This window comes from Papio anubis, chromosome 2 (genome assembly GCF_008728515.1).
Source record: "Papio anubis isolate 15944 chromosome 2, Panubis1.0, whole genome shotgun sequence".
NCBI lineage: Eukaryota > Metazoa > Chordata > Mammalia > Primates > Cercopithecidae > Papio > Papio anubis.
The window spans coordinates 92,837,614-93,125,971 of NC_044977.1; the positions used below are offsets into that span (position 1 = coordinate 92,837,614).

At 44.2% G+C, this 288,358-nt stretch overlaps 2 protein-coding genes across 9 annotated transcripts in view; both read left to right on the plus strand.

The window, feature by feature from the left end:
* Positions 1-7,682: 7,682 nt before the first annotated feature.
* On the plus strand, positions 7,683-206,547 carry SMARCC1 (SWI/SNF related, matrix associated, actin dependent regulator of chromatin subfamily c member 1). Of its 5 annotated transcripts, XM_021934459.2 has the most exons (28): positions 7,683-7,991; positions 19,303-19,422; positions 50,277-50,362; positions 60,063-60,144; positions 61,684-61,776; positions 69,831-69,900; positions 75,168-75,237; positions 81,406-81,481; positions 82,910-83,035; positions 87,781-87,902; positions 92,931-93,055; positions 100,499-100,558; positions 104,391-104,428; positions 107,207-107,328; positions 108,785-108,856; positions 111,004-111,117; positions 112,512-112,665; positions 113,686-113,799; positions 118,542-118,601; positions 126,591-126,849; positions 127,536-127,697; positions 149,584-149,639; positions 152,800-152,914; positions 153,890-154,044; positions 167,174-167,308; positions 180,706-180,967; positions 201,309-201,485; positions 204,126-206,547. In XM_021934459.2, the coding sequence occupies exons 1-28, from the start codon at positions 7,797-7,799 to the stop codon at positions 204,221-204,223; spliced, it is 3,318 nt and encodes a 1,105-aa protein (XP_021790151.1). In that variant the 5' UTR covers positions 7,683-7,796; the 3' UTR covers positions 204,224-206,547. The 5 variants fall into 5 exon arrangements, with proteins under 5 accessions (XP_021790151.1, XP_031519248.1, XP_031519251.1 ...); XM_031663388.1 differs by lacking the exon at positions 50,277-50,362 and having other exon boundaries at positions 7,691-7,991; XM_031663391.1 differs by lacking the exons at positions 7,683-7,991; positions 50,277-50,362 and adding an exon at positions 8,222-8,451.
* A 71,471-nt stretch (positions 206,548-278,018) lies between these two features.
* ELP6 (elongator acetyltransferase complex subunit 6) overlaps positions 278,019-288,358 on the plus strand; it is a 17,907-nt gene continuing 7,567 nt past the window's right edge. The window contains exons 1-5 of one of the 4 annotated variants that reach the window (XM_003894502.4): positions 278,019-278,231; positions 280,535-280,613; positions 281,517-281,587; positions 286,061-286,179; positions 288,336-288,358. The exon at positions 288,336-288,358 is cut by the window's right edge and continues 179 nt beyond it. In XM_003894502.4, the coding sequence (XP_003894551.1) occupies positions 278,178-278,231; positions 280,535-280,613; positions 281,517-281,587; positions 286,061-286,179; positions 288,336-288,358 (346 nt within the window). In that variant the 5' untranslated portion in view covers positions 278,019-278,177. Of the gene's footprint in view, positions 278,232-278,275; positions 278,411-280,534; positions 280,614-281,516; positions 281,588-286,060; positions 286,180-288,335 lie in introns of those variants that run through there. The other 3 variants (XM_009200908.4, XM_009200909.3, XM_021934460.2) reach the window with 3 other exon arrangements.

A 288,358-nucleotide genomic window follows, 5' to 3' on the forward strand; every position in this document is an offset into this window, starting at 1 on the left:
GTTTGGGAGGCTGAGGTGGGTGGATCACCTGAGGTCAGGAGTTCCAGACCAGCCTGGCCTACATGGCGCAACCCCATCTCTACTAAAAACACAAAAATTAGCCAGGCGTAGGCCGAGCACGGTGGCTCATGCCTGTAATCCCAGCACTTTGGGAGGCCAAGGCGGGTGGATCACCTGAGGTCGGGAGTTCGAGACCAACCTGACCAACATGGGGAAACCCCGTTTCTACTAAAACAAAAAAAACAAAAACAAAACAAAACAAAATTAGCTGGGTGTGGTGGCACGTGCCTGTGATCCCAGCTACTGGGGAGGCTGAGGCAGGAGAATCACTTGAACCCGGGACGTGCAGGTTGCAGTGAGCTGAGATCGTGCCATTGTACTCCAGCCTGGGCAACAAGAGTGAAACTCCGTCTCAAAAAAAAAAAAAAAAGAAAAAGAAAAGAAAAATTAGCCAGGCACGGTGGCATGCGCCTGTAATCACAGCTATCCTGGACGCTAAGGCTGGAAAATCACTCGAACCCAGGAGGTCGAGGCTGCAGTGAGCCGAGATAGCAACTTTGCACTCCAGCCTGGCAACAGGTGGAGACTCCATCTCAAAAAGAAAAACAATAACAACAACGAAAAATAACAACAACAAAAATCCCAGATTATGCGAATAGATCTATAAGAAGTAAAGAGATTGAATTAATCAGCTGGGCATGGTGGTTCATGCCTGTAATCCCCAAACTTCAGAAGGCTGAGGTGGGCAGATCACCTGAGGTAGGAGTTCGAGACCAGCCTGGCCAACATGGCGAAACCCTGTCTCTTCTAAAATACAAAAATTAGCCAGGCATGGTGGTGTGTGCCTGCAGTCCTAGCTACTTGGGAGGCTGAGGCAGGAGGGCCGCTTGAATCCAGGAGGTGGAAGTTGCAATGAACCGAGATTGCACCACTGCACTCCAGCCTGGGTGACAGAGTGAGACTGTCTCAAAAAAAAAAAAAAAAGATTAAATTAATAATTAAAAACCTACCCACAAGGAAAAGCCTAGTCCAGATGGCTTTACCACTTAATTCTACCAAATGTTTGCAAAATAGCAATTATTCACAAACTCTTCAAAAACAGGAGTGAATTCATTTATGAGCCAGTATCACCCTAATACCAAAAAACAGAAAAAGAAATCCCAACAGAAACACAGGTTGGGTGCCTTGACTCAAGACTATAATCCCAGCACTTTGGGAGACTGAGGTGGGAAGATCACTTGAGCCCAGGAGTTTGAGACTAGCCTGGGCAATATAGTGACACCTTGTCTCTACAAATAATTTAAAAATTAGCCGGGCGTGGCTGGGCACCCATGGTTCACGCCTGTAATCCCAGCACTTTGGGAGGCTGAGGTGGGCGGATCACAGGGTCAGGAAATCGAGACCATCCTGGTTAACACGGTGAAACACCGTCTCTAGTAAAAACACAAAAAATTAGCCGGGCATGGTGGCGGGCGCCTGTAGTCCCAGCTACCGGGGAGGCTGAGGCAGGAGAATGGCATGAACCTAGGAGGCAGAGTTTGCAGTGAGACCGCGCCACAGCATTCCAGCCTGGGGGACAGAGCGAGACTCTATCTCAAAAAAAAAAAAAAAAAAAAAAAAAAAAATTTTGCTGGACGTGGTAGTGCACACCTCTGGTCCTAGCTACTTGGGCGGCTGAGGATTCACCCCGTCAGATTGTCTGTTTCTTCTTGAGTAACTTTTTTTTTTTGAAACAGAGTTTTGCTTTGGTTGCCCAGGTTGGATTGCAACGGTGGGATCTCGGCTCCCTGCAACCTCCGCCTCCCAGGTTCAAGTGATTCTCCCACTTCCCACTCCCAAGTAGGTAGGATTACAGGCATGTGCCATCATGCCCAGCTAATTTTGTATTTTTAGTACAGACGGGGTTTCACTATGTTAGTCAGACTGGTCTCGAACTCCTGACCTCAGTTGATGCACCCACCTTGCCTCCCAAAGTGGCATGAGCCACTGTGCCCGGCTCTTTATTTTTTTTGTGTGTGTGAGACAGAGTCTTGCTCTGTTGCCCAGGCTGGAGTGCAGTGGCACCATCTGTGCTCACTGCAACTTCCATCTCCCAGGTTCAACTGATTCTCCTTCCTCAGCCTCCTGAGTAGCTGGGATTACAGGTGCCTGCTACCACGCCCCCCGGCTAATTTTTGTATTTTTAGTAGAGATGGGGTTTCACCATGTTGGCCAGGCTGGACTCGAATTCCTGACCTCAGGAGGCTGAGACAAGTCGATCACCTGAGGTTAGGAGTTCAAGACCAGCCTGGCCAACATGGTGAAACCCCATCTCTACTAAAAATACAAAAATTAGCTGGGCATGGTGGCGGGTGCCTGTAATCTCAGCTACCCAGGAGGCTAAGGCATGAGAATCGCTTGAATCTGGGAGGCAGAGGTTGCAGTGAGCTGAGATAGCGCCACTACACTCCAACCTGGGTGACGAGAGCAAAACTCCATCTCAAAAAAAACAAAAAAACAAAAAACAAAAAAAAAAGAAAAGCTGGGCATGGTGGCTCACGCCTGTAATACTAGGACTTTGGGATGCCAAAGTGGGTGGATCACGAAGTCAGGAATTCGAGACCAGCCTGGCCAACATGGTGAAACCCTGTCTCTACTAAAAATACAAAAGTTAGCTGGGCGTAGTAGTGGGCACCTGTAGTCTAAACTACTTGGGAGGCTGAGGCAGGATAACTGCTTGAACCCGGGAGGTGAAAGCTGCAGTGAGCCGAGATCACACCATTGCACTCCAGCCTGGGCAACGTAAGGAGACTCCGTTTCAAAAAAGAAAAAGAGGCCGGGTGCCGTGGCTCACGCCTGTAATCCCAGCACTTTGGGAGGCCGAGGCGGGCGGATCACCTGAGGTCAGGAGTTCAAGACCAGCTTGGCCAACATGGTGAAACCCCATCTCCACTAAAAAATACAAAAGAAATCAGCCAGATGTGGTGGTGGGCACCTGTAATCCCAGCTACTTGGGAGGCTGAGGCAGGAGAATCACTTGAACCCGAGAGGTGGAGGTTGCAGTGAGCGGAGAACGCACCATTGCACTCCAGCTTGGGCGACAAGAGTGAAACTCCGCCTCAGGAAAGGAAAAAAAAAAAAAAAAGAAAGAAAAGAAAAGGACTATCTGCAGCTGACTGTGGCCATCATATTAGTACGTATTTAGACTTGATTAGATTTATTATTTTTTGGATAAGGTCTGCCTTTGTCACCCAAGCTGGAGTGCAGTGGCGCTATCATGGCTCACTGTAGGCTGGAGCTCCCAGGCTCAAGCAGTTCTCCCAAGTATCTGGGACCACAGGTATCTGCCACCACACCTGGCAGCTAATTTTTGTATTTTTTGTAGAGATGGGATTTCGCTATGATGCCCATGTTGGTCTGGAGCTCCTGGGCTCAAAGGATCCACCCACCTCAACCTCCATAAGTGCTGGGATTACAAACATAAGCCGCAGCGCATGCCCAAGAGTGACTTTTTTTGTTTTTTGATGCGAAGTCTTGCTCTGTCACCCAGGCTGGAATGCAATGGCACGATCTCAGCTCACTGCAGCCTCTGCCTCCCGGATTCAAGCAATTCTCCAGCCTCAGTTTCCCAAGTAGCTGGAATTACAGGTGCCCGCCACCATGCCGGCTAATTTTTGTATTTTTATTTTTTGAGACGGATTCTCACTCTGTCTTCTAGGCTGGAATCCAGTGGCATGATCTCGACTCATTGCAACCTCCGTCTCCTGGGTTCAAGTGATTCTCCTGCCTCAGCCTCCCAAGTAGCTGGGATTATAGACATGCACCACTATGCCTGGCTAATTTTTGTATTTTTAGTAGAGATGGGTTTTCACCATTTTGGCCATGCTGGTCTCAAACTCCTGACCTCGTGATCTGCCCTCAGCCTCCCAAAGTGTTGAGATTACCGGTGTAAGCCACCATGCCCAGCTAATTTTTGTATTTTTAGAGATGGGGTTTCACCATGTGGGCCAGGCTGGTCTTGAACTCCTGACCTCAAGGGAACCACCCACCTCGGCCTCCCAAAGTGCTGGAATTACAGGAGTGAGCCACTGCGCCCAGCCAAGAGTGACATTTTTATCTTTCCTAATCTTCTATCATCCCTTCTCAAATAATTCAGTCCTAAAGTCATTCGATTGGAGAGAGCAAGGCATGTCTAAGCATATTTAGGGTGTACTAGCATGGGATGTTGGGAAGGCTGGTTGGAGAGTAGCTACATAGGAGGGTAACTCAGCATGGAGACTGGGTATATCTGGAGAACTAAGAAAACAAATAAACATATTGAGAATAATGGCAGCCAAATCACTCAGTGTGAGAGAAAAATTTACAAATATGCATTTAGTCAAGTTTGGAACGGTTTGAGTTTGTGTGACAAAAATAAGTGGAAAGTTTGATGAGGAAATGAATTATTTATATACTTTTTTTTTGAGTGGGAGTTTTGCTCTGTTGCCCAGGCTGGAGTGTAGTGGCCTGATCTTGGCTCACTGCAGCCTCTGCCTCCTGAGTTCAAGTGATTCTTCGATTCTCCTGTCTCAGCCTCCCAAGTAGCTGGGATTACAGGTGCATGCCACCGTGCCCAGGTAATTTTTATACATATATTTTTTTGAGATGGAGTCTTGCTCTGTTGCCCAGGCTGGAGTGCAGTGGCACAATCTCAGCTCACTGCAACCTCCACCTCCCAGGTTCAAGCAACTCTTCCTGCCTCACCCTACCGAGTAGCTGGGATTACAGGTGCCCGTCACCATGCCTGGCTAATTTTTTTGTATTTTTTAGTAGAGATGGGGTTTCGTCACGTTGGCCAGGCTGGTCTTGAACTCCTGACCTTGGGTGATCAGCCCGCCTCGGCCTCCCAAAATGTGGGATTACAGGCGTGAGCCACTGCTCCTGGCCTAATTTTTGTATTTTTGTAGAGACAGGGTTTTACCATGTTGGTCAGGCTGGTCTCAAACTCCTGACCTCAGGTGATCAACCTGCCTCGGCCTCTCAAAGTGCTGGGATTACAGGCACGAGCCACAGTGCCTGGCCACTTCTTCTTTTTTTTTTTTAAAAAAATGTACTTTTTTTTTTTGAGATGGAGTTTTTGCTCTTTCTTGGCCAGGCTGGAGTGCAATGGTGCGATCTCACCTCACCACAACCTCCACCTTCTGGGTTCCAGCCATTCTCCTGCCTCAGCCTCCGAGTAGCTGCGATTACAGGCATGTACCACCACACCTGGCTAATTTTGTATTTTTAGTAGAGACGAGATTTCTCCATGTTGGTCAGGCTAGTCTTGAACTCCTGACCTCAATTAATCTGCCTGCCAGAGCCTCCCAAAATGCTGGGATTACAGGCATGGGCCACCACACCAGGCCTTAATATACTTTCAAAACACCTCCACAAAGGGATCAATTGAGCCTAGGAAGTGGAGGCTGCAGTGAACCATGATCACACCACTGCACTCCAGCTTGGGTGACAAAGCAAGACTTTATCTCGAAAAACCCCCCAAAAGCAAAAAAACCAAATACCTCCATAGAAAATAGTGATTAATTACAAAGGCAAAAAGAATAACTTCACAGTAGAGAAACTTCAATGATACTTTGTCATCAATGTAACAGGAGAAATGAAATTATGCATCACCTGATAGAATGCAATGCAAAGAACACAAAGAAGAAACATCAAACTCAAATTGAGGGTCCTTCTACTAAATAAATGCCTTGTAATCTTCATAGGTATCAATGTTGTTAAGGTTTAAGGACTAAGGAACTGTTCCGTATTGAAGGAAACGAAACTTTATTGAATGCAAAGTGTGATTTTGAACTGGAAACTTTTGCTATAAAGGACCTCACGGTTCAATAGGAAAAACCTGAATGAGGTCTGGGGATGGCATCAGTGTTAATTTCCCAGTATAAATGATTGTACTGTGATTATGTAAGAGAATATATAGACTATACTTGTCTGTAGAAAATACACTTTAAAATTTTTGATAGTTATGGGCATTATGTCAGCAACTTATTCTCAGATGATTCAGGAAAAGTTCTTTGTATTATATTTGCAACTTTTCTGTTAAATCTGAGAAAGTTTCAAAATAAAAACTTTTTTTTTTTGGAGATGGAGTCTCGCTCTGTCGCCCAGGCTGGAATGTAGCGGCTCAATCTCGGCTCATTGCAATCTCCACCTCCTGGGTTCAAGCGATTCTCCTGCCTCAGCCTCCCGAGTAGCTGGGATTGCAGGCATGCACCACCACGCGTGGCTAATTTTTGTAGTTTTAGTAGAGACGGGGTTTCACTATGTTGGCCAGGCTGGTCTCGAACTCCTGACCTCGTGATCAGCCCACCTTGGCCTCCCAAAGTGTTGGGATTACAGGCGTGAGCCATCTCGCCTGGCCCTCCTGATCACATTCTATTCATTTTTTTTATTTAATATATTTTACTGTCCGTGACACAGCCCTCAGGAGATCCTGAAAACGTACATACCCTCATTTTTAAAAGGTCTCAAAACCTTATCAGCAGTTAATCACTTTCTCATAAGCAATTAGTTACTTGCTTCTCTGAGATCATATAGCATTATGTTCACAACTCCATTATGGCCAGTCGTACTTTTTCAAACAGGGTTTTGCTCTGTCGCCCAGGCTGGTGTCGTGAGTGGCGCGATTATAGCTCACTGCAGCCTCCATCTCCCCAGCTCAAGCGATCCTCCCACCTCAGCCCTCCAAGGAGGCTAGGAGCACAGGCTTGCAACACAATGCCCGGCTGCTTTTTGTATTTTTTTGGAGAGACGGGGACGGGCGTGGCGGTCTAGAGCTCCTGAGGTCAGTCGATCGTTCCGCCTCAGCCTCCCAAAGTGCTCCGCGCCCGGCCAATCATACCTTGATAATTTAAAAATTTTCGGCTTTTATATGGGCCATTCATTAATTCATCAAGTATTCACTGTACATTATTCATTGTCTCAGGTGTTCAGGATACACCTGTGAACAAGTTAAGATTAGGTTCTCATGTATTTATGTGGAAGGTAAATGAGAAACTAAAAACACCGGGTCATGGTAAGCGCTACACAGAAAGTGTATGGGTGTGAACAGTTCAAGATTGTAAGATATGACAACGGCTTTCTGAAGTCCTTTGAACCAGTGAATCTGAACGCGTCTCGTAAGTGAAAATCAGAAGGGAAGACCCGCTGAGGTCTCCGAAACAGCCGATGCAAGGGCCCGTGGGGCAGGAATGAGCCGCTGTGGCTGGACCCCTGAGGGAGTGGAAGGTCTGTGAAGCCGAAAAGCCTTGGCGTGGGCGTCCCAGATGGCTGTTCCCGAATGCCGCCGGGCCGCTGGGGGTGGAGGGTCTAAGGGAAAGCCGGGCCCGGCGCACTCGATACCCTAGACAGGCTTTCCCCTCGGCACTTCTCGCACCAGACCTTTTCCCTTCAGCGGAGGCAGGCTATGACACAGAATCAAGCTGCGGTTGTTAACCGCATAACGATTCGACGTCGCTAGCGAGGGAAGAGCATGGCTCAAACACCGGCACTCACTAGGGGAGAACGGAGCCTACAGAGGCTGGCGGAAGAGGCGGCTGGACGTGCTAGTCCGAGGCGCGCCCGCACGAGTGCTGCGCATGCGTATGCGCGGGCTCGCGTCGGATACGGCGCCAGTCCCGAGAGGGGGCGGGGCCGGGCGTCCGCACCGGAAGGGGGTTGGCTGGGCGGGGCCGGGAAGCGGCAGTGGCGGCTACGCGCGCGCGGGCGCGCGCGGGAACGAACGGGAAACACCGCGAGGGCCGGGGTGGGCCAGGCTGTGGGGACGACGGGCTGCGACGATGGCCGCAGCGGCTGGCGGCGGCGGGCCTGGGGCAGCGGTAGGCGCCACGGGCTCGGGGGCCGCGGCGGTAGCCGCAGGCCTAGCCGTTTATCGGCGGAAGGATGGGGGTCCGGCCACCAAGTTTTGGGAGAGCCCGGAGACGGTGTCCCAGCTGGATTCGGTGCGGGTCTGGCTGGGCAAGCACTACAAGAAGGTGGGTTCGCGCGCCCATGGGGGCCGGGAGACCACGCGACTGGGGCTGGAGGCGGCAGCTGGCCTCGCGGGCCTCGGGCCTCCCCTCCCCCCCGCACGCCACGAGGGACAACAAAGGCAGGCGCAGGGCCCGCCACGCCCCCGCCGTCCGCTCTGGGCGCCCGCGCGCCGGTGGCCTGACGGGTCAGGCGCTTGTTCTTCTGAGCCCACGCACCCCTGGCGAAAGCCCCTGCTCAGTCTCGTGTGCCAGAGCAGGTCGAGCTCAGCCACTAGGCGAGTGTGACTCTCTCTCTTTTGTCAGCTGCCTTAGGTGTATGAACAATGATCCCTAAAGACCGAGCAAGCGTGGTAAAAGCAGCTTCAAGTTTTGTTTAGAGAGTATTCAAAGTCTAGAGGGGGTTTGCTACCTGTTGTTGATTTGCTAAACGACTGGGATGATTGTATTCGTTAATTACTAACAGGTAATATGAATTCTAGGATGGATAAGAACTATTAACGACGGTTTCTACCTCATTGTGCTTCTGGTTCTGTGTGGCGTGAGAGTTAATGTTCACTTGTACGTAAAGTGTTCTTCAGGGAGGCCCTTCCGAGAACCTAGTTTTTATTAGAGCACTTTTCTTATGTCACTTTTATTTTCTTCGTAGTGTTTACCACATTTTGAAATTATTCATTTACTTATTTATCCTACCTTTGGAATGGAAGTTCCGCCGAGTCAGTAGTTTTCAAAGTTTTGACTTAATCCCTTGTTTATAACATTTTTTTTTTTTCTCCAACTTCCCCTTTGTGTAAATATTCCGGAGAACTCCCTTAAAGGGTGTAATGAAGCAGGTAGCCAAAAAGGCTCCCCAGCCTCTGAAGTTTTCCTATCACCCTCTTTAATTCTGTACTTTCTCCTATTGAGGATCATAGCACTGAAGAAAGGGCTTTGTTCACTACAGTGTATCCGGGAACGTGGCTGATACTTAGTGCCTTACGCTTAGTAGCTGCTTAGTAAATATTTGTTGAATGAATGAAAAGATAAACTAGGAACCTCTTTATTTGGCCTCTACAGCTCAGTGAAGCCTGTCAATGTTTGGCAGTTATTAGGCATGGGCAGGGATCTTGGGTTCCTTTGGCATTACACGTGGTACATTCGGAAATGACCATTTCTGGCCGGGCGCGGTTTGGGAGGCCGAGGCGGGTGGATCACCTGAGGTGAGGAGTTCGAGACCAGCCTGACCAACATGGTGAAGCCCCGTCTTTCCAAAAAATACAAAATTAGTCGGGTGTGGCAGCACACGCCTGTAATCCCAGCTACTCGGGAGGCTGGGGCAGGAGAATAGCTTGAACCTAGGAGGCAGAGGCTGCAGTGAGCCGAGACCGCACCATTACACTCCAGCCTGGGTAATAGAGTAAGACTCTGTCTCAAAAAACAAAAACAAACAAAAAACAAAACCCAGAAATGACCATTTCTTTCTTTCTTTTTTATTTTTGAAGGTCAGCTGGGAAAAATTACATTTCTTGTCTGAAGTTTGAGGAAGTGAGAGACAGTAATATTTTTAGGTGCTTGGACCCCCCCCCCCCGAAATTACATTTAGACTCTAGATTTTTAGTAATATTGCCCTTTCTTACACAGTGATAAATTGGTTACTTTTTATTTTATTTTATTTTATTTTTGAGACAGAGTCTCGGTCTGTCGCCCAGGCTCGAGTGCAGTGGCGCGATCTCCGCTAACTGCAAGCTCCACCGCCTCCCGAGTTCACGCCATTCTCCTGCCTCAGCCTCCCTAGAAGCTGGGATTACAGGCGCCCACCACCACGCCTGGCTAATTTTTTTGTATTTTTAGTAGAGACGAAGTTTCACCGTGTTCGCCAGGATGGTCTCGATCTCCTGACCTCGTGATCCGCCCGCCTCGGCCTCCCAAAGTGCTGAGATTACAGGCGTGAGCCACCGCGCTTTTTAAACGTAGGTAATAGAGCTTCCAGAAGTGGCTAGTGGAATTGAATATGATATGAAAATATTGGTTAATTCTTTCTTATTACATTCCTTTTAGCCAATGCTTTGGGTCTTAAATTCAGTGAAGCTTTAACAAAGAAAAATAATCTAGAGACATTCCTTTGAATATCAAGGAAGAGAGTAGAAAAAGGCAAATTTCAGTAATTTCTACCTCTCCACACTGTTCAGTGTGCATCAGTTTGGGACCAACTACAAGAAGCTTTAGGCGTGGATAATCCTTCAGATATTTGTTTGGGTGGGTAGGGAAGTGGCTACAAAGCAGTTTGAAGAATTGCCCAGTAGTATTGAAACCACTAGGGTAATGTTGATTCACTATCCCTGAGACTTTATAGACAAAGTTGTCTTTGACTTCTCAGGACTTTGTAAAGCCAGAGTGTATTTCTACGGTCTACTGAGATTGAGAATCATATATGCCCTAGGCCTGACAGCCAGAATCTTTTCAGTCTCTGGGTGTTAGTGTCGAAGTGGTGAAAATATTATCAGAAGGTTCTTTGCTTCTTTTCTACACAATGCATTTCTATTTGTGTACACATTGGTTTTAACTAACTGTTTCTAGTGCATGTAATACTGCATTTTCAGAGCAGACAACAGTTTCAGTCTCAGTAAACATGATTTTGCTAGTGTCGTTTTTTATTTTTATTTTTATTTTTTATTTTTATTTTATTTATTTATTTTTTGAGATGGAGTCTCGCTGTGTTGCCCAGGCTGGAGTGCAGTGGCACGATCTGGGCTCACTGCAAGCTCTGCCTCCTGGGTTCACGCCATTTTCCTGCCTCAGCCTCCCGAGTAGCTGGGACTACAGGCGCCCGCCACCTCACCTGGCTAGTTTTTTGTATTTTTATTTTTATTTTTTTTGAGACAGAGTCTCGCTCTGCCACCCAGGCTGGAGTGCAGTGGCGCGATCTCGGCTCACTGCAAGCTCCGCCTCCCAGGTTCAGGCCATTCTCCTGCCTCAGCCTCCGAGTAGCTGGGACTACAGGCGCCCGCCACCACACCCGGCTAGTTTTTTGTATTTTTAGTAGAGACGGGGTTTCACCATGTTAGCCAGGATGGTCTCGATCTCCTGACCTCGTGATCCGCCCGCCTCGGCCTCCCAAAGTGCTGGGATTACAGGCTTGAGCCACCGCGCCCGGCCTGAGACAGGGTCTTTCTCTGTTGCCCAGGCTGCAGTACAGTGGTGTGGTCATAGCTCACTGCAACCTCAAACTCTTGGATTCAGCTCATGCGTTCAGTGAACAACTGAGCATTTACCATGTGCCAGGTACTTAAAGTATAACTCACTTAAAATCCTCACAGCAGTCCTAAATGATAGATATTATTTATCTTCTTTTTCAAATGAAAGATACCTGAGACTTCATTTAGGAACTTTTCTTTTTTTTTGAGACAGGGTCTCGCTTTGTCGCCCAGGCTAGAGTGCAATGGTGCGATCATAGCACACTGCAGCCTCAACCTCCTGGGCTTAGGTGATTTCCCACCTCAACCTCGTGAGTAGCTGGGACTGTAGGCATGAACCACCACACCTGATTAATTTTTTGTATTATCAGTAGAGGCAGGGTTTTGCAATGTTTCCAGGCTGGTCTTGAACTCCTGGGCTCTCTGCCTGCCTCAGCCTCCCAAAGTGCAGGGCTTACAGGTGTGAGCCACCACACTTGGCCCACACTGACTCTTATTTGAAATATTTTGAGACTAATATATTTTTCTTTTCTTAAATAGAATATGATAGACTTTTTTTGATCAAAAGATTAATTGGGCCAGCTGCAGTGGCTCAGGTCTGTAATCCCAGCACATGGGAATTCCAGGTGGGACGTTCATTTGAGCCCAGGAGTTGGAGACCAGCTTGGGTAACATGATGAGACACTCTCAAAAAAAAAAAAAAAAAGACAAAAAAAACCCACCAATTGTGGTGGCATGCATGTGTAGTCCCAGCTACTTGGCTGAGGAAGGGTCCTTGGAGGATCATTTGAGCCTAGGAGGTTGAGAATGCCGTGAACTGTGTTGGCGCCATTGCTCTCCAGCCTGGGCAACAGAGCAAGACCTTGTCTCAAAAAAAAAAAACAAAAAAAACTAAAAAACCCAACAGATTGTTTATGACATCAAAATTAAAATTTATTAATTAGGAGTCAGTAGGTTTTTTTTTTTTTTTTTTTTTCTTTTTTGAGATAGAGTCTCGCTCTTTTGCCCAGGCTGGAGTGCAGTGGTGCGATCTCGGCCTCCCATGTTCAAGTGATTCTCCTACCCCAGTCTCCTGAGTAGCTGGGATTACAGGCACCCACCACCACGCTCTGCTAATTTTTTTCATTTTTAGTAGAGCTGGGGTTTCACCATGGTGGTCAGGCTGGGCTTGAACTCCTGACCTCAGGTGATTTCGCCAGCCTCTGCCTCCCAAAGTACTGGGATTACAGGCGTGAGCCACTGTGCCTTGCCTACATGCATTTTCATGTTTGGTAATTCGGTGGGATGATTTGGGAAAAAAAAATCTAATCAGAATTAAATATTTTATAGTTTATTAAAAATTGGACTCAGAATGGGCACTGTGACTCAATGCCTGTAATCCCAGCACTTTGGGAGACCAAGGCTGGTGGATCACCTGAGTTCAGGAGTTCGAGACCAGCCTGGCCAACGTGGTGAAACTTCTCTACTAAAAATATAAAAATTGGCTGGGTGTGGTGGCGCACGACTGTAGTCCCAGTTACTCAGGAGACTGACGCAGGAGAATCACTCGAACCTGGGAGGCAGAGGTTATAGTGAGCTGAGATCCGGCCACTGCACTCCAGTCTAGGTGACAGACCAAGACTCTGTATCAAAAAAAATAAATACATAAATGGAGACAGGGTCTTACCGTGTTGCCCAGACTGGTCTCAAATTTCTGGACTCAAGTAGTCCTCTAACATTGGCCTGCCAAAGTGCAGGGATTACAGGCGTGAGCCACTGCAGCTGGCCTATATTCACTATAGTTATTAAAGATATAGGCCGGGCATGGTGGCTCATGCCTGTAATCCCAGCTGCCCAGGAGACTGAGGCAGGAGAATCGCTGGAACCCGGTGGGCAGAGGCTGAAGTGAGCTGAGATTATGCCACTGTACTCCAGCCTAGGTGACAGACCAAGACTCTGTCTCAAAAAAAATAAATATTTACCTGAGGCCAGGTGCGGTGGCTCACGCCTGTAATCCCAGCACTTTGGGAGATCAAGGTGGGCGGATCATCTGAGGTTGGGAGTTCGAGACCAGCCTGGCCAGCATGGAGAAACCCCATCTCTACTAAAAACACAAAAATTAGCCAGACATGTTGGCGCATGCCTGTAATCCCAGGTACTTGGGAGGCTGAGGCAGGAGAATTGCTTGAACCTGGAAGGCAGAGGTTGTGGTGAGCCGCGCCATTGCACTTCAGCCTGGGCAACAAGATCGAAACTGGGTTTCAAAAAAAATATATATATATGTATATACACACACATACACACACACACACACGTACATGTTTACATGTATGTTTACATGTATATGTATATTTACCTGAAAAGTTGATTTGGTTCCATCTGAACAGCCTTTTTCACGGACATTGTCTTTTTCAGCTATAGAGTTTGGCATTGTTAGTTATCTGAAAAATAAAGATTGTAGTTACTATTTTTGAGACAGAGTCTCACTTTGTCACCCAGGCTGGAGTACAGTGGCACACTCTTGGCTTGCTGCAACCTCTGCCTCCTGGGTTCAAGCGATTTTCCAGCCTCAGCCTACTGAGTAGCTGGAATTACAGGTGTGTGGCACTCTGCCTGGTTAGTTTTTGTATTTTTTTAAGTAGAAATGGAGTTTGGCTGTGTTGGCCAGGCTCATCTCAAACTCCTGACCTCAAGTGATCCATCCTCCTCGGCCTTCGAAAGTTCTGGGATTATGGGTGTGATCCACTGTGCACGATCAGTCATTATTTTTTTATGTTGCTTTACCTGATACAAAAAAAGTGCAGTACATTATATGACTCCTTTAGGAAACCTGTGCTTATTGAAGATTATGAAGTTATCTTGTGGATATGTACAATGTATTTTGTCAGTTTTGTAAGATATACTTGAAGCATTTTTTTTTTTCCTTTTTTGAGACGGAGTCTTGCTCTGTCACCCAGGGTTGAGTGCAGTGGCGCGCTTTCGGCTCACTGTAACCTCTGCCTCCTGAGTTCAAGCCATTCTCCTGCCTCAGCCTCCCAAGCAGCTGGGATTATAGGCATGCAGCACCATGCCCGGATAATTTTTGTATTTTTAGTAGAGACGGGGTTTCACTATGTTGTTGAGGCTGGTCTTGAATTCCTGAGCTCAAGTGATCTGTCCACCTTGGCCTCCTAAAGTGCTGGGATTATAGGCGTGAGTGACTGCATCTGGCCACAGTTTTAATTTTTAATTTTTTTGGGTACATAGCAGGTCTATCTCGAAGTTTATTCTTTTATTTATTTTTTTGAGACTGAGTCTCGCTCTGTCGCCCAGACTGGAGGGCAGTGGCGCGATCGCGATCTCAGTTCACTACAACCTCTGCCTCCTGGGTTCAAGCGATTCTCCTCCCTCAGCCTCCCAAATAGCTGGGACTACAGGTGCCCGCCACCACACCCGGCTAATTTTTTATATTTTTAGTAGAGATGGGGTTTCACTGTGTTAGCCAGGTTGGTCTCGATCTCCTGACCTCATGATCCACCCACCTCTGCCTCCCAAAGTGCTGGGATTATAGGCGTGAGCCACCGTGTCCAGCTTTGAAGTTTATTCTTTTCTTTTATTTTTTTTTTAAAGGTGGAGTCTCGCTCTGTCGCCCAGGCTGGAGTGCAGTGGCGCGATCTCTCTGCAAGCTCGGTTCACTGCAAGCTCCGCCTCCTGGGTTCACGCCATTCTCCTGCCTCAGCCTCCCGAGTAGCTGGGACTACAGGCACGTGCCACCACGCCTGGCTAGTTTTTTGTATTTTTAGTAGAGATGGAGTTTCACCATGTTAGCCAGGATGATCTCGATCTCCTGACCTTGTGATCTGCCCACCTCGGCCTCCCAAATGCTGGGATTACAAGCGTGAGCCACCGCGCCCAGCCCGAAGTTTATTCTTTTTTTTTTTTTTTTTTTTTTTTTGAGACGGAGTCTTGCTCTGTCGCCCAGGCTGGAGTGCAGTGGCGCGATCTCGGCTCACTGCAAGCTCCGCCTCCCGGGTTCCCGCCATTCTCCTGCCTCAGCCTCCCGAGTAGCTGGGACTACAGGCGCCGCCACTTCGCCCGGCTAGTTTTTTTCTATTTTTTAGTAGAGACGGTGTTTCACCGTGTTCGCCAGGATGGTCTCGATCTCCTGACCTCGTGATCCGCCCGTCTCGGCCTCCCAAAGTGCTGGGATTACAGGCTTGAGCCACCGCGCCCGGCCCTGAAGTTTATTCTTAAGTAAAAATTAGGCTGGGCGTGGTGGCTCACACCTGTAATCATAGTGAGAGGCCAGGGCTGGCAGATTGCTTGTGTCCAGGAGTTTGAGACCACCCTGGGCAACCTGGTGAAACCCTGTCACTACCAAAAAAAGCCCCCAAAATTAACCAGGCATGGTGGTGCATGTGTGTAGTCCCAGCGACCCGGGAGGCTAAGGTGAGAGGATCCCCTGAGCCCTAGGAGGTTAAGGTTGCAGCGAGCCATGATCATGCCACTGCATGCCATCCTGGGTGACTAGGAGTGAGACTCTTAAAAAAAAAGATACAATTGAGTACATATGGACACAAAGAAGGAAACAAAAGACACCAAGACACCAGGGCTGGCTTTAGAGAGAGGGTAGCAGGAGAGAGAGGATCAAAAAACTACCTATTGATTACTGTGCCTATTACCTGGGTGACAAAATAACTTTAACACCAAATCCCCAAAACATGCAATTACCTACATAACCTGCACATGTATCCTTGAACCTCAAATAACAGGTAAAAAAAATACTGTGTTGAGTATCACTAATTATTTAGCAAATTGAATCTTATTATCGTTTTTTTTTTGAGACGAGTCTTGCTTTGTTGCCCAGGCTGGAGTGCAGTGGCGTGATCTCAGCTCACTGCAACCTCTGTCTCCTGGGTTCAAGTGATTCTCCTGCCTCAGCTTCCTTAACAGCTGGGATTACAGGTGTGTGCCACTACACTCGGCTGTTTTTTTTTTTTTTTTTTATTTGAGACGGAGTCTGGCTCTGTTGCCCAGGCTGGAGTGCAGTGGCCGGATCTCAGCTCACTGCAAGCCCTGCCTCCCGGGTTCACGCCATTCTCCTGCCTCAGCCTCCCGAGTAGCTGGGAGTACAGGCGCCCGCCACCTCGCCCGGCTAATTTTTTTTGTATTTTAGTAGAGACGGGGTTTCACCGTGTTAGCCAGGATGGTCTCGATCTCCTGAACTCGTGATCCGCCCGTCTCGGCCTCCCAAAGTGCTGGGATTACAGGCTTGAGCCACCGCGCCCGGCCACTCGGCTGTTTTTTGTATTTTTAGTAGAGATGGGGTTTCACCATGTTGGCCAGTCTGGTCTCAAACTCCTGACCTCAGGTGATCCTCCTGCCTCAACCTCCCAAAGTGTCGGGATTACAGGTGTGAGCCACCATGCCCGGCCCAAATGGAATATTATTTATGTATTTTTTTGAGTTGGAATCTCACTCTGCCACCCAGGCTGGAGTGCAGCGGCGTGATCTTGGCTCACTGCAACCTCTGCCTCCCAGGTTCAAGTGATTCTCCTGCCTCAACCTCCCGAGTAGCTGGGATTACAGGTGCCCGCCATCACACCCGACTAATTTTTTGTATTTTTAGTAGAGATGGAGTTTCACTGCATTAGCCAGGATGGTGTCGACCTCCTGACCTTGTGATCCGCCCGCCTTGTTCTCACAAAGTGCTGGGATTACAGGCGTGAGCCACCATGCCCGGCCCTTGAATGTTATCTATTAAAATTTTACTATGTTGAGTAAATTGGAGAAAAAGTGATTGGAAATTTTCACTTGAAAGTATATGGGCCAGGTGCAGTACTTTATGTCTCTAGCGTTTGGCCTCCCAGTGCTTTTTGAGAGGCCAAAGTGAGAGAATCACTTGAACCCAGGAGTTCTAGACTAGCCCGGAGAAGTTGGTGAAAACTGTTCTCTACAGAAAATTAAAAAATTAGCCAGATGTGTTGGCACGCCTCTGTAGTCCTAGTTCTCTGGGAGGTCGAGGAGGAGGATCATTTGAGCCCAGGAGATAGAGGCTGCAGTGGCTATCATCACACCACTATGGTCCATCCTAGGAGACAGCAAGAAACCACTGTCTTCAAAAAAAAAAAAGTATATGGTTCTTCAAAAACCAGGCTTGCCAGTTTTTGTTGCAAATTATCAATATAGTATAAGGAAAGGGAAAGTATTATATAGTTTTTAAAGTTTTTAAAATTGGCCGGATATGGTGGCTCACACCTGTAATCCCAGCGCTTTGGGAGGCTGAGGCGGGTGGATCACGAGGTCAGGAGATTGAGAACATCCTAGATAACACGGTGAAACCCCATCTCTACGGAAATACTGAAAATACAAAAAATTAGCCAGGCGTGGTGGTGAGCGCCTGTAGTCCCAGCTACTTGGGACTACACTACCCATCTCCACTAAAAAAAAAAAAAAAATACAAAAATCAGCTGGGTGTGGTGACACACACCTGTCCCCAGCTACTCAGGAGGCTGAGGAAGGAGAATGGCGTGAACCCAGAAGGCGGAGCTTGCACTGAGTGGAGATCGCACCACTGCACTCCAGCCTGGGCGACAGAGTGAGACTCCATCTCAAAAAAAAAAAAAAGAAAAAAAGTTTTTAAAATTAATTATTTGAGACGGAGTCTCACTCTGTCATCCAGGCTGGAGTGCAGTGATGTGATCTCGATTCACTGCACCCTCCACCTCCCAGGTTCAAGCGATTCTCCTGCCTCAGCCTCCCAAGTAGCTGGGGACAGGTGTGTTGTCACCACACCCAGCTAATTTTTGTATTTTTTTTTTTTTTAGTGGAGCTGGGGTTTCGTCATTTCAGGCTGAGTGATAGAAGACGACCCCATCTCAGAAAAATAAATAAATAAATAAATGATTGCCCTTTTAGATGCTGTAAGTTTCAATGGTAGCAGAAATTGTGTGCCCTTTGTCCTATGCATAGTAATTGTAGACTTTGCAGCTGATATAATTTTGACCATACACCACTCATCTAAAAAATATTTATTGTAATGGAGACATACCACATTAACCTTGAAATGTCAGGTGGTAGTTTGAAAGTTTGCTCCAGCAAAAAAAAAAAAAAAAAGAAATTCTCTTGTCCAACTGAAAGGCGAGTGTAGATGTTTTTCTTGCTCGGAATTGGAGATTTAAAAATACTTTTTGAGGCCAGGCGTGGTGGCTCATACCTGTAATCCTAGCGCTTTGGGTGGCCAAGGCGGGCGGATCATGAGGTCAGAAGTTGAAGACCAGCCTGGCTATCATAGTGAAACCCCGTGTCTACTAAAAATACAAAAAAAAAATCAGCCGGACATGGTGGTGTGCCCTTGTAGTCCTAGCTGCTAGGGAGGCTGAGGTAGGAGAATTGCTTGAACCCTGGAAGCGGAGGTTGCAGTGAGCTGAGATGGTGCCGCTGCACTCCAGCCTGGGTGAAAGAGCAAGACTATCTCAATAAAAAAGAAAAAAAAATTTTTTTTGAGTGTATTGGCTACTCAGTGATATTGAACATTTAATTGCCAAATAAAACTTTTACATTTAACTTACTAATTTATGCTTTTCTTGTTGTGTTACCCATTGTTTTTCCTTGCTGTGAAGCTTCCTAGCTGATGTGTCTACTACTGGTTTGGGCTTTTGACATTCTTTACATTAATATGGATAACATTTTACTTTCATTCTTTTGGTAAAAAACACAGGAGATTTACCTTCGTGAGGTCGAGGCGGGCAGGTCACCTGAGGTCAGGAGTTCGAGGCTAGCCTGTCCAACGTGGTGAAACCCTGTCTCTACTAAAAATACGAAAGTAGCTATGTATAGTGGCTCATGTCTGTAATCCCAGCTACTTGGGAGACTGAGGCAGGAGAATCGATTGAACCTGAGGGCAGAGGTTGCAGTGAGCCGAGATCGCACTGCTGCACTCCAGCCTGGGTGACAAGAAAGAAACTCTGTCTCAAAGAAAAGAAAAAAAAAGAAAATTAACCATCTTAACCATTTTTAAATGCACACACGTATTTGTTTTTGTAAGCTCCTTTATAGCACAGAGCGTGTCTCAGACATCTATAAATTTCCCATAACATAAGTACTTAGTAGGTACTAGGAAGTAAGCCAACATTTTCTTCTGCAAAAATTGTACTTGTTTTTGAATGCCTGTCTTTATCTTGCAGTATGTTCATGCGGATGCTCCTACCAATAAAACACTGGCTGGGCTGGTGGTGCAGCTTCTTCAGTTCCAGGAAGATGCCTTTGGGAAGCATGTCACCAACCCGGCCTTCACCAAACTCCCTGTAAGTACATCAACTTATTATTATTTGGGCATCCTCAGTTGCTGTACTTTTAGGTATAGCATCTGGCTTTTTTCCTTTGCTGCTGCTAGCGTGTAGAATTAAAAAAACCAAAAAAAAAAAAAAAAAAACAAAACCCCAAGAGAACAATTTTAGTTATAGAATATTACTACTTTTTAACTGTAGGAAGCTGCTTTTTGAAGAGGCACTTGACATTTGCATTAAATATTGGAGCAGTCATTGTGAAGACCTAAAAATATTTTACTATGTTGCAGTTCCCTATCCTCTCGCTGTGAGAGTCTTCTCCATGCTTTCTCCTGATGCAGGTTTTGTGCCTAGAATACTGTTTTGTGGAATTTTTTACATTTTGTAGGTGAGATACCTTCTGAACTTGTGTGAGAATATAATTTTGGTGTCCTTGCAATTGTGTGTTTTATTTTTGTTTTTACAGACAGGGTCTTGTTCTATTGCCCAGGCTGGTTTGATCACAGCGTACTGCAGCCTTGATCTCTGGGCTCTAACCATCTTCCCACCTCAGCTTCCCAAGAGGCTGGGACTACTAGCACGTGCTAGCATGCACGTATGGGTGACTTTTAAATTTCTGTGGGGATGAGATCTTGCTGTGTTGCCCAGGCTGGTCTCAAAATTTTGGCCAGAAGGCGATCCTTCTGCATTGACCTCCAAAAGCACTTTGATTACTGACGCGAGCCACCATGCCAGCCCTTATCTGCTATCTTTATTTTATTTTATTTTTGAGACAAAGTCTCGCTCTGTTGCTCAGGCTGGAGTGCAGTGGTGCCATTTCGGCTCACTGCAACCTCTGCATCCTGGGTTTAAGCAATTCTTGTGCCTCAGACTCCTGAGTAGCTAGGATTACAGGTGCGTGCCACCACACCCAGCTAATTTTTTAATTTTTAGTAGAGACAGGGTTTCACCATGTTGGCCAGGCTGGTCTTGAACTCCCAACCTCAAGTGATCCACCCACCTTGTCCTCCCAAAGTACTGGGAGTACAGGTGTAAACCACCACATCTGGCCTTTATTTTTATTTTTATTTTATGTTATGTTATTTTATGTTATTTTTTGAGATGGAGTCTTGTTCTGTCACCCAGGCTGGAGTGCAGTGGAGTGATCTCGGCTCACTGCAACCTCTGCCTCCCGCGTTCAAGTGATTTTCCTGCCTCAACCTCCTGAGTACGTGGGACTACAGGCATGCACCACCCACCACACCTGGCTAATTTTTGTATTTTTAGTAGAGATGAGGTTTCACTATGTTGGCCCAGCTGGTCTTGAACTCAAGTGATTTGCCTACCTCGGCTTTCCGAAGCACTGGGATTACAGGTGTGAGCCACTGTGCCCAGCCTCTGCTATCTTATACTCCTTCATTTATATTTTTGAACTCTGATTGTACAAATACTAGATTTTTAGGAATTGTCATATCTTTTCTCATAATTTTTGTCTCTGAATTCATTTCGGGTTTTGTTTCTAGCGTGGTGTTAGCTGCCTGTATGAATCTATGATCAGTAGACCTTTTTTATGGGGACTGTTCTTGATCACTAAATCATTTAACAACTTACTGATCTTTCAAATATAATTGAGAATAAGAAATAGTAGTCTGGGCACGGTGGCTTATGCCTGTAATCCCAGCACTTTGGGAGGCCGAGGTGGGCGGATCACGAGGTCAGGAGATCGAGGCCATCCTGTCTAACATGGTGAAACCCTGTCTCTACTAAAAGTACAAAAATTAGCTGGGCATGGTGGCAGGTGCTTGTAGTCCCAGCTACTTGGGGGAGGCTGAGGCAGGAGAATGACGTGAACCCGGGAGGCGGAGCTTGCAGTGAGCCGAGATTGTGTCACGTACCCAGCCCAAAGTATAGAGCCAGACTCCATCTCAAAAAATAAAAAAAATAAAATAGGTGCTGGTCACGCCATATTAGCATGGGAGTCGAGGTATGGCGGATCATTTGAAGTTCAGGAGATCATATTTACATCGACGGGTGAAACCCCGTTTGTATTAAAAATATGTGGAGGCTAAGAAGGCTGTAGTGTAACCCCAGTGAGCTGGGAGGACCGGGCCACTGCACTCCAGCCTGGGTGAGAGAGCGCAGGTCTGGCCCCTCAAAAAAAAAAAAAGCAGGCTCAGTGATCTTAACAAGTAAATGCTTCTGCCTTATGATGTTTTATGATCCAAAAAAGTTAAAGAAATTTAGTTAAATAGATTGATGGTTACTTTTCTCATTTTGGACTATAATTGTAAAGCTTTTTTGAGACGGAGTCTCGCTCTGTCAGCCCAGGCTGGAGTGCAGTGGCCGGATCTCTTCCACTGCAAGCTCCCACCCCGGGTTCACGCCATTCTCCTGCCCACTTCCCCGGTAGCTGGGACTACAGGCGCCCGCCACCTCAGCCCGGGCTAGTTTTTTGTATTTCACAGAGACGGGTTTCACCGTTAGCCAGAGGTCTCACTCCTGACCTCATGATCCGCCTCTCTCTGCCCGCCTCCCAAAGTGCTGGGACAGGCTTGAGCCACTACTCGCCAATTGGGAAGCTGTGGCCTGCCTTGGTTATGCAAAGGAATTCAGCTGTGTTCTTGGTAATGTGTGGTTTCATTTTTCACTTTTTTTTTTTAAATTTATAAAGATAGAGACAGGGTCTTTCTGTGTTCCCTAGGCTGGTCTTTTTTTGGAGACAAAGTCTTGCTCTGTCTCCCAGGCTGGAGTGCATGGCACTATTTCAGCTCACCACAACGTCTGTCTCCCAAGTTCAAGCAATTCTTGTGCCTCAGCCTCCCAAGTAGCTGGGAATTCAGGCACCTGCCACTACGCCTGGCTAATTTTTTTGTGTTTTTAGTAGAGACGAGGTTTCACCATGTAGACCAGGCTGGTGTTGAACTCCTGATCTCAGGTGATCCACACGCCTCAGCCTCCCAAAGTGGTGGGATTATAGGTGTGAGCTACTGCGCCCGGCCCCAGGCTGGTCTTGAACTCTTGGGCTCAGGTGATCTTCCCGCCTTGGCTTTGCAAAGTCCTGGGATTACAGGTATGAATCACCACGCCCAGCCTTATTATTTATTTATTTATTTATTTTTGAGACAGAGTCTCGCTCTGTCGCCCAGGCTGGAGTGCAGTGGCATGATCTCAGCTCACTGCAAGCTCCACCTACCGGGTTCATGCCATTCTCCTGCCTCAGCCTCCCGAGTAGCTGGGACTACAGGTGCCCGCCACCACGCCCGGCTAATTTTTTTTTTTTTAATTTGTAGTAGAGACAGGGTTTCACCATGTTAGCTAGGATGGCCTCAATCTCCTGACCTTGTGATCTGCCCACCTCAGCCTCCCCAAGTGCTGGGATTACAGGCGTGAGCCACCGTGCCAGTCCCCAGCCTTATTTTTACATTTAGCTCTCTGATCCATTTAGGATTTGCCCTGGTTAGTTGGTGTGGGAAATGGCAGATCCATTTTTATGTTTTTCGTTATGGTTATCTGGTTATTCCAGAAAAGTTCATTTAAAAGGGCTCCTTTTCTCCACTGATTGGAGCTCAGCAAATGCTAAGAATTTGATTAGGTGCAGGGTCCTAAGAATACAAACAAATACTGTATATTATTTGTCCTCAGGGGACTCACAGTCTAATGAGCTGTGTGAGTGGAGACTTTGACTTACTTGGTGATGTCAGGAAATGTTTCTGTGGAAAAGGACATTTGAATAGTGTCTTGAAAGTTGAGTGTGAGTTCTTCAGCTAAGTGGGGGAGGATGGGATTTTCAGGCAGTGGTAGCAACACATAAAAGCATTACGGTCTGAGAGAATGTGATACTTAAAGGTAGTTGCACATAGTTCAGCACATTTAGACCTAAGGGTAGGTAGAGGGCAGTCAGCAGAGAGATGGGCCAGAGTCAGTCATAAAAGGACTGGTTTACTGTGCTAGAAGTGTGCATTTTATCTTGAAGGTGATGGAAAACCACATCATAGGGGAAAGTAGAAGGTGGCTTAGTCAATTTTGGTATTTATGTATGTATGTGTGTGTGTGTGTATGTATGTATGTATTTATGACGGAGTCTTGCTGTGTTGCCCAGGCTGGAGTGCAGTGGCATGATATCGACTCACTGCAACCTCTGCCTCCTGGGTTCAAGCAATTCTCCTGCCTCAGCCTCCGGAGTAGCTGGGATTACAGGTGCCACCACCATGCCTGGCTAATTTTTGTATTTTTTAGTAGACACAGAGTTTCACCATCTTGGCCAGGCTGGTCTCGAACTCCTCACCTCGTGATCCGACCGTTTCTGCCTCCCAAAGTGCTGGGATTACAGGCGTGAGCCACTGTGCCTGGCCTATTTTTTTTTTTTTTTTTTTTTTGAGATGGAGTCTCACTCTGTCATCCAGGCTGGAGTACAGCGGTGCAATCTTGGCTCGCTGCAACCTCCACCTCCTAGGTTCAAGCAATTCTCCTGCCTCAGTCTCCCCAGTAGCTGGGACTACAGGAGCCCGCCACCACGCCTGGCTCATTTTTGTATTTTTAGTAGAGACAAGGTTTCACCAGGTTGGCCAGGCTGGTCTTGAACACCTGACCTCAGGTGATCTGCCTGCCTCGGCCTCCCAAAGTGCTGGATTACAGGTGTGATCCACCGTGCCCAGCTAGCTGCCTGATGTTTTTTGTAACAAAAGTTTAAAGATACTTAAAAGTAAAAACTTGGAAGATTAGTATGAAGAACTTTTCTTTTCCCTTCACTCAGAATCTACAGTTGTTAACATTTTACCCATTTGCTTTATCATTATCATTTTCTGTGGGATGTGTGTTACGTATTTTATGTGTGAAAAATTTGAAAGTTCCATGTTCCTTTACAGCTAAAGTATTCATTTCCTGTTCTCTTGCATTGTGAACTGGGCTAGAATTATCAAATTAGCTATTGATTGAGGTTTTCGATAGCTTAATTCACTGTAATATAGTACATATTGATTGCACTTTATTAATTGTAACATGTAATTTAGAGTAAAATTACAGATTATATTATATAAAGTATTTTACATAATATGATTGAAATTATATTGGGATTCCTAATTAGGAAAATATGCATGTTTTCAAAAATGGTGTTTTCAGAGAGCGTTATGTGTGGGCTCTTTGACTCCTGGGAACTAAACCATTATTTAGTTCCAGATTTTAAAGTATTAGGGAGGAATGTTTTTAGGCATAAGCCGTAATTAAAAACAATTCCTGGTTTAGTGCCACTGGGACCAGATGTACTTGCCTTCCTCTCAAAATGGTGTTCAGCGTTTTCCCAGATGAAAGGAATTGATACAATCCATAATGGTATAAAACAAAATTCGTTGAGATAGATAATTAACAAAGCAAAGAATGTTTCAGTGAGACATATAAGTTATATACTTTAAAAAGTTTTTTCCCTGAGTAATCAGTATGGTATAAGAGTTCATGCTGGGCATAGTGGACACCTGTAATCTCAGCACTTTGGGAGGCTGAGGTGGTCAAAACTCTTGACCCCAGGAGTTTGAAACTAGCCTGGGCAATATAGGCCCCATCTCTACAAAGAAATACAAGAAAAATTATCTGGGTGTGGTGATGTATGCACGCTTGTAGCCCCAGCTACTTGGGAGGCTGAGGTGGGAGGATCACTTGAGCCTGGGAGACAGAGGTTGCAGTGAGCTGAGACTCTGTTTTAAAAAAAAGAGTTCACTATTTTGTTGTTGTTGTTGTCGTTGTCCAGGCTGGAGTGCAATGGTGCAATCTCGGTCACTGCAACCTCTGCCTCCTGGGTTCAGACTATTCTCCTGCCTCAGCCTCCCGAGGAGCTGAAATTACAGGCGCCCGCCACCATGCCCAGCTAATTTTTGTATTTTTAGTATAGACGGGTTTTCTCCATGTTGGCCAGGCTGGTCTTGAACTCCTTTTTTTTTTTTTTTTTTGAGATGGAGTCTCGCTCTGTCGCCCAGGCTGGAGTGCAGTGGCCGGATCTCAGCTTACTGCACGCTCTGCCTCCCGGGTTTACGCCATTCTCCTGCCTCAGCCTCCCGAGTAGCTGGGACTACAGCAGGCGCCCGCCACCTCGCCCGGCTAGTTTTTTATATTTTTTTAGTAGAGACGGGGTTTCACCGGGTTAGCCAGGATGGTCTCGATCTCCTAACCTCGTGATCCACCCATCTCAGCCTCCCAAAGTGCTGGGACAGGCCAGCCAACGCTACCGCCTTGGTCTCTGAACCTGACCTCGCAGATCCACTCACTGTCTCCCAAAGTGCTGGGATTACAGGCGTGAGCCACCATGCCCAACCGAATGCTTATTTGACTAACTACTTTAAAAATCAGAGTAGAGGCTGGGTGCGTGGCTCAGCCTGTATTCCCAGCACCCTTGGGAGGCTGGGAAGAGCAGGTCACTCTGAGGTTGGGAGTTCCAGGACCAAGCCTGACCAACAGGGAGAAACCCTGTGTCTACTAAAAAATACAAAAATTAAGCCGGATGTGGTGGTAATTGTAACTTCAGCTACTCAGGAGGCCAAGGCAGGAGAATCATTGAACCTGGGAGGCAGACGCGGGTGAGTTGATTAAGCGCCATAGTATTTCAGTCAGCAACAAGAGCTTAAATCCCATTTCCAAAAAAAAAGAAAAAAAATCAGAGTGGAACTTTTTTTTTTTTTTGAGACGGAGTCTCGCTCTGTTGCCCAGGCTGGAGTGCAGTGGCACGATCTCTGATCACTGCAACCCTGCCTCCCGGGTTCACGCCATTCTGCTGCCTCAGCCTCCCAAGTAGCTGGGACTACAGGCGCCTGGCACCACGCCCGGCTAATTTGTTTTTGTATTTTAGTAGAGACAGGGTGTCACTGTGTTAGCCAGGATGGTCTCGAACTCCTGACCTCATGATCCGCCCACCTTGGCCTCCTGAAGTGTTGGGATTACAGGAGTGAGCCACCATGCCCGGCTAGAGTGGAACTTTCTATAGTAACTTCCCAAATCATGCTGGATGTCAGACAACTGGCTCTTGTTCTATCAAATGCTGAGAGATTTAGAAAGAAAGAACCAAACACTTCATAAGGCTAAGGCTAAAGGTGTGTTGCATTAGCAAACACATGAATTGAAACAAAAAAAAATTGCTAAGATGTGGGTATAAAACAAAAAAGAAAAATATATTTTACCTTCACTACAAGTAAAGTTTCTAATTTTTCTACAAGCCCTCCAAGGCTTTAGTCTACATAATATAAACGTAATCGTAATAATAGAACTATTTTTCTCTTTTTGATACAGGGTCTCTCTCACCCTGTCACTCAGGCTGGAGTGCAGTGGTATGATCTCAACTCACTGCATCTTCGACCCGACTTTCCAGGCTCAGGTAGATCCTCCCACCTCACCCTCCTGAGTAGTTGGGACAATAGGCTTGCACCACTACACCCTGCCAATTGTTGTGGTTTTTTTTGTAGAGACAGGGTTTTGCCCTGTTGCCCAGACTGTTCTCGAACTTCTGGGCTCAGGCTGTCTTCCCGCCTTGGCCCCCCAAAGTCCTGGGTTTACAGACATGAGCCACAGTGCCCGACCTAGAGCTATTTTTTTTAATTCTGCATTTTAAAATAGATTATAAGCATCTGTGTTTAAAAAAACAAGAAAGCTACTCGGGAGGCTGAGGCAGGAGAATGGCGTAAAACCCGGGAGGCGGAGCTTGCAGTGAGCTGAGATCCGGCCACTGCACTCCAGCCTGGGTGACAGAGCGAGACTCCGTCTCAAAAAAAAAAAAAAAAAACAAGAAAGCTCTGAGAGTAAGAAATGTAGAAGGTTAAGTGAGAGTCTCAAGTAACTGGATTTTAGTTGTGTTTGGGAGATGTCCAAGATTTTGTTTTCTTTTTTACGTGACACAGCCCCAGGAGATCCTGAGCATGTGTACCTTATTCCCAAAATTGTAAACCTGTCATTGCACTTAAAAAATTAATCATTGACCCAGCGAGGTGGCTCACCATGCCTGTAATCCCAGCACTTTGGGAGGCCAAGGCGGGCAGATCACGAGGTCAAGAGATTGAGACCATCCAGGCTAACACGGTGAAACCCCATCTGTACTAAAAATGCAAAAAAATTAGCCAGGTGTGGTGGCGGGCGCCTGTAGTCCCAGCTACTCGGGAGGCTGAGGCAGGAGAATGGCGTGAACCCGGGAGGCGGAGCTTGCAGTGAGCCGAGATCGCATCACTGTGCTCCAGCCTGGGCAACAGAGCGAGACTCCGTGTCAAAAAAAAAAAAAAATTATTTAGACTGGGGGGAGTGGCTCACGGCTGTAATCCCAGCACTTTGGGAGGCTGAGGTAGGTGGATCACCTGAGGTCAGGAGTTAGAGACAAGCCTGGTTAACGTGGTGAAACCCTGTCTCTACTAAAAATACGAAAATTACCCGGGCGTGGTGGTAGGCGCCTGTAATCCCAGCTACTCGGAAGGCTGAGACAGGAGAATTGCTTGACCCCAGGAGGCGAAGGTTGCAGCGAGCCAAGATCACGCCGCTGTACTCCAGCCTGGACGACAGCAAGATTCCATCTCACAAAGAAAAAAAAAAATTTAATTTGCAACTGGAGGAAAAATGTAGAGTATTATATTCCTGAACTGATTTCACTCTGCCATTGTATGAATTTCAGAATGGAGAGACTATCTTTGGGAACATGGGACTAGGAAGGAGACCATAAGTGTTGTATGTATATTTGAAGTGAGCATTTGAGTTTGTAGCTTAGAATTCTGTCTGATGAAAGTAGAATATAAGCACCTGTTTAAGCAAAATAGTATGGGAAATGTACTTGTGGAATAATGGTTTCGTTTTTTTTTTTTTTTTTTAACAACTTCCTATTGCAAAATATATGGAAAGTAAAATACATTTTGACTTAAATAATTATAAAGAGAGCCGGCCGGGCGCGGTGGCTCAAGCCTGTAATCCCAGCACTTTGGGAGGCCGAGGCGGGCGGATCACGAGGTCAGGAGATCGAGACCATCCTGGCTAACATGGTGAAACCCCGTCTCTACTAAAAATACAAAAAACTAGCCGGGCGTGGTGGCGGGCGCCTGTAGTCCCAGCTACTCGGAGGCTGAGGCAGGAGAATGGCCTGAACCTGGGAGGCGGAGCTTGCAGTGAGCCGAGATTGCGCCACTGCACTCCAGCCTGGGTGACACAGCGCGAGACTCCGTCTCAAAAAAAAAAAAAAAAAAAAAAAAAAAAATAATAATAATAATAATTATAAAGAGAACATCCATTTAACCACAGTCCAGGTCAGAAATTGCTAACATTGCTAACAACCCTAATAAGCGTATGTATTCCTTCCCTAACCTTAAACTCCCCTTTTTCCCCACAGATAATCTTTTCCTTGCTTCTTTTTTTTTTCCTGAGATGGCATTTCACTCTTGTTGCTCAGGTTGGAGTGCAATGGTGCGATCTTGGCTCACTGCAACCTCTGCCTCCTGGGTTCAAGTGATTGTCCTGCCTCAGCCTCCCGACTAGCTGGGATTACAGGCATACGCCACCACGCCCAGCTAATTTTGCATTTTTAGTAGAGAAGGAGTTTCTCCGTGTTTTTCCGACTGGTCTTGAACTCCCGACCTCAGGTGATCCACCTGTCTCAGCCTCCCAAAGTGCTGGGATTACAGGCGTGAGCCACCGTATCCGGCCTCCTTGCTTTTCTTTATGGGTATCACTGTGTTAGCATGCATCCCTGAATAATATAGTATAGTTTTGCTTGTTTTTGAATTTTGTACTAATGAACTCATAGATATTCTTGTAACTTGGGGGCCATGTAGGAAATAATTTGCAAACATGGAGAAAACAATAGTCTAACTGAACTGCTCAGCCATATACGTGTGGATAAAACAAATTGCTGTAGAAGAGTTAAGTCTCTGAAAAATCTAGTTAGCTAGCTTCTGGCCTTCATAATTCATGTGCAAGGGCAGTGAGCCTACATGATCTAGCATGACCAGTTAGATAGAGCTCAGTAGGCTGCAAAATATGGGCTGCTATGTTGGAGACATGGACTAGTATTCCAGGCAGAGGGCATGCTGGACCAGGTGGTGGGCAAGGCTCTGGAGAGCTGTATGATCAACTTCAATGCAGGCTTGTACTCCGTATCATATGGATTCACAGGTAGATACCTGAGTTCACTGGCATTGTACTTATTTATTTGATTGATGTTTCATTTATTTATTTTTTCCCGTATTTTTACTTTTTTTCATCTTTCTCTCTCTCCCTATAATGTGTCCTCCAGCTTTGCTGAAGTATGGCTAATGTACAGTAAACAGTATATATTTAGCTGGGCACACTGGCTCATGTCTGTAATCCGGTGTACTTGGGAGACTGAAGCAGGAGGGTCACATGAGGCAAGGAGTTTGAGACCAGCTTGAGCAACATAGTGAGACCCTATTTATCAGAAAAACTAAAAATTAGTCGTGCATGGTGCTGTGTGCCTGTAGTCCCAAGTACTTGGGAGCTGACCCAGGACGATCACTTGATCCCAGGAGTTAGAGGCTGCCATGAGTTATAGTAGTACTGCTGCACTCTAGCCTGAGTGACAGAGCCAAATCCCATCAGTTTCTCTTTCTCTCTCTCTTTTTTTTTTTCTAAAGAAAAAAGCTGGGTGCAGTGGTTCATGCTTATAATCTTAGCATTTTGGGTGGCTGAGGCTAGAGGAGTCCTTGAGCCCGGGAGTTTGAGACCAGCCTGGACAACATGGTGAGACACCCTGCCTACAAAAAATTTAAAAAAATTAGCTTGGTGTGGTGGTGCATGCCTGTCATTGCAGCTGCTTGGGAGGCTGAGGTGGGAGAATCCCTTCAGCCCAGGATGTTAAGGCTGCGGTGAACTATAATCATGCCATTGCACTCCAGCCTAGGCGACAGTGAGACCCTGTTTCAGAAGAAAAACCTAACTGAAGTGTTTTGTGTTGTGAAAACATAGTGTAAACATAAAACAGAATACTGTATACATATATATTTATTTTCTTAAAAATCTCAGCTGGGCACTGTGGTTCATGCCTATCTGTAATCCCAACACTTTGGGAGGCCTAGGTGAGTGGGTCCTCTGAGCTCAAGAGTTTGAGACTAGCCTGAGCAACAATCTTGTGAAATTGAGCTTTTCTTAATATAGCTACAAAAATGGTGAAGTATAATACTGACTTATTTTAAAGCAGTTGTCAGAACTTACTGAAAAAATTATTTTGTTTTTATAATTTTTTTTTTTTTAAGAGCTGGAGTCTTGCTCTGTTGCCCAGGCTGGTCCCAAACTCCTGGGCTCAAGTGATCCTCTCGCCTTCTCCTCTGAAAGTGTTGACCCAGAAGGGCCGGGCTCATTCCTGTAATCCTAACGGTTTGGGAGGCTGAGGCAGGAGGATCGCTTGAGCCCAGGAACTTGAGACTAGCCTGGGCAACAAAGTGAGACCCTGTCTCCAAAAAAGATTAAAAAATAAAAAAAAGGAAAAGAAAGGATTATTACTTTTGAAGAAGGAGATGCATTGAGGGGACGGATACACCCATTTTAAGGGGACTATCGTTGAACATTTTCTCTTTTTTTTTTTGAGATGGAGTCTTGCCCTGTCGCCCAGGCTAAAGTGTAGTGGCGTGATCTTGGCTCACTGCAACCTCCGCCTCCTGGGTTCAAGGAATTCTCCTGCCTCAGCCTCCCGAGTAGCTGGGACTACCTGGCTAATTTTTTGTATTTTTAGTAGAGATGGAGTTTCACTGTGTTAGCCAGGATGGTCTCGATCTCCTGACCCTGTGATCTGCCCGCCTTGGCCCCCCAAAGTGCTGGAATTACAGGCATGAGCCACTGCACCCGGCCACCCCTGGCTAATTTTTATATTTTTAGTAGCGACAGGATTTCACCATGTTGGCCAGGCTGATACCAAACTCCTGACCGCAGGTGATCCGCCCGTCTCAGCCTCCCAAAGTGCTGGGAGCCACTGTGCCTAGCCTCATTCAACGTTTTCTAAATTTGTTTTCAATTGTTATGTGATTTGGTGGAATACCTGTAAATACACTGAGCAAAAAATGTTGTCATAGCCAAATGTGGTGGTGTGACTGAACTGGGTAATATATTTTGGGGTGTTTTAGATGAGTCACAGTTCATAAGCTATCTCTTTCTGACACCTTGGAATTTCTCCCCAGTATGACTGACCTCATGGCAGGAATTCTCACAAACTGGATCAGTCTGGTGTAATGGAAAGGGTGGGAGTTGGAGGACTGTCTCTTTAACAGTCTGTTTTCATTTGATTGAATAAATCATTTGGAACATGAAGTTAATAAGAAGGGGCTTACAGTTGGAGTTGGACTTTATCACTGGTTTTATAATTATTTCCTGGGGAGTACCTGTAGCATCTGAGAAGAGGGAAGTGAGGAGTAAATGCAGAGGGCTAAGAAGAATCTGTTGTCTTCAAGTTTCACTTTGAACAATTTTCCCTAATAGACCTCTTTGAGTTTCTAAAATGTTCTGTGGCAAAGAAACAAGAGAAAACAAGCTGAGCGCGGTAGCTCACGCCTGTAATCCCAGCACTTTGGGAGGCTGGGGCTGGTGGATCACCTGAAGTCAGGAGTTCTAGACCAGGCTGGCCAACCTTGTGAGATCCTGTCTCTACTAAAAATACAAAAAAATCCCAGCTGCTCAGGATGCTGAAGCGGGAGAATCGCTTGAACCCTGGAGGCAGAGGTTGCAGTGAGCCAGGATTGTGCTGCATTCCAGCCTGAGCAGCAGAGTGAGACTCTGTCTCGAGAAAAAAAAAAAAAAGAAATAGGAGAAAACTATCGAATTTGGCAAATGTTGTGATCTCTCTTACTGAACATTTTATGATCTGTATGTGAGAATGGTATTGTTTTGCCAAAATCATGCTGATTCTAGGACTTTGTGGAATGGATGAAGGAGAATGCAGAGATTAGCATATAGGTCTTGGAAGGAAGAATAAAAGGATGGATTTACGTGAAAGAAATCACCAGTCATAGTCACTTGAGTTGTCATCATCCATCAAGTCCAATCTAGCAGGGAGGGAATAGCTTGAGAGACTTGAGACTGAGGCACAGATCTCTATAGAACATGGGCTTTATCCTGGCAAATATAGTGATCAAATTTAGGAGAGTGGCTTTGATATAATACTGTTATTTACCATATAATCTATCTACACATTTCGCCAGTTATCTCAAAGATGTCCTTTATAAGATCCACACCAACACCACATATTTTATTTAGGTATGTATTTTTAGTCTTATTTAATTTGAGATTATTCAGCCTGTTTTTTTCTTTTCCTTTTTTTTTCTGAGATACTGCCTCACTCTGTCACCCAGGCTGAAGTACAGTGGTGTGGTCATAGCTCACTGCAGCCCTTACCTCCAGGGCTCAACTGATCCACCTGCCTCAGCCTCCTGAGTGGCTGGGACCACAGACACATTCCACCATGCCTGGCTTGGCTTTTCTATTCTTTTCTTTTCTAAGACAGAGTCTTGCTCTGTCACCCAGTCTGGAGTGCAGTAACACAATTTCAGCTCACTGCAGCCTCCCCTTCCCAGGTTCTTCTGTCTTAGCCTCCTGAGTAGCTGGGATTACAGGCGTGCACCACTACACCCAGCTAATTTTTGTATTTTTAGTAGAGATGGGGCTTTACCATGTTGGCTAGGCTGGTCTCGAGCTACTGACCTCAAGTGATCTGCCTGCTTTGGCCTCCCAAAGTGCTGCGATTACAGGTGTGAGCCACAACGCCTGGCCAAATTTTTTAATTTTTAATTTGATAGAGACAGGGTCTCACTGGGTTACCCAGGCTGGTTTTGAACTCTTGAACTGAAGAAGTCCTTCTGCCTTGGCCTTCCAAAGTACTGGGATTGCTGCTTTGAGCCACCATGCCCAGCTGACTGACATTTGTTTGTCATGACTTACATTTTTTTGGTGGTTGTTTTTTGAGACAGAGTATTGCTCTGTTACTCAGGCTGGAGTGCAGTAGCACGATCTTGGCTCACTGCAATCTCCACTTCCTGGGTTCAAATGATTCTCCTGCCTCAGCCTCCCCAGTAGCTGGGATTACAGGCATGTGCCACGACGCCCAGCTAATGTTTGTATTTTTAGTAGAAACTGGATTTCACCATGTTGGCCAGGCTGGTCTCCAACTCCTGACCTCAGGTAACTGCCAGCCTTGGCCTCTCAAAGTGCTGAGATTACAGGTGTGAACCACTCTCTCTGGCCCATGACTTAACATTTTTGAAGCATGCAGACAAATATTACATTTAAAAAAAAGTTTGTTTTTTTTTTTTTCTTTTGAGACAGTCTGTGTCACCCAGGCTGGAGTGCAGTGGTAGGATCTTGGCTCACTGCAATCTCTGCCTTCCGAGGTCATGTGATTCTCATGCCTCAGCCTCTAAAGTAGCTGATTAACAGGTATGCACCACCATGTCTAGCTGATACTTTGTGCTTTTGGTAGAGATGGGGTTTCACCATGTTAGCTATGCTGGTCTCGAACTCCTGGCCTCAAGTGATCCGCCCATCTTGGCCTCCCAAAGTGCTGGGATTTCAGGCATGAGCCACTATGCCCAGCCTCAAATTTTTGTGTGCTATTGCTTATAGTCGTAATTTGTTTATTCTCATTGTTGTGTACGGGCTGATAAATTTTTTCTTTTTTCTTTCTTTTTTTTTTTTTTGAGACGGAGTCTCGCTTTTGTTGCCCAGGCTGGAGTGCAATGGTGTGATCTTAGCTCACTGCAACCTCCACCTTCCGAGTTCAGGCGATTCTCCCGCGTCAGCCTCCCAAGTAGCTGGGATTACAAGCACCCGCCAGCACACCCGGCTGATTTTTTTGTATTTTTAGTAGAGAGGAGGTTTCACCATGTTGGCCAGACTGGTCTTGAACTCCTGATCTTAGGTGGTCCGCCTGTCATGGCCTCCCAAAGTTCTGGGATTACAGGCGTGAGCCACCACGCCCAGCTAAATTTTTTCTTAAAGGGACAGAGTGTGCCGCATGCTGTGGCTCACTCCCATAATCCCAGCATTTTGGGAGGCCGAGGTGGGTGGATCACTTGAGTCCAGGAGTTCAAGACCAGCCTGGATAACGTGGCAAAAGCTGGTCTCTACAAAAAATACCAAAATTAGCTGGTCATTTGGGAGGGCCCTCCCTGTAGTCCCAGCTATCTGGGAGGCTGAGGTGGGAGGATTGCTTGAGCTAGGTGGCGAAGGTTGTAGTGAGCTGAGATTGCACCACTGCACTCCAGCCTGTGCGACAGAGTGGCACCCTATTTCTCCTTTTTTTTTTTTGAGTCAGAGTTTCGCTCTTGTTGCCCAGGCTGGAGTGTAATGGTGCGATCTTGGCTCACTGCAACCTCCACCTCCTGGGTTCAAGCGATTCTCCTGCCTCAGCCTCCTGAGTAGCTGGGATTACAGGCATGCGCTACCACACCTGGCTAATTTTGTATTTATAGTAGAGAAGGGGTTTCACCATGTCAGCCAGGCTGGTCTCAAACTCCTGACCTCGAGTGATCCATCCGCCTCGGCCTTGCAAAGTGTAGGATTACAGGCGTGAGCCACCGTGCCCAGCCAACACCCTGTTTCTAAATAAATAAATGAATTAATTTAAAAAAGGGACAGATAGTAAATATTTTAGATAGTAAATGTTTTAGGCCTATAGGCTGTGTGGACTCTGTCACAGCTGCTCAATGTAGTATGAAAGCAGCTATATACAATACATACATGAGTATATATACATAATGAGTATGGGTGTGTACTGGTAAAACTTTAATTTTTATTTTTTGAGATGGTACCGTGTTGTGTTACCTGGTTGGAGTGGTGTCCCAAATGAACACAGCTCACTGCAACCTCGACCTCTAGGGCTTAAGCAATCTTCTTGTCTTAACCTAGGCATATACTACCACGTGTGGCCATTTTATTTTGGAAGGCTGAAGTGGGAAGATTGCTTGAGCCCAGGAGTTCAAGACCAGCCTGGGTTAGATAGTGAGACCACATCTCTACAGAATATTAAAATATTAGTGTTAGCATGGTGGCAAACTCCTGTGGTTGGAGCTACTTAGGAGTCTGAGGTGGGAGGATCACTTGAGCCCAGGAGTTGGAGGCTGCAGTGAGTAGTGATCATTCCATTGCAGTCCAGCCTGGGTGACACAGTGAGACCCTTGTTATTTTTCGATAGCTGTTTCATGATTTGCTAACAGTTGCTGTATAGTATTCTGTTGTGGGAATATACCACAATTTTTTTAATTCATTCTGTCATTGATAGGCTTTTGGGGTAATTTGCAGCTTAGAGCTATTATAAATAGTGCTGCTGTGAATATTTTTCTATATTTCTTTTGCTCAACATAGATGTTTCTTTTGGTTATGTTCTTGAGAGTTTACTTGCTATGTTATAGGTTGGTCAGCTTTTTTTTTTTTTTTTTTTTTTTTTTTGAGATGGAGTCTCGCTCTGTCGCCCGGGCTGGAGTGCAGTGGCCGGATCTCAGCTCACTGCAAGCTCCGCCTCCCGGGTTCACGCCATTCTCCTGCCTCAGCCTCCCGAGTAGCTGGGACTACAGGCGCCCGCCACCTCGCCCGGCTAGTTTTTTGTATTTTTTAGTAGAGATGGGGTTTCACGGTGTTCGCCAGGATGGTCTCGATCTCCTGACCTCGTGATCCGCCCATCTCGGCCTCCCAAAGTGCTGGGATTACAGGCTTGAGCCACCGCGCCCGGCCAGGTTGGTCAGCTTTAGCAGATGTTGCTAAACAGTTTTCCACAGCGGTTCTACTGATTTATATTCCCACAAACAGTGTATGAGCATTCTGATTTTCTTTTCTTTTTTTTTTTTTTTGAGATGGAGTCTCGCTGTGTCGCCCAGAGTGGAGTGCAGTGGTAGGATCTCGGCTTACTGCAAACTCCGCCTCCAGGGTTCATGCCATTCTCCTGCCTTAGCCTCCCGAGTAGCTGGGACTATAGGTACATGGTGCCACGCCCGGCTAAGTTTTTGTATTTTTAGTAGAGATGGGGGTTCACCAGTTTCATGTGTTAGCCAGGATGGTCTTGATCTCCTGACCTTGTGATCCGCCTGCCTCGGCCTCCCACAGTGCAGAGATTACAGGCATGAGCCACCACGCCCAGCTGAGCATTCTAATTTTCTACTTTCTCACCAACCCTTGGAATCTTTTTGTTTTGTTTTTTTTTGTTTTTTGTTTTTTGTTTTTTTTGTTTTTGAGACGGAGTCTCGCTCTGTCGCCCAGGCTGGAGTGCAGTGGCCGGATCTCAGCTCACTGCAAGCTCCGCCTCCCGGGTTTACACCATTCTCCTGTCTCAGCCTCCCGAGTAGCGCTGGGACTGCAGGCGCCTGCCACCTCACCCGGCTAGTTTTTTGTATTTTTCAGTAGAGACAGGGTTTCACTGTGTTAGCCAGGATGGTCTCGATCTCCTGACCTCGTGATCTGCCCGCCTCGGCCTCCCAAATGTGGTTATAATGCATTATTTTCTAGTTGCTAATAATTAATGTGAGCAACTTTGATTTATTGACCACTTGTCTATCCTTTCTTGAGAAGTACCTGTTTGCCTGTTTAAAAATTTGCACATTGGTCTTTCTCTCTTTTTCTTTTTTTCTTTTTTGAAACGGGGTCTGGCCTAATGACCCAGGCTGGAGTACATTGGCTTGATCATAGCTAACTGCGGCCTCAGACTCCTGGGCTCAGAGGATCTTCCCACCTTAGCCTCTCGAGTAGCTGGGACTACCAGTGTGCACCACCACACCTGGATAATTTTTTCTGTTTTTTTGTGGAGACAGTCTCACCTTGTTTCCTAGGCTGATCTCAAACTCCTGGGCTCAAGCGATTCTCCCAGTTCAGTGTTCCAAAGTGCTGGGATTACAGGCGTGAGCCACCATACCTGGCTGAATTTTTCTTAGGTATTCTGGATATGGTTCATTGGTCAGAAATATTTATTACAGGTCTCTTCTCCCGCTTAATAGTTTACGTTTTTACTCTCATAATGATGTCCTTTGATGACCAGAGGTTTGTAATTGTAATATACAGCAGGAAACGGTAAACTTTTTCTGTAAAATGCCGGATATTTTGGGCTTTTTGGGTCATGTGGTTTGTGATGCAAGTACTCACTTTTGCTGCTATTGTGTGAAAGTAGCCACAAAAAAATAGATGAATGAGTGTGAATTTGCTTTCGTTAAACTTTATCTGCGAAAACAAGAGTGGACTGCATTTGATCAGTGGACCATCATTTTCCGTTTCCTGGTACAGAACAATTTAGGAAAATTTTTCTGTATTGTTAATACTTTTTGTGTTCTTATAGAAATCTTTGCTTTTTTTTTTGAGACGGAGTTTCGCTCTTGTTGCCCAGGCTGGAGTGCAATGGCACGATCTCAGCTCGTTGCAACCTTCGCCTCCCGGATTCAAGCGATTCTCCTGCCTCAGCCTATTGTAGCTGGAATTACAGGCATGCACCACCACGCCTGGCTGATTTTGTATTTTTAATAGAGACGGGGTTTCTCCATGTTGGTCAGGCTGATCTCGAACTCCTGACCTCAAGTGATCTGCCTGCCTTGGCCTCTCAAAGTGGTAGGATTACAGGCATGAGCCACCGCGCCCGGCCAGAAATCTTTGCCTTTTGTAAAGTCATGTATATATTCTATTGTATTTTCTTCCAGAAGCTTTATTTTTTATTTATTTATTATAATTTGTCTTATCTTTTTTTTTTTTTTTTTGAGACGGAGTCTCACTGTGTCTCCCAGGCTGGAGTGCAGTGGCGTGATCTTGGCTCACTGCAAGCTCCGCCTGCTGGGTTCACACCATTCTCCCGCCTCAGCCTCCCAAGTAGCTGGGACTACAGGTGCCCGCCACCTCGCCCGGCTAGTTTTTTGTATTTTTAGTAGAGACGGGGTTTCACCATGTTAGCCAGGATAGTCTCGATCTCCTGACCTCGTGATCCACCCGCCTCGGCCTCCCAAAGTGCTGGGATTACAGGCTTGAGCCACCGCGCCCGGCTATAATTTTTTTGAGATGGAGTCTTGCCCAGTCGCCCAGGCTGGAAAATGGCGCGATCTCAGCTCACTGCAACCTATGCCTCCTGGGTTCAAATGATTCTGCTGCCTCAGCCTCCCGAGTCACTGGGTTTTCAGACGCCTGCCACCACGCCCAGCTTTTTTTTTTTTTTTTTTTTTTTAAGATGGATTCTGGCTCTGTCACCCAGGCTGGAGTGCAGTGGCACCATCTCGGCTCATCGCAACCTCTGCCTCCTGGGTTCAAGCGAGTCCCTTGCCTCAGCCTTCAGAGTAGCTGGGATTACAGGTGCCTGCCACCACGCCTGGCTAATTTCTGTATTTTTAGTAGAGACAGAGTTCACCATGTTGGTCAGGCTGGTCTCAAACTCCTGACCTTGCGATCCACTTGCCTCAGCCTCCCAGAGTGCTGGGATTACAGGCATGAGCCACTGCTCCTGGCCTATTTTTTTTTTTTGAGACAGAGTCTCGCTCTGTTGCCCAGGCTGGAGTGCAGTGGTGCGATCTCAGCTCACTGGAAGCTCCACCTCCCGGGTTCACGCCATTCTCCTGCCTCAGCCTCCTGAGTAGCTAGGACTATAGGCGCCTGCCACCACGCCCGGCTAAGTTTTTGTATTTTTAGTAGAGATGGGGTTTCACCGTGTTAGCCAGGATGGTCTTGATCTCCTGACCTCATGATCCACCCGCCTTGGCCTCCCGAAGTGCTGGGATTACAGGTGTGAGCCACCGCACCCCACTGATTTTTTGTATTTTTAGTAGAGACGGAGTTTAACCACATTGGCTAGGGTGGTCTGAAACTCCTGATCCCGTCATCTGCCCGCATTGACCTCCCAAAGTGCTGGGATTGCAGGCATGAGGCACCGCGCCTGGCCTATCTTACATTTTAATGTAATTAAAATTTACATGATAATTTTTTTTAAAAAGTGCAATTTTTTAAAAAAAAATTGCACTTTTTATTTAATTAATTTAGTTTTTGAGGCAGACTCTCACTCAGACTGGAGTGCAGTGGTGCGATCTTGGCTGACTGCAACCTCCACCATCTGGGTTCAACGAGTTCTCCTGCCTCAGCCTCCGGAGTAGCTGGGATTACAGACATGTATAACCGTGCCCAGCTAATTTGTATTTATTTATTTATTTATTTTTGAGACAGAGTCTTGCTCCGTCATCCAGGCTGGAGTGCAGTGGCACAGTCTCGGCTCACTACAGCCTCTGCCTCCTGGGTTCAAGCTATTCTCCTGTCTCAGCTTACCATATAAGTGCCTGCCACCGTGCCTGGCTAATTTTTCTATTTTTCTATTTTTCTATTTTTATTTTTATTTTTATTTTTTGAGACGGAGTCTCGCTCTGCCGCCCAGGCTGGAGTGCAGTGGCCGGATCTCAGCTCACTGCAAGCTCCGCCTCCCGGGTTCACGCCATTCTCCTGCCTCAGCCTCCCGAGTAGCTGGGACTACAGGCGCCCGCCACCTCGCCCGGCTAGTTTTTTTTTTTGTATTTTTTAGTAGAGACAGGGTTTCACCGTGTTAGCCAGGATGGTCTCAATCTCCTGACCTCGTGATCCGCCCGTCTCGGCCTCCCAAAGTGCTGGGATTACAGGCTTGAGCCACCGCGCCCGGCCATTTTTCTATTTTTAATAGAGATGGGGTTTCACCATGTTGGCTAGGCTAGGCTGATCTTCAACTCTTGACCTACAGTGGTCTGCTTGTCTTGGCCTCCCAAAGTTCTGGCATTATAGGCATGGGGCACTGTGCCTAGCCTAGGGTTGTATTTTTTACCTTGCGTGATTGCCACTTTGACGTTTAGTTGTTTCTTTTTTTTCCTCCCTTTGAGATGCTTTCTTTCTAGGAATTCAGCTGCTCATTTAAAATAATGTCTGTTACATTTACCCAATATTTCTACATGTTAGTGGTAGTGTGTAATAGTTGTTTAGTCTACAATATTGCTGGAACCAGCAACACTTTTTTCACTTGTAAAATGGGTGTAAAAGAGCAAAGTTCAGGCCAGGGGCCATGGCTCATGCCTGTAATCTTAACACTTCGGGAGGCCGAGGCGGGTGAATCACGACGTCAAGAGATCGAGACCATCCTGACCAACATGGTGAAACCCCGTCTCTGCTAAAAATACAAAAATTAGCTGGGTGTGGTGGCGTGCGCCTGCAGTCCCAGCTGCTCAGGAGGCTGAGGCAGGAGAATTGCTTGAACCTGGGAGGCGGAGGTTGCAGCGAGCTGAGATTGCACCAGTGCACTCCAGTCTGGCGACAGAGCAAGACTCCGTGTCATAAAAAAAAAGGTAAAGTTCGTGTGATTGTTGTGACAAGTAAATGAGGAAATAAGTCAAAAGTGCTTCATGGTAAATTCTCAGTGATTGGTATCAGTGCTAGTACTTTTTGTTGTCTCCAAGACTGTTACAGTAGCAATGACCTATCATTAGAGGTGCTGATAATAATACAATTTCCAAATAAGTTTAATAGATAAGTAAATGTATGGAATTTTTGATGTATGTCATTTTACTTTGTGAGGTATAAGAATTCTGGAATTTAAATGATGTGTTTTTTTTTCTCTCGACCGTTTTCAAGGTGTGAGGATGACTTTGTGATTTCCTGTGAACCCTCTTGGTTTTTTGGACACATTCTCTGCTTATTTACTACTTCACATCCCTTTTCTGGCACATTTATTGACTGGTAGACCTAAACGTAGTGTTATAAATGTGTACACTCCTTTCATAGAAACACACGTTTCTTTTTACCAGTTGTTAGCACTACTTTGTCTTTTTTTTTTTTTAAATTTTTTTTTTGAGATGGAGTTTTGCTCTTGTTGCCCAGACTGGAGTGCAGTGGTGCAATCTTGGCTCACTGCAACCTCCACCTCCCGGGTTCAAGCGATTGTCCTGCCTCAGCCTCCCGAGTAGCTGGGATTACAGGCGCGCATCACCATGCCTGGTTGGTTAATTTTTTGTATTTTTATAAGAGATGGGGTTTCACTATGGCCAGGCTGGTCTTGAACTCCTGACCTCAGGTGGTCTGCCCCCCCCCGCCGCCCCCCCGGCCTCCCAGAGTGCTCAGTTTACAGGTGTGAGCCATCGCACCCAGCCTACTTTGTCTTTTATGAATAAATAAAGAAATAAGGGTTAATAGCACAAATTATTGTAGTAGATTTATCTTTTCTTTTTATTTTTTATTTTGGAGATGGAGTCTTGCTCTATTGCCCAGGCTGGAGTGCAGTGGCGTGTTCTTGGCTCACTGCAACCTCCACCTCCTGGGTTCAAGTGATTCTCTCGCCTCAGCCTCCCGAGTACCTGGGACTACAGGTGTGTGCCACCACGTCCAACTAATTTTTGTATTTTTAGTAGAGATGGGGTTTTACCGTGTTGGCCAGGATGGTCTCAAACTCACCTCATGACCCGCCCGCCTCGGACTCCCAAAGTGTTGGGATTACAGGCGTGAGCCACCGTGCCTGGCCTAGATTTATCTTTTCTAAGTTTCTTTTTTTTTTTTTTTTTTTGAGACGGAGTCTTGCTTTGTTGCCCAGGTTGGAGTGCAGTGGCCGGATCTCAGCTCACTGCAAGCTCCGCCTCCCGGGTTTACGCCATTCTCCTGCCTCAGCCTCCCGAGTAGCTGGGACTACAGGCGCCCGCCACCTCACCCGGCTAGTTTTTTGTATTTTTTAGTAGAGAGGGGGTTTCACCGTGTTAGCCAGGATGGTCTCGATCTCCTGACCTCGTGATCCGCCCGTCTCGGCCTCCCAAAGTGCTGGGATTACACGCGTGAGCCACCGCGCTTGGCCTATCTTTTCTAGGTTTCATTAAGCTCAGCAAGATGTTAGGTGGGCTACGAATAAGTAGGATGAGACCACTTACATATATCCAGAATAAGATCAGATTAAATTTCCAATAGAGTCAGCCAGGGATAGAATTGTTTATTAAAAGCAATTGGGTCACACAGTTGAGAGTAGAGGCAGCCTGTTAGAGATGACTTTGACCCCCAGAGTCTCTAATTAGAGTGTTCAGCTGTTGAGATACTCATGTAAGGCATCATTTTGCTAGCTCTGGAAATTTCAGTTTTTGCTACTTTTTTTATGTTTGTTTTTTTCAGACAGGACTATGATCATGGTTTGCTGCAGCTAGCCCTAGGCTCAGCTAGCCCTTCTGACTCAGCCTATTGGGTAGCTGGGAGGTGCATCCTACCATGCCCGGCTAAGTTTATTTTAATTATTTTCTAGAGACAGGGTTTTGCTCTGTTATGTTGCTCAGGCTGTTCTTGTACTCCTGGCCTCAGGTGATCCTCCTGTCTTGGCCTCTCAACATGTTAGAATTACAGGTGTGAGTCACTGCATCCGGCTACCTTTTTATTCTTTAGATTTTCCGATACGAATTAACAAGTATTTACTCTAACATCCTGTGCTTTTCATTTAGGAAATGTTTAAGAACCATACTCACTATGAATTACGGCAGGGCCTCTTCAGCATTGGGGTTTATAGGATGGTGCTGGAATGGGAGATACAGTCAAGGTGCAGTGAATGTCTCTAAGAAGTTTCTTGTCCCCATCTTCAACTTTCCATTACCTGACTTTGGTTTCTCATGTTTTCATTTGGGTGATTGTGCTACTGAGCTTTTATGAGCCAATCCCAAGTCCATTTCTATCCCAAATCCATTTGTGTGCAAGCCGTAAGAATCCTTGATATATGGATAGACCTTGCCCCGCCAGTATCATTTTATTCTGCCTGTAGAGGTTTTTTTTTTTGTTGTTGTTGTTGTTGTTGTTTTTGAGATGGAATCTTGCTCTGTCACCCAGGCTGGAGTACAGAGGTACAATCTTGGTTCACTGCAACCTCTGCCTCCCGGGTTCACAAGTGATTCTCCTGCCTCAGCCTCCTGAGTAGCTGGGATTACAGGTGTGTGCCACCACGTCCTGCGAATTTGTGTTTTTAGTAGTAATGGAGTTTCACCATGTTGGTTAGGCTTGTCTTGAACTCCTGACCTCGTGATCTGCCCTCCTCGGCCTCCCAAAGTGCTGGGATTCTAGGTGTAGCTACTGCGCCCGACTGAGGTTTTTATCTTGTTGAACTTCGTTGTTGGAACTAATACCTTTGATAGGTTCGTGAGTTCTGTCTATTCCTTTTTATTTTTATTTTTAAATAATATAGACAAGGTCTCCCTATGTTACCCAGGTGGGTCTTGAACTCCTGGGCTCAAGAAATCTTCCTACTGTGGCCTCCCAAAGTGCTGGAATTACACTGCTTTTATGTATATTTTACCATTGGAAAATTGAATGTCAGTTTTCTTTTTTTTTTTTTTTTTGAGACGGAGTCTTGTTCTGTTGCCCAAGCTGGAGTGCAATGGTGTGATCTCAGCTCACTGCAACCTCCGTCTCCTGGGTTCAAGCGATTCTTCTGTCTCAGCCTCCAAAGTAGCTGGGATTACAGGCGTCTGCCGCCACACCCAGCTAATTTGTGTATTTTTAGTAAAGATGGAGTTTCACCATATTGGCCAGGCTGGTCTTGAACTCCTGACCTCATGATCAGCCTGCCTTGGCCTCCCAAAGTGTTGGGATTATAGGCATGAACCACCATGCCTGGCCATCTGTTTTCTACTTCATTCTCAGCATCTGCCCCTGTAGTGGTTGAATAAAAGTTACTTTGTTAGCCTGGCACGGTGGCTCACGCTGTTAATCCCAGCACTTTGGGAGGCTGAGGTGGGTGGATCACCTAAGGTCAGGAATTCAAGACCAGCGTGGCCAACCTGGTGAAACCCTATCTCTACTAAAAATACAAAAATAAGCCTGGTGTGGTGGCATGTGTCTGTAATCCCAGCTGCTCAGGAGACTGAGGCAGGACAATCACTTGAACCTGGGAGGCGGAGGTTGTAATGAGCCCAGATTGCGCCACTGCACTCCAGCCTGGTGACAAGAGCGAGACTCAGTCTCAAAAAAAAAGTTTGTCTTAAGTGTATATTTGGTAATGATTTCATTTTTCAAATTTAATATCTGTTGAGAAATTGACCTTAAATTATTTATACAGGTGTTTTATTGTTATGGCCTGCTCAGTATATATTTCTGAGTAGCATGGATCTCTAATTTTAAGTGGTGTCAATATAGTTGAACTATTGAGAAAATTCAGATTACCTATGTTATCAGGTGACACATTGCTGAATGTCGGTGATAGATTTGAATAAGCACTGTTCCTGTCCACAAGGAGTTCATATCCCACATAAAATATGTAAATCAGTCATGTCAGTATTATGCTGAGGTGCAATAGTGATTACAGGCATGGTTTGAGGAGAACATTTTAGATCAATCTGAGGATTAAGGGAAGGCTTTCTGTAGGAGAAGTAAGTCTCATTCTACTGTAGTAGATACCCACCTATTACATTAGTCTATTTATTTATTTATTTATTTATTTTTTGAGATGGAGTCTTGTTCTGTCGCTAGGCTGGAGTGCCCTGGCGCGATCTTGGCTCACTTCATCCTCTGGCTTTCGGGTTCAGGCGATTCTTCTGCCTCAGCCTCCCAAGGAGCTGGGACTACAGGCGTGTGCCACCATGCCCAGCTAATTTTTGTATTTTTAGTAGAGATGTGGTTTCACCATGTTGGCCAGGATGGTCTTGATCTCTTGACCTCGTGATCCGCCTGCCTAGGCCTCCCAAAGTGTTAGGATTATTCACGTGAGCCACCATGCCCAGCCTACATTAGTCTATTTTGAGATGTCAGCACTACAGGATTTTCAAAGATAAAATGTTACCAGTGGATAAGAATTGCACCCAAATGTACTTTTTTTTTTTTTTTTTGAGATGAAGTCTTGCTCTGTTGCCTAGACTGGAGTGCAGTGGCATGATCTTGGCTCACTGCAACCTCCACCTCCTTCCGCCATTCTCCTGCCTCAGCCTCCCGAGTAGCTGGGACTACAGGCACCCTCCACCACACCTGGCTAATTTTTTATATTTTTAGTAGAGACGGGCTTTCACCATGCTAGACAGAATGGTCTCGATCTCCTGACCTTGTGATCCGCCCGCCTCGGCCTCCCAGAGTGCTGGGATTACAGGTGTGAGCCACTGCGCCTGGCCTTTTTTTTTTTTTTTTTTTTTTTAAGGACATTATAATGTAGCATTTGGGATGTATTGGGTATAGAGTTGGCCAAAATAGTAGGAGATCAGAAAAGCTGCATATTTAAAAAGCACAGAATAACCAGATTGACTTGGAGAGTGTATCAGCTTAATTTGGAAAAACTCTAAGGGATCTTAATGATTCTTCTTAATTTTTTTTTTTTTTTTTTTTTTTTTTTTAGGCTGGTTTGTTTTTTTTTTTTTTTTGGTGTTGTGGTTGGCATTCGGCTCACCGCAACCTCTGCCTCCCGGGTTCAATCACTTCTTCTGCCTCAGCCTCCCTGGTAGCTGGGATTACAGGCGCCACCATGCCTGGCCAATGTTTTGTGTTTTTATTAGAGATGGGGTTTCTCCCTGTTTGTCAGGCTGGTCTCGAACTCTCAACCTTAGGTGATCCGCCCGCCTCAGCCTCCCAAAGTGCTCGGATTACAGGTGTGAGCCACAGCGCCTGGCCTTAATTTTTGTGTTTTTAGTAGAGACTGGGTTTCACCATGTTGGCCAGGCTGGTCTTAAACTCTTGACCTCAAGTGATCCACCTGCCTCATCCTCCCAAAGTGCTGGGATTATAGGCTTGAGCCACTGTGCCCAGCTGATTGTTAATTTTATTTGCCTGCCCCTCCCTCTGTCCCTCTCCCCGCCACCTCTCTGTCTCTCTGTCGCGTTCTCTCTCTCTCTCTCTCTCTCTCCCTGTGTGTGTATGTGTGTAATTATTTGGTTAAAGGGTCTCACTTTGTCATCCAGGCTGAAGTGCAGTGGTGTGGTCACAGCTCACTGTAACCTCGACTTCCCAGGCTCAAGCAACCCATTTACCTCAGCCTCCTGAGTTGCTGGGGCCACAGGCATGTGCCGTCACACATGGTTCATTTTTGTTTTATAATTTATTTTATTTTATAGATGAGGTTTCGCTATGTTGCACAGGATGGTCTTGAACTACTGGTCTCGTGATCCTGCCTCGTTGGCCTCCCAAAGTGCGGGTTTTATAGGCCTGAGCCACTGTACCTGGCCTATTTATTTTTTAAAATTTTATTTATATTTAATTATGTTCTAATATCTATGACAAAATATGCCATTTTAATGATTTTCATTTGTTTTTTGAGATAGGGTCTCACTCTATTACAGTGGTGTGACGTCAGCTCACTTCAACCTCCGCCTCCCAGGTTCAAGTGATTTTCTCACATCAGCCTTCCAAGTAGCTGGGACTACAGGCGCGTGCCACCTCGCCCTGCTAATTTTTGTATTTTTTGGTAGAGATGGGATTTCACCATGTTGGCCACTCTTGTCCCGAACTTCTGACATCAAGTGATCGATCTAAGGGATCTTAATGATTCTTCTTAATTTTTTTTGAGACGGAGTTTTGCTCTTGTTGCCCAGGCTGGAGTGCAATGGCATGATCTCAGCTCACTGCAACCTCTGCCTCCCTTGCTTAAGTGATTCTCCCACCTCAGCCTCCCAACTCGACCTCCCAAAGTGCTGGGATTACAGGATACTTTTTATTTTTTATTTATTACTTTTTTTTTTTTTAACAGAGATGGGGTCTCACTATGTTGTCCAGGTTGGTCTTCTACTCTTGGGCTCAAGTGATCCTCCTGCCTCAGCCTCCCAAAGGTTTGGGATTATGGGATGGAGAAACTATGCTCACTTCTGTATGTATTAAACAATGACTTCCATTCCTTGTCCCTCTTTCCTTGGCAACCACCATTCTGCTTTTTGTCTCTTTTTTAAATGTTTGATACCATGTGGTTCTTTGTAGTATATTATTTTGTAGTAATAGTTTTTAAAGAAAAAAATGCATGGGTGTTTCTAATAACACTTCATCCTATTTCGCCTATCTGATGCTCAGTTTATATTGCTTATACCTTCATAATGTGGAAATTATTCACCATTTCATTTAATTTGAGGTATATTTTTAATCCATAAAGCACAGATCTCTTGAATTGTGGCATAGATTTTAGCTATTAGTTAAATATAGTTTTATATAGTTACACCACATTTTTATGGTCATTAAAATATCATAATAGGCTAGGTGTGGTGGCTTATGCCGGTAATCCCAGCACTTTGGGAGGCCAAGGTGGGCGGATCACTTGAGGTCAAGAGTTTGAGATCAGCTTGGCCAATATGACAAAACTTTGTCTTTTAAATATGCAAAAACCAAAAAAAATTAGCTGGGCGTATTGGCACTCGCTTGTAATCCCAACTACGTGGGAGGCTGAGATATGAGAATTCCTTGAACCCGGGAGGCAGAGGCTGCAGTGAGCCATGATCACATCGCTGTACTCCAGCCTGAGCGACACAGTTGAGAACCTGTCTCAGAAAAAAAAATAAGTATAATAAAAGTGTTCACTTACAATTTTTGTATAATTTATGTTTTTATTTTTATTTTTTTGTTGAGACAGTCTCACTATGTCGCCCAGGCTGGAGTGCAGTGGTGTGCTCTTGGCAACCTCTGCCTCCCGGGTTCAAGTGATTCTCCTGCCTCAGCCTCCCGAGTAGCTGGTATTACAGGCGCCCGCCACCACGCCTAGGTAGTTTTTGTATTTTTAGTAGAGATGGGGCTTCACCGTGTTGGCCATGCTGGTGGAAAACTCCTCACCTCACATGATCCACCCGCTTTGGCTTTCCAAAGTGCTGGGATTACAGGCGTGAACCACCACGCCTGGCCTAATTTTTGTATAATTTATAGTCAAGAATCTATAAGGTGAAAAACTCTACTATCTCTATATTTATTTTTTTGTTTCCTTTTTTTTTTCTTGTGGCAAAGTTTCACTTCCTTGCCCAGGCTGGCCTCAGAACTCCTGTCTTCAAGCACTCCTCCCTTCCTCCCTGCCTTCTTTCTCAGCCAGAGTACTGGGGTTATAGGTGTTTTCTTTTGGAACATTTTGATTTACGTTTTTTATTAAAAAAATTTTTTTTGAGATAAGGTCACACTCTGTCACTCAGCCTGGATTTGTCACCATCACAGTTCCCTGTAGCTCAACTTCCCATGCTCATGCAATCCTCCCACCTCAGCCTCCTGCGTAGGTGGGACACTACAGGCATGTGCCACCATGCCCAGCTAATTTTTATATTTATATTTATATTTGTATTTGTATTTTTTTGAGACAAGTTCTGGCTTTGTTGCCCAGGCTGGAGTATAGTGGTGTGGTCTCAGGTCACTCCAACCTTTGCCTCCCAGGTTCAAGCCATCCTCCTACCTCAGCCTCCCAGTAGCTGGGACTACAGGCACACTCCCCTCATGCCTGGGTAATTTCTTTTGCATTTTTTGTTGAGACAGGGTTTCACCATGTTGCCCAGGCTGGTCTTGAACTCCTGTGCTAAAGCCATCTGCCCGCCTCGGCCTGCCAAATGCTGGGATTAAACTTTTTGTAGAGGTGGGATCTCACTGTGTTGCCCAAGCTGGTCTCAGATTCCTGCGCTCAAGTGATTCTTTCACCTTGGTGTCTCAAAATGTTAGAATTACTGGTGTGTAGCTAGGCGCGATGGCTCACGCCTGTAATCACAGCACTTTGGGAGGCTGAGGCGGGCAGATCACTTGAGGTCAGGAGTTCGAGACCAGCCTGGCCAACATAGAGAAACCCTGTCTCTACTAAAAATACAAAATTAGCCGAGCGTGGTCACGCATGCCTGTGATCCCAGCTATTTAGGAGGCTGAGGCAAGAGAATCACTTGAACCTGGGAGGCAGAGGTTGCAGTGAGCCGAGATAGCACCATTGCACTCCAGCCTGGGCAACAAAAGCGAAACCCCGTCTCAGAAAAAAAAACAAAAACAACAACAACAACAACAAACTGCTCCTGGCCTAAATTTAGCTTTTTAAAATCTTTCTTTTGACAGACTATTTACTCAAATTATAGTATGTTTATGGAATTTAAAAGGAATTCTTTTGGGAGGGATATGAGGTCTTGCTATACTGTCTAGGCTGGTTTTGAATTCCTGTGCTCAAGTGATTCTTTCATCTCAGCCTCCCAAGTAGCTGTGACTATAGGTGTGAGCCACTGTACTTGCTACCAGAAAGTAGTTTGAATTCAGTTTATTTTATTTCATTCCGTTTTTCTTGAGACAGCATCTCACTCTGTCGTCCAGGCTGGAGTGCAGTAGGGCGATCAGGGCTCACTGCAGGCTCAACCTCTCAGACTCAAGTGATCCTCCCACCTCAGCCTCCTGGATAGGATTACAGGCATGTGCCACAATGCACAGCTAATTTTTTTTTTTTTTTTTTTTTTTTTTTTTTTTTTTTGAGACGGAGTCTCGCTCTGTAGCCCAGGCTGGAGTGCAGTGGCCGGATCTCAGCTCACTGCAAGCTCCGCCTCCCGGGTTTACGCCATTCTCCTGCCTCAGCCTTCCCGAGTAGCTGGGACTACAAGCGCCCGCCACCGCGCCCGGCTAGTTTTTTGTATTTTTTAGTAGAGACGGGGTTTCACCATGTTAGCCAGGATGGTCTCGATCTCCTGACCTCGTGATCCGCCCGTCTCGGCCTCCCAAAGTGCTGGGATTACAGGCTTGAGCCACCGCGCCCGGCCTGCACAGCTAATTTTTAAAATTTTTTTCTAGAGACTGAATCTCCCTATGTTGCCAGACTGGTCTTGAACTCCTGGGCTCAAGTGATCCTCCTGCCTTATGCTCCCAGAGTGTTGGGATTACAGGCATGAGCCTCCATGCCCAGCCTAATCGACTTTTAGAAAAACTTATTGATTCCTCAGTTTATTCAAGAAGATATTTAAGGAGGTTGTTTAATTAATATGTGTTTATATCTTTGAATTTATAAAACTTAGGATTCAGACATGAGTAATTTTGTCAGAAGCTTTATTTTTCTCATGTGTAATTTGTATCATTTTTAGGCAAAGTGTTTCATGGATTTCAAAGCTGGAGGCACCTTATGTCACATTCTTGGGTCTGCTTACAAGTATAAAAATGAACAGGGATGGTAAGTTTTTGTATTTGTTTGCATGTTTTGATCTTAAGTTATTTACTTTTAAGTCCTATTTCCTTGTGTTAGAAAATTCTGTAAGCACATTATGATTAAGGTGTTTTACCAAGAGCCCTAATTTACCTTGTTTCTACATCCAAGAAAAATGTCAGCCAACCACGTATGTATTTACTTACTTATTTTTGAGACAGGGTCTTAAAAATAGGACCAAGGCTGTCAGCAAGGCTAGAAGTGCAGTGGTGCAATCTCAGGTCACTGCATCCTCCGCCTCTCAGATTTCGACCAATTCTCATGCCCCAGCCTCCTGAGTAGCTGGGACTACAGGCATGCACCACCATGCCTGGCTAATTTTTCTATTTTTAGTGGAAACAGGGTTTTGCCATGTTGTTCAGGCTGGTCTCGAACTCCTGGCCTCAAGCAATCCACCCACCTCTGCCTCCCAAAGTGCTGGGATTACAGGGATGAGCCACTGCACCTGGCCACAACCATGTATTTATTAGGCAAGTGATTTCTTTTTTTTTTTTTTTTTTTTTTTTGAGACAGAGTCTCGCTCTGTTGCCCAGGCTGGAGTGCAGTGTCGTGATCTCAGCTCACTGCAAGCTCCACCTCCCGGGTTCACGCCATTCTACTGCCTCAGCCTCCCGAGTACGTGGGACTACAGGCACCCACCACCACGCCTGGCTGATGTTTTAGTATTTTTTGTATTTTTTCATTTTTAGCTAACATGGGGTTTCACCGTGTTAGCCAGGGTGGTCTCGATCTCCTGACCTCATGATCTGCCCGTCTCGGCCTCCCAAAGTGCTGGGATTACAGGCGTGAGCCACTGCGCCCAGTGTGATTTCTTATATTTGATTTTTATAATAACAGGTATACATTATTAGCAAATTAGAAGGTAGGCTTGCCAGGAAATGTGTAAATGTGTATAATGAACTCATACATTATGTTTGAAGTGGATAGATAGTATTTTTGTTTGTTTTGTTTTTTTGAGACTTAGTTGCGCTCTTTCGCCCAGGCTGGAGTGAAGTGGTGTGATCTTGGCTCACTGCAACCTTTGCCTCCAGGTTCGAGTGATTCTCCTGCCTCAGCCTCTTGAGTGACTGGGATTACAGGCACCTGCCACCATGCACCCAGCTAATTTTTGCATTTTTAGTAGAGATGGAGTTTCACCATGTTGGCCAGGCTGGTCTCAAACTCCTGACCTCAGGTGATCCACCTTCCTTGGCCTCCCAAGGTTCTAGGATTACAGGTATGAGCCACCGTGCCTGGCCAGATAGCAGTTTTAAGAGATCAAGTTAGCTAGGCCTTCAAGAGTGTTCCATTTTGCTATCCTCAGGACAGTGATAAAAGGAGAAATACATATCTCTGCCTAGATCAGTGTTGGAGATAGATTGAGAATCCCTGCAGGTGTTCCTGCCATTTTGCTCCCTTCAGTCTTTTCCCCTTTTCTAGCTGTCTCTCTTGGTACTATTTCTTTTTTTTCCCCTTGAACTCTGGGGTTTCCATCAGTTGCTGGGACTAGTGATGTTTGACGATGATGGTCCTGAGCTGTAGGGTTGTCAGGGACATACTTCACAGGGTAGGATTGGGGGAGTGGAGTATATTGTCTTGAAATTGTTTGGTATTTTCAGTTGAGTTAGCTGTGCACAGTTTATAAGCTTAGCATCTTTCCAGGAGAATACACATGTAATTTATATATTTTACTTTCAAAGTTAAGCTAACCCCATACTTTATGGCTGGGAAGTGCAAATAAATATTTAGATCAACAATAAGGACAAGTGTGCAATTAAACTATTTATATAGTAAATAGGACATATAAACTAACGTGTATTTACTGAAACTTTTTATATATGGATGGTGTTGAATAGATGTTGATTTGGATCACTTGAGGTCAGGAGTTCGGGTCCAGACTGGCCATCATGGCGAAACCCCGTCTCTACTAAAAATACAAAATAAATTAGCCAGACTTGGTGGCGGGCACTTGTAATCCCAGGTACTCAGGTGGCTGAGACAGGAGAATCACTCGAACCCGGGAGACGGAGGTTGCAGTGAGCTGAGATTGCGCCACTGCACTCCTGCCTGGGCAACAGAGCAAGACTCTGTCTCAAAAAAAAAAAAGATATTGACTAAAAGCATGAGTCTTTTTTGTTTTTGTTTTCAGAGGTAGCTCTCTGTTTTCCAGTTCTGTGTCTAGCTCTGATGTTGAACCTCTCACGAGGGTATTCCCTGATCTAGGACCAACGGCATGTTTCAGTACTCGTAGAGATGGTTTGTTCTCTACTCTTGACTCTGGGTTCCCGGTTGGAACTCTTTCTGTCCCTAGTTCTTGTTCAGCTTCTATCACAAGTCCTGACCTGGACACTTAAGGACAGAATTCCAAAGTGATTTGATTTTTCATAGGTCACGTATTGTGGAACTTGCTTTGTGTCTATAGTTTCTGCACAATGAAAAAAAAATTTTTTTTTGAGACAGAATCTCGCTCTGTCACCCAGACTGGAGTACAGTGGTGTAATCTCGGCTCACTGCAACCTCTACCTCCCAGGTTCAAGCGAATCTCCTGCCTCACCCTCCTGAGTAGCTGAGATTACAGGTGCCTGCCACCACACATGCCTGGCTAATTTTTGTATTTTTAGTAGAGACTAGGTTTCTCCATGTTGGCCAGGCTGGTCTTGAACTCCTGACCTCAGGTGATCTGCCTGCCTTGGCCTCCCAAAGTGCTAGGATTACAGGCTTGAGTCACCGTGCCCGGCCACAGTGAAATATTTTTATCTGAAATCACTTGCAGTAGTTTAGAAAGATATGTATAATACAGGTCGGGCGCAGTGGCTTGCGCCTGTAATCCTAGCACTTTGGGAGGCCAGGGTGGTCTGATCACGAGATCAGGAGTCAGAGATCATCCTGGCCAACATAGTGAAACCTCGTCTCTACTAAAAATGCAAAAATTATCTGGGCATGGTGGCATGCGCCTGTAGTCCCAGCTACTTGGGAGGCTGAGGCAGGAGAATTGCTTGAACCTGGGAGGTGGAGGTTGCAGTGAGCCGGGATCGCGCCACTGCATTCCAGCCTGTCAACAGAGCGAGACTCCGTCTCAAGAAAAAAAAGAGAGAGATACATATGTAATAACGATTTCCTTAAAATTAAAAGTGGGGCTAAAAAAGACGTAAAGGATAGGGTTAGCATTGTCAGGAATAAGAATTTTTCCGAGTCTCTTATGCAGATTGTGCCACAATAATTTCCTTTCAGGTATAGTTATGTATCCAGTTTCAGTGTGTACCTTCTCTCATCTCTTGTGCCTCACACTTGAAGTGAGTGCATATGTTAGTAACTTCCCCACTCTGTTTGGATATCTGAATGCTGACCTGTCATTCTGACCATGCCCTGACTTGCCCCATGCCTAACATGCCTCTCAGAACCTTGTGTGTGTTCTTTAATTGAACCTCACAGTCTAGGTTGCATTTCTGGCTTTAGGTCCAAAGTTTGCTGGTTTCGTTATTATGGCAAGCACTATTTTCTTCTTATTTCATTGTGGTTCTGCTTTCTTACTGACTTCTCAGTAGTCTTTGTTTTAGTCGCTAATGGCATGAAGCTCTAATGTCATGCATATGAGGTTGAATGGGAATACCTGGTAATTACTAGCATATTTGTGAAGAGACTGTACATATTAATATTACAGAATTGGCCAGCTGTTGTGGCTCATGCCTGTAATCCCAGCACTTTGGGAGGCTGAGGTGGGCGGATTGCTTGAGCCCAGGAGTTTGAACCCAGCCCAGGCAACATGGGAAAACTCAGCCTCTACAAAAAGTAGAAAAATTAGCTGGGTATGGTGGCACATGCCTGTAGTCCCAGCTGCTTGGGAGGCTGAGGTGGGAGGATCACTTGAGCCCAGGATGTAGAGGCTGCAGTGAACCAAGATTGCACCACTGCACTCCAGCCTGGGTGACAGAGACCCCGTGTCAAAAAAAAAAAAAAAAAAGAAATTACAGAATTGAAATGTTAAGTTTGATCTTTCTGGATGTTTCTAAATAGGCAAAATCAATGAGTGTCTTATTAATGGTTTTTCTCCTGAAGGATAAAACTTTGTATAGATTTGAAGTGTAGTTATATGTAACTGAAGGATAACAAGTTTGACCTATTCATGGAAATCCAAACAGATCTCCCAAAGGAGAGATTAAATACCAAGTTCAATTAAGTAATAGAGAATTGACTTTAGTGCCCACGTGCCCAGAGATTAGGATGTTGTTTATTTTTCCCTACAGTTCTAAAGAGATTGTTACTTTTTTTTTTTTGAGATGGAGTCTTGCTTTGTCACCCAGTGAGCTGGAACACTATCTTGAATTTACCAAGAATGTTTAAATTAAGTTTTGCTTTCTAATAATGCAGAAAGGTGTTCAAGCTTCAACCCGAAAGAGGAATGCAAATTAGAACTATAATCATTAGGCCGGCGTGGTGGCTCACGCCTGTAATCCCAGCACTTTGGGAACCCAAGGCGGGTGGATCACCTGAGGTCAGGAGTTGGAGACCGACCAGGCTGGCCAAAATGGTGAAACCTCGTCTCTACTAAAAATACAAAAAATTAGCCGGGTATCGTGACGGGTGCCTGTAATCCCAGCTACTCGGGAGCCTGAGGCAGGAGAATCGCTTGAACCTGGGAGGTGGAGCTTGCAATGAGCTGAGATCTCACTGTTGCACTCCATCCTAGGCAACAAGCGTGAAACTCCCTGTCAATTAAAAAAAAAAACACAAAAACTATAATCATTAAATATTTTAAAATCTATCGCAGATTGACAAAGATTAAAAGGTGAGGTAATGTAAAATAAAAATAAGTACATAGTTGGCTACTGAGAGGAAGAAAGCATAATACATTCTTAGTGGAACTATAAATGAGTACCATTTTATTGGAAGATGATTTTGCCAGTTGTGTTACGTTTGTATTATGTTTCTTACTATTTCAACTTGAGTATCTCTAATTCCTTACAAATCCATCTGACTAGTACTAGGTTCTAGAAGAATCCCATAGGAGGGCTCTAGAAAAAAAAAAAAAAAATCAACTGGAAAGAGATATTCTTGCCCTATGTTATCACAGTCCTATAGAGAAAAGCAAATAAATACATTTTCCTTTTCTGACTTTTTTTTTTTTTTTTTTGAGACAAGGTCTCGCTGTGTCGCCCAGGCTGGAGTGCAGTGGCATGATCTCGGCTTACTGCAAGCTCCGCCTCCCGGGTTCACGCCATTCTTCTACCTCAGCCTCCCGAGTAGCTGGGACTACAGGTGCCCACCACCACGCCCGGCTAATTTTTTTGTATTTTCAGTAGAGACAGGGGTTTCACTGTGTTAGCCAGGATGGTCTTGATCTCCTGACCTTATGATCTGCCCGTCTCGGCCTCCCAAAGTGCTGGGATTACAAGCGTGAGCCACCGTGCCTGGCTTTTTTTTTTTTTTTTTTTTTTTGAGACGGAGTCTTGCTCTGTCGCCAGTTCAGAGTGCATAGGCACCATCTAAGCTCACTGCAACCTCCATCTCCCAGGTTCAAGCTATTCCCTTGCCTTAGCCTCCCAAATAGCTGGGACTGTAGGTACATGCCACCATGCCTGGCTAATTATGTTTTAGTAGAGACAGGGTTTCACCATGTTGACCAGGATAGTCTCTATTTCTCGCCCCCATGATCCGCCCGCATAGGCCTCCCAAAGTGCTGAGATTACAGGAGTGAGCCACTGCGTCCCGCCTTTCTGACTTTTTAAATCTTTGGCCATTTAAACTGTAAATGCAAGCTCTCAGTTGAGGGTTTACTAATTAATATAAAAGTCTTCTGCATTGTTTCCTTTTGTCAATCTACTGGGCAATATCTTGCTGTAGCCTTTCAATCTAAGGCAATAAATATGCATTGTGTGTCAAAAGGAATTACAGGCTGGTGGGAAGCCAAGGTGAAAGGTTCGCTTGGGCCCAGGAGTTGGCGACCAGCCTGGGCAACATAGAGAAGCCCTGTCTCTTGAAGAAATTTTAAAATACTACCCCAGAAAGGTAGCATGTACCTGTAGTTCAAGCTCCTCGGTAGGCTGAGCCGAGAGGACTGCTTGACCCCAGGAATGCAAGGCTACCTACAGTGAGCTGTGACTGAACTGCTGCAGTCCAGCCTGGATGACAGAGCAAGAGTCTATTAAAATATATATATTAAATAAAAATAGAAAATTTTTAAAAAGTTCCTCTACTAACTGTATTCCTCCAGTTTTATTGCCTCTCGTGAGTATATTTAGGGCTACCTCTAGAAAATGGTCCGAATAGGGCTGGGCACGGTGGCTCACACCTGTAATCCCAGCACTTTGGGAGGCCAAGGTGGGTGGATCACGAGGTCAGAAGATCAAGACCATCCTGGCTAACATGGTGAAACCCCGTCTCTACTAAAATACAAAAAATTAGCTGGGCATGGTGGTACATGCCTGTAGTCCCAGCTACTTGGGAGGCTGGGGCAGGGGAATCACTTGAACCTGGGAGGCGGAGGTTGCAGTGAGCCAAGATCGCGCCACTGCACTCCAGCCTAGCAACAGAGCAAGACTAGCAAGACTCTGTCTTTAAAAAAGAAAGAAAGAAAGAAAGAAAATGGTCCGAATAAAAATAGTCTGTTTTTTTTTTGAGACCGAGTGTCACTCTGTTGCTCAGGCTGGAGTGCAGTGTCGCAGTCTGGCTCACTGCAAGCTCTGCCTCCTGGGTTCACGCCATTCTCCTACTTCAGCCTCCTGAGTAGCTGGGCCTACAGTTGCTTGCCACCACGCCCAGCTAATTTTTTTTTGTATTTTTAGTAGAGACAGTGTTTCACTGTTAGCCAGGATAGTCTTGATCTCCTGACCTTGTGATCCACCCACCTCGGCCTCCCAAAGTGCTGGAATTACAGGCGTGAGCCACTGTGCCCAGCCTAATCAGACTCTTTACCACTGGATGGATCCCAAGTGAAGAGTTTATTCCATAGAAGTTGTGTAAAAGGGCGTCAGAAGGAAACTTCTAAAGGGAAAAACAAAAATGCACTGAGCCAAGTGCAAGACAACAATAGAGCCAAACAGTTTTGTGGGGAAGTTACTAAAGCCAGTCTCAAATAAGGAGCTTTGTACGATGACAGCAAGCTAGACTACCCTGGAGACCATCCCCACAGGATGGTCTAGTATGCTGTACCCCAAAAGGGTGGCAAACATCCTAGTAGGATCAGGTGTGGTAGCTCACACCTATAATCCGAGCACTTTGGGAGGCTGAGGCAGAAGAATCACTTAAGGCCAGGAGTTCAAGACTAACCTAGCCAACATAGCAAGACCCCATCTCTATTAAAGAAAGAAGAAAAGAAAAAAACATGAAAGATGGCCAGGTGTGGTGGCTCACATCTGTAATTCCAGCACTTTGGGAGACCGAAGCATGTGATCACCTGAGGTCAGGAGTTCGAGTTCAGCCTGGCTGACATGGTGAAACCCTGTCTCTACTAAAAATACAAAATAACTGGGTGTCATGGAGCACGCCTGTAATCCCAGCTACTCGGGAGGCTGAGGCAGGAGAATCGCTGGAATCCAGGAAGCAGAGGTTGTGGTAAATCGAGATCACACCACTGCATTCCAGCCTGGGCAACAGAGTGGGACTCCATTTAAAACAACAACAACATAGAAGATAGGCTTAGCTTCATAGAGCAAGTGACTTGGGGACAGATTCTGGAAGTGATAGTGTCAGGCCCATTGAGTGGGTAGTAACATCCTGGAAAGGCTATAGAGTTTAAAAAGAAAGATTGGAAGTGTGGGGAACATCTCCAGGATAAAATAGCATGACATGTGAGTTAAGCGTATGAGCTCTGGACTCAGACTGCCTAATGCTAGGTAGTATCTGGTAATGATTAAGAAAATTATAGGCCGGGCGCGGTGGCTCAAGCCTGTAATCCCAGCACTTTGGGAGGCCGAGACGGGCGGATCACAAGGTCAGGAGATCGAGACCATCCTGGCTAACCCGGTGAAACCCCGTCTCTACTAAAAAATACAAAAAACTAGCCGGGCGAGGTGGCGGGCGCCTGTAGTCCCAGCTACTCTGGAGGCTGAGGCAGGAGAATGGCGTGAACCCGGGAGGCAGAGCTTGCAGTGAGCTGAGATCCGGCCACTGCACTTCAGCCTGGGGGACAGAGCGAGACTCCGTCTCAAAAAAAAAAAAAAAAAAAGAAAATTATAACTGGGCCAGGCGTGTTGGTTCACCTCTGAGTGAACCAACTGAGGCAGGAGGATTGCTTGAGCTCAGGAATTTGAGACCAGTTTGGACCAACATAGTGAGACCTTTGGCTTTACAAAAATAAAAATAAAAAACAATTACCTGGGTATGATGGCTGGTGCCTGTGGACCCAGCTACTCAAGGCTGAGGTTGAGGTGGGAGTGTCCCCTGAGCCCAGGAGTTCAACGTTACAGGGAGCTCTTACTGCACCAGACCTTTCCAGCCTAGATGACACAGTGAGACTTTGCCTCCAAAAACAAAAATTATAACTATAGCTAACATTTATTGATCAGTTACTTTATATTAAATTTAAGCACTGTTGTAGTATATACCTCATTTAACCTTCACAAAAACCCACAGTAGGCTATTACATTTATGAAGCAGTCAATCCTTGGGTTAACAAATTGCTCAAGACTAATGTAGTTTTCCACAATCCTTACTTTCAGTCACTAAGCTCTACTCCTCTCCTGGATGTTAGTGTTAAAAGAACTAAAACAGAGCAAAAACAAAGTAGGTATTGAATAAAAAGTAAGGAGAAACAGGCGTTAGACTTTGTAAAGATTTAACCACATGGAGGTGACATGCTTGGGAACTTAATGTAAAGAGACATTGGAGAAGAGTTTCAAGTAAAGGTAAATACATCAGTTTTACCACATTTAGGAAGACAGTGCTTGTTATTCATACTTGCGGGTTTGGTATACCCCCAGCAATCAAGTGATTTCAGATTAAGGGATAGTCTCTGCTCTTGACTGTTACTGCGGCCAGTTAAAAATTTTATTTGGAGAAACCTTGTCTGTTTAAATCACGTCTTACAGCTGTATCAGAATTAAATACCCAAGATGCTTTCCTTTATCTAAGAGAACACAGATACTGCTGAATTTGAACAAATGATTTTTTTTTTTTTTTTTGAGACGGAGTCTTGCTCTGTCACCAGGCTAGAGTTCAGTGGCATGATCCTGGCTTACTGCAACCTCTGCCTCTCGGGTTCAAGCGATTCTCCTGCCTCAGCCTGCAGAGTAGCTGGGATTACAGGCGTGCTCCACCATGCCCAGCTAATTTTTGTATTTTTAGTAGAGATGGGATTTCACCATGTTGGCCAGGCTGGTCTTGAACTCCTGACCTTGTGATCCGCCCGCCTCACCTCCCAAAGTGCTGGGATTGCAGGCATCAGCCACTGTACCCAGCATGGATCTGTGAACTACTTTTCTGTAAGATGTAAGGTGTCTTAGATTTAAGGAAAATTAGATATGTCATGGAATTGATACTTCATTTTTACTGAGGTGGGTCTTAATATCTCTTTTATAAGGGTGTTGATACTGTGTATTCTTATATTACTGAGAGAATATCTCACACGTTTTGTAGAGTGTTATTTTAATTTCCAAATCTTTCTAACTCATTTGCATCGAATTCTAAAACCAAGTATTCATTTGTGTTTAAGGTGGGAGACAAATTAACTAGGGTTTTTCCTTTTTTTTAGGCGGAGGTTTGACCTACAGAACCCATCCCGAATGGATCGTAATGTGGAAATGTTTATGAACATTGAAAAAACATTGGTGCAGGTAACTTGGAAACTTAGGTTATTTAAAAAGTTTGCCTTTAATGTATTTTCAGTTTTAAGATTGGCGGGCTGGGCGCAGTGGCTCACGCCTGTAATCCCAGCACTTTGGGAGGCTGAGGCAGGCCTCCCAAATCACGAGGTCAGGAGATCGAGACCATCCTGGCTAACATGGTGAAACCTCGTCTCTACTAAAAAAAAAAAAAAAAAAATACAAAAATTTAGCTGTGTGTGGTGGCGAGTACCTGTAGTCCCAGCTACTTAGGAAGTTGAGGCAGGAGAATGACGTGAACCCAGGAGGTGGAGCTTGCAGTGAACCAAGATTGCGCCACTGCACTCCAGCCTAGGCAGCAGAGCGAGACTACGTCTCAAAAACAAAACAAAACAAAAACAGATTGGCTTTATTGGATTGCCAAAAGAACAAAGGAAGAAAATGTTCTGAAAGGTATTGTTTTATTATTTTTATGGGTGTTTGGGGATTAGAGCTATGATTAATCTTGTCTTTAAGACTATTAAAATTTATGGTGAAATAATTTATAATTTTCTTCATTAATTTTACCTAATGTATTGTTTGACTTGCCTTTATTTTATTTTTATTTTTTTTGAGACAGGATCTCACTCTGTCACCCAGGCTGGAGTGCAGTGGTACGGTCATAGCTAGGCTCACTGCAGCTTTGAACTGTCGGGCTCAAGTGATCCTCCCACCTCAGCCTCCCCTGTAGCTGGGACTACAAGCACACGCTATCACACCTGGCTAATTTTTTGTATATTTTGTAGAGGTGGAGTTTTGCCGTGTTGACCAGGCTGGTTTCGAATTCATGAATTCAAGTGATTTGCCTGCTTGGCCTTCCAAAGTTTTGGGATTACAGGCATGAACCACTGAGTCCGGCCTGCCTTCATTTTATTTGGTTTAAGCACTCTTCCATCCTGCTGTTCACTTGACTGAATATTTTCTTTGGGTTTGTTCCATGGTTGTACCATAAATACACATATTATTTCTCTAACTGTATTATAACCTGGAAAAAAGAATGCTTAATGTCCTTATTTGTGTTTCCTAATATGTTCATTGTTTAATAATTTATGGTGATCACTAAATTAACCTTCCTGGGGAGAGGTAGCTGGCAAAAATTCAGTTAGATGTTACTGTTAACTTAATATGTGAAAGTTGTTTGTCTCACAGATTCTTAGCTAGGGAAACAATTGGATATGTTTTGTTTGTTGGGTGAGAGTTTTTTTCATGATTTGGGGAGTCAACATACATGTTTTGTCATTGCTATTTTTAAGATTAACTGTAATCCCCTTCCATAGCTAAAAACACTACATTAGACCATTAAAGTAAATTTGGGTAAAATTGGGGAGGAGGATTAATCTGGCAATCTGGTGTGGTATCTTAATGAAAAAGCTGCTGAATTTCTTTAGGTCATGCTTCTCAATATTTTTTGTGGCAGAAAAGGTTATCTGGGGATGGTTTGTGTATTACATAAATAATGTGATATTATTTCAAAACCAAGAGAATTTGAAAGTCTGTTCTTTTCATCCTCAGAACAATTGTTTGACCAGACCCAACATCTACCTCATTCCAGACATTGATCTGAAGTTGGCTAACAAATTGAAAGATATCATCAAACGACATCAGGTAATAGACACAATCACTTTAGATAATAATAGACACGATCACTTCATTTTGTAATTGTAAGCCTCTAATAAATGTCAACCATAGTAATGCTTTGGATTTCTTGATATATTTACATCAAAATAAATTTTTTTCTTGAGTTTTTATTTCTCTTTTTAGAGGTGAGGTGTCACTGTGTTGCCCAGGCTGGAGTGCAGTGGCACTATCCTAGCATCCTTGCTCACTGTAGCTTTAGACTCCCGGGCTCAAGAGATCTTCCAGTTTTTGTGTGTGTGTGTGGTTTTTTGTTGTTGTTGTTGAGAGAGTCTTGTGTTGTCGCCCAGGCTGGAGTACAGTGATGCGATCCCGGTTCATTGCATCCTCTGCCTCTGAGGTTCAAGCGATTCTTGTGCCTCAGTCTCCAGAATTGCTGGGACTACAGCTGTGTGCCACCATGCCTGGCTAATTTTTGTATTTTTCGTAGAGATGGGATTTTGCCATGTTGGTGAGCCTGGTCTCGAACTCCTTACCTCAAGTGATCTGCCCACCTCAGCCTCCCAAAGAGCTGGGATTACAGGCATGAGCCACCGTGCCTGGCCACGATGGTTTCTCACTATGTTCCCAGGCTGGTCTTGAATTCCTGGCCTCAAGTCATCCTCTAGCCTCGCCCTCCCAAAGTATTAGGATTGATTATAGGTGTGAGCCACCATACCTGGCCTCTTTTTGAGTTCTTAAAGTAGCAGTGTTTTTTTTCTCTCCACTCATCTTTAGCTTTTAGCCTAGAGTAGCATTTAATAAAGTCATTGGTATGGAGTCTTTAGTCTTATTGTGAAGTGTGCTTACGTAGACCTAAGGAAACCAATGTATTCTATATCACAGAGCTCTATCTACATCACAGAGATTATAAAGTCAAATAGAGTTGGTAACATAATTGGTAGGAAGAAATGACATATTACTTTCAAGTAATCGTGTCTCCCTTAACCCCGCATTTTATGTATTCTGTTACATACATGATTTAAAAAAAAGCAATTGATGGCCAGGCGTGGTGGCTCATGCCTGTAATCCCAGTACTTTGAGAGGCCAAGGCGGGTGGATCACAAGGTCAAGAGATCGAGACCATCCTGGTCAACATGGTGAAACTCGTCTCTACTAAAAATTAGCTGGGCATGGTGATGCGCCTCTGTAGTCCCAGCTACTGGGGAGGCTGAGTCAGGAGAATTGCTTGAACCCAGAAAGTGGAGGTTGCAGTGAGCTGAGATGGCGCCACAGTACTCCAGCCTGGTGACAGAGCGAGACTGTGTCTCGGAAAAATTCTGCCCCCTCAAGCTTACTTTGTCTTGATACAAATGTACTAGTACTGTCTTCTGACATCTTAGCCTTCTTCTTCTGACTTCCTTTTAGGCTGAGACTTTGGTTATTTACTACATGTAAGTTTACGATTACACGTGACTAAACTGTAATTAAGCCCATCACATAGTAATCTAGCTGAGGAGACTTATGTAGAAGATAATTTTCTGAAACATTCCTTGTGTGACAGAGTTTTATGTATCCTTAGAATTGGTTGAGAAGCCTCATGAAATGTCTTTTTTTCCTGCTGCAAAAGAGATTACCAATTGAATTATGTTTTAGCATTTAGTAAAATATCTTGCATGTTCTGAAAGTTAATGTTTCTAGTACTGCATACAATTAAAGATTGAGTATATTCATTCTTTTATATATGATATCTCAAAGTGTAAGGTAATATAATTATTTTATCACATTGAGCAATCTGAAGTCCAGTTCCTCTTTTTACTAGTATTATGGCTTTGAACAGATCCCTTAAACCTCTCTCTTTTGGAGTATCTTTTTATTGGATTGACTGTCAAATGCAGTTTATATGTGGAATGTTACCAGGACAGGAGTGGAACAAATTGATTGCTGTTTCTTGCCTTGAACCTGAAATTACCTACTCTTTTTGCTACCAGGTTGTACTGGAAACATTTTATGTATTGTCCTACAATTTATGCTGAATATTTAGCTGTTTTTTATATATGTATATATATATATATTTTTTTTTTTTTTTGAGGTGGAGTCTCGCTCTGTCACCCAGGCTGGAGTGCAGTGGTGCAATCTTGGCTCACTGCAAGCTCTGCCTCCCGGCTTCAAGCCATTCTCCTGCCTCAGCCTCCCGAGTAACTGGGACTACAGATGCATGCCACCTTGCCTGGCTAATTTTTTTTTTTTTTTGTATTTTTAGTAGAGACAGGGTTTCACTGTATTAGTCTCGGTCTCCTGACCTTGTGATCCGCCTGCCTCGGCCTCCCAAAGAGCTGGGATTACAGGCGTGAGCCACTGTGCCCGGCCTTAGCTGTTATATTTTTGATGAAACCTGCCTTAGTGATTGTTTTCTAGGCATACCCTCCAGAGGGATGCAGAGGTCTAACTGGCTTCTTAGAATCTTAGGAAAGAGACCTTAATAGGTCATAATAATAGTACCTTCATTGATTTGATGATCAGGCCTTTATGTGTAAGCATTTTAAATGAATTAACAGGCTGGGCACCGTGGCTCACGCCTGTGGTCCCAGCACTTTGAGAGGCCAAGGCAGCCAGATTGCTTAAGCCCAGGAGTTCAAAACCAGCCTGGGTAACAAGGCAAAACCTCTACAAGATGATAAGTAAATGAACCAACAGCTCACATTGATTGAGTACCTTCAGTGTTCCCAATGCCTTAATTCATTGTATTTGTTAATTCAGTTGTAAAGAATTCTAATGATATAGGTGTTATTGTTATTACTTTGTTTCTTTTTTGTTGTTGTTCTTTTTTGTTTCTTTGTTTGAGACAGAGTCTCACTCTGTCTCCCAGGCTGGAGTGCAGTGGCGTGATCTCAGCTCACTGCAAACTCCAATCCCCGGGTTCAAGCGATTCTCCTACCTTAGCCTCCCAGGTAGCTGGGACTACAGGCATGTCCCACTACGCCCTGCTAATTTTTGTATTCTTTTTTTTTTTTTTTTGAGACGGAGTCTTGCTCTGCTGCCCAGGCTGGAGTACAGTGGCCGGATCTCAGCTCACTGCAGGCTCCGCCTCCCGGGTTCACGCCATTCTCCTGCCTCAGCCTCCCGAGTAGCTGGGACTACAGGCGCCTGCCACCTCGCCCGGCTAGTTTTTTGTATTTTTAGTAGAGACGGGGTTTCACCGTGTTAGCTAGGATGGTCTCGATCTCCTGACCTCGTGATCCACCCATCTCGGCCTCCCAAAGTGCTGGGATTACAGGCTTGAGCCACCGTGCCCGGCCCAATTTTTGTATTCTTTAGTAGAGACAGGGTTTCACCATATTGGACGGGCTGGTCTCGAACTCCTGACTTTGTGATCTGGTCAAAGTGCTGAGATTACAGTCATGAGCCACCTTGCCCGGCCTTCTTGTTGTTCTTTTTTTAACAACAGGCGTGCTCCACTGCACCTGGCTAGTTTAGTTTTATTTTTGAAGAGACATGGTCTTGCCTAGGCTGATCTCAAGCTCCTGGCCTCAAGAGATTCTCCCTGCCGCCTCGGTCTCCCAAAATGCTGGGATTATAGGCATGAGCCATGGAACCCACCCTGCAGCACACACTCCCCCCCACTCCTTTTTTTAAATGGAAGGTTTGTGGAAACTGTGTCAAGCGAGTCTGTTGGTGCCATTTTCCCAATAGCATGTGCTCACATTGTGTCTGTGTATCACATTTTGGTAATTCTCACAATAGTTCAAATTTTTTTAGTTGTTTGTTTGTTTGTTTTGTCACCCAGGCTGGAGTGCAGTGGTGCGATCTCAGCTCACTACATCCTCCACCTCCTGGGTTCAAGCAGTTCTCTGCTTCAGCGTCCCGAGTAGCTGGTATTACAGGCACCCGCCACCACGTCCAGCTAATTTTTGTATTTTTAGTAGATACGGAGTTTCACCATGTTGGCCAGGCTGGTCTTGAACTCCTGACCTTGTGATCCTCCCCGACTCGGCGTCCCAAAGTCCTGGGATTACAGGTGCGAGCCACCACTCCTGGCTTTTTTAGTATTATTGTATATGTTATGGTGATCTGTGATAGATGCTATTTGATATTATTTTAATTGCTTTGGTTTAGCACAACACCCATAGAAGATGGTGAAGTTAATTGATAAATGTATGTGTTCTGACTTCTCCACTGACTGGCTACTCCTCTCTCTACCTCGTCCCTGAGACCCACAAGTATTAAAATTAGGCCAATTAATAACCCTACAATGACCTCTAGCTGGTCAAGTCAAAGGAAGAATTGCTTATCTGTCACTTTAAATCAAAAGCTAGTCGTGATTTAGTTTAGTGAGGAAGGCATGACAAAAGCCAAGATAAGGTGAGAACTTGGCTTCTTAAGCCAAACAACCAAGTTTTTAATGCAAAGGAAAAGTTTTTGAAGGAAATTAAAAGTGGAACTCTAGTGAACATGCAGATGATACGGTGCAAAACATGCTTATTGCTGATACTGAGAAAGCTTCAGTGGTCTGAATAGGAGATCAAAGCAGCCCAACATTTCCTTAAGCTAAATTCTAATCCAGAACAAAGGCCTAACTCTCTTCAATTCTGTGAAGGCTGAGAGAGGTGAGGAAGCTGCAGAAGGAACGTTTGAAGGTAGCAGAGGTTGCTTAATGAGGTTTAAGGAAAGAAGCCGTTTTCAGAACATAAAAATACAAGGTGAAGCAACAAGTGCTAATGTAGAATCTGCAGCAAGTTATCCAGAAGATTGAGCAAAGATAATTGGTGAAGCTGGCTACACCAAACAACATATATTCAGTGTAAATGATAGTCTTCTATTAAAATAAGATGCTATTTAGCGTCTTATTTTTAAGATGCTATGCATCATATTTATAAGATGTCATAGTTAGAGAAGTCAATGCCTGGCTTTAAAGCTTCAGCCAGGCTGTTTTGGGGCTTAATGCAGTTGGTGACTGTAAGTTAAAGCCAATGGTCATTTGCAGTTCTTACAATCCAAAGGCCGTATAGATAATGCTACATCTTCTTTGCCTGTGCTCCATAACAAAACTGCAAAGCCTAGATGACAGCACATCTATTTACAGTATGGTTTACTGAATACTTTAAGCCCACTGTAGAGACCTACTGCTCAGGAAAAACAATTTCTTTTGAAATACCACTGCTCATTGACAGTCACCTAGTCACCAAAGCCTCTGTTGGAGATGTACAAGGAAATTAATGTTATTTCCATGCATAGTAACACAACTTCCATTCTGCAGCCATGTTTTAAGGAGAAATTCAACTTTCAAGTCTTGTTACTTAAGGAATACATTTTGTAAAGATATAGCTGCTATAGTTAATGGTTCGTATGATGGATCTGGGCAAAGTAAATTGAAAATCTTCTGGAACAGATTCATCATTCTAGATGCCACTAAGAACACATGTGATTCATCAGAGGTCACAATATCAACAGTAACAGAAGTTTGGAAGAGGTGGATTCTGACCCTCATGATTGACTTTGAGGGGTTAAAGACTTTAGCTACAGACGTGGTTCAAATAAGAGAACTGGAATTTGAATTGAAGCCGGAACATGTGACTGAATTGCCGTGATCTCATGACCAAACTTGAACATATGGAAGAGTTGTTCCTTATGGATGAACAAAGTGCTTTCTTGACATGGAATCTACTCCTGGCATAATTGCTGTTAACATTGTTGAAATGAGAACAAAGGATTTTAAATATTACATAAATTTACTTGATAAAGCAAACAGCAGGGTTTTGAAAGAAATTCTACTGTGTGTAAAATGCTGTCAGCATCACATGCTACAGAGAAATCGTTTGTGAAAGTAGTCAACTAATGTGACAAACTTTACTGTTGACTTATCTTAAGAAATTGCCACAGCCACCTTAACCCTCAGCAACCACCACCCTGATCAGTCAGCTGCCAGCATCATTGAGGCAGTATCCTCTATCAGCAAAAAGACTGATTTGCTTAAGTCTCAGATGATTGTTAGCATTTATTTTTTTTTCTTTGAGGTGGCATTTTGCTCTTGTTGTCCAGGCTGGAGTGCAATGGCGTGATCTCGGCTCGCTGCAACCTCTGCCTCCGGGGTTCAAGGGATTCTCCTGCCTCAGTCTCCTGAGTAGCTGGGATTATAGGCACCTGCCACCACACCCAGCTCATTTTTTGTATTTTTAGTAGACACAGTTTTCACCATGTTGGCCAGGCTGGTCTTGAACTTCTGACCTCAGGCGATCCACCCGCCTCGACCTCCCAAAGTGCTGGGATTACAGGCGTGAGCCACTGGGTCCGGCTGTGATTGTTAGCATTTTTTAGCAATAAAATATTTTTAAATTAAGGTATGTACGTTGTTTTCTAAAACCGTGTAAACATAACTTTTGATTTTTGTTTTGAGAGACAGGGTCTCTCTCACTCTCTTGCCCAAGCTAACGTACAGTGGCATAATCATAGTTCACTGCAACCTTGAACTCCTGGGCTCAAGTGATCCTCCCACTTCACCTCCTGAGTAGCTGGGATTACAGGCATTTTTGCCTGGCTATTTTTTTTTTTTTTTTTTGAGACGGCGTCTCGCTCTGTCACCCAGGCTGGGGTGCAGTGGCTGGATCGCAGCTCACTGCAAGCTCCGCCTCCCGGGTTTACGCCATTCTCCTGCCTCAGCCTCCCAAGTAGCTGGGACTACAGGCGCCTGCCACCTCGCCCAGCTAGTTTTTTTTTTTTTTTTGTATTTTTTAGTAGAGACGGGATTTCACCGTGTTAGCCAGGATGGTCTCAATCTCCTGACCTCGTGATCCGCCCATCTCGGCCTCCCAAAGTGCTGGGATTACAGGCTTGAGCCACCGCGCCCAGCCTGCCTGGCTAATTTTTAAATTTGAGACAAGGTCTCACCATGTTGCCCAGACTAGTCTTGAACTCCTAGGCTCAAGTGATCCTTTCACCTCAGCCTTCCAAAGTGCTGGGATTACAGGTGTGAGCAGCTGCGCCTGGCCTAAATGTAACTTATTTTTTATTTTTTTGAGACGGAGTCTCACTTTGTCCCCCAAACTAGTGGTGCCATCTTGGCTCACTGCAAGCTCTGCCTCCTGGGCTCAAGTGATTCTTCTGCCTCAGCCTCCAAAATAGCTGGGATTACAGGCATGTGCCACTACACCAGCTAATTTTTGTATTTTTAGTAGAGACATGGTTTTACCGTGTTGGCCACTCTGGTCTCGAACTCCTGACCTCAAGTGATCCACCGGCTCAGTCTCCCACAGTGCCAGGATTACAGACATGAGCCAGCACACCTGGCCATAAATGTAACTTTTATATACGTCAGGAAACTAAATTTGTGCAACTAATTTTGTAATACTTTATCACAGTGATCTGAAACTGAACTTGACAATATTTCTGTGTTATGCTTGCACATAGTCCTAGCTTATGGCTCAAGGCCAGAAACGGCATTGATTCACTTTAAATAATGATAATTTGTGATGACCTTGGAAGTAATTTTAAGAAGTAGTAGTACCTGGCTAGACACAGTGGCTCACACCTGTAATCCCAGAACTTTGGAAGGCCAAGGCAGGCGGCTCACCTAAGGTCAGGAGTTCAAGACCAGCCTGACCAACATGGTGAAACCCCCTCTCTACTAAAAGTAGAAAAAGTAGCCAGGTGTGGTGGCAGGTGCCTGTAATTCCAGCTACTCAGGAGGCTGAGGCAGGAGAATTGTTTGAACCCAGGAGATAGAGAAGGTTGCAGTGAGCCAAGATCGTGCTGCCACACATTCCAGCCTAGGTGACAGAGCAAGACTCCATTTCAGGAAAAAAAAAAAAGAATTAGTAGTACCCATATTACTGATATGGGTACCCAGAGAGAGAGAGATCTGTAGAGAACTAGCTAATGGATGCTCGAATTACTTTTTCTATACAGCAGTCTAAACTGTGTAGACAATTTCTTGGTTTATTGTTGTTAATCACTATTTTTTTTATTTGACTAAAAATAAGCAATACTTTTTAAATAAAGTCTATAAGTAAAACCATGCTTTTAGAATTTGTATGGAATTTGTATCTGGGATCCCATAGTTCATTTACCATGTGCTTTATTTTTGTGGTTTTTGTTCATTTGCTTTCCAGGGAACATTTACGGATGAGAAGTCAAAAGCTTCCCACCACATTTACCCATATTCTTCCTCACAAGATGATGGTAAGTTGGTTTTGCGTTGTGAACGGATAAGCTCATACATCATACCATATGGATTTTATGTCATATCCTCAAAGTCTTAAACAGAATAACCAGCTGTTTATTTGTTTTTGTTTTGTTTTGTTTTTAAGATGGAGTCTCTGTTGCCCAGGCTGGAGTGTAGTGGCGTGATCTCAGCTCACTGCCACTTCCACCTCCCGGGTTCAAGAGATCCTCCTGCTTCAGCCTCCTGAGTAGCTGGGAATACAGGCGCCCGCCACCATGCCCAACTAATATTTGTATTTTTATTAGAGATGGGGTTTCACCGTGTTGGTCAGGATGGTTTTGATCTCTTGACCTTGTGATCCGCCCACCTTGGCCTCCCAAAGTGCTGGGTGTACAGGTGTGAGCCACTGCACCCGGCCAACATTAACTTTTAAAAGATGTAGTAGAAGCTGTGCCTAGAGGAACATTTATTTCTTTATATTAGGAAAAGAGAAAGGTTAGAAATCAGTGGTCCAAACATCTTTCTCAAGAAGTTAGAAAAACACCACCAAATTAAACCTAACGAAAAAAGGAAATAATAAAAGAGCAAAAATCAATGATGTAGAAAATACACATTAGTGAGATATTCAGCAATGTCAGTGGTTCTTATGAAAGACTAATAAGGCCTGGACGTGGTGTCTCATACCTGTAATTCTAGCACTTCTGGAGGCCAAGGCAGGTGGATCACTTGAGGTCAGGAGTTTGAGATCGGCCTGACCAAAATGGTGAAACCCCATCTCTACTAAAAATACCAAAAATTAGCCGGGTGTGCTCGCACCTGTCTGTAACCCCAGCTACTTGGGAGGCTGAGGCAGGAGAATCACTTGAACCTGGGATGCGGAGGTTGCAATGAACCAAGATCTCGCCACTGCACTCCAGCCTGGGCGACAGAAGGAGACTCCATCTCAAAAAAAAAAAAACGGACTAATAAGGTGGTTAAATCCAGGTGTGGTTGTATGTGCCTGTGTTCAGCTCCTCTGGAGGCTGAGGTGGGAGGATCACTTGAGGTCAGGAGTTTGAGGCTGTGGTGTGTGATAATTGTGCCTGTGTATAGCCATTGCACTCCAACCTGGGCAACATAGTGAAATCTTATGTCTTAAAAAACAAGGCCTGGTGCTGTGGCTCAGGCCTGTAATCCCAGCATTCTGGGAGGCTGAGGCAGGTGGATCACCTGAGGTCAGGAGTGCAAGACCAGCCTGACCAACATGGTGAAACCTGGTCTCTACTAAAACGACAAAAATTTAACCGGGAATGGTGGCAGGTATCTGTAATCCTGGCTACTCGGGAGGCTGAGGCAGGAGAATCGCTTGAACCTGGGAGGCGGAGGTTGCAGTGAGTTGAGATTGCGCCATTGCACGCCAGCCTGGGTAATAAGAGTGAAACTCTCTCTTACAAAAAAAAAAAAAAAAAAGAAGATTCCTATTGGTAAAAGAGGAAAATATCTAAAACCTAAGTTAAAATAATTAGATGAGTGGATAAACAAAATGTGGCATATACATACAGTGGAATTTTTTTTTTTTTTTTTTTTTTTTTTGAGACGGAGTCTTGCTCAGTTGCCCAGGCTGGAGTGCAGTGGCTGGATCTCGGCTCACTGCAAGCTCCGCCTCCCGGGTTTATGCCATTCTCCTGCCTCAGCCTCTCGAGTAGCTGGGACTACAGGCGCCCGCCACCACGCCCGGCTAGTTTTTTGTATTTTTTAGTAGAGACGGGGTTTCACAGTGTTAGCCAGGATGGTCTCGATCTCGTGACCTCGTGATCCGCCCGTCTCGGCCTCCCAAAGTGCTGGGATTACAGGCTTGAGCCACCGCGCCCGGCCAGGAATTTTTTTTTTTAATTTTTTTTGAGACAGAGTCTTTGCTCTGTCACCCAGGCTAGAGTGCAGTGGTGCGATCTCAGCTCACTGCAACCTCCGCCTCCCGGGTTCAAGTGATTCTCCTGCCTCAGCCTCCTGAGTGAGACTCCGTCTCAAAAAAAAAAAAAAAAAAAAAAACCCAACAAAAAAACCCAATTCTGTTCTTCTAGCTAAGCTAATTTCAATTAATTATTATATTAACTGTATGATATGCTAATTAACTGTATTTTATATTATACTAATTATTATATTAACTGTATATTTTTATTTTCTGTATTTGTGTTGCTCTGGCATTTGATGCCCTGGGGAGAGATTGCCCTTTTGAGGGCTAGCTAATTTCTAAAGATAATAACTTCTCTAGGAGCACATCTTTCATATGTAAACCAACCAATCTGAGTATGTAGCTGTAACCATCTTCTTATCTAACTCACACACCAAACCAATATTTCCCCTTTTCTAAATCATTCCAGGGCGAGGTACTAGGCAATTAGAGACAATCTCTGTGCCCCAGTGTTTCTTGGAATTATTCAGCCATCCCCACCCTAAACTGTTTACTCTGCCCCGTGTTACCTTTTCTATGGAAACCCCAATACAGGCTTTGGCTTAGGCTTCCCCTTGTTCCTGTCTTCTACCTCTTGACTATTGTGATGCCTCTGCAGTGGCTCTGCATGGTATGTTCTTTCCCTTCTTTTGGGATATGTAAGTAATTCATTTTTCAATGGCATTGGCCTTACTCTTGTCATTCAGCCATACTTCTATAAATTAATTCCTGGGTATAAATTTATAATACCTGGGAAGAGAGTGAGTTTACATCTCACACCTCTTGTTGTTTCTGCTATTAGGAAATTTTTCAAAGACAATTAAAAAAATTGTCTTGGCCGGGCGCGGTGGCTCACGCTTGTAATCCCAGCACTTTGGGATGCCGAGGCGGGCAGATCACGAGGTCAGGAGATCGAGACTACAGTGAAACCCCGTCTCTACTAAAAATAAAAAAAATTAGCTGGGCACGGTGGCGGGCGCCTGTAGTCCCAGCTACTCAGGAGGCTGAGGCAGGAGAATGGTGTGAACCCAGGAGGCAGAGCTTGCAGTGAGCCGAGGTCGAGATCGCGCCACTGCATTCCAGCCTGGGCTATAGAGCGAGACTCTGTCTCAAAACAAAACAAAAAAAACCAAAAAAAATTATCTTGATAAAAATCAAAAATTTTTTTGGCCGGGCACAGTGGCTCACGCCTGTAATCCCAGCACTTTGGGAGGCCAAGGTGATAGTTTACCTGAGATCAGGAGTTTGAGACCAGCCTGACCAACATGGAGAAACCCTGTCTCTACTAAAAATAAAAAAACTTAGTCAGGCGTGGTGGCGCGTGCCTGTAATCCCAGCTACTTGGGAGGCTGAGGCGGGAGAATCGCTTGAACCTGGGAGGCAGAGTTTGCGGTGAGCCGAGATCACACCATTGCACTCCAGCCTGGGCAACAAGAGTGAAACTCCATCTCAAAAAAGAAAAAAAAGTCAAAATTTGTATCAAAGTCAGCTGTGGTTAGGAAAGATATGTTTTCTTGTTTTTCTTATTAAAGTACATAGTCTTTGACAAGATAATCAGTATTCTGAAAGTCAGCTTTTACTAGTCAGAATACCACCAAGACACTCTTAACAGAACGGGACAGGTAGTTTAGGTAGTGGGGATTTAGAAAGATCCTCTGGCCCCTTCTTTTCTTTTTTCCTCTGCCATGTTGAGTTACCAGGTTAGGGAACAGGACCTGATTCTGTCATTTTCACCTTTTGTTTTGAGGTGGGGACTCACTCTTGCCCAGCCTGAAGAGCAAGAGTGCACTTATTAATAGCTCACTGCAGCGTCAAACTATAATGCTCAAGTGATCTTCCTGCCTCAGCCTCCTGAGTAGCTGGAAGTATAGATGCACACCACCATGCCTAGCTATTTTTTTTTTTTTTTTTTTGAGACGGAGTCTCGCTCTGTCGCCCAGGCTGGAGTGCTGTGGCCGGGTCTCAGCTCACTGCAAGCTCCGCCTCCCGGGTTCACGCCATTCTCCTGCCTCAGCCTCCCGAGTAGCTGGGACTACAGGCGCCCGCCACCTCGCCCGGCTAGTTTTTTGTATTTTTTTAGTAGAGACGGGGTTTCACCGTGTTAGCCAGGATGGTCTCGATCTCCTGACCTCGTGATCCGCCCGTCTCAGCCTCCCAAAGTGCTGGGATTACAGGCTTGAGCCACCGCGCCCGGCCGCCTAGCTATTTTTATTTTTAAATTTTTTAAGTGACCGAATCTTACTTTGTTGCCCAGGCTGGTCTTGAACTCCTGGGCTCAAGTGATCTTCCTGCCCCTGCCTCCAGAAGTGTTGGGATTACAGGCTTGAACCACCACACCTGGCCCCCTTTCACTTTCTTTTGAGATGGTTAGGTGAGTCATTGTATACTTTAAAAACAGCACAGGTGTAGGGGCTTCATGGCTTTATTCAGTGAAAACAAGGCTATATCTTGTTAAAAGCAGCACTGGAAAGTAATTTTTACTTGGCTAATTTACTAAGGTCTGGTTTTTTTTTTTCTTTTTTTTTTCTTTTTTTTTTCTCTTTCTTGGGCTTTAAGGGGGCTTGTTCAGAACTTCTCTCTTGCTATTAGGCATACATTTTCTAAGCTAAATTCAGACTACCAAAGAAGCACATGATAACCATTGTTGAAATGTGGAGGTAATTTAACTATGATTAGAATGAAAATCACTTTATTGTGTAATTTGCACTTATCTTTGGAAAGGAAACTTGAAAAAAAAGTCTACAATATGTAATCACATTGCTTACACTCTTGTTGGGAGGGCTAAATTAATAGGTATGAGGCAGTTAAAGAATAGTAAAAATAGTATTTTTGATAAAAACTTTGATGTAGCACTGTATAACTTACAGAACATCAGAAAAAGGGAATCTAGAGGAAGCAGAGTAGTTAGTAAAACTTTCATCAATGAGATGAAGTACAGTTTACATCTGGAAAGATGTGTAATAATTGCTAAGCCTCACAGAAAGAGGGATGAGAGGTTCACCATGGGAAGTGAAGCATTAAATAATATGATGATTATTACTTGGGTAGAAGAGAGAGGGGAGGCTGGCAGGAGAATGGGATGGGAGTATTTTACCACAGTGGATAATTGGTTTTGTCAAGAGTGATGGATAGTAGACCTACAGTTTGGTAAGTCTGAAAGACTGAGAAATTTCCCTTTAATCTGGTAGATAGTACTCAATTTGAAAACTTTTTCTTTCTAAACCAGCAATGGCATGTTGGAAAAATGTTGTTCATTAGCAAACTAAAACATCTTAGTAAAAATTAAGGCTAAAAATAATAGTTTCTTCATTATTTTGTCAGTTTGAGTAAAATTTTTTTCTTTTTCTCTTTCAGAAGAATGGTTGAGACCGGTGATGAGAAAAGACAAGCAAGTGTTAGTGCATTGGGGCTTTTACCCAGACAGGTAATGTTCATTTGCTGTGAGACCTGGTATAAAGATTTCTGTGAAAGGAAGGCACATCTATTTATAGTTTTATTTTCTGAATAGTGACAATTTGTTGATTTGTGTGTAGTCTTTCAGACTCTTCCAGAGTCTTTCATTGACTATTTTCTTAAGGTACAGAATTTAATGAGATCACCATTAAATCATGAATGAATAAGCCATAAATGGCTTTATTTATCTTTGAAAAAAAATCGATATCAGCGCTGGGCGTGATGACTCACGTCTGTAATCACAGCACTTTGGGAGGCTAAGGCAGGTGGATCATGAGGTCAGCAGCTCGAGACCAGCCTGGCCAACATAGTGAAACCCCATCTCTACTAAAAATAAAAAAAATTAGCCAGGCGTGGTGGCGGGCGTAATCCCAGCTACTCGGGAGGCTGAGACAGGAGAATTGCTTGAACCCGGGAGGCAGATGTTGCAGTGAGTTGAGATTGCGCCATTGCACTCCAGCCTGGGCGACGGAGTAAGACTCCGTCTCAAAAAAAAAACCCAAAAAACCTGGTGTCTTTTATGTATTTGCCGAGAAAGTCTGTGTGGTATTAGGTTGCTAATTTATATTTGTTTCTTTTAAGAAATGAATTTTACCGGGCACGGTGGCTCATGCCTGTAATCGCAGCCCTTGGAGAGGCCACGGTGGGTGGATCATGTGAGGTCAGGAGTTCAAGACCAGCCTGGCCAACATGGTGAACCTCCATCTCTACTAAAACTATAGAAAGTTAACCAGACATGGTGGCACACGCCTGTAATCCCAACTACTCAGGTGTCTGAGGCCTGAGAATCACTTGAACCTGGGAAACGGAGGTTGCACTGAGCCGAGATCATGCCACTGCACTCCATCCTTGGTGACAGAGTCTCACTCTGTCTTCAAAAAATAAAGAATTTTTTCTAGTGTTTATTACTGATTAAATTTTTTTGAGACAGAATCCCATTCTGTTACCCAGGCTGGAGTGCAATGGCACAGTCTTGGCTCACTGCAACCTTCACCTCCCAGGTTCAAGTGATTCTCCTGCCTCCATCCTTCCTAGTAGCGGGGATTACAGGTGTGCCTCACCATGCCTGGCTAATTTTTGTATTTTTAGTAGAGACCGGGTTTCACCATGCTGATCAGACTAGTCTTGAACTCCTGACCTCAGGTGATCCACCTGCGTTGGCTTCCCAAAGTGCTGGGTTTACAGGTGTGAGCCACCACATCCAGTCTGATCAGTTTGCTTTTTTCAAAAACTACTCATGCCAAACCATTAAGGATGAAATTAATTTATGTCGAAAATTGAGTTTTTCTTCTCATCAGAAATGTATTTGCCTAGTACTGTTGTGGCTTTACATGTTATAACCCATACTGGTTTCAGTATCTATAGTGTGTATAACGATTATTATAAACAAGAGCTAGATATTAGTGAAAATAGTGGGGCCAGGCGTGATGGCTCATGCCTGTAATCCCAGCACTTTGGGAGGCTGAGGCAAGGCGGATCATGAGGTCGGGAGATCGAGACCATACTGGCTAACATGGTGAAACCCTGTCTCTACTAAAAATACAAAAAAATTAGCCGGGCGTGGTGGCGGGTGCCTGTAGTCCCAGCTACTCGGGAGGCTTAGGCATGAGAATGGCGTGAACCCGGGAAGCGGAGCTTGCCGTGAGCCGAGATCACGCCACTGCAGTCCAGCCTGGGAGACAGAGCGAGACTCTTGTCTCAAAAAAAAAATTTTTTTTATTTATTAAATAAAAACTATTTAATATTAATGCCTGCATAGTGTACATGGAAATAGGGATAACATTCCTTGTACTTTATTTTTCTAAACCTGTAGTAGAGCAGCTTTAGTATTCACTTCATTCTTGTCAAGTAAAGTGGAGATTTTCGTTGTGGTTTCTACAGGTCTAGTCAGTCTTCTTTCACCTGCTTAATTTTTATGTTTTTATTTTATTTTCTCATAAGTTATTGGGGTACAGGTGATATCTGGTTACGTGAGTAAATTCTTTAATGGTGATTTGGTGCACCCATCACCCAAGCAGTATACACTGCACCTTATTTGTAGTCTTTTATCCCTCGCCACCACCCCCACTTTTTTTTTAACCTCTACTTCTATCTACTTCTCGTCTTCTCATGTTATTTATAGCAAATCCCAAACACCATTTGAATCATAAGTATTTTATTATGTGTTTCAAAAGAAATACATTCTCTCTTTTTAAAAATTTTTTTGAGATGGAGTCTTACTCTGTCTCCCAGGCTGGAGTGCAGTGGCACAATCTCAGCTCCGCCTCCCTGGTTCTAGCGATTCTCATGCCTCAGCCTCCTGCGTAGCTGGGATTATAGACGCAAGCCACCACACCTGGCTAATTTTTGTATTTTTAGTAGAGATGAGGTTTTGCCACGTTGGCTAGGCTGGTCTTGAAAACTCCTGACCTCAGGTGATCCACCCACCTTGGCCTCCCAAAGTGCTGGGATTATAGATGTGAGCCACCATGCCTGGACTTTTTTTTTTTTTTTGGAGACAAGGTCATGCTCTGTTACCCAGGCTGCAGTGCGGTGGCATGAAGACAACTCAAGTGATCCTCCCACCTCAGCCTCCCTAGAGGCTGGCACTACAGGCATGTGCCACCCATAGGTGCCTTGTTTTTTAATTTTTGGTTGGGGGGTGGTCTCTGTGTGTTGTTTAGGCTGGTCTCAACCTCCTGGCCTCAAACAGTTCAAAGTAATAATACCATTGTCATCTTAACCCCAAACAGTTCCTTAATATAAAATATCATGACTGGGCACGATGGCTCATGCCTGTAATCCTAGCACTTTGGGAGTCTGAGGTGGGAGGATCACTTGAGGCCAGGAGTTCTAGACCAACTTGGACAACGTGGTGAAACCTTGTCTCTACAAAAAATACAAAAATTAGCCAGTCGTGGTGATATGTGCCTGTAGTCCCAGATACTTGGGACGGGGCTGAGGTGGGAGGATTACTTGAGCCCCAGAGGTTGAGGCTGCAGTGAGCTGAGTTCATGCCACTGCACTCTAGCCTGGGCAACAGAGCGAGACCCTGTCTCAAATAAAAATAAAAATCCAGTCAATGTTGTCAATTAAATGACACATTTGATTGATTGATAGTTGTTTGAATTAGAATTTAGGTAAAATCTACCTGTTGGGATTAGTTGGTGTACTTAAGTACTTTTCTAATTTATAGTTGTATAGGTTTTTCTTCTGTCTTCATGACCTCCCCTTTCTTAAAACCTTACTGGTTTTAGAAACCAGTTGGTTTGTCATGTTTTGTTTACCACAGTATGGAGTTTTTCAGTGGCAGCACTGTGGTTTATTTGAATGGATTACTCTGTTCTCTGTATTTCCCTTAAATTGGTAGCCGGATCTAGAGGTTAATCAGATTCCATTTTAATTAGGGAGGAACAAGACTGTTGCATATATGTGTGTTCTTTATCAGGAAACATAACGTCAGGTTTTGCATTGTTTCTGTTAGTCTATTTAAGTTTATTTTACTTGTAATTATATTTTTAAAAGAAGGAAGTTTGTCTTTAGATTCATTCAACATTTTAAGAGTATATGCCGTCTTTTTATGTAGTTCGAGTTAATTACAACTAAATCAAGTCACCTTTGTAATCAGTCTCGTGTGAACCATAATTGACAAATTTAAGTGAATAACTTCCCGTCCTCTAAGGATTAGTTTTTACTTTTAAAAAATATGTTGCCCAGACTGGCCTCAAATTCCTGGGCTCAAGGGATTCTTCTGCCTGCTTACTAGCTGGGACTAAAGTACATGTCACTAGGCCCAGCTTATTTTTAAAACATCATTTGAATAAGTGCTTTCTGTAAAGCACTTCTAGTCTAAAGGCTTCAAGTCAGTAGTCCTTGCATCCAAAAACACCTTTTAATATTTCAGCAACTATGATAGGAAAGCAGTTTGCCCTTTGAAACCCTTCAGTGGAAACTTAAATTTATGATGACAAGCTACATAAGTATAGAGTTGGTATAAATTCCAAAATAACACATTTGTAACACATTTTAAGACAGTAGCCTGTTTGCTCACCTTTTATCTATCAAATTAAGATGTGGCAGCTGGCTCAGGTCTTGTCTTCTCAAGGGGTCTTGTTAATTCACCTTTTAAAAATTAACTATGGCCTGTGCCCTCACTTCTGCCCACATTTGGATTTCTAATCAAGACTGGAAGAGTATAAGATTGAGGTTTTTTTTTTTGAGACAGAGTCTCACTCTCACCCAGGCTGGAGTGCAGTCGTGTGTGTGATCTAAGCTCACTGCAACCTCCGCCTCCCAGGTTCATGCTATTCTCCTGAATCAGCCTCCCATGTAGTGGAGATTATAGGCGCCCACCACAACGCCCTGCTAATTTTTGTATTTTTTAGTAGAAACGAGATTTCACCATGTTGGCCAGGCTGATCTTGAACTCCTGACCTCAGGTGATCCACCCCCTCGGCCTCTCAAAGTGCGGAATTACAGGCGTGAGCCACTGCACCTGGCCAGGTTCTATATGCTTTTGAACTGACTTCTGAATGGTGACTAAAAGGAAGCTGATATTTGTCATCATACTAGATGTCATTTGGTTTCATAGTTTACTGGTCAGTATAGTGATATTCACAGTGTTTTATTTTGGTGAAAAATGTTATGCTTATTTTATGATTTTGTTGGAGTAGGTGGCCTGATTTATGTCATTAACTTAGAGCTTGTTGATAAAGAGGCTCCTTGAGCAAAGAGATGTGAAGAAATGAGAGACTAAGCTATATGGATATCTCAGCAGTGAGGGACCAGTCTGTGTAGAGTGTATGCAGGCTTAGTAGGGCATGTTGGAATAATGTTACCAAAGCCTGTGTGACTCAAATATAACATGAGTAAGGAGAGAAGAGCAGGAGATGGGGTCAGTGTCTCCATCGGATAATCAGATCTTGAAGCCATGGCAAGCCATCATTAGGTTTTTTTCTTTCACTCTCATTGGGTGAGAGCTGTTGGAAGGGTTGGATCAGTGGAGTGATGTGGACTGACTTAGTTTTCAAAAAGATCACTATGGTTGCTATGTGAAAAATTAACTCTTGAGAGACCAAGAGACCAATGGCAGAAGCCGGAAAACCAGTGAGCAGAGTGGAGGGGTAAGAATTAGATGGATTCTAGACATACTTTTGAAGTTAGAGCTGGTCACATTTGCAGTTGGTTTGATTACAGGATGTGCTTGAGAATGGAATCAAGGCTGTTTCCAATGATTTTGGCCTGAACAGCAGGAAAGATAAAGTTGCCATTACTGAAGTGGAAATGATTGGCTAGAGTACATTGCTGGGGCCAGGGTAGCATTGCAAGTTGAGCTTTGAATGTTAGGTTTGGAATGCTTGTTAGACGTTCTACACAAGGAGATGTGGAACTGGCTGTTGGATTTATGAGTTCAGAATACATGGGAGAGTGCTGACATAAAATTTGAAGTCATCAGTGTGTATTTAAAGTTATAGGAATGAATGAAATTAGCAGGGGAGAAGGATTTTTGCAAAAACTGAACCTCGGAACTTTTGAAGGTTGAAGACGTTTGGGACTAAGACCAGAAACTGGCATGGAAACTTGAAGAGAGGCTGGTGAATATAAGGACTATTAGGTGATATAGTACTTTCTTGGTGGCCAAGTGAGGGAAATGCTTTGAGGAAAGAGCAAGCAGCTGTTTAAAATTTTTTGGTCTCAGTCTTCAACTTCGGATTTAGCAATATATACGTTATTTACTGGTGACCTCTACAGAGGAGCTTTCTTGGCAGAATAGTAAGGAGAAAAGTGTCTAATAAGTTGCTATTAATAGATTTTAGTAGTATTTCTTTTAGTTTTTTGTTTTGTTTTGTTTTGTTTCGAGATAGGGTCTCACTCTGTTGTCCAGACTGAAGTGCAGTGGCATGATCTTGGCTCACTGCAACCTCTGCCTCCTGGGTTCAAGCGATTCTTCCACCTCAGCTTCCTGGGTGGTGGGGACTGCAGGCACGTCCTACCATGCCCAGCTAATTTTTGTATTTTTTGGTAGAGACGCAGTTTCACCATATTGACCAGGCTGGGATTTTAGTAGTATTTCTAAAATATGTTCTTATTATTTGTAAAAGTCTTTCTAGTAAATTACCTTTGACTCTAATTTGTTTTTCTCTTTTCTGTTCCTTTATAGCTATGATACTTGGGTCCATAGTAATGATGTTGATGCTGAAATTGAAGATCCACCAATTCCAGAAAAGCCATGGAAGGTAAATGATTTAAAAAAAAAAAATCTTATAATAATCTCTTTTTTTGTTGTTTTTTTGAGATGGCGTCTCACTCTGTCGCCCAGGCTAGAGTGAAGTGGTGTGATCTTGGCTTACTGCAACCTCTGCCTCCCGGGTTCGAGTGATTCTCATGCGTCAGCCTCCCAAGTAGCTGGGACTACAGGCACACGCTACTATGTTTGGTTAATTTTTGTATTTTTAGTAGAGACGGAGTTTTACCAGGTTGGTCAGACTGGCCTGAAACTCCTGACCTCAGGTGATCTGCCTGCCTCGGTCTCCTGGAGTGCTGGGATTATAGGTGTAAGCCATCGTGCCCGGCCAAAAAAAATTATTATAATAATCTAATAGCTTTTCTCAGCTGTTTTCTAAGCAGTCTCTCTAAGGAGATACAGAATGTTGGTTTCCCTTTCCTGTCATCCATTTACAAGATATGCATGGCTATGAAGACTTTATTATCTAGGTCTTAGATGAGATGTCTGCAGTGCTTGATGTTTGAGGAGAATCCAAAGGCAGGTCAGATTGTGGTTTGTGAGAGAGGAGTGTGAGGAGTAGAGTTGAACATCACTGATGATGTCATTTGGAAAGCTTGGAAGCAGTGCCTCTGTGACTTTTAGAAGGATGTAGACTTACTTTATTAATCATTTCTACCATAATGTAGTAAGAGTCCATACACTGACTTGTTAGTCAACTTTTGAAGTGGAAATAATTTAAACTTTGTGGGGCATGGTGACTCATACCTGTAATAACAGCACTTTGGGAGGCTAAGGCAGGAGGATTGCTTGACCAGCCTGAGCTACCAAAAAAAAAATTATCTGAGCATAATGTCAAGTGCCCTATAGTCCTAGCTACATACTTGGAAGGCTGAGGCAGGAGGATTGCTTGAGCTGAGGAGGTTGAGGCTGCAGTGAGCCATGATTGCACCACTTCACTCCAGCCTTTGTAACAAGACCCCATCTCAAAACAAAAAAATTAATTGTACAGGTTGCAAGAGTAGTCCAAAACAAAAGCACTACTTTGTACTCTTCTTCCAGATTTTTCTATTTTTAACTATTTTTGGAAATTAAATGTTGAAATTATACTATCATCTAATAGTAAAGGAGTAAGCCATATGACTCATGAACCATGTAATGTTGTGAAGTACTACTGAAGGATTTTTAGACATTTATTGCCCTGTAGATTATAGTATCAGAAGTTTAAGACTGGGAATGATTACTTACTATGGTATCACATTGTTAGGAAGGAAACTAGGCTCCGGAGTATACCTCATATATCATTAGTAGTATTACATTATTAATGTGTTTTATGCATTTGAGGCTTTGAAAATAAATCAGCGTGTTTCCTTTTCAATACTTTAAAACCTTGAGTGATTTTGTTATTTATGTAGATATTCATGATTTGATATGGTTTTAGGTTCATGTGAAATGGATTTTGGACACTGATATTTTCAATGAATGGATGAATGAGGAGGATTATGAGGTGGATGAAAATAGGAAGCCTGTGAGTTTTCGTCAGCGGATTTCAACCAAGAATGAAGAGGTATTTTCTTTGGCATGATTTCTCACCGTTAAGTCTGTCTTCTTGGCCTAAATGTTACTAAATCTTCATCAATAAATTGTCATATACAAACCACTTAGGAACTTTCACATCTACCTGATGGCTGATGTGCCATCAGGTGAAAATTCCTAAGTGGCTGTAACAGCCATCTCAGAAGCTAATAACCTCCCAAAAAGGGGTATGAAAATCTTAAAAGGTTATTAAGATTTAAAGTGGCCCATGCAGAAGGATAGTGGTATAGCTGATTTTGCCCACTAGATCTGAAGTGTAATATCATCACAGCAGAATTTAATGTAGCCGTTGGTTTTCCTATGGAAAACTCATTTTGTTTAATATGTGTATATATTTTTTGAGACAAAGTCTTGCTCTGTTGGCCAGGCTAGAGTGCAGTGGCACAATCTCGGCTCACTGCAACCTCTGCCTCCTGGGTTGAAGCGATTCTCCTGCCTCAAGCCTCCCAAGTAGCTGGGATTATAGGCGCTTGCCACCACATCTGGCTAAGTTTTGCATTTTTAGTAGAGACAGGGTTTCTCCATGTTGGCTAGGCTGGTCTCGAACTCCTGACCTCAGGTGACATGCCTTGGCCTCTCAAAGTGCTGGGATTACAGGCATGAGCCACCACACCTGACCTGTTTAATATTCTTAAATAACTGTTAATCCACAGATGGTAGGTAGTGTAAAGTACAGGCCTTAAGCATCTTAACAGTTATAGTTCAGTCCGCTTTTCTGAGGGTGGATGATTTGACATTTTATATCATTTAATCCTTTGAGAAGTTCAGTCGCTTAGATATTTACCCGTGATTCCTTGTAAGGCACAACTTGTGGAAGGCACAACTCGTGCAGTAGGTGTCACTAGAAGACAATTTGACACTGAGAAGAAGGGGTGTTAGTATTGGATTTGTGGTAGCTTTAGAGACTTCTGGTTCCTTTTCCTGGGGTATTGTTTGACTTTATTTATTTGTTTGTTTGTTTGTTTGAGACAGATTCTCACTCTGTTGCCCAGGCTGGAGTGCAGTGGTGCAATCTTGGCTCTCTGCAACCTCCACCTCCTGGGTTCAAGCGATCCTCCTGCCTCAGCCTCCCAAGTAACTGGGACTACAGGCACGCGCCACCACACCTGCCTAATTTTTGTATTTTTAGTAGAAATGGGGTTTCACCATGTTGGCCAGGCTGGTCTTGAACTCTTAATCTCAGGTGATCCGCCCGCCTTGGCCTCCCAAAGTGCTGGGATTACAGGCCTGAGCCACCGCGCCTGGCCTGTTTTACTTTGTTGAAACATCTTAGAGATGGATATTCTTTGAACCACTGATATGCAGAGTACAGTTCTTTCATACCTATTTCAGTGCTGTGACTTTACTATGAAAACCTTACTGTTTTTCACATTAATTTTTTTTTTTTCCTTGACACGGGGTCTCATTCTGTTGCCCAGGCTGGAGTGCAGTGGAACGATCTTGGCTGAATGCAGTCTCTGCCTCCTGGGTTCAAGTGATTCTCCTGCCTCAGCTTCCCAAGTACCTGGGATTACAGGCACGTGCCACCACACCTGGCTAATTTTTGTATTTTCAGTAGAGATGGGGTTTCACTATCTTGGCCAGGCTGATCTTGAACTTCTGACCTCAGTTGATCCACCAGCCTTGGCCTCCCAAAGTGCTGGGATTACAGGTATGAGCCACCATGCCTTGCCAATTTTTAGGAAAACTATTAGGAAACAAAAATGTTAAATGGCTGGGCCCAGCGACTCACACCTGTAATCCCAGCAGTTACGGAGGCCGAGGTGGGAGGATTGTTTGAGCCCAGAAGTTTGAGACCAGTCTGGGCAATGTAGCAAGACCTCGTCTTTTCAAATGATAAAAAAAATTAGAGAAAAAGAGAAAAATGTTTTACAGTTGAGTCTTTGTCATACCTTTTTACTTGCAGTTGGTTCTTGTTTGTTTTGGAATTGGACTTGTCAAATTTTTTTTTTTCCACCAGTCTTATGGTGCTGATGACTCTTCCATATTCTCTTATTTTAACCATTCCAGAAGATACACTTACATATTTGCTTTCCCTTAATATATTTAATTGAAGACTTTTTTGTCATTAGGAATATTCCAGTTTCTACATTACATTCTTTAACCGACCAGTTCATACCCATTTCTGTTCTGATTTAGTTTGTTTATTCATTTATTTTTAGGAGGTTATATAAAAATGGATATTTGGGCCGGGCGCGGTGGCTCAAGCCTGTAATCCCAGCACTTTGGGAGGCCGAGACGGGTGGATCACGAGGTCAGGAGATCGAGACCATCCTGGCGAACACGGTGAAACCCCGTCTCTACTAAAAAATACAAAAAACTAGCCGGGCGAGGTGGCGGGCGCCTGTAGTCCCAGCTACTCCGGAGGCTGAGTCAGGAGAATGGCGTGAACCCGGGAGGCGGAGCTTGCAGTGAACTGAGATCCGGCCACTGCACTCCAGCCTGGGCGACAGAGCGAGACTCCATCTCAAAAAAAAAAAAAAAAAAAAAAGGATATTTGTTTAAAAATTTAGGGTTGGGCATGGTGGCTCACGCCTGTAATTCCAGTACTTTGGGAGGCCAGGGTAGGTGGAGTGCTTGAGCGCAGGAGTCTGAGACTAGCCTGGGCAACATGGCAAGACCCTGTCTCTGCAAAAAATACAAAAATTAGCTGGGCTTGATGGTGCGCAACTGAAGTCCCAGCCACTTGAGAGACTGAGGTGAGGGGGATCAATTGAGCCCAGGAAGTTAAGGCTGCAGTGATCCATAGTCGCTTGAACTTGGGTGGTGAAGGTTGCAGTGAGCTGAGATCATGCCACTGTACTCCAACCTGGGTGTCAAGAGTGAGACCCTGTCTCAGAAAAAAAAAGAAAAAAATTCAACTTCAGATTTATTGTATCATTCAAAGGTGTATATCCTTTAGATTTTTTTCAAACTGCTATTACATACTCATAAGGTGTTCAAGGTTCTCAGTTTGATGCCATGGAGCTTCTCAATGGAAATGCAGTTGAAAGGAATAGGATGGCAACAGAGAAAATTAACATTTAATTCATGGATTTTTTTCATTTTGGCGTGAGACAGAATCTCATTCTGTCACCTACGCTGAAGTGTGGTGGCGCGATTGTAGCACACTGTGACCTTGACCTCCTGAGCATAAGCTATCCTCCCGGCTCAGTATTCTGAGTAATTCGGGTGACAGACGCACACCCCTAAACCCAGCTAACTTTTTTTTTGTTTGTTTTTGTAGAGACAAGGTCTTACTATGTTTCCCAGGCTGGTCTTGAACTCCTGGGCTCAAGCATTCCCCCCGCCTCGGCCTCCTGAAGTGCTGGGATTACAGGTGTGAGCCACCATGACCAGCCTAATTGATGTTTTAATTTTAGGTTATTTACTTATGCCTCTCATGCTTTTACCTAATCTAGTACTGGTCATTTAGGTGTTTTTTTCTTTATGATAGTCTGTTTTATTAAATTGGTAGTTACTGTCTACAGGCTTGCTTTTGTATGTTGATCTTATGTCTTGCAACTTTCCTGAACTTGTTCATTAGGTCTGGTAGCTTTTTTTATGTATAAAATTGTATCATCTGCAAACCGGGATAGTTTTTACTTATAAAGGTTGACTTTTTTTTTCCTTCTTTGAGACAGAGTCTTGCTCTGTCACCCAGACTGGAGTACAGTGACATGATCACGACTCAGTGCAACCTTCGCCTACTGGGTTCAAGCAGTTCTCATATCTCAGCCTCCTGAGTAGCAGGGAGTACAGGCATGCTTCACCATACCCCGCTAATTTTTTGTATTTTTAGTAGAGATGGGGTTTCCCTGTGTTGGACAGGTTGGTCTTGAACTCCTTGCCTCTTGCCTCTTGCCTCAAGTGATCTTCCCACCTCGGCTTCCCAAAGTGCTGGGATTACAGGCATGAGCCATGGCACCCGGCCCTAGACCTTGACTTCTTTTTTTTTTTTTTTGAGTCTGAGTCTCACTCTGTCACCCAGGCTGGAGTGCAGTGGCCGGATCTCAGCTCACTGCAAGCTCCGCCTCCTGGGTTTACGCCATTCTCCTGCCCCAGCCTCCCAAGTAGCTGGGACTGCAGGGCCACCAAGTTTTTTTTTTGGTATTTTTTAGTAGAGACGGGGTTTCACCATATTAGCCAGGATGGTCTCAATTTCCTGACCTCGTGATCCGCCCATCTCGGCCTCCCAGAGTGCTGGGGTTACAGGCTTGAGCCACCGTGCCCGGCCAGACGTTGACTTCTAAATTATGTTGCCATCTTGCTTAACATTTCTTATAACATAAAGTTATCTTCTATTTATTTTAGAGATTAAGAATAATTCCTGTAATGCTACATTTTCACAGGATCATTTGGCCTGTCTTTGTATTTTGTCAGTTTAATAGAGTGTATTTCATATTTTTCCAGTAGTTATTGAAATACATTTCCCACCTCAAAACATAGAATGTGAACAGTACCAGTTTTTAGTTGTGCAGGGTTTCAGCATGTCTATTATAGCATAGTTTGAATAACTGATAGCTGATACTTCCATTGATGATATATATCACCTGAAAGATCAGGGAAAGTTTCTTGATTACTGGTGTTCCTGGATGATTAATGATATTCTTTTCATTTGCTCTGAACTAAGGATATGCTCTTGTCTTTGTATGTGGAGACTCACCTTTTGCCAAGGATTTGTAGAAACTGAGGAGCAAAGATAGCTGATATTTATTTCCATTTACTTCTTCCTAGCCAGTCAGAAGTCCAGAAAGAAGAGATAGAAAAGCATCAGCTAATGCTCGAAAGAGGAAACATTCGCCTTCGCCTCCGCCTCCGACACCAACAGAATCACGGAAGAAAAGTGGCAAGAAAGGGTAAGAACAATTATATGATTCAAAGGGCATTAAAACAGGCCGGGTGTAGTGACTTACACCTATAATCCCAGCACTTTGGGAGGCCAAGGCAGGCAGATCAACTGAGGTCAGGAGTTCAAAACCAGCCTGGCCAACATGGTGAAATCCCATCTCTACTAAAAATATAAAAATTAACTGGGCGTGGTGGTGCACGCCTGTTTGAATGTTAGGTTTGGAATGCTTGTTAGACGTTCTACACAAGGAGATGTGGAACTGGCTGTTGGATTTATGAGGCTTGAGAGGCTGAGCCTGGAAAATCACTTGGATTTTTTTTTTTTTGTATCTAAGTATGTATTGAGAAGCATGGCTGGTAAGGAGTTTAAGACATTATATTCACCAAGTTTAGTGTCTCCTTTTCTGATTTTACCATTTGTCCCATTTGTGACAAAATGTACTCATAGAAGAGGTGAATACGTGGCTGCTTGATGTTCAGCAAAGCATGGCAGTACAACTTTTGTACTTAGTGAGCTTTGGTTGAATGAGGATTATGATTTCTACTGAATAGATTGTTTTGAGGGTTAAATGAGACTTTAAAGCCTTTGCACATTGCCTGGCCTTAAATACACACTTAATAAATGGTATATGGTAGTTAGTAATTGGTATATATTAAGATACATAATTTCTGGTTTGCGTAGCTTAAAATATTTTCATTATAATTTTTATAGTTTAGACTTAGCAAGATAACTATGGTCTGTAAATTGATTATTTTCATGTGATAGTCAACTTTTTGGATGTTGATTGAAGTGTAAAGGTACAATTGACATCATCTCTCCTGCAGTTTCCTTATATAGACTTTCCTCCCTACCCTAGTTAGCATTTCTGTTCCCAGAAGATTCCTTGAATCATATTACTTCCTGAAGGGTAGTTATGACAACACTCTTACTAATAGAAGTCTTTAGGTGCATTTAAAAACCTCTTAGTTTCATATATTATTAAGCAAGTTACAGTCATCAAAAAACCTTTAAAAACTTAGTTTTTGAGCCCATATGTATTATGACATGAAAATTGAAATTATAAAAATAGATTTTTCATTAGCTGTTTATGGGGTAACTTTATTTTTTACAGGTTTTTTTTTTGTTTTTTTTGGAGATGGAGTCTCACTCTGTTGCCAGACTGAAGTGCAGTGGCGCAATCTCAGCTCACTGCAACCTCCGCCTTCCAAATTCAAGCGATTCTCCTGCCTCAACTTCCCAAGTAGCTGGGAGTACAGGCTCGTGCCACCACGCTCAGCTAATTTTTTTGTATTTTTAGTAGAGACAGAGTTTCACCATGTTGGTCAGGATGGTCTCAATCTCCTGACCTCGTGATCCACCCGCCTCAGCCTCCCAAAGTGCTGGGATTACAGGCATGAGCCACCGTGCCTGGCATACATTCCTTTTATATATATTTAACATTTCATCTTTTTTTTGAGACAGGGTTGTGAACCACCATGCCTGGCCTACATTCCTTTTATATATATTTACATTTCATCTTTTTTTTGAGACAGTGTCTTGCTCTGTTGCCCAGACTGGAGCACAGTGGTGTGATCTCAGCCCATTGCAACCTCTATCCCCTGGGCTCAGGCAATTCTCCTACTTCAGCCTCTTGAGTAGCTGAGACTACAGGTGTGCAGTACCACACTCAGCTAATTTTTGTATTTTTTGTAGAGATGTTTTCTCTCCTTGTTACCCAGACTGGTCTCAAACTCCTGGTCTCAAGCAGTCCTTCCACCACGGCCTCCCAAAGTGTTGGGATTATTTGCATGAGCCACCACACCTAGCCTGTTTCTTACATTTCTAGTCTGAATGTTGCTGTTGCTGTTCAGAGATTTTGGAGCTACCTGAGATCTTTGCAGGGAGAGCACTGTCAACTATGATGAGATAAAATGGGGTGCCGGGACACCAGTGGTTATTGAACCGAGATGTGATCCCTAGGAGGCTTGAGGCTCACAGTGGTGACATGTACCCTCTACTTTGAATATAACGCATACCAGATTGAGTTCTCTAAAATATATGTATGCATGTACTTTAATGGAATACATTTGCCTTGTAATGACCACACCTTTTCTCATTTTACGTTTCTCCTTAGAATTATGTTGAAAATATAATTAGAAAATATTTTGAAATCTGTTTTCCCAACTTTTGTTTCATTCATCTGCATTGTATGTTTTCTTCCCCTTTAAGTATTTTATCTCTCTGCTGCCTTTAGGTTTATAGGCTTTTAAAAAATCATCATGTAGCACTTGTCTTTCAAGTTGCCTGCTTAGCCCTCTTCCAAGTGTACTTTCCTTCCTTTTGTTTAAAAAAAAAATAAAGGCTGAGTACGGTGGCTCATGCTTGTAATCCCAGCATTTTGGGAGGCCGAGATGGGTGAATCACGAGGTCAGAAGATGGAAACCATCCTAGCTAACACAGTGAAACCCAGTCTCTACTAAAAATACAAAAAAAAATTAGCCGGGCATAGTCCCAGCTGCTCGGGGGAGGCTGAGGCAGGAGAATGGCGTGAACCTGGGAGGCGGAGCTTGCAGTGAGCTGAGATCATGCCACTGTACTCCAGCCTGGGTGACAGAGCAAGACTCCGTCTCAAAGAAAAAAAAAGAAAAAAAAACAAGAACAAAAACAAACAAACAAAAAAACTCATGTGATTTTTATTTGGAAAACAGTTTTACTTTATGTATCCTATTCTAACCTAAGCCAATATGTCATCCCTCAAAGGGAACTTTGAGCATTCTTTCTGCACTGTAGAACTCAGGCTGGCCCAGCATGCTGTTTCAGTCAGCTTTTTCTCCATTTCCACTCTCACTTCACAGTGCACTTTAGATTGCTATGCAGTACTTCCCAAAGCAAGTGTGTTTTTCTTTTCTTATACCTTTTGGCCATTATTCTGCATCCTGAAGCATTGTCTTTTTTTAAAAATATTTCATTTATTTATTTTTGCCAGACAAGATCTTGCTCTTTGGCAGAAAAAAATAAAAAACAATAACAAATAAATTAGGGGCTTAAATTAGTATAATAACATCTGCTGAAGAATAAATAAATAATCATTAAAAAAAGACAATGCAGAATATTCAGGGTGCAGAATAAAGGCTGGAGTGCAGTGGTGCAATCATGTAACCTTAAAATCCTGAGTTCAAGCAATCCTCCTCAGTGGCTAGGACTACAGGTGCATGCCACCATGCCTGGCTTAGCATTAAAAACTTTTTGGAGGCTGGGTGCAATAGTCCATGCCTGTCATCCTAGCACTTCGGGAGACTGAGGTGGACAGATTGCCTGAGCTCAGGAGTTAGAGACCAGCCTGAGCAACATAGTGAAACCCCATCTTTACTAAAAATACAAAAAAAATTAGCCGGGCGTGGTTGTGCACCCTTGTAATCCAAGCTACTGGGGAGGCTGAGGCATGAGAATTGTTTGAACCTGAGAAGGCAAAGGTTGCAGTGAGCTGAGATTCGTGCCACTTCTCTCCAGCCTGGGCAACAGAGCAAGACTGTCTCCTTCCTCCGCCCCCACCAAAACAAAAGAAAAGAAAACAAAACTTTTTGGGCCAGGAGCCATGGTTCATGCCTGTAATCCCAGAACTTTGGGAGGCCAAGGTAGGAGGATCGCTTAAGTTTGACATCACCTGAGGCAACATAGTGAAACCCTGTATCTAGAATAAATTAAAGGAAGAAAAATAGTCTGGGCATGATGGTGTGCACTTATAGCCTCAGCTACTCAGGAGCCTGAGGAAGGAGGATTACTTGAGCCTCGGAGTTCAAGGATGCAGTGACCTGTGATTGCACCATTGCATTCCAGCCTGGACAACAAAGTGAGACCCTGTCTCAAAATTTAAATTTTTTGTTTTTTGGTAGAGATGGGGTCTCGCTCTGTTTCCAAGGGCTAGTCTCGAACTCCTGGCCTTCCCTTGCTCTTGGATTACAGGCATGAGCCACCACACCCAGCCCTTACCTCTTAGTGAATTGTTAAACAATTCTCAAGGTTCAACTTAACTCTAACCTTCAGTCCTTACAACCTCTCTATGATGTATTTTCTTGGTATTTTTATTCATTTCTCTGCACTGAAATATAATACTTCTATTGTATTTCTCTGTGTTTCTGTGAATCCTGTTATGTGAGGTAAGGATTTCTGTTGTATATCCCTTGTAATCCCTAAAGGTAAAGAATCATTACTGGGTTTATTTTTTTGAGCCCCCTGGCATTTATTAGTTTTAAAAATTAATAATGATTTGATTGAATTTTTGGTGCAAGAACAGTGGATGATTTTATATGGTAGATTTAGTACTATGTTTAGGGATTCTACTTGCCATTCCTGATATTTGGATGATAAAATGGCCATTAAAACACAATGGTACATATCTTTGATCACATATGTGATTGCTTATAAATCTTAGAATATATCATATTTCCTTAGCAGTTCTTATTTTATTACACTAATTTAAGTCCCTTTTGTGATAGTGCCAGCAATTGTCTAGTAGGATTTTTTGCCCATTTTTTATGCCTGTTAACTTTTATTTTTGTTTTATTGGCTGGTTAGATGTAATTTGGGGGAAGTTATCTAATTTTTTTTTTTAATGTTTGCCTTTTTTATTTTTAAAAATTCTTTTAGATGGAGTCTCCCTCTGTCACCCAGGTGGGAGTGCACTGGCGACATCTCAGCTCACTCCAACCTCCACCTTCTGGGTTCAAGCAATTCTCCTGCCTCAGCCTGCTGAGCAGGTGGGATTACAGGCGCCTGCCACCATGCCTGGCTTATTTTTGTATTTTTAGTAGAGACAGAGGTTCGCCATGTTGGCGAGGCTGGTCTCAAACTCCTGGCCTCTGTGATCCACCTGCCTCAGCCTCCCAAAATGCTGGGATTACAGGCATGAGCCACTGCGACCGACCTACTGTTTGTCTTTTAAAGTGATCTTGAGCATATATTCTACAAATAATGAAGGTGTGCAGCCTCAGAAACTGTTTGCTATAAGTAGCAATAATCAATCTTGTTTATATTTCATATACCTTGTATGTTTTAGCCAAGCTAGCCTTTATGGGAAGCGCAGAAGTCAGAAAGAGGAAGACGAGCAAGAAGATCTAACCAAGGATATGGAAGACCCAACACCTGTACCCAATATAGAAGAAGTAGTACTTCCCAAAAATGGTTTGTATTATTCTGCATGAGAGTGTTAGATGTAATTTAGTCATTCTCAGCAATACCATGGGATGAGTCATTGCTTGCTGTGGGTCCACAGTTCTCGACTTTCAAGTATGAATAGATTATCCCTTTTATGGATATCATTTTTGAATGTTCTGTAATCATTTGAGTAGTTTCACTCTTTTTTTTTCTTTTTCTTTTTTTTTTTTGAGACGGAGTCTCTCTTGGTCGCCCAGGCTGGAGTGCAGTGGCGCGATCTCAGCTCACTGCAAGCTCCGCCTCCCGGGTTCACGCCATTCTCCTGCCTCAGCCTCCCGAGTAGCTGGGACTACAGGCGCCCACCACCGCACCCGGCTGATTTTTTGAAGTTTTTAGTAGAGACTGGGGTTCACCATGTTAGCCAGGATGGTCTCGATCTCCTGACCTTGTGATCCGCCCGCCTCAGCCTTCCATAGTGCTGGGATTACAGGCGTGAGCCACTGTGCCCGGCCCTACTCTTTGTTTATTGAGAAAACTTACAGCGACCAAAAACAACTTTAAATTTAGGAATGTTTTAAAATTAATGGTTTTTAAATTGCAACAGAATCATATTCATATGAAAAAGTGGAGTATGTACTTATATACAGTTTAACTTATTGAAATCTCTAGGGAATGCTTTATGTGAATGCAAATTTGAAGATCTCCAGTAATGAATTTCTTCTAAGTGTGATGAACCTTAGTTACCAGTTATGTAAATTCTGACCTGACTTCTATTCAATGTAATTAAATTCAGAGTGGGCTGGGCATGGTAGCTTATACCTGTAACCTCAGTACTTGGGGAGACCAAAGCAGGGGGATCACTTGAGGTCAAGAGTTCAAGACCAGCCTGGCCATCGTGGTGAAACCCCATCTGTACTAAAAATACAGAAATTAGCCAGGCACAGTGGTGCACGCCTGTATTTCCAGCTACTCTGGAGGCTGAGGTAGAAGAATCATTTGAACCCAGGAGGCGGAGGTTGCAATGAGCTGAGATCATACCACTGCACTCCAGCCTAGGCGACAGAGTGAGACTCAGTCTCAAAAACAAAAACAACAAACATAAAAAAGCCAAAATGTTCTTTAAATATTGATAAGGTATTTTTTATTGATCATTAAATGTTTGTGTCCTCAGTGAGCCAGTGATTAGATTTAAAAAAAATAAGCTCTAGCATACTTTAAAAAGTAAAGACCTATGATTGGCGTTTTATGATTTATTAGCCTTCTCCACCCATCTTTGTGGGTACAGCTTGTAAATAAGAGACTATATATATGACTATATATATCAGTTGGTGAATTATAACTCTCATACTAATCATCTGAGTTTATAGAATTTCACTGGAATCTAGAAAGTGGAGATTTAAAATTTGGGAACTAGAAACTAAGTCATTAAAGTTATTAGTGTTTTTTTTTAAAATATACTTTATCGAAATAACAGGAGGAATTAGAACTTTTTCTGGTTATTAGAAGCTGAATTACAATTTCTTCAAAACAGCCTAAGATGAAGGATTGTAGTAAATTATAAGGTATCTCTTTTTTATTTTACTATTCTGTGAGCATGAAAAATAATGAAAAAGTAGGAAAAAAATCTAGGATTTAGATTAAGATGTATATGAAGCATATAACTATCTCTCCTGTGCTAAACTTATGCAGTGACAGGAAAGAGTATTATAAAAAGCCTAGGAAAAACCAGAACATTATTTGTACATTTGTACATTGTTGAGAAATTTGTAAAATATAGGAAGCCATCTGGATCTAAAAGTAAGATGAGTTACTAAAACTCAGAAAGTATACGGTTAAAAATAGGAGATTATATGGTTTATATGGCACTAAACAGAGCAATTGATAAAGAAGACTATATGGTTTATATGGCACTAAAGACAGAGCAGTTGATAAATAATTAAGATGGGCACTGGGTATATATGTATATATACATAGGTATATACATGTAGGGCAATATGCATATGTATGTATATACCTATATATACACACACATATAGGAAATATACATATGTATAGACATATAGGACAATATACATATGTATAAGATGGGCACTGGGTGTATATATGTATATACATATGTATATACATACAGGACAGTTAAGAATACCAGGAGAAGCTAGGCTCATCAGCATTGGTCTGTCTGTATTTTGCACTCAGCTGATGGTGTGTTGTCCGGTCGAAGGCTAAAGCACTATGGCTAAAGGTGACAAAGATGGCAAGGAAAGTGTCCCAAGCAGTTCTTGACATCCAGATGGAGGGATTAAAGGATAAAAAAAAATAAGCAGGAGAATTGGTAGTTGTCCTTTTTATTGGTTTTCTGTTCTCTAGTGAATTTATAAATTACACCATTCAAGCATTTGATTTTTCTGAATTTAAGTATAACCAGTTCAAGTCCCTATTCACAGTTGCTTGGATTTTCATTTTCTTAACACTTTTTTTTTTTTGAGGACAGGTGCTCTTAACTTCTTGTGTCCTAAGAAATTTTTTGCCTACGTTAGTGTTGTAAATGTGTTTTTCTGTGTGTTCTTGCAGAAGGCTTCTGCTTTTATAGTTTGGTCTGTGACCCAATTTAAAGTTGATTTTGAGGGTGTTATGAATTACGGGTCGAAGTTTATTTTATTCCCCACATAGGTATTTAGTTGTTTGTATACCATTTGCTGAAAAGACACTACTTCTCACATTGAACTATTTTGATGCCTTTGTTGAAAATCATCACACATGTCTACATTTAGATTCAGTATTCTTTTCTAACCATCTCATTGTACTTAATACCACAGGGCCTGAGTTATTATAGTTTTTTTAGTAAGTATTGAAATTGAGTAAACTTCAACTTTTGTTCACATTTTTCAATATTGTTTTTGCTATTATAGCTTTAGCTTTTCCATGTAAGTCTTAGCACCAGCGTTTAATGTAATTTTTCCTCTTCTGTGTTTTGTATGTTTTATTATGAGGTCTTTCACATTTTGTTAAATTTATATCTCAATTTTTTTTGTTACTGAAAGTTTAAAATTTTCCACTTATGTTTTGCTAGTATGTAGAAAGAGAATTAATATTCCTTAATTTTTGACCGTGTATTCTGTTGCTTTTTAAAAAATCATGTATTCTGGCACTTTTTTGTAGATTTCTTAGGATTTTCTGTTACACAAACCTCCAATTACGTTATACCTCCACTATAATTTTAATAGCGGTTTAGAAAGCAGACATTTTGCTTTTTTCTCTGTCTTCGAAAGAACACATTTATATTTTACCATGACGTGTGATATCACACAATAGATGTTTCATCAATTTCAAGAAGCTTTCTTCCTGGATTTTTGTGAGTTTTTATGAATGAATGCCAAATTTTGATACCATTCTTCAATATCCACTGATGTAATGATATTTCTCCTTTTAATCAGTTAATATTATTTAATTACATTGTATGATTTTTGTAGTGGTTGAATCAACTTTGCATTCCTAAAATTAAAAAAAAAAAAGTCAGGGGGTCTTGCTCTGTCGCCCAGGCTGGAGTGCATTGGCACAGTCATGACTCACTGCTCACTCAAGTGATCCTCCCACCTCAGCCTCTCGTTTTAGCTGGGATACAGGTGCTCACCACCACGTTTGCCTAATTTGTATTCATTGTAGAGACACGGTCTTGCCATATTGCCCAAACTGGTCTCAAACTCCTGAGCTCAAGCAATCTGCCTGCCTTAGCCTCCCAAAGTGCAAGCTACCATGTCTGGCTTATTTTATAGTTAATTCCTAATTAAAATCTATGGCAGAGCTGGACATGGTGGTCTTTCCCCGTAGTCCTAGCTGTTCAGTGAGAGGATTGCTGGAAACCAAGGACATTGAGGCTTCAGTGAGCCATGATCGCACCAGTGTACTACAGTCTGGGCTAAGGAGTGAGACCCTGATTCAAAAAAACCCAAAATCATTCACTGAAAATCTAGTCTTTTGAAATTTATTCACACTTGGCCGGGCACGGCCTGTAATCCCATGCCTGTAATCCCAGCACTTCGGAAGGTCGAGGCGGATGGATCACCTGAGGTCAGGAGTTCAAGACCAGCCTGGACAACATGGTGAAACCCCATCTCTACTAAAAACACACACAAAAAATTAGCCGGGTGTGGTGGCGGGCGCCTGTAGTCCCAGCTACTCAGGAGGCTGAGGCGGGAGAATCACTTGAACCCGGGAGGTGGAGGTTGCATTGAGCCGAGATTGCGCCATTGCACTCCAGCCTGGGCAACAAGAGCGAAGCTCTGTCTCAAAAATAAAAAAAATTATTCATACTTGTTTTATTACACAGCATATAGTTTATTTTGGTGAACGTTTGCTTGTACTACTTGAAAAGGACATGTGTTGTACAGTTTTTGAGTCTAGTGTTGTATAAATTTGTTTGTTTTGTTTCTGAGACAGAGTCTGGGCTCTGTTGCCCAGGTTGGAGTGCAGTGGTGTGATCTCAGCTCACTGTAACCTCAGCCCCCAGGATTCTAGTGATTGTCCTGCCTCAACCTCCTGAGTAGCTGAGATTACAGGTGCCCGCCACCACGCTTGGCCAGTGTTTTTGTATTTTTAGTAGAGACGGGGTTTTGCCATGTTGGCCAGGCTGGTCTCGAACTTCTGATCTCAGGTGATCCACCCGCCTTGGCCTCCCAAAGTGCTGATTATAGGCATGAGCCGCCTCGCCTGGCCCTTTTTTTTTTTTTTTTTTTGAGACGGCATCTTGCCCAGTCACCCAGTCTAGAGTGCAGTGGCATGATCTCGGCTCACTGCAACCTCCGCCTCTTGAGTTCAAGTGATTCTCCTGCCTCAGCTTCCCAAGTAGCTGGAATTACAGAAGTGCACCACTATGTCTGGCTAATTTTTGTATTTTTATTAGAGATAGAGTTTCAGTGTGTTGCCCAGGCTGGTCTTCTAACTCCTGACCTCAAGTGATCTGCACACCTCAGCCTCCTAAAGTGCTGGGATTATAGTTTTATAGGTGTGAGGCACTGCGCCTGACCTTTTTTTTTTTGAGACAGTCTTGCTCTGTTGCCCAGGCTGGAGTGCGTTGGCACAATCTCTGCTCACTGCAACCTCTGCCAGGTTCATGTGATTCTCCTGCTTCAGCCTCCCTAGTAGCTGGGATTACAGGTGCCTTCCACCGTGCCCAGCTAAGTTTTGTATTTTTAGTAGAGACAGGGTTTCACCTTGTTGGCCAGGCTGGTCGGAACTCCTGACCTTTGGTGATCCGCCTGCCTTGTCCTTCCAAAGTTCTGGGATTGCAAGCATTAGCCACTGCGCCTGGATGACAAAGTAACTTTTATTCAACCACTATAGGGACAGATGCTGAGGGTGAAGTAGAAAAGAGGCATTCAATTTTCCAGTGTATGATTTTATGCATAATATAGCATTGTTTTAATTGAGATATACTTCACATAACATAAAATTAATTATTTAAAAGTGCATACTTGCATTGACACCCAGACTGGAATACAGCTGTGCAATCATAACTCATGCAGCCTTTACCTCCTAGGCTTAAGCGTTTCTCCTGCCTCAGCCTCCCTAGTAGCTAGGACTTACAAGCATGAGCCACTACACCCAGTTATAAGGGCATTAATCCCATTCTTGAGGGGCCTATCCTCCTGACTTAATTATTTTCCAAAGGCCTCACTTCTAAATGCCAGGACACTACAGTCGGGTTTCAACATAAGAATTTTATGGGCACACATTTTTTTCTGTTACTATGTGTTTAGCTCATCAAATATATTTAGAATCACTGTTAACTAGTTGAGGTTAAAATACAAGAAATTTAGCACTTTAAACAGGTTTTTTTTTTTTTTTTGGGAGAAAGTATTTACCCATATAACAAAGGACTAGAATACTAAAAATGTATAAAGAGTCTGAACCCCTTAGACTTAAGTATTTACTGTTGATTATGTCAGATTGGTAACTTGTTAGAAATACATGGCCAAGAAGTGTGTGAACAGATGGTCACTTAAAGATAGGCAAGTTCTTCAGATCACTGTTTTCATCAATAAGATTTTGAAAACCTAAAAGGTAGATGGAAAAGTGTGAAAGTTTTGAGGAATGAGTACTATCAAATGCTGTTGATGGAAAGTGTAAATTAATGAAGACGTTTAACGCAATTTGGCTGTATTTTTTTGTTGTTGTTTTTTGTTCTTTTTGAATCTGAGTCTCGCTGTATTGTCCAGGCTGGAATGCAGTGGCGCAGTCTCACTCATTGCAACCTCCACCTCCCAGGTCAAGTGATTGTCTTGCCTCAGCATCCTGAGTAGCTGGGATTACAGATGCACACCACCATGTCAAGCTAGTTTTTGCATTTTAGTATAGACGGAATTTCACCATGTTGGCCAGGCTGGTCTCAGACTCCTGACCTCAAATGATACACCTGCCTCAACCTCCCAAAGTGCTGGGAATACAGGCATGAGCCATTTCACCCGGTCTTGACTGTGTTTTTAAAATTTTAAAATGTGTACCTTTAGTTGCAGTGTTTTATTTTTAGAATTTATCTTAAATAATTACATGTGCCCACAATGATAATTACAAAAGAATGTTTTTGAACAGTGAAATATTCAAAATAAACATGGTTTCCACAAATGTAGGGCCAGTTAACTTACATCCACCCATGGACACAGTGGACTTGTAAAAATGAAAGAAATGTAATGTAACTCAAAGTTCTTACGTGGAAAGGTCAGTGCTAAGAACTAAGCACAGTATTGATAACATTTACGTAGAGTTAAAAAACCCTCAGGATATATTTTGACGTCCATATGGATGTATAAAAGATTCGTTTGGCCAGACGCAGTGGCTCATGTCTGTGATCCTGGCATTTTGGGAGGCTGATGTGAGTGGATTGCATGAGCTCAGGAGTTCGAGACTAGCCTAGGCAACGTGGTGAAACCATGTTTCTATAAAAAATAAAAAAATTATCTAGGTATGGTGGCATGTGCCCATAGTCTAATTCCTTGGGAGCCTGAGATCAAAGGATTGCTTGAGCCTGGGAGGTCAAGGCTGCGGTGAGCCATGATCGCACCACTGCACTCAAGCCTGGGCGACAGACTGTGTCCCTGTCTCAAAACAAACTGAAAAGGTATTAGTTCTTCCTTAATTTTTTTTAAAATGAATGAATGGAATATAAGTGAGAATCAAAACAAATGCATCATAAACTTCAATAAAAAAACTTTGTGGAAGCGATTGAAAGATTATTTTCATGTTTTGTTGAGTATTTTGTATTGTTTACTTTTATGATGAAAATACATAGTGCTTGGGTAATTAGAATATAGTCTACTAAATATTTCATATCTGGACTTATGATTTTTACCTGAAAATATTGAATTGTGTCGCAGTTGTAGTGAGATGCATGTCATTTAATCATGTCCTATTCTGTTTTCTTTCTAAAAAGAAGTACAACTTTCCTACATAAACATAACTCTTTTGTTTTTCTAGTGAACCTAAAGAAAGATAGTGAAAATACACCTGTTAAAGGAGGAACTGTAGCAGATCTAGGTAAGCACCTCCCCCCAAAAATATACAATGGTCTGTGCTTTCTCTCTTGAATATGTCATCTCCTTTGATAGTCTATTCTTTCTTTATTTTTATCTGTTTTTTAGAGACAAGGTCTTGTTCTGTTGGTAAGCCTGGAGTGCAGTGGCGTAATGTAGACAACCACAGCTTTAAACGTCTGGGCTCCAGCGATTTTCCCACCTTAGTCTTCCAAGTAGTTTGGATTGTAGGCACATACCACCATGCCCAGCTTGATGCACTCCTTTTCTTTTTTTTTTTCTTGAGACAGAATCTCGCTCTGTTGCCCAGGGTAGAGTGCAGTGGTACGACCTCGGCTCACTGCGAACTCTGCCTCCTGGGTTTAAGCAATTCTGCTTCAGCCTCCTAAGTAGCTGGGATTACAGGCACGCGCCACCACGCCCAGCTAATTTTTGTATTTTTAGTAGAGACGGGGTTTCACCATGTTGATCAGGCCTGTCTCGAACTCCTGACCTCATGATCTGCCTGTCTCGGCCTCCCAAAGTGCTGGGATTACAGGCGTGAGCCGCTGTGACTGGCCGATACTCCTTTCTTAAGTGACACTTGTGCTTAACCACTGCAGGATATTAGCTGTGGCTTACTCTTAGTGCCATTATGATTTGGGTAGCTACTGTTGTAGGAAAGTTAATTTCCTGTGATCCATTGTTGCCATTCTTAGTGATCTCCCCCTGTTGGAGCATATTTTTCTACAAACTAGCAAAGGTGGTAATATTATAATTGAATATGAATATGAGTTTTAATGAAATAGTTCTAATTAAAGTGCTTTTTCAAATGTCGCTGAAAGAATTGTTTTTGTAACATAGTATGCAAATTGATATTGTATTGTTAGAACAAAAATCTGTGGAGTGTTAATACTTTGTAAGCCAAATTAAAGTTTCTAAGCAGTATAAAATGAGAATGACATCATCTTTTCCTAGTATTTCCAAGTCTTAGAGTACATTTTTCACAAGTAAGGTGTAATTCTTGAGTGATTTTGCAGGAAAATAGAGAAAAGTATAATCACTTGTTCTCTTTAAAAATTAAATAGGGGTAGTTTTAAACATCTTTGTTCTGGAGAGTTGTGGATGAGACAATAGCCTTGATTTCTTTTATTCACTTGTAAAGGAGAACCTAATGTTTTCAGTATATACTAAATGTTTGACTTTATGGAATTTTAAACGTGAAAGGGATTTTCAAGATCTCCTTTTTTAGAAAATGAGACGTCAGTTCTATCTTCTAATTAAGGAATTCTGTATTTGAATAAATTGCAGTCATTATTATTTTCTGAGATGGAGTCTCGGTCTGTTACCAAGGCTGGAGTGCAGTGGCACGATCTTGGCTCACTGCAACCTCCTCCTCCCGTGTTCAAGTGATTCTCCTGCCTCAGCCCCCTGAGTAGCTGGGACTACAGGCACGTGCCACCGTGCCCAGCTAATTTTTGTATTATTAGTAGAGATGGGGTTTCACCAGGTTGGCCAGACTGATCTCGAACTCCTGACCTCAGGTGATCACCCACCTCAGTCTCCCAAAGTGCTGGGATTACAGGCGTGAGCTTTCGCGCTTGGCAATTACAATTATTATTGATGGCAGATATGAGTGGGTATTTTGGATAGTGATCCATCAACTGTAAATTTTTGTTCTCAGAGCTGTTGTATTTTGTTTTTTGTTTTGAGACGAAGTCTCGCTCTTGTCACCCAGGCTGGAGTGCAGTAGTGTGATCTCGGCTCATTGCAACCTCCACTTCCCAGGTTCAGGTGATTCTCCTACCTCAGCCTCCCAGCTAGCTGGGATTACAGGCACCTGCCACCATGCCCGGCTAATTTTTGTATTTTTAGTAGAGACAAGGTTTCACCATGTTGGCCAAGCTGATCTTGAAATTCTGACCTCAGGCGACCCACCCACCTCAGCCTCCCAAAGTGCTGGGATTACAGACGTGAGCCACCGTGCCTGACCAGAGCTGTTGTTTTAACTGCTCTGTGTTCTGCCTTATATGCTACCTTGTCAAATATAGGTCTTTCATTCTTCAGGTCTCTGAAGGATTCAGTTTGGTGTGGAGCATATTTTCTCACATCTGAAAGAAGGAAGAGAACATTTATTGAATATTACCATTTAGGGATCAGCTAATTTAGTATTATCAGACGTATCTTTCCATTGAGTACCAAGACTACCTTGGGGAATGAAATTTGTCAGACTAAAAATGTGTAATTTGAGTAATGGGAGAGATTATTAAGTCAAACTAATAGTTTCTAGTAAGAGGTTGGTTATCCTATGGTTTACCATTGTCCAATGGACCAAGTGTTTGTTTTTGGCAGCCTTACCTAGATTTCTTTCTGTTAGTTACTTCCTAGATAAAAATAGTCACTATGCAGAGCTGCAGAACTCCTACTGGTAATTAATACCGTATTTTTTTCACATCCAGAATCGCCTATTCCTTGTTAGCAAGTATTTGTGACTAACTCACACATTAAGCCACCATGTCCATCTCTGGGTGGCATGAGTAGTTGTCAGATCTTGTTCTACATGTGTTTGCACTTCACTATTAAACTGTTTTGTTTTATTGGTGAGGAAATGGAGATTTAAAGAGGTTCAGTAACCTCTTTCCAAATATTTTGCAGAACCCCGATTTCGGTCCTGGTCTGTCTTACGTTTCCTGCCAGTGCTTTGTATCACTGCACTTGCTGTTGTGGTTTGTCTATTTTGCTCAGCCTTTATGTGTTTTCTTAGTGGCTTTCTGTTTTGTGAAGTCACCAAACCAATCCAACTGGAGGCCCTTTGATTTGGTTCTTTCCTTTTTGTGGAATAATTACCTTGTCTTTCTCATCTCTTAACATTTCAACTTAAAGGCCAACTTTTCAGAGATCCCTCTTTACTTGCTCTGAAGTATCCGCCTACCCACTTCCTCTCTAATATATTTATGTTTATTCTTTGTATAGCATTTTTAAAAATCTGATAAATTTCTGTTTATTTTTGCTATATCCCATACCAGCCACCAAAAGTGTTGGTATTATAGCTGTGAGCGACCACACCCTACCCCCTTTTTTTTTTTTTTTTTAAATAAGAGATAAGATCTTGCTCTGTTGCCCAGGCTAGACTTGGACTCCTGGCCTTGAGTGATTCTCCCACTTCAGTCTCCAGAGTAGCTGGGACTGTAGATGTGCACTGCTGCACCCAGCATCCCGTGTTCTTTTTGAACTTCATCATGCCTTACCTAGTGCCAACTGTCACAGTAGTCATAAAAAGCTTAAATATTACAGGCATATAATAATGTAATTTGTTGTTCTTTAATACTACCTCTTTCCTATTCTGTACTGGCAGTTTTGCTTTTCACTGTGGAAATCAACTGTCTAGTTTATAAATTTTACCTGGGCTTTCTCTCATGCTGAGCCCTGTATCCTCAGAAGGCATTGTCTTACTAAGATTAGTAAGGGATTGGTTATCACTTGTTTTTTTATTCATCATTCTTTACTCAATTCTTTTGGAACCCAAAATGTTGTTATTTTAGCAAAACCCAGGAGACAAGAATCATAATCAAGTCCTGTATCTGTTATTAAGATCATGACTATGATACTAGCTCAAGTAGTAATTAAATTCCCTACTGTTTGAAATTTTTAATGATCTTTGCTTTGAATTTCTAATTACATCTGTGATTCTGTGTAAAATTCTAATTTAGTGAATTATTCAGAGTGATTTTGCTTTTATAATGCTCTATTTCATTCCTTTTCTTTGTCCAGTATCAGTTCTTAGACCATTAATTTTCCAAATAACCCAAAGAACATTTACCTGTTTTGAAAATGAATTGTGTGTTTTGGTTTTGCAGATGAGCAGGATGAAGAAACAGTCACAGCAGGAGGAAAGGTAACATTCAGTTAAGCCTGTTGTGAGAGAGCTTCTCTAAGGGTCCTGTGTACCGAACAGTAGAAGCACTGAATTGTACGTAGCCCAATTTTTGGACTATGAGGCCCTTCTGGTTTTTGAATTTTTCTTTTTTTTTTCTTTTTTCTTTTTTTTTTTTTTTTAGTTTTCCCCCCAAGGAAAACAAATACAGCATAAGAACCATTTCTGGAAGGTGTTTTTGTTAGTTTTTTGTTTTGAGACAGGCTGTCAGCTCACCGTAACCTTGACCTCCTGGGCTCAGGTGATCCCTCTCCCACCTCAGCCTCCCGAGTAGCTGAGACTACTTGTGTGCACCACTACACCCAACTAATTTTTTTATTTTTTGTAGAGATGGAGTTTTTCTATGTTGCCCAGGCTGGTTGCGAACAGCTGGGCTCAAGCAGTCTGCCTGCCTCAGCCTCCCAAAGTGATGGGATTTCAGGTGACAACCACTGCACTTGGCAAAATACTTGACTTTCTTGGACCCCAAGATTTTACTTAGAGGAAATTTTCATCCTCCCTGCTAGTGTCCCTGATGTGCTATGATTTGAAAAAACAAAAATAAAAGTTACTTAGTCAAAGAGCCACTTATTAATGAACGTTACCTGTGCAAAAAGATATTATTTAAAGTAAATAGTGACTGGCACCTATAACCTCAGCATTTTGGAAAGCTGAGATGGGAGGATTTCTTGAGGTTAGGAATTCTATGCTGGCGTGAGCCAAAATTCTGCCACTGTGCTCTAGCCTGGGCGACAGTGCAAGACACTCTGTCTTTTTTTAATGTAAAGTGTTGAGTGCAGTGGCTATGTCTGTAATCCTAGTTCTTTGAGAGGCCAGGTGGGAGAATCACTTTTAGCCCAGGAGTTGAAAACCAGCCAGCACAACACGGGGATACCCTGTGTCTCCAAAAACTTAAAAAATTAGCTTGGTGTGGTGACATCTGCCTGTGGTCCCAGCTAAAAAGGGAAGTCAAATTTCTTCATTTTAATGCCAAAGATAAGAGGATTTGAAGCCATGTACCAGTCGTTTATATAGCTTAAAAGGATTAAAGGTATTGTCTCTAAAGCAGTCTCCCAGAATGTCATCCTCCTTATTGTTTTCTGATTGAGGTCATTACATCTTATACTGTTGTCCTTCATTAATTGCAATGCCAGCCTCTTCCTGTTTTTTCTGAGTAAGGAAAATATTTTGTGTCCTAAATGATTTGTAAAGTCTATACCACAAAAATGTATTAACTAAAGCCATAATAAAAAGAGGTCAGCCTTGAGAATATTTTTTGCTAGCTTCTGTGATTTGGGAAATAAAATTTGTTACCCTTGTCATCGTTATTATCACGTTTGTATTCGATATCATTTAAGTCATAACTAGAGTCCTTGGTGTTTTCAGCTTTAAATTTATTCCTTTTTACTATTCTTATAGAAACTGTTAAGTTTATAGGTAGTACACTAGATCGTCATTTCAGATACTGAACAGGAAATTTAGGTTGAATTAAGTTAAAGGTAGAAATTAAATTTTGGAACCATTGTAAAAGAAAACTGATTTAAAATTTGGGTTTTTGCTTATTTTATTTTTTTGAGACAGGGTCTTGCCTAGGCTGGAGTGCTGTGCAGTGGTGGAAACACAGCTCACTGCAGCCTTGACCTCCTATGCTCAAGCAGTCCTCCTGACTTCAGTCTCTCAAGTAGCTGGGACTGCAGGCATGCACCACTATGTCCAGCTAATTTCTAAATTTTTAGTAGAGACAAAGTCTGACTGTGTTTCCCAGGCTGGTCCTGATCTTTTGGTCTCAAGTGATCCTCCTGCCTCAGTCTCCCAAGTGTTGGAATTACAGGCGTGAGACACCTTGCCCAGCCCATAATTTTTTTTTTTTTTTTTTTTTTTTGAGACGGAGTCTCGCTCTGCCGCCCAGGCTGGAGTGCAATGGCCGGATCTCAGCTCATTGCAAGCTCCGCCTCCCGGGTTCACGCCATTCTCCTGCCTCAGCCTCCCAAGTAGCTGGGACTACAGGCACCCGCCACCACACCCGGCTAGTTTTTTGTATTTTTTAGTAGAGACGGGGTTTCACCGTGTTCGCCAGGATGGTCTCGATCTCCTGACCTCGTGATCCGCCCGTCTCGGCCTCCCAAAGTGCTGGGATTACAGGCTTGAGCCACCGCGCCCGGCCATAATTTGTTTTTTTAATAGAAAACAATTTCATAAGGTTACAAATAATAAAATCACCACAGAGAGAAAATTGGAGAACATTTCAATATCAAAAAACGTATTTAAAATACGTTTAAATGTATGCGATAAAAATGTATATCAAGTAAACATTTACTTTAAGTAAAACTGGGCAAGGAAGAAGCAAGCTGTTATGGAATGAGATCTAGGTTATGAGTTATTTATTTAGTCTGAAGTCCTGTGCATTGAAACAGACTTTCTTCAATCAACTTGTTAATCTTATTATGAGAGACCTACCTTCTCTGCATTGATTCCCTCATTATCATAAATGAGCAACAAAACCTTATCTGTCAGCTGGCTACCTTGTACCTTAAACCTTAAATACTGTGAAAGGTTGTTTTTACTTGAAATTTGTTTTTCGGATATCTGATTGAATCAGGGAGCTTCATTTTATTTAACCTAACAACTAAAGTGTGAGAGATGTTATATATAGATACATATATATCAGATAGATAGATAGATAGACAGACAGACAGACAGACAGACAGACAGACAATCTGTAGTTCTTTCTTTCTTTCCACTTTGTCTTCTTTTCTGTAGGAAGATGAAGATCCTGCCAAAGGTGATCAGAGTCGATCAGTTGACCCTGGGGAAGATAATGTGACAGAGCAGACTAATCACATTATTATTCCTAGTTATGCATCATGGTTTGATTATAACTGGTGAGTGACCACTTCATCTGTGAGCATGGTACTGAGCAGTACAAGAACTTTCCTTCAAATCAGATTGTGCCTTTCTGCCCATGTTCCTCGTCAGAAATTACTGTCACCTTTGACGAAGGGAGATGGAAAGTGATTTTTATCTTTGGAATGTGTTTATGTTTTTTTGTTTGTTTGTTTTTTTGTTGAGACAGAGTCTTGCTCTGTCGCCCTGGCTGGAGTGCAGTGGTGTGATCTCAGCTCACTGCAGCCTCCCCCTCCCGGGTTCACGGATGTCTTTAGATCACATCACTGCACTCTAGCCAGGGTGATAGAGCAAGACTCTGTCTCAACAACAACAAAACAAACAAAAAAACACAAACACATTCCAAAGATAAACAGAATTTTTTTTAAAGTGGGCTCTTCCTAACCTGTAACAATGAAAACATTGGGAGTTATATTAGAATTATGTAATTAGTTCCTTACGGTTATTCTTTTAGAAGTCATTATATATATTTATATAGCATTAATTCATCTTAGAAATTGTCTTTCTAGAAGTTTGCAGGTAATTGATTGTATTTATAGTATTTTACCGTACAAATCCAATTTAATTTAAATGTTACCAGATACTCAAAGAGTGAATAATTTGAGTTGTATTCCCAGACCATTGATTTGCTCTTTGCCATGCAACCAATACTTACATGTTGCATATCTGGAAAGCCACTGAGAAACTTAAAATGTCATCAGGAAGATGACACTTGTATTAGCAGCAGAAACTTTGTGCTAGATATACAGTTGGTTCATTTTTATACCGTTAGGCCTGATCATTTTACCTGATCTTTGCTTATGACCTGTAACATTTCATAAAATTATTAGCATTTGTATATATTGTTAAAATGTACTTCTATGATATTATTAAAAGCAATTGATACTGAAAATTTTTAAAAATTAATTTATCTCCCCAGCACCTCCACCAAAACTAAAAACTAAAAAGTAATTTATCACAGTGTTTCTGAGGGCTGGACAAAGGCTCATTTATGTTAACAGCCTGAGAAGCTGAGACTTGCAAATTTATTGTCTCTACTCTGGTCATTTGTTTCATCAGTTTGTTGCCATGCCATGCCAGCTACTTTGTTATTGTCAACATTTTTCAAAGAATTCTTCGTATCTTGTGGCTTCTTATCTAGTTATGATGTATTATGTCAAAAAATAATAAAATGTATAGTTTTCAGTGTGTCGATAGTAGTTTTTTAGTTTGGTTATAGGAATAGAAAAACTACAGTAAGTATTGGGAGTAAGAAAGAGAAGGCTTTCCTTAACTTTCTTGTTTGCTGTTAATACATAGAAACTAGTGTAAGCCAATTAATTTTGGCAAGCAGTACTGAGGTTTTGGATTCATCACTTTTACTTAGAATATTTAATGATTTTATTCTTTTAAAAAGAAGACTCCTAAACCTTTTCTTTTTCTTCTTCTTTTCAGTATTCATGTGATTGAACGGCGTGCTCTTCCTGAGTTCTTCAATGGAAAAAACAAATCCAAGACTCCAGAAATGTGAGGCCAGTGTTTTAGAAAACTTGTTTATTTGCCTGTGTGTGGTAGGGCCTCTTCAAGCATCCACCTGAGTTTCTTATTGCTGATTCTTGGAAGTTTGCAAATACTCCTTTCAGAACAGTGTTCATATCTCATTTGTATAGCATTCCATGGTACAAAGGAAATTGTATCTAGTTTTGTTTTTTGTTTTTTGGGGGTTTTTCTTTCGTGTTTTTTTGAGACAGGGTCTCACTCTGTTGCCCAGGCTGGTGTGTGGTGTCATGATCTTGGCTCACAGCAATCTCTGCCTTCTGGACTGAAAGGATCCTCCCACCTCAGCCTCTTCAGTAGCTGGGAGAACAGGCACATGTCACCACACCTGGCTGATATCTATCTATCTGTCTGTCTGTCTTTCTGTCTGTCTGTCTATCTATCTATTTTTTGGTGGAGATGGGGGTTTCACCATGTTGCCTAGGGTATTCTTTTATTTCTAAACCTTGAACTGTATGGACATCAGCTCTTGGAGTTTAAGTTTGGATTTTAAACCAATTTTTACTATAATGAATTCAGACTTATCCTCACAACTTACCTTTTTTTTTTTTTTTTTTTTTTAATTGAGATGGAGTCTCACTCTGTCGCTCAGACTTGGGGTACAGTGTTGCAATCTTGGCCTGCTTCAGCCACCACCTCCTGGTTTCAAGCTATTCTCCTGCCTCAGCCTCCCAAGTAGCTGGGACTACAGGCATGCACCACCACACCTGGCTAATTTTTGTATTTTTAGTAGACATGGGGTTTCACCATGTTGGCCAGGCTGGTCTCGAACTCCTGACCTCAAGTGATCCACTTGCCTCGGCCTCTCAAAGTGCTAGGATTATAGGCGTGAGCCACCATGCCCGGTCTGTCCTAACAACTTTCAGCTTGTGTGTGCATGTATGTTATGGATTGTTTCTATTCATCCAGGAGAAAATGAATCTTTATCTTCCTGATGCATGAGTGCTAATTAAAAGAGAGACATGATGATATAGCTACATGTGAATTAAGCTTAATTACATAAAGGATTTTTGTGCTTTTGCATTGGAAATAGGGAAACTCTTATTGGAAGGAAGAAGTTTGGCAGGAAGTACTTTTTGTCTTTCCCTGATGATTCATCAGTATATACTTCTGGAACACTTGTCCCTATATATAAGTACACACCTTTCAGTACTGTAGATACGCTCCCATGTATTAATCAGGGTATAATCTGTTGATTTTTTTTTTTTTTTTTTTGTGGCGGGAGGACAAAGTCATTCCGTCACACGGGCTGGAGTGCAGTGGCGTGATCTTGGCTGCCTGAGTTTTGTTTTCCTTATGTGCCAAGAACTGTTGCTAGGTCTCAAAGTCCTTAACACTCTTGTTATTAAGTACTGTATTTTGTGACAGAAGTCATTGGAATCTGCTGTAACAGAATCTCAGTTTCTCTCTCCATTTTTGTATGTTCTTTTCTGGATTTGGTCTCATGGATTCTACTTATTGCCCAGCCATGATCTCCCTTAAAGAACTGCCACGAGAAGTTACATAGCTATTTTCAGAGCCAAATCCACGTGCCACATTTGAAATACAGAAGTGATAGGCAACAGAGGTTGAGAGCATAGATTGAAGAGCCACCACACTGGGTGCAATGAATTCTGGCTCCATCAATTACCAACCCTGTGGCTAGGACAAATTCTCTAACAACTCAGTGTTTGTTTCCTCACCCATAGATGGGATGATAGCAGACCCTACCTGCAATATGGAGCGATTATGAGGATTCAGTTGTCAGACATATATTGCTTGTAACAGTGCCCTGCATACAGTAAAGTATAGATATGTGGTAGTGAGGCAGATAGCCTATGTAACCATGTGTTAGTTTCAAATTCTTCAGTTAACTACCACCACGACCAAGTTTGAATTTGTTACTTCACATGAATGTTGTTACATTACTTGTTATTATACATTAATAAACAGTTGTTTTGCATATTTGTGGTTCTAAATTCACTCATAACTTAATATGCAATATAATATCACTGTTTTTTATGCTCTTGTCTTAATTTATTGTATTTCTAAGGAATCTGAAGATTTTTGAGTTTCTGAGTAACATTGTTTCTGAAAGGATACGTGTCCACCTTATGAATTTTGCCATTGCTTTTTAGATACTTGGCATATCGAAATTTTATGATTGACACGTATCGCCTAAACCCCCAAGAGTATTTAACTAGCACTGCTTGTCGGAGGAACTTGACTGGAGATGTGTGTGCTGTGATGAGGTAAAATGTTTGACTTTTTCTGAGACATTTAACTGTAGGAATTTACTTATGCTTTGCTGTCATATTAAACTGGTTGTTTCAACTGGGTAAAACACCTAATTTTAGTTGTGTCATTTAGGGGTGGATTATATTTTGTTTCCTTTCATTTCATTCAATTTATTTTATTTTTATTTTATTTTATTAATTTAATTTTATTGTCGAGATGGGATTTCATAATGTTGCCAAGGCTGGTCTCAATCTCCTGGCCTCAAGCAATTCTCCTGCCTCGGTCTCCTGAAGTATTGTGATTGCAGGCGTGAGCACTGTGTTCAGCATTAGAGGTTGAAAATTTAAAATATTTAATTTAGGCTGGGTGCAGTGGCTTACGCCTATATTCCCAGCACTTGGAGAAGCCAAGGCGGGCGGATCACCTGAGGTCAGGAGTTCGAGCCTGGCCGACATGGCGAAACCCCTTCTCTACTAAAAATATAAAAATTAGCCGAGCGTGGTGGCACATGACTGTAATCTTAGCTATTGGGGAGGCTGAGGCAGGAGAATTCAGGAGGCAGAGATTGCAGTGAGCTGAGATTGTCCCACTGCATTCCAGCCTGGGCGACAGAGCGAGATTGTGTCTCAAAAAAATAAAATAAGTAAGATAAATATTTAATTTAGTTTTCTAGATTTTACAGTTCACATTTTAATTTTTTTAGTCAAATCATAAAATAACCAGGGAAGGAGTAGATTCAGGTTGGGAGTGGATAATCTCTGTGCCCTAGCTCTGCCAAAAAAAAACCGCCAGGTACAGTGGCTCACACCTGTAATCCCAGCACTTTGGGAGGCCGAGGTGGGTGGATCACCTGAGGTCAGGAGTTCGAGACCAGCCTGGCCAACATGGCGAAACCCTGTTTCTACTAAAAATACCAAACATTAGCTGGGCATGGTGACGGGCACCTGTACTCTCAGCTACTTGGGAGGCTGAGGCAGGAGAATCGCTTGAACCGAGGAGGCGGAGTAGGTTGCAGTGAGCTGAGATCGCACCATTGCACTCCAGCCTGAGAGACAGAGCGAGACTCTGTCAAGAAAAATGTGGATTTTTTCTATGTGTGTATTTGGTCTGTGTGTGGGTTCTTTTATTACCATGGACCTAAATGCGTATTTGTGCTCTCATTTCTGTGGTTTAAATGATTAAACTTTGTAATAGGTTTGGGGGGTGCTGTGTTATCAACATTATTTGTGGCTTGTAGAAATTGTTCCCTACATAACAAACAAAATCTGTCAAGTAATTTGTGGTGTTTGATAGCCTGCTGAGCACATTTACTTGTTTTATTGTTTCTGTTTTTTAATGGTGTAATGATGATAATAAAGCACATGAAATTGATTCTTTAGATTTTAACTTTCCAAGCTTTATTCTTTAGGGTCCATGCCTTTTTAGAGCAGTGGGGACTCGTTAATTACCAAGTTGACCCGGAAAGTAGACCCATGGCAATGGGACCTCCTCCTACTCCTCATTTTAATGTATTAGCTGATACTCCCTCTGGGCTTGTGCCTCTGCATCTTCGATCACCTCAGGTAAATTAATGTTGACTTTTCATCAGACCTGAATAGTAACAAATGTCTGTTTATAGCATATCTATTTAGGAATGCTGTTGTTAGTGCTGTTTCTTTGATGCTTGTTTGTATGTGTGTTTTGGTGTACTGTAAATATTACAGTCCAAAAGAATATATAGTGTTTAAGTTAATGCTGTCCCACCAATCCCAAAACCCAATGCCTTAGTCTATCAAATTATTAATTTACTTTTATATGCATAACTCCCTTTATCCTTCTGTCATCAAAAAGACACACATAAGTAAGCAGATGATGCAAAATCTTCTTTCCCTTCCTTCAGTCTGTGTTCTAGAAACGTGAAGCAAAGAAATCTTTATAACTTGTCCTAAGATTTGTAAAGTGGACATCCATATATACATTATCAAACAGATTATGTCAGACAAATTCTGTATAGCATTAAGTTGGATTCACAGGAACCTAAGGTATAAATTTTGTTCCATTGTGAAATAGAATATAGTAATGAAAATTTGTTATCCTTTCTGGACTTAAAGGGACACCAAAATGTAACTTGTATGTTGAATTTTTGTTAGAAGTATAGTGTAGAAGTGTGGGTATTTATTGTTTTTCGTAGGAAATCCACCAAGAGTGGCTTAAGTTCCAATATTAACCTTTTTTTTTTTTTTTTTGAGACAGAGTCTTGCTCTGCTCCCCAGGCTGGAGTGTAGTGGCATGATCTTGGCTCACTGCAATTTCCGCCTCCGGGTTATAAGCAATTCTACTGCCTCAGTCTCCTGAGTAGCTGGGATTATAGGCACGTGCCACAACGCCCAGCTAATTTTTGTATTTTTAGTAGAGACGGGGTTTCACCATTTTGGTCAGGTTGGTCTTGAGCTCCTGACCTTGTGATCCGCCCGCCTCGGCCTCCCGAAGTGCTGGGATTACAGGCATGAGCCACCGCGCCCGACCTAAACAAATTTTAAAAAACGTTTACCCTCTTGACTTTAAAGAGGCTAACTCAGCCGTTTATCATTTATTTGACTCAGGTTCCTGCTGCTCAACAGATGCTAAATTTTCCTGAGAAAAACAAGGAAAAACCAATTGATTTGCAGAACTTTGGTCTACGTACTGACATTTACTCCAAGAAAACATTAGCAAAGGTAAGGACTTTTTTTCTAATCACATGTAGGCTACAATCCAGCACATCTTAGTCCTTCTAAGATACATCTGATGAGCTTTCTACTCAAATCTGATGGTATTTTTAAAAACAATTATGATTTATCTTACCTTTTATATTCCCATATGACTTAGTAGATAGGTATTTTAAAAATAACACTATTAGAGAAATTCGAGGGGAAAATGGAGAATTTGAAGAGAGAATTGGAATCTGTAAAAAGAATCATGAATATTTTAGAACTGAAAAGTATACTTGAAATTATTTGATAGGTTTAACAACAGACTGCATACAGCAGAAGACGGGTTAGTGAACTCAGAGACAAATTAGTAGATATATTGAAACTGAAGTACCAAGAGAAAAAGAAATTGGATTGAGGTAGGGAGGGGCCAGGACAGAGAGGAGAGTGGAAAAGATACGTGAGATACAGTTCAGGCTGGACATGGTGGCTCACACCTGTAATTTCAGCACTTTGGGAGGCCAAGGCAGGAGGATCCCTTGAGCCCTGGAGTTTGAGACCAGCCTGGACAATATAGCAAGACTGTGTGTCTCTATTATTAGAAGAAGAAAAAGAAAAAAGAATGATAGAGTCCAAAGAATTAATGTTTGTCATTAGAGACCCATAAGGGAACGAATGAAGGAGAAGTGATACTTGAATATATAATGGCCAAAAAGACGTTGGAACAAATTAAAAGATACCAACTCACAAAACAAGAAAGACCGAGCCAGGCCGGGCTCAACACTTTGGGAGACCAGGGCAGTAGGGTTGCCTGAGGCCAGGAGTTCAAGAGAAGCCTTGCCTCTACTGAAAAACACACACAAAAAGAACAGATCCAGATTTATATAGAGAGAAAACCACACTCGGGTACTTTATGCTTAATCTCTTAAAAACTAACATCTTAAAAGCAGACATGGAGGGTGGGGGTAAGGGTAGAGAAGAACATACTAAATTCAAAAGAATAATAATAAAACCGATAGCTGACTTTTCAACAAAAATGATTAAAGCCAAAGGACAAATACAATAACATTTTTAAATTGTAAAAGAAAAAATATCTCTCTGGAATTCTGTATCCAGTAGATACTACTTTCAAAATTGAACGTGAAATAAAGACGTTTGTAGGCATTCATAATGTAGAAAAGTTATCACTAGCACACAGTCTAAGAAAAGTAAAGGAATGTCTTCAGCATAAAGGATAATGATCCCAGATGAAAGCACATGACTCCATGAAGGAATAAGGAGCAGAGAAAAGGGTAATCTATGTGGTTAAATATAAAGTAATACAGATTGTTTAAACAATAATATTTGGGATTTATAATGGTAGAAATTATAAGAATGGCAGAAAGGCAGAAGGAGATTAAATTGAATAAATTGTTACAAAGTTTACATTATTTGGAAACATGACAAAAGTCCTGATTTGGGGTAAACTATAATTTGACACAACATTTTGGGACCTGACTGGATCTAATGGAAGAATAAAGAGTGCTAGAAAAAAGGTCAACATGTGAGTCAGTATAAAAGACATCTTCTGGCCACGCACGGTGGCTCACGCCTGTTTTTGTTAATATAAAATTCAGATCCAAGAAAAACCTATGGTTACAGAAAGTATATACTAGTCTATACTTACTTCTGTAAGTATATACTTTTGTGAGTGTATATACTTCTGTAAGACTAGTATATACTTTTGTGAGTGTATACTTCTGTAAGTATAGACTAGTATATACTTTTGTGTAAAAGACTAGTATATACTTTTGTGAGTGGCTATCAATTTGAGGTTTAAAGGAGGGAGCCTTTTGGGTTTTGATTTGAGTATTATTACATTGTCATATAAGTTAAATTGTATCAAGTTTTATACTAATTTGTGTATTTTATTGTATATGTATCATACCTTCAGAAATACAAAAGAATTTTTTTTTTTTTTTTGAGACTGAGTTTGCCCTTTTCTCCCAGGCTGGAATGAAGTGGGGCGATCTTGGCTTACTGCAACCTCCACCTCTGTGGGTCAAGTGATTTTCCTGCCTCAGCCTCCCAAATAGCTGGGATTACAGGTGTGTGCCACCACACCTGGCTAATTTTTATATTTTTAGTAGAGACAGGGTGTCTCCATGTTGACTAGGCTGGTCTTGAACTCCTGACCTCAGGTTATCCACCCACCTTGGCCTCCCAATGTGCTCACATTACAGGTGTGAGCCTCTGGGCCTGGGCTTTTTTTTTTTTTTTTTTTTTTGGAGACAGAGTCTTGCTCTGTTGCGCAAGCTGGAGTGCAGTGGTGCAGTCTCAACTCCCTGCAACCTGTGCCTCCCGGGTTCAACCGTTTCTCCTGCCTCGGTCTCACAAGTAGCTGGGACTACAGGCACGTGCCACCACGCCCAGCTAATTTTTGTATTTTTAGTGGAGATGGGGTTTCACCATGTTGGTCAGGCTAGTCTCAAACTCCTGACCTCAGGTGATCCTCCTGCTTCAGCCTCCCAAAGTCCTAGGATTACAGGCATGAGCCACCACACCCAGCTTTTTTGTATTTGTATTTTTATTTTTTTAAAGAGAGGACATCTCACTGTGTTGTCCTGGTTGGTCTTGAACTCCTGAGCTCCAGTGATCCACCTTTTTTGACCTTCCAGAGTGCTAGGAATACAAACATGAGCCACCAGGCCCAGCCTAATAAAAAAAAATTTTTTTTTTAAATCATATGGAAGCTTCAGCAATCATTTTGTGGGCTCTGATGAGGCTTATGTTGTAGAGCCAGTTGTTATCAAGAGAGGAAACAGGCTGGGCATGGTGAAACCCTGTCTCTACTAAAAAAAAAAAAAATACAAAAACTAGCCAGACATGGTGGCGGCCGCCTGTAATTCCAGCTACTCAGGAGGCTGAAGCTCAAGAGTCGCTTGAACCCAGGAGGAAGAGGTTGCAGTGAGCTGAGATCACGCTACTGCACCACAGCCTGGGTGACAGAGCAAGATTCCATCTTAAAAAAAAAAAAAAAGAAGAGGAAGAAACATTGACTTAAGTCTGTGGGGCAGAAAAAATTCTTTCTACACTTTGTGGCTGAGAAGTGGAGAGATGGTTGTTGAGGACCTTCCCTATAAATAAATGTCTGGGTCTAGGTTGTAGAGATCTTCCTTATGTTTGCTCAGGTTTTGTTTCTCCAGAATTTAGATTAGATGTTAATGAATTTTGTTCTTCTTGGGGCTCCAAATCTGATTGGTGATTACCTCTGATTTTGGTTTTTTAAAAGAACCTTTGGTTATCTTAAAGTAATCCTTGGGGATCTCAGCTGTATATTCTGTGTTATAGATACAGGCATCTTTTCTTCCTCACAAAGCCATACTGTAGGAGTTTAATTATTAATTCTGCAATGCTTAGGTCAACTTTTTATTCTTTATTAAAAGACTACTTATTTTTGATGCATTATTTGTTTTTTCTTTTTGCAAGTGAACAGGGTGTGTCAGAATGCTATGAATTGAATGCCCCAGAGATGTAGCAAATCAGGGTTTAATTTTGTTGTTGTTGTTTTATTTTTGTTTTTTCTTTCTTCCTTCATACAGAATTTAATTTTTTCATGCACTGTGTAGCACTATTGCACTAAGAGATTTAATTATCTAAACTGAGAAACTATTGACATATACAGGAAAATCACAGATTGTAGAAATGTTTATTTATTAAATGGTAATCTCTCAAAATAGAGTTTTGAGAGAGGGAAATATGTTAGAATGTATATTTTGAATTAGTAATGTTTATAGCTGCATGATAATATCAGCTATACTACAAATCAAGTCTCCTGAAGATGAGTGAATGCAGCAGGGTATGCAGATCAAGAAATATAAATTAATCGATTAAATTGTAGTTTTTACACAAGCCAGTCTCACTTTTCTTATACTCACATTGTCACATGAATCATAAACTATAAGGGACTCACATGGAAAAGGTGATTTTGAGTTTACGGACTCACTTGGAGGTTCTTTTATATTTGAGAGATGTTTTAAAATGAGATAGTATGGACTTACTGCAGTTGGAATCAAGAACCTGTCAGTGTTTTATGTCTGTAGTACATCTGATCCTTGAATCCTGGAAGAAGTACTGTCTTTAAGTTATTACCAAGATGTGTGTTATGTTTGTGTATTACAGCTCATTTATGGTATGCAGTAAATTAATATGCCTTTTTAGCTTGCTAAAGATACTGGTAAGTATCAAAATAATAGAAATAACATATCCAAATAGTTATGGGTCCTTGTTTGACAGCAGGAAGTCTTTTTTGGTTTTTGTTTTTGTGTTTTTTTGAGATGGAGTCTCGCTCTGTTGCCAAGGCTGGAGTGCAGTGGCGCGACCTTGGCTCACTGCAACCTCTGCCCCCTGGGTTCTCCTGCCTCAGTCACCGGAGCAGCTGGGACTATAGGCAAGAGCCACCACACCCGACTAGTTTTTGTATTTTTAGTAGAGATGGGGTTTCATGGTATTGGCCTGGCTGGTCTAGAACTCTGACCTCAAGTGATCCACCCACCTTGCCCTCCCAAATGCTGGGATTACAGGCGTGAGCCACCGTGCCCAGCCAGTCTTTGAAATAAGCCAGCATTTCTTTTAGAAGTTTAGGCTCCTTAAAGTGTTTTATTCCTGTTAGTCAAAGACTTATGTTGATAGTTTGTATAACACAATCACCTGAGCTTGGAAAGTAATTCTACTGAGCTCCATATTCAACTTTAAAAATGAGCAAAAAATTTCTGATTTTGTTTCCTTAGAGTAAAGGTGCTAGTGCTGGAAGAGAATGGACTGAACAGGAGACCCTTCTACTCCTGGAGGTAAGCAGATTAATGCATATGGGATGTGTGCTAAGATTCTATGACTAGCATTTTATTTTGTTTTGTTTTATTTGGAGGCAGGGTCTTGCTCTGTCACCCAGGCTGGAGTGCAGTGGCCTGATCATGGCTCAGTGCAGCCTCTACCTCCCAGGCTCAGGCGATCCTCTTACCTTTAGTCCTGAATAGCTGGGACTACAGGCATGTGCCACCATGCCTGGCTAATTTTTGTATTTTTTGTAGCAATGGGCTTTCACCATGTTGTCCAGGCTGGTCTCAAACTCCTGGACTCAAATAATCCTTCCACCTTGGCCTCCCAAAGTTCTGGAACTAAGGCATGAACCACTGTGCCTGGCCTGTGACTAGCATTTTAAATTCACCTTTAGTATTCTGTTTTAAAAAGTGTCCACTGGAGCTCAAAACTAAATCACACATGTGTTTTCCTTTAGAACAGCCATCATGCTTTGATAGTTGATACTTAAATCCTTTTCTGTATCTCCCATTGATAGTACAGAATTTTAAAACTGTGGAGTTAGATATTTAGACAATTAAATTGATAATTTTTATAGATTCATCGAGGATGTTTAAGTGAAGCTAATTCCTAATTGTCACACACTCACAACAAAATAAGTTGTGAGTGTGTGACAATTAGGAATAAAGTGACTACTAAGACAATTGGTGTCATTGCCTGGATTTATACTAAGATGTCGCCGCTCCTTTTGCACCATGAATGCAGATGTCGACATAATGAAAAAGACAGTAGTGCCTTAGTATTATCAAGGAAATTGTTTGACATCACAGTCCTAAAAGAGCCTGGTGCCCTCTGGGTTCCCAGACCACGTAGAGTGGACTTGGTGACATTTTGGTTGCTGTACTGCTTTGATTTGGTTTTTCAGGTTGTTCCAATTGTTGTAATTACTGTAGAAGTATCCTTGGTGCATCAAACTATTTTCATTTCTTTTTTGCATTCCTCTTTTACTTTTTCTTGCTGTTTTCTCCTTCTCCCCCAAACCTTGTCTTTCTCTGTTGTGATCAAAATCAAAACGATCCCGCCGGGCGCGGTGGCTCAAGCCTGTAATCCCAGCACTTTGGGAGGCCAAGACGGGCGGATCACAAGGTCAGGAGATCGAGACCATCCTGGCTAACACGGTGAAACCCCGTCTCTACTAAAAAATACAAAAAAAACTAGCCGGGCGAGGTGGCGGGCGCCTGTAGTCCCAGCTACTCCGGAGGCTGAGGCAGGAGAATGGCATAAACCTGGGAGGCGGAGCTTGCAGTGAGCTGAGATCCGGCCACTGCACTCCAGCCTGGGCGACAGAGCGAGACTCCGTCTCAAAAAAAAAAACAAACAAAAAAAAACAATCCCTAGTTGTGTGTTCTTTTGCCTCTACTTTAATATGTTCTCATATGCCCATTCAGTATCAGTGATATGCAGAGAGCTTTGCTGACTCACTGTTTTCTTATTTATTTAACTATCTTTCCTATGGTACTGACTGACTCACTTTTAATTTCAGGACTATTTTGTATAGCCATATCTACTAGATTTTAATATTAATTAAAATGAATCGTGTTTTCAGTACTTGTGGGTGACTGTAAACACACTTTTGTATTGCTGTTTTGGAATCTTTGGGCTCTGGAGAGAAAGTAAGTTATATAACAATGACTGGGACAACAATTGTTCTTGTTCTTGCTGCACTTTGACGCTGAAACTTTTCTCCTTTTTCACATTTAAGATTAGTAGGTAGTAAAAGTGAGGTAAGAATAACTGAACTACTGTTTAAAGACGTCCGGTGGGGTGGCTCACGCCTGTAATCCCAGCACTTTGGGAGGTCAAGGCGGGTGGATCACGAGGTCAGGAGATCGAGACCATCCTGGGTAACACGGTGAAACTCCGTCTCTACTAAAAATACAAAAAATTAGCCAGGCGTGGTGGCAGGCGCCTGTAGTCTCAGCTACTTGGGAGGCTGAGGCAGGAGAATGGCGTGAACCCGGGAGGCGGAGCTTGCAGTGAGCAGAGATCACGCCACTGCACTCCAGCCTGGGCAACGGAGCGAGACTCCGTCCCCCAAAAAAAACGAAAAACAAAACATCCAAGAAAACCACAGTATTCTTACACAATAGTGCATTTTCTCTCTTGCAGGTGGAATCTGTGCAGTGTTTGATTTTTCTTTTAAACTTGCAATTCAGTCAACAGTAATTGTGATTACACAAAGAGAAATAAAAGACTTCTCCACATCAGTTTTTACCTCTAACATCTTCCATTTATATAGTTTATTTAGAGATACTCAATAGCTTAAGAATATGAAGTCACATGAGTATTTTTAAATGGATTTATAATCAAATATCGTCTCTTTCTAATACATTGATAAATCTGGTAGACTCATTGGGGTTTGCTGTTTTCAAAATAGCTTCGTACTTTTTTTTTTTTTTTTTTCCCCAGACAGGGTTTTACTCCCTTCCCCCATGCTAGTGTGCAGTAGCACAATCTCAGTCCACTGCAGCCTCAATTTGCCGAGCTCAGGCGATCCTCCCAGCTCAGCCTCTCGAGTAGCTGGGACTACAGGTGTGCACCACCATGCCTGGCTAGTTTTTTTGTATTTTTAATAGAGATGGGGTTTCAGCATGTTGCTCAGGCTGGCATACTATTTTATTAAACAAATATACCACACAGGAAGCATTCCAAATATTTTTTGTATTCTTGAGCCCACCGCTTTGATTTTTAAAAGACCTTGTTTCATAAAGTCTTTTATCAAAGCACAGTTTTTGAGTAAATGCTAAAGGTTAATATCTGGTCATGTTCATTTCTTTGTTATCTTATTGTAAATATTGGAGGCAACATTTCAATTTTGGAAATAGTCAAAGTGGAATGTATACAATAGATGAAGGAATGCAGTTTGAAAAAGAAAGATCTTTAATTGGTAGAAATGAAGGATAATGTAAGATTTTATATTAACTTTTTAAAAAGAAATTACTGTGTAAGATCAAGATGATGACGGCTTGTTTGAATAAGACTTCAGTTGTAAAAAGGTATGGGGAATTTCTACTTGAAAATGTGTCATTAGAATGAGTAGGCATATAAAGTCTGAAGTTTGAGGTGAAAAAGCAAAATAGCACAACAACAAAAAGAAGCTACAAAAGACCACCACAGTCTTTATGGAAGTTTGAAATTCTGTTGTTAGAATCAGGGCATCAGAAGGAAAGAGAGATAATGGAGCCACTCTATTCCACAGTGATTAAGGTGATTAAGGCGATCAGAAATTTTTTTTCAAATTAATATATATGTACATACATATCTATATATTTTTGCACATACTTATTTAATATAGAGGCAGGGTTTTGCTATGCTGACCAAGCTGGTCTTGAACTCCAGGTCTCTAGTGATCCTCCTGCCTCAGCCTCCCAGAGTGCTTGGATTACAGATGTAAGCCACTGTGCTGGGTACACAGTTTCTTTTTTCTTTGAGACGGAGTCTCACTCTGTCTTCCAGGCTGAAGTGCAGTGGTATGATCTCGGCTCACTGCAGCCTCTGCCTCCTGGGATCATGCGATTCTCCTGCCTCAGCCTCCCCAGTAGCTGGGACTACAGACGCGTACCACCACACCCAGCTAATTTTTGTTATTTTCACAAGACACAGGGTTTCACCATGTTGGCCAGGATCGTCTCGATCTCTTGACTTCGTGATCTGCCCGCCTCAGACTCCCAAAGTGCTGGGATTACAGGCACAAGCCACCGCGCCTGGCCTTCACAGTTTCTTTAAAGTTCACAACTAATTGCCCTATTCTTCCTGTTCGTTTGTAATTATTCCTGGGCTTTAAAGTGACAAGACTTGAATTTGTAAGCTCACTGATTCTCCCTTGATAACTCTAGTGTTTGTCATGTATGCTTTGCTTTCTCATGGTATTTATTTTCCCTTAGATAATTAATAGACATAAAGGCTATACCTGGAAATAAAACTTATAATTTATTAACATTTATGTATCACTATAAGAGTTTCTCTCTTTTTTCTTTTTTGAAACGGAGTCTCACTCTGTCACCCAGGCTGGAGTGCAGTGGCATGATCTTGGCTCACTGCAAGCTCTGCCTCCCGAGTTCACCCTATTCTCCTGTCTCAGCCTCCCAAGTAGCTGGGACTACAGGCGCCCGCCACCAAGCCCGGCTACTTTTTTTGTAGTTTTAGTAGAGACAGGGTTTCACCATGTTAGCCAGGATGGTCTTGATCTCCTGACCTTGTTATCATCCCGCCTCGGCCTCCCAGAGTGCTGGGATTACAGGCGTGAGCCACCGCACCCAGCCTTCTCTCATTTTTTTATGCCAGCTAAATTACAGGAAACATAGCATTAGAAGATATTCAGTAACCAACATGCAAGATTTCCTCACAGTGTGCATGCACTTTACATACTTTTTCTTGATACGCAACCCAGGAAATATTTCATTCTATGTACTTTTGAACTACACTAAGAGGAATAGTAAATCTTCTATTAAAAAACTTTTCTTAAGGACAGAGATGTTCAATCTTTTGGCTTCCCTGGGCCACATTGGAAGAACTGTCTTGGACCACACATAAAATACACTAACACTAACAATAGCTGATGAGCTTAAAAGAAAAAAATCCCCCAGAAAATCTCATAGTGTTTTAAGAAAGTTTATGAATTTGTATGGGTCACATGCAGCGCCATCCTGGGCCACATGCGGGCTTGGATAAGCTTGGTTTAGGAGAAGCCTTTTTTTTTTTTTTTAATTAAAAAATAGTCAGCCTTTTTACATTTGAGAGCCTTGGCAAAGTCAGATTTCTTTTTTGGTTTAGTTCAGTTTCCTGTGGTTTGAGTTCAGTAAACTTTATTAGGTATTGTGTGTCGGACACTATGACAGACACTGCATGTTGAGATCTATAGGACATAGTCTGTACCTTTAAGGAATTCATAGTCTACTAGGTGACAGAGAAAGATAAAACATAAAGCTTGAATGCAGAATTCCCAACTTTATGATTAGAGGTATGTCCAGAGCACAAGAGCTGTACAGAGGAGTTGCTTTGCAAACAGACCAGGTAGATAAGACAATGAACAGCCTTCTGGGAATGGTATAGCTGTGTTGGTCCTAAAACATGATGTTTCCAGTGCAGAACAAATGGTTCATAGGCACAATACCTAGTAGGAATATATCAGTGGGACCTGTGTATTCTTGAAACAAAAAGAGTAGGGAATAGGGTGGGAGAAGTAGGCAGTGTCCTGATCATGTTTGGCTTAGTTTCATAAGATAATGACACATAATGAAATAGTTTTAGGCAGGAGAGAAAGAGTGTTTTACGTAAAACATATTTCACTCTAGCAGCTTGGAGAAGGATGAAATTAAGTATAAAAAGGTAATTATAAGAATCAATTTATGAGGCCGAGATGGAAGGATCACTTGAGGCCAGAAGTTGGACAGCAGCCTGGGCAATATAGCAAGACCGTGTCTCTAAAAAAAAAAAAAGAGAGAGAGAGAGAGAGAGAGAACGTATCCAGGTTGAGTGATGATGAAGACCTGAACCTGGGTTATGGCAGGATGAATAAAGCTGTTTTGTAGTATTATAAGATACTTACTAAAAACCTTTAATTGAACCTTTAATTGAATCATTCTCCTTCCTGGCCAGTGTATTCTCTTTTGAAAACATCTCTTTATTTGCCTCTCTTATTAACATTACTCTCAGTTCCCAGGCTCAGACATTTACTGATTCTCAACTCTGTGCTCTTCTGGATGCTGATTCTTGCTTGGATTTTGTATCTCAGAAGGTTCCCCAACTCCACCTTTATTCTGGAAAAAAAACTTGGTGAACTTTCTTATTGTTCCCTGGCGAAAGGAACATGAAAAAATATTTTTAAAATAAAAACTTCATTGGAAAAGGGCTTGATAGAGCATGCCTAGAAAATCCCTATTTATAATTAGAAACATAATACAGCCCCAGTAGATATATTTCTACTTCCATGGACCTGCGTGAGATAGATTTATTTTTCTTTTTTCTTACAATCTGGGTCTTTCAAAAAGTAATTCCTTCTCAAACTACCTGAGGTTACTGAATATCCAGAGGTCACTGAATATCAAGAGGAAACCTAGAATTAGCCTAGTGTTTCAAGGGATTTAATGACTCAGACCGTTTGCTCTCTTGGGTTTTGAGAAGTCCTATACCATTCCAGCAGAAATGAAAGCCTGAGCAGCAGTTGGAACCCAGAGTTAAGAATTAATTGATGGCCAGGCACAGTATTTCACACCTGTAATCTCAGCACTTTGGGAGGCTGAGGTGGGAAGATTGTTTGAATTCAGAAGTCCGTGACCATCCTGGGCAATATAGTGAGAACTCATCTCTAAAAATTAAAAAAAAACAAACAAACTTTGAAGTAAAATAATTAACTGAAAAAGTAAAACATGGAGACAACTATTGTTATAGAAAGCTCAATCTCACAGTGTAGATCAGCAAATTAGGCTCTAATGCAAGGTTTTTCAGTTGGAGCATTCAATATTGACATTTGGGCTAGTTTTGTTGTTGTTGGAGTGGAGGGTTCATATATGTTTTACAGCATATATGGCCCCTCCTTGTTCTTAGATACCAGCAGCACTTCCCCAGTTGGGTCCACCAAAATGTTTGCAGACATTGCCAATGTCCTCAAGGGGGCAAAAATTACTCTTCATTGAGAACCTTGGTCCTGGAGAGAATGGTGTTAGAGTAGCAACTTCAGTATGCCACTAAATAAATTCTTGTTATCCAATTAATTCCTCAACTTTCTTAACACCACATAGTTGTGGTTTTCTTTCTACTGTTCTATCCATTTTTCCCTCGGAGACCCCTTTTAAACTTTTTGTTGGTTTCTTTCAGGATTTTCTCTGAAAAAATAATAAATTATACAAGTAGAAATGTATGTAGTTTATAAATTTTAGAATCAGTTTTATCAATTTCTACTAAAAAGAAGCCTACTTGGAGTTTGACTGGAATTGTATTGAATCTAAAGTTCAACTTGGAAATAATTGGCATCTTAATACTGAGACTTCTGGTGAATGAACACAATATATCTCTTCGTTATTTTATTTGGGTCTTTTAGTTCTCTCATGTTTTACTCATTCCAGTCTGTTACTCTTATACATTCTTTATTATGTTTATTCCTCCTCCTAAGTATTTAATTATGCTATTTAAGACAGGGTCTTGCTGTGTTTATCAGGCTGGCCTTGAACTCCTGGGCTGAAGAGATCCTCTCGCCTGAGCCCCCTGAGTAGCTGGGACTACAGATGTGTGCCCCCACACCCAGTTTTTATGTTACTTTAAATACTTTTTTTCTTCCTGTTTAAAATTGTTCATTGCTATTATATATGGATATATAGTTGAGTTTATTGCCCTTCTATCCTTTGACTTTGCTCAGCTGTTTAGTTTTAGTACTTTTTTTTATAGCTTCCTTGGAATTTTCTATATAAACAGTCATGTCTGTCTGTATTAGTAAAAATATCAGCCCTCCCTCCCTCCCTCCCTTCCTTCCTTCCCTATTTTCTTTCTTTCTATCACTCTTGCCGCCCAGGCTGGAGTGCAGTGATGCAATCTCGGCTCACTGCAACCTCTGCCTCCTGGGTTCAAGCGATTCTTGTACCTCAGCCTCCTGAGTAGCTGGGAGTACAGGCACACACCACCATGCCCGGCTAATTTTTGTATTTTTAGTAGAGATGGAGTTTCACCATGTCATTGGCCAGGCTGATCTCGAACTCTTGACCTCAGGTGATCTGCCTCCCAAAGTGCTGGGATTACAGGCGTGAGCCACCATGCTTGGAATACTTCTTTCTTTATAGTATGCATGTCTTTTATTTATTTTTCTTGCCTGATTGAAAATAATATAAGGAAAGCCATCAAATCTTTCTATTTATGCTTAACTATTTGCATTAATTTTTTTTTTTTAAAAAGCTATATAAAGAACTTCTAATATTACACATTACTTTCTTGTTACTGGACATGAAAGCATCTGTTTTTTTCTGTTTTAGGCCCTGGAGATGTATAAGGATGATTGGAACAAAGTGTCGGAACATGTTGGAAGTCGTACTCAGGATGAATGCATCCTCCACTTTTTGAGACTTCCCATTGAGGACCCATACCTTGAGAATTCAGATGCTTCCCTTGGGCCTTTGGCCTACCAGCCTGTCCCCTTTAGTCAGTCAGGAAATCCAGTCATGAGTACTGTTGCTTTTTTGGCATCTGTGGTGGACCCTCGCGTGGCATCTGCTGCAGCAAAAGCGGCTTTGGGTATGGACTTCCCTAAACCATCTCCTCAACAGAAAAACTCAGTTTATCTCAATTTGAATATTACCAGCCATTACATTCATTTCTTTTAACGTAAATAACAAAAATCAGATATTACCTGTGAAAAATACCATATTCTTTATGAAAGTATTACAAAATTTTTAAGTAATGCGTCTTAAAATTAAGAGCTTTAGGAATTGGAGGGACAGAGGTTTTTTATTGTATATTTTGTGATTAATTTATAATTTGGTATAACTAGCAAAGGAAGTCATTTGATATGCATGGGTTACACATTAATTATAACTAGAACTTCGTCACATCATAGAACTCTTTCTTGGTTTTATGGGTGTTTAATCCTTGCTGTTTTTGTTTTTTTGATTTATTAATCTAGTAAGCAAAGTTAAAATATGGACAGCAGTTTTGATTATTGCTGGTATGAGTTGAAAGATCTCTTATATCAAGGCTCTGTGATGTGTAGGATAAAATGTAGAGCCATAGAATTTCATTATTATTATTTTTTTAAATCTCATTTAGTCCTCTCATTTTGCTGGTGTAGAGGGACTGAGAGCCTGAAGAGGTTGCTACACCTAAGACAATAATATTGTGTTGGGTTTCCCGATGGTGGTTTTACACTGAAGCAAATTTTTGTGCAAAGTTAGATTGCTGTTCCATTTTTATTCTTGAACCAGAGGAGTTTTCTCGGGTCCGGGAGGAGGTACCGCTGGAATTGGTTGAAGCTCATGTCAAGAAAGTACAAGAAGCAGCACGAGCCTCTGGGAAAGTGGATCCCACCTACGGCCTGGAGAGCAGCTGCATTGCGGGCACAGGGCCCGATGAGCCAGAGAAACTTGGTGAGTCACTGCTGCTTTCAAGGGACAGGGTTAATATATGTTTGTATTCCTGTCAGCTTACTTAAGTAATTGGGTTTGCCTGCACTAAAAAGTAAGTACAATGATCAGTATAAACTTGTCTTTTAAGATTAGTACATGATTTGTTTTCTCTTGTCTGTTTCTTTTGGTAGCTAGAACTAAAAAAATTGTCTTGTAATTGTTAATGGTATTACAGTTGTGAATTATCTGGTTGCTGTTTGTAGATCCAGGTTTTGAATAGACAGATAGAAGAATACTGAAAGATGGATGGAACTGTAGGTGAAAAAAAAGAAATGACTTATGATTATGTTAATTTATATGTTGCTGAATGGGTTTCAGTTCATTGTTTTGTGGGTTTTCTTAGCTGAGGAGAAAATCCTGTAATATAAAATTCCTCATTTTAACTGCTTAAAAGTATAATAGCTTCTGCTCTATTTACAATGCTGTGTGTCTGTCACCACTGTCTAATTCCAGAACATTTTCCTCATCCCAACAGGAAATCACATACTTATTAAGCGGTCACTCCCCAGTCCTTTTGCTCTTCAGCTGTGGTACCCACTAACAATCTGCTTTCTGTCTCTATGGGTTTGCCTATTCTGGACATTTAATATAAACAGAATCATGTAATATGTGGCCTTTTGTGTCTGCTTCTTTGACTTAGCATGTTTTCAAGGTTCATCCATGTTGTAGCATCCATCAGTACCTCATTCTTGTCAGTGCTGACTATTTCTTTGGGTGGATATAACCAATTATATTTATCTGTCATATACCCAATTATATTTATCTGTCAATTCATGGACATTTTGTTTCCACTTTTACACTACTATGAAAAATGCTGCTATGAACACTTATATACAAGCTTTTTTGTGAACAGAGGGTTTTCACTTCTTTTGATTGGGTATATACCTAGGGGTAGAATTGCTGAGTTACATGGTAATTTTGTTTACCTTTTTGAGAAACTGCCAGCCTGTTTTTCATAGTGGCTATACCATTTTATGTTCCTACCCATAATGTATGACATTTCTAAGTTCTTCACATCCTTGTCAATACTTATTTTTCTATTTTTACCTTTAATAGCCAGTCTAGTGGTTTGATGTTGGGGTTTGTATTTGCATTGATGATTAATGATCTTGAATATCATGTGTTTATTGGCCATTTTTATGTCTTCCTTGGAAAATACCTACTCAGATTCATGCCCCACCCCCCCGTTGTTTTTTTTTTTTTTAGTAGACTTTATGTTTTAGAGCAGTTTTAGGTACATAGCAAAATTTGGTAGACATTACGGAGTTCCTGCATACCACCTGACTACCCCCCACATACACAGTTTCCCCCACGATCAATATCCCATACCAGAGTGGTACATTTGTTGATAAACCTACTTTAACACATCATCATCAACTGCAGTCCAAAATTTTAGTTTATTCTGTAATTGATTCTCACATGTTGAACCACCCTCCCTTTTTGTTGTTGTTGTTTTTTGGTTTTTATTTTGATAAATCCAACTTGGCCTTTGTAAATAATCCATTTAACATGCTATCAGATTCAGTTTGCTAGTGTTTTGTTGAAGATTTTTGCATCTGTATTCACGGATTGTTTGTAGTTTTTTTTCCTGTGATATCTTTGTCTAGTTTTGGTATTAAGATAATACCAGCCTCAAAGAATAAGTTAGGAATTGTTCTTTTTTTTTTTTTTTTTAAGAAAAGTTTGAGGAGCTTTGGAGTTAATTCTTCTTTAAGCATTTGGTAATATTTACTGGTAAAGCCATCACGTCCTGGGCTTTTCTTACTTTCTTGATTACCGATTCTGTCTCTCTTTTTCTTTTTTTTTTTTTTTTTTTTTTTTGAGACGGTGTCTCACTCTGTCACCCAGATTGGAGTGCAATGGTGTGGTCTTGGCTCAGTGCAACCTCTGCCTCCTGGGTTCAAGCAATTCTTCCGCCTCAGCCCCTGGAGTAGCTGGGACTACAGGTGCGTGCCACCACACCTGGCTAATTTTTATATTTTAGTAGAGACAGGGTTTCACTGTGTTGGCCAGTCTGGTCTTGATCTCCTGATCTTGTGAACCACCCGCCTCGGCCTCCCAAAGTGTTGGGATTACCGGTGTGAGCCACCGCACCCAGCCCTGATTCTGTCTCTTAACTCGTTATAATTCTACTGAGATTTAAACATTTCTTAATGAGTCAGTTTTGGTAGTTTGTGTCTTATAGGAATTTATTCGTTTCATGTAGACTATCTAATTTGTTGGCAAAAAATTTATAACAACAAAAAGGGGAAACAACTGGAATGTCCATCATCTGATGTGTGATAAGCAAAATGTAGTATATCCATACAATGGAATATTACTTGGCTATAAAAAGGAATGAAGTATTGACATATGCCACATCATGGATGAATTTGGAAACATTTGGTAAGTGAAAAGCCAGTGAAAATAGCCAATATACTATATGATTGCATTTATAAGAAAAGTCCTGAAGAGGGAAATCTATAAAAACAAAGTAGATTAATGGTTGCTCTGCATAGGTGGAATGGAGGATTTGGGGTTGATTGCAAAAGGATACCTCTTTGAAGTAATGAAAATGTTTTAAATTTTACCATAGGGATGGTTGCACGTATCTGTTGATATGCTAAATTTCATTGAATTGTACTCCTTCAATGGGTGAATTTTATATTATGTGAATTACATCTCAATAAATTGGTGAATTCTATATTATGTGAATTATATCTCAAAGCTATCTTTTTAAGTTCACAGTGTTCTCTCATAACTGTCAATAGTAATGTCCTCATTTTCATTACTGATTATAGTAATTTCATCCACTTGCTTTTCTTGTTTTAAAGTCAGTCCAGGTAAAGGCTTGTCAATTTTGTCTCTTCAAAGAACCAGCTTTTTTGTTTCATTGATTCTTTGTTTTTCTGTTCTATAATTTCTCTCCACTCTAATCTTCATTTTTTCCTTCTGCTTGCTTTGGGTTAAATTTGCTTTTTTTTCCTAGTTGTTTTAAGATAGTGTATGTTATTTGAGATCTTATTTAGTAATGTAGGTGTTTACAGCTCTATGAATTTCCCTCAGTACTGTTTTTGTGACATTCCGTAAGTTTTGATATATTTATTTATGTTTCTGTTCTTCTCAAAGTACTTTGTAATTTTTTCTTTTCTTTTCTTTTCTTTGTTTCTTTTTTTTTTTTGAGATGGAGTTTCACACTTGTTGCCCAGGCTGAAGTCCAGTGGTGCGAGCTTGGCTCACTGCAACCTCTGCCTCCTGGGTTCAAGCCATTCTCTTGCCTCAGCCTCCTGTAATCCCAAGTACCTGGGATTACAGACACCCACCACCACTCCTGGCTTATTTTTTTTGTTGTATGTGTGGTTTGTTTTGTTTTGTTTTGTTTTGTGTTTTTAAGTAGAGATGGGATTTCACTATGTTTGGCCAGGCTCATCTCGAACTCCTGACCTCAGGTGATCCACCCGCCTTGGCCTCCCAAAGTGCTGGGATTACAGGCATGAGCCATTGAGCCCAGCCCCTGTACTTTGTAATTTCTGTTGTGATTTCTTCTTTGACTCATTGGCTATTTAAGAGGATGTTATTGTGAATTTTCATAAATATGTAAACTTTAAAGATTTTCTTCTTTTACTGATTTTTAGTTACATTTCATTGTAATCAGAGAAGGTAATTTGTGTGATTTCCGCATTTTTAAATTAAGACTTGTTTTGTTGCCTAACGTGTGGTCTATTCCAGACAACGTTCTTTGTGCATTTGAGAAAAATATGTTTTCTGCTCTTATTGGATAGGGTCGTTCAAGTTGTCTACTTCCTTGTTTATCTTTTGCATAGTTCTCTCCTTTATTGAAAGTGGGGTATTGAAATCTCCAACTATTATTGTTGAATTATTCCTTCAGTTCTGTTTTTGCTTTATATATTTAGAGACTCTGTTGTTGCTTATATGTTTATAATTGTTACATCTTTTTGATGTATTGAACCTTTTATCTTTATAAAATGTCCTTTTTGTCTTATATAACATTTTGTGTCTTAAAGTCTATCTTATCTGATATTAGTATACTATTTCAGATGCTGTTAGGTTTCTGCTTACTTTTTTTGTTGTTGTTGTTGAGATGGAGTCTGCCTCTGTTGCCCAGGCTAGAGTTTAGTGGCATGATCTTGGCTTACTGCAACCTCAGCCTCCAACTCCTGAACTCATGTGATCCTCCTGCCTTAGCCTCTCGGGTAGCTGGGACTACAGGCACATACTGCTGTGCCCTGCTAATTTTTGTATTTTTAGTAGAGACGGGGTTTCACCATATTTCCCAGGCTGGTCTCGAACTCCTTGGCTCAAGTGATCCACCCACGTCTGCCTCCTAAAGTGCTGGGATTACAGGTGTGAGCCACGGGGCAGGGCCTGGTTTCTGTTTACACTGAATCACTTTTCTGTCTTGTTACTTTCAGTCTCTTTGTTTCTTGGTATCAAAAGTGATTCTTACAGACTGCATTGTCATCATTGTATTTGAGAAGTTGAAACTTAGATTCTACCTTTGTTTCTACCCTTCATAGCTATAGGACTTTCAAAAGCAGTTTACCTTTGCTAGTTAGCTCTAAATTGTCTCATCTGTAGAAGAAAAGGTATTATTAGATACTTTCTGTAATGTATTGTTTACTAGTGCTGTTTTATGATGTCAGAAAGGAGACATTTTTGCTATTAAGGACTTAATTACCTGTTTCTCTTTAATCAGTCTTAAAGAGAAGTGCAATTAATAAAGCAGCTTTATATGTAGTACCAGCTTCTCAAATGGAAGTGCCCTTATATGAAAGGCTTTTTTTTTTTTTTTTTGAAATGGGGTCTTTCTCTGTCACCCAGGCTGGAGTGCAGTGGCGTGATCTCGGCTCACTGCAACCTCCGCCTCCCGGGTTCAAGCAATTCTCCTGCCTTCCAGTATATTCCCAGCATGTTTTACGTTGTTCATTAATATTTTTCTTTTCTTTCATTGTGAAACTGTGTATGTCTGCTGATTAAAGAATTATAGGTGTCATTCTGCCTAATTATTTCCATCTTTATCTCACCTGTATGAAATTTATATACACTGTGCTTTAGATACAATGATTTTCATTTGTCTGTTTGTTTGTTTATTTGTTTATTTTTGGAGATGGAGTCTCGCTCTGTCACCCAGGCTGGAGTATGGTGGTGTGATCTCAACTCACTCCAACCTCCACCTCCCAGATTCAAGCGATTCTCCTGTCTCAGCCTCCTGAGTAGCTGGAATTACATGTGTGTGTCACAACACCTGGCTGATTTTTGTATTTTGGGTGGAGACGGGGTTGCACCATGTTGGCCAGGTTGGTCTCCAACTCCTGACCTCAAGTGATCTGCTTGCCTCAGCCTCCCAAAGGTCTGGGATTATAGGCATGGGCCACTGTGCCTGGCGTATTATTATTATTTTTTAAGACAGTGTCTTGCTTTGTCACTCAGGCTGGAGTACGGTGGCATGATCATAGCTCATTGCAATCTGTACCTCCCAGGCTCAAGTGATTCTCCCACCTCAGCCTCACAAGTAGTTGGAACTACAGGCACATGACACCATTCCTGGCTATTCTTTTTCATTTATTATTAAAATAAAGATAATAGGAAGTAAAAATTAAAATTGCTAGCTATTGCTCTCCAGAACATACCATCTGAACACCTAGTGCTCCATTCTTGGCAGTTGAAGTGGATATCAGTGAGGTCCTTTCAAGTCTCAAATCTTACCATTTTTTATGAGTTTGCATAGGGCCTACCCCTGTTGTTCTTTCTACTTTGTTTGAATTAAGTGCCAGTCTAGCCATCTCATTTTGCTTATACAGAAACATTTTTTCAGATTAATGAAGCCTCTCATCCCTGCTGCTGGGGTTTGGATATGGTTTGTTTGTCCTCGCCAAAACTTGTGTTGAACTTTGATCCCTAATGTGATGGTGTTGGGAGGTGTTTGGGTTGTGGAGGCAGATCCTTCATAAACGGCTTGGTACTATTTTTGTAGTAGTGAATGAGTTTCCATTCTCACTCTTGGGGAATTGGATTAGTTCTCCTAGTAATGGATTCATTCCCCTCAGAGTGGGTTGTTATAATTTCAGGACCCTCCTCAGGTTTCTCTTCTTTACACCTGTCTGCTTCTCCTTTGACCTCCTCTGCCCTGTTGGGACACAGAATAAAATCCTTTGCTAGGAATCGGGGCCATGCCCTTGAATTTCTAAGTCTGTGGAACTGTGAGCTAAATAAACCCTTTTTCTTTGTAAGTTACCTAGTTTCAGATATGCTTTTATAGCACCACAAAATGGACTAAGATACCAGCCCTCTGCGCAAATTATTGTTTTAATTCTTCTTAACATTGTTACACCTAGAGTACCAGCTCTTTGATTTAAAAGCAATTTGAGAGTATCTATAATTCTTAGTTTGAAATTAACTTATTTTCTTTTTTTATATGAAGACTGAATTTAGCAGGCCAAGTCACTTCTCTGTTCTTCTTTGCTGATTCTGCACCATCAGACAGTACCCAGCATAGGCTGGAAAAACCTGGGACTAATGAAGCCTGGGTCTTAATTTCCTAAATGTTTTGAGTCAGTGAGATTTGTGTACTTTGCCAAATGAGGGATGTATTTTTACATGTATGTTTTGAAAACATATTTTGGTAGATGATACCATAGAGCATTAGTGGCTATGAAATAGACTGCAAATTTAGCCATTTCTAGTTTACTGAGATTTGAAACAAGACTAAAGTACCTAGCAACCTTGGTTTCTTTGGGGCTGGATTCTCCTGATTCCTGATTCATTCGTGAATTTATGGTTTGTGGAGCATGCAGAGCTTAGACTGCTACAGGAGGCACATGAGACTACAAGGGCTGACTTTTGAGTGGCATTAACAGTAAAATTCGTTCACGGTATCTGGAAGTAGCCTCCCAGTTAACCTCTTTCAAGTGTGTTCCATACTCACTAATTGCAGCAATGGAATTTGGGGCCTCTTATAATAAGGGTAAGGAATACAGACCATAATATGAATATTTCAAGTGAGTTGAGAATAGGTTTCTGTAACTTATGCTGGACTATTATAGATAATATGATTTATATTGGATTCCGACAAATGGAATAAATTGAGAAACAGCAAATGTTTCTCCCTTCAGGATTGGCTCAACAGAATTGTAGGAAGTCAACAGTGTATCTCGTACGTTTCACGTCACAAATACTGCCTTATTGTGTAGCACACTGGTTTGAAACCAAGTGATAAAGGATTTTACTTAGCAAGATAATAGTGTACTTGGGTGGTGAGTTCATGGTACTATTTATTGTGATAATTTACTGTGTTACAAATATGTACACATAAGTATTATCTATGATAAAATCATACTATAGGGAGAATAAGCTTCCTTAAGAAATATAGTACTTGTTTTGGGTTCCTGTCATTAACCTATCTAACATTTCATTGTGAATTTGGATTAGAGAAGAAATATACGATGTATATGGTGAAATGAAAGTAAAGCTGGATGAACACTCAAACACCTCTTACATTCATATTTTAAGTGATTTCCCATAGGAATTATTTAGGAAATGAGTGTTTGCTTATGAGAAGGGTCTTCTTCAGTCCATCTTTTTAACTATGGTCATTCACCAAGAACTATTAATTTCTGTGCATTTATATATTTTTTGTTTTTCATTGACTAGACCATTCTGGGCACACAAAAAATACTTCTGAGTACCCATATTTAGTCCACGTTGTATAGAGATTTTTGATTGGCCATTTGAGTTTCTTTTTAGGAGACTCCTTTGGAGGAAGTAACTTTTTTTTTTTTTGGCAAAAGCAAGTAAACTGAGGCATGGAGAGGTTACATAGGTGTGTATCTGAACCAGAAATTTAACCTAAATCTCTCTAATCCCAAAGCTCTGCTTCTCTTCACTGTAGCAGGCTGCCAGAAGTAAAATATGTAGGTTTGTCTGTGTGGTTTTCATTCATTGAACAAGCACCTTTAAAGGCCTAATAGCTCCAAATTACTGTTCTGTCTTAGATACTATGGGAAATATAATACTAAAGAGCCCAAGCCCTCTTGAGAACTTAACACCTGTCTCCTGAAATAGGCAAATGCATCAGTCAGAGCAGCTGTGGTTGACTTCCTCTCTATGCCACTGAATACCAGCAAAACCCACAGAAGTCTGGGTGCTACGGCTCATGCTTGTAATCCCAACACTTTGGCAGGCAGGAGGATTGCTTTAGGCCAGGATATAGAGACCAGCCTGGTCAACATAGCAAGACCCCATCTGTACAAAAAAATAGAAATAAAAAAATTAGCTGAGCATGGTGGTGCAAACCTTTAGTCCTAGCTACTCAGGAACACAAGGTGAGAGGATCATTTGAGCCCAAGCTACAGTGAGCTGTGATCCACACCACTGCATTCCAGCCTACGTGACTAAGCGAGACCCTGTCTCAAATAAAAACCAAAAACCTTACACCAAAATTCAGTCAGTGTCATTCAGTGCATGAGCCTGTGCCAGAGAAGCTTTCTTGGACATAATCACAAAAAATCAAACTCAGTGTATCATATTGTCACATCATTTCTTTGTGTTCTAGATGCTAGGATACTGGTAAAGTAAACCAAAATTTCTCCCCTTTATGTTTTATATTTATCGAGTGTAAGATTGACAGCAGTCTAATCAAATAAGTAAAACTTAGCGTGTATAGATGTAATTATTTATGAAGAGTATGTTGGCTGATGTGCTATTGTGAAAAGCAAAGCAGGGTTGCAAGAATATGAGTAAAGTGTGGGAATTACAATTTTAAATGATCAGGGACAGTCTCATTGAGAAAGTGACTTTTGAGCGAAGATGTAAATAAGGTGAGCAAGAGTGCTATGTAGACATGCAGTGTAAGAGTGTTCCCAGTATTGGGAGAAGCCAGTGTAAAGCCCTCTGGGTAGGAGGTACCTGGCATACTTGAAGAACAGCAAGGAGGCTCATGTGAAGTCATAATAGCTCGATTGGTGGGGGAGGGAAGGATATGAGATGTTAAGGTAATTTGTGGGTTATTGTGATGTTTACTTTATGCAAAGTGGAGGAAGTGGAGCAGTTTGACCAAAAGAATGTCAGAGTCTGACATATGTATTTGAGACAGGGTTTCACTCTGTTGCCTAGACTGGAGTGCAGTGGCACAATCTTGGCTCACTGCAACCTCTGCATCCTGGGCTCAGGTGATTCTCCCAGCTCAGCCTCCCAAATAGCTGGGACCATAGGGGTGCATCACCACACCTTGATTTTTTTGTTTTTTTATAGAGGCAGGGTTTTGCCATGTTGCCTAGGCCGGTCTCAAACTCCTGGACTCCAACAGTCTGCCTGCCTCAGCCTCCCAAAGTGCTGGGATTACAAGTGTGAGCCACCACGCCTGGCCTGAGTCTGACCTATATTTTTTCAAGTCTTACTCTAACTGTTCAATTGAGAATATACTCCCATGTGGAAGTCATTAAATTGATTTATTATTCAGATAACATATATTTGATTTTCAAAGAAAATTTTCTTCACTACATAACTAAGGCTTTTATTAGAAAGCTCTATTAAAGATTTTATTAAATTTTTCTTTATGTTTTTATTTTTATTTTTTAAAGAGACAGGGTCTTGCTATGTCTCCCAGGCTGGATACAGGGACATGATCATGACTCGCTATAGCCTTGACCTCCCAGGCTCAAGTAATCTCCTAGTTCTGCCTCCAAGTAGCTGGGACTACAGGCGTGCACCACCATCCTGGGCTACTTATTTTAGTTATTGTAGAGACAGGGTCTCACTATGTTGCTTAGACTAGTCTCAAACTCTTGAGCTCAAGCCATCATCCCTCCTTGGCCTCTCAAAGTGCTGGGATTACAGGCATGAGCCACTGCGCTCAACCCAAGGCCACATTTTATGCTTGTGTTTTGCTAGGATTACAGGTAGATATTCTTTTACATGACTTGGAAACTAAACAAAATTGCCTATCTTATAATTTGTTTACTTAGAGCAAACATACTGATATGTTGATAGGATAGCACAGTGAAATCTTGTATACCTACTAGTTAGGTTCAACTTTTTGATATTTATTTAGCCTTCTAAATAAATGTTCTTTTTCTTGAATTATTATTATTATTATTATTATTTGAAACGGAGTCTCGCTCTGTCACCCAGGCTAGAGTGCAGTGGCACGATCTCTGCTCACTGCAAGCTCTGCCTCCTGGGTTATCACCATTCTCCTGCCTCATCCTCCCAGTAGCTGGGACTACAGGTGCCCGCCACTACTCCCGGCTAATTTTTTGTATTTTTAGTAGAGATGGGGTTTTACCATGTTAGCCAGGATGATCTCCATCTCCTGACCTCAAGATCTGCCTGCCTTGGCCTCCCAAAGTGCTGGGATTACAGGCGTGAGCCACCGCGCCCAGCCTGAATTACTTCAAAGTAATATGAAGACATGACGATTCTTTGTAGCCTAAATAGTCCACCATATATTTCCTAAGGATAAGGACACTTTCCTAAATCAGTTATTTAACACAATGATTTTTAGTCCCTTTTTAGGACACCAGCGCTTTCCCTCAAGAGAGTTGGAATGTACTTGTACATTCAAGGGCTAGTCAAGGGTTTGTCAAAAACCTTTTGTTGTTACCGTCATTTATATTTCCTGATCTCAAGTATTAATTTCATTTCTTTTGCTACTGAGTGGATTTACTGTCTGCATCTCAATTCTGGTTTGGACAGATTTTGAGGGATTAGGTTAATTGAAGTGTTTTCCTTGCAAGTTGATGACTTTTGGTGAAATTTAATCACAAATAGAATAATCAGAGTTTTTAAAAATATGTCAATGAGTAGATTGTCTACTGAGCTCCTTAATAACCTATGGAATACAGGTTTCCAATGAGTACATCTTGAGCCAGTTGTCACAGCTCTGTGTTAACCCAACTAATCATTCCTAGTTTTTAAGAAGGTTAAGGACTAGTCTAGACATTATGAGATTAAGATAATCCTGACAATAAATAATACTGAAGAAGTAACTTTCTAAGAACATATAGCCCAGAAATGACTGTTAGAATTCTCGCCTCAGATACTATTCATAGCTTATAAGTAGCCTCACTCTTCTCACCATGAGGATTTCCATAACATTATTTTTAAAGTCAGGCACTTCTAAAACACCATGTGTGAAAATACCCTAGGCCAATGCATGTAAGAAAAATGTGGAACCATATTTGATCATCAGACTTACATCATGTGGAATGGGCTGCTTTCTCTTTGTTATATTTAAAAGGCTCTTTCAAGTATTGTAAAAACATATTGAAATATATACTCAAACTTCTGAATAGCTCATAATTGAACATTTAATTTCTAAGGACTGACTAGGATTTACGTGACTTTCCTCATATTTATTAGGTAGTAGGATGTATATTTTCAGGAAGAAATTGACTTTTGTTACAAAATATAACTGTCTGCCTTTGGGGGATTGTTTCATCAAATCACGCATTTTGGATATTTGATATATGCCTCTTGCTGTGGGCAAGTCATGTCATGCGACATACAGTCAATATCCTCTACCAATTGAAGCTATTTTTTTGTGCTACACATACATGAAAAAAATAATTTCAGCATTTGGGGCGTTGGCGATAAAATGAAGTATAGTATTATTTGTTCATGGAAAACTCTACATAGGAAGGGCTGTAAGAATTATTACGCAGGAGCCAGGTGTGGTGGCTCATGACTGTAATCCCACCACTTTGGGAAGCTGAGGTGGGAGAATCATTTGGGCTAAGGAGTTTGAGACTAGTCTGGGCAACATATTATAGTGAGACCTCGTCTCTACAAAAAAGAAAAAAACCTAGCCAGATATGGTGATGCACACTTGTTGTCCCAGCTACTTGGGAGGCAGAGATGGAAGGATTGCTTAAGCCCGGAAGTTTGAGGTTGCAGTGAGGTCTGCTTCTGCCACCATACTCCAGCCTGGGTGACCAAACAAGACTCTATCTCTTAAAAAATAAAAAAAGAATTCTTAAAAGGCATCGTGTAATTTTTGATGGAGGAATGCTTCACAAAGAAAGTAGTATTTGAGCTGAACGTAGAAAAAGAGGTTTAGAAGGCTGGGCGCGGTGGCTCATGACTGTAATCCCAGCACTTTGGGAGGCTGAGTTACACAGATCACCTCAGGTCAGGGGTTGGAGACCAGCCTGCGCAACACGGTGAAACTCTATCTCGACTAAAAATACAAAAGTTAGCCGGGTGTGGTGGCGCAACGCTATAATCTCAGCAGCCTGGGAGGCTGAGGCATAAGAATCACTTGAACCCAGGAGGCAAAGGCTGCAGTGAGCTAAGGTCGTGCCACTGCACTCCAGCCTGGGCAAACAGAATGAGACTCTGTCTCAAAAAAAAGTAAAAGAGGTTTAGAATGTCACTGAGCAGATTCGAGAAAGTATTTGATTCTGTAAAACAATGTGATTGAAGTCACAGAAACAGAAATGGGAAGTTATTTAGAGAATGGGAAATAAACTAGATTGGCCACAATACAAAGTTCAAATAAGGACATAGAAAGAATAGGCTACAAAGGTAGGTTGTAGCTAGGTTATAGAGATTGTGATGCCAAAGGTTGTGAGCTTGGGCTGTATATTGCTGGCTTTATGAAATCCTTGCAGTTAAATATAGGGAGTGACGTGATCAGTCTCACAGAAGTATTGACTGGCTTCTTGCCATGTGCTTCATTCTGCTTTTGACAAGACAGAAATCTATGAGACTGTAAGTTCTCCAAGTTTTTGGTCTCAGGACTCCTTTATACTCTTAAAAAATATCTAGGAGAACCCCAGATGCTTCAGTTTATATGGATTATGTTTGTTGATGTTTGCTATACAGATGGTTCTTGGCTTTCAATGGGATTATGTTCTGATAAACCCATTATAAGTTGAAAATATGTCGAAAATGCATTTAATACACCTAACCTACCAAACGTAACTTAGCCTAGCCTACCTTCAGCATGCTCAGAACATCTACATTAGCCTACAGTTGGTCAAAATCATGTAACACAAAGCCTACTAACGTATTGAATGTCTCGTGTAATTTACTGAGTATTACATCAAAAATGAAAAGCAGAATGATCATATGGGTATTCAGATTATGGTTTCAACCGAATGCGTATCGCTTTTGCACCATTGTAAAGTTGAAATGCCACAAGTCAAACCATTATAAGTCAGGTACCATCTGTAATATAAATCAAGACTGAGGAACTTTTGAAAGAATTCACGAGTGCATTGTTTTCGCTATCTGACTGATCATTTCATTGTGCATCATGCAGCCTCTAAAGTGTCAGACTCTAAATCTGTGTGAGAATGAGAATGCAAAGGCAAATAACATCTTAATGTTACTATGAAAATAGTTCTGACTTTAAGTAGAGACTCATGCAGAAGAAACACTTATTAGTTTTGCTTGGGTCCTTTAGGGAAGTCTTCACAAAGGATGTGACCTTTTATACAGGAACAAGTAAGGGGAAAAAAAATGAATGTAGGTTTCATATTCTGGAATGATTGCCAAGAGGTCTGTGGGGAGCAGGTACTCTGGTCAAGTGCATGCAGCTCTGGAGATGGCTATGGGACTGATTTTGAAGGGTTGTTACCTTGCAGATATTAGGAAGTCATCAGAAAATAGAAGTAGCATGATTCAGTCTGTTTTTGAAAATAACTGCTGGCAGTTTACAAATGAAGTGCAGAAAATGGAGGGTGGTTCCTGCCAAATAGTCATAGTGCATGATTATTACATGCTTACATTAAAGGCAGCTATGTGGCAAACATTTAAATCTCTTCTCCAGTATGCCTCTCCCAGTTCTTTCAACCTGTTAGGAAATAGTTATTAGACCTTTTTTCATACTGTTTTTCCTAGCCATGTTATTACTAGAATGTCTTTGGCACATGACCCACTAGTTTAAGTTATATGCCTTCTTGTTTAAGTCGTTTAATCCTCTTTAACGCTGCAGATATGGGTCAGGTTACATGTTTTTGGGGAAGGATTTTTAACCTGTTGGTTTATCAACCACAACAAAATGACATGAGATTCATGGAGAGGCTGCAGCCTCCTAAGGGTTTATGATTCAGACCAGAATTTAGACCAAAGAGAGACTTTTTCTTTTTTCAAGAAGACATAGCAGATTTAAACAAATATTTTGTGGAATAGAAATTGCTTTACATGCTGTTCCACATAGCATCTTGAGAGATGGACAACACACCATTAAATTCTTTATTTTATTTTTTTAGAGACAGGGTCTTGCTCTGTTGCCCAGGCTATTCTTGACCTCCTCAAGAATCCCCACACCTCGGCCTCCCAAAGTGCTGGGGTTACAGGTGTGAGCCACCACACCTGGCCCTACCATTAAATGCTTAACAGACATCACCTTAAAAGTCCGAGTCAGGTGGACCTGAGCAACACAGCGAGACCCCATCTTAAAAACCAAAACAAAGACCTGAGCATTGTCTCTGGATTTTTCCACTTATAGAGAGTCTGTCTCTAACTGTGCTATTACCATGTAAATAGCTATTAATATTATGTAACTTTATCTTGGAATCATAGCTAATTAAAGAATTGATTTCAAATTTGGCTTGCCTTACCAATACAGAAAGTGGGTGTGTCATCCTTTTGGAATGTGGACCTACAGATGGTGGGTAGTCATTTCAAAAGCAGATATCTTTGTGAGAAAAAAATCATATTGCATTTCTCCCACATTATACTTATTCAGTCTCTAAGCTAACTCAGTCAAGGTGACCTAATGCGTATTTATTTACAAGTAATTTGTACTTAATCTGTCACGGGATTAGAAAGAAATTTTAAAAGTAACGTGAAGTTTGGGGGTTTTGTTTGTTTTTAATAAACAAGTTCTTACTCTGTCACCCGGTGTGGAGGGCAGTGGCACAATGATACCCTGCTGTACCCTCAAACTCTTAGGCCCAAGCCATCCTCCTGCCTTCTCAGCCTCCCAGGTAGCCTAAGGCTACTGTCATTTTTATTTCAGTTTTATTTAACTTCAGTTTTACTCATTTTAAGAAGGTTGAACCTTTATCTTCATCTAATGTCTGCTCATATTCACTGTATGGCTGCATATTTGAGGGTTGTTTTTTGTCTTGTTTTGTTTTGTTTTGTTTTGGAGACAGGGTCTCACTCTGTCACCCAGGCTAAAGTGCAGGGGCATGAACACAGCTCAGTGCAGGCTTGACCTAGGATCAAGAGACCTTCTGGGTTCAAGCAACCTTCTTTCACAGCCTCCTTTGTAGATGGGACCCTAGGCATGCAGCACTACGTCTAGCTAATTTTTTGTAGAGACAGAGTCTCACTTTGTTACACAGACTGTTCTCAAATTCCTAGTGAACCACCACGCCCAGCCTGAGATATTTTCACTGATAGAGTTGATAGAAATTATTGACTAATTGCTACTGGAAGGTGAGAGAGCGAAGAAAGTCAAGATTGGGTTGACTCCCCTATCTTGCCATTTCATGGAATACCAAGAGGATGATACAGTTAATAAAGATATTGAGAAATACAGAAATTAATCTCATCCTTGTTTCCTATTTGTATAAAACCAACCTTTTAAAATTTTTAGTTTTTAAAAAAGTTATTATTGGCCGGGCACCGTGGCCTCTTGCCAATAATCCCAGCACTTTTGGAGGCCGAGGCGGGTGGATCACTTGAGGTCAGGAGTTCGAGACTAGCCTGGCCAACATGGTGAAACTCTGTCTCTGCTAAAAGTACAAAAATTAACCAGGCCTGGTGGTGACACCTGTAATCTCAGCTAGTCAGGAGGCTGAGGCATGAGAATTGCTTGAACCTGAAAGACAGAGGTTTCAGTAAGCTGAGAGCATGTTACTGCACTCCCACCTGGGTGATAGAGCGAGACTCCATTTCAAAAAAAAGTTTTTCTTTTGAGACAGTGTCTTGTTCTGTCACCTAGGCGGAAGTACAGAGGTACAGTCATAGCTTATTGCAGCCTCAAACACCTAGGCCCAAGTGATCCTCCTGCTTCAGCCTCCCAGGTACCTGGGACTACAGGTATATGCTGCTGTGCTCAGCTAATTTTGTTTTTTTTTTTAATTTTTTTTCTGTGTGGAGATGGGCTTTTACTATATTGACCAGGCTGGTCTCAAACTCTTGACCTCAAGCTGTCTTACCCCTGCCTCTGAAAGTACTGGGCTTTACAGGCATGAACCACTGCGCCCAGCCTTTTTTTTTTTTTTTTTTTTTTTTTTTTGAGACGGAGTCTCACTCTGTTGCCCAGGCTGGAGTGCAGTGGCCAGATCTCAGCTCACTGCAAGTTCCGCCTCCCAGGTTTACACCATTCTCCTGCCTCAGCCTCCCAAGTAGCTGGGACTACAGGCATCTGCCACCTCGCCTGGCTAGTTTTTTTTTTTGTTTGTTTTTTTGTTTTTTTTTGTATTTTTTAGTAGAGACGGGGTTTCACCATGTTAGCCAGGATGGTCTCGATCTCCTGACCTCGTGATCCGCCCGTCTCGACCTCCCAAAGTGCTGGGATTACAGGCTTGAGCCATCGTGCCCGGCCCTTAATTTTTATTTGTTTAGAGACAAGGTCTCCCTGTGTCACCCAGGCTGGAGTGCAGTGGCAATCATTGCTCACTGTAGCCTTGCACTTCTGGGCTCAAGCAGTCCTTTCTCCTCGGCCTCCCAAGTAACCAGGACCACAGGTATGTATCACGATGCCCAGCTAATTTTTAATTTTTTTGTAGAGATGGAGTCTCGCTTTGTTGCTTAGGCTGGTCTTGAATTGCTGGCCGCAATCCTCCCACATCAGCCTTCCAAAGTGCTGGGATTATAGGCATGAGCCACCCATGCCTTGCATTTTGTGGTTTTTTATAATCCCATCTGCATTTAGTTGTTTAGTTTTTTGTTCATCTCTCTTCATTATTATATTATAATGTGTCTTAATGCAGGTTATATATTTCATTTGAACTAAGTATTAGAACATTACCAGTAATTTGAATCAGTCTGTTCCTCCCATATCTTCTCTCACTTTCCCTTTCCCAGCACTAAGCGTCTTGAATTTTGAGTTATTCTAAGTACTGTGAAAATAACTTTTATCACAAACATAAATGTACTTCAGCACTATGTGACATGTAATTTTTTTTTAAAGTTTATAAAACATGATATATTCAGACTTTATTTTTTTCTTGGACCTCTAAGTGACCGTGTCAGACTTCTGAAACTTGATTTTTTGTTGTTGTTCACTCCATATTATGTTTTTAAGATTTATTCATGTGGTTACATTATGCATGTAGCTGTTTGTTTTCACTGCTGTAAAATCCTCTTGTGTGATTCTAATCCAGTTTAATTATCCATTCTGTTACTGAATGAGCAGTTTGGGTTGTATCCAGTGGTTTCTATGTTACACATGCATGTACTGTCTTGTATATGCCTCACAGTGCACATGCACAGGATGTCTCTTAGATGCAGTGCTACTCAAAGTGTGGTTGATCGACCAGCCGACACGCCAAGATAAGGAGCTTGCATCACTAAGCTTGCTGTCTATGTCATTTGTCACTTTTTCATCAGATGAATTTGTCAGTGAAGGAAGAGTAGTGAACGTTCTTGAATATTGAACTTTGAACACTTCTTGCTCAAATCGTTATTTTGTTGTGGACTGGTTCTATGAGTAACAACATTTTAGGAAATTCCAGTTTTTTTGTTTGTTTGCTTACTTTCAGACAGGGTCTCGCTCTGCCACCCAAACTGAAGTACAGTGGGGTGATCATAGCTCTTTGCAGCCTCAACTTCCCAGGCTCAGCAGTCCTCCTGAGTAGCTGGGACTACAGGCATGCACCATCATGCGTGGCTAATTGCTTTTTGTCTGTTTGTTTGCTTTTTTGATAGAGACGGTCTGACTACATTGCCTAGAGTGGTCTCAAACTCCTGGACTCAGGTGATCCTCCTGCCTCTGCCTCCCAAATTGCTGGGATTATAGGCATGAGCCACCATACGTGGGCTGGAAATTTCAGTTTTTTTTCCAAAGTGTATGTGCTGTTACATATTTCAGGCAGCAACACTTGATCCAGTCCTTTCTGGTGTTAGACTCTGCTGATCTAGCAGGTGTAAAATGACATTTCATCGTGGTCTTCTATTAGATATCTCTCTTTTTTTTTGAGACAAAGTCTCGCCCTGTTGCCCAGGCTGGAGTGCAGTGGCGCGATGTTGGTTCGCTGCAGCCTCTACCTCCTGGGTTCAAGCCATTCTCCTGCCTCAGCCTCCTGAGTAGCTGGTATTACCAGCATGCGCCACCACACCCAGTAATTTTTGTACTTTTGTACTTTTTGTACTTTTAGTAATTTTTGTACATTTCCCCATGTTGGCCAGGCTGGTCTCGAACTCCTGACCTCAAGTGATCCACCTGCCTTGGCCTCCCAAAGTGCTGGGATTACAGGTCTGAGCCACTGCACTGGGCAAAACCTAATATCTTTTCTTATATTTGTTGGTCACATGTACTCCTGTAAAGCAACTCTTCCTGACTTCCTTACTTTTGTAGAGTATTTGTCTTTTTCTGTATAGATCTTATGTACTAATCTTTTGCAAGTTACTACACTACATGCTACTTCTTTCTTGTTTCTTTTGGAGTCTTTTAATGAAGAGAAGTCCTTGATTTTAATAGTTATATGTTTCAGGGATGGATGCGATAGCTCACATCTGTGATCCCAGCACTCTGAGAGGCAGAAGTGGTTGGATTGCTTAGGGCTATGAGTTAAGACTAGCCTGTGCATTATAGTGAAACCACCATCTCTATCAAAAAATAAACAAAATTAGCCAGACACAGTGGTGCACGCCTGTAATCCCAGCTACTGAAGAGGCTGAGGTGGGTGGATCAGTTGAGCCCAGGAGTTTGAGGCTGCAGTGAGCTGTGATCTCACCACTGCACTTCAACCTGCATTACAGAGGGAGACCGTTTCTCTTAAAAATATACATGAGTAATTTTTTAAAAGTGTTGTTTGTCATTTTTATCCTAAGTGCTTTTTGTGTCTTGTTTAAGATAACATTCAAGTTTTATTTTTTCATGTGTCTTTATCTAGATTTTTTTTTGTTAACATATCAAAATGTAGCAGTTGGTTTTATATGGTAATTTTATAACTCACTCCCTTCCAAAACCCTATCATTATTTCTAATAAGTTTTCTGCAGATTTTTGTATGTAGACAGTTTTACTCTCTGCATATCTTTTCAGCTTTCCTTTTTTCTTTCTTTTTTCCTTTGAAACAGGGTATTACTCTGTCGTCCAGGCTGGAGTGCAGTGGCAAGGTCTCAGCTCACTTCAGTCTTGACCTCCTAGGCTCAGGCGATCCTCCTCCCTCAACTTCCTGAGTAGTTGAGATCAGGTGCTCATCACCATGCCTGGCTAGTTTTTGTAGATTTTGTAGACACGGGGTTTCACAGTGTTGCCCAGGCTGGTCTCAAACTGCTTGACTCAAGTGATTCACCCACCTTGGCCTCCCAAAGTGCTGGAATTAGAGGCATGAGCCACTATGGCCAGCCTAAGATTTTTTCTTAATTAACTGTGTTGGCTTTGGCCTGTATGACAATATTGAAGGGAAATAGTAATATTTGTATTCTTATCTTGCTCTTAATTTTATATAGAGAATACTGTTGGCATCTTTCAGTGAATAATGTTATTTGTTGTAGGATTTTTGAGAACAGCCTTTTGGAGATCAGGAACCTTCCTTGTAGCCTTAATTTTCCAGGAGCTTATAATGGACAATACTGAGTTTTGTCAGATACTGTACATGCATTTAATTAAATAGGTTTGTAGAGTACTAATATTAAGTCATCCTTCATATTACTCTGTCTAGTATAGGTTTTCTTTTTTAACACATTGCTCTATTCTGTTTTCATATAATTTGCTTAGTTTTTCATTTGTGATTACAAATGAGATTTAGCCTAGTGTCCTCTAATATTTCTTACCCGTTATCCCTATTTGATTTGTGAATCAAAGTTATACTGGTATCATAGACTGAGGTAGGGGAATTCCCTCTTTTTCTATACTCTAGGAAAGATTATGTAAGATTGTCATCATCTTTTCCCTAAGAGTTTGGTAGAATTTCCCAGTATAAAACATCTGGACTAGTGTATTTTTAAGTTTTATAGTTATTTCAGTTTTTCTAACTAATATAAAGACAATTCAGGACTTCTTTGTCTTCTGGAATCAGTTTGATAAAAATAAATTTTTAGTAATTTTCCCATTTGATCTAAGTTTTAAATTTTACTTGGAATAAAGTTATTCAGAATATATTATCACTTCCTTTTTGACCCTGTTCTGTCGTGATCTTTCTTCCATTCCTCATATAGTTTGTTTATGCCATCTCTCTCTTTTCTTGATCAGTTACATTTATCATTTTTATTAATCATTTCAAAGAACCAACATTTGGGAATATTAATTCTCGTATATTTTTCTAAATCTCTAGTGTATTTTTTTTCTGTTTTTTTTTTTTTCTCCCTATCTTCTATATTGTTTTCTTTTTCTGCTATATCATAAAGGACATAGAGCTCATATACTTTGAGCCTTTATTTCTTTTCTGATTTAAACCTAAGACTTTACATTCTCTGTAATTACTACTTTTACTTCCCACAATTGAGTTTCCATGCATAGAGAAGTTTATTTTTATATTTTAAGTATCTGATTTCTTTGCATTGTGGTTGGATAAATTGATCTGTATGATAGTGGTTATTTGAAATTTGTGAGGACTCAAAACTTTGTGACCTAATTGGTAATCACTATGTTTAAAATGTTGTGTGAGCTTGAAATTAATGTGTATTATTGCCTAATTGGTGGATGTAGAATTCAGCATATGTACATTTGTACCGTTTTTCTGTGTTCATATCTGCTCTATATCTTATTGAGAGGTATGTTCAAATCCTTTATGATGATGTTTGTCTTTGTTTCTTCCCTGCCATTCTCAGTTTTTGCTTATACAGTTAGTTGGTCTGTTTGTTTGTTTGTTTGTTAGTCTCGCTCTGTCTCCCAGGCTGGAGTGCAGTGTTGCAATCTCGGCTCACCGCAACCTCCGCCTCCTTGGTTCAAACAATTCTCCTGCCTCAGACTTCCGAGTAGCTAGGGCTATAGGTGCATACCACCGCACCTGGCTAATTTTTTTGTATTTTTAGTAGAGACAGGGTTTCATCAAGTTGGCCAGGCTGGTCTCGAACTCCTGACCTCGTGATCCAGTCGCCTCAGCCTCCCAAAGTGCTGGGATTACAGGCATGAGTGACCATGCCTGGCTGCTTATATAGTTTGACATTAGTTTATTAGGTTCCTAAAATTATAGAAAATTAATAATTTTCTCATGAGAAATAATTTTCTCTTGTAATTTGTTGATACGTGCCTCTGTCATACTGTGCTGGACTTGTTGGTTTGTGTCCTGTCTAGCCAAAATGTTATCCTCTTGAGATTTCAGTGAATATCTGGGTCAGCAGTGTTTCCCCCAGTACCTGAGTCAAAATATATACTTGTCAAGCATCTGTTAAATAATAATGAATTATTTTTATTTTGCCTTTATATTTTAATACATACAGAAAATTGAAAATCATAAGCAGACAGCCTAGTTCATTTCTACAAATTCCAGACCTAGAAACAGAGAAGTACCAGCACCCTAGGACCTCCCATTTCCCCACTGAACCTGCTTTCTATATAACTCACCTCTTCTCCCTGTTAGCCACTGTTCTGAGTTCTGACACCATAGATTACTTTTTACCTGTTTTTGAACTTTATCATATAGTGTGTTTTGTGTCTGACTGTATGGCTATATTTGTATGTATTACTGTGTATATTTGTATTTCAGACACGCTTACAGTTATATAATAGTTTTACCTTTTTCCACATTGGAGTACTTGTTTTTATTCTTTTACTTGTAGAAGGAGCTGAAGAAGAAAAAATGGAAGCCGACCCTGATGGTCAGCAGCCTGAAAAGGTAAAGTCTCACAGCAGTAAAACCACAGATAGCATGCCTTTTTGGAGCATAATGGTTTGTTTTTTTGGTGTTTTTGAGTCCCACTTAGGGAACTGTAAGTAATTTTGTCTGCTACTTGGACTTTGCTGGTTTAAGGTATAGTTCTCACAAGATATAATATGGGACTTTTTTCATTTATTCACTGGGGAGAAGGTATATTCACTCCCTATCCTCTTCTTTTATATTTTAAACATCTAATTTCATTGTATTAGAAGAAGAAGGAATACAAATTTCCCACAAAAGAAGAGGGACTATGAATACACAAGTTGGGAATATGAATACAAAAGTTGTGGTTCTTGGCCAGGCGCAGTGGCTCACGCCTGTAATCCCAGCACTTTGGGAGGCTGAGGTGGGCGGATCACAAGGCCAAGAGATCGAGACCATCCTGGCTAACATGGTGAGACCCCATCTTTACTAAAAATACAAAAAAATTAGCCGGGCGTGGTGGTAGGCGCCTGTAGTCCCAGCTACTCAGGAGGCTGAGGCAGGAGAATGGTGTGAACCCGGGAGGTGGAGCTTGCAGTGAGCCGAGATCGTGCCACTGCACTCCAGCCCGGGCAACAGAGTGAGACTCCGTCTCAGCAACAACAAAAAAAAAGTTGTGGTTCTTGTGAATATCAAATTGTAAGGTTTGAGTCCTATACTTGTGCCAGAAGAGAATGACAGAATAATAAGTGATTTCCTATGAGGGCTAACTGCCTGCGGAAGAATCTTTAGAAAATAATTAATGAGAAGATGACATTTGAGGTAGGTTTTAAAGAGTAGGTAGAAATATAAAGATTGAGGCCGGGCGCGGTGGCTCAAGCCTGTAATCCCAGCACTTTGGGAGGCCGAGACGGGCGGATCACGAGGTCAGGAGATCGAGACCATCCTGGCTAACACTGTGAAACCCCGTCTCTGCTAAAAAAAATACGAAAAAACTAGCCGGGCGAGGTGGCGGGCGTCTGTAGTCCCAGCTACTCGGGAGGCTGAGGCAGGAGAATGGCATGAACCCAGGAGGCGGAGCTTGCAGTGAGCTGAGATCCGGCCACTGCACTCCAGCTTGGGCGACAGAGCGAGACTCTGTCTCAAAAAAAAAAAAAAAAGAAAAAAAGAAATATAAAGATTGAAATAGAGGTTAGAAAATCAAAGATTCACACTAGTTGGGGAGGAGAGACACTAAAGCCAGTGTGTTAGTGGCTCAATCTCTCTTCTGTAGGAGACTGTAAATGCATCATGGGTGTGACAGAACAGGAGGTTACAAAAGTCAGGATGTAGGCCTTTGTATTCCCTTTTTTTTTTTGGAGACAGAGTCTCACTCTGTCACCGAGGCTGGAATGCCGTGGCGCGACCTTGGCTCACTGCAACCTCCGTTTTCTGAGTTCAAGTGATTCTCCTGCCTCAGCCTCCCAAGTAGCTAGAATTACAGCCACGCACCACCACATCCAGCTAATTTTTGTATTTTTAGTAGAGACGTGGTTTCACTACGTTGGCCAGGCTGGTCTCAAACTCCTGACCTCAGGTGATCCACCTCCTTTTCTTCCCAAAGTGTTGGGATTATAGGTATGAGCCACCACACCCAGCCTCTGGGCCTTTGTATTCCTAATGCTTTTACTGCACATAGTGAGCAGTCAGTCACTATTTGAGTGAATATATATAAGCCAGGATTGAAGGTCTTGATTACATGTGGTATTCTAAAATTGTATATAGTCAAGGGGAGGGTGAGGGTAATAATGAAATTGATTATAGTTCCTGCAGTATTCTAAAGATGATATTTGTACTTCACATTGTTTATTTCATTTAATTCCTATAACAGTCTCAGCTGGGTGTGGTGGCTCATACTTGTAGTCCCAGCTACTTGGAAGGTTGGAGGATCACTTAACACTAGGACTTGAAACCACCCTAGGCACTGTATGGGGACCCTGCCTCTAAGCAAACAATATAGCCTCATGAAGTCAATGATAGTCAGTTGCAGTTTTTTCAGTTTCTAAAGCATGATCACTGATGTTCTCTCATAGTTCTTCCTGAAACTGTTAGCAGATGGCTGTATTAAAAGACTTTGTCAACTTTTCCAACAGTATTTCAACTTCTTTGTTGATGGTGTGAAATTTAAAAGCTCTTAATTCTTTAAATCAGTAATTATTAAGTACACACACACACACACACACACGTGTGTGTGGTGGTGGTGGGGTTTTTTTTCTTTTTCTTTTTCCTTTTTTTTCTTTTTGAAACGGAGTCTTGCTCAGTCCCTCAGGCTGGAGTGCGGTGGCGTGATCTCAGCTCACTGCAAGCTGCCCCTCCCAGGTTCACACCATTCTCCTGCCTCAGCCTCCCAAGTAGCTGGGACTACAGGTGCCCACCACTACGCCCGGCTAATTTTTTTGTTTTTTGAATACGATGAGGTTTCACCGTGTTAGCCAGGATGGTTTCGATTTCCTGACCTCGTGATCCGCCCGTCTCAGCCTCCCAAAGTGCTGGGATTACAGGCATGAGCCACCGCGCCCGGCCGGTGGTGGTTGTTTTTGAGATGGAGTCTCACTCTTGCTGCCTAGGCTGGAGTGCAATGGCGTGATCTTGGGTCACTGCTACCTCTGCCTCCCGGGCATTCAAGGGATTCTCCTGCCTCAGTCTCCTGAGTACCTGGGATGACAGGTTCCCATCACCATGCTTGGCTAATTTCTTTTTTGTGTTTTTAGTAGAGACAGGGTTTCACCATGTTGGCCAGCTGATCTCAAACTACTGACCTCAGGTGATCCGCCTGCCTCAGCCTCCCAAAGTGCTGGAATTATAGGTGTGAGCCACTGCACCCGGCCTGGCCTGTTTTTAGTCAACAAATAATATCAGTTCATTCCCTTCACTTTCCTTTGGGCATTGTAAACCTTGCTTTACAGCAGAGTATGCAGAGAGGGCAGTGACTCTGCTTCGGAGGAATATCTTGTGAGCACTCAAGTGTTGAAGTGGTAGAAAGTATTGCTCAGAATTTATTAGTTTTTTTCCAGCTGTTCTCTACAAGTCACTTTTGAATCTAGTCTACTTCTTGCCAAAAATATTGGAACCTTTTGCTAGTCTAAGATAATTACTCATAAAAAGGTCTGGGGTTTTTTTGCTCACTGCCTGTCCTCTTGCTTTGTATCCCTTTCAGGCAGAAAACAAAGTGGAAAATGAAACAGATGAAGGTGATAAAGCACGAGATGGAGAAAATGAAAAAAATAGTGAAAAGGAACAGGATAGTGAAGTGAGTGAGGATACCAAATCAGGTAATTTGAGGAAACTCCTTAGATATTCTTATGTGAAACTGTAAAAGGCACTGGAGAAATGAAGGTGGTTTATATAGAAATATTTCCCCTTTATTTTGGGTTTGTTTCTTAATGTAACAGTAAGTATGTAATTGAGTTTCATTTATCACATAGGTACTAATACTAATGCTGGTGGCTACACTTTTTCTCTGTGCTTTTAATATGTAGAACAACAAGTTATTCAGCAGTATTGAAGTCACCTCACAGACTTGCCATTTTATTTTCTGTGTCAGTTGCTGATACACCCCATCATGCCTGTCAGGCTTACAGAAGTAGTCTGTTGTCAGCTTCTGATTTCCTACAGACCCTAGAGTTCCTAGGGCATTTCATTGACTGATGGGCAAGTATGTTGGTTTTAGACTTAGTTCCCCTGAATTTTCCTTTATATGTATATCCAAGGGACCTCCACATAGAACTTAGCAAAATGATAGGAAAACAAGTGTACTGTTTAGAAAACATGTCCCCCAATAGAGGCAAACCTAAATGCATGGAATGGCTCAACAGAACTCTTAAAAAGAAAAAAGCATTGGCTGGGTGCGGTGGCTCACGCCTGTAATCCCAGCACTTTGGGAGGCCGAGGCGGGTATTGAGGATATTGAGAGCATCCTGGCTAACACGGTGAAACCCCATCTATACTAAAAATGCAAAAAATTAGCTGGGCGTGACGGCGGGCACCTGTAGTCCCAGCTACTTGGGAGGCTGAGGCAGGAGAATGGCGTGAACCCGGGAGGCGGAGCTTGCAGTGAGCCGAGATCGCACCACTGCACTCCAGCCTGGGCAACTGAGCGAGACTCCGTCTGAAAAAAAAAAGAAATGAAAAAAGCATTGACATCTCTTTGTCACATCAGTCCTAGTTTGTTACGGTGGTGAAGGTGAGGAGAAAGATGGATTTTCGAGACTGGGCACACTAGTAATAAAGCTTTCTGATATTTTCAGAAGAAAAGGAGACTGAAGAGAACAAAGAACTCACTGATACGTGTAAAGAAAGAGAAAGCGATACTGGGAAGAAGAAAGTAGAACATGAAATTTCCGAAGGAAATGTTGCCACAGCCGCAGCAGCTGCTCTTGCCTCAGCGGCTACCAAAGCCAAGGTTTGCCCCTGACAGCCCTTTTCCAGTGCTCTCTTAAGGCATGAATGGTCGTATTGTTTTTAGTTAATTGGGAACATTTAGTATAAAGAGCTTTGCTCCCAATAGAAGATGACTATTTGCTTGAATGGCATTTCTAGGTTAAGAAATCCACAGGAAGGAGGAGGGCGATAGAAATAGTAGATCCAGTCTAAAGGGTGACTTTCATTCCATTCATTGTATCATTTAGCCTTGTAAAGACTACAGAGAATGAAGGCAAATTTTGAAGTCTCTTTAAGGAACTGATTATCATTTTGTTTTTAATTTGCCTGCAGAACTTATCTTGGACTATTGTTCCAATAATTTCTATCAGATTGAAATATTTATGATTTTCAAGACAAAAACCCGTTTCCTTGCCTAAATACTTCACCCTGATCTTACAGACTGAAAGGAGAGAGAGACCCTAAAATAGCTCTTTTTCTTCTTGAATTTGCCAGCTTTTCTGGGGGTGGTTTTTTCTATTTATAGTATTAGCTGCAGAGCATATTTAAGAAGACATGAGAATGTTATTTTCCTCTCTGTGTTAATTTAACATTTTAAGTAATTCTAAACATGAATATGTAAAGTTTTGAAAAATCTTTTCCCCTATTCTTCATTCTACTTCAGAAGTAGTTTCCTTCCATTATAGGATACCACATTTCAAGAAACAGTGATTACTAGAACATTGCTAATCATTTTATTTTGAACTGTTTTTGATCTCTTAATAAAGATGCTTTTTCATAGTCTTTAATTCCCTGGATCATTCAGCTACTGTGAACTACTTCTGTAAGTGTTTAATCTGATGTGATGAACCAATTCAAACTACAAGATTACTGTTTTGAATGACCACCCATCTAACATAGAGACAATGGAGGTTAGGGAGGTGTTTACAGGCCGCAGCAAATGCTCAGTCAACCCAGACAGTTACCTGGCTGATCATCGTTATTATACTAACTTGAAGTCCTACAAATTCATACTACCTGCCTTTTTCCTAATAACTAAAACTAGCTAATACTTCCTAATAACTAAAATTAGCTCAAGAATCAGTAAGATATCTCCTGATCTTTCTGATTCTTGAGCTAATTTTAGTTGTTCTATCTCCCCTACATCCACCTCACCTCTGGGTAGGTACATGCTTGCTTAAGTGATGGCTAATATAACTTGACTCTTTTTCACCATTTGTCTGGTTTTGCTTTTTCATTGCAAACATCTTTTTTAGTCTGTCTTCTGCTACCCTGGAGTGTTTGGGCATCTCTTTGTCTCTGAGCTGTTTAAGTTCTTACTGTAATACTGTCATTAGGTGTTTCAGAGACCTTAAGGATTATTATTATTATTATTATTTTTTTTGGAGCTAGAGTCTCACTCTACCCCCCAGGCTGGAGTGCAGTGGTGTGATCTTGGCTCACTGCAACCTCCACCTCCTAGGTTCAAGCGATTCTCCTGTCTCAGCCTCCCAAGTAGCTGGGATTACAGGCGCCTACCACTATACCCGGCTAACTTTTGTATTTTTAGTAGAGACAGGGTTTTACCACGTTGGTCAGGCTGGTCTTGAACTCCTGACCTCAGGTGATTCATCTGCCTCAGCCTCCCAAAGTACTGATATTACAAGTGTGAGACACCGTGCCCAGACTCTCACCTTATAAATGAGGAGCTAGAGGTGGAGAGGGCTTTCTCCTTTGTGCCCTTCCTCAGTCTTCAAACCTGCAACCTCAGCTCATTTTTTATTCTTGGTTCCTTCATTTTCCATAGCTATTCAGCCAGCAAATCCTTCATGGTGCTTTAGATCACTGGCTAATGTTCAACTGCCCACTCAGGTCAGCATCTCTTAATCTTTTGCCTGTCTTCTCAGTCCCATTCTCTAACCTGCAGCCAGTGTAATCTTTTTACTTTTTAACTTGTTCTTAAGTATAACTCACATTCAAGTAAATGGACATACTTAAGCCTACACCTTTGTGAATTTTTGACAAACTGAGCCCACCCATGTCACAAGCATCCATTTTAATAAACAACATACCAACCCCTCCAGAAGCTTCCTCTTATTCCAGTTACTTTGCGTTCCCTGGAGAGTAATCACTAGTCTGTCTCATTACACTGTAGATTAGTTTATCCTTTTTTTTTTTCCACTTCATATAAATGGAATCCTACATTATTCACAGAAATCTTTAAAAATGCAAATAGGAGCATGTTGCTTTCTTCAGTAACCTCCCTATCTCTCTCAGGTTACAATTTCAAACTCTTTAGTAGAGAACTTAGGATTTTTCTATAATCAGGACCCTACTTAATTCTCAACTCTCATTTCTTACCTGTCCTTCTTGAACTGTTTCTTGTAGCTCTGCCAAACAGAATTTATTCTTTTATCTCTATCTACGCTTTTTCGGACATTCTTTTCTTACAGAGCATGGTTTTTTCTTTCTATTATTTCTTCTCTTTTTAAAACTTTTTTTTGTAGAGACTGGGTTTTGCCATGTTACCCAGGCTGGTCTGGAGCTCTTGGGCTCAAGAGATTTGCCCACCTCGACCTCTCAATGTGTCAAGATTATAGGTGTGAGCCACCTCACCTGGCCAATGTCTCCTCTTGTTATCACTCTGCTGTGCTTCAGTATATGTTGCCATAGGAAGAACTGAAATGGTAGATTACCTTTTAAAAGTTTCACGAGGCTGGGTGCAGTGGCTCACACATGTAATTGCAGCACTTTAGGAGGCCAAGGCAGGAGGATCACTTTTGCTCAGGAGTTCAGAACTAGCCTGTGCAGCATAGTGAGACTCTATCTCTACAAAAAAGAATTTTTTTTAAAGTTTCACAAATGCTTCATGATGTTTTCCTCTGGCCTCATAGCTGTTAATATGAGCAACTTTGGGCACAAAAGATTTGCCTGGTATGCACTACTGATTATCTTACAATGGCCTGACTCCTTCACTGCAGAGAAACTACTTTTATGGATCATTTGGCCTGCCTCTTCACTATTCCATACAAAATTTAAAAGGTGTCCAAAGAAGAATTTCTCTCCAGGTCACTGAATTTTCACTCCCTCGTCATCACTCACTCTTCCTTCTATTTACTAGGAGCTCGTATCTTCATACTCAAAACACCTAGGTTTCCCTCTGAGTTACGAAAGTGTACAAATGCTCATGCTGCACGACTTGGCACGTGTGAACCTTTCAGTGCCACTTACAGCTGGATCTGATAAATTTGATAGCACACATAATCATTTTCATACTACATGGTAATCAGGGGGGTAAGGATTCCACTGAAATTACTATAATTAATATTAACTTATATAGCCAATCCAAGTTTTTCTTATTCTCATTTTCTTCTTCTGTGTCTGTAACCAGCTTTGTTATTAAAAGTTTTCCGTAAGAATCTTTTGTCATACAGACGTGGAGTGATAATTAGAGATTCTAGATCTATCTCCTAAATAGATGAGGTGGCATGCTTTATGGCTTCTATTATTGCCCCCTGAAAGGTTCCTCAAGAGCATGTCCATTTTTTCACTGCACCTGCTGACAGGCTGTGAATTGTCTCAACTAAAGGAGTGGTGTGTGGGTGTAAGCAGAAGTACCATTGTTTGGATGCTTTGGATCCTTACCATCTGTGTCTTTAGGCTTAGAGGAGAAGGAAGGCCCCAGAACTATTGCCAGAATAAACTGTAAATCCACCATATTAGAGCATGTTCTCTTTTTGTCAGCAATAGTAGGTTCAGTTCTTCCAAGAAAGCAGAGATCACATTTTCTTAAAACCACAGATACTTCCTTTGGATTTATTCTACAAACCACCCCATGTCCACGTTTTCCAAAATGGCGTAAGTAGGTTTGTATTCGTGGCAACATGGTAATTGGATATTAGCTCTGGGACAACGGGAAGACTCTTTCTTACCCCTCAGAAACGTCTCATAACTTGATGCATTGTTTCTGCAATTTCTCATTCTTTTCGTTCTCTCTCTCCTCTCTTTCTCTCTTTCATTCATTCTTGCTTTCTTTTTTCTTTCTCTCTCCCTCTCTCTCTTTTTCTTTCTCTCACTCACTTGCTTGCTTGCTTTGTCAGGGTCTTGCTCTGTCGCTCATGCTAGAATGTGGTGATGTGATCACGGCTCGCTGTAGCCTTCATGTCCTGGGCTCAAATGAGATCCTTTCACCTCAGCCTCTCGAGTAGCTGGTTCCACAGACATGTGCCACTACACTCAGCTAATTTTAAAATTTTTTGTAGAGGCAGGGTCTCCCTATGTTGCCCAGGCTGGTCTCAAACTCCTGGTGCCAAGCAATCCTCCCACCTCAGCCTCCCAATGTGCTGGGATTACCAGTGTCAGCCACTGCTTCCAGCATGAAATTCTTTCTGGAGGTGTGAAAATTGTCATTATATATTTTAGTCACAAGGCTTTAACAGACAAGGGTTGATTGAAATTGATTTACACTAAGCATGTTGATCGTTGTTACCATACCTTAATAATCCTATTGAGAGGAGACAGAAGGAAAAAATAGCCCATTTGATCATTTTGCCTACAGTTAGTCCTGTTCAGTTTCATTTTTGTATGACTACATAGAAAGTAATTTCTGTTCTACTTGTTGGAATTCATGCTTTGTAATGCAAAATTTGCCTCAACCTTATTCTAGCTGGATTATTACTTCTCATTAATCACTTATCTCAGGTTGTTTCTTCTATGTTCCATGTATTAGGGATCCCCAACCCCAGTGGCCTGTTAGGAACTAGGCCACACAGTGGGAGGTGAGTGTCAGAGCGAGTGATAGCAAGCATTACTGCCTGAGTTTTGCCTCCTGTCAGATCAGTGGTGGCATTAGATTCTCATAGGAGTGCAAACCCTTTTGTGAACTGTGCATGTGAGGTTGTGTGCATGTGAGGTTGTGTGCTTCATGTGAGAATCTAATGCCTGATGATCTGAAGTGTAAAAGTTTCGTCCTGAAACCACCCGCCACCCCTACCCTGCCCCGTAGAAAAATTGTCTTTCACCCTTTTCCATGAAACCTGTCCCTGCTGCCAAAAAGGTTGGGGACTGCTGCCGTATATCTTCTGTGGCACCATCCCAGACCTCATCATTCTTCTCAGGTTCTGTAAAGCCAATATGTGAAGGGTTGGGCCTCTCCCTGTAGCTTCTCCCTGAAACACCCTGGTCATCACTGTTGCCAGACCTTTCAAGAATCCATGATCTGAGCATCCGCTATATTCCTGTTTCAGTTATTTATTGCTATGTAAACTATGTAACTACCCTTGAAGTTAGTCGTTTAAAACCTCAGTCATTTTATTATCTGTCATGATGCTGCAGTGAGGAACTTGGGCAGGCTTAGCTGGCAAAATGTGCTCCATGTCGCATTGACCAGAGTCACTCAGTACTACCTCATGGCTGGGCTATTATAGAGGGCCAGAGACAACTTCATTTATATGCCTATGCCTAGGCTGAGATGGCTACCATCACTCTCTGTACATCCTTTCTAAGAAGCAGGTGTAAGGTAGTCTCCAGGAGTAGTTGGACTTTTTACAAAGCTTAGAACTTTGAGAGAAGAATGTCACAAGCAGCAAGGAGGAGGATCTGCCAGTGGCTTATGACTTGGAGCCCCAAACTGACACAGCATAATTTCTGCCCTACTCTACTGGTGAAATGTTCTGTCCAAATTCAAGGTAAGGGGACACAGAGCACAGCTCAAGGTAGAAGATGTGCCACCTTAACCCACCACAGTCTGCTCTCTTATCATAAATTGTATACCTTTCCCCCACTGAAAAATAGATCTCTCATGACTTTATCTCATTATCATATCAAGCTGAGGTTGGAAGTCTTATGTAAATCAGGTCCACGTACAGATGAGGCTCTTTAGGAGTGATTCCTATTTACCTATTTACAGCTTCTTGAATGCTGATACTGTAATTTGAAGATTTTCTGGACTAGTATAACAGGAGTGAGACACATCAAGGTTAACTGTACTCCGTTCAAGGAGGGTTTGAATTGAAGACATAAAACAGTCATACTTCATGGTAAATTTGAAATCTAGCCAGGCACACATTTCCAGTTCCTTCATCAGGGCCCAGTCCTACTCGCAGAATTGTTCTCCACACAGTTTGACTCGGCCCTCTGGGCTTTCAGGTTTTTCTTCTGAGTCTTTTTCCTTTTCCATTAAAAAATTAGCAGAGTTTTGCTTCTTGGCCTGCATTCTACTTTTAGGCCCAGTTTATATTCTTTCTACTTCAGTTCAAGGTATTATACCTTTTTAAGAACTTTGTGGGAATTCTGTGTTTAAAATGTAATCCCCACTTTGGAAGGCTGAGGTGGGCAGATCATTTGAGGGATGTCAGGAGTTCAAGACCAGCCTGGCCAGCCTGGCCAACATGGTGAAACCCCATGTCTACTAAAAATACAAAAATTAAGCCAGTCGTAGTGACAAGTGCCTGTAGTCCCAGCTACTTGGGAGGCTGAGGCATGAGAATCACTTGAACCTGGGAGGCGGAGGTTTCAATGATCTGAGATCACGCCACTGCATTCCAGCCTGGGGACAGAGTGAGACTCTGTCTCAAAAAAAAAAAAAAAGTAATTCCCGTTAGACAAAAGCCACACCTATATTTTCTTGCCTACATAGTTCCCTTTTTGCCCTAGTCTTAGTTAAGATGTTATGAGAACAAAGCCCTCAATTTTTGCCTAGTCTTAGTTAAGATGTTATGAGAACAAAGCCCTTAATTTTTGGATCCCTTTTTGTCTAGTTGGAGGGATCTTAGATTTGTAACTTCAGTAATGATGATACAAAGAAATTGAGAGGTGAACTCGTAGAGGTGACACAGAAAACTAGTTTAAAACTAGGGACAGTGGTTAAAAACAAATATTTCAGCACAGTGATATGAACTAGGCAGAAAACAAAAGCAGAGGCAGTTATTCCTGAAAGATCATAAAGAGCTTGGTTAGGAAATTGTGGGAAAAGTCAAGTGTCCAAACATGGGAGTTCAGAAAGAAAGGAAAGAGTGATGTAGGCAGAATAAAAATAAATATTGGCTGTGTGAAAACTTTCCAAATTTGATGAAAACTTTAACTTCCAGACCTAAGAAGCTCAATAAAAGAATATATATATATAGGAGACATGCTGTAAAGATGTTTAGACCCAACACAGTGGCTCACACCATAAGCCCAGCACTTTGGGAAGCTGAGGCAGGAGGATTGCTTGAGGCCAGGAGTTAGAGACCAACCTGGGCAACAGAGAGAGACCCTGTCTCTACAAATAAAGTTTTTAAAAGTTGGCCATGCATGGTCGTGTAATGCCTATAATCCTACCTACTCGGGAGGCTGAGGCAGGAGGATCTCTTGAGCCGAGGAGTTTGAGGTTACTGCAAGCTGTGATTTCACCAGTGCACTTTATCCTGGGCGACAGTGAGACCCTGTCTCAAAAAAACATCTAAAAGATGCTTAGAGGCCCTCATGTCTAGTAGAAAGGTCTAAGGCATATACTCAAGACTCTTAGAAGTCCTACTATAAATACCATTCAAAAAGCTTTATAGCTGCACCTTGAGCTATTTACCTTCAGGTCATCCTTTGCTGGTAGTGCTCTGGATTGGATCTTTCTCCCAAAGCCATTTCTTAGCTTCAGACTCTGCTGGAAGGAACCAGACATGAGAAATAATATTTTATTCAAACCCTGCTTTTTCATATTTCCTCTAAATTCTGCCTGAAAACCTAATAGTTTTTCTTTACTTCCATGTTCTTCTACCTGCTTACAATAAAATAGAAAAAGAATTTTTCCATTCCGCCTGGAAATGCCCCAACCATATCCTCAAGTGTATTAATTACCCTTTCTATTTCCATATGACTAGAGATGATGGTGTTTCCAAAAGTTGTGCTACTAGATAATAAAGATCTACTTCTTCAACCTTCAATACTGTTTTCCTCTCTTTACATACCTACTGTAATGGTTTTCTTAAAGCCCTTTCAGCTTACACCCACTATGTGGTCCCAGAGCCAAAGAGGAGCATTTTAGGTTTCTGTTACAAAAGCTCCCCATTTCCAGATAACCAAATTATTTTACAATAGCAAAATTGAGTAGTTTAAAACATAACAATTTTATTAAATCTCATAATTTTGTTAAATTTTAACACCGAACAGCTGGGCAGTTCTGCTTCATGTATCAGTTGAGTCATTTAGCAGTATTAACTTCATAGGTAGGTTTATGTAGGTCTGAGACGGCTTCATTAGAATCCTAGTCCTTGGCAGGGGTAACAGGTTTTTTTCCGCTCCATGTAGTCTCAGAATTTCTCTTTGTGGTGTTTCCAGCAGGGTGATCATACTTTGTACATGGCAACTTGAGACTCCCAGAGAGAACATTCCAAGAACAGGACATGAAAGTTTCCAGGATTGTAAGGCCTGGGCTTAGAAAAGGCTACCACTAATTTTTATTGGGCAAGGCAGAGAGCCTGTCTTGATCTGCCTCTTAATGAAATAAAGGCCAGTGAACTTGTGGCTATCTTTAATCTACCACAAGTCCCTTCTAAGAATTACCCAGGAAAGTATCCACTGAAGTATCAGTTATTCCAAAGATGCACTGGAAAATAATTCATGGGCCTTTGGGTTTGGAATTTAAATTTTTGGTTCCAGCTCTGCCATTTACTAGTCTCTTTTTTCTTTTTCTTTCTTTCTTTTTTTTCTTTTTTTTTTAAAGACAGGGTTTCGCCAGGCACAGTGGCTCACGCCTGTAATCCCATCCCTTTGGGAGCATTACTTTGGGAGGCTGAGGCAGGCAGATCATGTCTCTACTAAAAATACAAAAATTAGCCGGGCTTGGTGGTGGGCGCCTGTAATCCCAGCTATTCGGGAGACTGCGGCAGGAGTGTCACTGGAACCTGGAAGGTGGAGGTTACAGTGAGTCGAGATTACGCTACTGCACTCCAGCCTGGGCGACAAAGCTAGACTCTGTCTGAAAAAAAAAAAAAAAAAAAAAAGACGGGGCTCGCTGTGTCACTTAGGCTGGAAATGCTGTGGCAAGATCACAGCTCACTGCAGCCTCAAACTCGCAGACTCACATGATCCTTCCTCCTCAGCCTCCTGAGTAGCTGGGACTATAGGAATGTGCCACCATTCCTGGCTAATTTTTTTTATTTTTTTGTAGAACGGGGTCTCATGTTGCCCTGGTCTCAAACTCCTGGTCTCAAGCGATTCTCCTGCCTCAGCCTTCCAAAACACTGGAATTACAGATGTGGGCAACTGCAACTGGCGTGTTTTCAGTGAACTTCTTGGTGATACAAATGTTTTTAATTTGATGAGGTCCAACCTAATTTTCTCTTTTATTGTTTGTGCTCTTTACATGTCTCGAAATCTTTGGCTTAACCTAAGATCATTTAGATATACTTTGTTTTTTCTTCTAAGAATTTTTTATTGTATACTTTTATATTTAGATCTGTGATCCACTAAGTCAATTTTTGTGGGTGATGTGAGATAGGAGTCTAAATTCATTCTTTTGTATTTGAATATTCAGTTTTCCCAGCTCCATTTGTTGACCTACCCCAACCCACCTTTAAACTTTTATTATGAAAGTATTGTGGCCGGGCGCGGTGGCTCAAGCCTGTAATCCCAGCACTTTGGGAGGCCGAGACGGGCGGATCACGAGGTCAGAAGATCGAGACCATCCTGGCTAACACGGTGAAACCCCGTCTCTACTAAAAAAAATACAAAAAACTAGCCGGGCGAGGTGGCAGGCGCCTGTAGTCCCAGCTACTCGGGAGGCTGAGGCCGGAGAATGGCGTGAACCCGGGAGGCGGAGCTTGCAGTGAGCTGAGATCCGGCCACTGCACTCCAGGCCTGGGTGACAGAGCGAGACTCCGTCTCAAAAAAAAAAAAAAGAAAGTATTAAAATATATAGAGAAGCAGACTGGGCACGGTGGTTCATGCCAGTAATCCCAGCACTTGGGGAGGCCGAGACAGGCAGATCATTTGAGCTCAGGAGTTTGAGACTAGCCTGGGCAACCTGGCAAAACCCTGTTTCTACCAAAAATACAAGTTAGCTGGGTGTGGTGGTGTGCGCCTGTAGTCCCAACTACTTGGGAGGCTGGTCTTTTTTCCTTTCTTTTTTTAAATTGTAAAAATAAAATAAAAATAAAGAAGGGATTTTGCCATGTTGGCCAAGTTGGTATCAAACTCCTAGCCTCGAGTGATCCACCCACCTCGGCTTCCTGAAGTGCTGGGATTAGAGGCATGAGCCATAGCACCTGCCCAGATTCTGTCTTTAAAAAAAAGAAAGAAAGAAAAAGAAATTTAAAAAAAAGAATATATACAGAAGTAGACAAAGTAGTAAAATGAGTCTCTGTGTACACATTATCTAGCTTTGGTTATCAAGTTCTTACCAGTCTTGTTTCATTTGTCTCATTTTATTTTCTGAGAAAGTGTCTTGCTCTGTCGCCTAGGCTGGAGTGCTGTGGCGCGGTCTTGGCTCACCACAGCCTGCGCCTCCTGTGATTACAAGTGTGTGCCACTACATCCAGCTAATGTTTTGTTTTGCTTTGTTTTGTTTTGTATTTTTAGTACAGGCAGGGTTTTACTATGTTGGCCAGGCTGGTTTTGAACTCCTGGCCTTCTGTGATCCACCCACCTTCTCAAAGTGCTTGGATTATAGGCATAGGCATGAGCTTCTGTGCCCAGCCTCAGTTTATTTTTGAATCATTGCTTGCCCTATAAACTCAGAGTTTCTTTCTTAGGTTGAGTCTGTGACTTTTGAATCTAAGGTCTTTTTACCTTTTTCTGATACTACATTACTTGAGCTAGAACACATACCTCAGTAGCATGTGTAGGAAGTGAACTTTTTAGTCCTTGATTTCAGGAATGTCTGTTCTATATTCACACTGTTACAGGTTGCTGTACAGGAAATTCTAGTTTGAAATTCATTAGCTCTGAGTTGAAAGGCATTTTACCATTATTTTCAACATCTGATATTACTCTTAAGAAGTCTGATACAGTCCAATTTTTGGGGTAACCTGTTTTTTTGGGACGGTGCCTTTCCAAAAGCTTGTAGGATTGTCTATGTCTTGTGTTCTTAAAACTTCAGTAATGTTTCTTGCTATGGATCTTTTTAATTTTTTTGATACTTGCTGCCCACCCGCTTTTTTTTTTTTTGAGATGGAGTCTTGCTCTGCCACCAGGCTGGAGTGCAGTGGAGGGATCTCAGCTCACTGCAACCTCTGCCTCCTGGCTTTAAGCGATTCTTATGCCTCAGCCTCCCAAGTAACTGGGATTACAGATGTGCACCACCACGCCCAGCTAATTTTTTTATTTTTAGTAGAGACAGGGTTTTTGCTCTGTTGGCCAGGCTGGTCTCCAACTCCTGATCTCATGTGATCTGCCCACCTAGGCTGCCCAAAGTGCTGATGTTGCAGGCGTGAGCCACCACGGCTGACCAGTGACCTGCAGTTTTAAAAGGAAATCTTTTCGTATTATTTTATTGAATAATACTTGAAGACCCTATTTTCATATTATTTTATGAATAACACTTGAGGACCCCCTTTCCACCTACCACCCTCCCCCCCAGTTCCTGCATAAATCTCAAAAAAAAAAAAAAAAAAAAAAAAAAAAAACAGAAACATTTTCTTTCAAACCAGCTGAGTTCTAGGAGTCACATTCTCATAAAAATAGACCACAAATTGATAACATTATTATCTTCAAAGGAAGAGTTATTGATGTATAGCTGACAGAAGTAAGAAGGAGACCTACTTTTTATTTTATACCTGTTTGTAACTTTTCAGTTTATATCATGTGCATAAATTTTTTTGTTCAAAAATATAAATTGTATAACATTGTACAGTGATAATGGCTTGAGTTACATAATTGTTTAAAGTTTTGGTGTCATTGATGTAGCTCATTGTAGTTTAGGGTGGCACACATGATCATTAATAGCTGTAAAACCTCATTGTCACCTCTTGTCTACATTTCTGAATCTTTCTGCAAATGGGTCTCCATATCTGTAAAACTACAGTTTTTATTTTCAACTGTAGATGAACAAAAAACTAGGCTTTCGTCTAAGTGTTAGGTCTCAGCATAGTTCCCAAAAGCCTATATTAAGTTCCTCTTGCATGGTTGCTCCTAGGTTCTATAGGAAACCTAAGATCATTAAGAGATCAGTAAAGTAGCCACTCCATGCTGTTTCTTAAGACCTTGGGAAGATGCGTACTGTGACATGCACAGCTGTGGCATGTCACAGCTACTCAGGAGGCTTAGGCAGAAGGATCACTTCAGCCCAGGAGTTGGAGGCCAGCCTGAGCAACATAGGTTTGTTTTTTTTTTTTTTTAATGACCCTGCTGCTGCTGCTGCTTTTTTTTTTTTTTTAAAGCCTTGTGCAGAAGCAAGATAAACACATAAATTCAGCAGGCATAATAAAAGTGAATGAAAAGTGGTGCTGGGAGTTTGTTGGGGAAGTTCTTGGAAGTCTGTAGAGGGTGGGATTGATTACTGGCTAGTAGTTAGGGTCTTAAGCAGATACAAGTAATGTGGCATCTTCCTCTTTGTGCTGTTGAGTTGGCAAGAAGCATGAGTGGGAGTCACCATCGGTCTTGCGGAAAGGAGTGGTAGTCTTCCAGAGTACCTTTCTGTTTAGTACTGTATTTATTTTTCCAGCTATGGATCTGGACCTGGAATTACAGGTGAAATATTGTTTTCCCTTTTGTTTCCACACGTGAGGTCTGCTCACCAAAGAGAAGGGAGAGGCTTTTGTAAGAGTGTCAGGTGCTGAGGAGATCACTGCCTGCCTGCCTGCCTGCCCACCCGTGGAAAAGTCTTAGGGAGGAAAGGATAGTGAGGGGACAGACCGAGTGCCAGGATGGGATGGTAGGTGGCAAAGTACCTCCTGTCCTCATCTTTGGCCCATCAGGGTCCTAGTTTGCCCTCTCCTTCTTGATAGGCCTTTTGAAGGTAGTAGTTTACCACATGAGGCATTTCCTTTAATCTTTTAAGGGTTGGTTTATCTGTATAAGGACCAGAAATTCAGAGACGTTATTTTAGATTGAAATAAATGTTTAGTAGAAACGTACAAAGGAGACATATAGGGTACCATTGTAAATTATATAATCTCCACTTTGCATATTGTCAGCATTTTCTTAATGTTCTTTAAGCAAAGGTTTACCTAAATAGCTTGAATGATCTTTACCCTTAGCACCTGGCTGCAGTGGAAGAAAGAAAGATCAAGTCCCTGGTAGCTCTGTTGGTTGAGACACAAATGAAGAAACTAGAGATCAAACTTCGACATTTTGAAGAGCTGGAAACTATCATGGACAGAGAGAAAGAAGCTGTAAGTATTTGGAATTTTATAGTGGCTTTTTCATGATTAAACCTTGGTCACTTTTCACAAAACACAAGTTAGGTAAAATAAATGGTAGCCTGTTCTCTTGGTCTCCATGGCTAACTTCTGTCCTTTTTCCTATGTTTGATTTGCCATTTCAAAAGGATTATTAGCCAGTGATGTTAAGTAGAAGGTACTCTGTTAACTTTCTAAAGCTAATTCTCTAAATCTCAGCTTCTTGTACATGTTGGCTGTGAAGATACATGATGATATTAAATTCTTCCTTCTACAAAACTTAGAGTTTTATTTCATTACCTATTTGTTACCAATAAAGTAGAAACTGTATAATTCCATTTTCTGATTCAGGGATTTTTTCTTTTTTTCTTTTTTCTTTTTAAGTTTTAATTTTTATTTCAGATTCAGAGGTACTTGTGTGGGTTTGTTACATGGCTATATTGTATGATGCTTAGGTTTAGGCTTCTATTGAAGCTGTCACCCAAATAGTTAACATAGTACCCAATATGTAGCTTTTCAGTCTTTCACCCTTTTCTCCTCTTCCCCTTTTGGAGTCACCATTGTCTATTGTTTCCATCTTTATGTCTGTATATACCCAGTGTTTAGCACCTACTTAAAACTGAGAATATGGCCGGGCGCAGTGGCTCAAGCCTGTAATCCCAGCACTTTGGGAGGCCGAGACGGGCGGATCACGAGGTCAGGAGATCGAGACCATCCTGGCTAACACGGTGAAACCCCGTCTATACTGAAAAATACAAAAAACTAGCCAGGCGAGGTGGCGGGTGCCTGTAGTCCCAGCTACTCGGGAGACTGAGGCAGGAGAATGGCATAAACCCAGGAGGCGGAGCTTGCAGTGAGCTGAGATCCGGCCACTGCACTCCAGCCCGGGCCACAGAGTGAGACTCTGTCTCAAAAAATTAAAAAAAAAAAAACAAAACTGAGAATATGTGTCATTTTTTGTTTCTGGGTTAATTCACTTAGAATAATGGCCTCCAGCTGAATCTATGGTGGTGCAAGGGACATAATTTCATTCTTTTTTTTTAATGGCTGTGTAGTATTTCATAATATATATGTACCACATTTTCTTTGTCCAATCCACTGTTGATGGGCACCTAGTTTGATTTCACATCTTTGCTATTGCGAATGGAGCTGCAGTAAGCATGCACATGCAGGTGCATTTTTGGTAAATTGATGTATTTTCCTTTTTTCTTTCTGAGACAGAGTCTCACCCTGTTACCAGGCTGGAGTGCAGTGGCACAATCTCAGCTCACTGCAGTCTCTGCCTCCCAGGTTCAAGCAATTCCCCTGTCTCAGCCTCCATAGTAGCTGGGACTACAGGCACGTGCCACCATGCCCAGCTAATTTTTGCATTTTTAGTAGAGATGGAGTTTCACATGTTGGCCAGGATGGTCTCTATCTCTTGACCCCATGATCTGCCCACCTCAGCCTCCCAAAGGGCTGGGATTACAGGCATGAGCCACCATGCCCGGCCGAACAATTTATTTTCTTTTGGGTATATACCCAGTAATGGGATTACTGGATTAAATAGTAGTATAGTTGAATAATATTTTTATTTCTTTGAGAAACCTCCAAACTGCTTTCCACACTGAACTAATGTACGGTCTCATCAGCAGTATGTAAGTGTTCAGAGATTTTCTTGATTCCCTGACTTCTTCAAAATAAATACTAGAAAGTAGAACTTAATCTCATCTTGAGTTAGGAACCATATTTTCTCTTATCTTCCCTCAGATCCATCCTTGGGCTTTCTCACACTTCTCTTCCCTCTCCTGTACTGAATGGTAACTGAAATTAGGCCCATCTGGAGTCTTGTACCTAGCATTCCCTGGAACAGAAATTTTTGACATAAGGTCATGGCCCAAACAGGGCCAAGAGAATTATGAAAAGGGCCAAAAGTCAGAGTGGAAGTCATAGAAAGTAAGAAATTTAGAAGCAGAGAAGCATTTGGTTATCTTGGGAGAAGTTCTAGAGAAAAAGAGATTAAGTAAGCTCTTTGTGGGAAAAAAAACAATTTTTTTTTTGAAACGGAATCTTACTGTGTCACTCAGGCTGGAGTGCAGTGGCATGATCTCAGCTCACCACAACCTCCACCTTCCAGGTTCAAGTGATTCTCCTGCCTTAGTCTCCCGAGTAGCTGGGATTATAGCCATGCACCACCACGCCCAGCTAATTTTTTGTTTTTTTAGTAGAGACAGGGTTTCACTGTGTTGCCCAGGCTGGTCTCGAACTCCTGAGCTCAGGCAATCTGCGTGCCTCAGCCACCCAAAGTGCTAGGATTACAGGCGTGAGCCACTGCACCTGGCCAAAAATACATTTTTTTGAGTTGACTGGAGAAAGAATTAGTGACTCCCTAAGCATGGGCTAAATTTGAGCATTTAGTTAGGGCTTTTTCCCTCTGACTATTTTGACTTTTTTATCTACATATGAGATTCTGACTCCAAATGGTAGAACTTTGAAAAGAAATTATTCCAGAATACTGATCATTTTAGGATCACTGTTTACATTTGCCTAAGTATCTTCTTGCATTATTTAAAGTGTTTCTTAGTGGCCAATCTAAGCAAGTCCTCTGTTGAACTCCTCATGATGAGTAGCCCAGTACCTGTCACCATAGCCCTATCCATTTTGTCCTAAGACCATCTGGCCCCATGAGTAGGAAGAAGCTGCTTCAGTAGCTCTCCTACCCCAGCTCTATACCACCCCACCCTCAGTTCCCTGATTAGGAAGGAGCCTAATCAGAGACTTACTGTGCCTCTCACTCCATGCTCTACATCTGTCATTGAGCTTTTGTGTATGTAAGCATCTCTCACACCATTGACCCTCTCCTGCCCTGGGAGCTCATGAGACCTCTGTTTCATCTCTGTCACCCTCTGTGTATGCTGGACCAAATGTAGGCTTCCTTCACAGCCTTACTCTCCTTGCCACCTGTTTGCTTTCTGCTTCTCTGGCCAAGAAGGCCCTTTGCCCCACTTTTTGCCTACCTCCTGCATTCCTCAGCTATGGGTGGCATGGCCTTCACATTTACTGCTATGGCAGTCTCAGAAAGCACTTAATTGTACTGTAATCACCAGTTCATGTGTTCGCATTTCTGTACCAGAGTGTATACTTTTTGAGGGTAGGGACTTAATCAGATGTCTTTTTTAACACAGAAGTAGCACATCAGAGGCCCTTACTTAAATGAGTGTGTGCCAGCATTGTTGGCATAGTTGGGAAAGTGGAAAGGGTAATCCACCCTTAAAGACTTAGTTTAATGGGAGAAACAGTCAACAAATAATGACAATACAGTATGCTTGTATAGTACAGCAGTTGTACAGATGGTGCTATGGGAACAGAAAGGAGGCATCCCCAGGAGATGGGGAGAGGGAGAAGTTATCAGAGAAAATGTCCTACAGGTGGAGCTTTGGGGGATGAGTCTTTGTGTTTATCTTTCTCTTATAAGCTTCCCTTTTGACATTTTACGGATTTTCTTAGAGGACCTGGAGTAATAGGGGGGCTGTAATATAGTGGAGTGGATTATTGGTATATGCAGAATTCAAATGATGGTTGGGTAGATCCCACTGGCAACAAGACGTCTTGCTGTCATTTGCAAAGTGTAAGTGATCCATTAATCTTGAATATTGAGGCGACCCTGAGCACTTAAATAATATATCTAGTTTGGCAGGGAGCTCTTTCCTCAGCACTAAGTTGCTTTGTCTTCAAAGAATGAACCTGCTGGTCCCCCAGTTTTTTAAACCTTCTGATGCACCCGTTGTCTGTCCCCTAAGAATAGCAGAGTTCGTATCCCCTTTCCACTTCTGTCCACTGGCCCCCAGACACCAAGGGGCAATGTGTAACTGCTCCACTTCTCTCAGGCCTGCAGAAGTTTCCTTGTGTGGTGTATATTTTTTAAATAACTGCTTAAATTATGTAACTTCACTATTTTTTCTCTTTTGACTTTTTTTGGGGGGGACAGGGCTCACTCTGTTGCCCAGGCTGGAGTATAGTGGTGCAGTCATAGCTCACTGCAGCCACAAACTCCTGGGACTCAAGTGATCCTCCCTCCTCAGTCTCCCAAGCAACTGGGATTACAGGCATGAGACACTGTGACCAGCTAATTTTTTTTTTTTTTTTTTTAATAGAGACAGGATCTTGCCATGTTGCCCAGGCTGGTCTCAAACTCCTGGCCTCAAGCAATCCTCCTGCCTCCTCCTCCCAAGGGGTTTGAGTTACAGACATGAGCTGCTGTGTCCAGCTTTTTGACTTTTAACAAATGTTGCTTTCTAATCAGATCACACACAATATTTCATAAATATTTTCTGAATAAAACAACACAGCTGAAAATGTTGCAAAAATACTCTCCAGACTCCATCCCAATACACAAGGCTGCTATGCTTGAATTCTTTCATGGTCGACCATTATTTTGTTTTTTGTTTTTTGTTTTTTTGAGATGGAGTCTCGCTCTGTCGCCCAGGCTGGAGTGCAGTGGCCGGATCTCAGCTCACTGCAAGCTCCGCCTCCTGGGTTTACAGCATTCTCCTGCCTCAGCCTCCCAAGTAGCTGGGACTACAGGCGCCCGCCACCTCGCCTGGCTAGTTTTTTGTATTTTTCAGTAGAGACAGGGTTTCACCGTGTTAGCCAGGATGGTCTCGATCTCCTGACCTCATGATCCGCCCATCTTGACCTCCCAAAGTGCTGCGATTACAGGCTTGAGCCACCGCACCCGGCCAACCATTATTTTCTTAATCAGCATTTAATGTCAGCTGTTTGTGGCAGGAAAATTCTTTGAGACAGTCCTTACCCCTACTGAATGAATGTCAGTAATCCAACTGTATTAGTTATAAATTGCTATGGTTTCTAAGCGATTCAAAAAAGTTAAGAGTATGAAAAATCACCCAAAATGGGAGCTGTAATGTTCTTTATAATGTAAACATGCAAGTCACATCCGTTCTGCCACATCCTGTCGGTTGCACAGACCAGCTCTGGATCTGGGGTAGGTGAAAGTTTTCAGTGGAGACGGTGTAAATATTAGAAAGCAGGATCGTTGGCAACCAGCTTAGAGACTCGTTCTCAGACCAACAAAAATGGGTCATTTGAACTTCAAAATGCCACCCGTTCATTTTGTGTATAATTAAGACATAACCTCTTTCTCACCCTAGCACTAACATCCTATCCTTCCCTGTGGGAAGCAAAGCTATGAATGTTTTTCTACTGATGATTTCCACACAGAATTCTTTTGAAAATTGAGAGAAGTATGACATATGCCTTGGCACAGTGTCTAGCACATGCATAGTGTTTGGTAAATATACGCCTCCCATTATGCAAACCAGTAATCAACAAATATATAGAAAATTCTTAAGATTCATAAGCCGGCCGGGCACAGTGGCTCATGCCTGTAATCCCAGCACTTTGGGACGCCGAGGCGGGTGGATCACAGGGTCAGGAGATCGAGACCATCCTGGCTAACACGGTGAAACCCCATCTGTACTAAACATATAAAAAAAATTAGCCGGGCGTGGTGGCAGGCACCTGTAGTCCCAGCTACTCGGGAGGCTGAGGCAGGAGAATGGTGTGAACCTGGGAGGCGGAGGTTGCAGTGAGCCGAGATCACGCCACTGCACTCCAGCCTGGGTAAGAGAGCGAGACTCCATCTAAAAAAAAAAAAAGATTCATAAGCTATTGTTGGCCTTGTGAGCATTTATTGGGTCAGTTACTATGCCAAAGCACTTTAAATGGATTTACTCAGTTTATTTCCCGGCAAACTATGTGAGGAAGCCACAAGCAAGAAAATAATGTTTGCTTTGAATCCCCTTATTCAAGAATCCAGCAGTGATGTTGGATGACAACATAAGCCACTTCTTTGTTAGCCCTTCTTACATTCCAGACTGGAGCTTAAACCTGGTAGGTTGTGTACCTCAGATTACATGAGTCAGAAATGACAGAGCCAGATATCAAACCTGTTTGTTCTGCTCTCTGTATTTATCTAGTACTTCATAATTTATAAAGAAATGAGCTTTTGCTATTTCATTTTAACCTAGGGACTCTGAGATATATATGCAGCTTCTGTCGTCCTTCTATTATGAATCAATAAAGTTGATACTCCAGACAGTGAATAGATCAGCTAGGAGTAGAGACACCTAACTCTCCACCTCCCACACTGCCTCAGTTCATTTTAGAGTGCACTCTTGCTCATCTTAACTCAGTAAGCAGTAGCTTTAGGATAACGTTTTCTTAAATGGAACGTTTGGTTTTGTTTAAATAGCAATGGGTTTCAGAAATTAAGACTCACAGTCAAATATAAAGCTTTTTTTTTTGTCTGATGACTTAAAGCCAGATGTTCTTTTTAGTCTTAAGTAATTGTAATTAGATGTAATCATATAAAAATTTCAGGGCCAGGCATGGTGGCTCATGCCTGTAATCCCAGCACTTCAGGAGACCAAGGCGGGAGGATCACCTGAGGTCAGGGGTTCGAGACCAGCCTAGTCAACATGGTGAAACCCCGTCTCTATTAAAAATGCAAAAATTAGCTGGGCGTGATGGCGGGCACCTATAATCCCAGCTACTTGGGAGGCTGAGGCAGGAGAATCACTTGAACCCGGGAGGCAGAGGTTGCAGCGTGCAGAGAGCAGAGATCATGCCATTGTACTCCAGCCTGGGTGATAATAGCAAAATTCTGTCTCAAAAAAAAAAAAAATTCCCAATTTGTTATAGGTATCATGAACTCAGCTATAATTAGTAGCTATTCCAGCTTCCTCATATTTTAAAGTGTTAATATTAAAGGAAAGGCAGTTATGGAAGTTATAGAGTCTGTCAGGGAATTGGCATGAGAAAAGCACTCCAGTTCAGGGGAAGGTGTTGAGCTGCCAGTGAGTCTACCGCTTACTGTGTCTGTAGACTGAGCAGCAGTCAACAGAGCAGGTTTCAGACATGGGTTGTGTTGTAGACTAGAACTACCTGGAGAGAATTGAAGAGCCTGGGCCCCACATAAGCCGTTTACATTTAAATGTTTTCTTTTAAAAGACACTCTCAGGCCATTGAGAATGGATCTATGAGCTGATTCCATTTATACCTTTTGGACTAAATGTTGTCTGTCTCTCTGAAGTTCATTTGGCTAGCTATAGAAATTTTATACCTTCAGAGGCTGGGTGCAGTGGTTCACGCCTGTAATCCCAGCACTTTGGGAGGATGAGGCGGGTGGATCACGTGATATCAGGAGCTCGAGACCATCCTGGCCAATATGGTGAAATCCCATCTCTACTAAAAATACAAAAATTAGGCAGGCGTGGTGGTGGGCGCCTGTAATTCCAGCTGTTAGGGAAGCTGAAGCAAGAGAATCCCTTGAACCCAGGAGGCAGAGGTTGCAGTGAGCTATGATCGCTCCATTGCACTCCAGGCTGGTCAATAAGAGCAAAACTCTGTCTTAAAAAAAAAAAAAGAAACTGTCTACCTTCAGAAAAGAGGGACTGTTAGGGAACTCAAAGCTGTGAGAAACCCAGACTCTGTACTTAAGGAAGTTAAAGGATGGATGAGACATTGACACGAAACCAAATACAATGAGACGATGGGGCTATGAAAATTCAGAGAAAGGGGAGGTCTCATGGTCAGCTCAGATTATCAAGGTAAGGTTCCTGGAAGAGGAGGACTGATAATGATTTATAAGAAAGGTCCAGCTCTTGAAATATGAAAAGAATGATTGCTTAGGAGACTGGAGAATCAGCCTGCCTTGATAGTTTTTGTGGTGGATAAAATGATTTATTTGTTCATTTGCCAAATACTCACTGAGCATCTGCTGTCATCCAGGCATGTAGCTAGTGAGGATACAGTGGTAAATAAAACCCAGCAAAGATCTCTGCCTTGGTGGATCTCAAATATTTTGAAATCAGGAGTGAATTAAGGAAGTTATATAAGTAATAAGGTATATGCAGCATATATATAGGTATACATACAAACTTTGTGTGTATGTTATGGGCTGAGTCGGGGGAGATTAGGAGTGGCAGGGAAGGGATTTCTGTTTTGAGTGGTGTCATCAGATTAGGCCTTATTGAGAAACTGACAGTTGATGGGCAAGCACTTCCAGGTGCTGGAAACAGTGCAGAGGCCCTGAGGCAGGAGTATGACTGACATGTTCCAAAACAAGGGAGTAGGTGGGTGGGCTGGAGCATAAATGAGTCAAGGGAGTTAGGAGGATAAAGTCAAAGAGATCATGGTGACCAAGTCACAGAAATTCTTGAAAGCCGTCCAGAGGCCTTTTGCTTTACTCTAAAATGTGGAATAATTGAGGGACCTTGAGTTGAGGACTGAAGTGATCTTCCTTACAGTTTATCAGGAATCACTCTGTCTACTATGTAGAGAGAATAAATTATAAGGCAGCAAGGTCAGAATCAGGGAGACTGGGTGTGGAGGCTGTTAGGTTAATGCGTGTGAGATACGGTGGCTCGGACCAGGGTGTCAGCCATGAAAGTTAAGAGAAATGGTGAAGTTCTGGATGGATTTTGAAGATAGAGATAATGGGCTATCGGAAAAGTTTGCTATATTTTATGACAAACTAAGGAAGAAAGAACAGCAAAAAAGAATTTCATACTGTCCCAGGGTAATTATATTTAACTTTGTTTTCTGTGTATTTGTAGTAATTCATCTCTGTGCTGCTTGTCATACAATTGAATCTATTGTTCAACATTTGCTATTACATTAAAGGTAGTTTTATTTGAGATTAGAAAGCTGTACCCAGTAGCAGGTTCAGTTCTGAAGCAGAAAGACATGTGGCCTCATGAAGCAAGCACACTGCAACAAAGATAAAATGACCAGCCCACAATAATGATGCAGGCTCCCTTTTTTGATTTCTGCTTCCAGAAGTACACATGAAAGCAGCAAAACGCAGTTACATTGTTTTCTTTTACCTCAGGTATAAAAAGGGATGGATATATCTGTTTTGGATTTGGGTTTTCTTCAGTGAATTTCTCATCACTGATACAAAGCATTGAAAGGGAAGGTGTGATTATTTACTTTAGCTCTGAGGCTTCAAGTCTCAGCTGGTATTTCAGTCCTTGGCATTATAGATAAATTTTTGTGACCCTCACTGTCTTTTACTCTTTCCCACCCCCCTCCCTGCTTTATGCAAATAGAAGGGAGAAGAGCTTTGTGTGAACTTCAGCTGCACTTGCAGCTGTGTCTGTGTTTGGTGTCTTGGTGTTGAAAAGTGCTCTGTTGTGTTAGATTTTGCTCGGATACGGCTGCTTTATGCATATACAGTGAAGAAGGAGAGGAAGGCAGGGTTTTTGAAAGCAGGGGAAGTGGGGACTCAGGATGTGTCTTCAGAGCAGGGCCATAGGCTGCCTTGTATGAAAAACTGGGTTTGCTGGAGCCTATTTTTTTGTTATTAAAAAATATTTATGTGTGTACTTTAAATTTTCAAATCATAAATAAAAAGTTCTGGCCAGGTGCGGTGGCTCATGCCTGTGCACTTTAGGAGACCAATGCGGGTGGATCGCCTGAGGTCACGAGTTAAAGACCAGTCTGGCCAACATGGTGAAACCCCATGTTTACTAAAAATACAAAAATTAGCTGGTTGTGGTGGTGGGCCCCTGTAATCCCAGCTACTTGGGAGGCTGAGGGAGGAGAATCGCTTGAACCTGGAAGGCGGCCACTGTACTCTAGCCTGGGCAACAGAGCGAGACTCCGTCTAAAAAAAAAAAAAAAAAAAAAAGAGAAAAGTTCTCCTACTCCCAGTTTCATTTCTATGGATGATCACTGTTAATAGTTTGTATCTTTCAGAACATTTTAAATGTGTTTATACATGATCACAAAGTCATTTTTATATACTTGGATTATCTTATAAATATTTTTATTGTAACTTGTTTTTTTCCCCATTCAGGTTATCTTATGTAACTAAACATCAAAAAGAATGCCTTGATGACCATCCTTACACGTGCATACATACGGTATTTTAGGACAGTATTTCCAGATGCCTAATCACTGGTTCATTGGTTAAGTGCATTTAAAATATGACCAGTACTGGCAATTTTCCCTCAAAAATTCCTAGTTAACATTCTTTCTGATTGTCACAAAAGTGAATGCAGTCTTCAACTTGATTTAATAAAAATAAGATGTCTAGAACAAGAAAAGTTATTTTATTTGCATAATGAGGCCAGTACATGGTGGCAAGCTCTGCTGCATCTGCCCCAGAGCAGACATGGCCCTTGTGGAGCCAACTGGTAGCCTGTTATTTGGGCATTGCTCTCAATTCATAGGATCTGTTTAGCCCCACATTGGAACTTTTGGTTTAAACTGGGTTCTCTTTCAGGTTTATGTATGTGTTTAATCGCTTATCCTTACTAATTCTTCTAATTACTTTTTTTAAATTACCTTCTAAGTTTTAAAATGACAGATGAAACTCAGAAAATAAAGAGGATAATACAGGCTAGCTCATGTTGTAGGCAAGGAAAATTGGCCAATTTTTTCTTCCCAGCTTGGCCCTCTCATCTTATTAGTAGATTCTTTTTTTGTTTCCAAAGATAATACCTTGATATTAAGGTAAGCCCCCAAAGAAAGACTAGTTTGGTTAAAAACAGAACCCAAAATTCAGCTAGAGAATGCAGAGACCAAAATTTCTTTTTAGAGTCACTGCTCCCTCCAGTAGCAGTTCAGCTTCCTTATAAAGCATATCTTGACCTAAATTCCGTAGTTCTTACATAACGGTAGGACTACAGCCAAGCTGTTCAGACCAGTAGTCACTCGACAAAAACATAGATAAGAGGATGTTTTCTGGCTACCTCTTAAGCAAATTCAAGTCCTAAATTCCTAGAAAGAATGATAAGAAGAAAGCAAAACCAAGGATCTGTAGCCAGAATATTTAGATTTCCCACCCCACCTTTTACAATCATTTTGCCTCTTACTTACTAATCTGTTTAGTCTTCCTGCAGAACTGGACTTCCAGAAGATTCTCTTGCTGTTTACATCTTACAGCTCCCTTCTCATCATGCACACAGGAAACTGAACCAGGCCAGGCTTTACCCTCCTCAGATCACCTTTCCCAGAAAATGAAGAGCCCACACTAGACTATTAGGACCAGTAGAACCCTGTCTTGCTTGTTCCTGGTAACCGTCAACCTCTCTCAAAATGTTTTGTTTCAGAAGATCTCCCTCTCCCTAAGGAAAGTCTACAAGCCAGTTACCAAAATCCAGGACATAAGCTATACCATTTACTCTTTTTATTTGTTCTCCTCTTCACCTGCTCGTGCGTCTTTTCTTCATACTGTGTTCATGGCCTGTCTTCCCACACCCCATCTGTCCATGGAAATACCCTAGTTGCTACTCCTATAACCAGTGATGCTTCTCACTCAATTTCACAGGGATTTTCCCCAGTTGGCCCTCTGCCAAAGGCCCAGATTCTTAGGCTAATTCTCATGCTTATTCCATCTAGTTTTTGCAAATAATAGTGTGTAGTGTTTATCCACAGAACTGGCTGCCCCCAAAAGCAAAAATGTTCTACATCCCTAACCTATTAAATGCATCAGAATAGTGCTATCTGACAGAAATATGTGAGCCATATATATAACTGAAATTTTCTAGTAACCAAATTAAAAACAGGTGAAATGATGTTCTACATAATTCAGTATATGTAAAACCTACATATATACATTGTTTCTATATGTAATCTATATGAACAATTTTTCTTTTTTTTTTCTTCTTTTTTCTTTCTTTTTCTTTTCGAGACGGAGTCTCGCTCTGTCGCCCAGGCTGGAGTGCAGTGGCCGGATCTCAGCTCACTGCAAGCTCCGCCTCCCGGGTTTACGCCATTCTCCTGCCTCGGCCTCCCGAGTAGCTGGGACTACAGGTGCCCGCCACCTTGCCCGGCTAGTTTTTTGTATTTTTTAGTAGAGACGGGGTTTCACCGTGTTAGCCAGGATGGTGTCGATCTGCTGACCTCGTGATCCGCCCGTCTCGGCCTCCCAAAGGGCTGGGATTACAGGCTTGAGCCACTGCGCCCGGCCTATATGAACAATTTTTCATATTAAGTCTTCACATTTTACTGTGCATCACTGGCAGCACATCTCATTTCGTGTTAGCCACACTTCAGGTGCTCAGTAGCTGTGTGTAGCTTGTAACTGCTGTATTGGACAACACCGCACAAGAAAATGATTCCCAATGACTCAGATTTTTCTATGAAAATGATGGGATGGAGACATTATTGAAAAGAAGTGGGTTTATTAACCCTCCTAATGCTTATGATTTTTATACTACTTTCAGAGATCTGGATTTTCATTTTCCTGCATGTTCAGGTTTCCTGCATGATTCTGAATTAATTTAGGATAGGCTTCATTCTCTGAACTAAACATATAATATTGTATTTCTCTTTATTCTCATTTGGGTGCCAGAAAGATTATCTTGAATATTGAAATGCTTGTAGTCGTTAAACTAAGATTCATGCTGATTTTTTTTTTTTTTTTTTTTTTTTTTTTTTTTTTGAGACGGAGTCTCGCTGTGCTCCCAGGCTGGAGTGCAGTGGCCTGATCTCGGCTCACTGCAAGCTCCGCCTCCCGGGTTCACGCCATTCTCCCGCCTCAGCCTCCCAAGTAGCTGAGACTACAGGCGCCCGCCACCACGCCCGGCTAGTTTTTTGTATTTTTAGTAGAGACGGGGTTTCACCATGTTAGCCAGGATAGTCTCGATCTCCTGACCTCGTGATCCACCCGCCTCGGCCTCCCAAAGTGCTGGGATTACAGGCTTGAGCCACCGCGCCCGGCCATGCTGATTTTTTTATAGGCAACTAAAATATTCCGTGAATGTGTCACCAAGTATAATTTTGGGTACTTGAAAGCTAAGATTTGCAGTGGCACTGCCAAAGTTCCACATAGAGAAATGCATATCTTTGCAGCTAAGGCCACATCAACTCATGCAGAGTAATTTAACTCTGGTGTTATGTTCTAAAATAGATGATAACCAAAAGAGTATCACATCCAAAAGAGAGCACATAGGAAGTTGGGGGAACTTGAAATGTTAACATCTGAGGAACTATTACAAGGACAACAGAGGCTCATTTTACCTGGGGAAGACTCAGACAGCCATAGGAAGTATTTTTAGTTATCTAAAGGCCTGCCAAAAACATAGAGAGGATTACATGTGTCCAAGTGAGCCCAAAGAGCAGTAGCCCTACTGCAGGAAGATTACAAGGAAAGACTTAGACTCAACATGGAGAAGACGTTGCATGGTAACAGATGTCCAAATGGAAATATGCTACTCAAATAACGCCTTTGTTCTCACTGTAGAAGGTGCAGGAAGTGAGGTGGTGATGTCAGTGTGATGGGATAGAGGGAATTCAGGCATTATGTAGTTGTTCTTTGTGTTATCCAATCCTGAAAGCCTCTTCTGGTGTCTTTTCCCTTCCACTTCCTTTGCTTACAGCTAGAACAACAGAGGCAGCAGTTGCTTACCGAACGCCAAAACTTCCACATGGAACAGCTCAAGTATGCTGAATTACGAGCACGACAGCAAATGGAACAGCAGCAGCATGGCCAGAACCCTCAACAGGCCCACCAGCACTCAGGAGGACCTGGCCTGGCCCCACTTGGAGCAGCAGGGCACCCTGGCATGATGCCTCATCAACAGCCCCCTCCTTACCCTCTGATGCACCACCAGATGCCACCACCTCATCCACCCCAGCCAGGTAAGAGGAAGGCCCTGCTCTTGGAAAAAGCTTTTGGTCACTACAGAGGCACAGAGCATCACTGGGGCCAACCACACAGTTGGTGTTTTCTCATGAAGACTGTTCAAAATTTTCATTGTCATCTAGAAAATTGTAGGCATGTGAGATTTAGGGTTATCGCCATATAAGGCCTTCCGTGTTCTTTTTCTCTTGGTATGATGCTTTTTTGTTGAGTAGGTCGGTCTCTGAATGGACAGTAATATCTCAGAGTTCATTCAGAATTTATCTTTGGATTATTGATACTTTAAAAAATTTGTAGATATTTTCAAAGATAAACACACGTAACACAGCAAACTCCCATGACCTGGTTTCAACAACCATCATCTTTCTGCCACTTTTACTTTTTGTTACAGAAATCTGCAACCATAGATAAAGTAGAGAGAATAGTATGATAATCCCCCATGTACCTATTGGACAGCTTCAAAATTATCAACATTTTCGAGTCTGTTTTTGTCTTTTCCTCCTCACTTTGGGAAATGAGATAGACTTCAAATATATCTCTAACCAGTGGGAGTCTTATTCTTTTTTTTTTTTTTTTTTGAGACGGAGTCTCGCTCTGTCGCCCAGGCTGGAGTGCAGTGGCCGGATCTCAGCTCACTGCAAGCTCCGCCTCCCGGGTTCAGGCCATTCTCCTGACTCAGCCTCCCGAGTAGCTGGGACTACAGGCGCCCGCCGCCTCGCCCGGCTAGTTTTTTTTGTATTTTTTAGTAGAGACGGGGTTTCACCATTTTAGCCAGGATGGTCTCGATCTCCTGTCCTCATGATCCACCTGTCTCGGCCTCCCAAAGTGCCGGGATTACAGGCTTGAGCCACCGCGCCCGGCCAAAGGAGTCTTATTCTTTAACATAACTATCATCACCATCAAACAAAAGTAACCATAATTCCTAATATCTTTCGTTAAATATCTTTGAGTGCTTAGTTTGTTTGAATCAGTATTCAATTAAGATTCACACATTTGTTGACATGTCTCTTAAAAATCTATGTAATAATTCACCTTCCCTTTTTTGTGCCATTTATGTGTTGAAGAAACCAGGGTTTTTCCGCAACGTGTCTATGCCTAATTATACACCAAAGATGCATAGTGTCATTTCATATGTCCTAACCCCCACCCCACCTACACACAAACACACATTTCCTATAAACCAGAGGATTGCTCTGGATATTTTATCAGATTCAAATTCACCTTTTTTTTTTTTTTTTGGAGACACTGTCTTGCTCTGTTGCCTAGGCTGGAGTGCAGTGACATCAGTGACATGATCATGGCTCACTGCAGCCTCAACCCCCCAGGCTCAGTCAATCCTCCCATCTCAACCTCCTGAGTAGCTGTGACTACAGGCGCACACCACTACACCTGGCTAATTTTTGGTTATGTTTTTATAAAGATAGGGTTTCGCCTTGTAGCCCAGGGTGATCTTGAACTCCTGGGCTCAAGCAATCCTCCCACTTCGGACTTCCAAAGTCCAGGGATTACAGGCATGAGCTCTACCACACCCAGCCAAGATTAATTTATGAGGTCAGGCATTCTTGTAATGTCAGTTTTTCTTTTTGTGATGCTAAGATTGATCAGTAGTTCTGGTGTTATCAGTTGGATTCATCCATTATAAAAATCCCCATTCAACTTAATTGTTTTAGAATTTAGCATTCAGAATTGCTTCCTGAATTAGTTGTTTTAGTCTGGGCATGATGGTTCATGCCTGTAATTCCAGCACTTTGGGAGGTCGAGGTGGGCAGATCACCTGAGGTCAGGAGTTCGAGACCAGCTTGGCCAAAATGGTGAACCCCCATGTCTACTGAATATACAAAAATTAGCCAGGCATAGTGGTGCACATCTGCAGTCCCAGCTACTCAGGAGGCTGAGGCATGAGAATTGCTTGAACCTAGGAGGTGGAGGTTGCAGTGAACCAAGATTGCGCCATTGCACTCCAGCCTGGGTGACAGAGTGAGACTGTGTCTCAATTAGTTACCCTGAAAATCAGTTCTCATAGGAAAACCTGGATAAATACATCATATTTTCCCTCTATTGGTTGTCTGTATAATGAGTTGCTGCCCCCCAGTCACCAAAGGTGACCAGTGAAGGTTTTTTTGTGTATATTTTTAATATTGTAAAATTACAAGTTTTTAAATATTTTGTGTGTTTCAGTCTATCATAGATACTATTTGTGTTTCTTGTTGCTTCTTAAAAGACGTTGGGTCTCACTGAGTTGCCCAGACTAGACCCAAATTCCTGGGCTCAAGCAATCCCCCTGCCTCAGCTTTTGAAGTAGCTGGATTTTAGGCATGTTCCACTGTGCTTGGCATTTTCTTATGCTTAAATTGTCCCATTTGTAGCTTGTGAGAGCTGTTTCAAGTTGGCTATTATTTACTAAATTTTAACCATTTTGGAAGTTGAACTCATAGTTCCTTCAAGCTTAACTGCCAGCATCATTAAAACCTAAGATGTACTTTTAATTCCAGTTCACCCTCCAACCCCACATTCCTTCTCTTCTTAGAGGGCAATATGTGTGAGTGTGTGCTGTGTATTGTTAGTCTAGTGAAAGTCATCTTGTAAGATTTTTATAGTTTGTTTATCAACAGTAATATACTAAGTGCTTAGCCAGAGCCAAAGTTTGTGCTTCTGGGGTTGGGATGCAAATTCTCTGGCCAAGTCATGGTATTATCAACACACTTATTCACAACCCAAAATATATTTTAGGCCTTAGTTTTAGTAGTTTTTGTTGGCTTTACTGAAAAACAGGGCTAAGTTTACTTTGGGAAGCTTTTGTTTAGACACATTCAGAGGATTAATGTGCAATCATGAGATTTACTACCATCACCAGACTTGCCACTCTAAATGACATTTGCGGAGAAAGCCTTAGAAGTTTGCCCTGCTCACAACCAGATGCTTTCTTTCTCAGTCTTCTTCTCTGTCTACTTGAGTGGATCTTAAATTCTCTGTATAGAATCTGATTTTCTCCAGGGTTAAGCTTTCAAAAGATACAAATGCTTAACAGAGTGCAGATCTCAAAGTAATTTTTCAAAAACAGTAGTTATTCAAAAATTAAATTCCTAGGTCAGGCTTGGTGGCTCACACCATTAATTCCAGCACTTTGGGAGACCAAGGTTTGAGGATTGCTTGAACCCAGGAATTTGAGACCAGCATGGGCAATATAGAGAGAAGCTGTCTCTACCAAAAAAAAGCCAGGTGTGGTGGCACTACATACCTGTAGTCCTAGCTACTCAGGAGGCTGAGGTTGGTGGATCACATGAACCCAGGAGTTTGAGGTTGCAAGTGAGCTGTGATTATGACACTGCACCATTGTACTCCAACCTGGGCAACAGAGTGAGACCCTGTCTCTAAAAAATAAATAAATAAATAAAAATTTAGTTTCTAAAATACTGGGATAAACTTTTAAGAGGAAGTTTACTGTAGCTACATGGTATTTGGCTTTTAATGGTGCTAAAGCATCATATTCACATTAAATCTCACAGAACATCTAAGGAGCACTAGCATCTGCATTTAGTTTGTAAAAGATGAGCAGAGAGGTGCATCTGCTTTCTTCCCTAAATGAGATTTTGGTGATAATAGGTATTTGTGTGCCATGCCCCTTACCCACATTGTTTCACTTACTTTTCATTTACTTTTCACTTACTTTTCATTCTCACCTTACAAAGCATGGCAAGGCCGCAGAACTTTGCTGCATGGTGGAGCCAGGATTCACACTGAGCTCCATCTAATTGCAAAGTGAGGCCAGTGCCACAGTGCTGCCTCCCGTGACAGAAGACTAAGGGGATTTACAGCAGATTCAGATACAGCTATTCTAGTGAAGCAGTGCCAGCAAACTAGAGTTCATAAAAATAGTCTTTGGAAGAGAAATAGGTCATTTTAATCTTTTTACTTTCTCACAAAAATAGACTTTTCTAAAGTGAATTTGTAAAGGAAAGAATTATTGAGTGCAGTGCATGATGAGAGGTTTTTTTTATTTTTAGTCTATGACAAGATAGTCTTATGATTTTTTTATTGAAATGTACATTTTGGATAATGCACAATCATAAATATTCAGCTGAGGTTTTTTTTTTTTATTTTTTTACTTCCTTTATACTTACAGAATTGATGAGTTTTAACAGAGAATATTCATGTGTAACAAACACACAGAGGCCCTCATCATACTCAGTCACCTTCTAGCACCTGACTTCTAGCACCGTAGACTAGTTGGGCTGGTTGAATGTTATCTAAATGTAACCACAATGGTATTTATTATATCTGGCTGCTTTCCTTGTTTTGTTTTGTTTTATTTTGTTTTGTTTTGTTTTGTCAGGACCATACTCTGTCACCCAGGCTAGAATGCAGCGACACCATCAGGGCTCACTGCAGCCTCAACCTCCCACCTCCGCCTCTTGAGTAGTTGGGACCACAGGTGCACACCACCACGCCCCACTGCTTTTTAAATTTTTTTGTAGAGGCATGGGCTCACTATATTTCCCAGGCTGGTCTTGAACTCCTGGGCTCAAGCAGTCCTCTCACCTCTGCCTCCCAAAGTGTTGGGACTACAAGCTTGAGCCACCATGCCCGGCCACGTCTGGCTTCTTTCACTCAACACTGTGTATCTGGGATGCATCCACATTGTTGTTAGTGATCGTACATTTGTTCCTTCTGTATGCTATACAGTGTTCTGTGGCTGTATTATTTACTAGTCTGTTTTCCTGTTGGACATTTGACTGATTTCTGGATTTTAGTTATTACGAATAGTTTGTGCTGTTGTGAAATACATGAGCACATGTCTTTTGATAAGATATATATGTACATTTCTGTTGTATATATCCCTGAGGTATAGAATTGAGTATTTATGAACCTAAGAGTGGATCATAGGATATGCATATGTTCAGATTAATAGATGCTGCCAAACTTTTTGCACAGTGGTGGTGCCTGTTTACACTCTAGCAGTATGTGAGAGTTCCAGCAATTCAAGATAATAATTTTCCCAAATTATCCCTTTGTTGCGTTGCTTTGGAGTTTGAATGTAAAATTAAGTCTGTTAAAGAGTAAAATTAAGAGCAACAGCAAATTAGGCTGGGCGCAGTGGCTCATGCCTGTAATCCCAACACTTTGGGAAGCCAAGGCAGGTGGATCACTTGAGGCCAGGAGTTCGAGACCAGCGCCTGGCCAACATGGCAAAACCCCATCTCTACTAAAAACAGAAAAATTAGCCGGGTATGGTGGCACACGCTTGTGATTCCAGCTACTCAGGAGGCCAAGGCATGGACCCAATTGCTTGGACCCGGGAGGCAGAGGTTGCAGTGAGCTGAGATCATGCCACTGCACTCCAGTCTGGGCAACAGAGTGAGAGACTCTATCTCAAAAAAAAAAAAAAGTAAATTAAATACGCTGTTTTAAAGTTATCGGTTCAGAAAAAGCTGGTTCTAACAGGTAGGTCTGATAGACCATATTCTAAAGGTCAGCTACAGAGTACTTTCAAACCAGGACAAGTAAGATTGTCCGTAGCGTTCTGGGGCCAGAATGGCTTTAGTCTCTGAGTTGCCACAGGGTAAGAACTATGAGCAGGTCCTTCCAACTTATGATTCCTAAGTTCCAGAAAAGTTAACAGGCCACAACTTACATTGGGAGCTGAAGACTGTCTGGGTCAGTTGGCTGTCTTTGGTATTTGGCTAGACTTTATGATACATGATGGGAATAATCAGCCTCTGAATGCCAGTAAGGTTGAGGAAATGCTGAGAGCAGGGACTAGGCAGATTTATTACCAAGTGGTTAATTTTTCATCTCTCTGGCTTCTGTATAAGTATGCAGATAAGTTACATGTAATTTTTCTCTACACAACTCTCCATCAGTTAGTGGTGGAGCCTGTTAAAGTAGCAGCTTGGTATTATGAATCTGCTAGGCTCTCAAACACTTACGGACTTCTAGGTTTCAGTGTAACTGGTGTAAGCTGGTACCTGTACATATGCCATTTAATTCGTACCTGTACCCCTCTGTAAGTCCTTCAGCCCCTCTGCCCCATCCCCTACCTTTGATTCATCAAATGCTTGTAATTTTTGTTTAGAGACGACTGTGTGCATGCCTCTATTGCTCTTCCTTGGCTCTTATTATTTTGTTCCTATCTCTTATAGTGTCCTAACTTGGTTTCTTCCTACCAAACAAAAAGACAAGGGAAGTATCTGTAGTAGAGTGTTTCTGGTATCCAGTTGGCAAATGGAAACTGAAGGTTGGCCCCACCTGTTCTGTTTGTTTAGGTTTTGTTGATCTTAATGAAATACACAGCACTGCATTTCATTCCTTTTCATTTAAACTATAAAATTGTATCAAATGATGCCTACATTAAGATTCTCCCTATAAGGCTGCCATTCCAGATGGCAAAAGGTGAATAGTCATAATAGAAACCAATTCTTAAGCACATGTGTGTTATTCCCTTGACCATACCCTGGCCCATGGTATCTGTTAATATGAAAGCACATGGGGAACCATAGAGGAGAATGGCCCAGGTGATGGCTGCTGTTTGCTGAGGTGTGCTGCTTACTCGAGCAGGAGGGCACCTCTGACTTCCTGGGATCTCCGGTTTTTTGTTTTGTTTTGTTTTTTGTTTTTTGTTTTTTTTGAGACAGAGTTTTGCTGTTGTCACCCAGGCTGGAGTGCAATTTTGTAGTCTTGGCTCACCACAACCTCTGCCTCCCGGGTTAAAGCAATTCTCCTGCCTCAGCCTTCCGAGTAGCTGGGATTACAGGCACCTGCAACCATGCCCAGCTAATTTTTTTATTTTTGGTAGAGACAGGGTTTCACCATGTTGGTCAGGCTGGTCTTCAGCTCCTGACCTCAGGTGATCCACCCGCCTCGGCCTCCCAAAATGCTGGGATTACAAGTGTGAGCCACTGCACCCGGCGGGATCTCCTTTTTTTTTTTTTTGAGACGGAGTCTCGCTCTGTCGCCCAGGCTGGATTGCAGTGGCCCGATCTCGGCTCACTGCAAGCTCCGCCTCCCGGGTTCACGCCATTCTCCTGCCTCAGCCTCCGGAGTAGCTGGGACTACAGGCGCCCGCCACCACGCCCGGCTAGTTTTTTGTATCTTTTAGTAGAGACGGGGTTTCATCGTGTTAGCCAGGATGGTCTCGATCGCCTGACCTCGTGATCCACCCGCCTCGGCCTCCCAAAATGCTGGGATTACAAGTGTGAGCCACTGCACCCGGCGGGATCTCCTTTAAGTTGAGATGGTCAGGACTGTAGGAACTTTAGCACATGTTTAAAGGAAGATTACCTATCATTAAGTTAGAAGGAAATGACAGAAATCTAGTATATAATTATAGTGGTAATCTCTGCTCTCCATAGGCAGGGATGTATTTTAGTAGAGGCAAGGTCTCACTATGTTGCCCAGGTTGGTCTCAAACTCTTGAGCTCAAGTGTCCCTCTCGCCTTGGCCTCCCAAAGTGCTGGGACTACAGGCATGAGCCACTAGGCCCAGCCCATCCTAGGCATTTGTAATAAATGAGACACTCTTGAATATTCTTGCCTCATGGATCTTAAGTCAGCTGCCTGCATTGGGGAAGCCTTTGTGTGTGCTCGATGTGTGTAAGCAGAGGGAAAGAACATGTTTGATTTAAATATTTTCATTGTTTCATCATTATTAATAGTGTAAGAATTTTTGAAAGTGCCTAGAAAATCAGAATAGAATTGGTCTGATTTGATGAGAACTCAGACATAATACAGTGATATTCTAATGATAAAACTAGAATGGGCTGGAAATGATGGCTCACGCCCATCATTTCCTAGCACTTGGGAGGCCAAGGCAGGCAGATTGCTTGAGCTCAGGAGTTCGAGACCAACCTAGGCAACATGATGAAACCCTGTCTCTACGAAAATAAAAAAATTTGCCGGGTGTGGTGGCATGCGCCTGTGGTTCCAGCTACTTGGGAGGCTGAGGCAGAAGGATCACTTGAGCCCAGGAGGTCGAGGCTGCGTTGAGCCAAGATCGCGCCACTGCACTCCAGCCTGGGCGATAGAGCAAGACCCTGTCTTTAAAAAAAAAACAAACTTTTTTTTGAGACAGGGTTTTGCTGTGTCGCCCAGCCTGGAGTACAGTTGTGCAGTCATGGCCCACTGCAGCCTCGAATTCCTGGGCTCAAGCAATACTCTCACTTCAGCCACCTGAGTAGCCGGGACTACAGGCATGTGCCACCACACCCAGCTACACTTGGCTTTTTAAGCCCCTCAGACCTACTTACCAACCGTACCTCATGAGAAATAAAGCTCAGGAAAGGATTACAACCAGTTATCACTTTCTAACCCACCCCTGGACTCAACCCCACACTGAAAAAGAAAAGCAATAGCCTGGCCGAGCGTGGTGGCTCACATCTGTAATCCTAGCACTTTGGGAGGCCAAGGTAGGCAGATCACCCGAGGTCAGGAGTTTGGGACCAGCCTGGGCAACATGGCGAAACCCCATCTCTACTAAAAGTACAAAACTTAGTCGGCCATGGTGGCAGGCACCTGTAATCCCAGCTACGCCGGAGGCTGAGGCAGAAGAATCACTTGAACCCAGGAGGCAGAGGTTGCAGTGAGCCGAGATCACACCACTGCACCACTCCAGCCTGGGCGACAAGAGTGAGACTCCGTCTCAAAAAAAAAAGAAAAAAGCAATAGCCCGTCACATCAGCCAAGATTTTATTATCTGCGGTGCCTTTGGTCCTACTTGCATCATGTGATAACAAGGCTGCCATGCTACTTTCCGGAGTAGCAGGTTACCCTCACAAAGAGAACAGTGAGGGCCCAGTCTTCAACAAAGAGAGTCTGTCACAGGCACCCCCAGGAAGCTGCTGTGGGGAAGGCACAGTCTCTGAGGAGCCTGGGCTTCCCCTCACTTGGCCCTGATTTTGTTATTTCCGTTCTCCAGGGGACTCAGCCAGAGAGGATGTGGCTTATATAGACAGTTAGAAATGGATTGATGAAATGTGCTCAAGACTGGAAATTCACAGGTTCCCTTTCCTAGATTAACTTTCTTTTCCTACCCTCCTTTCCCAACCCAAAGTATAGAATTAAGATACTTTACTAATATTCCATTAAGTGTCATGAGTGTAATGCTTTAGTAAAAGATATAATAAACCTGAAAGAGAATGAGGGATTTTTCTACTAGTTAAACTTAATTTTAGCAAACCTTTTAATTTTTCAGGCTTCAGATGCCTGCTGTTTAAAAAAAAAAAAAAAAAAGAAAAGAAAAAAAGCTTGTATGTAGGTCAGACTGCCACCATTCTAAGCTTTGATACTGCTGTTTTGATGCGCACGCTCTCTCTCTCTCTCATTTTCTTCCTCTCCCTGTCTGTTGGGAAAAAAATACCTGATTTTTTTTTTTTTTTTAATGGAAAAGACATACACCCTTTACTTCGTTTGCCAAGGCCTGTTCCTATGCATTTCAGATTTGTGTGGGCCAGATCTCTTTTTTTTTTGAGACGGAGTCTTGCTCTGTCTCCCAGGCTGGGGTGCAGTGGCCGGATCTCAGCTCACTGCAAGCTCCGCCTCCCGGGTTTACACCATTCTCCTGCCTCAGCCTCCGGAGTAGCTGGGACTACAGGCGCCCACCACCTCGCCCGGCTAGTTTTTTGTATTTTTTAGTAGAGACGGGGTTTCACCGTGTTAGCCAGGATGGTCTCGATCTCCTGACCTCGTGATCCGCCTGTGTCGGCCTACCAAAGTGCTGGGATTACAGGCTTGAGCCACCGCGCCCGGCCCAGATCTCTTAATGTTAGTAAGAATTAATGGAAATGCCTTCGGACACTGTTGTTCATTTAAAAGTGGTGAGACTTGTATTAAGACACCACAAAAACCATAAGGATGTTTAGGTTTCGTAAGGACAAGGGTTGCTTTACGAGAAATTGATTTTGTCTTTTCCTGAGTCTTCTTAAATTCTACCCATTTCAGATTTCATCCTTGGAAGTTACCTTTTCTAAGGGGAAAGTTACTCCTTCGAAAGGAAGGTGGGGTAAAGGAAAAGAGAATGGACTTCAGGATCAGAATGACCTGGATTTGAATCTCAGCTCAGTCTCTTGTTCATTGTGACTTTGGGCCAAATTACATAGCTTCTCTGAGGCTTAGTTTCCTTATCTCAAAACTGGGCCCTTACTATCATCTTCCTAACAACCTGGAGGCTTCAAAGAGATAACTGTCACATCACCTGGCATGGTCGACCCTTACTCAGCCTTATTCTTACCTCCTTTCCTGTCTTTTCTCTAAACCCACTGCCCCAGGTACACCAGTGCTGAGTTGCATAGCATCTGACAGAAGGAACCTCTGGACAGCAAAGGGACATCATTCACTCTTAGAGTACCCTTTGCTTTCCTGCGAGATGTTTGTCTTTGCAAGGTGCCATAAGCAGAAGTAAATTGCTTTTCCTCTATACCTTCATTTTTGCTGCTGAGAAGCTGTTGTCCTCTCCTACTCAGAACACCTGTATCCTAGTGGCTTTATGACCTTGTTTGTGACAATAGGATAAAGAATCTTTTCCACAAGGCTTTAGAATTTATAATAAATGAAAAGAAAGAAAGGTTTTTTATCTGTTGGTCTAACAGCCTTGGAAAACCCTAAAGCTGCCCTATCCCAGCTTGTATTCATAAAGATGTAGGGAAATAGGTAAATGGGCCACTGCCACTGAGAAGATAGCTTTGGAAATAGTACTACTGGACTTAAGAGCAAGAGCCTGCAGGCATTTCCCAGTGCATGATAGGTAGACATCACTTCATGGGCGTTTGTCAGTCAGCCAGTGATGCTCCTCTTTGCCAGATTGTTTCTTGAATAGTTGATTTCTCTGCTGGAACATACACTCTGAATTGCTGGTTCAGAAAGTAATTTCTGTCTGGAGCTGAGCATGGGGCAAATAACAGGTCAATCAGTTTGGTGACACCAGGGTTTGCATCACATTGTCTCTGAGCACCTGTTAGACCCCTCTCCCCCAGACCTTGATTGTCAGAGGTGCACACTGGCTGCAAGCACCATTTCTAGAATCAGAGTACCTACATCAGATCTGAGCTCCCTCATTTACAGCTTTATGACATTGGGCAGGCTACTTAATCTTTGTGTCCTCCCCTTTCTTTCACAGGGATAATAGTGCCTGGTTTATAGTGTTGTATAGGGATTGAATGAGTTAACATTTATAAAACTCTTAAGTACAGTGCCTAAGGCATACCACATGTTTCCTACATAGTTTCCTGAGGCAGCTATAATTTTTTTGAGACAAGAGTTTTGCTCTTGTCATTCAGGCTGGAGTTCAGTGGTGTGATCTCTGCTAACTCTAACCTCCGCCTCCTGGGTTCAAGTGATTCTCCTGCCTCAGCTTCCCAAGTAGCTGGGATTACAGGCATATGCACTCCTGGCTAATTGTTGTATTATTAGTAGAGACGGGGTTTCACCATGTTGGCCAGGTGGTGTCAAACTTCTGACCTCAGGTGATCCACCCTCCTTGGCCTCCCAAAGTGCTGGTATTACAGGCATGAGCTACTGCACCCAGCCTGTCATAATAACTTAATACAAGAGAAATTTATTCTTACTCTCTGGGAAATCAGGTCCAATATCCAGCAAAGCCATGCTCCTTCCAGGGTGTATAGGGAAGAATCCTGTTCCTTGTCTCTTCCAACTTCTGGTGGCTTGCAGCATTCCTTGTCTTATGGCCACGTCTTTCTTTGCTCCATCTTTACATCACCTTCTCCTCTCTATGTCTCTGTCTCTGTGTGTCTCTCTTTATTTATTTATTTATTTTTTTTTGAGACAGAGTCTCTCTGTCGCCCAGGCTGGAGTGTGCAGTGGCGCGATCTTAGCTCACTGCATTCTCCACCTCCCAGGTTCAAACGATCTTCTCCTCAGCCTTCCGAGTAGCTGTGACCACAGGCATGTACCACCACACACAGCTGATTTTTGCTTTTTTTTGAGATCCGGTTTTTGAGACGGAGTCTGGCTCTGTTGCCCAGGCTGGAGTGCAGTGGCCGGATCTCAGCTCACTGCAAGCTCCGCCTCCCAGGTTCACGCCATTCTCCTGCCTCAGCCTCCCGAGTAGCTGGGAGTACAGGCGCCCGCCACCTCGCCCGGCTAATTTTTTTTGTATTTTAGTAGAGACGGGGTTTCACCGTGTTAGCCAGGATGGCCTCGATCTCCTGAACTCGTGATCCGCCCGTCTCGGCCTCCCAAAGTGCTGGGATTACAGGCTTGAGCCACCGCGCCCGGCCGATTTTTGCATTTTTAGTAGCGACAAGGTTTCACTATGTTGGCCAGGCTGGTCTTGAACTCCTGACCTCAGCCTCCCAAAGTACTGGGATTACAGGCGTGAGCCACTGTGCCGGGCCACATACATAGCTTTATTCAATAAAGTCTCAGGAAACCAAAGCTCAGGGATTCAGAGAGAGAGGAGGAGACCTGTGAAGGGTGACAATATGTTCTTCCTAACTTGTTTAAGGCCTCTGTCCAGGTCGGACTTGGTGGAAGGAGGCAACCTGTACCTGTTGATAAACACGGGTGGCATTATTTCTCCTAGTATATGGCTTCCCTTTGTCACAACAAGTCCATTAGGAGTGTTCTTTCGTCTGCAGGCTAGAGTGTTGTACTTTTTAGCTTAAAAGTAGGCCTCCTGTTTCCAGCAGCAACGAAGTCATCTCCTGTCACCCTTCACACCACCTAGAATACCATTAGAGAATCATCAGTAGTGATTTAGAGTGTGGAAAACAAAGCATTGCTTTTATTAATGGCCTAGCAGGTGATGTGGGGTAGGAAGAGAGCAAAAAATGGGCCTCCAAAAGGGAGCTGGGACAGTACCACCTTAAAAACAAAGGTACCACCTTAAAAACAAAGCTGGGACAGTACTACCTTAAAAACTGCCCCTTTGACAGTTTGTGGAGAATCTTAGAATAGTAAGTCTCTGTGTTTGCCACTGCTCTATTTGAAACTCTGGGAGTTCTATACCTTCTTCCCTTTACACATACCTCTGTATTTCATTGTGTGGCTGCCCAGCCTCTATCTCCTGTTCCCAAAGCAAAAGTTCTGTGTCCTCTTCACATCATCCCATCTTCACACTCCCAGCAGTCAGATACCAAACCCAAATTCATTCTCCATCTCAGTTCCATGCTCACCCTTCCTCCTTGCTCTGTCACCAATCCCCAGGATGCCTGTTTTTAAGGAACCTGCGGCTGGGCACAGTAGCTCACACTCATAGTCTCAGCAACTCAGGAGACTGAGGTAGGAGGATCATTGAGCCTAGGAGTTTGAAACCAGCCTGGGCAACATAGCAAGGCCCCATCTGTATAAAAAATTAGCTGGTATGGGCCGACCGCGGTAGCTCAAACGCCTGTAATCCCAGCACTTTGGGAGGCTGAGGCAGGTGGATCACGAGGTCAGGAGATCAAGACCATCCTGGCTAACACGGTGAAAACCCATCTCTACTAAAAATACAAAAAATTAGCCAGGCGTGGTGGCGAGCGCCTGTAGTCCCAGCTACTCAGGAGGCTGAGGTGGGAGAATGGCGTGAACCCACGAGGCGGAGCTTGCAGTGAGTGGAGACTGCGCCACTGCACTCCAGCCTGGGCAACAGAGTGAGACTCCGTCTCAAAAAATAAAAAATTAAATAAATAAACTAGCTGACGTGGTGGTGCACACCTGTAATCCTAGCTACTCAGGAAGTTGAGGTGGGGGCATCACTTGAACCCAGGAGTTCACTGCTTTAGTGAGCTATGATCATACCACTGTACTCCAGCCTGGGTGACAGAGCAAGACCTCATCTCTTTTTTTTTTTTTTTTTTTTTTTTTGAGACTGAGTCTTGCTCTGTCGTCCAGGCTTGAGTGCAGTGGCGCAATCTCAGCTCAGCTCACTGCAACTCCTGCCTCAGCCTCCTGAGTAGCTGGGATTACAGGTGTGCGCCAGCATGCCCAGCTAATTTTTGTATTTTTAGTAGAGATGGGGTTTCATCGCGTTGGTCAGGCTAGTCTCAAACACCTGACCTCATGATCCACCCGCCTTAGCCTCCTAAAGTGCCGGGATTACAGGCATGAGCCACCGCCCCCAACCAAGACCTCATCTCTTTTATTAAAAAAAAAAAAGAAGAAGGAACTTGCAGAGTGCCATCTCCTATTCTTGTCTATCTCATCAACCTGACATTCAGCCCATACTTCTCTGCAAAAGCGCTTTTTCTCTGCTCTAGGCACTAACTCCTCTGCATCCCTTCTTAAAGCTTTCTATCCTAGCTGGGCATGGTGGCATGCACCTGTAACCCTAGCTACAGAGGAGGCTGAGGGAGGAGAATCACGTGAGCCCAGGAGGTCTAGTTCAGCCTGGGCAACATAGCAAGACCCCATCTTTTTTTCTTCTTCTTCTTCTTTTTTTTGAGACGGAGTCTGACTCTGTCACCCAGGCTGGAGTGCAATGGCATGATCTCAGCTCACTGCAACCTCCGCCTCCCAGGTCCAAGCAGTTCCCTGCCTCAGCCTCCCGAGTAGCTGAGATTACAGGCGCCTGCCACCATGCCTGTAACCACCATGGGGTTTCACCATCTTGACCAGACTGGTCTTGAACTCCTGACCCCTTGATCCACCCGCCTTGGCCTCCCAAAGTGCTGGAATTAGAGGCATGAGCCACCGCACATGGCCAAGACCCCATCTCTTAAACATTTTCTAAAAAATTGCTTTCCATCCCACAGAAAATTAGGTTCAATCTTCTCTTCTCTTCACAACTTTTCACTAAGTCTTCTGTAGCCTTACTATTGAAGTTCTCACCCCTTGTTCTACATGCATGACTCTTTTTTGAATTAATGTAGCCCTTTTTCCTTTGAATCATGACAGACCCAGCAGTTTTGTTTTATTTTTGTTTTGGGGGGAAAAAAAAAAAAAAAACCTGGCCGGTCTTGGTAGCTCACACCTGTAATCCCAGCACTTTGGGAGGCCAAGGCAGACAGATCACAAGGTCAAGAGATTGAGACCTTCCTGACCAACATGGTGAAACTCGGTCTCTACTAAAAATACAAAAATTAACTGGGCGTGGTGGCGTGAGCCTATAGTTTCAGCTCTTCAGGAGACTGAGGCAGGAGACTTACTTGAACTGGGGAGGCAGAGGTTGCAGTGAGTCGAGATCGCCCCACTGTACTCCAGCCTGGGCAACAGAGCAAGACTCTTGTCTCAAAAAACAACAAAACAAAAAAACCTTTATAAGCCTCAGTGTAATACAGATGAAAGATAGTAAGGTACCACAGAAGGGTATGGTATTTATGTAGATGCTACATATAAATGGTACCTCTCAGTTATAATGGGAGTGATATTCACATTATTTTCTGATTGTTTAACTTAGGCTTGGCTGTGTGTTTATTTTATATTTATTTATTTATTTATTTATTTATTTTGAGACGAAATTTCACTCTTGTTGCCCAGGCTGGAGTGCAATGGCTCGTTCTCGGCTCACTGCAACCTCCGCCTCTCCAGTTCAAGCGATTCTCCTGCCTCAGCCTTCAGAGTAGCTGGGATTACAGGTGCCCGCCACCACATCTGGCTAATTTTTGTGTATTTTTATTAGAGACAGAGTTTCAACATGTTGGCCAGGCTGATCTTGAACTCCTGACCTCAGGTGATTTGCTCGCCTCGGCCTCCCAAAGTACTGGGATTACAGGTGGTGAGCCACCGCGCCCACTTGGCCATGTGTTGTTGTTGTTTTTTTTTTATCTTAACCCATACACAAACTTTTCTAGCAGCTTTATTCATAGTAGCCAAAAAGTGAGAAGCACTGGATGTCCTCTTTAAGGTGTGTGGTCCTTCCACAGCAGGGAGCACCACCCAGCACTGAGAGGAACAGCCTGTGACTGCATACACAACTGGTGACTCTCCAGGAAATTACCTGGAGTGAAAAAAGAAGCCAATTCCAAAACATTGCAAACAGTGCTTCCACTTATGTAGTAACATTCCTGCAACAACAGGTCAGAGATGGAGAATAGAGGAGCGGCTGCAGGAGTCAGGATGGGTTGTAGGGATGTAGGTATGCAGATCTTATCAAGGGTACCTGCTGTCCTGCAGCATATTCCCTGGGGGTGGGCCATGGCACCCAGGATCTCTGTTATTTCTTACTGGTTTGTGGATCTACAAGCATGTGGCTTCACAGTCCCATCACAAGGATGCCTGAGTCCTTGGGTCCCTGCTGTCCCAGGTGTTTTTAGGATTAGTCCTATCCCTAATCCCTTTCCTTCACTTTACTTACATCTCATCCACAATTCCAAGTTACTCACAAATTTTTATTGATCAGCTGGAAAGTCTTCATTATTTTTGGCTTGCTCCTTCCATGGTTTTTCCTTGATTTGCCTTTCACTCCTTTATGTGCACTCATCGTTCATATGCCTTGTAGTATTCTTGCCATTTGTCCCTTTTATCTCTGAGTCAATCCCTAGATTGGCAGACTCTCCAACACTGCCTATTTCTGTCCTAGCTACACGGCACAAGTACAAAAAGACAAAAATTAATGATGGTCAGTTGGTCCTAGTGGCAGTGTCCACGTAGGAGTAGATTCAGCAGCTGCTCTTGGTTTTGCCAAAGTGATTTGACCAAGTTATTTTCCAGCAAGCGGATCTCTGAGACTCCTCTGCCGGGCTTTGCATTACATTATAGAGTGCAGAAAGATGGGCCAGAGGGCCCAAAACTCACTATTCTGTATATTCTGGGACATAATGTTGATGTATTTTGCTTTAAAAAGTAGTCCCTGGAAGACTGGACTACCTTAATTCCTAATTCTTTTTTTTTTTTTTTTTTTTTTTGACAGAGTTTCACTCTTGTTACCCAGGCTGGGGTGCAGTGGTGCAATCATGGCTCACTGCAACCTCCGCCTTCTGGGTTCAAGCAGTTCTCCTGCCTCAGCCTCCCAAGTAGCTGAGATTACAGGAGCATGCCACTATGCCCGGCTAATTTTAGTATTTTTAGTAGAGATGGGGTTTCACCATGTTGGTCAGGCTAGTCATGAACTCCTGACCTCAGGCGTGAACCACCGTGCCCAGCCCCTTATTCCTAATTCTCATACTTCATTGTAGTTCTCTTTGTTGACACCCCTGAAGTAAGGGGCTCCTCTCTCAGGTTCTTGGGTCAAGGAACAGCCACTGGAGATAGGCAGGGTGTGGTTTGAAGCTTTGTATGTCTTTGTTTAGATAGACCTCTTTCTGTAGTGACAGAGAGTCTTTATTTGAATTATCTTCAATACTGCTTTGTGTATTTTAATTTGGTCCAATCTCCAAATTTTTCAAGATTAAGCATTCTTATTTCTAGCTGTCTCAGTACTGTCTTCTAACCTATATTCAGTTTCATACAGTTGTCCTTACATAGATAGTAAAGTCCCTAGATTTAAAGAAAAACTACATTGATTCTCTTTTCTTATTCTGTAGAGAATATAATTTGTCCTACATAAAAAAATTTCAGGCCAGGCACGGTGGCTCACGCCTGTAATCCCAACACTTCAGGAGGCTGAGGCAGGCAGATCACTTGAGGTCAGGAGTTCGATACCAGCCTGGGCAACATGGTGAAACCCTGTCTCTACAGAAAATGCAAAAGTTATCCAGGTATGGTGGTGCACACCTGTAATCCCAGCTACTCGGGAGGCTGAGACAGGAGAATTGCTTGAACCTGGGAGGCGGAGGTTGCAGTGAGCCAAGATGGCGACAGAGCAAGATTCTGTCTAAAAAAAAAAAATAAGCCTTGATTGTGCCCATTAAACTATTCTTCTTGATTTATTCCTCTTTAAAACCAAGACTACGGCCGGGTGCGGTGGCTCATACCTACAAACCCAGCACTTTGGGAGCCTGAGGTGGGTGGATCACTTGAGGTCAGGAGTTCGAGATCAGCCTGGCCAACATAGTGAAACCCTGTCTCTACTGAAAATACCAAAGGAAAAAAAAAAAGCCAGGCATGGTGGTGCACACCTGTAGTCCCAACTATGTAGGAGGCTGAGGCAGGAGAATCCTTTGAACCCAGGAAGCAGAGGTTCCAGTGAGCTGAAATCGTGTCACTGCACTCTAGCCTGGGTGACAGAGAGAGACCCTGTCTCAAAAAAAAAAAAAAAAAAAAAAACCCGAGACTACCAGCCTGGGAAACATGGTGAGACCCCATCTCTATAAAAAATTTAAAAACTAGCCAGGCATGGTGATGCTCACCTGTAGTTCCAGCTACTTGAGAGACTGAGGCAGGAGGATCACTTGAGTTTGAGTTGTTGAGGCTGCAGTTAGCTGACCTGTGATTGCACCACTGCACTCCAACCTCAGTAGAGAATGAGACCCTGTCTCAACAAAAGAAAACAAGCCCAGCAGCCAAATCCCTTGGTTTAAGAACTAGTAAATATTTACTGTCATATCCAAAGCAGGAATCGCCTACAGCCTAGGTCAAAATCTGCCTCATCAATTGTTTTTCATACAGTTTGTAAGCTAAGAGTGGTTTTTATAGTTTAAATGGTTGGAGGGGGATATCAAAAGAAGAATAATGTGTCATGTCACATGAAAAATTTGTGAAATTAACCTTTTAGAGTTCATAAAGATGTATTTATTAGAACACAGTCTATTTGTTGTGTATCATCTGTGACTGCCTTCATGCTTACATTGCAGAGTTGAATAGTTGTGACAGAGACCATATGGCTGGCAAAGACTGAAATATTTACTATCTGGCTCTTTACAGAAAAAGTTGGCTAAACATTCTAAAGGGTCAGAAAGCTCAGTGTGAAACCGAATACAGGAGGTATTTTAGTGTTCTTGTCCTTCAGCGTTCAGTTGCCAGTTAGTTATCAAATGGTCCCATCTCCACATTTTTCAAGATCAAGCATTCTTATTTCTAGCTGTCTTGGTACTGTCTTCTAACCTATATTCAGTTGCATACAGTTGTCCTTACATAGATAGTAAAGCCCCTGGATTTAAAGAAAAAAAACTATATTGATTCTCATATGATTTTCATCTCTCAAATGATTCCTTTAGTGTTCATGTCCCTCAGTATTGAATAACAGTATTGAATACTGTAGGGTCTTCTGTCATTAATTAGAAAACAACAGGAAGAGTGGCTCACGCCTGTAATCCCAGCGCTTTGGGAGGCTGAGGCAGTCATACTGCCTGAGCTCAGGAGTTCAAGACCAGCCTGGGCAACATGGCAAAACCCTGTCTCGGCCGGGCGCAGTGGCTCACGCCTGTAATCCCAGCACTTTGGGAGGCCGAGGCAGGCGGATCACAAGGTCAGGAGATCGAGACCATCCTGGCTAACTCGGTGAAACCCCATCTCTATTAAAAATACAAAAAATTAGCCGAGCGTGGTGGCGAGCGCCTGTAGTCCCAGCTACTCGGGAGGCTGAGGCAGGAGAATGGCGGGAACCCGGGAGGCAGAGCTTGCAGTGAGCGGAGATGGCGCCACTTGCACTCCAGCCTGGGTGACAGAGCGAGACTCTGTCTCAAAAAAAAAAAAAAAAAAAAACTAATACCGTCTCTACTAAAAATACAAAAAAATTAGCTGGGCCTGGTGGGGCACCTGTAATCCCAACTACTTGGGAGGCTGAGGCACAAAAATTGCTTGAACCCAGGAGGCAGAGGTTGCAATGAGCTGAGGTCATGCCACTGCACTCCAGCCTGGGCAACAGAGTGAGACTGTCAAAAAAAAAAGAAATGAAATGAAAGGAAGGGAAGGGAAAGGGAGAAAACGGTAGGAAGAGATGGAGCTGTCTGTGTTTTCCCATGAGTCTATCAGGCGAGTGCTTCATAGTAACCTCTATAAGGAATGATTTTTTTTTTTTTAATCATACATGAGGCTTTTAATGGGAGAAATAGTTGTGGACAGGAATTGGGGATTCAAATAAGAATCCCCTTTTAATGGTGATTTCGCAGTACTAATACCCTTTCAGACAAACCTTCCCTGTAAGCCATGGAGCACAATCTGGACTGAGTTGTGGTCCTTTTACTGACTTTTACTTACTGACTTCCTTTTAAAGTCCTCTCCATTCCCTGTGGTCTGTGCTTGGCATTGTATATCCTCAGGAAGACATTTGACAATCTACTGCTCACCCAAACTAACCAGAGTGAGTGCTTTATTTTAGGGAACCTTTGCCATTTCTTTTTACAGCCACCTTCTTGCCAGTGTTTAGAATAATCAGTCATTCCACAGATCTACCCCCATTAACACCCTCCCTCCAAAAAACTCAGAATACAAAAAGCTAGACGTAGAGATTATTACAGATTATTGCTCTGTTGGTATTTCAGATCCTCTGGAAGGTTGGATATTTATCTGTATTTAGGAGTTGGATTTAAGTTGATCCCTTTCTTATACCCCTTTCTAGTATACTTATAGTACTTTAAATCTCCCTCCACAGGTCAGATACCAGGCCCAGGTTCCATGATGCCCGGGCAGCACATGCCAGGCCGCATGATTCCCACTGTTGCAGCCAACATCCACCCCTCTGGGAGTGGCCCTACCCCTCCTGGCATGCCTCCAATGCCAGGAAACATCTTAGGACCCCGGGTATCCCTGACAGCACCTAACGGCATGTGTAAGTAACACGGTAGGGGGATGCATTATCCCAGGGTCTGTTCTGGAGGGCTGTAGATAAGGGAAGGAGGCTTTGTTCTCTCCCCGAGATTTGGCAGGTCCATGGATGATGCAGTCTGTGACAGTGGCTTCTAGAAGACCAGTTTTCAGTCTTTGTTCTTAGGCACCCCTGATGGACAGGTGCACAGATGACAAAATGCTTCTAATCAGGGTTGTGCCTTTATGGCATGCACTGTTGGCATTGGGGCCAAAAAGATATTCCTCTGTTTAAGCCTGTCTCGTTATGACTCTCAACAGACATGTAGAGCTACTGGTGGTGGTTTTCCCTACAGCAGCCTTTTGTGGATACAGGGTTCAAAAGTGATGTGTGTAAAGAAAAGAAGTGAGTTTAGAGCTGGAATAACATATGTTTCTTGTAGCCATTCTTGATGTATTAGTAGTGGCTGTGTAGGCTAAGAAAGTAGTATTCGGGGTCTGTGTTGAGAGGAAATACGAAGTCCCAGCAAGCTCAATGAAGAAAGCACTGGTGCTGCTAAGTGATAGTTGTCTGAGGCTGTGTTTAGAGGCCAGGTCATTTCTCCCATAGGCTCTTGCTCGGCTTCAGCCTTGGCCTGAGGGTTGTTTCAGAGACCCTGGCCTGCCTTTTACTCCAGAAGGTCTTCCCAGTGAGGATGATGCTGAAATGCAACCAATAGTGGGTCGGGTACCCCAGCCACATCTGTAATCTTAGGTTCATGTAGAAGTTCACGTGTGGCCAAAAGTTTAGCTACTATTTATAGTTCAGAGAGATAGGAAGCATAAGAATTCTTGCTCTGTAGGAGCTTTAGTTGGGAAAACAAGAAATGAAAACTTGGATAGAACTTAGCAAATGTTACATGAAGGCATATAGAACTTACCATAGGTTACATGAGACTACAATGTGCCTTAAGTACACTGTTATACTCTGGGAGGTTTCACGGACTGAGATGTGCCTTACTCTTCTCTGGCCCCCAGAGTCTGGGACAAAGTAGATACACAAAAGAAAGACACTAATTTATCTAGGTATATAAGATCACAACATGGCCGGGCACGGTGGCTCAAGCCTGTAATCCCAGCACTTTGGGAGGCCGAGACGGGCGGATCACGAGGTCAGGAGATCGAGACCATCCTGGCTAACACAGTGAAACCCCGTCTCTACTAAAAATACAAGAAAATTAGCCGGGCGAGGTGGCGGGCGCCTGTAGTCCCCGCTACTCTGGAGGCTGAGGCAGGAGAATGGCGTGAACCCACGGGGGCGGAGCTTGCAGTGAGCCGAGATCGCGCTACTGCACTCCAGCCTGGGGCACAGAGCAAGACTCCGTCTCAAAAAAAAAAAAAAAAAAAAAGATCACAACAATTTTTTTTTTAATTACCTCCCTTAAGCTAGTGGTCAGAGGTTGTATAGTACAGTTGGTACCTCTTTTTCTTGGCAAGAAAATGTTTGCCAAGCCACCCTGCAAACCGTACATAAATGAACCCGCCTGTCAGGAGAGTTGACCAGTTTTCCATCCCTATTGCAGAGGTAGTGTCACTGGTCTTTACCAATTTACCACTGTCATGCCCTGCTGGTCACGCATGTTTTGCACTTCAGGATTCCTTCCCAAAGGAACCTCAGTAGAGCTCCTTGAGAATGTGGAGGGTTTCAGGTGGAACCTTCCCACCTGCTGCCTGGTTCCTACCATAAGTCAGTGCTCTAGGAATTCTGAGCCATGTGAATTGGTTCTAGGATACTAGGTAGGCCACACTGGATGAGTTGCTTCTCCACTTCAGCCCTTCATTTCCTCCACTGAAAGATGACACAAGGGATTAGATCAGTGAGTTTCAAAATGCTTTGAAGAGTCTTAAGGGTTTGGTAGAAACCTCTTGGGCATACAGTTGGGTGAATTGATTGGTGAGCAAGGCTGCACTTTGTTTCATATGTTTTCAATTTTGGCAAGATCTAGGGGTTTTTAAAACCCAGATTAAATGATCTCTAGGGTTCCTTTGTACACTAAAGCAGCTAAAGTTGACATAGGAAAGAGTCCCAGACACTCATACTAATTGTTCCCTTCAGGACATGACCTAGTTTGGGCCAAAAATCGAAGGACTGCAGTTCAGGAGCTGTGGAGGCCTCCCTGGACTATCCAGTTTGTCAGCAACTGCCTCAAGTGAAGCTCTCTGGCCCTGGTGGAGACATTTAAATAGCAAGAATTTATTGATAATCTCTTGTGTGCCCAGCTAGGCTAGGGACTATGGGAGAAAAAAAAATAAGACATAGAACTGTCCCAGGAAGGAGCTTGTTATTTAACTGAAGAAATAAAATTAGAACCATTGAAATACAATGAAATCAAAATTAACTTCTGAACAATTCGTGGAAGGAGTTGGCCTGGAAGGAGGGTGGGGGAAATTCAGACACCTCCCACTCCCCAGCCACTAGGGTTAGGCTAAGCAACACGAGCAGCGCCCTGGAGATTCAGAAGGAATTGACCTGCATAGACCACAGTGGAATCAATGCCTCAGAGGGTGCATTGGTTGCCTGCCACTAAGAAAATGACTTCTGTGTCTTTTTTTCATTGAGTAGGCTCTTTCCTCTAAGTCCCTTGTATTTCCAGCAATAACGAGTTACTCTTGGATATGTTTGCAGATCCCCCTCCACCACAGCAGCAGCCGCCGCCACCACCACCTGCAGATGGGGTCCCTCCGCCTCCTGCTCCTGGCCCACCAGCCTCAGCTGCTCCTTAGCCTGGAAGATGCAGAGAACATCCACGCCGACCACCATGAGCTGGAGTGGGGATGACAAGACTTGTGTTCCTCAAACTTTCTTTGGTTTCTTTCAGGGTTTTTCTTCTCACAGCTCCAAGCACGTGTCCAGTGCCTCCCCACTCCTCTTACCACCCCTCCTTCTGACACTTTTTGTGTTGGGTCCTCAGCCAACACTCAAGGGGAAACCTGTGGTGACAGTGTGCCCTGGTCATCCTTAAAATAACCTGCATCTCCCCTGTCCTGGTGTGGGAGTAAGCTGACAGTTTCTCTGCAGGTCCTGTCAACTTTAGCATGCTATGTCTTTATCATTTTTGCTCTCTTGCAGTTTTTTGCTTTGTCTTATGCTTCTATGGATAATGCTATATAATCATTATCTTTTTATCTTTCTGTTATTGTTTTAAAGGAGAGCACCCTAAGTTAATAGGAACCAAAAAATAGTGATGGGCAGAAGGGGGATAGCCACAGGGGACAAACCTTAAGGCATTATAAGTGACCTTATTTCTGCTTTTCTGAGCTAAGAATGGTGCTGATGGTAAAGTTTGAGACTTTTGCCACACACAAATGTGTGAAAATTAAAAGAGATGTGGAAGGAGAACCTCAGTGATTTTATTCCCTAGTGAGGCCTCTGAGGGCCTCCACACTGCCTGGCAGAACATACCACTGAACTAGTATGTGCTAGAGGACAGCACAAACATCCGCTCCTTCCCTAGGCCCGCTGGCTCTGGTTTTCTATGCAGATGATTCATTGGATTGGGGGTGAGTGTTTTGTTTTTCTGGGGGCAATTTGACCTTTGAGGGTTGTAATATTGGGAAGCATTCCTTAGTTTCCTCAACTAGCCTTGAAAGTTAGGAGTCTTGGGTAATGACCCCTGCAATGAGTCTAGCCTACTATTCACTGCTTTGTGTGCATTTTTTTTCTCCCTCTTTAAAAAACCCTTTACAAGAAAAAAAAAAAAAAAAAAAGTAGATAGTGCTGAATATTTTAGCTCGTGAAACTTGGTTAGGATGGCTGGGGGTACAAGTCCCCAAACTACCTCTTGTTACAGTAGCCAGGGAGTAGAATTTCATGAACCGGTACTTTTAAGGTTAGGATGGGATGGGAAAAGTGAAGCAGGATATTAGCTCCTTGTACCTTCTCCCTTCCATTTCTGAGAATCTCACATTCCATCTATCACAGGGCTTTCAAAGAGATGCTGAGGGTAACAAGGAACTCACTTGGCAGTTAGAGCATCATGCTTTGCGGTTTGGGGTGCTCAGGCTGGGAGGGTAGAATGCCATTCCAGAGGACAAGCCACAAAAATGCCTTAATTTGAGCTCGTATTTACCCCTGCTGATAAGTGACTTGAAAGTTCCCGGTTTTCTCGTCCTTCCCTCCCTCCTGTCCTTCCATGTGTGGGGAAAGGGTGTTATTGGTAGAGCTTGGTTTCCAAAGCGCCTGGCTTTCTTACTTCACATTCTCAAGTGGCAGTTTCATTATTTAGAATGCAAGGTGGACATCTTTTGGATATCTTTTTCTATATATTTTCTAAAGCTTTACATATGAGAGGGTATAGGGAGGTGTTTATAAAACACTTTAGAACTTTTTTCCTTAATATCAGAAAGCAAAAAAAAAATAAAACCACAATTGAGATTTGCCTTTCAAACCCTCAGGTTTGCCTCTAACCAGGTGTCCCTGGTCACCATCAGAGTACTGGAATACTGGAACCGAGGAGACCTTGGTCCTTTTGTTTTTGTTCTGGACTCTTGGGAGTGGAAATGGGAATGAGTTTATTCCTACTGGAGTTTAGTTCCAATGCATTTGGCTCCAGAAAGACCCCAGTGCCTTTTGACAATGGCCAGGGTTTTCCCTACTTCCTGCCAGTCTTTCCCAAAGGAAACTCATTCCAAATACTTACCTGTTCCCCTGGAGTCCTAGAAGGAAAATGGAATTCTGGTTCATACTGTGGTCCCTTGTAACCTCAGGTCTTTAATGTGATCACTTTCAAATTTAAAAGATCCAGGTGGAAATATTTTTACTATAATAATAATTCTACAAAATACCTGAATTCTTAACACTGTTATATTTCAGTATAAGTGGTGGCTTTTTCTTTTCATGTCTTTGATCTGGTTTTATTCCTGTAATTCACAGCCACCTGATTTTGTGAAGGGGGGGAATAATACGTGGTTTTTGTACAAACATGTTTCTCAGTGTGTTGTTATTTTGGAGAAAATGAGGGGAGGGAGTTTGGCGAGATTGGAGAAAATGAATGAAGAAGGCCTAATCTCCCTCTTTTTCAGTGAATAAATGGAACACCATTTCTGGATTCTAGTCCCATTCTCTGCATTCATATACCAGTTTCTTCATATATCCTATGAAGAACCTAAACATTTGGCCCCGCCTTGTCTTGGTTTGGTCGGCAGTTAAAATTCTGTGACTCGGGCTTCCTTTCTGACTGCCCACCTGCGTGATGTGTAAGGAACATACATTTTGAGCATACCTCACCCAGTGTTCATTTGCATGGTCAAAGTGAAAATGAGTGGAAGTTCTCCAAAAATGATGGCCAACATCCTGGCACCTCCTGGTGTGAGAAATAGCTTTCCTTAGTGAATGGGATAATGTTTGTCAGGATGCAGTTTAGACAGTCCCAAGTTGGAGGCAGGCCTTGAGGGCAGAAGGTTCTGTGAACCTTGACATACTCTAAGGACAATAAACCCTGTGCAGAAAAAAGAAGTGATTGTTTTCAGGATGCTCATAAATCCAGTGAAGCAAAAGAAGAGGATTCTGTGTCTGCCATGAGATGAATGCCCTGCTCTTCACAAAAGTGTGCCTCTAATAAAGAGAGCCAAAGCCAGCTGGGTCTCACCAGATTCCTGTACTTTCTCAAGGGTGATGGGGAAGGTTAATCCTTTATTCAAACTAAAGACTGGTTTATAAACTTGAGTGTGAATTATTTTTAGGATATTGGAGGACATGCATGATCAACTAGTCTTACATAGGTTCCCTGGGTCCTTACCATGGAGTAATTCTCCCACATTCAATTAAGAATAGTTTAGGCTGAGTGCAGTGGCTCACGCCTGTAATCCCAGCACTTGCATTTTGGGAGGCCAAGGTGGGCCGATCACCTGAGGTCAGGAGTTTAAGACCAGCCTGGCCAACATGGTGAAACCCTGTCTCTAGTAAAAACAAAAAATTAACCAGGCATGGTGGCGTGCACCTGTAATCCCAGCTACTCGGGAGGCGGAAGTTGCAGTGATCTGAGATCGCACCACTGCACTCCAGCCTGGGTGACAGTGAGACTCCATCTCAAAAAAATTTTTTTTTAGAGATGGGGTTTTGCTCTGTCACCCAGGCTAGAGTACAGTGGCATGATCATAGCTCATTGCAGCCTTAACCTCCTGGACTCAAGTGATCCTCCCGCCTTAACCTCCCAAAGTGCTGGGATCACAGGCGAGAGCCACCACGCCCAACCAAATTTTGCTTGTTTTTGTTTTTGTTTTTTTGAGACACAGTCTCACTCTGTTGCCCAGGCTGGAGCGCAGTGGCGCCATCTCGGCTCACTGCTGCAAGCTTCACCTCCTAGGTTCCCACCATTCTCCTTTCTCAGCCTCCCAAGTAGCTGGGACTATAGGCACCTGCCACCACGCCCGGCTAATTTGTTGTTGTTGTTTACTATTAGTAGAGACGGGGTTTTGCTGTGTTGGCCAGGATGGTCTTGATCTCCTGACCTCGTGATCTGCCCATCTCGGCCTCCCAAAGTGCTGGGATTACAGGCGTGAGCCACCGCGCAGCCCAATTTCGCATTTTTAACAAGTTCCCAGGAGATGCTGATGAAGCTGGTCAAAGAACCAACCTTGGAGAGCTAGTGGTTAAGAAGGTCGTATGATAGAGCAAGATCCCTACAGTTCCTTACAGTTTATTGTATGAGATGTTTCATACAGTAAACATCTGAGGAGCCACTATTTGCCAGACATTGGTCTATTAATACAGTGAAATTGCAGTTGTGAATACAGTATGCAGGGCCTATGCCATCCAGGCCATTTATTCTAATGGGGTGGGGTACAAGACCATAAATGGTTAATAAAAAATGTTTTGTATTCTTCCAAGTGTTCATAAAGAAAATAAATGCAATCAAGAGTTTCCTGGAGGTCGGGCGTGGTGGCTCATGCCTGTAATCCCAGCACTTTGGGAGGCCGAGGCGGGTGGATCACCCAAGGTTGGGAGTTCAAGACCACCCTGACCAACATGGAGAAACCCCGTCTCTACTAAAAATACAAAAAAATTAGCCGGGTGTGGTGGCACATGCCTGTAATCCCAGCTTCTCGGGAGGCTGAGGCAGGAGAATTGCTTGAACCCAGGAGGTGGAGGTTGCGGTGAGCTGGAGATCGCGCCACTGTACTCCAGCCTGGGCAACAGGAGCAAAACTCTCAAAAAATTTCCTGGGGACAACTTCCAGGTGGACAATGTGGATAGTCTGTGAATTGCGTGGTCTCCCATGATTTCTGTCCTGCTGGATATGGTAGCCTGAGGGGTTGACCTTCATTCTGGAAAAATATCCATCTGAATACCCAGAGCACCCTTTTGTCTATATAATGCCAGTTTGTGAGAGTACTCTGCAAACCGCTCTGCCTGTAACTGTTTATTACAAAACCCCTGCTTTCTACAGTTCCAGGAGCATAGTTCTTTTGCTCCCATTAAAGGGGGGTGTCTTCCTGGAAACAATGTGAAAGTACCCTCAATTCCCTGTTGATGGATTATCTCTATTTAAGGAGGTCGTTTCAGAATGGGATGGCAAAGGTATATCCCTGAAGGAAGCGCTACCTGCCTTCAGACCCAAACCTCCTTTGTTGGATCTCCTTGTGAGCAGCTTCTCCCCCCAGCTTCATTTCCCTGTGGCTTGTTTTTAGGCATGCCAGCACTCTGGCCATTAGGATACACCTGTGATCCTGAAGTCCTTGGGACAAAGTTGAGGCAACACTGTCATACACAAAGGGTGACTAAAGGGATAGAGAAGGTGCTATGAATCAAACTACACAGGTTCCAAAACCAACTGTAGCTAGCTCTAGCCCTGTTCCAATTCTTATGGAACCCCTGCTCTTAGCCTGCCATGCAGAATTGTAGTCATCTTTACTACCACTGCCCCCAAAGACCTTTCCATGCCCTTTTAACCTATAGAGGGCAGCCAGTTGACTAATTCTGACAGCAACTTTACCCTTCAGGGGAGATACTCCCACCTCCCCTTAGGATACAGCTTTTGCAGGCCTCTGGAAAATAGCCATGCCTTAATACAGTGTGACAACCACCTTCAGACAAGTGACAAGGAAAATGCCTCCTGCTCTGGTTCTGTGGCAATCTACCATCTAAGGTGCTCTCTCAGGGCAGTTGGTCCAGAAGAATGTAAGGAAGTGGGAACAGTCTTGGATGGTAATAGCTACACAGTTTCATTCTGATCCTCCCTAGCAGATTTCTGTAGCAGTTTCAGAACTGAGCAGGTGATAGACGGTGGATCCAACCAAATCGGCACAGGCCGATTGATGTGTCTGGTTTGGTCCAGACATGGATGGGTTTCCTGTGGCATCCCTGTTTGCAGTCAGCTTATTCCACAGTAGCTACAGGATGCCCGAGAAGTGTGTAGGTCACCTGCTGAGGCAGCAGGTCTCTTCTGCAAACAGTTGCTTGGCCGGGCACAGTGGCTCACACCTGTAATCCCAGTACTTTGGGAGGCCCAGCCAGGCAGATCACCTGAGGTCAGGAGTTCGAGACCAGCCCGGTCAACATGGCAAAACCCCATCTCCACTAAAAATATAAAATTACCCAGTGTGGTGGTGCATGCCTGTAATCCCAGCTACTCGGGAGTCTGAAGCAGGAAAATTGCTTGAACCCCGGAGGTGGAGGTTGCAGTGAACCAAGATCATGCCATTATACTCCAGCCTGGGCAACAAGAGCAAAACTCTAAAAAAAAAAAGTTTCTCCACATGGTGAGGCCCTGTGTTTGCTTGTGCTATGTGGCTTTTTCCCAGCTGGTTTGGCTTTGGGGTAATGAAATTCAAGAGGCCTTTCCCATCTGGTTGCAGACCCATTGCCTGAACAAGATTACCACCTTCTTCAGGTTGTGATGTCCTTAGATGACAGCACTTGCTCAACTGAGAATCCAGAGTTTTCTGCAGTGCGGAGGTGGTGGTCAGCACAAAGAACTCAGACCCCTACCTCTTAGCCCTTCCCTTTCTGGGGATGGTGTAAAGAGGCACATCACATAAAATGGTCACAGAGCAGACTGCCATGCAGCCTAGAACCAGGAGTCTGGTCTTGTTGCTGTGTTCCCTGGTAAGAGATCATGGCATTATTTCTTAAATGGCTAAGTGAAGGTAGGAGAGTTGGGGAGGGGAGGAGGCAGGTCCTCTGTTCTGCCAATTGATAGTCTACCTCTGTGTCCTGATTTCTCAAGCAAGAATGAAAACCTCCATATTGAAACGAAAGGGTTTGGAATCAGGGTCTTTGTTCAAATCCTGTCCTTACCACTTCATTAGCGTACTCTTGGACAAAATTGCTAATTCTCTCCATTTGCAGATGTGTAAAATAGGACTGACAAGATATTTGTATTGTGATTGTGAAGAATTAAGCACATTAGCACAAGGAAAACTAAAAACTCATTAATATGTTTGTGTTAGCCTGTTTGTGTTGCTATAAAAGAATACCTGAGATTGGGTAATTCATAAGGAAGAGTGTGTTTGGCTAACGGTTCTGCAGGCTGTACACAACATAGAGCCAGCATCTGCTTCCAGTCAGGGCCACAGGAAGCTTACAATCTTGACTGAAGACAAAGGGGAGCCAGCATCACATGGTGAGAGCAGGAGTGAGAAGAGAGGAGGTACTAGGTTCATGTAAACAACCAGATCTCACATGAACCCATGAAGCAAGAACTCATTACCTCGAACACCAAGCCATTCATGAGGAATCCACCCCCATGGCCCAAACACCTCCCACTAGGCCCACCTCCAACACTGCATGTCACATTTCAGCATGAGATTTGGAGGGAATAAAACATCCAAACCATATCAATGTTAATGGTTAATACTGCGGACTTAAAGCCGGGAACTTCCAGTCCACGCAGCTATGCCCCCAACCATGGCAATTGTAGCACTCCTGCTCTGGACTGCAGCCCCCTGGTCAAACCAGGGGCTTTTCATGCAGATGGAGGCTGGCTGCTTTCATGGCAATGGACCTTGAGCCTACCTGAGCCCTGGAGGCAGGCTGCCAACCCAGTAAGAACCTCAGAGGCATGAAGAAACTTGCCACATAAAACATCCCTGATGCCCAGAGGCAAGAGACATAAATATGGGGACATGGGTATAAGGACGTCAGTTTCCCTTTTTTTCACTCTGTGGTTCCTACATCTTCTGTCTCTTTTCTACCCTACCACAGTCCTGTGCTCAGAATAAATATTCATTTGACACTGGTTACCAAGCACTTTCACATATGAGAGACAAGTTGCTAACTCAAAGTCACACTGATGCTGAATCCTGCCCTTCCCATCACATTCCACTGACTTGAGTTTTCCCATTCATCTTGTGGAGGTGTTACCCAACCAAGTGTGCTATGCTCACTTCTCAAACTGCTATTGAGATCCACTAGGGAAGATCAGAACGAAACTGAGTAGCAACAATTGATTTAAAATCCCAAATTGGGCAGGGCATGGTGGCTCATGCCTGCAATCCCAGCACTTTGGGACGCCAAGGCGGGCGGATCACCTGAGGCCTGGAGTTCGAAACCAGTCTGAGCCAACATGGAGAAATCCCGTGTCTACAAAAAATACAAAATTAGCCGGGCGTGGCATGCCTGTAATCCCAGCTACTCAGGAGGCTGAGGCAGGAGAATCACTTGAACCCGGGAGGCAGAGGTTGCAGTGAGTGAGTCAATATCACACCATTGCACTCCAGCCTGGGCGACAGAGCAAGACTCCGTCGCAAAAAAAAAAAAAAAAAAAATCCACATTGAAGTAAGTGTTAGCAGACTTCATCTCCAGGAAAGGGAAGATACTTAAATAGTTAACACAATATATTTAAAATGAGTGGGAGAACTTCCTCCATCAAACGCTGTTGAAAACGTGTGAGTGGTTGTCATGCCCCAGACATCAAGGAACCCATCCATGAGGCCTTCCCACACAGACCGACCTCAGGAAGGGAAGGAGGAGGTAGGCCATTCTGACAGCCACAACCCGAGTTGAGGAAACAAGCAGAGGAACACAGATAGTCTACATACAGTAAAAGGTGACAGGAGGTAAGCTGCACAATAAGGGAAGCTGAAGGAAGTTTGGAGGCACTATGTTACGCCCTGTAGCTCAAGAGGTGAGTGCAAAGCCCTACATGGTGCCCTGTTTAGAGAAGGCTATTGTTTCAAACATATTTTACTTGAACTCCTCTGGAGGCAATTTTGAAACCGGTGAAAGAGCAGCCTTACCCCTTTTTTCAAGGAGCTCCAGACCACAGTTACGAAGCCAGTGTAAGCCATTCGCTCATTTATGCCTGTTCGATGACGGGGTTCTCTGTTGCTCAGCCCTGTGCACTCAAGTGCCTTGCAGTCCAGTGAGGATTAACTGTAGGTAAGATGAGATGATGCAGGCGGTAACTGCCTGAGGATTTAGTAGGAAAAGGTGATAAGAAACTGAGCTTTTCTAAAGTACAGAGTGAGTTTTACCAGGCAGGAGAAGTAGAGACGTTAGGCTAGGCAAATAGGATGCAGCCATAATTTCTGTGAGAACTGAGGGTGTTGAACCTAAGGCACAAACTCCATCTGAGCATGGCAAGAGCGATTTCTTTAGGAGATGGAATCTCCATCTTGGTCACTTACTTGGTCCTTTAAGACAGAAATGGGACCGAGAGTCTCTTAAACACTGGAGTTGTCCTGTCTCCTTGGGCTGATACCCTGAACTGCTTTCCAGCTTATCGAAGCAATATCAAGGGTAGACGGTCAGTTTGGGGGAATAAACTAAGTGACTAGGTTGCGGTTCCTCCTCCCGACCAAGGACTCCTGGTGGAGTGGTCTCAATGCCCCAGCAGCCCTAAGCGTCCCTGTGACACCAGCCTAGGCCCATGCCCCTGAGATTCAGGCCTCGGTCTACCTAGAATTCCAGCCCGGCGCGGTCTGGCGGCCACCTGGGGACGCACGGGACCCCGAGAAGGGACCAGGATTAAAGGCCACTCCCCAGGCTGCCCGGAGGAGGCTAGAAGGAAGGCGAGGTAGCCGCAGTCCCAGGGAGGGTCTCACCCCTTGCTCCAGGATGCCCCAAGGGCCTACAGCAGATCTCGGCTAGTGGCTTTTGGCTGCAACGATTAGGCCCTGATCTGATAGGAGTCAGCTGCCGGCTTCCCCGCCTCTGCCAGGCGCATATTCACAACGCCCTCCCTGGTGGAGACCAAGACCCTCCCTGTAGCCTCCCGCCCGGAACACGGGATTGGTACAGAAATTCGAGAGGCTCCATGCGCCCCGGGCCTGGCTTGTTTCCACAGTGGGGGCTCTTGCTTCCGCCCCCTGCGTGAAGCCTCTGAGCCCCCTGCCCCTGACCGGCGTGGAGCCATGGCCCGCCAGTCCCCTCGCTCACGCCGCCATCGTGCGGCGGGTGGTCTCCTCCGGTCGGGCCCCGCGCGCCGCCTGTTCACCTGGGGCAGGACCGTGGCCCCATCCCACAGGTCTCCCGCCCGTGCACCTGTCGCCTAACGCCGCTTCGCTCGCGCCGCGCAGTACGCTTCGCCCCGCCTCCAGTCCGGCGTGGTCTCCCTTAGTCCTGTTGAGGGTCGCGTCTGTTCTGGCAGGCGGACGGTCTATGCGCTCAGCCGAAGTGCCATGCGGCGGGCTTCGGCGCGGCGCGGTGAGGCGGCGCCGAGCGCAGCGGCGGCAGCGGCGGCGCGAGGTGGGGAAGCGGCGCCGCCGGGGATGCCAGCGGCGGATTGCGGCGGCAGCGTCTGCGCCCACTGGTGAGGCAACCAGCAGATCAAAGGGGAGGCGGCGGCGTGGCGGTTGGCAGCCGAGAAGCAGCCAGCTGGCGGACCTTGAGGAAGAGTGGTTGCAGCGCCAGGTTATTGCAGGCCACGCCTGCCACCGCTGGTGCCTGGGGTGCGCTGTCCCATTTCCTCAGTCGCCGGTAGAGTGATCAATGGTGCCCGGACCCCGGCCCCGCGCCCACCCCGAGGCGAGGGTCCCGCTGGCCAGCGGACAGGAGCTCGCGGAGCTGTGGGTGGTGGAAGGTAGCACCTGCCGGCCACGGCTGCAAGCGGTATGTCCAGATGGTGGTAGTCCTGGTGAAGGCCGACCTGGAAGCGAAAATGACCCTGGGTGAAAGTAGTCGTGAATCCAGAGGCACGCCGGCGGGCGGGTTGTGGCAGCCTCGGGGAGGCCAGGCACCCTGAGGTGGAGACTCAGGGCGGGAACCCCGGAGCTGAAGGCCTCCCGGTGGATGCGGCTCAGGTGGGTTCCTAGGGTGCAGGACTCCTGGTGGGCCGAGCCTGGGTCGCCCCTCGTGGCCCGGCTCTCTGGGGATTAAGTGGGGGCAGGTCCGGCGTGGGACCCCACTGGAGCCAAGTGAGCCGCTGGGCGGGGCCGTGATCCCAGCTTTGGGGCACACTCCCCGGTTTGGGGCTTATGTGCCCAGTGGCTGGGGTCACACTACAAGCGGTGGCCCGCGGTGACGGGGTCTGCTTCACCTGGGTTCCATGCACTCCAGGCAAGCGGACCTGGCTTGGCTCGGCCTGGGCTCCAGGGCTCCCCAGCGCGCCGCCCTGACGCCCCACCCCTCGCTCCTCCCAGCCCGCGCGGAGTGCAGCGCGGTCGAGGCCGAAGAGCTGGTGAAGGGCAGGCCGGCGTGGGAGCCGCGTGCCAACGACACGCGGGAAGTAGCCGGCCCACCAGCGGCTGGGGAAGATGAGAGGCGTCGGGGACCGATGCCCGGCGCGAGCTGGCTGCGCCGAGGAGGTGTTTACAGGCGACCGGCACCCTAGCTGGGAGGCTTGACCAACCCAGCTCTGGGAGGAGTGACCGCAGAGGCAGTACATTCTCAGGCCCTTCCAGCTACTGCCCAGGCTCCCTTAATGGTCCCCGCAGTCACCATGCCCCTGCCAGTCCTGAGGCTACAGAAGCTCAGCACACCCGCCTCTCACCCCTTGGGATGCATAACCTGGGCCTTAGCTTCTGAACTCCCCAAGGAGAGCCCCTTTGGAGGCTTGAACCTTGTGGGCACACCGACCCTCAAGGGCCAGGAGAGCCGACTCTATTCTCAGTGGCACCCTGAGCCCCAAACCCATCAGATATCATTGATTAGTCTAATTTACTCAAGGATTGGATGGTGAGGTCAGGCCAGACTCCTGGGAGCTCCCAGGTCACCAGGAAACCCCTGCAGAACCACCCTGGATACTGGGAGGGGAGAGACCCCTTCCTGGAGCCCAAGCTTGACGAGCACGACATGTGATTTAAAACCCTCTATTTAGAATCTTGATTTCTACCCCACCACATCCTTTTACGATGACTTGGATGAAGAGGAGTGGCGAGTATGGAGTGACACTAAAGATGGCAGAGGTGGAGATTCCAGACAGCACTGAGCTTCGAAAGTGCCCACTGGAAGCTCCTCGGCCCGGCCCGGGACAGCTGGGTAGCCCAACAGCCCAGGCATGCTGTCCCTCCACAGCACACCTCCCTGGGGTCGGGTCCCTCGGCAGCAGCACGCCCAGGAGTAGCCTGGTGGCAGCAGGACCTGGCCTCCAGTGAAAATGGCACTGAGTGCCGCAGTGGCTTTGTGCGACAGACGGCTCCTCGCCGGGCCAGTGACCCTCTTCCCAAGTTACTGTCACAATGGCGGCCAGTGCTACCTATATAATATGTACCTCTGCAGGCATGGCAGGCAGGTGGCTAGGGTTTACCTGCAGGGTGAGGTCAATTTCACTGAGGGCAGCACAGGCAATAGCCAAAAGAGGAGGCCGCAGTGCCTGTGGTGGATTTCCAGGTGGAGAAATGTTCACTCAGGCTTCTACAGAATTACTTCGTAAAATACACTTCCTGTGACCTTATCACTAGGAGAGGTTCCTCAGAAATAAGATTCTGTCTTTCCTCAAGCAGGTTCCTACCCAAACCCCAAGTATAAGGGCAAATGAGGCCACTTGCCACGCCTCTGCAGTCCCAGCACTTTTGGGATGCCAAGTGGCAGATCACTCTTGAGGTCAGGAGGATCGGGAGACCATCCTGGCTTTTTGCTAAATGGGAAACCCTACTAAAATGCACCAGTCAAGTGGCTAGGCACAGAACTGTTTTACCAGGAGGCTGAGGGGAGGAGAATGTGAGTGAAACCCGGGAGGTTGAGCCTTTGCAGTGAGCTGGATTGTGCCACCTGCACTCCAGCCTGGGCGACAGAGTTTCAGACTCCTGCATCACAAAACATAAAAATTGTTTGATGTAGTGTGTGTCCTCAAACCCCAGCCACTGGGAGGTTGCAGGAGAATTGCTTGAACCCAGAGGGAGGCCAGGTGAGCCAGATCACACCATTGTACCCCAGCCTGCAAGTAACAGGAGCGAAACTCTGTCTCAAAAAAAAAAAAAAAAGAGCAGCAAGCAAAACATAGACTTTTAAAGACTTTTTAGTAGGTCAGCTGGAGGAGGTTGCTTGAGAGAGTTCTGGCTGTAGCTTCAGGAGGAGGGGTAGGCCCATAAACCTGGGTTCTGTGGGTTAAAGATGCAGCTGAACACTCCCTCACCTGTGCCTGTAGCACAGAGGGAGGCGGGCCAGTTCCCTAGAAGGATGCAGGCATGCCAAAGGGACCTTCTGGGGTGCTTCAGACCTGCACGCCACCTGACCATGAAAGAAATCAAGCTGAGGGTCTTCGTATTGCAGATGGAGGGGTGTTTCTTGACTTTGGGAGGTGGCTTTTTTCTCTCTACTTTGATGTTTGTCTACCTTGGGATATCATATCCATAATTCTTAAGTTCAGCTTAGTTTTCTCAAGTGGGCATTGCCTGTAGCTCACTGGGTAATTGTCTTGTCACCTCATACTGGGAACTGCCCTCACAGTGAGGTATTTAACTTGCTGCAGAGCTTGCAGCTCTCTGATTCCCAGCAACTGCTCAGACCATGTGGCTCAGCTCGCCCATCTCAGCTGGCAGTGAGCGAGTCCCCAGGACTCCTTTGAGGGTTGTCTCCATTAGTCCTAAGTGGAGCACTTCTGTCATCTGACTGTCTCTTTTTTATTTTAGTACATGCTTCTTCCATGGCTGGCCAGGTTGGTCTCACTTCTCTGGTCTCAAGATCCTTCCACCTCAACTTCTCAAAGTGCTAGGGATGGTGCATTGAGCCACTCATGCCCAGCCAGGTGACTTTTTCATGTCATTCTCCATCCTTCTTGTTCTTGTTCGTTCTGCAGGTATATGAAGAATTCAAGTTCCTTAAGTCCTGATGTAGTGATCAGAGAATAAAATGTATAGTTTTTACGAGTATTTTGTCCTACATTGTAACTGAGTTCCAGTTTCTTTCTATGTCTTTTTGTCGATTTGAGATGAAGTCTGCTCACCAGGCTGAGTGGCACGGCCCCCACTCACTGTAATCTCCTCCGGCCCCAGGTTCACACCATTCTCCTGCCTCAGCCTGGAGTGCTGGGACTACAGGTGCCCGCCACCACACCCTGCGCTAATTTTTTTATATTTTAGAAACGGATTACCTGTAAGTAGTCAGGATGGTTTCTAACTCCTGACTCCTAGTGGGATCGCCCGCCTCAGCCTCCCAAAGTGCTGGGATTTGCAATGAGCCACCGCGCCTGCCTGGAAGTTTCCTTATAAATGTCATGACTTAGGGCCTCCAGGGATCGCGGACCACAGTTCTTGGAGTTGTCCAGCCACTGCCAAAAGGAGGTACCTCAGTGATTATACCATGCAGGAAGTTTTATTTTAAAAAGAAAACAGGCAATTAAAACTATCCTTGCCCATTGATTAAGCAGTTACTATGGAAATAAGGAGAGGAGCATCTCTGTGATTTTGCTCCCCTGCAACCCCAGTTTGTGACCATGATGAAATGTAGGCTTGTGTAACCCTCTCTTTGCAAAATCATCATCTTTCATCCTATTGGAGGCCTGGAATTTTCACCTTCAAAGTGAACTCCTCATATATAGAGTACCACAAGTCAGAGAGCTGCAAAATTCTAGAATCTCCTGAACTCTTGCCCAGGCGACACAGACACTTAGTGCCATGGTTCTGCCATGGTCTACCAGCCTCTCACTGCCTCACAAGGGCTTCTCCACGTGTCCACTCCAGTTCCCCTTGCTTAGCTTCCATCCCAGGATCACATGCCTCGGGCCTTCCTACCAGATTCCTCCCTGGCTAAAATAACCCAGGCCTCAGCTATGGCTTGAAACTATTTTGTGGCCCTACCGCATAGAGACTGCTGAGCCAAGCTTAGGTTGCAGACTGCAGTGTGCCTTTGTCTCTGTCACCCTGACCCACTGCAGGGAAACAGCATTGGCGCGGAACTTCTAGAACACTGGAGCAGGCCCCACAGGGGTCTGCATTCCTGGCAACCTCAAATGAGAGCCCATGACGCAGAGACTAGGCTAAACAAAGAATTTCTTGCTAGCCATGTCTCCCCACCCTATTCTGACATGGAGTAGCTTCTGGGTTCTTCTGCATAATTTCCCATTTCTGACCCTTTCTTTGTCTGTCATTCAATTCCTGAGGTCTATGTCCTCCTTTGCCCTCGCCTCTGTATCCTTCCACATCTTTCCTCTTTGAAGCAGCCTCGTTCCCATGGAAACAGCAATGTCATTGGAAGAGTTGGAGCCTGGGAATGTCCCCAAGGGCAGGAGAAAGTCACTCAACAAAAAGACTAAAACCCACCCAGAGGGTTGATTCCTGTGCTTGTGCTGATGCCCCTAGTGTCAAACAGGGAGCTTTAGGGGCAGAACTTGGGGGGCTGCAGAGATAGAAGGATCTACATCCATCTTTCTGCTTGTCCTTGTCTGTCACTTCCTTATTTTTTGGTGTCTTCTTATTACATGAACTAGTATGCACTACGGGCAGCTGCAAGATAGGTTTTGCACGGTGGTATGTCCCGGACTTTTAGAAGTTGTAGCTCTTATTCCTCTTGTTTTTCATCTTTCTTTCACCCACAGTGTGCAGGGAGAGGCCTGAGTGAGGATCCCAACAGGTTCTATTTGAGGTTTTACAGCAGAAGACCAGGATTCCCTCCCTCCCCAGGCCACTGGGAAACAGAGAACTGACCAGTTCTGCCTGGTTTCTCTAATTCTTTGGTTTACCCCATGATCACAGGCCCCTGTGAGCCCCTTCGGGTCCACCTCCTATAGGTACTTGTTGTTGTATGGGGCCATCACCACCCAGCTCTGGAGGCCCCAGCAGATCTCGGAGGCTTACAGCTGCTCTAGTTGGCCCTTTGTGAACACAAGGAGATAGGTTAAGTGAGGCCCGGCCTTGTTGTGTAGCCTGGCTGCCTCTGCTCCATCAAGTAATGGCTTCGAATGCCCGCTTGCAACAGCTGCTGTGATCACAGGTCTGGCACACAAGGGATGCTGCGTCCACTATCACCGGACTTCCAGGTGATGTGCGGGTCAGGCTCAGCTGCCCCTCGTCCTGTTCTGCCTTCATGGATATTTGTGTTCTTTCGCCACAGCTCTACCTTCTCTCAAGACGGACAGCAGACCAAGCAGGAGTCTGTGTCACTCACCCGTCCACCCAGGTCAGGGTGTGGGAGGCCCCCGACCCTGCTATACCCCTCCAACTGATCCCAGTGGATCTCTTGTCCTGAGGGTTTCTGCACTCTGTGTTCCGGCCCTAGCTTGTTTTGTTTAAAGCAAAGATCACCCAGGCTCATTCTGTTTCACACAAAATGTGCTGGAGCTGCAGCAGAGGTGAAGTCCCTGTGGCACACTGCCGCTGTCCAGCAGCTTTCCCAAACCCCTGCCCTAGGCATCTGAGAGCCTGCTTTAAAAAGGCAACCAGCATGTAGCTACTCCTCCTCTAGCCCCCAAGTAAGTTACTCAGTCTGTCCACCCTCCTGATAGCCCCTTCTTCCCTGGACTGTGACAGCCAGCAGCCAGTGCGAGATGTCATTCACAATTCTGTGTGGAGGAACTCCATCTCTTTCACATCTGTTTATCTGTCCATCTCCCTCCTCGTGAATGCTGAGAAGAGTGCTGCCTTTGTTTGAGTACCCACTGTTTGGTTTCTGCTGTGTCAAGCCCAGGTCTGACCTGGAAGTGTAAGGAAACCTGAAGGAAATCCTTCTTACCTCTCCCAGGCAATGAGGTGTAGAGAACTAGGTTTAATCCCTCTCACTGTGATTTCCAAGCGGCCATATATAATCTTATTTCAGCTCTTCCCTTAGCAAAGCAGTGACTATTGTGTGCATGAGAATCACAAGGCTGCCTTTCTTAAGCCTGCCTGAAATTAATTAGGATGTGACCTTATACGCTATGAGAGAATTACTCCTATCACTAAGCAAAGTTAGAAAACCTTTTGGAAGTGTCACAGGAGTCACAAAAGGGAGATTGGAGTTCAGCTTCCTTGGGACCCCAAAAACAATTTATGCAGAACTGCTCCCACTTCCCTTTCAACCTGTTGCCCCATTAATCCCCCTCCCCTTGACCTGGGAGACTTCAGAGGAGTCATGGATCAAATATTTTCCCGGTCCTGGGAAAAGGACAAAACACCATCTGTTGCTCCTTTGCTGGGCAGGATCTACACACGTACAGATGCTAAGCGTGCTCTCGAAGTTTTCAGCTAACCGCCAAGGGCTGGTAGGGCCTCTCCATTGTGCCTGTGCACTGAGGCGGGCTGCATCTACGCACGTGATCACTCCAGAAAGACACAGTCCTGGACCCCTGGCTCCTCACGCCTACACCAAGGGGTGCGGGTGAGAGCAGTCCGCAACGCGCGACCGCCCCTACTTCATTAATCTTTGGCTTACGGGCTGCCTGGAACCAAACGCCGCCAAACAAATGCCATCCCACCCGCCATCAACCAACCCCGGCAGGCAAAGGGCAGCAGGGCACCGTTCCCGCCCTCCCGGGTTGCCCGGTTACTGCTTTGATGGTGTGACATGCACCTGGTGCACTGCAGATACTGCCATAATTTATTTATTCTAAAATATACCTTTTTTCCCCCACATATTAATGGCATTCTGAAATTGGATGCCCGCACCATCTTTTTTTTTAATTGAGACAGGGTCTCACTATGCTTACTTCCAGGTGGTCTCGAACCTGGGCTCGCGGATCCTTCCAATTCCCAGCCTCCCAGCCAGCTGTGACTACAGGCATGCACCACCTGCCCAGCCACTGCACCCGGCGATCACTGCCACACAGTAGTTATGGAGGAGGACCCCCCGCATGCACAAATGGGTTCCTAGCTGTTCATATTGTTGTCAGTCCCTTATCTAAAGTCTAAATGAACTACTCAAGTACAGGCAAAAAGTCTAGTTAGTATGGTGGCTTTGGGCCTTATAATCCTCCAGCCAGAGGCCATAGAGTGGATCACTATCGTGGGATCTCAAGGTCAGGTGTTCAAGACCAGCCTGGCTGGGAAGATGCAGGAACCCCGCTTCTACCATAGGTCAATGCAACACTAGCTGGGTGTGGCGGATGGGCTGGCAGTCCCAGGCCTGGGAGGCTGAGCCAGATAATGCTTGAACCCAGGAGGTGGAGGCTACAGTGAGCCTGAGACGGTAGCCACTTCACTCCCAGCCCAAAGGAAAAGACTCTGTCTCAAAAAACAAAAACATAAACATAAAAAACCTCTAAGGTGTAAGAAAGTATTGGATGATGGTTTAAGTGGTGCTTTTGCCAATATTCTTTTTCTTTAATGGTACATCAAAGAATGATGCACCTTACGCTGTCCATATTTTAATCTTCATTGCCTGTAATCCCAAGACTTTGAGCCAAAGTTTGCGGAGTACCGACCGAACCCAGTGATTTGAGTCCAGCCTCTGAGCAACATAGCAAGACCTCACCTCTTTACAAAAAAATTTATTTTAAGATAATCCTGCGAGAGGTGGTATATACTAGGACAAAAACAGCCAATGCACGCGGGGCTTAAAACCTCAGATGATGGGCTGATGGTACAGCCAGTCCACGCGACACACACGTATACCTATATAAATAAACCGACATGTTCTGCAATCTCTATATCCTGAAACTTCAAAGCAAAATCAAAAAGATAACCGCGTGGTATCGTGATAAACGCCACGGAAATAAAATACACCCAGAATTCCAGACTGAGAAGGCTGGGAGGCAGGCAGATAGTTTTGAGCTCAGGAGTTCAAGATCAGTTCGGCAACATGGTAAACCTTCTGGCCAGGGCTCATCGGTGGCATGCACCCGTAGTCCCAGCACTGGGAGGCTGGAGGTGGGAGGATCACTTGGAACCTGAGGAGGTTTAAGGCACAAAGTGAGCCAGTGATTGCGCCACCGCACCTCGCCCGGGCAACAGAGCGAGACTGTTCAAAAAGAAAGTGAAGTGAAAAGCCTCTTTAAAAACCCAGAATCCAGTACTAGGTACAGTTCCTGCACTTACTCAATAAAATTTAAAAATACTTTTTAATAAAGAAAGAAATACAGTATTTGGTTTTTTGTTTGTTTGTTCTTTGAGATGGAGTCTCTGCTTGGCCTGGCTGGGAGTGCAGCGTGCACGATCTCGCTCACTGGCGACCTCTGCCTCCAGTCTGCTCGATTCTGGTGCTTCACTCCCAGGTAGCTGGGATGGCAGGTGCATGCCACTCACACCTCCAGCTAATTTTGTATTTTGTGATGGGGTTTCACCATGTTCAATTGCTAATTCTGACCCTGACTCTCAAGCTCCCAACATAGCCTGGGGGTGGCCAGGATGTGAGCGCCAGCCACCACGCCCGGCCGAAATACAGTATTTGATCCAGAAGTTGAGATGTTCTTTTGTCGCGGATTATTTCACTTACATTTTTCCTTCACTCTTCTCTCTTAATCAGCAAATTCCGGACCCCAGCTGAACTCCACAATGATAACTTCTCCTCTCCAGTTCATTATTGAGGCTCTCACCAAATGTAAGGAAACTGCAACACTCCTCTGCATTCTCCTCCTCTGCATACCGCGTCTTGCCTGCCTATGATAACGCGACGGTCAGGTAACTTGTTTTCTTCACATCTCTCCTCTTATGCATGCTTTGGCCCCTAGCCCATGTCTGGTGTCTATTTCAAAGTATGAAATCCCCAGAGAGCTCTGGAGGTCAGCCTAGGGCAACTGGGTTGGGCAGCAAAGGTGGGAATAAGCACTTGATGATGTATCACTTATTTGACAAGCAGAACTTTAAATAGAAAAGGTCTTTTTCTTTTTAAAATTTTTATAGAGATACGAGTTCACCGGTTGCCCAGGCTGGTCTTTTCGGAACTCTGGCCTCGCGGTCTCGTAAGTCCAGCTCCAAAGTGCCCCTCGATTTGTAGGCGTGGCTTCACCCGCCTGGCTGAGAAGATCTTTTTCTAGGATTACTCATGACTTTTTGCTTCTAATTATGTCTTTTTTGTAGCCCTGATTGTTGTTCCTATTTCATCGTCGAGGTGCGCCCTGGCTTACTGCTGAGGAATTTCATGATGCATATCAGCAGCGAAATGATGGTTGCCTTGGGATGCGGGAAAGAGTTCTGTGGTCTCGTTAAGTTATTTGGAAGACCAAGAACTGCGGTTATACATTGAAGCCATGAGCCAAGGCCTGAAAACCAAACACTGGCAGAGCCTTAAGTCTAGGAATAACCTGGTCGGATGATGGGTTTGCCATCATCAGTTGAAATCCAATAAAGATCCCACGTACCTATTTTCTAAAGATTGTGTCAGCGCCGCCCTGATTAGGACCAGTAAACAATTAGAGAAGAATTGAAACAGTAGTGTCCATCCAAATCCTAAACCGCCACAATTCAAACCCTAGAATTCTCTATATAATGCAGGTTCCATACTTCAAGATAAATGCATTTTTACACAGATTATTACACAGATGTCGCTAAACTTGAGACTGCAGGACTTGAAGCAATGGAGTTTCTAAGAAACGAAACATCGCCTTGTGAAATCATGGACCCTAGAGTGTCAGACCTCACAGGGGCCTCAGCAATCTATTCAACACGTCCAGTGGAATCCGGAAATAGAAGTGTTCTATATCTGCTCTGTCTACTAAATGAGCCACTCAGCTGCCTCTGGCGGGCTGCAAGAGCCTTTTTAAAAGGTAAAGTTAATGCTACTAAGTACGAACGAAGTAATACCCTGAACTCCTGGGCTCAAGTGATACCCCTGCCTCAGCCTCTGAGTGGCCAGCTAGGACTGAGCATGGCTACCCTGCCTGGCTCATTATTTAACTTTGTAAAAGACAGGGGTTTGCCATGTTGCCCAGGCTGGTCTCAAACTCCTGGGCTCAAGTGATCCTTCTGCCGCAGCCTCCCAAAGTGTTAGGATTACAGTTGTGAGCTACCATGACTGTCCTTTTTCCTTTTATAGATGGGGAAATTGCAGCCCCAGAAGGAGGAAGAGAGAATAAGAGTAAATGTGTGGCCTCATTCACAAAACCCCAGAATAGGAAATCTTGGCCTGGTACAGGAGAAGTAAATGGGTGAATTTAAATATGAAGTAAAAGAGGTAAACTTAGGATAATTTTTTAAAGACTTTGATGTAAAGGGTAGAAAAAGAACAGATTATTTCACTTGGTATGTACCAAGATACAACAAGTAAAGTCAAGATGAACATTATAACCAAGGAAACACTAACAATGCTTATAAACTTGTGGATTGATTCTCCTGTTCCATCAACCAGAATGTAGGCACCCCACAGGGGCATACCGGTGAGCACATTACCCCGCCCTCTTCATTAACCTGCAGTCCTTTTACTGAAAGTGGTAGTGATGGCCTGCACTGAGGGGGCTACCTAGGTTCCACTGGCCAATCCCAACATCCTGATGTGGTCTCTTTCCATGGTGGGAATTTGCTGAATCCAACATGTTCACTGTCACTTGAATTTGGACAAGAGTCCCTCCCCTCCGGCTTGATGAGTGCAAGCATTTTACAGGAAAGTTTCTGACCCTTGTGTTTCTGGTACCATAGCTTCAGACACCTTTCCTCTTCCCAGAGGGGGAAAAGAAAAGCCTCTTGGGGAGGCAGCTACACAGCCAGTGCAAAGGTTTCTTGTTCTTGGCTGATCCAGCTTTGTGGAAAGTGAGGTTTTTGTACCTGAACACTGCCACTGACCCTTAGTTCAGAAGATGGCAAGCCTCGAAAACAGCAGAGCAGGGGGTGGTCAGCCACAGAAGGGTGGTGGTTGGCCACAGTGGGTGGTTGGCCACAGGCAGTGGTGATCTAGCATGAGGCTTGGGGGTCAGCTCTGAGAGTAGTGAGAATTAATGCAACCATGGTGGGGCTATGCCTGCACCAGGCAGGGGTGATGGGGAGGGGTGGCCAAGGCAGCACTCAAGCCATGGGTAGAAACAGCAAGATCCTGGCTCTGGTTTTCTCTGGCTTTCCCTGCTTAGATCTTGGGGGCACAGTGCCTTCTTTTTGAGATGGAGTACCAGCTCTGTCGCCCAGGCTGCAGGTGTGGCCACGATCTTGGCTCACTGGGATCCGTCTCCGGTTTGCCATTCTCCTGCCTCCAGCCTCTAAGTAGTAGCTGGGACTACGGAAGCCCGGCACCTCGACCAATAGATTTTTATTTTAGTAAGGCAGGGTTTCTGGTGTTATTAGGGTCGTCCCGTCTCTAACCTCATGCAAATCCATGCCGTCTGGCCTCCCAAAGTACTGGGATTACAGGCAGGCCACGGCAGCCCGGCCCCCTTTTTAACAATGCAGACTCCAAAGAATTGGGCTGAACGTGCTTTCTAAATCAGCTTGTGCCCAAGGGGACATCATCCTCTCCTCTCTGAAAGCAGAGAGGTGACTCTCCTATCAGCAGGAAATGTACTGGTGGATTTTCTACCGTCATCTCTAATTCTCTCCACCTCACCCAAAGGTCAAACTTAGTCATATTCAAGATCTTGTGGGCATTGCTGATGAACACTGTTGCCACTTGTTTATGAAGTGAAGCCCTGCTCACTGCTACAGCCGCCACACTGACTGCCTCCAAGGGGTGCCAGCAGCCAGGAGAGTGAGAAATCCTCCAGATGAGCCAGGAGGAGAGACGAGGGGGCACTTGAGTCCAGCCTGCCTTGCTGGCCTCATCACCTCTCTCTCCCACTTTGAACTCCTTGCTGTGTGGTGTTCTCTACCTACAAAGGGAAATTTTGGAGAGACATTTATTTCATGGAGGTGTTATTTTTCTTTTTATATCTCAGCAAAAATAGGTTAGACAGGTCAATTTCTCACTTCAATCACCTCTGCCATGCACTCTGAAAAGGTGCAAACGAGAATGGGGCTTTGGGCCTGTGACATGGAAGGGTCAGTGGCTGGTATCTGTACCAGTGGCACCTCCTCCCTCCTCCACTCCTCTCTGGCCTCAGGCTGATGGCGGCTCTGTAGCTGGCCAGCCTTAGGCTGAGTCTGTGTAAGTGTCTTGTGTAGCTGAACAACCAGCCTTGAAGGGTATGTCAGGGAGGAGAACCCCATGAGGAGAGTGTAAGTGCCCTTAGCGCTCCAGGCACTCGTGAATGACCACCAGGAAACTCCAGGGCATGCCCCAACCTTGCTGGAGCTGCCCTGGTGGTCCCCATAACGGTGCTGTGGAGACCATGGGGAGTAACCCAGGTTGTGCCAGATTTGACAGGCCAGATTTCAGTTTATTACTAGGGTTTCTCCATTGATGCCCCTGTGCTTTTGTTTGTTTGTTTGTTTTCTTCTTTCTCACTTTAGACTCCTCCTCATGTATTTGTTAAAGCACTGACTGCCCACCCTCTTCCAATAGACGTTTGCCTCTGACCAGTGGGGTCAGACCTGAACCCACATGACCCCTGGGTTGAAGGATGTCCATATTGCTGGGGTTGAAGGCTGGGAGCAGTGAGTCCACAGTGGTTCCTAGAAACTTATGCCAGATATTGATCCAGCTCCCTTGTGATGAGGTACTTCTGTTAAGTCAAAGGCAGTTGGACCTGCTGTGGAATTCAGCTACCCTGAAAGCAGCAAGGGTCCAGATTCTCCAGGGCAACTACCAGGTTATTTAGGGAGGCCTATAAGGTGCTTCCAGAACATTCCTTTGCTATTTGGCTTTTGTTGGAGGGATTCAAAAGCTTGTCCCAACTTCCTGGCTTCTGTGCATATCTCTTCTTTTGGATAGCAACTCTTCCCTCCACTTGTCCCAGAAGGCAGTTTTTCAATCTGGACCTCCTTGGAGCCCTCAGGGGAGACTCAGGGTTTAATCTGGGAGCCCACCTTCATGGCATCAGAGCTCTGAGACCTGGGTCTGTGAGGAGTCCCTTAGTCTACTTTTCTTCACATTATGAGAATGTTTCATGCCCTGTAGCCCCAAAGGGTATGTACAGTGGAAGGTTGGTGAGGGTATCTTGAAAGACATAAAAAGCAGAAGTTGTATCATGTAGGGAGAGGTGAGTATAGGTCCTCTTGTCCTGCTGGTTTGGTGTGGGATGAAAGTCTGCCTCATAGCGATGAGTATTGTCAGCTCTCGAACTCATGCTAGTTTCCCCAAACAGTACATGGAATAAAAAAGTGCAGCTCTACGTCACCCCCACTTCCCTCTCCATAAAGTACACACGTGTGTGTATATATATACACACAAACACACACCTATATCATGTTTTTGGAAACAGGAATTTTACTTTATACATATGTTCTACCCCTTACTTTTTCTGTCCAATTGTATCTGGCAGAATCTTTGCTTTCTCAGCAGATGGACATTTTATGTAAGCTGCACAGTAATTTCAGGGTCTGAAAAACCCGGTGATTGACGTTCAACTTCCATTACTTTATTGCCTTTGCCTTTTGCCTCAATGTATGCCTCAGTACTCTGTGAAGTTCAGTGTCTTGTTCTTGTCTCATTGGGACAAGAAACATGTGTTCCCCTGTCTACAAATCATGTGTGAAGTATTTGAAACTCTACTAAATTGTCCTCCTTAATATTGGCCTCTGGAGAAGCACTGAGTGAGGCTGTGGCCATTGGGCGAAAGCTGGCATTGTTCCATGCATACAAAATTAAGTGGGCCTTCCCCGGTGTCCGTATTGTACACAAACACCATGGAAAGCCTGGGGTCTCTCCCTACTTTCTTTCCAACTCATCACTCCCATAACCTAGTGCTGTTATGGGTCAAACTCAGTAGCAGGCAGCACAGATGAGGACTCACCAGACTTCTGTGGAGAACACCCTGGTCCTTAAGCATGATGGTAGTCTTGAATTTTGGTAGTGGTTGAAGCAAGAATGGCCTTAGCTAGCTGGTCAGATTAGGACACTGTCTCACACACATTTCTCTTCCATCAAGGCAGAGTTCCAAGCGCCCCACAGCTTACAGCTGCTTTGGGGCACCAGAGAAAACTGACACAGATAATTTTAAAATTCCCCTTGAGTCCTAAAGGCTAAGAGTAAACAGAGTTGCAGAAGTTCTCTGAATGTGCAGAATGCAGACCTGGAGGACTTTGCAGTGAGCTTCAAAGGCTAAAGGCAAATTCAGGCCCTGGTGTGGTGGCTCACACTGCTGTCATCCCAGCAGCCGGGAGGGCCCGGGGTGGGTGGATCACCCAGACAGGAGTTTGAGACCAGCCTGGCCATGAGTAAGAACCCCATCTCTACTAAAAATACAAGTTAGCCAGGCATGGTTGCGAGCGCCTATAATCCCAGGTTCTGGGGAGACTGAGGCACGAGAATCCCTTGAACCCAAGAGGTTCAAGATTGCAGTCAGCCAAGATCACACTACTGTATTCTGGCCTGGGTGACATAGCGAGACTCCATCTCAAAAATAAATAAATACACACATACATATATACATAAAATGCAAATTCATCTCATGTTAGGGATTTATCAGAGAGCTTGTCACAGAAGTGCCATGACAATATGCATAGTTATACAATAGAATCAGCAGTGCAAATATCATGTGATGCAGAGTGTGGCAAGCCATTGAGGCAGCCAGGTTCATTCGGGCTTGGATTGAGGACATCCTTTTGGCAGGTTCACTTGTGACAATGAGAGACTGACACATCTTTGACCTCTACTCAGAGGACATGCTCTTACTGTGGGGAGAAGGCCCTAGCATGGCAGAACGGTCTGCACTTTACCAGTCTCATGCATACCCCACTGTATACACTGATGAGACATGTTCCCTGACCAAGACATCTTTGTGAAAGCAAAACTCAACAGGATGGAAGGCCAGAGGAAGGCCGGGCTCAGCAGGCCACGCAGAGCTCATCAACACATGAGGCTATAGAGGCACCTGGGCCAAGGGACTCTTTCTTCCCGATCTCTGTTCAAGAGAAAACCTTGGACATGGCCCAAATTAAAGGTATTTGTAAGCTGATTACTGTCAAGTTTTCCTCTCTGCCTGGCCATTGCTTTTAAGGATGACTTTCCTAAAAAGTTGCTGCTAATGAGTTACTTTGGTTCCTTGTAGTTAATTCAAGTCTTGGAGCTTTTTCCTTGTTTCAGTGATGCTTCCTTCCAACCAGATAAACACAATATTATTATTTGATTACTTTCTTAACCATTGTCTCCCCACTAACTTTCCCTCTTCCAGGATGATTCTAATTGCTCTACAAATCAGGAGGCTCTCAAATCCTGCCTGAAAGAGGAGGAGTCATTTAACATCCAGAACTCCATGTATATTGAAACTTGAGGGTGGCAAAGTGTCAAACTAACAGATCTCATTATCTCCTCGTCTCCGGCTCAAACAAATACAGGCAAATAAAAACAAAGAAAAATAGAGAGCTAAAGATAAGTCAGAAGATAAAGAAAAACAATATCTCCTCTTCGAAGTCAGTATGCCTGTCAGTAAATATCTCTTCAATCTCCTCATAGCATACTAATCTCTTCTTCTAGAGCTCCGCATCCTCATCAAAAACAAATCATCCTATGATGTCAGTTGTTTGTCTGTGCTGTCTGTACATTGCTTCTGCTGCTGTGATTTCTAAACCTGTGCTGTTATTCCCATTTTTGTGCTGACCACCTTTTTGAAATACCAGTAAAAACACAAAGTTCTTGAAATAAAACTTTTTAAAAAGTTATTCATTTTCTTAGTCATTGTGTCCACTCCTTTAAGTTTGAGTTGAGTTACCTCCACTGAAGATGTTTGTTTGTCTATTTATTTATTTTGAGGTGGAATCTTGCTCTGTCGCCCAGGCTGGAGTGCAAGGCTCATGGCGGCTTTACCTCCCCAGCTCAAGTGATCCTCCCACCTCAGCCTTCGGAGTAGCTGGGACTACAGGTGCATGCCAACACACCCCAGCTAATTTGCCTTATCATTTTTGGAAGGCAGAGGGTCTCATATATGTTGCCAGGCTGGTCTCAAACTCCTAGGCTCAAGTAATCTTTAACTCAGCCTCTAAGTACTGGAATTACAGATGTCAACCACCCTTTACCTAGCCAAGGATGTATTTGGCTATATTTATTATTTGTTTGTTTATTTTTGAGGTCAAGTCTCACTCTATTGCACCCAAGCTGGAGTGCAGTGGCGTGATCACCGACTCAATGCAGCCTCCACCTCCTGGAGTTCAAAGTGATTCTCATGCCTCAGCCTCCCAAGTAGCTGGGACTACAGGTGTGTGCCACCAGGCCTGGCTAATTTTTGTATTTTTAGAAGAGAGGTTTCACCATGTTGGCCAGGCTGGCAAAGATGTATATTTAAACATGTTTGAAATATCAGAAATGTGCTGTGTGTTTGTCTGCTTAGGCTATCATGACAAAATACCACAGACTGGGTGGCTTAAACAGCACAAATTTATTTTCTCATGGTTCTGGAGGCTGGAAGTTCAAGATCAACCCAAGAGGGTTGGTTTCTGATGAAGCCTCTCTTCCTGGCTTGCAAATAGCTGCCTTCTCATTGCATCCTCATACGGCTTTTTCTCTGTATGCATGTGGAAAGAGAAAGATCTTTGATGTCAGTTCCTGTTCTTACAATGACACCAATCCTATTGGATTAGGGCCCCTCCTTTATCAGCTTTTTAATCTTAGCCCATTAAAAGCCCTGTCTCCAAATATAGTCACAGTGGAAACTGGGGGCTTCAACATATTGATTTTGGGGGAACACAGTTCAGCCTGTAACAGTCTGTATCACTGTGTATGCAAGTCTCACAATGGCTGAAGCGCCAGTAGCCTCACTGCACGTAATCCTGGTGGCAGCACTTTGGGAGGCCGAAAGGTGGATCACAAGGTCAAGAGAGATCAAGATGACCCCGCCAGCAGGAAACCCCGGGCTCTCTACTAAAATACAAAAATTAGCTGGGCGTGGGTGGCTAGCGCCTGTAGTCCCAGCCACTCGGGTATTGAGGCAGGAGAATCACTTGAACCTGGGATGCGAGGCTGCAGTGATGTGGGCATCTGCTACCCACTCCAGGCCTGTAAGTGAGCAGAGTGAGGTCCTGGTCTCTCTGCCCTTCTACAATGTTTAGTAAGCTGGGCAGCATAGCACACACATATAGTCCCAGCTACTCAGGAGCCTGAGACAGGAGGATCGGGACTGAGTCCAGGGGAATTTGGGCCAGAGTAACTACATGATGATCAAGTGTCCACACTAAGTTTATAATACATGGTGTCCCCTGGGAGCATGGGACCACCAGGTTGCCTAAGGAGGGCAAAACTGTTCCTAGACTGTAGCTACAGAAAAAGGTCAAACTCTCATGGTACTCCTTCATTAATGGATTACCTGTGAATAGCCATTAAAATTCTGAACCTGGGCAAATACAGCTGACCTAAAATTAAAAATGTTTATTAAGCACTATCTGGAGCCAGCACTCATGCTTAGATGAATACTAAATGAATAAAATAGATCCAAACCTCAACAAGTTAATAGTCGGCTTGAGAAACAGACATAAACAAACAATTATAATAGTGTGTCAGTATTATAACAGTGTGTCAGTACAAATAATTAGAATACTGTGTCAGTGTGTAAAAAGCTATGAGTTGGAGTTGGCATCAGAAAGGGCCGGGCTGTGGGCTCAAGCGCCTGTAATCCCAGGACTTTGGGAGGCCAAGGTGGAGGATCACCTGAGGGTTTGGCGCCTGAGCCCAGCCTGGCTGGGCACACATGATGAAAAAAAAAAACCCCCTTGGCCCCTGCTCACAGGCAAAGACGAGGCTGAGCAACCCTGTCCTGCCCCAGGCCACAGAGTGCAGTGCAGAATCAGAGGACAAAGTTTGAAGGCGGAATCGAGATGGCCACTGCACTCAGTCTGGGGATAGAGCAAGACCGCATTCCAAAGGCTGGGCGAGTGCCTGCCTGTAATCTCAGCACTTTGGAGGCCACGTGATCAGGAGGCGAGAGATCTGGAGACTATCCCTGGCTACCACGTGAAACCCTGTCTCTAATAAAAATACATGTGAAAAACTAGGCTACGGTGACAGGCTACTCTGCAGTCCCAGCTACCGGAGGCTGAGGCAGTGAGGAATGGTGATAAACTCAGGAGGCGTACTTTGCAGGAGCTGAGATCCGCCACTGCACTCCAGCCTGGGCATACAGAGCCAGATCTGGGCTTAAAAAAAAATATATATATATATATATACACAGCACACATATATATATTTCTCAGAAAAGGCTTCAAAGACAGGAGGTTTAAATTGACTCTGGAAGGATAAGGGAGGCATTTTCAGGATACAGGACACAGACACAGCCAGCTGTGTGAGCCACTCAGGAGCAGTAGTCTTGCTGAAGAGATTGTGCCATGGCTTTTGAAAAGGGCAATTTAGGACAGATTACAAACAGCCCTGAATGCCATTTAAGCACAGAGCTGAGGGATAGTCAATGTTTTGCTTGTTGACAACTCCTGGAGACAGGAAGTGGATTGAGGGATGGGATTGTAGTTTGGGATGGATTAGAGAGGATTCTCAAATGAGCCAGCATCTCCTACCAGCCACTGAGCCTTCTTGAACATTTTGCCTGTGTTCACTCCAGATCATCCCAATAACTGGAACTTTGTGCACTCCTGTCACCTAATTCCCTGGCCCCCATGTGTATGTTCACGTGTGCCTCATTTTTTACTTTGTGCTGGACATTGTATTTGAAAACCTGTTCATTAAAATATTTTGAAGCCTAGGACAATTTCTGCCTCTAGAGGAATCTATTTGGTTTGCCTGGCACCTGGTGGGAGCACTAGAATCTAGGGGGTCATAATCCATAGATTCAAGGCTGGAGATTTCTGCTTACTGAAACAGCTTTCACAGACTCCGCCACTATGCAAGGGCCAGTTTGGTTTCCATTTTATCCCAACTTAGGTAGAATCCTCTCTTGTAATAGCACCTCAAAACAGGCAGTGGTTTACCAGTATTCCACCTTTGGTATGCCCCGTACTCCAGCCCCTGCCCAGCCCTACAAAACTTTCAGAAACACAACCCATTCTCTCCATTGCCTCTGCTAAATGGGCAGTTGCCTCCAGGCCCAAGTGGCCCAAATGCTGGGCTCACCTGTCTGGTCTGTCCTCTCTGGATAAGCAGCCTGTAATCTTTAGCATTCGTTAGCTCTTTGATGCTTTTCAAATGTTTTGGCCTTAGTGCAGAGCTTAAAGCAATTCTCATCACTCTATAGTCTCCCATTTGCACAATGAAGTCCTCTGTTTTCATCTTGGGTCCCTTGCCCAGATGGTGTTTAGCTGGCGCCATGAGCTCAGTCTGCTCTTTTGTTGCAGCATAGGGTTGTATATTAATTTGTGTCAGGGTTCCTAAACTACATCTCTGACTCCACTTTCAGCCTGGTTCTTGCTTGGCCTTTCTGGACTCTTAAGAACTAGGTTCCTGGCCTTTCTGATGGATAGGTACCTCCTGGATCCTCTGGGCAATTAGGGCCCAACCGGAGGGACTGATGTAAAAGTACTTGTAATGGGCGAGTGGCTCAAGCACTGTAACCCACTTTGGGAGGCCGGTGGCAGATCACCTGGAGGTCAGGCCTCCCAAAGTGCTGGGATTACAGGCTTGAGCCACCGCGCCCGGCCATGCTGATTTTTTTATAGGCAACTAAAATATTCCGTGAATGTGTCACCAAGTATAATTTTGGGTACTTGAAAGCTAAGATTTGCAGTGGCACTGCCAAAGTTCCACATAGAGAAATGCATATCTTTGCAGCTAAGGCCACATCAACTCATGCAGAGTAATTTAACTCTGGTGTTATGTTCTAAAATAGATGATAACCAAAAGAGTATCACATCCAAAAGAGAGCACATAGGAAGTTGGGGGAACTTGAAATGTTAACATCTGAGGAACTATTACAAGGACAACAGAGGCTCATTTTACCTGGGGAAGACTCAGACAGCCATAGGAAGTATTTTTAGTTATCTAAAGGCCTGCCAAAAACATAGAGAGGATTACATGTGTCCAAGTGAGCCCAAAGAGCAGTAGCCCTACTGCAGGAAGATTACAAGGAAAGACTTAGACTCAACATGGAGAAGACGTTGCATGGTAACAGATGTCCAAATGGAAATATGCTACTCAAATAACGCCTTTGTTCTCACTGTAGAAGGTGCAGGAAGTGAGGTGGTGATGTCAGTGTGATGGGATAGAGGGAATTCAGGCATTATGTAGTTGTTCTTTGTGTTATCCAATCCTGAAAGCCTCTTCTGGTGTCTTTTCCCTTCCACTTCCTTTGCTTACAGCTAGAACAACAGAGGCAGCAGTTGCTTACCGAACGCCAAAACTTCCACATGGAACAGCTCAAGTATGCTGAATTACGAGCACGACAGCAAATGGAACAGCAGCAGCATGGCCAGAACCCTCAACAGGCCCACCAGCACTCAGGAGGACCTGGCCTGGCCCCACTTGGAGCAGCAGGGCACCCTGGCATGATGCCTCATCAACAGCCCCCTCCTTACCCTCTGATGCACCACCAGATGCCACCACCTCATCCACCCCAGCCAGGTAAGAGGAAGGCCCTGCTCTTGGAAAAAGCTTTTGGTCACTACAGAGGCACAGAGCATCACTGGGGCCAACCACACAGTTGGTGTTTTCTCATGAAGACTGTTCAAAATTTTCATTGTCATCTAGAAAATTGTAGGCATGTGAGATTTAGGGTTATCGCCATATAAGGCCTTCCGTGTTCTTTTTCTCTTGGTATGATGCTTTTTTGTTGAGTAGGTCGGTCTCTGAATGGACAGTAATATCTCAGAGTTCATTCAGAATTTATCTTTGGATTATTGATACTTTAAAAAATTTGTAGATATTTTCAAAGATAAACACACGTAACACAGCAAACTCCCATGACCTGGTTTCAACAACCATCATCTTTCTGCCACTTTTACTTTTTGTTACAGAAATCTGCAACCATAGATAAAGTAGAGAGAATAGTATGATAATCCCCCATGTACCTATTGGACAGCTTCAAAATTATCAACATTTTCGAGTCTGTTTTTGTCTTTTCCTCCTCACTTTGGGAAATGAGATAGACTTCAAATATATCTCTAACCAGTGGGAGTCTTATTCTTTTTTTTTTTTTTTTTTACCCCGGGGTTGAGCTTGCAGTGAGCCGAGAGATTCAAGGCCACTGCACTCCAGCCTGGGAGACACAGTGAGACCTGTCTCAAAAAGAGTTCTGGGGACCTTGTCCTTTCTCAGATAATTTATCCTGATGAAAAGGCTCATCTGTGCTCCAGAAAGCAGCACTAAACACTGAACTCGGAGCTAGAAGTTCTCTCTGTTCAGGAGCCATGTGCTTTCTGAACCAAGGCTCTTCATCTATAGAATCTTTGCCTTTTCCTAGGACTAGCTAGGCATCAGGGATATAGCAATGAATAAAACGGACCAAAAACTTTGCCTTGTGAAGCGTATTTCTCAGTGTCATGAAATTCATTCAGGGTTCTCCAGGCCCAAGGGAAAGGGCGGGTACCAGCAGGGGAACAGAGGCAGCTTCACTGGTCCAGGAGCAGGGAGCATGCGAATACCACCCTTGCTGGGTGCTACAGCAGAGCCGCTTTCCTCAGCCCAACAGCTCATTGCAGGCATACAAGCAGCTTTGGGGAAAGAGTGAGGAACTCCTCTAAAGCAAGCTTGGAAATAATACTGTCTCCTGAGTGTATAACCGTAATATGACACAAAGTACATAGGAACAAGATTGCAGAGTTACCCTAAGGACTCAGATGGCCAGCCAGACTAAGTAACACTCTGGCCAATGGTTTATCAAAACCAGAAGAAGAATGTGGCGATCAGAAGGATTCACCTCCAGGTACCCATGTGCACGCAATTCTGGAGCACATACCTAGAAGCAGAATTGCTAGGATGGAATTTAACTTACCTTGACTTTACAAGATCATAGTTAAAAGTGGTTGTATCAGGCCGGGCGCGGTGGTTCATGACTGTAATCCCAACACTTTGGGAGACCAAGCCAGGAGGATCATTTGAGGTCAGGAGTTCAAAACCACCCTGGCCAACATGGTAAAACCCTTGTCTCTACTAAAAATAGAAAAATTAACTGGGCATGGTGGCACACACCTATAATCCCAGCTACTTGGGAGGTTGAGGCAGAAGAATCTCTTGAACCCAGGAGACGGAGGTTGCAGTGAGCTGAGATCATGCCACTGCACTCCAGCCTGTGTGACTCTGTCTCAAAAAAAAAAGTGGTTGTATACTCCCACCAACACTGGATTGCCTTTGCTCCACATCCACAGCAGTGCTTGATAGTTTTATACTTGTCAATTTTAGCGATTCTTATTGGCTAAAATGTAGTGGCAAGTAATAGTGATTTTAATTCGCATTCTCTAATTATTAATGACATTGCACAGCTTTTTTTTTCGATACAGGGTGTTGCTCTGTTGCACAGGCTGGAGTGCAGTGGTGCAATCATGGCTTACTGCGACCTCAACCTCCTGAGGTCAGGCTTTTCCCACCTTAGCCTCTCAAGTAGCTGGGACTACAGGTATGTGCCACCACACCTGGCTAATTTTCTAATTTTTCATAGAGATGGGGGTCTCCCTATGTTGCTCAAGTTGGTCTCAAACTCTTGGGCTCAAGCAATCCTTCCGCGTCAGCCTCCCAGTGTGCTGGGATTACAGGTGTGAGCTACTGCACCCAGGCTGCACAGCTTTTAACATGTTTATTAGCAATCTGGATTTCTGCTTTTGTGAAGCACCTGCTTAACTCTTTTTTTTTTTTTCTTTTTTTTTGAGACGGAGTCTCGCTCTGTCGCCCAGGCTGGAGTGCAGTGGCCGGATCTCAGCTCACTGCAAGCTCCTCCTCCCGGGTTTACGCCATTCTCCTGCCTCAGCCTCCCCAGTAGCTGGGACTACAGGCGCCCGCCACCTCGCCCGGCTAGTTTTTTGTATTTTTTAGTAGAGACGGGGTTTCACCGTGTTAGCCAGGATAGTTTCGATCTCCTGACCTCGTGATCCGCCCGTCTTGGCCTCCCAAAGTGCTGGGATTACAGGCCTGAGCCACCCTGCCCGGCAGCACCTGCTTAACTCTTGAGTCCATCTTTCTTTTAGGTTATCTTTTTCTTAATCTGTAAATTTCAATTTCTCTCAACATGTAAAAACATGCTTAAAAAATTAAAACATTTGTCTTGAGTCCCAAAGTTAGGACAAGTTATTCTAGCCTCCCTTTGTAGCCCCAGTTTGTAGAAAACAGGGTTGAAAAGCAGCATTAGTGGGACCAATAGTGATGGAAATGATCTTTCTTTGGGATCCGTGGAATTTGTTTTCTCACTCTTGAAGTTATCTATTCTATAGAAAAATGACCATAGCAACACAAGCTATAAATTTGGGAAGAAAAATTTATGTTCTTAAATTCACATAGTGGTTTCGATTTGTGTAAGAAATTGATAAGGTATATTATATAGTTAAGCAACAATGAATGATGAAGATTCCACTCATCAGAGAGAGTGTGTGTGTGTGTGTGTGTGTGTATACACATACAATGTATCTAGATTACAGTAAGTCAGGGATAAAGTCTACAGTAGAAACTATTCTGTATGTGTGTGTATATATATATATATATATATATATATTTTTTTTTTTTTTTTCTGAGACGGAGTCTCACTCTGTCGCCCAGGCTGGAGTGCAGTGGCTTGATCTCGACTCACTGCAACCTCTGCCTCACGGGTTCAGGTGATCCTCTTCCCTAGCCTGCCAAGTAGCTGGGATTACAGGTACCCACGACCATGTCCAGCTAATTTTTGTATTTTTAGTAGAGATGAGGTTTCACCATGTGGGCCAGGCTGCTCTCGAACTCCTGACCTCAGGTGATCCGCCCACCTCGGCCTCCCAAAGTGCTGGGATTACAGGCATGAGCCACTGAGCCTGGCTGATTTGTTTTTTTTTTTTTTTAATTTAATTATTATTTTTTTACAGATAGGATCTCACTCTGTCAACCAGGGTGGACTACAGTGACGCACAAATAACACTGTAAGATGGAACTCCTGGTCTTAAGCCATCCTCCTGCCTCAACCTCCCAAAGTGGTGAGATTACAGGTGTGAGCCACTGCTGCCAGCCAACTTTTTAGTTTTTAATTTTTTGGTTATATATTGCCTCTTGTGTTGAAACATACATACTGCTTTTTGTAAAGAAGCTCAATTATTTTTTAGTATTGATTTGGTATTCAGCAACCTTGCTAAATACCCTTATAATAATTGATCCATACATCCTTTTGGATTTTCTTTTCTTCTTCTCCTTTTTTTTGAGACAGGGTCTTGCTCTTTTGCTCAGGCTGGAGTGCAGTGGTGCAATCACAGCTCACTACAGCCTTGATCTCCTGAGGTCAAGTGATTCCCTCACCTTAGCCTCCTGAGTAGGTGGAACTACAGGTGCCCGCCACCATGCCCAGCTACATTTTTTGGTTTTTAGTAGAGACGAGATCTTGCTATGTTATCAGGCTGGTCTCGAACTGCTTAGTTCAAGCAATCCTCCCGCTTCTGCCTCCCACAGTGCATTGGGATTTTCTATGTATAAAATCATGTAATCTACATATAATAATAGCTTTGTTTCTTCCTTTACAATCCTTACACATTTTAATTCTGTTTCTTGGATATCACACTAGACAGGACCTTTCAGTACCGTAAGAATACATATGGTGAGAGCAGACATCCTCATATCATTGCTAGTCTCAAAGGGAAAAAAAGCCTTCAATATTTCATCAAGACTGCCTGCTGTAAGCTTTTTTGCAGCTACCCTTTATCACATTAAAGTTCTCTTCTATTCATAGTCTTGAAGAGTTTTAATTTTAATGGATGTTAAATTTTATCAAAAGCTTTTCCACGTCTATTAGGATAATCATGTAATTTTCCTAACTTATTTGCTTAATACAGAAAATTACATCGATTTTTCAAATGTTAAACCAATCTTGTAATTTTGGAATAAACGTAACTTGGTCAGATGCATTAACCTTTCAAATTATTATTAGACCAAATTTGCCAATGTGTATTTTTAGTATTTGCACATATGTTAATAAGTTAGATTGGCCTATAACCTGCCTATCTTTGTTGGATGTTTGGTATCAACATTATGTCAGCCTTCTAAAATATATTGAGTAGCTGAGTGCGGAGGCCCAGGCAGGCAGATCACCTGAGGTCAGGAGTTCAAAGCCAGCCTGGCCAAGATGGCAAAACCCAGTCTCTACTAAAAATACAAACATTAGCTGGGCATGGTCAGGGGCATCTGTAATCCCAGTTACTCAGGAGGGTGAGGCATGATAATTGCTTGAACCCAGGAGGTGGAGGTTGCAGTGAGCCAAGATCGCACCACTGCACTCCAGCCTGGGTGACAGAGCGAGACTCCATCTCAAAAAAAAAAAAAAAAAAAAAGTGTTGGCACAATCTTGGCTCACTGCAGGCTTGACCTCCCAGGCTCAAGTGATCCTCCCGCCTCAGCCTCCTGAGAAGCCGGGACCTCAGATGCGTGCCACCATGCCCAGCTAGTTTTTGTAATTTTTTTTCGCAGAGACAGGGTTTAACCAGTTGCTCAGGCTGGTCTCCAACTCCTGACCTCAAACGATCTGCCTGCCTTGCCCTCCCACAGTGCTGGGTTTACAGGTGTAAGCCACCATGCCTGACCTGCACTACCTAATAAAACATTTTTTTTTTTTTTTTTTTGAGACTGAGTCTGGCTCTGTCGCCCAGGCTGGAGTGCGGTGGCCGGATCTCAGCTCACTGCAAGCTCCGCCTCCCGGGTTCACGCCATTCTCCTGCCTCAGCCTCCCGAGTAGCTGGGACCACAGGCGCCCGCCACTTCGCCCGGCTAGTTTTTTGTATTTTTTAGTAGAGACGGGGTTTCACCGTGTTAGCCAGGATGGTCTCGATCTCCTGACCTCGTGATCCGCCCGTCTCGGCCTCCCAAAGTGCTGGGATTACAGGCTTGAGCCACCGCGCCCGGCCAAAACATTTTTAAAAAAATATCTCGGCTGGGCGCAATGGCTCACGCCTGTAATCCCAACGCTTTGGGAGGCTGAGGTGGGCAGATCACCTGAGATCAGGAGTTCGAGGCCAACCTGGCCAACATGGCGAAAGCCCGTCTCTGCTAAAAATACAAATACCAAAATTAGCAGGGCGTGAGACTGGCACTGTGGCTACTCGGGAGGCTGAGGTGGGAGGATCACTTGAGATCAGGAGGCAGAGGCTGCAGTAAGCCAAACTTATGCCACTGCACTCCAGCCTGGGCAACAGAGCAAGACTCAGTCTCAAAAAAAAAAACTCATTTGAAAATCCATGAGTAAAATTAAAATTTCAAATTTTATTCATTACCATTGCCCAGTTTGCAAAATAAGAAATGATTATTTTTATCATTTCATGCTTTGCCACTGTCAGTTTGAAAGTTACTAGCTTTTTTCAAGGCTGGGTGCGGTGGCTCACGCCTGTAGTCCCAGCACTTTGGGAGGCGGAGGCAGGCAGATCACTTGAGGCCAGGAGTTTGAGACCAGCCAAGGCAATATGGCGAAACTCTGTCTCTACTAAAAATACAAAAATTTTCCAGGCGTGGTGGCACACACCTGTAATCCCAGCTACTCGGGAGGTTGAGGGAGGAGAATCACTTGAACCTGGGAGGTGGAGGTTACAGTGAGCTGAGATCATGCCACTGCCCTCCAGCTAGGTGATAGAGCAGAAGAAGAAAAAAAGAAGAGAAATGAAAGTTATTTGCTTTTTCCATATTCATTTAGTAATTTCTCTAGAATAGTTTTGACCAATTTTTCATTCTGTACTGAATGAAAATACTGTGTGTGGCTGCTGTTCAGTGTAGTAACCACATGTGTTATTGAGCATTTGAAGTGTGGCTAATACAACGAAGAAACTGAATTTTTAATTTTGTTTAATTTTACTTCATTTAAATGTAAATTGATCCTCATGTGACAGCTCTCCTGGCCCCTCAATGTCACATGGCTGGTGGCTACCATATTAGATAGCATAGTTGTAGAAATTATAACTTGCATCCCTTTCTTGTCAATGTCTGGTTTTAACATTATTGTTATCTTCTTCCCAGGCAATTAAAGAACCTTAGAACACTAACTCATTTGTTTCTCTCCTCATATATACGCTACAGTTAATATTTTTAAATTCTCCCTATATATTTAAAATTCCAAAAGCTATTATTGTCTTGTTTCCCTCTTGTTCAATCCATCCTATGATCACTCTGGTTTTCCTTATGTTCCTTGAATAACAAGACTCACTTCAGAGCCTTTGCACGTGCTCCTCGGTCTGCTGAGAACATCTTTCCTTCACATCTCTGTACAGATGGCTCCTTCCCGTCATTCAGATGCCCGCTCAGATCAACATCCTCAACAAGGCCTCCCCTGACCCTCTGTTGCAGCATTTGGTGGTTGCCTACCCAACAACAATGTGGTGATCCTTCCTGAGGACCTTCTCTTTGTTTCGTTACCAGGCCTCCTCTAAGGCCCCTGCGTTTAGAAGCGAGTCCTAATTGGTAAGCCAATCCAGGTGATTTCTGTCACCTTGCCAGTGATTGTTTTTATTTTTAAATTTTTATTTATTTATTTATTTATTTATTTATTTGAGACAGAGTTTTGCTCTTGTTCCCCAGGCTGGAGTGCAATGGCGCTATCTCAGCTCACTGCAACTTCCTGAGTTCCAGCAGTTCTCCTGCCTCAGCCTTTGGAGTAGCTGGGATTACAGGTGCCCGCCACCACACTAATTTTTTGTATTTTTAGTAAAGACAGGGTTTCGCCATGTTGGCCAGGGTGGTCTCCATCTCTGTACCTCAGGTGATCCACCCACCTCGGTCTCCCAAAGTGCTGGGATTACAAGCGTGAGCCACCATGCCCAGCCCCTAATTATTATTATTTTTTTAATTTTGTAGAGACAGGGTCTTGCCATGGTTCCCAGGCTGGTCTCAAACCCGTGGGCTCAAGCAATTTGCCCCCCTTGGCCTCCCAAAGTGCTGCGACTACAGTTGTGAGCCACTGTGCCTGGCCTTGGTGATCAGTTTTAAGCGTGAACACGTGACGCTGCTCTGGTAAATGAGTTGTGAAGTGAAGCTTACTGGGGTGAATTCTGGGAAAGTTTTTCTATCACCAGGAATAGATGATCTCTTCTCCAGTGACCTCTGTCATGCATTACATCCTTAGATGTAATGCTTGGCACAGTGGCAGCCATCTTGTGGCTACAAGAGGCGCCAGCCTGAGGCCAAGGCTGAAGGTAACAGAACAGAGAGCAGCAAAGTGCCTGGTTCTTCAAAGATGTCCGTGAGTCCCTGAAATGGCCAGTTCTGGAGCTGCCCAGTTTCCACGTTTTTTATCACTTGAAGCCAAAAGCAGTCTAATTTTTACCTTCCCTGATGTGGCTCTCCTCACCCCACACCTCCCCCGACATTCCCTCCCACTCAGGTTCTTCAGAGTATGTGTCTCTACTGGAAACTACTTTATTTTTCATTTAACAAATACTTGGCCAGGCGTGGTGGCTCACGCCTGTAATCCCAGCACTTCGGGAGGCCGAGGCGGGCAGATCACCTGAGGTCAGGAGTTCGAGACCAGCCTGGCCAATATGATGAAACCCTATCTCTACTGAAAATATAAAAAATTAACTGGGCGTGATGGCACACACCTGTAATCCCAGCTACTTGGGAGGCTGAGGCAGGAGAATCACTTGAACCTAGGAGGTGGAGGTTGCAGTGAGCCGAGATCGCGCCACTGCGCTCCAGCCTGGGCGATAGAGCGAGACTCCATCTCAAAAAAAAAAAAAAAAAATTTCTGTGGTGTTTACTATGTGCTAGGTAGTGCTTGAAGTGTTTTACATATATTAACTCCTTTAATTCTTAGAGCTATCCTGTGTGATAGATGCTTTTATTATCCCACCTTACAGAGGAGGAGGCCCAGGCACAGAGGTTAAATAGCTTTCTCGTGATCAGATGGTGCAGCCAGGGCTGGGCTTTGAACCCAGAGCTTTCAGCCTGTGGAGTCAGTGCCCATAACCACTCTTTGCCTCTGTGTAGTTTTTCCGCATTGGTTTACTTGCTTTCTGCCTGAGGAGTCAGAATAGAGATTTCTGAGAGCAGGGATCCTGATTGTCTTGTTCCCTACATGGTCCCAGGGCACTCAGTAGTTGGTAGTCTTTGTTGAATGAATGGAGGGATGGATGAATGAATGCATGAATGAATGAATGAATGGTAGACTCTGTTTCCTTGAGGATGGAGCAGTTTCTTGTTTGCATCATGGCCCTGGGCTTGGAAGAGGGCTGAGCCTTCCTCAGGATGTATTGATGGAGCCTGTGGAGTGAGCTGAACTCTGGACCCCTGATGCCACCCCCACTCTGAGGCCCTCAGGGAGGCCTGTGCTGAGGTCTCAGGAGCCCTCAAAAGCGTGGCCCTTTGTTTGGGTTTGCCCTCTGGTTGCCGGGTGCTCCCTTGGCCGGCTCCCTCATCCCTTCGCTGCAGAAGAAAGGGAACTGGTCCTCTTCCCCCTTGGCACTATGTGTGCTCATTGGAAGTTCCCAAGGCCAGGCCCAGTGGGCGGCCCGAGCTGCCATCGTTAATCACACAGCCTGCTGCTGCCTGCCCACGCGGCTAGCTTTGAGGGCCGGCCAGAGCCTCTGGTGGGAACTGCTCGCTGCTCTAATTGGGCCTCTCCTGGGAGGCGGCAGGCCCTGATTCCCACTTGTCTTTACTCTGGCGACTGCTTGGCCCTCTCGAGGAGGACAGCATGCTTCCTGGTCTGGCCAGCTCTATGGACAGCCAGGGCAGAAGTTCACCCTTGTTCTACAGATGGAGGAACAGAAACCCTGGGGCAGACCGGGTCCATGTCCAAGGCCACGACAAGGTTGCCAGGAGTAACCACCAGAAAGCCAAGTGACATGGCTTTGCTCCTCACTCTGCTGGCAGCTGGAATGAGTTCCCACAGGAAAAAGGACCTCCCTTTGGCTCCCCTGGCTTCCCAGGCCCTGCCAAATGCCAGACACCAGACTCTAACTTCTGGCATTCATGGAGAACTGTCCATGTGAGAACTGTCACCCAACCTGAAAAAGGTGGAGGAGAGCATGACCAGCAGGAGCACACTGCAGGCGCCTCTGACACGGAGCGGGACAAGCTGGTGACCACATACCACTGTGACTTCCCTGTTCTGTGCCTCGATTTACCCTTCCTGGAAAATGGAAAGAGTTTCAGATACATGATGTCAGGGACCAGGGGAGGCTTGTCTGTGAGGGACTTGCAACGTGCTTTCCCCAGGCAGACTCAGAGAGACTCTCCGGGCAGGACGAGTGTGATCATAGGCTGGCCCCGGACCTCCATTTGCGGCTGAAATCACCTCTGCAAAATTCCAAAGATCACGTGCCTCGCACAGGTGGACTTCCTCCAGCAGGAAGGCCCTCACGACTTCCCACTGTGCTCCACTCCCTGTTTTGTTCTTCTACCCCTTCCCCGCCTTCCCCACCTTTTGTCAGATGGGTCATTTTTTCACTGAGCCCTCCTGCCTCCCTGAGTCACACTGTGGACCTAGTCTACTCTCTCAGCACTTGGAATAAACGAGTAAGTCCTCCTTTTTCTTTCATCATCTTTCCAAAAACAAAATACAACCAGAGTGCCGCTCCTGAACCTTCTCTCCTCCTGGCTGAATGTCTTTAGTCCCCTCAGCTGACCCTCACATGACAGCTCTCCTGGCCCCTCAATGTCACAGGTGCTTTTCTTAGGACATTTGTGGGGGTTCGGAAGGGGTTGCACTTCTCTAGGTGCTGCCTGAACTCAGAGGAGCACACACGCCTCCTCGCCCAGGCACACACGAACATTTGCAGGACAGTACTGGGGGATGCACAGAGGCCCATGTCTGAAAGTTTACAAGCAATCGTACAAGCAAACCATTCAATAAGCAAATCTCCACTCTGACCTTCATGATGACTTGGAAGGCCAAGTTTGAATTTAGATTTCTTGGACTCTTCAGAGTTCTGTTTGAGAATGTGCTGGGGCCAGGAGAGGAGCCCTGCTGACCCCAACCTGGTCCCTCTCCTTGTATCCCCAGGCTGTACTTGTAATGCAGGGGATTTCAGGGATCCATGTGTGGCCCCCTGAGACCACACGTTCTGGTTCTGTTCACAATCCCTTAGCCTCCTCTCAGACCCCATCGCTTGTGGAGCAAGGGTTTGGGGCCTTTTGGGCAAGAGATTCTGGGGTCCCCGGTGCCAAGCGTGGTGTGAGTGTGGCTTCTGAGTGGGCATGTCCCTTGGCCCTGAGGAACATTACCCCATAGGGAAGATCACAGCCCTTCTTGCCCGGGTCTGAGGACCTCAGTGACTTGCTAACATCATGCCTCTCTCAATTTAGTCACCCTGAGCTGGTCCCCAGTGTCATTTTTCTGATAGAAGTACTACTCCAGGCTGGGCGCGGTGGCTAATGCCTGTAATCCCAGCACTTTGGGAGGCCAAGGCGGGCGGATCACAAGGTCAGGAGATCAAGACCATCCTGGCTAACACAGTGAAACCCCATCTCTGGCCGGGTGCGGTGGCTCATGCCTGTAATCCCGCACTTTGGGAGGCTGAGGCGGGTGGATCACCCGAGGTCGGGAGTTCAAGACCAGCCTGACCAAAATGGAGAAACCCGTCTCTACTAAAAACATACAATTAGCCAGGCATGGTGGCGCATGCCTGCAATCCCAGCTACTCGGGAGGCTGAGGCAGGAGAATCGTTTGAACCCGGGAGGTGGAGGTTGCAGTGAGCCGAGATCACGCCATTGCACTAAAGCTGGGAAAAAAAGAGCAAAACTCCGTCAAAAAAAAAAAAAAAAAAAAAAAGAAACCCCATCTCTACTAAAAATACACAAAATTAGCCGGGCGAGATCCAGTAGTCCCAGCTACTTGGGAGACTGAGGCAGGAGAATGGTGTGAACCCGGGCAGCAGAGGTTGCAGTGAGCCAAGATTGCACCACTGCACTCCAGCCTGGGCGACAGAGCGAGACTCCGTCTCAAAAAAAAAAAAAAGTACTACTCCATTTGCTCAGATGGGTTTGGGGGCACAAGGACAGACTTGGCCTTTGTAAAAACTGAGTATCATATTTCTAACCTGTTGAAATTCCTTTGAGCTCCAATTCTGTCCTCCAGAATTCTGAGCTAACTACAAGTGCCACCTGCCATGTGCACCTTTGTTGGATGTGTCATTTGTACCCCCAACCAAGACCTTCACCAGTCTCAACCCCAGAGCTTGGCTGCTTCACTTGGCATCACACTCCTCTCTGCCTTTGGTGGCTGGTCCCAGGGTGCAGTGTTAGTGGCACTAAAAGCAAGCTGATGAGGGGTGCGGTGGTGGGGAGTGTGAACAATGCTTTGGAAACTGTGACGCTCCTGTTCTTGTTTCCTGAGTCGCTAGTTGACTGTTTCCCAGCCTGTTGGCTTAGCTGACTTAACCTGCAGGCGGCAGGTCACTCTGCACAGCACTGCACACAGGACTGCTGAGGACAGTGGGCTTGATGAGGAAACTTAGGAGATTTCTGCTCAACCCTTGGATGGCCAAGAAATTCCTTCCAGAGTAACCCTCAAATCCTCAGGCTTTATTAAGCCATGATTCATAAGCTTAGTAATAACTGTCACACAGCCAGATACTATGCACAGTTCTCAACAGCATTATTTCATTTAATTCTCATGACAACCCTCAGATGTATGTAGGCATTACCTTTACTGTTTTTCTTTCTTTTTCTTTTCTTTCCTTTCTTTTTTTTTTTTTTTTTTTTTTTTTTTTTTGAGATGGAGTTTCACTCTCGTTACCTAGGCTAGAGTGCAGTGGCGCGATCTCGGCTCACTGTAACCTTTGCCTCCTAGGTTCAAGCGATTCTCCTGCCTCAGCCTCTCAAGTAGCTGGGATTACAGGCTGCCACCACACCCAACTAATTTTGTATTTTTAGTAGAGATGGGGTTTCACCATGTTGGCCAGGCTGGTCTCGAACTCCTGACTGCAGGTGATCCACCAGCCTCAGCCTCCCAAAGTGCTGGGATTACAGGCGTGAGCCACCGCGCCTGGCCTAACCTTTTGAAAAAATCAACCAGGCGCAGTGGCTCATACCTGTAATCCCAGCACTTTGGGAGGCTGAGGTGGGCAGAACACTTGAGGCCAGGAGTTCAAGACCGGCCTGGCCAACATGATGAAACCCCGCCTCTACTAAAAACACAAAAAATAGCAGGGAGTGTGGTGGTGTGCACCTGTAATTCCAGCTAGTTGGGAGGCTGAAGCAGGAGAATCATTTGAACACAGGAGGTGGAGGTTGCAGTGAGCCAAGATCACGCCACTGCACTCCAGCCTGGGTGACAGAACAAGACTCCATTTCAAAAAAAAAAAAAAGAAAAAAGATTACGCCTGTAATCCCAGCACTTTGGGAGGCCAAGGCAGGAGGAGGCAAAGAGGTCAAGGCTACAGGAAGCTATGGTCACACCACTGCACTCCAGACTGGGCAACAGAGGAGACCTTGTCTCAAAAACAGGAGGAACCTGAAGTTCAGTGAATTTCATCGAGGTTGCAGTGTGGGGAAGTCACTCATTCAAGATGTCCTACTTCAACCCAGTATTTCTTTTTTTTTTTTTTTTTTTTTGAGACGGAGTCTTGCTGTCGTCCAGGCTGGAGTGCAAGAGGCATGATCTTGGCTCACCACAAGCTCCGCCTCCCAGGTTCATGCCATTCTCCCGCCTCAGCCTCCCAAGTAGCTGGGACTACAGGCACCTGCCACCATGACTGGCTAATTTTTTGTATTTTTTTAAATAGAGATGGGGTTTCACTGTGTTAGCCAGGATAGTCTCAATCTCCTGACTTGTGATCCGCCCACCTCAGCCTCCCAAAGTGCTGGGATTACAGCGTGAGCCACTGCGCCAGGCCTCAGCCCAGTATTTCTTATCTCTCACCCTTATCTATTCACTCAAATAGCTTCACCCAGGCTGCATCTTCATGCTTTTATTAATCCTTTAGGGAAAAAATATTTTGAAGTTTATTTATTTCTGTTGTTGTTGTTATTTCTGTTGTTGTTGTTGTTGTTGAGATAGGGTCTTGCTCTGTCACTCAAGCTGGAGTGCAGTGGTGCAGTCACAGATCACTGCAGCCTCGACCTCCTGGGCTAAATTGATCCACCCACCTCAGTTTCCTGAGTAGCTGGGACTACAGGTGCATGCCACCATGCCCGGCTAATTTTTGTATTTTGTATGTATGTATGCGTAGAGATGGGGTCTCCTCATGTTGCCCAGGCTGGTCTTGAACTTCTGGGCTCAAGCAGAATAGGAGTTCATCAGGGTAGGGTTCCCAGCAGTGGATCCAGGTGGGAGGTGTAGGTGGAGGAAGGAGGGAACTGTCCTTTTGCTAATACCAAGTGGACAGCCCTCCACACTAGCAGTAATTATTTACTTTTTCTTTTTCTTTTTCTTTTTTTTTTTTTTTTGAGATAAGGTCTTACTCTGTCACCCCAGCTGCAGTGCAGTGGCACAATCACAACTCACTGCAGCCTCAACCTCCCGGGCTCAAGTGATCCTCTCACCTCAGCCTCCCGAGTAGCCGGGACTACATGTATGCACCACCACACCTGGTTAATTTTTTTTTTTTTTTTTTTTTGAGACGGAGTCTCGCTCTGTCACCCCGGATGGAGTGCAGTGGTGCCATCTCGGCTCACTGCAAGCTCCGCCTCCCAGGTTCATGCCATTCTCCTGCCTCAGCCTCCCGAGTAGCTGGGACTACAGGCACCCACTGCCACGCCTGGCTAATTATTTTTTATTTTTTATTTTTTATTTTTTTTGAGACGGAGTCTTACTCTGTTGCCCAGACTGGAGTGCAGTGGCGCACTCGCTGCAAGCTCCACCTCCCGGGTTTGCGCCATTCTCCTGCCTCAGCCTCCCGAGTAGTTGGGACTATAGGCGCTTGCCACTACACCCGGCTAATTTTTTGTATTTTTAGTAGAGATGGGGTTTCACCGTGTTAACCAGGATGGTCTGGATCTCCTGACCTCATGATCCGCCCGCCTCAGCCTCCCAAAGTGCAGAGATTACAGGCGTGAGCCACCGCGCCTGGCCAATTTTTTATTTTTTGTAGAGATAGAGTCTCACTATGTTGCCCAAGCTGGTCTTGAACTCCTGGGCTCCCTCTTCAGCCCTGCAAAATGCCGGGATTGCAGGTGTGAGTCTCCAGGCCAGCTGCAGTAATTACTTTAAAAGCAGAAATGTGAGGCCCTGTGGGCTGCAGGCTTGAGCCCTGGGGACTACCATGGTGAGGAGGTTGGATCACCTGAGGTCTGGAGTTCAAGACCAGCCATGGCCAACATGGCAAAACCGTGTCTCTACTAAAGATACAAAAATGAGCTGGGTGTGGTGGCAGGTACCTGTAGTTCCAGCTACTCAGGAAGCTGGGGCTGGAGAATGGCTTGAACCTGGGAGGTGGAGGCTGCAGTGAGCCAGGATTGCACCACTGCATTCTACTCTAGGTGACAGAGCGAGACCTTGTCTCAAACAACAACAACAACAACAACAACAAAAAAAAACCAAAACCACGCTTGTCCGTGGATGGATCTACCTTCTCCCTGGCTCCACACTGTGCTCTTTGGTGGGTGGGACACTTGTCTGATTGACTGGGTGGTCTATCTGCATGTAGTCATGTAGTCCCAATTACATAGCCACCCTACTCAAACATATGGCTAAGGAGCGAGACAGGGCCCAGGATCTGCCTGCAGAGTCTGAAGTGTCTCCATGGATACACACTTCTTTGTTTCGTCTTAAAAATTCAGGTAAATTTTGCATTTCACTTCACAACTGTTTGTTTTCTTTTTAAAGCACTGATTTTATAGTGCTTATATGGTACGTTTTTAACTTCTCCCCACTAAATATTCAGGTAAAACTGGTGACCAGTTGTCCTCTGTCTTCTTGAAGTCCTCTCTCTGTGGGGTACCTGTGTCCCTATTTTGCATGCCCAGGCCTCTGGGACAGGGATCATGTTTTGCAGTCCTTGTGTAGCTGCTGCCAGCTGCTCGCTCCATCCTCAGAATGCTGTCCTCGGCTGCACCGCTGTCCTCCTGGCAGGCCCCACCTCCTTCCTTTTCTCCCAACCCCACCTCAGTCATCTGCCCTGCTCCTACCCACTCTTCTAAGTCCAGCAGAGCCTTGTCCAGCTTCCCCAGGGGTCAGGTGGGTTGCTGTATCCTCTGAGAGGCCACACTGGAACAGGGACACTTCTTGCCTTGTATGGAGGAGTCTGTCCCTCCACTATTCAGACAGGGAGGTTCTGTGTGGGAGGCCACTGCACCCACCTCTTTCAGGCCCCGCCAGTCTCAGCAGAGAGCTGTGAGTCTGTCCACGCTTCCTAAAGGGAGGAGGGAGCCAAGACAGGTCCCATGACTACCTAATCCAGGGCCCCCTTATGGCTAGAACAACAATCTGGGATCCCAAGGGAGGGAGGCAGAACCCTGGGCCCAGCCACACTGGGCAAAGCTGGGGCTCTCACTTGGCCAGTGGCTCTCAGGACAGGGTGGATGCTCAGCCTTTCCAGAACCATCCAAGCCCCATCCAGAGCTCTCAGTCTGAGCACTCCATCGCCAGGGCCCGAGTGGTGATTACATTCAGTGGTGCTGTTGCTTGGCCGAGGCAGTAGCCCTTTGTGATGAGACTGGGTTGGCACCAGAGTGTGGGATGAGGGGCGGGCTGGCAGGGAATCAGAGCAGCCCTTCTGCCACCGGCTCTGGCTTTCCGCTGGTGACACATAAGAGGATTAGGGCTCAGAACTCTGGACAAGGGCCTTTTATTCTCAGGGCTGCGTTTCCATTGGCCTGCAAAGCCCCAGAGACAGGAACAAAAGGTGACGAGGGACCGCCAATCCCATGCCCTCCAAGCCTGGTGCTTTGGGGGAGCACAGGGAGCCCCAGCCCCACTTCTGGTGGGTGGCTGGCATCCAGCCCCATCCAGATCTGCTTGAGGCCAGAGCTCCAGGACCCGGGGGCCACCCTCACCCTGCCATAAAGGCCTGAGCTACCCACAGGCTGGCACGAGGGATTTCCTGAGGACACAGTGGCTTAGAAGGGAATCACAGAATCCTGGACAGTCAGGATGGAAGGAAACATTTGGCCACCTATACCAGCCTCTGTGGAAACTTTCATATGGGGAAACTGAGGCCCAGAGAGAGGCCATGACTTTCGCAGCGCCACTCAGTGATGGAGCACCTGAGCTGGGACTGGAATACGGAATGCAAGGCATGGGGGCCACCCAGCAGTGGGGCCTTGCCTTCTAGCCAGGGGCTGAGTTATTCCCACCCTTGGAAGGAAAGAAGGAAGAGAGGGAGGGAGGGGGATGAAATGAAATGAAATAATGAAATGAAACGAAGTGAAACCTTGGCCTTTAGGTCACTGTAAGGACCCCAGCTTTTCTCACAGAATGTGGTAAAAGACGTTGAAGGGTTCTTAGCAGAAGGATGATGTGATCTGCTTTAGTTTTGTTATTTATTTATTTATTTATTTTGAGACACGGTCTCACTTTGTCACCCAGGCTGGAGTGTGGAGTTGTGAACATGACTCACTGCAATCTTGGCCTCCTAGACTCAAGTAGTCCTGCCTCAACCTCCCGAGTATCTGGAACCACAGTTGTGCAACACTACGCCTGGCTAATTTTATTATTTTTTGTAGAGACAGGGTCTTGCCATGTTGCCCAGGCTTATCTCGGACTCCTGGGCTCAAGCAATCCTCCTGCCTCAGCTTCCCAAAGTGTCTGGATTACAGTTATGAGCCACTGCGCCCAGCCTGATTTAATTTTAGAAGGATCACTTAGCTGAAGCTAGGGCAAGAGTAGACTAAGAGGACTGGTTAGGAGCCTACTGCACTGACCCAGGCAGTAGATGCTGGAGGCTCAGAGTGGACTGGTGGTTTTAGAGCTGGTGGAAAGGGGTCACATTCTGGACATATTGTGAAGGTTGAGACCACAAATTTTACTGGTGGTCGCAATGTGGATGAAAGAAAGTGAGAAGTAGGGTGGGTGCAGTGGCTCACACCTGTAATCCTAACACTTTGGGAGGCCGAGGTGGGCAGATAACTTGAGGTCAGGAGTTTGAGACCAGCCTAGACAACATGGTGAAACCCCGTCTCTACTAAAAATACAAAAATTAGCCGGGCATGATGGCGGGTGCCTGTAATCCCAGCTACTTGGGAGACTGAGGCAGGAGAACTGCTTGAACCGAGGAGGTAGAGGTTGCAGTGAGCTGAGATTGTGCCACTGCACTCCAGCCTGGGAGACAGTGAGAACCTGTCTCAAAAAAAAAAAAAAAAAGAAAAAAAGAAAAAAAGAAAATGAGAAGCAAAGGATGACTTGGTTTCAACACTAGAAGGATAGAACTGGCCGGACATGGTGGCTCACACCTGTAATCCCAGTACTTTGGGACGCCGAGGCAGGTGGATCACGAGGTCAGGAGATCAAGACCATCCTGGCTAACACGGTGAAACCCCGTCTCTACTAAAAATACAAAAAATTAGCTGGGCGTGGTGGCGGGCACCTGTAGTCCCACCTACTCGGGAGGCTGAGGCAGGAGAATGGCGTGAACGCGGGAAGCGGAGCTTGCCGTGAGCCAATATCGCGCCACTGCAGTCCCGGCGGGGAAAAGGAAAGAGAACCTGTCTAAAAAAAAAAAAAAAAAAGCCAAAAAAAAAAAAAAAAAGCAGAATAGAACTGCAGAACACTGTGGGCGAAGCAGGTTTGGTGAGGCGATCATGAGTTGGTTGGAGACTTCTATTAGGCATCTAAGTAGCTACGTCAGTTGTTGTGGGTGAGCAGCGACTATCTGGACCGGTGGTAGTCGGACACTTTCACACGGACACCTTTCAGTCCCACTGGCATGTAGCTCCAGCCAGAGACCTACAGTTGTTTCTGTGCTTAGATGCTTTCCACCAAGAGTCCCAAGTTGGAAAAGAGAAAGAGAGAGAGGTGAGTTTCCTGTAAGGAGAGAAGTTCCCCATATGGGCCACTGAAATGTCACGGGTCACAACTATCTGCGGCTGGTGTCACCTGGGCGGTAAAAGAATTTACCAAGACAGCTGTAGGTAAAGAAAGGTAGATTTGTTAGAAAAAGTATGAAAATATTTTGCAAGGGTGCAACGGGCAAGTCAGCAAGAGAGGAGCTGACTGCAAAGAGACAAAGGCTTGCTGGGAGTTTTATAGGGTGGTGTTTGTGCTGTGTGTTGAAGAGGGCTTTGCGTAGTCATGATAACGCCAAGGTTGCAGTGAGCTAACTCTCATTTTTCTATCAGCCGAGGGTCTGGTGATAGCTGGGTGCAGGAAGATTGTGAGTGATTTACCCAGGAGGGCTATGTGTCCTAGACCATGAAGAAAGGCAGACTCATAGCTTATCTGCTTTCTCTTTTTGCTTTTCCCTGCTCCAGCAAGCCTGGCTCCTCCTCCCCAATTAGAACTCCACATCAGTGAGGCAGCTGGAACCGGGTGCGGGCTGGAAATGTACATCTGGATGTTGCATTGTACTGGAAGGTCCAGCCTAGACAATTAGGCAAGAAAATAAAATTTAAAACGTACACATTGGAAAGGAAGAAGTAAAACTATCTTTATTTCTATGTGCCATGAACTTGCATATTGTATATAGAAAATACAGAACATCCTAAAGAATACACACACCCATACAACTATTAGAGCTAATAAATGAGTTAAGTTGTAGAATACAAGATAAACATACAAAATCAATTATATTTCTATACACTAGCAACTATCTGAAAATGAAAAAAAAAAATTTCATGAACTCAAATTCATTGCTGGTGGGGATGCAGAATGGTGCAGCCATTTGGAAGACAGTTTGGCAGCTTCTGACAAAACTAAACATACCCTCACCACGTGATCCAGCAGTCATGCTCCTTGGTATTACCCAAACGAGTTGAAACTTATGTTCACATAAAAACTTGCATACACATGTTTGTAGCAGCTCTATTCATATTGCTAAAACTTGGGAAAGCTACTAAGATGTCCTTCCGTAGGTGAATGAATAAATAAACTGTGGTACGTCCAGACAATGGATTATTATTCAATGCTAAAAGTAAATAAATTATGAAGCCACAAAAGATATGGAGGTGGCCAGGTATGGTGGCTCACGCCTATAATCCTAGCACTTTGGGAAGCCAAGGTGGGCGTATCACTTGAGGTCAGGTGTTCGAGACCAGCCTGGCCAGATTGGGGGAACCCCGTCTCTACTAAAAATACAAGTTAGCTGGGCATGGTGGCGGACACCTGTAATTGCAGCTACTTGGGAGGCTGAGGCAGGAGAATCACTTGAACCTGGGAGGCAGAGGTTGCAGTGGGCCAAGATCGAGCCACTGCACTCCAGCCTGGGCAACAGAGCAAGACTTTGTCTCAAAAAAAAAAAAAAAAAAAAAAAGACATGAGGAATTGTAAATGCCTATCACTAAGCAATAGAAGCCAATCTGAAAAGGCTACATACTGTATAGTATAACACTACGGAGACAGTAAAAAGATCAGTGGTTAACAAAGTTTTTGGAGGAGAGAGGAATGAATAGGTGCGGTGCAGTGGATTTTTAGAGCAGTGTAACTATTCTGTATGACATTATAATGGTATCAACATGTTATTATACATCTGTCAAAACACACAGAATGGCCGGGCGTGGTGGCTCACGCCTATAATCCCAACAACTTGGGAAGCTGAGGCAGGAGGATCACTTGAGTCTAGGAGTTTGAAAGCAGCCTGGGTAACATGGTGAAACCCTGTCTCTACAAAAAATACAAAAAGTAGCTAGGCATGGTTGCGCCTGCCTGTAGTTCCAGCTACTCAGTAGGCTGAGGTGGGAGGATGGCTTGAGCCTGAGAGGTTGAGGCTGCAGTGAGCTGTGATTGTGTCGCTGTACTCAAGCCTGGGTGACACAGTGAGACCCTGTCTCAAAAAAAAAAGTGCAGCCAGTAGCAGTGAAACAAGCCTGTAATCCCAGCACTTTGGGAGGCCCAGAGGCGGAAGCGGATCCAGTCCAGGAGATCAGAGACCATCTGGCTAACACGGTGAAACCCACGTCTCTACTAAAATATACAAAAAACTAGCCAGGCGAGGTGGCGGTAGCCTGTAGTCCCAGCTACTCGGGAGGCTGAGGCAGGAGAATGAAAGTGAACCGGGGCCCGGGCAGTGAGCTGAGATCGGCCACTGCCTCAACCACAAGTGAGCAGAAATGGGGCTCGTCTCAAAATTACACACACACACACACAGAAAAAAAATTCCATTACAATAGCATCAAAAAGAATTAAATATTCTTTTTTATTTTTAGTTATTTAAAAATATTTATTTATTTATTTATTTATTTATTTATTTATTTTTTGGCGGAGTCGGCTCTGTCGCTTGGGCTGGAGTGCAGTAGCCGGATCTCCACTAGCTCCGCCTCCAGGCCCTCTCCTGCCCTCCAGCTCCCTAGTAACTGGATTCAAGCTCCCGCCACCGACTTTAATTTTTGTAGGCCTGTGGGGGCGGGGTTTCCCGTGTTAGCCAGGAGAAGTAACCATTCTCTCTGACATAAATGATCGCCGTCTCATTTAGTGCTGGGATTACGGAAAGCGATATTTTTTTTGTTTTGGAGGCGGGTCACCAGTCTGTCATCCGGGCTGGAGTGCAGTGGCTGAATCTCAGCTCGCTAATGGCTCTGCCTCGGGTCCTTGCTCGGCCTCCCGTATGGGACTGGCCATGCACCTCGCCCGGCAGTTTTGTATTTTTGGTAAGAGGCGGGGGTTTTCATGTTAGCGCCAGGATGGTCTCGATCTCTCCTGACCTGCGTGATCCGCCGTACCGGCCTTCCGAGTGCTGCGGGATTGCGAGGCGAGGCCGGCACCCGATACATAGTTACTTAAAAATATTTATGAAGGCCGGGTGCCGTGGCTCATGTCTGTAATCCCAGCACTTTGGAAGGCCAAGGTGGGCGGATCACCTGAGGTCAGGAGTTCGAGACCAGCCTAACCAACATGGAGAAACCCCACCTTTACTAAAAATACAAAATTAGCTGGGTGTGGTGGCGCGTGCCTGTAATCCCGACTACTTGGAAGGCTGAGGCAGAATTGTTTGAACCTGGGAGGTGGAGGTTGCAGTGAGCCGAGATTGCACCACTGCACTCCAGCCTGGGCAACAAGAGTGAAACTTTGTGTCAGGAAAAAAAAAAAATTATGAATAAATTTAACAAAACAAGTGTAAGACTTTTACACTGAAAAAAGAAACATTGTTGAAAGAAATTAAAGACCAAAATAATGAAAAAATATCCTACGTTCTGGTGGCTCACACCTGTAATCCCAGCACTTTGGGAGGCCGAGGTGGGCGGATCACGAAGTCGGGAGATCGAGACCATCCTGGCTAACATGGTGAAACCCCGTCTCTACTAAAAAAAGTACAAAAAATTAGCCTGGCGTGGTGGCGGGCGCCTGTAGTCCCAGCTACTTGGGAGGCTGAGGCAGGAGAATGGCGTGAACCCAGGAGGCGGAGCTTGCAGTGAGCCGAGATCGCGCCACTGCACTCTAGCCGGGGAGACAGAGCAAGACTCCGTCTCAAAAAAAAAAAAAAAAAGAAAAAAAATCCTGTGTTCACAGATTGGAAGACTTGATATGATTAAGCGAGGGCCAGGTGCGGTGGCTCACACCTGTAATCCCAGCACTTTGAGAGGCCAAGGTGGGTGGATTGCTTGAGTCTAGAAGTTTGAAACCAGCCTGGACAATATGACAAAACCTTGTCTCTACTAAAAATACAAAAATTGGCCGGGCGCGGTGGCTCAAGCCTGTAATCCCAGCACTTTGGGAGGCCGAGATGGGCGGATCACGAGTTCAGGAGATCGAGACCATCCTGGCTAACATGGTGAAACCCCGTCTCTACTAAAATACAAAAAAAATTAGCCGGGCGAGGTGGCGGGCGCCTGTACTCCCAGCTACTTGGGAGGCTGAGGCAGGAGAATGGCGTGAACCCAGGAGGCGGGGCTTGCAGTGAGCTGAGATCCGGCCACTGCACTCCAGCCTGGGCAACAGAGCCAGACTCCGTCTCAAAAAAAAAAAAAAAAAAATACAAAAATTAACTCGGCATGGTAGTATGTACCTGTGGTGCCAGAGACTCAGGAGGCTGAGGTGGGAGGATCACCTGAGCCCAGGGAGGTCAAGGTTGCAGTGAGCTGAAATCAGGCCACTGTACACCAACCTGGGCAATTGGAGTGAGACCCTGTCTCAAAAAAAATTTTTTTAAAAATAATATTATTAAGATGGTAATGCTCCACAAATTGATCTGAAGATTAAATGCAATCCCTGTCAAAATCCCAGCTGACTTCTTTGCAGAAATTGACAAGATGATCCTAAAATTCATTTGAAATGCAAGGAACCCAGATTGTTGCATTGAAAAGAATAATCTTGAAAAGAACCATTTTGGAGGACTCACACTTTCTAATTCAAAATAAAACAGCCAGAAAGCCCCTCGCAGTGACTCATGCCTGTAATGTCAACACGTTGAGAGCCCAAGGTGGGAGGATCATTTGAGCCCAGGAGTTTGAGACCGGTCTGGGCAACAGAGCAAGACTCCCATCTAAATAAAAAATTAGCCAGGCATGGTGGCATGAGCCTGTAGTGTCATCTACTCAGGAGGCCAAGGTGGAAGAACTGCTTGAGCCCAGGTGCTGAAGGCTGCAGTGAGCTGCAATTGTGCCACTGCACTCCAGCCTGGGCAACAGAGTGAGAGCCTCTAAGAAAATAAATAAATAAAACAAAATTTTAAAATAGCTGGGCATGGTAGTTCATGCCTGTAATCCCAGCTACTGGGGAAGCTGAGGGTGCTTGAGGCCAGGCATTGGAGACCAGCCCAAGCAACATAGTGAGACTCTGTCTCGAAACAAAAGGCAAAAAATTAGAAGAACTAAAACTAAAGCAGCAAAATGTATAATGATGTCAGCAAAAATGGTAGGACCTCCAAAAATTTGGCTCTGCATAAAGGCAATGAAAACACTGGCAAGGCTGGGTGTGGTGTCTCACACCTGTAATCCCAGCACTTTGGGAGGCTGAGGCTGGAGGACTGCTTGTGCCCAGGAACTTGAGACCAATCTGGGCACCATAGTGAGACCTCATTACTACAGGTAATTTAAAAATTGGCCAGGTGGCTGGGTGCGGTGGTTCATGCCTGTAATCCCAGCTCTTTGGGAGGCCGAGGCAGGCAGATCATGAGGTCAGGAGATCGAGACCAACCTGGCTAACACAGTGCAACCCCGTCTCTACTAAAAATACAAAAAATTAGCCGGGCGTGGTGGTGGGTGCCTGTAGTCCCAGCTGCTGGGGAGGCTGAGGCAGAATGGCATGAACCTGGGAGGCAGAGCTTGCAGCGAGTCGAGATTGCACCACTGCACTCTAACCTGGGCGACAGAGCAAAACTCTGTCTCAAAAAAAATAATAATAATAATAAATTAAAAATTAAAAATTGGCCAGGTGGCTGGGTGTGGTGGCTCACGTCTATAATCCCAGCACTTTGGTAGGCCGGGGCGGGCAGATCACCTGAGATCGGGAGTTCGAGACCAGCCTGACCAACATGGAGAAATCCCATCTCTACTAAAATACAAAATTAGTCAGACATGGTGGCGCGTGCCTGTAATCACAGGTAATTGGGAGGCTGAGGCAGGAGAAGCACTTGAACCCAGGAGCCGGAAGTTGCGGTGAGCTGAGATTGCGCCATTGCACTCCAGCCTGGGCAACAAGAGTGAAATTCTGTCTCAAAAAAAAAAAAAAAATGGCCAGGCATGGTGGCTCATGCCTGTAGTTCCACCTACTTGGGAAGCTGACGTGGGAGGATACCTTGATCCTGAGAGGTGAAGGTTGCTGTGAGCCGAGATCGTGCCACTACACTCCAGCCTGGGTGACAAGGTGACACCTTGTCTCAAAAAAAAAAAAAAAAGATGAAAATACAGGAAAAAAATATAGATTCAAATTACTATCTGGAGTTGCTTGTTTTCAGGCTAAAAAGGTTTCCTTTAGTATTTCTTGTAAGGCAGCTTAGCGACATATTCTCTGTTTTCGTTTATCTGGAAACGTCTTTATTTCGCCTTCTTTTTTTTTTTTTTTTGATACGGAGTTCGCTCTGTCGCCCAGGCTGGAGTGCAATGGCACCATCTCAGCTTACTGAAAGCGCCGCCTCCCTGGTTCACGCCATTCTCCTGCCTCAGCCTCCCAAGAAGGTGGGACTACAGGCGCCTGTCACCACACCAGGCTAATTTTTTTGTATTGTTAGTAGAGACACGGTTTCACTGTGTTAACCAGGATGGTCTCGATCTCCTGATCTCATGATCTGTCTGCCTCAGCCTCCCAAAGAGCTGGGATTACAGGCGTGAGCCACCATGCCCAGCCTATTTCACCTTCAATTTGAAAGGTGACTCTACTGAATATAACATTCCTTTTTTTTTTCTTTTCTTTCTTTTTGAGGCAGGGTCTTGCTCTGTTGCCCAGGCTGGAGTACAGTGCCATGATCAAGCTCACAGTCATCTTGAACTCCTGGGCTCCAGCAACTCTCCCGCCTCAACCTACACAGTAGCTGGGACTATAGGTGCTCACCACCATGCCCAGCTAATTTTTAATTATTTTGTAAAGGTAGCGGGTCTTGCTATGTTGTCCAGGCTGGTCTAGAACTCCTGGTCTCAAGTGATCCTCCTACCTCAGATTCCCAAAGTGCTGGGATTACGGGTGAGAGCCACCATGCCTGGCCTAATATTCTTGATTGACTTTTTTTTTTTTTTTGAGCTCTTTGAACATGCTCTTTTTTTTTTTTTTTTTCTTTTTTTGAGATGGAGTCTTGCTCTGTTGCCCAGGCTGAGTGCAGTGGTGCAATCTCAGCTCACTGCAACCTCCACCTCCCAGGTTCAAGCAATTCTCCTGCCTGCCTCAGCCTCCCAAGTGGCTGGGATTATAGGCGCCTGCTGCCACGCCTGGATAATTTTTTTGTACTTTTAGTAGAGACAGGGTTTCACTATGTTGGCCAGGCTGGTCTCCAACTCCTGACCTCAGGTGATCTGCCCGATCTCCCAAAGTGCTAGGATTACAGGCATGAGCCACCGCGCCCAGCCTGAACATGCTTTCTTACTACCTTCTGGCCTCCATTGTTGCTGATAAGAAGCCACCTGTAGCCCGGTGTGGTGGCTCACGCATGTAATCCCAGCACTTCAGGAGGCCGAGGCAGGTGGATCACGAGATCCACAAAAAAATTAGCCAGGCATGGTGGCGTGTGCCTGTAATCCCAGCTACTCAGGAGGCTGAGGCAGGAGAACTGTTTGAACTGGGACCCAGGAGGCAGAGGTTGCAGTGAGCCGAGATTGCAACATTGCACTCCAGCCTGGGCAACAAGAGTGAAACTCTGTCTAAAAAAAAAAGAAGAAAAAAGTCACCTGTAAGGCTTATTGGCATTCACTTTCAAGTGATGAGTCATATTTCTCTTGCTGCTTTCAAGATTTTTGTCTTTGCCTTTCAGAATTTTTTTTTTTTTTTTTTGAGGCGGAGTCTTGCTCTGTCGCCCAGGCTGGAGTGCAGTGGCACGATCTCCGCTCACTGCAAGCTCCGCCGCCTCCCGGGTTCAGGCCCTTCTCCTGCCTCAGCCTCCCTGGAAAAATGGGACTGCAATTTTTCCCGCCCTATCTCCGGCTAATTACGTATTTTTCAGTAGAGGCGGGGTTTCACGTGTTTGCCAGGATGGTCTCGATCCTCACGGTGACCTGCGTGATCGCCGGCCTTGGCCTCCCCAGATGCTGGATTGGCGGCTTTCCGCTTCGGTAAAATTCTTTTTTTTTTTTTTGGAGATGGAGTCTGGCTCTGTAGCCCCGGACTGGAGTGATGATGGCGGATCTCCTTTCACTGCAACTCGCCTCCAGTTCACACCATTCTCCTGCCTCAGCCTCCGGTAGCTGGGACTACAGGCGCCATTACGCCCGGCAATTTGTGATTTTTAGTAAGAGCGGGGTTTCACCGTCGATAACTCAGGATGGTCGCCGATCTCCTGACCTGTCGATCCCACCCGTCTCGACGCATCCCAAGAATCTTCAGGATCTGGAAACTTAGTACCAGCGCTCCTATTGGAATTCTTAATATAAATGTTTTCATTCATTGATCTTTTTGTGTTTACTCTACTTGGATTTCAGTGAGTGTCTTGGATGTATTAATACTTTATAGCAAATTTCAGACGTTTTCAGTCATTATTTCTCTGGGTATTTTTTTTTCTGCTCCTTTATCTCTACCTTCTCCTGGTATTCTTATGGATATAATTGGTATATTTAACAGTGTCCAACATTCCTCTGAGGCTATGTTTGTTTTTCTTCATTCTTCTTTCTCTCTGTTCTTCTGATGGCACAATCTCTGTTGATCTACATTCAAGTTTTCTAATATTTTATTCTGCCAGTTAAATCTACTGTTGAGATTTTCATTTCAATTATTATGCTTTTCAACTCCCAAATTTCCAAATTTTAGTTCTTTTTTTTTTGGTGGTCTCCCACTCTATTTGCCCAGGCTGGAATGCAGTGGCATGACCTCAGCTCATTATGACCTCTGCCTTCCAGGCTCAAGTGATTTTTGGGCCTCAGCCTCCCGAGTAGCTGGGATTACAGGCATGTGCCACCACACCTGGCTAATTTTTGTATTTTCAGTAGGGGAACAAGAGTTTACACAGCCATGTGTGAGACCCCTTGGCCTTGAACTCCTGACCTCAAATGGTCCACCCACCTCGGCCTCCCAAAGTGCTGGGATTACAGGCATGAGCCACTGTGCCTGGCCCATTTGATTCTTTTTTTGAGCCAGATTTTGCTCTATCGCCCAGGCTGGAGTGCAGTGGCCAGATCTCAGCTCACTACAGCTCTGCCTCCGGAGTTCCGCGCCATTCTCCTGCCTCAGCCTCCCCAAGTGGCTGGAACTACAGAGAGCCCGCCACCTTGCCCGGCTAAGTTTTGTACTTTTTGAAGTAGAGACAGGGTTTCACCATATTAACCAGGATGGTCACGGTCCTGCTCTCGTGATCCGCTCCGTCTCGGCCTCCCAAAGTGCTGGGATTACAGCAGGCGGAGCCACAGCATGACCTTGATTCTTTTAAAGAAGATAATTTCTGAGCTGGGCGCAGCATCTCAATCCTGTAATCCCAGCAGTTTGGGAGGCCAAGGCAGGTGGATTGCTTGAGTTCAGGAGATAAAGACCAGCCTGGACAAATAGAGACCCTGCCTGTATAAAAGTGCAAAAAGGAGGCTGGAGTCACGGTGGTTCCGCGCCTGTAATCTCAGCTGGGGCTGAGGCGGGGCAGATCCGAGGTCAGGAGATCCGAGACTATCACAGCTAACACACAGGGGTAAGAGAGAGCCCGTCTCTCTACTAAAAATACAAAACGTGCTTGGGCATGAGGTAGAGTGCCTGTAGTCCCAGCTACTCGGAAGGCTGAGGCAGGAGAATGGCACGAACCCAGAGATTGCACCACTGCACTCCAGCCTGGGCAACAGAGCGAGACTCTGTCTCAAAACAAACAAACGAACGAACAAACAAACAAAAAATTACAAAAAAGACCGGGCACAGTGGCTCATGCCTGTAATCCCAGCACTTTGGGAGGCCGAGGAGGGAGGATCACATGAGGTCAGGAGTTTGAGACCAGCCTGGCCAACATGGGGAAACCCCGTCTCTACTAAAAATACAAAAATTAGCTGGATGTGGTGGTGGGTGCCTGTAATCCCAGCTATTCAGGAGGCCAGGGCAAGAGGAATGATTGAACCGGGGAGGGGCCCGGGAAGTTGCAGTGAGCTGAGATCACGCTTCTACTGCACTCCAGTCTAGGCAACAAACCCAGAGACTCTGTCTAAAAAAAATGGCTGGGTGGAGGCTGAAGGGGTGGGAATTTGCTTGGGCCAGGGATGTCAAGACTGCAATGAGCTGTGATCACTCCACTGTACTCCAGCCCCTGAGAGACAGAGAGGCTGTCTCTAAAAATTTTTTTTTTTTTTTTGGATAAGAGTCTCCTCTGTGGCCCAGGCTAGAGAATACGTGGCGGATCTCAGCTCACTGCTCCACCTCGAGTTCCACCATTCTCCTGCCTCAGCCCCAGTAGCTGGGACTGCAGGCATCACCACCCTTCCTGGCTCGATTTTTGTGTTTTAGTAGAGGCCGAGGGAGTTTCACATGTTAGCCAGGATGAGTGTGATCTCCCGACCGTGATCGCCCATCTCGGCCTCCTATATGAGATGAGCAATTTCCACCGTCTCTAAATAAAAAATTTTTAAATAATAGTAATTTCTATCTCTTTTTTTTTTTTTCTTTTTCTTTCTTTTTTTTTTTTTTTTTCTTTTTTTTTTTTTTTGAGATGAAGTGTCTCTCTGTCACCCAGGCTGGAGTGCAGTGGCGTGCCTTCTGGGTTCAAGCGATTCTCCTGCCACAGCCTCCCACATAGCTGGGATTACAAGCATGCGCCACCTTGCCTGGCTAATTTTTTTATTTTTAGTAGAGACGGGGTTTCACCATGTTAGCCAGGCTGGTCTGGAACTCCTGACCTCAAGTGATCCACCCACCTTGGCCTCCCAAAGTGCTGGGATTACAGGCGTGAGCCACCACACCCAACGTCTGTCTATTTACTGATATTCTCTATTTGATGGGACTTTTCATCACACCTTCCTTTACTTCTTTTTTTTTTTTTTTTTTTTTTTTTTGAGGTGGGATCTTGGCTCTATCATCATCTAGGCTGGAGTACAGTGGCTCGATCTCAGCTCACTGCAGCCTTGACTGCCCAGGCTTAAGTGATCCTCCCACCTCAGCCTCCCAACTAGCTGGGACCGAGGGCACATGCCACCCTACCCAACTAGTTTTTTAAATTATTTGTAGAGACAGGGTCTCACTATGTTGCCCAAGTTGGTCTCGAACTCCTGGGCTCAAGCTCTCCTTGCACCTCAGCCTCCCAGAGTGCTGGGATTACAGGTGTGAGCTACAGTGCCCAGCCCCTTTACTTCTTTAATCATGGTTTTCTCTAGTTATTTGAAAATACTCATAATGATTCCTTTGAAGTCTTTCCATGAAATCTGACATCTGAACTTTCTCACAGGTAGTTTCTATTGCCTGTTTTTTTCCCTGGGGTATGGGTCAGACCTTCCTGTTTCTTTGCATGTCTTGTATGTAATTTGTTATTGGAAACTGGACATTTTAGGTGATATATTGTGAAACTTTGGGCACTGGTTTCTCTGTTCCATGGCTTGTTATGGGTTTTTGTTTGTCTGCAGACTAGTGGATTTAGTGAAGTCTATACTCATCGGCCCCCACCCCAATCCCAATCACCACCCATAGTGTGAAGCCTCTTACGTTGCTCCCCAGAGGGCACAGCCTTGGGTATGCCCACAGTCGCCCTGGGATGGCAGTGGTTCTGGCAGGACTTTATCTCATTCCCTGACCACACACAGCTGTGAGACTCCGCTAATTGTTGGCTGATTGCTCTACTGTTTTCAACAATTCCTTGGGGTACAAATTGCTCTACGGAGGAATCCAATTAAATCTGGACTTTTGTGAAGGAATCGCTCTCTCCCTCCTTTTTTTTAGACAGTCTTGCTCTGTCCCCCAGGCTGGAGTGCAGTGGCGTCATCTCAGCTCACTGCAACCTCTGCCTCCTGGGTTCAAGTGATTCTCCTGCCTCAGCCAACCAAGTAGCTGGGATTACAGATGTGTGCCACCACACCTGGCTAATTTTTATATTTTTAGTAGAGATGGAGTTTCGCCATGTTGGCCAGGCTGGTCTCAAACTCCTGGCTTCCAGTGACTCTCCCGCCTCTGCCTCCCAAAGTGCTGGGACTACAGGTGTGAGCCACCGTGCCTGGCCTGAAGGGCTATCTCTTTGGGTCAATGACTGAGACTTGTGACTCCAGAATGGCTCTTAACTGTACCTTTCCTTGGTCCTGTCTAGCAAACTAGCCAACCTATGGTTTTGCTTCTATCTCTGATTAATTTTCCACATTCCTCTTAATGGCATTTTTTTTTTTTTTTAATCAGAACCTCAATTGTTTCTGAGAGCACCATTAGGCTTGAACTTCTCCACACTCTTGCAAACAAAGTCAATTCATTTGGGAAAACATCTGAAACTCCTGGCCTTCCCCTTGACCCAGGCCAAATCTCTGAGCCACAGCTCTGGAGCTGGGGTCGGGGACAATAGCCCATCTCTTGCTGAGTGACACACCTGCTGTAAGAGATTGTCACTCTGTGGAGAGTAGGGAAGTAGCTCCAAGCCTTCTTGGCTTGCCCCTGCCTTACGAGTCAGAATTAAGACAATCAGGTCCCCGGCATTCTCAGTGGCACCACACACAATGTAGAGTCTCTATCTCCTGCATGAGGTCTGGGTGCACTAAGAGAGCTACCATCTTGGCCATACTCATATAGAGCTTAGCCTCAGCAACAGGTAGCTGGGGGCCGGGTGGAAAATGCCGGCATTCTATCCCTCTTGGGAAGACAGTTCTCCTACTGGGAGCTAGTTGGAGAGGGAATCCTATGTTCTTGGCTTAACCAGTCTGGAGTGGACTTTCCATCTCATTGAACTGGGAAGGAGAAAGAAGGAATGCATGTTGGTTTAACTATCATAGCTTTGATTAGTCCTACCAAGTTTTAGTAGATTCACTTGAATATTTATTCATTTTCTGAATGCACTTAGGACCATTTCCAGAGACTTTATTTTGGTTTTTTTGTTTTTGTATTTTTTTGAGACTGAGTTTCACACTGTCGCCCAGGCTGGAGTGCAGTGGCATGATCTTGGCTCACAGCAACCTCCGCCTTCCGGGTTCAAGCAATTATCGTGCCTCAGCCTCCCAAGTAGCTGGGACTACAGCCTCCACGCCTGGCTAATTTTTGTATTTTTAGTAGAGACAGGGTTTCACCGTGTTGGCCAGGCTGGTCTCAAACTACTGATCTCAGGTGATCCACCCGTCTTGGTCTCCCAAAGTGCTGGGATTACAGGTGTGAGCCACTGTGCCCAGCCTGTGTTTCTATTTTTGAGACAGGGTTTTCTCTGTTGCCCAGGCTGGAGTGGAGTGGCATGATCATAGCTCACTGCAGCCTTGAACTCCTGGGCTAAAGCAATCCTCTCGCCTTGGCCTCCCAAAGTGCTGGGATTACAGGCATGAGCCACCACACCTGGCCCTGGGTAGTTTTTTTTTTTTTTTGAGACGGAGTCTCGCGCTGTTTCACCCAGGCTGGAGTGCAGTGGCGCGATCTCGGCTCACTGCAAGCTCCGCCCCCCGGGTTCAGGCCATTCTCCCGCCTCAGCCTCCCAAGTAGCTGGGACTACAGGCGCCCGCTACCGCGCCCGGCTAGTTTTTTGTATTTTTAGTAGAGACGGGTTTCACCATGTTAGCCAGGATGGTCTCGATCTCCTGACCTCGTGATCCGCCCGCCTCGGCCCCCCAAAGTGGTGGTATTACAGGCTTCCGCCGCCCCCGCCCTCCTTTTTTTTTTTTTTTTTTTTTTTTTTAACATTTCTCCTCTCCCTGTCCCCACTACAAGTCTTGGTTTAGCCCCTCCCAGACTCCTGCCCCACCCCTTCTGAGGCAGCCAGTGCTGTGGCTTCAGTGGCTGGTCTAAAAATCATGCACTGGTGGCTGGGCGCCGTGGCTCACTCCTGTAATCCCAGCACTTTGGGAGGCTGAGGCAGGCAGATGACCTGAGGTTAGGAGTTTGAGACCAGCCTGGCCAACATGGCAAAATCTCCGTCTCTACTAAAAATACAAAAATTAGCTGAGTGTGGTAGCAGGCACTTGTTTTTTTTTTTTTTTTTTTTGATTGTTTGTTTTGAGACGGAGTCTCGCTCTGTGGCTCAGGCTGGAGTGCAGTGGCCGGATCTCGGCTCACTGCAAGCTCCTCCTCCCGGGTTTACGCCATTCTCCTGCCTCAGCCTCCCGAGTAGCTGGGACTACAGGCGCCCGCCACCTCGCCCGGCTAATTTTTGTATTTTTTAGTGGAGACGGGGTTTCACCGTGTTAGCCAGGATGGTCTCGATCTGCTGACCTCGTGATCCGCCCGTCTCGGCCTCCCAAAGTGCTGGGATTACAGGCTTGAGCCACCGCGCCCGGCGGTAGCAGGCACTTGTAACCCCAGCTACTCGGGAGGCTGAGGTAGGAGAATCCCTTGAACCCAGAGGCACAGGTTACAGTGAGCCTAGATCACACCATTGGACTCCAGCCTGGGCGACAAAAGCAAGACTCCATCTAAATCAATCAATCAATAAACAAACCAACCATGCGTTGGCTACATCTCTCCCACTTCCTCCCAGCATGGCCCCCACAGCCCTTGCCTTCCTCTCATGGTAGACACACCACCTCACAGACTCTCCTCGGATGTCACTGTTGACTTCTTTTGTGTGCTTAGCCTCACCTCACGAGAGTCTCCTCCACCCAAGGCTCCTCCAACATGGGGTAGCGGGGCAGGCTCAGCAGACAGCTCAGGGGTGCAGGCAACCAGCCCTACTCGGGTTGACCCTCCACTTAGTGGAGACAGAAGATGACAGAAAAGTGTTCCAGTGGTTCGGCACGGTGGCTCACACCTGTAATCCTAGCACTTTGGGAGGTCGAGGCAGGAGGATCACTTGAGGCAAGGAGTTTGAGACCAGCCTGGGCAACATAGTGAGACAATATCTCTACAAAAAATAAAATTAGCTGAGCATGGTGGTGCACACCTGTGGTCCCAGATACTCAGGAGGCTGAGACTGGAGGATCACTTGAGACTAAGAGGTTGAGGCTGCCATGAGTCATGACTGCACCACTGCACTCTAGCTTGGGCAACAGAGCAAGAACCTGTCTTGAAATAAATAAATAAAAAGAAAGTTGTTCCAGTCACCTGTCTGGCATGTGTACAGCTCTGGGAGACACTGCTGGCTTTTCCCAGACCCCAGCTAGCTCCTCCACTTTGACAACTCCTGCCTGCCCAGGCCTCTCCTACTTCTGCCTGACTCCTTTATTTCCTTGCTAATAAAGGAACTCCACTCAGCTCAGCCTTTGGGGAAGCAAGGCTAAATATACTCTTTTGTCATCTTTTGTGACCCTCTTGCAAGCACATCTTTCTCCAGCTATACTACATTGACCACAGGTCCTTGTCTCATTCCTCACATTTCTTGGCACCTACTGTATCAGAGGTATTCTTCTCGATGCTAGGGATACATGAGCGAAGAAAAGAGACGAAAATTTCTGCCCTCACCGGGCTTACATTCTAGTGAGGAAGGGCACTGGGTAAGCAAAGTGAATTGTGAGGAGGTGGTAAGTTCTGCAGAGAAAACTAAAGCAGGATGGGGATGGGTGGAGCTGGAGTGTTGCGGGCTGGGCTTTTCAGAGGCATTTGCTAAGATGGAATATGAGGCCAACACCTGTGGAAGGAAGGAGGCAGAAGCAGGATCGGGCAGGAGAACTTGAACGGTGTTGGGCGCCCAACAAAGTCTTGGAGAAGTTAGGCAGTCGGACAGAGTCCCACATGAGATGGAAACGCCAGTTCTTTATGGACCCCACTCTGCTCAGTCACCAGTTGAAGGCTGTCCTAGGAGGGCTGTGGCCTCGGGTGAGGCTGCATGCAGCGTGCTGGGCCCTGCAGGAGGGTGTCTGGTGACCGCTCTTCCCCGGGGTCCCGCTCAAAGAGATGTGGTGGTGCTGCCTGTGTCTACTACAGGGGTGTGCTCAGGGAAGGCCTGAAGGAGTTCAAGGAAACGTGCTCTGCAGACACCTGGGGAATAGCTCATAAACAAAGAGAACAGAAGCACATGGCCCCTGAGTGTGCCTGTGCTGAGGCCTGGAGTAACAGCGCAGAGCCTGGTGCTGCCGTGGTGAGTGGGCAGTGGGTAAGGATTCCAAGCAGCCAGGGCTGTGAGGCCACTGTGAGGACTCTGACTCGCACTCTGATCTGGAGGGGAGCTGTGAAGGGAAGAGGGCAGTGAGGACATTCCTTAAGTCAGGACAGCCTAGAGCAGGAGAGCCCATGAGGACTACCACTGGGCTCGAGAGAGAGGAGCTAAGGGCAGGCTGGGGCAGGGGCAGCAGAGAGATTGCCGAATGCAGGGCAGATTCCCACCTCTGAGGACTGTCTGCAGTGGGCTCTGCCCACATGCTGGCCATTGCAACTGTTTCCAGCACTGAGGATGTGTGACTAAGAGCTTTAGCCAGTGTCTGCTGCCCTCTGGTGGGTGTGCTGGAGATAACCCAAGGCTGCTTCCCGCTTTTTTCTTTTGTCAACAGTTTATGGGTTCTACAGGTTCACCTTGAACTCTGTGGTATGAAAACTCTCTAGGCTGGGTGTGGTAGCTCACACCTGTAATCTCAGCACTTTGGGAGACTGAAATGGGAGGATTGCTTGAGCCCAGGAGTTCGAGACCAGCCTGGGCAATATGGCAAAACTCCATCACTATTATTATTATTATTATATTTATATTTATTTATTTTTGAGATGAAGTCTTGCTCTGTTGCCCAGGCTGGAGTGCAGTGGTGTGATCTTGGCTCACTGCAACCTTCAATCCCCAGGTTCAAGCAATTCTCGTATCTCAGCCTCTTGAGTAACTGGGACTACAGGCGCACGCCACCACACCTGGCTAATTTTTGTATTTTTAGTAGAGACAGGTTTCATCATGTTGGCCAGGCTGGTTTTGAACTCCTGACCTCAAGTGATCTGCCTGCTTCAGCCTCCTCAAGTGCTGGGATTTTTTTTTTTTTCTTTTGAGACTGAGTCTCGCTCTGTTGCCCAGGCTGGAGTGCAGTGGCCGGATCTCAGCTCGCTGCAAGCTCCGCCTCCCGAGTTTAGGCCATTCTCCTGCCTCAGCCTCCCGAGTAGCTGGGACTACAGGTGCCCGCCACCTCGCCTGGCTAGTTTTTTGTATTTTTTTTAGTAGAGACGGGGTTTCACCAGGTTAGCCAGGATGGTCTCGATCTCCTGACCTTGTGATCCGCCCGTCTCGGCCTCCCAAAGTGCAGGGATTACAGGCTTGAGCCACCGTGTGCGGCCAAGTGCTGGGATTACAGGCGTAAGCCACTACACCTGGTGGCCCCCATCTCTATTATTTTAAAAACAAAACAAACAAAAACCTCTTGTCACAGATGATAGAGGTGTCAGACAACAACCTGTTGATGAGGCAGCAACTCATCAACTGAGAGACAGGGAGGCGCAGGGAGCCATGGTGTCCATGCAGCACCATGTGGACTGGGGCTGGCAGGGCCCATGCTGTTTTCTAGTAGTGAGGGTCACCAGCACCTGGAAGAGAAGTGGGGCTAAAGGATCCATCCAGGACTGGGAGCTGCAGAGCAGGTGCCATTCCCAGGAGGCCAACAAGATGAAGACGTTGAGGGTGCTTGCAAGAGAACTCTGAATTCAAGGGTAGTTCATAGATTCCTGCTAGGGATGGAAGGAAATGGAGCTAATGGAAAGAAAATACAGATGATGAAGGCCTGTAGATCCAAACAGAGCTGAAGATGTGGTGAACTGAGGGCGTGAAGGGACTGTGGACAGAGGGAGCTATGGGAACTGCAGAGCCATGGGAGGCGTGGCTCCCCTTGTGGCTGCTGGAACCCAGACACCTGCGCTCACTCACTCCTGCTGCCTCTGCTGAGACTGTCGCTGTCTGCTGCAGCCCAGTCACCCACTACTGATGCTGACCCTGCCAGGGGAATGATCATGAGCAGAGGAATTCCTTCTTCCTGCCTTCCAGTCTCCTGCCAGTGTCTCCCTGACAGAGCAGCATTGGAAGCCAGCTGGAAAAGCAGTCTGGAAGATTTAGTTTACAGGCTTCCAGCCCACTCAATACAGAGGAGAGTGCTCCAGGCCAGGGGAGGTAGGAGCTTCCCAACTGCTAAGTAAAATCCCCTTCACCCTTTTGTTCCTCCAGTCCTTCCAACACCATTCTCCCCAATTTCCTTTAGAGAAGCTGTTTGAATTTTCCATAGTTGCACTATTCTGTTCAACATGTGCATAAACAACAATGGAGGCAAATCCAAGTATTCCAGGACCTGAAGCTTATACAATTGGAGGGGAGTTCTCTTTGACAAAAAGAGTACAACATTATGAACAGTAGATTAGCTTTATCAGCTTTATGATAAATTCACCTCTGCCTATAACCCAACAATTCCACTCCAGATACTAGAGAAACTCCTGCATATGTTCACCAAGGACATGGTTTAGTATGTTCATGAGGGCATCGTTTTTTGTTTTGTTTTGTTTTTAGGCAGAGTCTTGCTCTGTCGCCCAGGCTGGAGCACAATGGTATAATCTTGGCTCACTGCAACCCCTCCTCGCCCCCGTCTCCTAGGCTCAAGCCATTCTCCTACCTCAGTCACCTGAGTAGCTGAGACTACAGGCATGCACCACCATGCCTGGCTGATTTTTGTATTTTTAGTAGAGACGAGGTTTCACCATGTTGCCCAGGCTGGTCTTGAACTCCTGGCCTCAAGTGATCTGCCCGCCTCAGCCTCCCAACCTGTTGGGATTATAGGTGTGAGCCACTGCACCTGGCCAATGAGGGCATCTTTCTAATGGGAAAATAAGTAGAACTAACCCGTCACTCTCAAAACAAGAATGAATAAATATAGGAAGAATCAATATTTTATATTAAATATATATTGATTATCCTCAAACTATATCTAAGATTCAATATACATGGATTAGACTAGAACCAAAAAGTAATAAGAAGAAAGAAATGGAAGAAAAAAAGGGGGGTAAAAAAAAAGATCCAACATAATACCAATCAACTTACCAGCAAAGTCAAATGCAACATGCTATTCCAAAAATGGATCTGCATTCCTTCACACCAAACACAAAAATCAACTGCAGATAGATTAAAGACTTAAATGTGAAAAGAAATCCTTTATAACTTTTCAAGAAAATATAAGAGAATATATTTATGATCTTTGGGGTAAGAAAGACCTTTCTTAAACAACTCAATAAGCTCAAACAGTAAAGGAATATGTTCTTAACTTTGGATCTCAAAAGATAATCAAAGCAAAATAAAACAACAACAAAAAGATAATCCACAGACTTCCATTTCCAGCAAAGGACATAATCCATGAGAGATGGGAAAATAATGTGATGAACCTAGGATCATCTCAGTTCATACTACCTTAAAAGAATTTCCAGACAGTGAGGAGAAACTAAGGTGGAGCCTAGAATATTTCTTTTTTCTTTCTTTTTTTTTTTTTTTGACAGGGTCTCACTCTGTTGCCCAGGCTAGAATGCAGGGGTGCAATCACAGCTCACTGTAGCCTCGACCTCCCAGGCTCATGTAATCCTCCCACCTCAGCCTTCCAAGTAGCTGGGACTACAGGTGTGTGCCACCACGCCCGCATGGTGTTTTTGTATTTTTAATAGGGAGGGATTCACCACGTTGCCCGGGCTGGTCTCAAACTCCTGGGCTCAAATGATCCACCCACCTCAGCCTCCCAAAGTGCTGGGATTACAGGTGTGAGCCACCATGCCTGGCCCTGGAATACTCCTTGAGTTGAAAAGACAGAGCTGAGAGTCTGGAGAGACCAAGGCAGCTAGAGTTCATGGGACAGAGTACCAGAGATGACAGTGTTCCACAGAGAGAGAACCTGCAGACTTGCAGAGGGTCACACAAGCATTCAGCATACAAGAACTACAGAGGCCAGAAAAAGGAGTATCAAAAAGAGGGAACATTTTCAACCTGATAAAGGGCCTCCATGAAAAACCCACAGCTAACATATATTTAATGGTGAAAGACTGAAAGCTTTCCCCTAAGATCAGAAATAAGACAAGGATGTCTGCTCTCACCATTTCTAGCCAGTGCACTCAAGCAAGAAAAGGAAATCAAAGGCATCTAGACTGGAAAGGAAGAAGAAAACTGTCTTTATTCGTGGATGACATAATCATCTATACAGAAAATCCAAGAAAAATCTTCAAAAAGCTAACTAAAATGAATAAACGAGTTTAGCAAAGTTGCAGAGTAAGATCAATATACAGAAATTAATTGTTCTGTATATGGTTCACGCCTGTAATCTCAGCACTTTGGGAGGCTGAGGTGGGTGGATCATGAGGTCAAGAGATCAAGACCATCCTGGCCAACATAGTGAAACCCCATCTCTATTCAAAATACAAAAATTAGCTGGGCATGGGGGCACATGCCTGTAGTCCCAGCTACGCGGGAGGCTGAGGCAGGAGAATCACTTGAACCCAGGAGATGGAGGTTGCAGTGAGCCAAGATTGCACCACTGCACTCCAGCCTGGCGACAGAGTGAGACTCCATCTCAAAAAAAAAAAAAAAAGGACAAAATATTTGAACAGACACACTTCACCAAAGGTATATGGATGGCAAATAAGCACATGAAAAGATGCTCAACATCATTCATTACTACAGAAATGCAAACTAAAAGCGCAATGTGGCCAAGCACAATGGCTCATACCTGTAATCCCCAGCACTTTCGGAGGTCGAGGCGGGTGGACTGCCTAAGCTCAGGAATTCGAGACCAGCCTGGGCAACATGGTGAAATGCCATCTCTACTAAAATGCAAAAAATTAGCCGGGCATGGCGGCATGTGCCTGTAGTCCCAGCTACTTGGGAGGCTGAGGCATGAGAATTGATTGAATCCAGGAGGCGGCAGAGGTTGCAGCGAGCCAAGATCATGCCACTACACCCCTGCCTGGGCCACAGAGCGAGACTCTCTCCAAAAAACAAAAACAAAAAAATAAAAATACAGAAATTAGCTGGATGTGTGGTGGACATCTGTAATCCCAGCTACTCAAGAGGCTGGGGTAGGAGAATTGCTGGAACCGGGGAGGTGGAGGTTGCAGTGAGCCAAGATCGCAGATTATACTACAGCCTGGGCGACAGGGGAAATCTCCGTCCTAAAAAAAAAAAAAAAAAAAAAAAAAAAGAGGCCAGGCGTGGTGGCTCACACCTGTAATCCCAGCACTTTGGGAGGCTGAGGTGGGCAGATCATGAGGTCAGGAGATCGAGACCATCCTGCCTAACAGGGTGAAACCTTGTCTCTACTAAAAAAATACAAAAAAATTAGCCGGCCTGGTGGCGGGGGCACCTGTAGTCCCAGCTACTTGGGAGGCTGAGGCAGGAGAATGGCATGAACCCAGGAGGCGGAGCTTGCAGTGAGCCGAGGTTGCATCACTGCACTCCAGCCCGGGCAACAGAGACTGTGTCTCAAAAAAAAAAAAAGAAAAAAGAAAAAGTAATGTAGTATCAGGATGGCTAAAATTAAAAAGATTGACCACACCATCTATTGCCAAGGAACTGGAACCCTTCTACATTGCTGGTGGGAATGTAAAATGGTACAACCACTTTGGAAAATAATCACCCAGTCTGGAGTGCAATGGTGAGATCTTGGCTCACTGCAACCTCTGCCTCCCGGGTTCAAAGGATTCTCCTGCCTCAGCCTCCCGAGTAGCTGGGATTACAGACATGCACCACCAAGCCCAGCTAATTTTTGTATTTCTAGTAGAGACAGGGTTTCACCATGTTGGCCAGGCTGGTCTCAAACTCCTGACCTCAAGTAATCTGCCCACCTCGGCCTCCCAAAGTGCCAGGATTACAGGCGTGAGCCACGGCACCTGGTCCAATGCCTGGCAGTCTTTTAGGCACTGAGGAAATAACAGCAAAGAAGACAGGCAAAAATCCCTGTCCTCTTGCCTTTTGGTACTAAAGTTCAAATAAGGAAAGTAAGAAACATAAAATTAGCTCAGACTGTGAAAACCTGTCCTGCTATTTATCATCACAGATAATAGATGTGCAGGCTGGAGTGCAATGGCGTGATCTCGGCTCACTGCAACATCTGTCTCCCGGGTTCAAGGGATCCTCCCCCCTCAGTCTCCCAGGTAGCTGGGATTAAATATGCTGCAGCTGTAGTCTCATAAATAACCCCTTTCTTTGAGAGACTACCACTTTTTTCTTTTTCTTTTCTTTCTTTTTTTTTTAAGACAGACCTTGCTCTGTCACACAGTCTGGAGTGTAGTGGTGTGATCTTGGCTCATTGCAACCTCCACCTCCTGGCTTCAAGTGATTCTCTTGCCGCAGCCTTCCATGTAACATGAATCACCTCGCCTGGTGGAGACTACTGCTTTCTCAGCAAGAAATTTTGTTTTCTAAAATTAAAACTTTGCTGATTGACATCACGTCTATTCCCTCCAGGCAATGACCACCAGGAATATACTTATTACTGAAAACATTAAGTTTATTACTCATTGCTATGAGGGAGAATGTACACCATGGGGGAACCATGGGGTATCTCATTAAGACAGTGTTAGAAAACAATTACAGGATTTGGGCTTGTTAAGTGATTTAGGGGAGGGTTTAAGGAAGTACGGCTTTGCTCGGGGACGGATGCCGTCAGAAGGTTGGAGTAATTCTATGATGAGGTACCCTGATATATCTTATTTACAGGGAGGCATCTTTGCAAAGCCAGTATGTGATAAACAACTGGTATCAGGCCAAAAAAAAAAAAAAGAACTTGTATCAGGCTAAAAAGATTGGTAAAGAAGAGGTACTCTTATTGCTGGGAAATGAGATGTTTGGTTGTGGCTTGGACAATGTATGTGTTTTGTGTTCAACATGATTATGGAGTGGTCTAGTTTTGTCTTGATCCATCACTATCAGTCTGATGTTGATGTTTCGTGAAATTGTTTATGCTCAACAGGAACACCAAGAGCTAGCTGTGAGGGTTAGGCCAATTTTTTTTTCTCTTTCTCACATTTCAATAAACATGAAACATCTCATTCTTGGCTGAAGGACCTACGTCCCTTTGACACAGAGCAGCAGCCTCGATTTCCATCCCAGGTGCAGAGCTTCAGCTAACGATTACATTCTACATCTATCTTAACAACTTGCAGTTTCCAGAGAAACGACCCTGGGTCCCCTTTGCAGTCCACGCCAGAGTAGGACTCCTCCATACACAGCTGTGCTGTGCTTTAAGCATATCAAACACCGCTTCACTTAAATTTCACCTGAATTCGATTCTTTCCCAAATCATGTAACAATTCTCTTTTATTTTAGTGACTGTCAATAAACTTGACTTTGAACTACAGGTTTGTCCACTGAACCGAGGCTGATTGGGCTAGAACAAAACTATATACGGTATAATAGATACAAACCTTATGAAAAAAAAAAAGCAAGGAAAAAGAAGTGTTCGAAAAGGGACAGTTTGTGATTTAAGTAAGGTACTCAGGGAAGGCCTCACGAATAAAGTGACATCTGAACAAAGACCTGAAGGAAGTGGGGAATTTTAAAATCAGCTGAATATCTGGGAAAAGGGGCATTCCAGGAAGAGGGAAGAGTTAGTGCAAAGGCTCTGAGGACAGTAATACAGGGCGTGTTGCAACCACACTTTTTTTTTTTTTTACAAAGTCTCGCACTGCTGCCCAGGCTAGAGTGCAATGGCACGGTCTCCGCTGACTGCAACCTCCGCCTCCCGGGTTCAAGCGATTCTACTGGCTCAGCCTCCCGAGTGGCTGGAATTACAGGCTCCCCCCCACCACGCCCGGCTAATTTTTTGTATTTGTAATAGAGAAGGGGTTTCACTATGTTGGCCCGGCTGGTCTGCGAACTCCTGACCTCTTGATCCCTCCGTCTTGGCCTCCCAAAGTGCTGGGATTACAGGCGTGAGCCACTGCGCCCGGCCGCAAACACCCTTTCTCTGTGAGACCCACCCTGACAACCTCTTTAATTCTGAAACCTACCTTGCCCCCATTGTTACTCCCCAATCCCGCTTTGCTTTCCTCCACATAACTTTTCAAGATATAATTCCGTGTCGGCCGGGCGTGGTGGCTCATGCCTGTAATCCCAGCACTTTGGGAAGCCGAGGCGGGTGGATCATGAGGTCGGGAGATCCAGACCATCCTGGTTAACACGGTGAAACCCCGTCTCTACTAAAAATACAAAATATTAGCCAGGCGTGGTGCCGGGCGCCTGTAGTCCCAGCTACTCCGGAGGCTGAGGCAGGAGAATTGCGTGAACCCGTGAGGCGGAGCTTGCAGTGAGATCCGGCCACTGCACTCCAGCCTGGGCGACAGAGCGAGACTCCGTCTCAAAAAATAAATAAATAAATAAATAAATAAATAAATAAATAACAAAAAATGATAATAATTTAAAAATAATAATTTCCTGTCCTTTGTTTTCGTTTACCGATGAGCCCAAGCTCCCAGGAGTGTGGGGCATACAGAGGGCGCCTGACAGCCACGTGTGGAGGAAAGGAGGCCCGGGGCTGGGCAGAGAGCGAGGCCAAGGGAAGGAGAATACTCGGTCGCATGGAGCTTTGGGGGCCACTGGGAGGGCTCGGGCGCCAGGCCGATCTGCGCGGAATGAGCCGCCACAGGCCGCTGGCAGTCCTACAGAGAAGCCCATCGTTTCCAACTACCTGGGACTCAACGCACGTCTATGCGCTTGCGCAGCGGCCCCATCCAGACACCCGCCTCATTGGCTGTGGCTGGCTCGCAAAAGTGGCGTTGCGCATGCGCGCTTCTTTGCGTGAGGCGGGCTGTCTGGTGCGTTTAAGCCTCCATCGTCTTTGCAGCACCCCGGGTTCTCCTCCAGAGTGTTAGTCCCAGGAGCTCGGAATGTTCGTGGAACTTAATAACTTGCTTAACACCACCCCCGACAGGGCGGAGCAGGTAAGAGGTCCCGCGGCCCGGAAGGGGGCGGGACCTGGCAGGGCGGCGGAATACTGCATCCGGGAGGCGGTGCGCACGACCCCAGGGAATGGCGCGACGACCCGGCACGGGGCACCTGGGAGTTGCAGTCCGCAGAGAGTTGACCCAGGGATTGGACTGTAGACTTGGACCCGCCGAAGGTGGGCTTCTGGGCCATCTCGTATATTCTCAAAGGCCGTACGTGCCCTTAAAAGTCTCTGGGAAGCGACCGGGCTTGGTGGCTCACGCCTGTAATCCCAGCAGTTTAGGAGGCTGAGGGGGATGGATCATCTCAGGTCAGGAGTTCGAGACCAGTCTGGCCAACATGCTGAAACTCCGTCTCTAGGAAAAATACAAAAATTAGCCGGGCGTGGTGGCGCATGCCTGTAATCCCAGCTACTTGGGAGGCTGAGACAGGAGAATAGCTTGAATCCGGGAGGCGGAGGTTGCAGTGACCTGAGATCTCGCCAGCCACCGCACTCCAGCCTGGGCGACAGAGCGGGACTCCGTCTCAAAAAAAAAGTCCCTGGGAAGCATGGCCGACAGGGGGGTTGGATTATATTCACGGACGTGAACTGGGGCGCCCTGTGCGTGTTCACTGGGGTAGGGGTCCCAGGCGCTCAGAGGAGACTGCGGAATAGGCCTGAGAGGAGAGGGGAGTTCGTATCGCCGCCGTCTTCATAGGCGAGCTTCCTAACCGCCCCCTAGCCCCGGAGCAATGGGCACATTGTCTTGAACGCTGCTGTTCTTACTCTTCCTCTTTGTGGTCTCTAATAGAACTGTTAGAAGCTGGACGTAGCAAACATTGGCTTGGACTAAGTCAGTCTTTGGCACCCCAGGCTGGCATGTTCTCTTCACACTCTGGGGCACCTTGAAACCTTTCACATTTTAACGTAGGAGTAACCTCTTTCAGGAGCGTATCTTCTGGCTTATTCTTTTTTTTTTTTTTTTTTTCTTTTTCTGATGGAGTCTCGCTCCGTCGCCCGGGCTGGAGTGCACTGGCGCTATCTCGGCTCCCTGCAGCCTCACCTCCTGGGTTCAAGTGATTCTCCTTATTCAGCCTCCCAAGTAGCTGGGATTACAGGCATGCGCTACCACACCCAGCTAATTACTCGGCTAATTTTTTTTTTTTTGTATTTTTTGTTAGAGACGGGGTTTCACCATGTTGGCCAGGCCGGTCTCGAACTCCTGACCTCAGGTGATCCGCCTGCCTCTGCCTCCCAAAGTGCTGGGATTACAGGCGTGAGCCACCACGCTTGGCCTGGTTTATTCATAATCTTTGTCTTCCTAATGAAATGGTAAACTCCTTTTCAGTGGCAACCAGGATACTATGTGTCTAAAGCCTTTTTATGATCCCATAGTGCCAAATTGTAGCTTTCAGTAGATCCTTGTGGATTTTAGTTGCCAGGCAGTTCTTGTCCAGATGACTCTGATTACCTTGCCAGTTACCACTGGCACTTCCAAAGTCAGCCTAGGGCCAGATGAGAGAATGGAGTATTCAAGTGGGCACCAGGAAATGACAGCACCAGGGGTAACCCTGAAGGTCTGACGGTGTGAGCTTTCATATTTTATAAGTGAAAAAACCTGAAGCCCAGAGAAGTTAGGCATTTGTGGAAGGTCACACGGCAAGGAGGTGGAATGCATGATATCACTTGATCCTGACCTTCCCTGTCACTGACAGAAATAGAGGTGAGTGGAGCGGGACAGCCAGGCTCTGCAGAGACCACCCTTAGAGGTCTTTCTAGAGCTCTCCATGATCAGGCCTCTGAAGCAGGGCCATTGGGTGAACTTTGTTATCAGACATCTCTATCAACAACTGCTTCTTCCTCCCTTCTCCCTCACCCTACAGAATAGAATTGGCATCAGAATATAAAGTAGTTGGCGGGGAGGCCTTTTGAAGGCCTCTTCCAGTCCTAGCAATCTGATTTTCATTGGAGTCTCATGGTAAAACATCCTTTGTTCAGGATCCAATTCTTCCTAAGACTGGTTCCTGAATTACTAACATGAGAAGTGAGGAAGAGAAATTATTTTATTCTCTGTTTGCTTTGAGGAGATGGAGTCTGAGATATGCCTGCCTAAGTAACAATAAGTGATAACTTTAATCATGGATTTTCCATAATTTTGACTTATTTTCGTCTTTTCAGGGTACCTTAGCATATATATCATTAAAAAAATAAACTCTTCAGGTGTAGGAATTTAGGTGTGGACACAATTGACTAGATTTCTACACTAAGCTGACCTCTTTCCAGGGAGTCTAACCTTTTTGTGTTCCTCGTAACTTTTAGGGGAAACTGACTCTACTCTGTGATGCCAAGACAGATGGGAGTTTCCTTGTACACCACTTTCTCTCCTTCTACCTCAAAGGTATGGGACTCATTGATGCTGTAGAAAAGAAACCCAAGATGGGTGCAGAAGTAATAAAAACCAAAACTATTTAAGGAAGCAATAACAGCATTTACAAGCCAAGCCTTGGTGTTGGGATACCTAGGGGGGGCTATTTTATGAGGATAACGGATCACTGGGCCATCTCGTTCCCTCCCCAGCCCTGCCAAAGAGTGGCGTGTGCTCACTGTTTCTGTGTCCTACCTTCCGCTTCTCCACCTACTGTGTGGACATTGCCTCACTGAGGTCTTATGTGGCCTCTGATTTTGTTGCTCTCTGGTCTTTGTGTATCTCGAGGTCTCTGGGCACTCGACCCCATTGACACTTTGTCCTGGCAGTAGATGCTTCCTAAAGAACGTGGCTGCTGCATGGCTGGGCGTAATGGCTCATATCTATAATCTCAGCATTCGGGAGACCCAGGCGGAAGGATGATCTGTGGCCAGCAGTTCGAGACCAGCCTGGGCAATATAGGGAGACCCTGTCTCTACAAAAAAATGCAAAAATTAGCTGGGCACACCTATAGTTCCAGCTACTCGGGAGGCTGAGGTAGGCAGATCACTTGAGGCCAGAGAAGTTGAGGCTGCAGTGAGCCATGATTGTGCCACTCTAGCCTGGACAACAGAGCGAGCTCAAATAATAATAATAAGAAGAAGAAGAAGAAGAAGTACCTAGTACTACATCTAACAGAAATATATCTTAGAATCAGCAAAATAAGATATAACTGTTAAGAAAAAAAGTACATCTTAGAATCAAATTGCGTATGTCGGGTTGCAGAGCCTCTGGGTCTCTAGATTTGCCTCAGTGCTTTTGTTTCCAGAGGTATGAAATCAGTGAGACTGGTTGTAACCAGAGGATTTATTTAAAATCAATTGTTTTGTTTTCTAGCTAATTGTAAAGTCTGCTTTGTGGCACTCTTCCAGTCCTTCAGCCACTACAATATCGTGGGACAGAAGCTGGTAAATATTTTGGAGTTCCATGGTGAGGTCCCTGAGTGAGTGTGTGTGTCACACATGGTCTAAAGCTGGGCTTTCCTATTTGCATTGTACAGAACTTAGCAAAAGAGGGACTAAAGAAATATTGAGCCGGGCACGGTGGCTCACGCCTGTAATCCCAGCACTTTGGGAGGCCAAGGTGGACGGATCACGAGGTCAAGAGATCGAGACCATTCTGGCCAACATGGTGAAACCCCGTCTCAACTAAAAATATAAAAATTAGCTGGGCATGGTGGCACGTACACGTAGTCCCAACTACTCGGGAGGCTGAGGCAGGAAAATTGCTTGTACTCGGGAGCCAGAGGTTGCAGTGAGCCGAGATCGCACTCCAGCCTGGCGACAGAGCAAGACTCTGTCTCAAAAAAAAAAAAAAAAGAAAGAAAGAAATCTTGGGATCCTGAACCTCTTATTTGAAGGGCTGAGGTAGCATCTCAGCATTAATTGAGACTTACTGAGACTTTGTAGAACCAGACCTGCTATTTGTAGATGTTAATTAATCAAACCCTTCTCTACTCATTCTGGACCAGTTAAGGTTTTCTCCTTCTCCATTTGAGTTTTGATTTTCGTCCTCCTTGGTTGGAGATCACACTTTGGTCTGCTGCTAAACTGGATGCCTCCCACTGTCTTTCCCTAAGTCTAGCACTTCAGACCCCAATGTGGGGAGAGGGACTTTCGTTTCCTGCCCCTCACCACATCATACACAGGGGCAAGAATAAGATGGCCAAGAGGCTGATGAACTTCCTGACCTTGCCTGGGCCATTACCTGTGACTAGGTGGACTTCACTGCCTGAGAATGGAAGCTGAAGGGCTGTTTTTTGGGGTTTTTTTTGGACAGGCCAGGCTTAGAGAGGAGAGAACTGAGCTACTCTTCAGCAGTGATCTTTAAAATGCCAGTCTTGGACTGGGCGCGGTGGCTTATGCCTGTAATCACAGCACTTTGGGAGGCCGAGGTGGGCAGATCACCTGAGGTCAGGAGTTTGAGACCAGCCTGGCCAACATAGCAAAACCCCATCTCTACTAAAAATACAAAAATTATCTGGGCAGTTGGTGTGTGCCGGTAGAGTGACACACCTTTTCAATAAAAAAAGGAAAAAAAATATCTCCCAGAGATGCAATTCCCCCGCCCCGCCCCCCGCAAGATATAAGCAAATCAGGTCCAGAAATGTATAAGAAGAACTATACACCTCACTTGGGTTTATTACAATTTTGCAAAGCCGGTTCAGCATTTGAAAATCAGCTATTGTAATCCACCATCTCAATAGGCTAAAGAAACAAATTCATATGATGATATCACTTAATGCGGAAAAAGCATTTGACAAAACCCAAGACCTAGTCACTATAAAAATTCTTGGCTGCCAGGGGTGGTGGCTCATGCCTTTAATCTTAACACTTTGGGATCATCTCACTCATGGGGCGTGCATTCCACTCATTTATTTCTCAGAGGATCCAGACGTGGTGGCTCACGCCTATAATCCCAGTTACTTGGGAGGCTGAGGCATGAGAAGCACTTGAACCTGGGAGGCGGAAATTGCAGCGAGCCAAGATCGCACCACTGCACTCCAGCCTTGGCAAAAGAGCAAGACTCCATCTCAATACATACATACATAAAAATAAAAAAAAATAAAATCCAGTCTTACTATTGGACCAAGTCACTGCCTCTTTCTCTGTTGGGCAGAAGCAAATGAGGAGGTGAGAGAATGATAGGTTCTTTCTTTCCCATCCTTTGCAGAGAAGGGAGAACTTCTTGTGTTAGACATCAGGGCAGGAGCCCAGGGAGAACAGTAGGGATGTAAAGAAAACATGTTGCATTCCAGGGCTCTGTAGCATGGCTTTATGGCCACTGGATCTGTTTCAGGATGAGACAGCTGTGTGTTCGCATGTCTAAACTGGCTACTTTTTCTTTTACCTTTGAATGATAATCAGCACAGCAGGAATGGCATGCACAGTACTTGGCATGTGAAGTACTGGAGCGTGAGCTTCTATACTCATGGCATATTGTTGCACTTACATAAATAGACTGGTAGTGAGCAAGAGCAAGGGTGATACGATCAGGAGTCTTTCTCTGTCAGCTGCAGCTATCAGAACAAATAGTGTTGGACATTGGAAGACCCTGGGCATTTTGTGTGTGAATGAGCAGTTGAGACCTGATGTAGGGGCATGGAAAGTCTAAAGAGTTACATGTTGCCTCTTTCTTTCTTGCCTTTTTTTTTTTTTTTTTCTTTTTTAGAGAACGGGTCTCCTTATGTTGCCCAGACTGGTCTTAAACTCCTAAGCTCAAGGGATCCTCCTGCCTCAGCCTCCCAAAGTGCTGGGATTGCAGGTGTGAGCCACCACGCTGAGCTCCATGTGACCTGTTTCTGCACAGGTGGAGCAGTGGGTTGCACATTTAGAATGCATCACTATCCCTGGGTGTTTGTTGAGCTGGACATCCTGAGCTGCGCCCTTGTTCTGGAATTAGACCCAGGGATCTGCTTTTGGTTTTTTTGAGACAGAGTTTCACTCTTGTTGCCCAGGCTGGAGTGCAATGGCATGATCTCGGCTCGCCATAACCTCTGCTTCCCCGGTTCAAGTGATTCTCTTGCCTCAGTTTCCCAAGTAGCTGGGATTACAGGCATGTGCTACCATACCTGGCTAATTTTGAATTTTCATAGAGACAGGATTTTGCCATGTTGTCCAGGCTGGTCTCGAACTCCTGACCTCAGGTGATCTACCTGCCTCGGCCTCCCAAAGTGTTGGGATTACAGGCGTGAACCACCATGCCCGGCCAGGAATCTACATTTTAATCAGGCATCTTAAAGGGTTTCTTAATCGGATGGTAGTTCATGAACCATATTTAAGAAGTCCTTGAGGCCAGGCGCAGTGGCTCACACCTGTAATCCCAGCACTTTTGGAGGCTGAGGCAGGTGGATCACTTGAGGCCAGGAGTTTAAGACCAGCCTGGTCAGTATGGCGAAACCCTGTTTCTACTAAAAATAAAAACATTAGGCTGGGTGCGGTGGCTCATGCCTATAATCCTAGCACTTTGGGAGGCCAAGGCGGGTGGATCACCTGAGTTTGGCAGTTCGAGACCAGCCTGACCAACATGGAGAAACCCCGTCTCTACTAAAAATACAAAAATCAGCTGGGTGTGGTTGCACATACTTGTAATCCCAGCTACTCAGGAGGCTGAGGCAGGAGAATCGCTTGAACCCAAGAGGCAGAGGTTGCAGTGAGCCAAGATCGTACCATTGCACTCCAGCCTGGGTAACAAGAGTGAAACTCCATCTCAAAAAATAAATGAATAAATAAATAAATAAATAAATAAAAATTAGCCAGGTATGGTGGCACACACCTGTAATCCCAGCTACTCAGGAGGTTGAGGCACAAGAATCGCTTGAACCTGGGAGGCAGAGGTTGCAGTGAGCCGAGATTGCATTACTGCACTCCAGCCTAGGCAATAGAGTGAGACTATGTCTCAAAAAAAAAAAAAAAAAAAAAAAAAAAAAAGAAAGTCCTTGAGCTTCAAGTCAGTGACAAGTAAAAAAAGAAAAGAAAAAAAAAAAAAAGTCCTGGTCTGAGCAGGGATATGCATACTAAATTTCTGCGTCCCATTTTTTGTGTGTGTGTTTTTTTTTTGTTTTTTTTTTTTTTTTGTGGGATGGAGTTTCACTCTCATCACCCAGGCTGGAGTGCTATGGTGCGATCTCGGCTCACTGCAACCTCCACCTCCCAGTTCAAGCAATCCTCCTGTCTTAGTCTCCTGAGTAGCTGGGATTGCAGGCACCTGCCACCACCCCTAGCTAATTTTTGTATTTTTTGTAGAGATGGTGTTTCACCATGTTGGCCAGACTAGTGTCGAACTCCTGACCTCAAGTGATCTGCCCCTTGGCCTCCCAAAGTGCTGGGATTATTGGCATGAGCCACCATGCCCAGCCTAGGTTTTTGTTTTTTGTGTCTTTTTGAGACAGGGTTTCGCTCTGTTGCTCAGGCTGGAGTGCAGCAGCATGATCATGGCTCACTGCAGCCTTGACCTGCTGGGCACACGTGATCCTCCTACCTCAGCCTCCTGAGTTGCTGAGACTACAGGTGCAAACTGCCACACTTGGCTAATTTTTTTTAATTTTTTTTTTGTAGAGACGAGATCTTGCCATGTTGCCCAGGCTGGTCTCAAACTCCTGGGCTCAAACGATCCACCTGCCTCAGCCTTCCAAGTAGCTGGGACTCCAGGCATGTGCCACCATGCCTGGCTAGTTTTTCTTTTAATGTGACAATTAAATGGAAATATACATCTGAAAACAGATGGGGGATTGTGGGTTGGGAGCACCCAGGGGAATGAAGACAGGCCTGTACATTGGGTGATCAGATACACTTCTGCCATGTTTGGAAGGTGTCTTGTGCCCTCTTGCAAGCTGGCATCTAGTCTGATGGGCACAGTAACTCACTGTTTGTCATGTTTAGGGTGTCAACCTGACTGTGGCGCGGGAGCGTGGGCAGCTTGTGTTCCTCGAGGGACTGAAGTCCGCAGTGGACGTCTTTTTCCAGACTCAAGAGGAGCCACATCCCCTGCAGTTTCTCAGGTCAGTCAGCCTGCAGCCCAGCCCGGAAGCACACACGTGGCAGGTGGGCCCAGACAGGATTCCTGGTTGCTGTGTGATTCCTTCTTATTGTGCAGGAAGACGGAACTGGCTTCAGGGGACAGACACTTCATCTGGTGTTGCAGCATTATCAAATGCTGGCTCTTATCCTGGGGCTGAGGGTGGACATTTGTCCCCAAAGCTATAGAGAGGATCATTTGCTGGAAGGATGGCAGAACAATATGCTTTGCTGTGTTTTCCAGCCCTGGCTTAGAGCCCTAGTATACACCTGAGCTCTGCGACAGCGGAAACTCTGCAACGGCAAACTATGGGCTATGAGTCAGCTGCCTGTTTTTATAAATAAATGTGTTTTGTTTCATATTTTTAAAATTGTCTTTTTTAATATTCTTTTTTTAAATTTATTTTTTGTGAATAAAATTTTACTGGAATACAGCCACGTTCATTTGTTTGCATGTTGTCCCTGGCTGTTTTTGCATTACAGCAACAAATAGAGTTGAGTAGTCAGGACAGAGACCATATGACCTGCAAGTCTAAAATATTTACTCTTCAGACATTTAAGAAAAAGTTTTTCCCCTGGTTTGGTATTCAGCGTCACAGGCCTGAGATTGATTTTCCTGCTTTTCCTTCTTTCTGAACATTGGCCTCAAACATAGCTCTGTGAAGACTCCCTGCTTGGCTGCTGTTCTTCCTCCACTACAAAGCGGTCCACACATTAACTTCCCCCGACCACCTTATCTCTCAGACACACACACCCTTATGTGGTGGCTGTGAGACCATGTTTCCTGACCCTGTGTGTGACCTCACATACACCCCTTAGCATCTCTGACTTGGGGTTTCCTCATTTGAAGGCAGGGGCTGGTTACACCTCATCCCAAGATATGGGGAGATGTCCTCATTGTTAGTGAAAATAACGCAATGCCAGGGGCTCATCCCCGGAGCTTATGGCAGTAGGCCAGTTGCCCTGGGCCCTGTGCTCTGTTCCTCCACTCATTGCTGAGAAATGATGGCTGGGGGTAGTCACTAGAGAAGGCAGAGATAGTCTGGCTTGTGTCAGAAACAGGTCAAATCTGTTACGTATACAGAAGCCCTTAGGCCACTGCCACTGACCATCAGGGCATCTGAGTTGCTGTTTAACTTCTTATTTCATTATTTTTTTGAGACAGGGTCTTGCTCTGTTGTCCAGGCTGGAGTGCAGTGGTACACACACGGCTCACTGCAAACTCGACCTCCTGGGCTCAAGCACTCCTCTCATCTCAGCCTCCAAGTAGCTGGGACTACAGGGGTGTACCACCATGCCTGGTTAATTAAAAAAAAATTTTTTTTGTAGAAATATGGTCCCACTCTGTTGCCTAGGCTATTCTTGAACTCCTGGGCTCAAATGATTCTCCCCCACTGGCCCCCCAAAGTGCTGAGATTATAGGTGCGAGCTACTGTGCCTGGCCTGTTTAACTTTTTCTAGTTGTGTATGACCTCCTGGGAAGGCTTCTGCCTGCCCAATACAGTTATCTTCCAGATGCCTTAAGCTGTTGGGTTGAGAGGCTGTATGGTGTCTCTCTTTTTTCTTTTCTTTTTTTTGAGATAGAGTCTCGTTCTGTTGCCGAGGTTGAAGTGCAATGGGATGATCTCAGTCTTGGCTCACTGCAACTTCGCCTCCCAGGTTCAAGCAATTCTCCTGCCTCAGCCTCCCGAGTGGCTGAGATTACAGGTGTGCGCCACCATACCTGGCTAATTTTTGTATTTTTAGTAGAGACAGGGTTTCACCATTGTTGGCCAGGCTGATCTTGAACTCCTCACCTTGAGTGATCCACCTGCCTCAGCCTCACAAAGTGCTGGGATTACAGGTGTGAACCACCGCACCCGACTATGTATGGTGTCTCTTAAGGGCCCTAGGAGCTGTTTATTTTTGTGTCCCCCAGTTTCTAACACAGTGCTTTATACCTAGCAGGCCTCAGGAAATATTTGAATTATTCCTGTACACCTGCATGCCTTTTCTTTCTAACCAGATCATGAACTCTTTGTTGCCAAGAATTGTGATAAAGTTCTTTGTCCCCCTTAGCCCTCTCCTGTGGTGCTACTTGGTTCTTGATAAACATCTGTAGAGAGAGTGAAGTCTGATAACTTTTGTCCTGTCTCTCCAGGGAGGCTAATGCTGGGAACTTGA

Coding starts and splice junctions, on each gene's coding strand:
- SMARCC1 (XM_021934459.2), top strand. CDS start 7,797: ATGGCCGCAGCGGCTGGCGGCGGCGGGCCTGGGGCAGCGGTAGGCGCC. Junction 108,857..111,003: donor AAATCCAAGACTCCAGAAAT/GTGAGGCCAGTG, acceptor ATTGCTTTTTAG/ATACTTGGCATATCGAAATT. Junction 127,698..149,583: donor CGATGAGCCAGAGAAACTTG/GTGAGTCACTGC, acceptor TTTTACTTGTAG/AAGGAGCTGAAGAAGAAAAA.